The 288,358-nt window shown below is 39.7% G+C and overlaps 2 protein-coding genes across 6 annotated transcripts in view; both read left to right on the top strand.

Annotated features, from left to right (window-relative positions):
- The first annotated feature begins 31,981 nt into the window (after window positions 1-31,981).
- Window positions 31,982-151,316, top strand: LOC121330165 (signal-induced proliferation-associated 1-like protein 1). 3 transcript variants are annotated; one of them, XM_041276476.1, is made up of 22 exons: window positions 31,982-32,270; window positions 73,525-73,580; window positions 109,971-111,744; window positions 114,617-114,747; window positions 116,150-116,338; window positions 116,862-117,036; window positions 122,130-122,233; window positions 123,740-123,897; window positions 128,635-129,217; window positions 129,863-130,137; window positions 132,189-132,470; window positions 132,821-132,955; window positions 134,710-134,849; window positions 137,867-137,988; window positions 139,142-139,539; window positions 141,581-141,802; window positions 143,152-143,314; window positions 143,604-143,817; window positions 145,392-145,532; window positions 145,990-146,104; window positions 149,451-149,529; window positions 150,159-151,316. In XM_041276476.1, the coding sequence occupies exons 3-22, from the start codon at window positions 110,250-110,252 to the stop codon at window positions 150,300-150,302; spliced, it is 5,265 nt and encodes a 1,754-aa protein (XP_041132410.1). In that variant the 5' UTR covers window positions 31,982-32,270; window positions 73,525-73,580; window positions 109,971-110,249; the 3' UTR covers window positions 150,303-151,316. The 3 variants fall into 3 exon arrangements, with proteins under 3 accessions (XP_041132410.1, XP_041132412.1, XP_041132411.1); XM_041276478.1 differs by lacking the exon at window positions 150,159-151,316 and adding an exon at window positions 149,107-149,136 and having other exon boundaries at window positions 149,451-149,533; XM_041276477.1 differs by lacking the exon at window positions 132,821-132,955.
- A 34,987-nt stretch (window positions 151,317-186,303) lies between these two features.
- LOC121330112 (regulator of G-protein signaling 6-like) overlaps window positions 186,304-288,358 on the top strand; it is a 163,256-nt gene continuing 61,201 nt past the window's right edge. For all 3 annotated transcript variants that reach the window (XM_041276386.1, XM_041276383.1, XM_041276384.1), the window contains exons 1-2: window positions 186,304-186,673; window positions 190,756-190,856. In XM_041276386.1, coding sequence (XP_041132320.1) covers window positions 190,773-190,856 — 84 coding nt within the window. In that variant the 5' untranslated portion in view covers window positions 186,304-186,673; window positions 190,756-190,772. The remainder of the gene's footprint in view (window positions 186,674-190,755; window positions 190,857-288,358) is intronic.

The raw sequence follows: 288,358 nt of genomic DNA on the forward strand, positions 1-288,358 counted from the left end.
ACTGGGAGCTTCCACAGCACAGGGGTTGAATACTTATGCAAGCAAGATATTTCAGTTTTTTATTTTTCTTAAAAATATTTCCCAACATAAAACCAATGTCACCTTACAATAATTGATTCTGAGTTTCAGTGTTTAAAAATAAACTATCAAACAGAACGAAATTTCAATGTACCATTTGTAATTCAGTAATATGAGAGAATTGGTCAGGGGTCTGAATACTTTTGCAAGCCACTGTCTATATAGTGGTGTAAAAAAAGGAAGAGTTTTTTTTTTATATATTTATTACTGTGAACATGGGTTATTTACATTTAGTTACATATCTATTGATTTGCATTGAGGGGGTGGACGGACGACAAAGGTATATTATTATTATTATTATTATTATTATTATTATTATTATTATTATTATTATATACAGGACTATAAGGTTACTTCGTGAACTGAAATGCTGTTTCCAACAGAGCTTATTTAACTTAATTTTATATATTAAAAAGAAAGAAAATAAATAAAGTGAAACATTTTGATTTTCTGTCCATCCTTTGGTGTTATGCTAGGAACTGTGCATGATTATAGTTGATCTAGATGAATCCATTATTCCTATAGGTTAGCCAATTTTAGTTTGAGGCGTTTCTGACAAGCTGAGCTGACAACACGGTGTGATTGAGCAGGGCAGAGATACTGATATCCCAGCTTAATAGGAAAGCATCAGGTTTGATTAGATATTTCCATCCCAGCTGCAATCAGAAGCAAAGAATGCATTGAACATTATCATTAAATAGCTAAGCCCTGCAACCCGTTGCACAATTAACAGGTGCCATGATGTTTTAATAAGGAACAGAGTCATTACTTTTAAAAGGTGAGTGATTTATTACAGTTTGTTGTCTGCCTATCAGGTCCCAATCTGAGCAGTCATTACCCTTCTGTGCATTAGAAGACTGCTAAGCCCAGATTTTTATAGTAGTTACCGGTATCGGTACATTACTGAAAATACTGATCAAACAAAAACAACATTTAAAATAAAAATTCTATTGATTTCACCATAATAGATCCGCCTTTGACAAATGTCTTGCTGAAATTATCAGAACTAAAAACAAATAAAAACCAACATGTACTCAGACCTGTCCACCCTCCAAAAACAGACACAAGATTGAGAGAGACCTTAGAAGAGGAATGAAATATGAACAAGACAATAAATACTATCATCAGTCAAAATCCAATACATTTGCCCGCCCTGCTTAAAGTGACCACCGTTAAAACAGAACTGGGGGGTGCATTCACTGCAGGCAATCACCTCACACACACACCTCCCCCCATAATTTTAAGAAAAACCTCTGGATGTATCAGTCTTGTGAGTGGTTTGACCCAGGTATACAACCCCTTTCCAGATATATTTGAAGTCTGACACATTCAAATGGCACGACCCAGATGGTAACGAGACTGCAAATTATTTGACATTCTGTCAATGCTGTAATCCCATAAATACAAAATAATACGCAATTTTAAAATTGAAGTCAGACAGTTCTTTGAACGTTCACGGCGAGACAGTAGTGTTAGTGCTACGAATCCTTTGTGCTCTGTCTAAATGTGCATTCTGCCATACAAAAACATTTCCTCCCATCCAGCATCTTGGCATGATGTCTGAAGCTTAGGGTAGCACACAATAAGAGCCACAAGGTCCCCTCCTGTTTTCTTCCCAACATGCAAGCACTGCATGGAATACAATAACAGAAATATATAGGTCGCAAGAGGATGCATGTCCTCAATCGGAAATACATTATCATATTATTGGGCAACCGTGACAAAATCTGTGAAACTGGTCTTTGTAAAATGTACTGAAGGCACAGACAGCAGGTGGGTGAACAACATTTATACAGTTAATGATTCAAAAATGTGAATGCGTATGTTTTTAGAAAATTTATAAGGTAAAAAAAAAAAACTACACAAAGTAAACTAACCTTTTGGCTAGTGCCTCTGTCATTAATGAAAAATATTGACGTGTGTCTCAAAGATTTTGATCCTTTGGCTTGAGTGGTAGAGGGAGAAGTGATTACAAGTGGAGCCTTATGGGTTATGGGAGGAAGTGATGTGACACGGGAAGCACGTAGTTGTGGTTGGATTTTTATTGATAATTCCCACAAGAGAAACTGCCTCTGTTACCAGCTATGGTAAGCAGAGACTTAAAATGAAAAACAAAATAGTCCAACAGAACATAAACACTGCCACAGGGTTTTCAGTAATCCACACCCCCACAGTAGGTGGCTCGGGCTCCCTCTTAAAAACCCAGGACAAGTAATTCCTGTAGCTCCCAAGGATTTCAGGGGAAAGTCTGGACTCGCAGGCAGCCAGTCTGGGAATCCTCAGTCTGAGTGAACAAAAGAACAAAACTCACAGAGCTCACGCAGCACAACTGTCTCAGTCCAGGATAGCGAGACCAAATGGCAGAACCCCACAGCCTAAATAGGGCCGAGCCCTGCCCCTACAATCAGTGCACTGCCCCACCTCAGCCAATCGTGGCTTCTGCCCCAACCATGACTCAGCCATTCTCATGTGTCTCATTCCTTCCTGCACAGCGCTGCCAGTAGTCAGGAGGGCAAATTACAAGAGGGACTCCTTTCACTCCTGTCACAAGCCTCCTATACATATATGTGGTAGCTAAATTCTTGTCTTTTTGTATCCAATGATGCTCTGGTGCTTCACCCCAAACTTTCTCATTACTAATGTAAGTTCACAGATTTTTCTGTAGAGTGTGGCTTACTTATCAGAAACAAATGTAATTGAAAGTCCACAAGATGGCAATGTCTCTCCGTGGGTGAGGGAGGAGGCTTTGCAGGCAAACTGATTGTGCTTTTTATAGCATCTGCTCATCAGCAAGGAGCGTTAACAACACATCAGAAATAAATCAGAAATAACTTCTATATCATGTTTATGGCAATTGGGGATTTAAACTAAGGCACTGTCTAATTTCAGAAACAGGAATGGCTGTGAAATTCCTTTATGATTGTTCTTTGAAAATAGCCATACTAAAATGGATACACAGTAAAGACATTGATTTTACATGTTAATATTAATATGCAAAATAAAGTAGATGTAGTAGTTCTAGTTTTACAATCAATTGTCTAACATCTGTAAGATGCTGCAGTTTATCTAGTGTTGATTTTGAAAAAAATGTAAAGAAAAAAAGCTGTTGGGAATAAAAAAAGGATAGGGGTGGGTGCACTGATCATGTTAATACAGGAGTACGAAAATGGATTATAAAGGCTTGGTTGGCACTCCTTTAAGATTAATTCTTTAGGGATTCCCAAAGGCCATTAGAAGTTCAGTAAAGCAGCATATAATTCTTCCTTTCATTTCTCGTGAGAACATTTGAGTCTTCTCAGCACTTCAGAATAAGCTGCTTGAGCAGTAGGGAAACCTGCAAAGAAACTCAGATTACATGATAATAAAACACTGGTGTGGAGTTACAAAGCCTCACACACACACACACAACTGGGCATGGAGACTGACCAGCTCAAATATGCCATGCCAGACTGAATCATCTGCCTGGAGGTCCATAAAACATATCAATACCCACTTGTGGGATCAAGGAACACTTTGTACCCCTGCAATGTACAGAATACCTTGTTTGTTTTTTTTTAAATCTGTTTATTACCCCATGAACTGTGTTTTTAATTCTCATTTAATAGTGTTTTTTGCATTCATTGAATTTTTGGTTTGTTTAATAAAGTAACTTGCATATTTTACCAGTCTTCTAGCAAGTGTGAGCAGTTTCCGTAATGAGGCCAGTTTAGAAATCATCTCTAGGGGTCTGCACCAGTAATTAAAGTTAGTCTTAGCACGCAGAGCTAAATTGTCTATGCACATTAGTAATGGTGTTACATTAATGTCAGTTTAAACCTTGTAATTACATATTGACGATGTTAGTTTTAGCTGTGTTTTAATCACCTTATTAAATGCGTTTAATTTTATTACTAATCCCGTTTTGCATATGAAAATCTTTTGCTTCATTTCTTTTAAAGTGATCGTAGTTAACAAAATAATTCCTTAAATCTGTTGTGCACTTCCATTCGTTATATAGGTCTCCGATATGCGCTTTTAAATCATGATATTTGGTACGACACTGTTAAACCACCTTCTGTCCTAGACCAGTTTTTTCAGATCGTGCTTGGTCATTTCACCTGGTGAAATTGCCCCCACCCATTTAGTGGCTTCTTTCCTATCAATAACCAATCAGATGCTTCCCCTGAACTGCACTAGTAACATGACCCAGAAAGTGCTAATATAATACTGTATATTTCCTGTGAAATAGGCAGAGAAAATGGAAACTTCTTGTTACCCAAAGTAGGAACAGATATCATGTTTTAAATTAAAATGCATTTTTGGGATAACGTGTTTCTTACATAACTGTACACTTGAGACATATGTAGCTAATGGAAGAGATTAACAGGCAAGATGATTGATGTATTATTTTGTAGATAAACATCTGGTATCTTTCAAGTCCTGCTAGTCCTGTGGTGATCCATTTCAATGTATTATGAATCTGTAGGCATTTCATTGCAAAATAACAACAGAACATTTGAGATGTAAATGATGCAACCATATGTGCAGTCATTAATTTAGAACTTAACCAAATACCAGGAAACAGCAGCAGCTTTTCAACTATATCACAATGCTTGTGTTATCTACAGTCGTGTGCAAATGTATTAGAAAACTACAAGAGCTTTCATGTTATCCTTTATATACTTAACTGCATGACAGTTGTTAGACCACTTCATGCTTTAATCTTAAACAACATCTAAAAAGCATCATGCCTTTAATCATTTGTGGCTATGTGTTCCTTTTCTCTTACTATTTTAAATTAATTGACGTGTGACCTATTAAAGTCATCAATAAATTAGACAATTGCTAATTTGTAGATTTTATGCTACAGTGATTTGATTTCATGTGTACAAATCAAAACAACAGAAGCAATGGGGGGTTCTAATACATGTGCACTCTACTGTATATATCCAAAGTTAAAGTATAAGAAACTTTTAAATTATTTTAAAGCACAAGGAAAGGGGTGCAGCGATGTGTTATTAGTGCTAAAGAGAAGTCATTTTTAAAGCATTGCTAAGCACGCCTTTAAATGTATTGCTTTTTACTTTTGAGCTAGACTAAAGCCCTTTTCACAGTGGCAGTCCTGCCCGGGTCCCGACCTGGGTTCTAGCTACCTGGGTCACAATCCTGTGTAGTGTGAAACCACGTGCCATGGTCGTACCCGGGTTGAGCCGGGTCCCAATGACCCACTTCAAGATGTGGGTTGACCCGGGTTGAGCGACAAAATGCATGACAGCCGTTCGTAAGCCAATGAAATAACAAACAGCCACACCTGTGTGAAGCTTTCATTTCAAGGAAAATTTCTGTGTTTAGCCATGTTTCTGTTGCTTGAGACACACCATGAGCCAGATTGCAGCAGATGTTGGAAATATAATTGTGATATTTTTTTTTTATTTTTTTTAACCCCGTCCAGATATCTTACAATCAAGTGTTTTGCGTTTATTATTTCTATTTTAACATAAAACCTGAATAGGATTGTGGGGTACTGCAACTGACAAAAATACAGCAAATCTAAAAATACAGCAAATCCATTATCCATCATGAATTCACCTTGACCTTCATCTACCGTATGCATAGTACATGCAATTGTGACAAATGCATCAGACCGACAGCTCCATCTGCCTAGATTGCCTTATAGTTTGCCTAAACTAAAAGAAGAGTAATGTACAGGCTGCTCCACTACAAACCTGTCCTGGGGACATGCATCCCTTCTCCATAGCACCATGTACCATACATAAGATTATTCCCTTTCAGACTCAGGAATGTCAAGATTCCGACTTTATCCAGAGAAGTTGACAGGACCTACTGAGCCAGCTGGATCTGTTGTTATATTCACAGAGCAGACAAATTGAACTATTAACTCAGGAATTGTTTTTACAGTGCTAAAAACCACCAGGAGTAAACTTTCACTTTCTCATGCCCTGAGCTGGGGTACAATCACATCTTAGGTTAGGAACGTTGTCAGCAGGGGGAGGGGTTTCCTTGCTGTTAAACTGTTGCTGTTAGACCTGGACTTAAATGATTTTAAGATGCCAACACTGTTTGGCAGTCTTTTGTATTCGTATTTCAGGATGAGAAGAGGCATTGCGACTTCTCAGTGTAAGCTGGGGACTGGGAGGAAGTGTTGTCTACTAATTAAAACTCTGGGACTGGGAGGTGGTGTGGCCTAGTGGTTAGAGCTGAGGGACTGGGAGCGAGGCAATGTGGTCTAGCCATTAGAGCTGAGGGAATGGCAAGGAGTAGATAAGTGGTTAGAGCTGAGGGACTGGGAGGGAAGCAGTATGGCTTAGTGCTGAGGGACTGAGAGGGGAGCAGTATGGTTTATTGATTAGAGCGGAGGGACTGGGAGGGGAGCAGTATGGTTTAGTGGTTAGAGCTGAGACACTGGGAGATGGGCAGTATGGGTAACCTGTTTCTGGAATAGTATGATTTTGATATAAAGTTCTGCTTTTGTTGGGATGTTATCCCATTAGTTTTTTTGTTTGTTTGTTTGTTTTTGTTTTTTGGGGGGGGGTCGGGGTATTAATACAATTGTTTAATAATTGCCCTTTGTCTGGAGGTCTGGTTTGCCTTTAATTATTCTAGGACATGTAGCTCCAAGATACTGCTGTACCCGTACATAACTCCAAACCCATGAACAGTGAGTCCTGCTTCCAGTCACTGGGATAGCTTTCAAGAACCAAACCTTTTGGATTTGACCTCAGGGATCCAGCTTGTGGTCTGACACTATAAAGACCCAGGTGAGGGTGTATCTTCAGGTTTGTTCCTGCTCTTATTAATAATAAGATATTGTTATTTCAGTGCTGGGCAGAGGAGAGGACTTTATGTCTGTGTCCAGGTCTATTTACAAAGGTGTAAGGATCTTCGTCAAAGATGCCATATGTTGGAAAACATGGAACGAGAATTGATTAACAGTTAGCTATGCATGCGGACTGGCCATATTAAGGGATTTCGTTTTTCATATCCCTTTTTTTTGCAATCATTCTAAGTGATTCTGGATTATATTGCTCTGCTGTTTACTCAACTCTGAGATTGCTTGTGACCTAGCTCGTGTCACTCTGCTAGTCCCATGCACAATGCTCTACTTGTTGTAATTTCATGTCCACTCTGACGGCCCCTTCTGCTCTACAATAAAGTGTAATAAATGTTCATGCATGTTTGTTTATTTGTCTGGTGGTCTGGTTTGCCTTTAATTATTCCAGGACATGTATCTCATTATCCAAGATATTGCTGTACCCCATGCATAACTCAGAGTTCAGGACTTCAACAGCTCTGGCTGACTTCAGAACACTTTACTGAGGGCACAGGTCCCTTCTTGGTTGTGGTTTCAGTAGTTTGTTCAATTTGTATCTGGGAAATTTCCAACCCCAGCTGAATTTCAAAAGGTTGTTTTCTGACTGTGTGTTGTTTGCCAACTATTTTTTCACTATAGAAGGGTAGACCATCACATTATATGTTAAAACAACGAGTGTGATGAAGTTATTGAAGAGCAAAAACAGCTTCTTATTTCATTTTCCTATTTATTTTACTGCCCCCTTAACTTGTATGACATTTGCAATAATTTTAAATGGGTTTCATTACAATTTAACATGATTATTTGTTGTCAGTTTTTAAGGTGCTTTTATCTGAGTTAAAGCGCTACTCTTGGGATCTAGTTGCTGTAGATACATGTAACTTCTAGACCAGCCAAAGCGTCTTTAAGAACCAGCTCCATCTCGGGATTTTACATTTGGGCTCAAGTTTCCATTTGTTCAATATACTGTCATGCACTGAATGGTACTGGCGCTTACTAATATGAAGACATTTTGGCTAATTTAGCCTTTGTTATGTCTATGGTCGGCAACCAGAACTGAAAACCAGCTCCTGAACTCACAATATCTTAGCACTGATATAAAAAGCGCAATATTTGAAAAAAAAATAGCTGCTCAAAATCTGGGTTTATACAGAGTTGAGTAAAACAACAAACAGCTTATTTTATTAACCAGAGCAAGTGAATCATTTCCTTTGGCCCTTATAGTGAGAGAAGCTCCCACGCGGCCTGTAATTACAAGGGAATTGAGAAAATCACTTGCAAACGAGGTGTTGTGAAGAGCCATGTGGAAGCAAGCCTTCTCTAATCACTCGTAACACGTTGCACAGGAACACGTTGAACTGCTTTCTCTCGCCCCCACGCTCACACTCCCATCCACAGTGTCTCGTGATTCAACAGCACAGAATTACTTAGTGGAGGGCTGTGAACGGGCTGTTCCTTTTACTGGCATCTCTGCCATGTATGCAGAACTAGAAAAGTCAATTTAAAGGGGCTGTGGATTGTTCACACTCCACTAAGCACAGTGCTGCTGATGGAGGGACTGACCTCTGTGCAGCTCCGGGGCAGACAGACCTTTGCCATGGCTCCCAGCCAAGAGAAGAAACGAGAAAACTTCCTGCTACAGTCTGACTAAATCATTTCTCCCTCCCATACTGGTACTAACCTTTTAATGCAGTGACACCAACATATATTCTGACAGTTACCTGAAGATTCAGTGTTGTTTTACAACTGTATTAACACCTTAACAGTTAATTAAAAAAAAGTTAAAGTCAATTAAAAAAAAAAAAAAGTAAAATTTCACCTCCATTTGCCACTTAAGTGCTTCTTGGGGTGCTGCAAAAAGCAACTTAACATAATTACATCCATTCCCTAGATAAGGGATATCCTTAAAGTAACTGTAGCTTCCATTAGCTACATAGGTCTTAAATGTACAGTTTTGAAAGCAACATGTATTAGAGCAAATGTGTATGTGGGTGACCAGATGCAGACAGAGTACACAGTCCAAAAAGTCTTTTTAAGCCAGTGAGGTCACTTATTTAATTATAGACACAGTGCAGTACGTACAAAGAGGTAAGTAAGTGAAGGCTGGTGCAAGTGCTCTAAAAACAAACTACACTTTAAAACAATAGCCTGGCATTCTCCCCTTCTCTGCTCCTCTACTCGTAGCATATCCAAGAGGTTCCTCTAGTCTGTAACAAAACACAGGTTACACACACCAGGGTATTTGCAGGTCTTCACAGCGGACCTATCTCTGGCTCCTCTCTCCACCTGAGAGCTGTGAGACAGCACGCTGCCTTTAGTCCCCAGAGCTCCGCTCTTGTATTCACTAGAACACGAATCCCCCTGGAGGACAGGTGTTTTTGCGTGTCTTCACTCACCAAGATGGCAGCCTGTAAGTGTGTAGCCATCACAGTCCTGCAGAAGGGAATACTCTCCACTGGTTTAGCACACCTTTGTGTCTGGAGGCAAACCGAACCCGGCTCAGCACGATGTACAGGGTGATTAGAAAGCAAGTTTAACAAGGCAAGACTTAAAGATAATATCCTTAAGGAATAGAAAGAAGACAAGCGTGAATTGACAACGGAACTGGTAGAAGGCATAGGCGTCATTGTCCATCAAATCAACAGTATGAAGGTCACTCTGGAAATCAGGACTTTAAGGATGTGTTGCAGTAAGAATACCTCTTTTAATAAAGGGGAACAAGACTAAAAGGCTAAATATGCACAAAACACAAATTGGACTATGGATATTATCTTCTTGTTGCTCATCCTTGTTAGCTTCAGATACCACACCTTGAAAATCAAGTGATGCAAGCTATTTCACTCAGTGTTTTTCCTTCTTTATGCAAGTCAAGGTTGTTATAATAGTAGAAAACACTAGTGGAGGCTTTGAGTAAATTATTAATACTCATAGTGCATCAAAGAAGAAAAAATGTCTAAAACTTTTTCACAGCAGTGTGTGTGTGTGTGTGTGTGTATATATATATATATATATATATATATATATATATATATATATATATATATATATATATATATATATAGTGATGGAGTGTACATTCCAGAGCAATCTTGGTCAGCTGTGAGGCCGTGGCTGTAAGGAACTGTGACGGAAATATGAGTTCTGGTGATGAATCTTCCTCCCAACCTGTGAGGGCGCTAAAGAACGAGAGGAGAAGTATCTGGAAGGGCTGGCCTGACAGTTCGTTTCCGGGTCAGGAAAGTGGGTCAGCCTGGAAAGAAGCGAGACTCTGTTGTAAGACCGTATTGATTTGAAAGGTAAATGAGAGGCAGCTGCAAGTAATAAGACAGCTGCAACCATTTACCCAGATATCATGCAGGTTTACATATAGGGGCCAGGGTAACGCTGATCTTTTCCTTCATTTGGGTAGAACGTTTGGAGGAAGAAGGAGCGAGAGTGGAACTCGCAGTGTTTTTGTGATATACGTGTTGTGTTTGTTTATTAACTGTCTGTGTTTGTTTCACTGTAGACAGTTAGAGCACTACTCTGGAGCTGTCGCAAAGGGTCAGCACTGTCTGGAGCACCCCTGCACTCCACCGTATCTGTGTATTCACCACGCACCCTCATGTCTGCACTCACCCAGGACTGGTGACCGTGGGTTCATTTTTGTTCTGGACTGTGCCCTGTTTTGTTATCTCCGCGCTTTACACATTGTTGTGTATCGCCGGGGATTTATTATTTTATGGTCACCAGACCTGGATTATAAATAAAAGCACTCCTGCATCGCATCACCGCTACACCTGTTCCCCTCAACTAGCCACTTTGCCACACGTGGTGTCAGAACACAAGACTATGGACCTCAACGCGCTGGTGGAGCTGCTGCAGGCGCTGGAGAGCAGACGCGACGCAGAGGAGAGAAGGAGGGAGGAGCGCCACAACCGTTGCTGCAGCGACGACACCAACCACAACACCGGTGATGTCGCCCCCGAAGGCACGGGCGATGAAGATGTCGGTGGAGGATGACCCAGAGGCGTATTTGGTGGCGTTCAAGTGGCTGGCTACATCGGCGGCTTGGCCGCGGGAGTTCTGGGCCAGACAGCTGGGACTCTGCCTGATCGGGGAGGCTCAGGCAGCCTACCAAGCCCTGAGTGACCATCACGCCACCGATTACGACCTGGTCAAGCAGGCTATCCTCTGCCGCCTAAACTTCACTACCGAGACCCACTGGGCACAGTTTAGGGAGTACTGGAGAGCCCCGGAGACACGCCCCAGGGTGGTTGCAGAGCGGTTGTGCGACCACATGGTGCATTGGCTGACCCCCGGGAAGAAGACCGCCCAGCAGATGGGGGAAGCCATTGTGATAGAGTAGTTCTGCCATGTGGTTGGCGCCGAAACCCAGGCGTGGATACAACGCAACAACCCCGACACCCTGGAGGAGGCTGTCAAACTGGTGGAAGACTTCGAGGACTCCCTGACTTCTGCCCGGGTCGGAATCCTGTCCGCCCCTGCACTTCGGAGCAGCCGACCTCTCCCTCCCTCTCCTCCAACACCACCACCCCCCTCGTTCCCGGGAGGGGCCTTGTCTGATTGACGTTGTTTTGGGAAACGTGAAAACCCATGCATTAGTGGACACAGGGTGTGAGCAAACCTTGATTAGGACAACTCTCCTGGGGGGTGTGTCGTGGCGGCCACAAGGTCAGGTGCCCATCTCTTGTATCCATGGAGACACGACGGCATACCCCACACTAAAAGTATATTTATCGGTAGGACCGATAAAATGTCACCTTGTAGTTGGGGTGGCGGAAAGGTTGCCACACCCAGTTATTCTGGGCAGAGACTGGCCAAAATTAAAAGAATTAGTGCAAATAATGTCAGTCTCAGCCACACACGTAAACGTGGCAGAAACAAAAAAAAGGAACGGATTGGCAATGTGTTCCCTTTTCACCCTGAAATGTTTTCCCGTATTTTCCGTCCTAGATAAAGAGAGACGGACCGCGAAATGGGAGGGAGCGTCTTTCAGGCAAGGCTGGGGTCTGGTGGGAGAGTGCTGTAATGGTGACAAGCGCCAGTCGAAGGGAGTGGGAACGCAGTGCGACCAAGAGGGCGAGGTTACTGGACCGACTAGGGCAGAGGTTATTCCAGCCCCTCTCAATGTACCGGACCTGTGGTACTCAAGCGCGGACCTAGTGTGGGGCCAACAGAACGACCCGTCACTGGTGCAAGCTTGGGGGCAGGTCCGATCCATTGAAGGTAAGGATGTTGATGGAGCTGGGGCACTAGTATATCCACATTTCAGTATAAAGGGGCAATTACTGTATAGAGTAAACCTAGCCACGGGCACAGGACAGCCTGTAACACAATCGTTGGTTCCCCCTTCTTGTCGGACCGAGGTCATAAGGCTGGCGCATGATATCCCTTTTGCGGGGCACCTCAGAGCCGAGAAGACGAGGGAGTGAATATTGGCTCAATTCAGGGCTTGGTGATGTGTCGAAATATGTAGCCACATGCCCAGACTGCCAGCGAGTAGCTCCGGGTCAAGTGCGCCCTGCCCCTTTGGGCCCACTGCCCATTATTTCCATTCCTTTCGAGCGCATTGCAATGGACATAATGGGCCCTTTGCTACCTTCTGACTCTGGGTATACGCATATATTAGTAGTGGTGGATTATGCAACGCGATACCCGGAGGCAGTTCCATTGAGGTCCACTAGTGCAGCTGCAATAGCCACCAAGTTAGCGCAGACTATGGCTAGAGTAGGGATCCCCAAGGAGATTTTGACTGATCATGGGGCCAATTTTTTGTCCAATACGTTACAGCAGGTGTACAAAATATTAAAAATACGTCACATCAGGACGTCCATTTATAATCCACAATCGGACAGTTTGGTTGAACGCTTTAATCAGACCTTAAAGTCGATGCTGAGGTGATTCGTAACACAGGAGCAGAAACATTGGGCATCACTTCTTCCCTACCTCCTTTTTGCGGTGAGAGAAGTGCCGCAGAGTTCAATGGGGTTCTCCCCCTTTTGAGCTGGAGCGAGTGGTGCAGTCCGATCGTCATAGTGGCTAAGAAAGACGGCACCAACCACTTCTGTGTGGATTTCAGAAAGGTGAATGCTATTGCTAAGTTCGATGCATATCCCATGCCTCGGGTCGACGAACTTTTAGACAGACTGGGAAAAGCGAGGTTTATTTCCACTCTGGACCTGACGAAGGGATACTGGCAAATCCCTTTAACTCGCAGCTCCAGAGAGAAAACCTCATTTTCAACAACAGAAGGACTGTTCCACTTTAAAACCATGCCGTTTGGGCTACATGGTGCGCCCGCTGCCTTTCAGAGACTGATGGACCAGGTTTTACGCCCACATCATGAATATGCAGCAGCGTATATTGATGACGTGGTGATTTACAGCTCCACCTGGCGAGAGCATTTGGCTAGGGTTACAGCCATCCTTCAGTCTCTAAGGTCAGCCCAGCTGACAGCTAACTTGAGGAAATGTGCGTTTGCCAAAACAGAGACTCAATATTTGGGATTTTTAATGGGGAATGGAAGGGTGAGACCTGTAGTCACCAAAATCCAGGCTTTGGTTGATGCAGCGATCCCCAAAACCAAGACTCAGGTGAGGTCACTACTGGGCTTAGCCGGTTATTACCACCGCTTCATCCCTGAGTACGCCACAGTGGTTAACCCGTTAGCCGACCTCACCAAAAAGAGTGCTCCAAATTTAATTAAATGGTCAACTGAGTGTCAGGGGGCGTTTGATACTATTAAGCGTACACTTTGCCAGGCCCCCACACTTATTACACCGGATTTCACTAAGAGATTCATCCTCCACACCGATGCATCGGATGTAGGTTTGGGTGTAGTCTTGTCCCAAAAAGTAGCTGGATTAGAGCACCCGATATTGTACCTGAGTAAAAAAATGTTACCTCGAGAACACAACTACTCCGTAGTCGAAAAGGAGTGTTTAGCCATTAAATGGGCTACTCACTCTTTACTATACTACCTGCTGGGACACTCATTCGATCTGGTCACAGACCACGCCCCACTCAAGTGGTTAAGCACATTGAAGGACAGCAATGCCCGGATAACTCGGTGGTATCTGGCATTGCAGCCCTTCATGTACCACATGGTACACCGTGCGGGGAAAGACCACCAAAATGCGGATTCTTTTTCCTGGGAGGGGGGAGTAATGGGGAAGGTAGATTTAGCCGAGTGTTCCTTCGGCTCCACTCTGAGTGGTGGGATATGTGACGGAAAGATGAGTTCTGGTGATGAATCTTCCTCCTGACCTGTGAGGGCACTAAAGAACGAGAGGAGACGTATCTGGAAGTGCTGGTTGACAGTTCGTTTCCGGGTCAGGGAAGTGGGTCAGCCTGGAAAGAAGCGAAACTCTGTTGTAAGACCGTATTGATTTGAAAGGTAAACGAGAGGCAGCTGCAAGTAATAAGGCAGCTGCAACCGTTTACTTAGATATCATGCAGGATTACATATAGGAGCCAGGGTAACGCTGATCTTTTCCTTCGTTTGGGTAGAACGTTTGGAGGAAGAAGGAGCGAGAGTGGAACTTGCAGTGTTTTTGTGATATATGTGTTGTGTTTGTTTATTAACTGTCTGTGTTTGTTTCACCAGAACTGGATTATAAATAAAAGCACCTTTTCACTGGAAACTGTTGTCTGCCTGTCACTCCTGCATCGCATCACCGCTACACCTGTTCCCCTCCACTAGTCACTTTGCCACAGGAATGCACACACCATCTGCGTAAAGGTTGTACTGGTGGTTTCAAAGGAAACTAAAATAATAAAATGTGAAGACAACATAAACCAACTGGCTTGTAAACAAACTGGGAAATAAAGTAATGGGTTTAAAAGCAAAATTATAGTTAAATAAATTAATGCAAATTGATTCCCACAGTGTGATATTTTAGGTTAAACTACAGACTTGGGTTTATGTTATGTTTTGTTAAAAGAAAAAAAAGGTATTATGTTAGAAACGTTATAAGAAGGTTTTAAGACCCTGGGGAACATACTGAGGTCAGCAGTGATTAGCAATTGACCTTAATTGTGTAATTGCTTGATTGCCCTGCACTTAAAACGGGTTAAGCTGAGCTGGTCAGGGAGAGAGAGCGGAGAGACGAAACGGTGAGAGAACGGGGAACTGTAAAAGTGAAAAGGAGACTTTGTTTTGAGGGTAAGCAGAATTAGCCTGCCCCTGTTTAGTTTAAAGGGAAAAATAATAAGTGTTTAGTTTAGGACCCGAGAACGAGGTAGGTTTTGTTTGTTTTCTGTTTGTTTTGTTTTCAAATAAAACCACGCTCCGGAGTGTTCCATTTCAAGTACGGCTTTTGTTTGGATTTGTTCAACTATTTTACACAACACAACGTCTTTAACCTGGTGAACGACAGCGAATTCTTCACTATATATATATACACACACACACACACACACACACATACAGGTAGTGGACAAAAAATGGAAACACCTGAGTAAATGAGGGACACAAAGTATATTGAAAGCAAGGGCTTCCACACAGGTGTGGCTCATGTGTTAATTAAGCAAATAACATCCCACCATGCTTAGGGTCATGTATAAAAATGCTGGGCAGGCCTGGTTGCCTATAATTATGGCTAACATGGCTGAAAGAGGAGACCTCAGTGACTTTGAAAGAGGGGTGATTTTTGGGCGCGTTTGGCAGAAGCTTCAGTGACCAGGACAGCTCAACTTGCTGATGTTTCATGAGCAATAGTATCTAAGGTGATGTCAGCATGAAACTCAGAGGGAAAGACATCATCATCAAAGGGCAACAGTGGGCGGAAGCACATACTCCAGGATTGTGACATCCGTGCATTATTTCAAAGTGAAAGGCAAAACAGACGAGCAACTGCAGATCAACAGACTACAAATTTCAACATGGGCGTGAGCAGCCAGTTTCACTAAAAACAGTCCACCGAGAACTCCACAGAGTGGGATACCATAGTCGGGTTGCAGTGCACAAACCACTCATCACACCTGGCAATGCACGTTTACGAGTCCAGTGGTGCAAAGAGCACAGGCAATGGACTACCGAGCAGTGGAGAAATGTGATATGGTCAGATGAATCATCCTTCACCATGTTCTCGACAAACGGACGAGTGCACGTGTGGCGCCAACCTAAAGAACGCTACAGCCCTGAGTGCTTGATTTCAACAGTGAAGGGTTCTGGTGGTTCCGTAATGTTGTGGGGCGCATTTTCTTGACATGGTTAAGGGTGCACTCACTCCCTTAGAAGACAAGGTTAATGCTACCTAATGGTACTGAGTGATCATCTTCACCCCATGTGCAGCATTTCTTTCCTGCCTGGGGGGGGGGGAGTGTCTTCCAGGATGACAATGCCCCCATCCACAGAGCACGTGTGGTCGCCCAATGGTTTGATGAGCACGAGACTGATGTTATCCATATGTCATGGCTTTCTCAGTCACCAGATCTGAACCCAATGGAGTGACGCCTTTGACAGCGTTTTCCACCTCCATCAACCAGACGTGAGTTGATTGACTTTCCTGTGGAAGAATGGTGCTGCACCCTTCTTGCAGAATTCCAGATGCTGGTAGACTATGTCACGGCACATACAGGCTGTACTGGCTGCACATGGTGCCCCAACGCCCTATTAAGTGACTTTACATTGGTGTTTCCATTTTTTGTCCACTATATATATCATCATCATCATCATCATCATCATCAGCTTCGTCTTTTTCAATCCACTTCTGTCTGAAGGCCTCCCCAAGGTTCTTCCACAAAAGCTTGTCTGCTGCGTCCCTCATCCACATTGCTCCAGCGTTTTTCATAATTTTATCTTACCATCTTCCTGGAGGTCTTCTTCTTTGTCTCTTTATATCTCTTGGGATCTAGTCTAGTATCTCCTTGGTCCAGTGATGATGTTCTTGCTACATGAAGGCCTACTGCCATTTCAGTTTTTTCACTCTTATAATAACATTTCATACTTTCCTTTGGAGCTCTTATCCATTCCTTCCTTTTCCAATCTCTTCTTGTTATTCCCAGCATGAATCTTTCCATATTCCTTTGAGTCGTCTGTAATTTTTGAGTAATTTTTGCATTGAGGGTCCAGGTTTCGCATCTGTAAGTTAGCACTGGCAGCACGCATTGGTCGAAGACTTTCCTCGTAAGGGTAGTTTCCCTTTCAGAACCATGTTTAATCTTCCAAAGGCAATCCAGCCCGTTTTTGCTCTTCTGTTGATTTTGCACATTTGGTTCTCCGTTGCTGAGTCCTAATTACACTTAATTATTGACTTCTTCAAGCTTGATCCCATTGACTTAAATTGCCTTTGGAGCATCACTAATGCGTTCCAGTCTTTTGGCACTTTCTTTTGCTTAATACAATCTGTTCCGCGGTATTTCAGTATATTGAAATATCATGATACAAAAATTATACGATATCTAATATCCGGGTACATCCCTTCTTCTTGTTTTTGGTGATATATCGTGTTTTTCCATCCTGTCTTTTTTTTTTGAGACTTCAAAACAACACATTAATTGTGCGCTTTAAAAACAATATGAACTTTTTTTTGTTTATACAGAAAGAAACGTTATTGCCATAACCCTGGTTCCCTGAAAAGAATGACAACCATTACCGAAGAGCCCTCTCTGACCGTAAATCACTGAGCCTATATAAAAAAGCTGCCCTATCAGGGATCTACTGTGAGGAGGAAGTCCCTCCCACCTCCAGTTGAAGGGGGTCATCCTCACAGTAGCATATCACCATTTTCTTTTGAAATTGGAGGTCAGATGGGGACACGACCTCAAAGGGTAATGGTTGTCATTCTTTTATGGAAACCAGGGTTATGGTAATAACCTAACGTTACCTTTCAAGAAGAATGACGACCATTACCGAATGCAAAGATGTACCAAAGCTCTCATGGATCCAGATTACTGACAGCACAACGGCAATAGTTTCAGAGCCCTCATGACGCCTAAGGGCATGCCGCCTGCAACACCATAGAGCCCAGAGAGGGTCTCGCTCGGTTTGCAACATCAAGGCGGTAAAAACGCACAAATGTCTGACTACCTGTCCATGTAGCAGCATTGCATAACTCATCTAAGGAGGTGCCATGAAAGAGAGCCCAAAAGTTGCTTGGCCCCTGGTAGAATGGGCGGTAATGTCTCCCGTCGAGGGGGAGTCCGTCTGTTCATACTCCAAGTGTATTGCATCTGCCACCCAATGCGCTAGATGTTGCTTCAATAGGGCCTCACCTCTAGCGCTGGACTCATAGCAGACAAACAGCTGGTTGGACTGTCTCCAGGACACTGTCCTATCCAGGTAACAGTGCAGAGCCGAGTCCGGGCAAAGCGTGTGCTGTCTATGCTCCTCCTCTGACTTGTGCGGGGGAGGTCTGAAAGTTTCCAAAACCACTGGTTGGTTAATATGGAATGATCAGACCACTTTTGGCAAAAAGGCTGGATTTGTTCTTAATGATACCCGTGAGTCATTCCCAGTGAAAGCCATACATGTGTCATTTATGGGTAGCGCATGAAGCTCACTTACTGGTCTGGCAGACGAAATGGCTATTAAAAACACCACTTTCAAGGAAACAGAGCGTGTGCTCAAATGGGGGACCCTTAAGGACCCGCAGTACCAGGAGATCCGAGGTGCAGATTGCCGGGAGGGAGCCACCACTCCAGTGTCTTCCAGCATTGTCTGGACACTCGCACCAGCCAGTGTCGACTGCAAATCGGGTGCACCTTGAGCGCATTTACCCAGGCTTGAATCGGGCACATTCTCATCAGCCCTAAGGGAAGGATTTTCAAGGTGGCTGCCATCAGGCCCAACAACCTTTTGCAATATTCTGACCTGTAGAAGAGCACCCTCTCTGAATTGGGAGAGTGTGACTTCCAACGACCGAATCCTGTCTTCCGACAGTGAGGCCAGCATGCTCACAGAGTTCAGTTTGATCCCCAGGAACACTGTGGACTGAGAGGTATGAAGTTGCTTTTCTGTTGATGTATGGAGAGCCTTAACTTCGTCACATGATTTATGACCTGCCTGGTGTGCGCCTTGGCTCATGTTTTGGAACATGCACAAACTAGCCAATCGTCCAGATAGTTCAGGATCCAAATACCCCGCAGCCTGAGAGGAGCCAGTGCTGCACCCACACACTTTGAAAATGTGCGGGGCGCCAGTGAGAGGCCAAATGTCAGCATGCATAATTCATACGTGTTGCCTTGAAAGGTGAAGCTCAGATATTTTCTGTGCACGGGACGGATCAGGCATGGAAGTAGGTGTCTTGCAGGTAATTCGATGTGAACCAGTCACCAGGCTGGACGGACTGGAGGATACGCTGTGCAGTCAAGATGTAGAACTTCCTTTGTTTGAGGAACATGTTGAAGACCCTGAGGTCCAGAATAGGTCTGAAACCAGTGGACTGAGAGAAAAAATGGCAATATGCTACTGTGAGGACAACCCTCTTCAACAGGAGGGACTTCCTCCTCACAGCAGGGCCCTGACAGGGCAGCTTTTTTATATAGGCTCAGTGATTGACGGTCAGAGAGGGCTCTTCCACATTCAGTAATGATTGTCATTCTACTGGAAAGGGAACTAACATTCCTGTACCGCGAGTTCTTGAAAAATTTAATTAGAGTACTGCCGAAGTAACACCATGGTGGACGTGGGAGAACAGCTGGTTTCTAAAGTCAATTCCACAAGTGTAGTGTGGAATTGTTTTGGCTATCCATTAAATGAAAGCGGCAATCCGGTTGAAAGTGGACATCCAAAATGTTTGAAAGAAGTCAAAATCAAGGAAGGAAACACCACCAATTTATTTAAGCATTTGTCATATGTTGCAAGTAACGTTGAATCAGCTAGGCTGGTCAGTAAAACATTGAATCCCTTTGTATGGAGAATCTCAGTAGCTAAGGCTCATGGTTCATCAACTGATTCAGTTTCAGTTGTATTGTGTCTGCCAACACAATGATGATGTGAGGCAGAACAGTAATTGGATACCAGAAAATATGAATAACAGTGAGTTTTGGCCTTCTTCAGTATTCTGGATGGAAGGCATACCTCACAAAGTGACCCTGTGTGAGCAGAAAGAAATGTATAGTAACAATGTGTACAGATCCAGAAATATTGTACATGGTGCAGAAGTAACCCTGACACATAACTTAAAACATAATCTTCTTGTTAATTGTGCATGTAATATGTGCCAAAGCAAGTCATCAGTGACTGGGCCCAGACTTTGTCCGGCATGCAGTCATTTGGCTAAACACTGTAGAATCTTGTTTGAATGCAATGATTCTGTAGGAGTTTCTTTCTCTCATGTAAATGTAAACCCAAAAAGATATTAAGAGGATTGAATGCATGAGTTGTGAAAAGGTCACTTAGTAAAATGGGCAAAATTAGAATGTGACGAAGGTGGCCCTGCTAAGCGTGTACAAGTGTCTTGTAGTGTTATTTTTACTAAAAACAATTTGTGTGTGTAAGACCATATGCTTAACACTGCCTGTTATAATAATATACATGAAATTGTTTCTCATCGAGATAAGTTTACATTTAAAATAGTTAGTAATCGTGTTCTATAGGGAGTAAACTGTTTGGTTTGACTCTGAGTTAAAAGATGATGCAGCAGAAAGAGATGCTGTTTGAAATATAAAATAAGAAGCTTAAACAAATAATAAAAAGTAATTTTAAAAGTAGAGGATAGGTTTTGAGAAGGTAAACTTTATGTGACCTTTCTTCCCGAACTTTCTGTGAGTCTGTTTTTTAAGAAAAAACCATGCCTGGTAAAGGGGGGCATAGTTGGCACGCAGAGCGAGAATTATTTTATCAAAAAGATTATAGAGTCAAGGTTAAAATTTAACGAGGGAAATTATCTTCTCACCCTAGAAGAGGGGGGAACATTACTCATCCCTGGAAATTAGGAAGATTGGTATACCACTAGCGAACCGGTTTTAGCTGGCTTGTGTGCTACTCAATAAATAGGAGGTCGGCCGTAGTTCAGTTGAGTTCATGCTGTTAAGAAACTCATAGGACAGAGGCATTACAATCTTACACTTAAATAAAAACCAAATAGATTATCCATGAAGAGAAACTCTATATTAGAAAAACATAAGATGGACGTTCCCTATAATATCTGTTAAGCACACGCCTGTAAGGAGAGAAGGAAAATTTATTTGAAAAATAAAATGGTGTAAGGGAATATGTATTTAGGCACCAAATACACATAATCAAATATAATCATAACTGATAGTGCTGTATATATTTTAAACAACACTCATATATTCAAAATAACATTATTCTCTTTGTATACACATATAAAACAGAGGGATAGCAAGAATCTTGTGAACTACGTTTCACCTAACTTTTTAGATAAAGGAGGGGTCGAGCAATGAGTGAGTGAGATCATGGTCAAGTGTTTGGAACAGGTGTCATATCTTGGAAAGTTATTGGCATATGGCCCTAAATTTTAGGTTGTTGCATGCCAAAGAAAGATAAGAAGTGGATTTGATAAAGTCTCTCCATGTATTTCAATGGAGACAAAAACCTATAAAACCTCATGTCTTTTACAATGAGGTACCACAATCAAGACTCAGCTTGGCAGAGTGAAGTGGTCCATCATTTGCAGATCTTCACAAGACAATTCTGATTCCTTTGTTCACGTACTTTTCCTTATAATAGGAGGTAAGCATATTATCGACATTATTATATCTCACATGTATTGGTTGCATTGCTATAAGGTATTGAAACTATGTTTTAGTTTTTGAGAGAGTGTTATATTGAATGAACTGAAATATAGAAGTGGGTGCTTTTTTAGACCGCGTGTATAGCTGGCCCGGGGGCTGCACAAATACATATAAGTGTATTAGGTCATTGGCGTGTGTATAGCTGGCCCGGTGGCTGCTCTGATACACGAAGATGTATCATGCCAATTGAAGTGTTAATGCTGAACTTGCAACTAACTTAGAAACGTTAATTGTTACTGCATGTTTATGGATTTTGGTGGTATTCGCGAACTACCTTTCCAATATTAAAACCATTTTAATAAAGCAAAGGAGCATTGCTCTGATTCGAAAAACTTCAGATGAATGAGTCTTGAGTGTTTTTTCTTGATTAAATAGGGGTTATATGGACATACATACAAGCTCGCCCAGTGCTCGAACATAAACCACTAGGAGTTTATAACATCTCTGTCCTCCTAATGTCTCCCCTAAGTTAAGAGTGTGTGCAGAGTAAATAAAAAAGAGTACGTGAAAATCTGTGAACGCAGCAGAAGTGACATATATCACCACCCCAATCTCTTTGCTGAAGTGAAGCGACAGCATGTAAGTTACAGTGAAAATAGTTATAATTTTACTGTAGCTGGTCTTTCGTTTTACATATTATTGAGATTCAGTTAATTCCATCTCTCCATCAAAATGTAAATCATGCACCCAATTTGTATATATATTTATAGTGGTGGCGGAACTGGAGAGCCAATCCTGTCTGGGGACGGCAGCAGCACTCTCCCAAATAGGGGGTCACACAGTAAAAGAGCATTGGGGGGGTGCTAGAAAAGAGGAGGAGTCAGCTTTTATTAATGAAAAACGGGAGGTATCCTCTCTCTTTTGCTTGCAACCTCGACTAGAGACAAACAGAACGGTGTTGAGAAATAGGAGTGAACTGGATTAGAGAGCCTGACTGCAGCTGACAGCAACCGAAGAGTCATATAACAGTTGCCTGTTGATCAGTTTTGTGTTGGCAAATAAAAATTGAGTTAGTTCTGAATCCCTGTCTCGCTTTGCTCATTTCGTAGATTGCTACATTGGTGGGAGATGGAATGTGAGATCTTGGATATGGAGGTGAAAATAAGAGAGCTAGAGGAGGACCTCGCGCAGCGACGGAGTTGGATAGTGGAAGCAAGCGCAGGTAGGAGAGGTCCAGAGGAGCCTGTACACAGCAGCAGTCTGGTGCAGGGTGAACTAGGAGAGGCCTCAGGTGGAGAAGATGAACATGACCTGTGGGAGGAGGCAGAAACGGCATGGGCAGTTGATGGAAAGGAGCACATGGCGCGACGCCATTTTGACTCCGGCGCCGCACCATAACAAACAAGATGGTGGTGCACATGATGGATATGATGGAGGGCCCACAACCCGCTACTATACTACCTCTACACCATTTACATGGAATTGGTGCATAAACAGAACAATACAGTCATAATAAGATTAAAAAGACTAATCTGGAGGAAGTAATCCTTTAAGCCAGCACAATTATGATTCAGAGGCGATAATGATTTTTTCAAGCAGGTCACATCCATTTGCAGACCCTTATGTTCTCTTATGAAGGGTAATTTTAATGCGTATGCAGCAGTTGTTTGTATTTTATTGCTTGGTTTTATCTTTTGACTGCTTTATTAGAACAAAGAGAACACCCTAAAATGAACCTGTTGCATGCAATGAGAATTATAGATGCCACAGAATTAAGGCCAACAGTTAAGGCTAATCCCCTATTAAAGTCACATTGTGTTAATCCCTTAACTGAGCAGATTAGAGAGGTTAGTCTGTATTTGAGTATCTGCAATAAGAACCATTCAAAATGATTGCAAACATACAATGTCAGGAGACAATCAGAAATAATCAGAATGAAATTAGAACAATTTCTGCGTTAGGAAGGCAGTGACCAAGCCTACATCGCTCCCTACAGTATTCCATGTGACATCTCTTCCAAGCCGGGGAGTGTACTGTGCCTCTGGTATAGAAGATGTGTCTGTCTGTTCAGCTTTCTGAACACATCGGACCGGACAGCTGTAGAAGTAATTTGCACTAATACACTGTACTACAAGCAGTGCACAGCAAATGTTCCCAAAAGATATGTCTGTGCAAGTTTTCATGTGTGCAATAAACAGAAGGGAAACTCAAAAACAAAAATGTTAGAACTTGAAGCTACTGCACTAACAAGTAATTACAATGTGATAGGTGTTACAGAAACTTGGTTATCCGAGAGGGAGGGAGATGAATATAATATTAGTGGGTATACACTGTATAGGAAAGGCAGGCAGGACAGAAGAGGAGGAGGTGTAGCACTATACATCAAAAATAGTCTTGAAGCCTAGGTCTTAAATCTGGAAGAAAAAAACAACGCAGAATCAATATGGATCAGAATAATGGATAAAAATAATAGAGGCATACTATAGACCACCAAACTCAGACACCGAGCAAAATAATCTGTTATACAAAGGAGAGCCATACTAATGGGGGATTTCAACTTCTCCCATATAAAATGTGAAAACCTGGAGGGGAGCACGACATGACTACTTCCTAATGCAATTTGTCAAGGCACCGACTAGAGGAGAGGCATGCCTTGACTTAGTCTTTTCAAATAGCGAAGACAGAATAACTAAAACAGGGGTCAGAGAACCATTGACAAACTCAGACCACAACATGGTCTCATTTGAAGTGCTTTTTAAGACCCAAAAAGTAATGACTAAAGCTAAGGTTTATAAATTTAGAAAGGCAAACTATGAAGGAATGAAACAGACTAACAGAAGTAGATTGGAGTAAAATAGCGACAACATCCATCGAAAAAGGATTGCATTAAAAAATGTAGTACTAGAGGCAAAAAACAATTACATCCCAAAAGTAGACAAACCAAAATGTAGAGCGTTTAAAAGGGAGAACAATGTCTAAGCGCTACAAATGGCAAGATGATAGACGAAGAGAAATAAATAGGAAATATATTAAATGATTACTTTTCTCAAGTTTTTACAAATGAGGATACAGACAACGTGCCCCACATGTCAACCTATTCATATCCAATTTTAAATAACTTTAGCATAACGGAGGCAGAAGTGTTAAAGGGACTAGGAGCTCTTAAAATGAACAAATCTCCTGGGCCTGATGAGATCCTCCCAATAGTACTCAAAGAAATGAAAAGTTATGTACAAAGCAGTAACCAAGATCATGCAACAGTCTCTTGACACAGGGTTTGTACTGACACACTGGAGAATTGCAAACGTAATACTGATCCACAAAAATGGAGAAAAAACCGAGCCAGGTAACGACAGACCAATAAGCCTGAATTCTATTACATGTATGTGTGGTATGGTAACAGTATCCTGGGAGACAGTCAGCATGGTTTTAGAAAAGGGAGATTGTGTCTAACTAACCTGCTTGATTTTTTTTGAGGATGCAACATCGACAATGGTTAATTGCAAAGCATATGACATGGTTTATTTAGATGTCCAGAAAGCTTTTGGAAAAGTCCTACATAAGATTAAATCTCAAACTGAATGCAGTTGGGATTCAAGGAAATGCATGCACATGGATTAGGGAGTGGTTAACATGTAGAAAACAGAAAGTACTGTGTGACGGGGAACTCCCGGTCTATATGAACAAGTTTGGAACTGGCAGGGAGGGGGTTAAATTTCTCCCTGCCAGGAAAACATGTGAGAATGTGGCTGGAGCCGTAATTGAATAATTATTGATTAATTGGGCTCCAGCCACAGGGGATAAAAGCCAGGGGAGAGGCCCTGGCTGGTAGTGAGTAGTAAGTAAGTAAGTAAGTAAGTAAGTAAGTAAGTAAGTAAGTAAGTAAGTAAGTAAGTAAGTAAGTAAGTAAGTAGTGGTGTGTTTTCTGTTTGGGGTGTGGTTTTTTTTAAAGAAAGGAATATTTTGTCTAAACCTTGAAACCTGACTGTTTTTGTGAGTTCATTTTTTGATTATTTATTTTTGAACTTCTTTTCTGTTGGCCCTTGTGCCTGTTTATTTGAATATTCTTGTTTAATAAAATAACTTTAATTTTGACTTTAATCTGTCTCTGAGCCTCAGCACTCTGTCATCCTGCCACATACTGATTAGAGGAGAAACCTCAAAATGGTTCAAGGTAACCAGTGGCATACCACAGGGATCAGTATTAGGTCCTCTGCTATTCCTAATCTACAATAATGACTTAGATTCTGGTATAGTAAGAAACTTGTTAAATTTGCAGAAGACACAAAAGTAGGAGGAGTGGCAAACACCGTGGCACAGCAAAGTTCATTCAAAATGATCTAGACAGAATTCAGAACTGGGAAGACACGTGACAAATGACATTTAATAGAGAAAAGTGTAAGGTACTGCACACAGGAAATAAAAATGTGCATAATAAATATCATATGGGAGATACTGAAATTGGAGAAGGAATCTATGAAAAAGACCTAGGAGGTTTTGTTGACTCAAAAATGTCTTAATCTAGACAATGTGGGGAAGCTATAAAAAAAAGCCAACAATATGCTTGGATATATAGTGAAAAGTGTTGAATTTAAATCAAGGGAAGTAATGTTAAAACTGCACAATGCATTAGTAAGACCCATCTAGATTATTGTTTTCAGTTCCGGTCACCATGCTACAAAAATGATATTGCTGCTCTAGAAAGAGTGCAAAGAAGAGCGGCCAGAATTATTCTGGGTTTAGAAAGCATGTCATATGCAGACAGGCTAAAAGAATTGAATCTATTCAGACTTGAACAAAGAAGACTACGCTGCGATTTGATTCAAGCATTCAAAATTCTAAAAGCTATTTACAAGTTTGAAAATTGACCACTCGGGTCATGTGTGTGGCTATGTTGTTGATCTCTAATTAATTTAGGTGCAGGTTTTGGATTGGGATTTGTTTCAGAACAGAAAAAATAAGCTTTAGAGAAAAGGACATTTTTAAGCTTTAGAGAAAAGTATTACTTCTTTAAATCAGAGCTTATAAAGCAGAGAGGTAGAAGAAAGTGATCGGTTTGGATGGGAATTGGAACTATTTAAGCAACTTGATGTATTGTGTGTTTTCTTTACAAGCTGCATCTCTCTGTTTTAAATTCAGTTTCAATCACAGTGGGACAGTAAAGCAGCAGCTGTGCCAGACTGATTAGCTAATAGTATGCACTGGGCTACACCATATTGACAGTGCTATGGCAGGCCTTCACTGTATGGAACAATCTGCAACCAATTTTCTTGGCAAATATCGGACAGACAGTAAGTGAAAGTAACAGTAAGTTATTTAAGAGCAAGAAGTTAAAAAATGTGTGCACTCTACAATTATCAATTCTTCAAAAACATGCATATTATTATACATATGTAGTAATATGCATTGAAAAAAAAATTAAAATAAAGACATCTGATTTTCTTGTTTTTAGATTCTGACATTCTGACAGATAGAAAAAGATGCATAGATGAGTTGACAGACATTTAAATGCTCTCTCTCTCTCATATATATAGATGTTTGTGTGTGTGTGCAGAGAAAGAGTAGCTGAAATTAGAAGAAAGATTTTACTGGAATGAGGAAATCTGTTAAATACTTGGCAGTTAAGATTCATCAAGCAATGTAAAAGCCAGGTAAAGGCAGATATAGAAACATTGGAGCATCACACTACTCAGAATGATGGCAAGTTTACAAAAAAAAAAATATTTAAATGGTATTTGAAGATATTTCTCCTTTCATAGTGAGGGATCGGTGGAGATGAAAAAAGAGAATCGTTGAGCATCTGTTGAATGCTGCTAGGATACCCAGTTGGAATTAAGTAAGAAAACATGAACAAGCTTCATCACTAATCTTCTGCTTTCGATGGAATCTCTACAATCACATTAAAACTGCAGGGAGAAAGTGGCGGATTAATCTCCTTGCTTTTGTGAGGAATGCTATCGCTGACTCCCAGGGGCTGGAGCCAGTCCCAGGGTGCTTTGCGGGGAGTTGGACGGGCTGAGCTTAAGTAGCCTGGGGGCCGTTGTGTGCCTTTTTCAAGACACTCAGTACTGGGGATGCTTTGTCTGCAGGTGGAAATCCTGTCATAACCCAGCCAAAGCCTGCACTCTGATTGGTTTACCAATTAAATCAAATTTCAGAATTTCCCTGGGATACGAGAAATATTTTTTTCTTCTTAGTGTGTGCGCATTTTGTGTGGGAGGATGTTTCGCAGAGGGGTTCTAGCTTCCTAAACCCTAACGCAAGACAGTGACATAATTTGCTCTCCCACACACTGAACCAAAATAAAGGCTGGACTAAATTAGAATCAGTAGTGGGAACACATCTGACGATAATTCATTGGCATGCTCCCAGTATAGAATGACTGGGTGTGAGCCATATGCTGCCTATTTTACCCCAGTCAGAATCTCTGAATAGCTTGCTTTCCCTGGGCCTGAATAGACATCTGATATGCACAGTACACTGGGAGTGCTAATCAAGCTTTTAAAATCAATTTTCTTACCTTTCATTTGCACTGACAACATTATCACTTGTGCGAAAGATCATTTAGTGCTTTTTAAATTGAATGTGGGACATTTTAAATACATCTCTTTAGGATGAAACATGTCTGTTGTTTCCTGGTTCCTAATCACTTTCTGTACAGTCAGACAATTTCTGAGCAAACTGACCTACAGAACAGGAAGCGATTAAGTTCCAGGAAACAACAGTAATGTTTTTTCTTTTCTTTTTTTTTTTTGATTTCATCAACAAATATGCCCAAGAACCTTGTGTAAAACAGAGAAAGCTATAAATAAGTTTATAAGCTGATCTTAAGTTTGGTTTCTACAGCTAGTATCAGCATGCATTTGACAGTATGATTAACAGAATCAGTGGTAATAGTGAAAAGAAAACTGTACATTCGGAATGAACCCTTTTACACACCTGTCTGTTTAGATATTCATCTTTTTCTATTTTCTTCCTTCACACACACCCACTATGCACACACACTTATGTTTACCCATCATCTACCAGCATGTCACAGATGAACAGACAGCTAGGTACCCTGTCGATGGATAAACAGCTAAATAGAGACAGAAACAGACAAGAGGGCTGGACTGAAAATTAGAAACACCTTCTATATATACAGTAGGATACTGCAATAAACTGTCACTTGCATGCCTGGTTGCTTTGTTATGCAAATAGCATCCAGGAATAGTTATTTTGCTACAGATTTTAACTCCTAATAAAACATACCAGGTTTTGAATCCCTCCAGAACAATTTACATGTATTTTTTTCTCAATTGCTGAAGCGCAATTATCAACACATTTAACACAAATGCCAAAGTAGTTTAAGCAAAACTACCCACGCGTTTCTTATGTGATTGACTCCTCTTCAAAATGTACAGATAGTTTGCATTTGCCAACAATCAACACTGGTTTATTCAACAAACATTCCTCACTTGGAAATGTGCATATTATTTGACAAACATGTTGTGTCTCATGCATAAGAGGTTTGTACCTGGCTGTGGGAAGTCACTGGTCTTCACTATGGATTCTGGAGGGAGCAACGCATTGGCCTTAGAGTTAGGGAGGCACATCCAGCAGGGATTGTTTTTACTCACCACATAACAGCGGACTCTACTGGCCAGTAGTCTGGTTAACTCAAGTGGACACCTTCATGGCTGACCTTTGTCCTCTAGAGGCTGGTAGCTCACTGACATCTGCTCTTGAGTTCCTGGGTGTTGAAGAGGAAGCTGGCTTAGTCGTGGGATCTGAGGATGTCCACTGAACCTTCAATTCTCCTGAGCTGTGTGGGGAATTGCTTATTGAAGCCTATATCTAACCTAGTCCTGTAAACCAACACACTTTCACCTGAACAGTTTAAACATAGTTTGTTGAGGAGTGATGCAGAGCGCAATGAACGTAAAGAGATTTGTAATCCAGTTGGAAAAAAGGATTTATTTATTATAATCCTGGTCTGGTGACCAAATAATAATTCCAGGCAATAGACAATAATGTGTAATGCACAGGAAACGGGCTGCAGTCCCAAATAATAAACACACGTAGCTTTCCCACAATGTACAAACACAGCCATCAGTCCTGGGTGCGTGCTGCAGTGTTCGTGGTGGGTTATACAAGTTTATTTGTGACAAAAGTGAAGTGCTTCTGGGTTTGGTGCTTGCCCTTGGCGACAGCTCCAGAATGTGTTAGCCGTCTAATAATTACAAAAACAATTATACACAAACAAAACAAAACACTCACGGTACTTTTATCACTGGGTCTCTCACATGTCATTACAGGTTTAAAAGCTCAAACTAAAATGAAGGAACAGATTACGATTCTCCGTCCCCTTTTATGCTGTCACACATGACCCCTTGGTAAACGAGGGCAACCGCCTCTCCAATCTGTGGATGCCACGTCGTTTCCCTTCCTGGTCAATACATTCTTGCAACGGAGTCTCATCTTCTTCCAGATTGGCCAACTTCCCAACCTTGGATAAAGAACTGTTCTCGCTGCTTAGAACCCTCACAGGTCTTAACCACTTGAGTGGGGCGTGATCTGTGACAAGATAAAATGATTGTTCCAGCAGGTGATATCGTAAAGAGTGAGTAGACGGTTTAATGGTCAAACACTCCTTTTAGACTATGGAGTAGTTGCGTCTCCCGCAGTAGCATCTTTTTGCTGATGTACAGTATCAGGTGTTCTACTCCATCTACCTTTTGGGACAAGACAGCACAAACCTACATCCGATGTGTTGGTATGGAGGATGAATCTCTTGGTGAAATCTGGTGTGATGGGGGCCTGGCAAAGTCTACGCTTAATAGTATCAAATGCCCTCTGACCTTCAGCTGACCGATTAATTAAATTTGGAGCACTCTTTTTGGTGAGGTCAACTAAAAGATTAACCATTGTAGCATACTCCGGGATAATACAGTGGTAATAACCGACTAATCCCAGTAGTGACCTCACCTGAGTCTTGGTTTTGGGGATCGCTGCATCAACCAAAGCCTGGTCCACAATAACTGGGTGTGACAATCTTTCTGCGACCCTTACTACCAAGTGACATTTTATAGGTTCTGCCGAGAAGTATACTTTTAGTGTGGGGGATGCCGTTGTATCTCCATGGATACAGGAGATGGCTACCTGGCCTCGTGCCCACCATGACACACCGCCCAAGAGAGCTGATCTAATTAAGGTTTGCTCACATCCTGTGTCCACTAATGCGTGGGTTTTCACATTCCCTAAAACAATATTAATCAGACAAGGCCCCTCCCAACCATTTTCCCCGTGCTTACCTATCTCAGGTGCCCAATTTGATAGGGGGCTGTTAGACAGCAGAAATGAAGGCTGTGGGTATCAAATGTGATGTGACTCTATGGGCCATTTAGAGAACAGACTTGTCTGCAGATTTACATACACAATGTCCCTAAAGGAATTCGAGCGGATGACTAAGGAATCGTCAGGGATTCCTCCAGAAGTCCTTGCAGATTGGCCAGAGGTTTGAAATGTCCTCAGACGATATTCCTCCCAAACACACAAAAAAGAGCCAAGTAGAGGCAGCACTGCACAGCTCCCTGGGCCCCAGACAGTATATGCAAGATGGATGCAAACTAGCTTACATAACCAACCCTGCACTCCTGAACTGCATTGCTTTTACTAGGTGAGCCTCAGAGCTTCCAAAAGAGGGTGACTGTAGGTTATTATTTGCATGTACACATTAATTGACTTTAAAACAGTAGTTGTACAACCCGCAAAATAAAACTTATATGTATGATCACTGTTTCGCTGATGTAAAAAAAAAAGCTGAAGTTTAATAACATAAGATTGTATGAACAATGACAGGTTCTTAATTCAACTGGAATGCTGGTCCCCAGCTCCGATAGTCTGGACCAGCATTCCAGCTGATGATACTTGGGACCAGGGGGTCTGGGGCGTGTTAATTGACGGTTTGCTTAGTTGAATGCAATGCACAATGGATGCACTGTCATTTCCTTTCTTTTAGGAGTGGTGAGGCTGCTTAAATTGGGGCCAAAAAGTTCTAAAATGAATGACTGAGACTTAGCATTTCAACTATTTCTTCCAGCAGTTGGTTGTCAACTAAGAGAAACAAATAATGAATTACGTAAATAAATACCAGTGAAAGTGAGAGTGCGTGTTGCTGACAGATGTTATTTTCTTCCAGACATTAGCATGCCACCCTCCCCGTTTTCATTTTTAAGAGCAGCAAACACGCAGCACAAAACAAAATGCGGTGACTAGTGACTGACTGCATCTTTGCGGTTTTGTTGTTGCCAGAGCAACGTTACCCTTGAGCTGATGCACTGCTTTGTTTTCTTTCGTTCTTTCTTTCTCTCGACTCTCACTCGTACCACCCAGCCGTTCTCGCGAGAGTCCGGCGGGGGAGTTGTAGTGCAATGACCTCATCCCTCCAGCAGCTGCAGCGAGAGGCGGAGCTGCAACTTAGTTTGTAACTAACTCCTTTCAACTTCCAACTGCAACAAGAGACACTCGCTCTTGCTTGAATATTAAAAGGGACTTTTAGTTTTACGGGGAAGAAGCAGGAGAAGACGAAGACACCGGGATTCACACGGTGGTGGTGATAAACAAAATAAAAAAGAAAGAAAGACAGATCCTCGTTCTGTTACACTGAGAGGGGTGCGAAGTGCAAACAAGGAACGTTGTTACTAGGTTTGGAATTTTTAAATACGAAACGACTTGGGATAGGGGAGCCAACAAGGTGAGTTAAGAATATTGTTATTCTGCTGGTTAATGCCTTCCGGCGGTGACTGGAGCTCTATCTAATGTGTGATGGTGTGGTGTTTTGTGTTCGACTCACTGCACAGAGGGGGCGAAATTGAGATTGAGATTAAACGGGAGCGAACTCGTGGGAAAATATCCGTCAGGAATTCAGGACAGGTCCCTGTTTTGATTATTCATGCACACTGAATTACTGTTTTACACCCGAGGCAGCGGAATTTATACGGGAGCTGTGAAACAAAGTTAGATTTGCTATGTGTGCTGTGCTAATATGCCTGGCTATGGCTAGCTCGATTTAAGAATTCTAGAATTTGAGGTGTGTTTGAACAGATTGGTTGGTGGTTAAGCTGCTGTTGTTGTTTTATTATTAGAATTCTAAACTATTGGCACTATTTTATTATTGTTTATTTTTAATCGCCGCAATGTATTTTTCTCATTTTATTGTACTCACAATTTCATTTAAAACACACATTTAGCGTAAATTCATTCACTATGTGTTGGAAAACAGTAATGATAACAACATTCAATATCTTTTTGTCTCTGATTTTAATTTAAAATAAACTTTTTTTTTTTTTTTTAATAAATTGCAGCTTTAGCCAATCCAATTTGGGCATTAGTACATTTTTCTGTCGATATTATTAATAAGGTATTAATAATATCAAACCTGGCTGTTAAAATGTACAGCAGTCTATGTGTATGGATTTGTTTTCGCATAACATGAGGACTTGAGCAGTTGCAGTAAAGTCAAACATGGAATCATGGGAATGCATTAATTCAAAATAAGTCAAACAAATTTGCCTTTTTGTTATTTTTGTCATATTTTAAATTTAAATTCTCGAGTCATTGTTTATTCACCCATTTACATCTGCATCGAACTAACACCTCTAATGTCATGAACACCCTCTCTTCTGAGCCGTGGTAACATTTCCAAGATGAAAGTTTTGTAAAGACAAAGTCAAAAGAAGGTATTGGTACGCTACTTTCAGGCTACACCTTCGCAACTCCCGAATCGGTCATATTGGGGATAAATTCGTCAAAAGATGTCATGTGACACACTGAGGTCCTTTTTACGTAATTGTGATCTAGGTAAAGCCATGTGAGCAGTCAGACCGGACAGGATGGGCAGTATTGGGCAATACCAGAACAACCAAGGTCGTAATGAGGGGCCAAATATAAATTAGCAATGGCAGTTGACAGTAAAGACCAGTAATATTGTTTAGTGCTATATTTCTTAAATGTAAGATCTATCTATCTATTATATAAATAAAAAAAAATTAAATGTGTTTTCACAAGTGGACTAAGACATGAGAATTCAAATTAATAACACTATGTAACACAATTTTTGTTCCTGGGTAGTAAGTGTTATTTCCTAATTGCTTATAAATCTCGAAAAACTACTCACTTCTAAATCTTTTGTAGTCATCTTTGTATTACTTTAGAATAAATACATGTTAATTTGGATTCATATGTTGTTTTTTTCTGACTTTATGTGAATGAAAAGACACACATTTGCCCATTTTCCCATTGGAAATAGTGATATTTTGAAATATCACTGTCCTGGTCACAAAAGCAAAGTTTGTGGGGAATAATAGCCATGTTCTATACTTTTGAGGCATAAGCAATTAGGAAATAACACTTACTACCCAGGAACAAAACAAAAAAAATGTTTTGTTACACAGTGTAATTTATACTAATAGGTAATAAAGATGCAATTCCATCGATCAGACCTGTGACTTGTAAAGATCAGAATTTCAGTGCTCGAAGAAACTGGTTGAAAAGTGTTAATTCAGTTTTTGCCTTTTCAAGTTTTTGTGGATGTAGGTGGTTTGAATTTGAAGCACTAGTATTAGTCATACAATGTAGGTTCAGAACAGTCAGTAACTGTGATGGAAGTTTATATAGCTTGTGTATACCAGGTCCCAGAGCCCTGAAACTGTACTTGGAATTGAAAAGCCAGAAGCACAACCCTTTTATCTGGATGTTCTTTCTGTGGGCTGGGCTGCAGACTCTGCTATATGTGAGGCACTGTAGTAGGGCTATTATATTAGCCTAAGAACCTGGTCTTTACAGTCCCCTTTACAATTCTTCGTGACGCCAGGAAACTGAGGATGACAAGATGTAGCAAATGACCTTGTCTTGTTCCTTACCCCATTTTAACCAAGCTTTTCTCACAGTGGAACAATGTGCCATTTCATGTGCAGTGCAGGGCTCCCTGTGTAAGCACTGGCCATTTCAAAGAAGTCATTGGGGGTCAGTGTACAGCAATTCCCTTGGAAAATGTTTTAAGGATGATTAATTCACACCACTAATAAAGCTGTGTCGTCACAATCGTGTTCAATTTCACGCTGTAATATCATTCCTTTGGTGACCGTTTTGAGAACTACATCTTTTTATTTTCTTTTGCAGTATACAGCAAGTGGATGAGACAGCAGATCTTATTGACATGCCACTTTTTTTATATTCTGTGTGATCTATCTGTACACAAACTTCCTTCGCTGTGATGTTGGTTGCTGTGTAAAAAAAAAAAAAAAAAAAAAAAAAAAAAAAAAAAAAAAGGATTGCGCCTCCTATTATCAGAAATATGAAAGAGGTAGTAAAGAGAAAAAAAAACAAAAAAACCTTTCAAATATTGATGGTATTTTTCTTTTTAAAGCCCTCTCCACAGATAAGTACTTGGCCTGGCTCCCCAACAGGTTCTAAATTTAAATCCACTTCTCTCAATGTAGTTACAAAAATGAAATGTCTGCACCAGTTTGGTGCCTTTGATTAATAACCCTGGAATTGTAATAACGTGATTGTTGTAAATATGCGTAGGTGCTGTATACTGAAGCCAGGATAGTTACAGTACCAGCTGTTTTTCAGTGCAACAGTGGGTTGCATAACCGCCACAGTACGTTCTTTTGCTTAGAGTTGCCAAATATGAATGCACTGTAATTTATTTTCCTGCTATTGGAATTTTTGTGGTGGAAAGTGTTTCTAACAGTATTTCAGGGTGGATTAAATACAAAATAAAGTATATTACAAAATGAGATGTGATAAATATTAAGATATTGTACTGTTAAAACAATTATAAAAAATTAACTTAATGAGCCTTAATATATAAGGTTTGTCGGTTAAGCCTCTAAATATTAATAGATTAATTGGGCTCACAAAATGTAATCATTAAAAAAAAAATCGATAATTGTACTACGTGCCGCCCATAGATATTGTCTTCAATTTACATGTTGTTTACCAGGAATACAAGCCTGTGTCGACCTCTGCATCCAAGGCGGTGCGCTTTTTGTTTAAATCGAATACACAGAGGCGCGCACTTACAAAGCATTTTTAAAATTGATTTGCTGGTAGGATGGAACCAGCAAATCAGATGATAGTTAACGCTTAGAGCAGGAAAAACAATTATGCGTGTTATAAAAATTGTTTTATTTAATTGATTTATGCAGTATTTGCCTAGATATATATAATGAGGAATGGAATCAAGTTCTGCAACAGTATTCCCTGTGGTAGTTTCATTAAAGGTGAAACAACTTCCATACCAAATATTTCATTTTTGGCTGTCGCTTGTAGGCAAAATTCCCATCTTACAGACACATGTCCTTTGTTTCTAGAGTATATGAACTTAATCAATAAGAACTTCAGTGCAGGTGAAATGCAGTTTTTTGAGTCAACAACTTTCAAGGCTTCTGATACTGAGGCAAGCTAGATAAGATAAACTCTTGCCCTGTGCTTGCAAAAGCCAAACCTGATTTGAGTACATTTTGTTTATATATAAACAGGCTTTCAGTGCACTGAGGCTTCAAAACCGACTATACTTAAAACAACTGTACATGCTATTCAGTCAATGGTGCTGCACATTTACAGAGTTTTGTCAGTAAAGATGTAATATTAAATTAGACCAATCAGTATCATGGCCATCCTAACCTACAGCCCACTATGCTGTGCACAGAATAGCATGTCCTAAGAAATGACTGTGCAAGGTTTCAGGACATTTGGGGAAGTGGTTCCCAAGATATAACCTCAATAGGTGAGCCAGCGAGATTCAGGACAGTACCATAACATATTCGGGCACCAGGACATCTATTTATTTGGATTTATTCTGTAACAATAACAAATGTATGGCTGATTTCACAGATCCAGATTAATTGATGTGAGACAGACCAAGGTTAACTCTGATTGGAATCTGTTGTTTGTTTCAGGCAAGCGGTTTGAATATAGACCTAATTGTTGTCAGGCTATAGATAAAACTTGTACTGGACGCAATCTTAGGTCCGAATGAGCTGCGTACCTGCCCTTCTTTACACATTAAAAAATCTGAAATCAGCAGTAAATTATTTTTACGCAATAAATTTTATGCATAGCAATTTTGCTACACAGCTTGTCTGCCTCTCCTCCCGCCTGCCCTAAAACTTCCACTGACAACTACTTCTACCAGAATACAATGTTTTCAGTTACTAGGAAACTATACTCAACAAAAACCAATCCAACAAACATTATCTAATCTCTGGTTAGCCCTGCTGTCTTTGTAGCCAGTCAGTCAGTCAGTGTAAACACCCCAGTCCAGATACAAATCCAACTGGAACCATCATCAGAGGCAACCGCTAAAAAAAGGTGCCTATAATATGAAATGAACTGTTTTATAACTTATTAATTTCATTATTTTATTTATCTGCATGGCTTTTATATTGAAGTTTTAGCATGTTCACAGAGTTTAAGAGTTTAATGTTAACATATAAGTAACTTCATTTGCAGTCAGTGTGATACCTCAAAGAAAATGTGCTGAGCTGATAAAGAACCTTGTAGAACACAAAGTAACACTGCAGTTAAAAGCTCTTTTAATGTCTACCCCATTACCATTAAAGATTGTACTGTATTTGTTGAGATCATTCATTACTTTAGGGTAATGTTGCATTTAACCCATGAGAACACATTTTACTCTTAAAATTAGAGGGTAAGTTACTTCCAGAACTTTATCTGGAGAGCTGGACGCTCTGACAGTTGCCTCCATACTGTATGTTTTGCAGCACAATGTGTATAAGAATGCTAACAAGATTTGTCACAACTGGATAAGGAGAACCTTGCAACGTACAGGCAGTACTGTATTAATAGATATGCATCCTGTGCAGGGAATGGAAACAGTGCCAGCGTGAAAGCTGCTGCTGGATTATCCCAATTTAGTCTAAATTATTGGGGGTGCTGGCACTTTGCCTAAATACTGCTGGTTTGAACACATTACAGATTTCCTTTCATCTCCCACCACTGCAGTCCACTCATAGGAAGCAATGGCAACAGCAAACATGGGATGTGTTTCAGGAATGCAGAAGACAGTTTGTGCAAAAAACATAAATCTTCTCAAAACACTGCAGCAGTTACCCAAAGCAATCTGTCTGTGAGTGTCATGTTGCTTTTGGCCTGTTATCTCAGTTACAGTGAAATCAAATGAACTGAGATGACACATTTGCATATTGAACAAATATGTATCTAAGTGTTGAAGATTTAAGCGCTTGCCCAATATTTAAGGCTTGCTAAAATGAGGGGCAGGCTGTGCTTTAATATGCACAATCGCTTAGAGACTTTTCTAGCCATCTTCTAGGGGTTGCTAGGGCACAGCAATTCGGTGTGTTGCAGGTTTTTGCTAAATATGTCTCTTGAAGTAATCACTTTTTTGCACACTGTGACTGACTTGAAAGGGGACAGGAGGAAGAACATCAGTATGATTATGGTAAGGGGAGATCAGACCAAGACACACACCTTCACAATGGCTTTTCTTTGAGACCCATTACAATATAGAACTATGTATTAACCAGACAATCCATGGGTATTCTCTGGGAATATACAGTAAAAGCAACATTGTTGATCAGATGTCAGGCCGAAGCAACTCAAATCTGGTATCAACTCATCCCGTTCATTTCAGTGGAACTCAGATTTTCTGCCTGGGTCAACATAAATGCTGCTTGTGTGATCTAGAGGCACAGCTTTGACTCCAGCCAAGTGAGGAGCAAACACGGGCTTGGTGGGTCTTCGAAACTTGCATGCAGTCATGTTTTACGGGTCAATTGCATCTGAATGTTATTTTGCAACTTGGCCTAATTTGATAGTAGTTTGTTTTCATATGTTTTCTTTTGGGGGTGATCTGTGTTGATTTGCTCTACAAGTCTGGAAACAGGAGGATACTATTACGTGAAGTCACTAAGTGTAAAAGATGTAGAGTTACTATAACTTTGGGACTAAAGCTGTCCTTTTCTGGACCGGACTCAAGCTCAGCTTGCAGGATGTGAGGCCTCGTCCTAAACTAGTAAGCCACCTGGTCCCCTCAGGGATGGGATTTGGAAGTGAGGAAAGTAATTGAAGTGAAATGTTAGAAATCAGCTGAAAGCCTGCTTGTGTGTGGGTTTAATGCTCCCTAGAGTGCATTTAAATAGAACATTTCTTCAGGTGGAATAATGTTCAGCTAAAATGTTGCCAATACTTGCTGGAGTTGTTAATATACTGTATGTTTAATTTTAGTTTGCGGATATCTACAACATAGTTGTTGACCAAAAGCAGTTTTAATACCATGTCTAATAAAAGGGGATTTTGTTCCATTGTACCACATCTGCTACCGTAGCGTGCTGGATAACTGACTGCCCTTCTCCAAATATGTGCCTTGGTTTATTGTGCATCATGATTGCTTGAATAGGCTTTGGAATTGATAACTGTCTCTCTACTGTGTGTGTCCGTGTGAAACATCAGTGGTTTGGTCACTGTGCTGAGCAGCAGCATGGAAGATAGAGTAGCTCAGTGGTTAGAGAAAGAGCTGGGCTGCAGTATGCAAAGCGGTGGGTTTCTGTAACTCAGTGGTTCAAGAAAGAGCTGGGCTGCAGTGTGGAAGGTAGTTAGGTTGTGTAATTGGGTGGTTTAGAGAAAGTGCTGGGCAGCAGTCAGATTCTTGCCCACATACTTCCAGTAGATGAAGACAGTAAACAAGTATTTGATGTTTAATTGGAAAAGGCTGAGACAGTTGTGTGTGAAATTATCCGTCATCCCGTTGAACATAACAGGGCTTTCTTGAGAAAGAACTTTAAACACTGGCTGCTGTTTTTACAGACCCTTCGGTTACATGGAAAGAAGCAATTACTGTGATTCTTGCTGTTGCTTCATGGCAAATATACTGTTACCTTTTTTCTGTGTTTCACAAAAGACTAGTACAGTACATGTCAAAGTTAACCGCGCCATTCTGTGCACAATAAAAAGCGAAATATCCAAGCCACAGCTATTGTTGGGGAAGTTTAACTATTTGCTAACAAATTGAGCAGTTTAGTTAGAATTAAAGGGGTGATTCCAAACTACAGATCAAGGTAAGGTAGCCCAACATCAGTTCTCACCAGGTGCATAATGTCTTTGTTATATAGGTTGACAGACATGTAATCTAAACATCAATCAGGGATTATACTCAGCCCTTCAATTATAGCAGACGGGATGGCTCCTCTTTACTGGGGAAGTTATAGAAATCATTTGGTCCATCAATGCATGTCTGATTCCCAGAAGCTCAATGATCTCAAAATATGTACTGGTAACAAAGGCTTGGACAGGCTGGACTTTAAACCACCCGTTATTTCTTAAACCTGTTTTTTTTTTCTCTTTGCAAACCCCCCATACCCTCCCTTTCTTCACTTCATAGTAGACTTGACAAAGTGGGAGTATCTATCTGATACAGTAAAGTGAACAATTTAACTGGGCAGCAAAAGCTTTAAAAGTTTGTCTCATTTGAAAAGTCACAAGCTTAGTATCCCTATTGCAAAAATCTAAAGCCACACATTTGATGAAACCAAAAGGGAATAAATTGGATAGTGAATTGAAAGCAACACAGACAGGTGCCAATACATGCATCACAAAATGTACTGTGTTGTGTACTTCATTTAGAAATGCTGGAACACAGATATGCACTATTTAGAGGCAAAAATGACAAGGTTTGTCTGACAAGTGAATAAAATATTATTTAGGTGTCGGCACACAAAAAATATAGGTCCTGTTAATTCTATAAACTTTCAGCCCTTCAATATACTTATTAACTTGGTTTAATTTACAATTAAGACACTGATCTGCTACAGTGCATATAACATATTTTTTCCACCTAATTAAAAATTGCTCTTGAAAGATCAGAGAAAGTACAGTTGGTTAAGTGCCAGGAGAACTTTGAGCGCACCTCAATCCTGACCTGTGTTTTAGCTGTGGGTTGTTCTCCAGCACAGACTGCCAGTGGAGCTGAATCGTGTTTGTTTTGTGGTGTGGATTATGTTAATGTCTGTTGGAGCTGGGTTGACCTTCAGAATCATTTCATTTGCAACCTGAACAGCCAGATTTAAACCAGGCCTCCAGAGGTACACATTCTGAGAGGCTAATGAATTAGCCAGCTGCACAAAGTCCCCTAATGATACATGTGAATTTTGAAATTGTTCTGTGAACACGTGTACATTTTGCTTTGGCATTTCTGCTTTACCCACAATTTAGATTTGTCTGATTTCCTTTTGTAAGTATTGTCGAGGACACAGTTGGAAATTGAGTGAAGACAGACTTACGAGTTGGAATACAAGTTCACAGTACACGAGAGGAAGAAACTTCGGTATGCTCAACTAGCTGCTGAAGCAGGACAGCGAGGATGGAGAGTCCGAGTTTACCCAGTTGAGGTGGGTTGTCGAGGTTTTGTGGCACACTCTACAACCCGGTTTCTCAGAGACTTTGGGTTCAGTGGCCAAGAGTTGCGTCGCACAGTGAAGAACTTATCTGAAGCAGCAACTGGCTATGGTTGAGAGTCCAGAAATATTCTGGATGGGGATCTCAAGCACAATAGAAAGAAAGCAATGCTGATGTACAGGTAAGTAAGCTGGGCTGAGCTGAGTGGGGGATGGAGGGGGGTGATGCTGGGACGCCAGAATCAATGTTGAGCCCTCTTGAGGTGTCGTGGGCTAGTCAACGAAACACCAAGGACAGAAGGTGCCCACTTGATGACCCTAGGGATGTACCCTACTGTGGCAAAGTGGCTAGTGGAGGGGAACAGGTGTAGCGGTGATGCGATGCAGGAGTGACAGGCAGACAACAGTTTCCAGTGAAAAGGTGCTTTTATTTATAATCCAGGTCTGGTGACCGTAAAATAATAAATCCTCGGCGATACACAACAATGTGTAAAGCGCGGAGATAACAAAACAGGGCACAGTCCAGAACAAAAATGAACCCACGGTCACCAGTCCTGGGTGAGTGCAGACGTGAGGGTGCGTGGTGAATACACAGATACGGTGGTGTGCAGGGGTGCTCCGGACAGTGCTGACCCTTTGCGACAGCTCCGGAGTAGTGCTCTAACTGTCTACAGTGAAGCAAACACAGACAGTTAATAAACAAACACAACACGTATATCACAAAAACACTGCGAGTTCCACTCTCGCTCCTTCTTCCTCCAAACGTTCTACCCAAACGAAGGAAAAGATCAGCGTTACCCTGGCCCCTATATGTAATCCCGCATGATATCTAGGTAAACTGTTGCAGCTGCCTTATTACTTGCAGCTGCCTCTCGTTTACCTTTCAAATCAATACGGTCTTACAACAGAGTTTCGCTTCTTTCCAGGCTGACCCACTTCCCTGACCCGGAAACGAACTGTCAGCCCAGCCCTTCCAGATACTTCTCCTCTCGTTCTTTAGTGCCCTCACAGGTCGGGAGGAAGATTCATCACCAGAACTCATATTTCCGTCACACCTACTTGGCTCAATCCAGACGGTCGTCATGATGATGTGCTGGGGAGACTGTACTGGGTTGATCCCCTATGCCAGCATTGCAGCCGTTGTGTGTGCTGATGCTCTGGGGAGGCAAAATGAGCTGATCCCTGGAGCCAGCATTACACTTCAGCCGTCAACACCAGAGAGAAGGATATCTACATCATCAGATGGAAAACAATGCAAATGGATGGAGATGCAGATGGATCACATTAGTTTAATGAAAAACTACGTCTTAGTTGGTGCTTATCTTGGCGAGAGCCGAGTTCAAATCAGCATGAAGTTCAACATCTACTCTCGTAATGGAAATCCTACATTTTTGCTGCTGAATCATTAGTCTCTTTTGAGAACCCACAAAGATTTGGGATCTCAAAGGAGACTAATGATTAGACGATAGAACAGATGAGCATTGATGGTCTGAATGGCCTCTTCTTGTCGTAACATTTCCTGTGGTGCTTGACTCGGGATGTCTTTATTCGAATAGTGTTGCTAATATCATAGAGCCACTGGTCGGAGTAACTTTATTGCATCACCAGAGCATTTTCTCATCTACGCTACTGCTGGAATGCCTCTGTCTGGTAACGGGTGGGATGCCCGGTAGCACAGGACTCTGAGTAACAAATGCCTTTCTGTACACACTACTGCTAGAATGAGGTCATTTATTTCAACAGTGGAGTGGACCGTTAATCTGTGCAAATACAAAGTACAATGCAACCCTTTCTCCCAAAGATGTGTACCTTTTAACTTGCTCATTCACTTTACGCAAACATTTGCTGACGAGTCTGTTTACATTAATCGGTTCTTTTTTGTTTGCTAAAGCTGGTAGAGTTTGTGTATGTGATCCCAGTGGGTGGGGATGGGAGTGAGGGGGCAAAGGTTACCTTTTTAAGGATTTAGTCAGTCTTTAGGGGGCAGGGTTGCTTAATAATGCACCAGAATACCTCTGAGTCAGTGTTCTAATGCAATACAAAAACAAACCACGGAGACGTTTACATTTTAAAAGTTTGGAGCCCTGATTCATAATTAAGTCCTTTTAACTAAAGGACTCAATCCCCCTTAATTTAGATGGGACTGACGGTATTCAAACCAGTGATCTACATGAATGGGAAATGGGAAAGTCTTTCTGATGGGACCTCGGTTATCCTGAGCCATGGTAACTTTTATTGAAAGTATCTTCGTGGTTAGTGTGTGGTTTCATAGTGGAAAGGACTGAGTGTAGCACAGTAGCTCCGTGGTTAGAACAGCTGTGTAGAAATAATGTATATTGGGTACAAGCAGTAATTCAGAGGGATTGGCTTCAGTGCAGGTGGTATTTAAAAGCTTAAAGCTAAAAAACAGACTTATCCCCATGTTAAGTTTCCTATCTATGCTATATTTCTAATTGGGGCTTCTGTTCGGTTTTTATTAATTTAATTTTGGTGTTTATTTTGAACTGTTTGAGTTTTATGTAATCAGTTTTTTTTTGGGGGGGGGGGCTTAGCTTTTTATGTACTTTGTGAAATTATTGTTTTCAGGGTTACTTTACAAAATCCTTGGGCGGTATTTTCTCTCTATGTAACTCGACAGTCCTTGCACCCTTAAGTTGTACCTTCTTAGTTGTCTTCAGGCATTTTTTTAATATTTTGCCACAATTTGCATTTCTGTTTTAAGTCCTCTGTGTCTTAACTGTAGTACATATTTAAATCCTTTGAACAAGCCATTCCTTTTTAAATCTTGTTTTAAATCTCGCTAGTGTAGTCTCCAATAGAGAAATATAGGAATTTGCTGCCATTCAGTAGTTTGGATGGGATTAAGGTATTCAGAAAGTCAGGAAGGAGGGACATTGCCCAGCTGCACTGGGAAAGGTATTCCTTTTCTGTAGTAAGTCAGTGTGAGTTGAGTAACTATTTCCAGTGTTTTTTTTTCCTGTGTTCCAGTGTTTATTGGCTATACAGCAATTTGTATTTTTTTATTGGGAGGTGCTTTATCAGTTTAATGCTTTTTAGAAAAAAAATTAAACGAAAATCAGAAGCCCCATTTATAATGTATACCTTAGCATGGTAACTTCTTGTACCAGATAGAGTTAATAATAATTTGTTTTTAAAATTTCAAAAAATTAATAAAACAATGATGGCCCCTAAACTGGGGCCATTCCCTATGTTTCTAGTAGGAGAGACAGCAATTGAGACTCCAAGCAACCTGGATTCAAAGCTACAAGCTAAAACAAATACAAATTTCCCATTGAGTGTTAATTCTGACCAGAGTGAGAAGCAGAGGACAGGGCCCTGCATTTCAAGTTAATATTTACAAAACTGATTCATTAACTTTTAAGTCCTTTACTTTTAAACAGTTCAGTGGTACTGTAAGAGAGCTTCGCTGATTAACAGATTGTTCATAACAGCAGGATTTAAAAGTTGCTGTTGAGTTCTAATGTGGGATAGTGTACCAGGTACGTGTGGGTGGGGAGCTTCAGCAGGAAGGATGAAGTGAACACCGTTGCTGTGCTGCTCAGAGACCGACCTGGAACTTGCAAAAAACTCCAAAACAGAGTGAGAAAAACAGAAGGGATGAGATTTATAAATACACACAGTCATTCTAAGCCTGTTATTATGTGGAGACGTCATGATGACACTGGAGCAGAAAGAAGCAGCTTAGTCACTCTGACTACAAAGCAGTAGTTTAGAAGCCCAAAAATGTGCTGCTGCGCCATAGTGGTGCAGTCGGCACCCTGATTTCATATTCGATTATCACATAGACATTTATCAATGATAATCAATGCATTGACACTTTATTTTTCAAAATAAAGAACAAGCATTGTTTTGTTTTGTTTTTTAACCGAAGATCCAATAACTAAAAACACTCTTGTGCACAATAGTTGAACTAAAAGGCACAATTTACATTCAAATTAGAACAATTTATAGTGAAAGAAATATACAGGACGTGAGTGAGTGTTTCGCAACTCAAAAAAAAAAAAAAGCATCCGTCCACATCAGATGTCCCTTTTAACATTGTAATAATAATAAAAAATACTATATTTTAACAGAAGTAATTTCTGTCTGAACTGTGGTTGTTAATTGCTGTTAACATTTTATGTCCAAAAGCAAAACATTTGAATTCATCTCACAAATCCTAAATAAATGTAAATTGCCTTATAATATTGCCATAAACAAAGAAACATGCTTTGAAACAAACGGTAAATTGGTAGATTTAATATTTAAAACAAATTAAACCAGTTTTTTTAAATAAATGTAGGCCTGCTTAGGCCTGCTTGTTTAGCTTGTCCACCGTGAATGTAGAGGCTTAAAGTGTGTATCCTAGCGAAGCTCTAAAACTACTGTACTAGCACTAAAAGAAGCACACTCTAGCACACTCAGGGTTTTAATGCAAACCGTCAACAGGAGACTTCAAACTGGGTTCTAATTTGATGCATCGATTCACCAATATGTAATCGAAGCTCTGGGAAATCTAAAGACAGATGATCAACAATCGATGCATTGATTAATTTCTGCACCCTTACTGCACAACTTAATTTATCCTCTAGCCCTGAAGGAACAATGCTGATGTGAGCTACACTGATGGATCCACTGAGTTGTTTCATGAATAACTAAAATAATGTAACTTTATATTCCTGTGGAAGTTTTGCATCGTTTCTACAGACTTCATTAAAGTGTGTTATGTGAGAAATAAAATCTTGGGTATGATTACTGATTTTAATCTAACCTGTTTGCGATGTCTTTGCTGTGAAGAGTAAAAACTTCTCTGCCAATCAATCTCTGCTATGACTTTGATTGACATGTAACAATGTGTCTTAGGTGGTTATATATAAACTGACGTTTTCAGTTTGAGAGAATTGTTTAATATCTGCAGGGATATAAACTCTACATTCTTCAACTTTACAGCTACTGTTTTACTGTAGTTCTCCTTACATTATCTCCCCCTGGGCATGTTTTTTTCTTTCCACAAAAATGCCCCCAGTGGCAGGGGTTTATGTTACTAACTTACTACTTCAGAATTTTCTGCTTATGTGATTAGCCTGCTTTTAAATCAAAATAACTACCTCTGATCAAAATTCGACTTTAAATTAAATAATCACTGATAGTAGGTACTTTTTCCAAGGATACATATTTTCTCAATATTTTGGCTTAACTGCTTATAATTTGCAGATGTCTCCTTGATCTCTTAATCGGCACTGACGACGTGGCAGACCTGTCTGTGAAAAAAATAGAAAGTCTTTAGCATGTTGTCTCTGAACTGATAGTATATTGATATAACAAAAGCTCCTGTTAAAATTGGCCTAATCCTTCTTGTTTGTTTCTCAAAAATCCAATGCACTAATCCAGGGGTTTACAAGTAGAACTAGAATTAAAAGAAAATAATGATCTTGATTTTTTTTAAAAAACTGTATTTTATATTATCTCTAAACCGTTGTGCATAAATATTTCATTTGTTTAGCAGCTCCGTATCCTTATTTCTTTTTTTAATTAATTAATTTTTTTCTTGTAAGAAACTTAATTTTTCTTCTGTTTACTTCTTTCACTCAATTTCTAATCCAAGCTTTCTAGATTGGATTATTGTAACCGTTGTTGCTCCCTACTTCGGCTATTTGCCGCCTTCAACTTTTAAAATTCTGCTGCTCGTCTGGTATTCTCCCAGCCCTGCTACTCTCATGCTACCCCTCTGCTTCACACTCTCCACTGGCTATCTATCTCTGCTCGCATCCATTTACGACCCTTGCTCTTGCCTATTGCTCTGTTCATCTTACTGCCCCTTCCTATCTCCTATCCCTCGTGTCTCCTTATATTCCCTCTCGCCCTCTCCGCTCATCCTCTACTGGGCAACTCATTATGCCTTTTCCATCTCTTTCTTCCCTTGCTCGCTCTCTCTTCCCTTGTCTCCCTGTGTTGGAACCAGCTACTGTTTATTCTCAGGACTTTGCAGTCTTTTATTGCTTTCTGCTGTCTTCTCAAAACCCACTTACTCAATCTTTTATTTGTAAATTCCTATTTATTATTCCTGTCATCTTTGTATTTTCTTTTATTTATATTTTGTATATATGTGTGTGGGGAGTGTCCCGCCCCTTTTATGTTTATCAGAGTTTTATGTTGTATGTGGTGTGTTATTGTTGGTGTTTATACACATGATATAAATATGGGTTACGAGCACAAGTGTTTAAAATGTATATGTAGCTACATCGTGCTGGAAGTGCCAGCACGGTATTTGTTTGTTGGGTTCGTCAACGTCCTTTTTTGTTTGGCCAACGTGCCCTTTGTTTTGTGTGTCTTTTTGTTTATTTATTTTTTAATAAATATACTGACCGCGTCACCCCTGCAAAGCCATCCTGTTCACAATGTGTGTGTTCATTTTTATTTCCTGTAACTTCTATACTTTTATATTTTAATTTCTGTAAATCGCTTTGGATGACAGCATCTGCTTTATAATAATGTCAAGTCTGCACTTTCCACCTGTAAGCATGCGTGATTTGGATTGACTGGATTTCCACTGATTATATTACGGTGGATGAAGCAGGCGGCTGGTGATTCTGCCTGTGGAGAGTTCTTTGTGCTGCTCATAGACTTTGCTGTTTTCAACTTGTCATATCGGTGTCACATCACATTTAGTAGTATAAATAAATAATAATCAATATTCTACTGCTGGGACAAATATCGAATTTGAGCGAATGTTAACATATTTGGATACAAAAATCAGATGCTTGTATTCGCTAGAAATTACAAAAATACTTTGCACTTATTTATTGCCTCACCACAAGTTACATGGCAGTTTAAAAAATGGTAAATGAAAAAGAGCTCTGTGTGATATGTGAGATTATTATATATATATATATATATATATATATATATATATATATATATATATATATATATATATATATATACACACACACACACACACACACACACACACACACACACACAGTGCCTTGCAAAAGTATTCAGACCCCTGACCAATTCTCTCATATTACCGAATTACAAATGGTACATTGAAATTTTGTTCTGTTTGATATTTTATTTTTAAACACTGAAACTCAGAATCAATTATTGTAAGGTGACACTGGTTTTATGTTGGGAAATGTTTTTAAGAAAAAAAAAAAAAACTGAAATATCTTGCTTGCATAAGTATTCAACCCCTGTGCTGTGGAAGCTCCCAGTTTGCACCGATGAAAGAAATTGCCCAAACAAGGACACAATTACCTTACCATTGGCCTCCACCTGTGAACCAGTAAAGTTGCTGTCACATTTTCTGGATAAAAACCCCACTGTTGAAGGATCATTGGTAAGGCTGTGAATCTGAAGGAAAATGAAGACCAAAGAGCATTCTACAGAAGTTAGAGATAATAATACAAATGCATATATTAGGGAAAGGGTACAAAATAATATCCAAGTGTTTGGATATCCCAGTGAGCACAGTTGGATCAATAATCAGGAAGTGGAAGCTGCATCACACCACCCAGGCACTGCCAAGAAAAGGCCGTCCCTCAAAACTCAGCGCTCAAACAAGGAGACTTGTGAGAGAAGCCACAGAGAGGCCAACAATCACTTTGAAGGAGCTACAGAATTCAGTGGCTGGGAGTGGAGTAATGGTGCACCAGTCAACCATATCAAGAGCTCTGCATAGCACTGGCCTGTATGCGAGGGTGGCAAGAAAGAAGCCGTTACTCAAAAAGTACCATCTGAAAGCATGTCTGGAGTTTGCCAGAAAGCATGAGAGTGACCCAGCTGCGATGTGGGAAAAGGTTTTGTGGTCAGATGAGACAAAAATAGAGCTTTTTGGCCAAAACTCAAAGCGCTATGTGTGGCTCAAACCTAACACTGCCCATGCCTCAAGACATACCATCGCTACAGTGAAGTATGGTGGTGGCAGCATCATGCTGTGGGGATGCTTCTCATCAGCAGCAGGGACTGGGCATCTTGTTACAATTGAAGGAAGAATGGATGGAGCAAAATACAAGAAAATACTGCAAGATAATCTGCTTCAGTCTGCTAAAAAACTGAAGCTTAGGAGGAAATTCACCTTTCAGCAGGACAATGATCCCAAGCACAAGGCCAAAGCAACATTGGAATGTCTCAAGAACAAAACGGTGAATGTCCTACAGTGGCCCAGTCAAAGTCCTGATCTCAATCCCATTGAGAATCTGTGGCACTATTTGAAAATTGCGGTCCACAAGTGTCGTCCAACCAACCTGAACAACCTGGAGCAAATCTGCCAAGAAGAATGAGCCAAAATCACTCCGACACTGTGTGCAAAACTAGTACCTACTTACCCCAAAAGACTTGAAGCTGTTATTGCAGCGAAAGGTGGCTCTACCAAATATTAATGTGTGGGGGTTGAATACTTATGCAAGCAAGATATTAGTTTTTTTCAGTGTTTTAAAATAAAATATTGAACAGAACAAAATTTCAGTGTACCATTTGTAATTCAGTAATATGAGAGAATTGGTTAGGGGTCTGAATACTTTTGTGAGCCACTGTGTGTGTGTGTATATGTATATGTATATGTGTGTGTGTGTGTATGTGTGTATATATATATATATATATATATATATATAGATATATATATATATATATATATATATATATATATATATATTTGCTATATATATACACACACAGTACTGTGCAAAAGTTTTAGGCAGGTGTGAAAAAATGCTGTAAAGTAAGAATGCTTTCAAAAATAGACATGTTAATAGTTTATACTTATCAATTAACAAAATGCAAAGTGAGTGAACAGAAGAAAAATCTACATCAAATCAATATTTGGTGTGACCACCCTTTGCCTTCAAAACAGCATCAATTCTTCTAGGTACACTTGCTCACAGGTAAGTTGGCCCAAACATCTTGGAGAACTAACCACAGTTCTTCTGTGGATTTAGGCAGCATCAGTGGCTTCTCTCTCTTCATGTAATCCCAGACAGACTCGATGATGTTGAGATCAGGGCTCTGTGGGGGCCAAACCATCACTTCCAGGACTCCTTGTTCTTCTTTACGCTGAAGATAGTTCTTAATGACTTTTGCTGTATGTTTGGGGTCGTTGTCATGCTGCAGAATAAATGGTATTGCATGATGGGTAAGTATCTGCCTGTACTTCTCAGCATTGAGGAGACCATTAATTCTGACCAAATGCCCAACTCCATTTGTAGAATTGCAGCCCCAAACTTGCAAGGAACCTCCACCATGCTTCACTGTTGCCTGCAGACACTCATTCATGTACCGCTCTTCCGCTCTTTGGCGAACAAACTGCCTTCTGCTACAGCCAAATATTTCAAATTTTGACTCATCAGTCCAGAGCACCTGCTGCCATTTTTCTGCACCACAGTTCCTGTATTTTCATGCATAGTTGAGTCGCTTGGCCTTGTTTCCACATCGGAGGTATGGCTTTTTGGCCACAAGTCTTCTGTGAAGGCCACTTCTGAGCAGACTTCTCCGGACAGTAGATGGGTATGCCAGGGTCCCACTGTTTTCTGCCAATTCTGAGCTGATGGCATTGCTGGAGATCTTCTGATTGCGAAGGGAAGTAAGCATGATGTGTCTTTCATCTACTGCAGTAAGTTTCCTTGGCCGACCACTGCGTCTATGGTCCTCAACGTTGGCTGTTTCTTTGTGCTTCTTCAAAAGAGCTTGAACAGCACATCTGGAAACCCCTGTCTGCCTTGAAATTTCTGCCTGGGAGAGACCTTGCTGATGCAGTATAACTACCTTGTGTCAGCTTTGCCATGGTGTATGACTTTTGACAGTAAGCTGTCTTTAGCATCCTCACCTTGTTAGCTGAGTTTGGCTGTTCCTCACCCAGTTTTATTCCTCCTACACAGCTGAGTGTTTCAGTTAATGATTGTGTTTCAACCTACTTATTGAATTGATGATCGTTAGCACCGGTTTGGTATAATTGTTTAATCATACACCTGACTATATGCCTACAAAATCCCTGACTTTGTGCAAGTGTACCTGGAAGAACTGATGCTGTTTTGAAGGCAAAGGGTGGTCACACCAAATATGGATTTGATTTAGATTTTTCTTCTGTTCACTCACTTTACATTTAGTTAATTGATAAATATAATCTATTAACATGTCTATTTTTGAAAGCATTCTTGCTTTACAGCATTTTTTCACACCTGCCTAAAACTTTTGCACAGTACTGTGTGTGTGTACCACACGTGTTTTGAACCACCACACACAAAGAAGTAAGTTGGGTTCTTTCTCACTTGAACATATATATATATATATACAATTAAAAAACACAGGATCAACAAAGCAGCTCTTGAGCCTCTATTTAAAAGTTTTAGAGAGCAACAAGTAAACAAACCAGATTATGTGCGTGCACGGATAGTGATCTCTATGGAAAACCATCTGGTCAAAAAAGCATTGTGCTGCTTTAGAGCGATTCAGAATCTTGTGGGACAGAAAAAAGGCAAGCACATCATTCTGAAATGCCTCTCTTAAACACTAACCAACTTGCTGGAAATGTGTAGTGATTTTTATATAGACTATATAATATTTTTTGTTTCAACTTTTCTGTTATGTGGAATGTAATAAATGAGAACCAAAACTGTGTTTCCCTTCATTTTATAATGGCACTTCCATGTTTTTCTTTTATTATGGTTAAATTTCAGTTAATATGCTTGTGTAAAGTCACAAGTAAACCTCATGTTATTAATTTATGAAAATATGTCTATGGCCACTGCTTACTGTGAAGGAACAGCAATGGCAAGGAATGGGAAAAAAAGTGAAAAATAAATAAAATATGGTGTTATCTTTATGTTCTTTTTATTTCTGGAATTAACCAAACAATGTTTAACTTGAACTGCTATTTGGCATTCTTTGTTTTGTAGTTCATTCACTGGGGTAAAGTAAGTCCTACACAAAGCATTCTTTACTCCTGGAGTAGTTTTTTACTTTAACGTGTTACATATTGTAACATCTTGCTGTAAAATAAAGGCACACACACATAGTTGCCATGCCCCCCTGCCTCTGCTGCTGTGCTGTCTTGCCTGCGTTCTGAGCAATATAATGGCTTTTATTACTTTTTGAATTATTGCTTCATACCTCTGCTGATGTTTTTAATGGCACAGCTCTGCAGAAAGAGAGCTCTCCTTGTGGAGGGCAGTCATTAGTGCTTTTTAATTAAACGTAGGTTTAAAAAAGAAACAAATCTGGAGCCCTACATTTGCTTATTGAATAAGAGCACCAGAAGGTACGGTCAGAATGATTTCTTGTGATTTGTTTTCTTTTCTCCTTCCATTCCTCAAGGCTGTTTAGTTATTAGGTTATTTTAAAATTAGATATTGTTTGAGGCAGGCACACATATGACCGTTACAGAATAGAACAAAAAATCCATATGTAATATTGGTCCATTTTAAAGTGGATTCACAGAGGATACACCATGCAAATTGATAGACTATGTGCTAGAATGAGGATAGCGAAAGTCTCTTTAACAACTTTGCAATATTGTGGAACTGTTCGATTTGCCAGGTCATTCTGTCCTTTGAATTTAAATTAATGCAGGATAGATTCCACAGTGAGATCTGGTAAGAAAAATGTTGACTCAGGAACATTGACTCTGATCCTAGATATTTCAAGTCTTATGGTATAAGTTCTACTTTTTCGGTATAAGAAACCATTACGATTTGCTTACATTGTAAGGTAGAAAACATATCTAGTGGTGTTTTTATTTTAATGCATTGCAAATCTATAGAGGCACACTTTGCATAGATTAATTTTAATATTATATTCCTGTATTTAGTCTTAAGGTGCTTATGGATGTACTCTTAAATGTATACTGGGCATAAACAACATACACATTTAACTTTTCAGAACTTTTTTTTTCAGTCCATTACTTTTTTTCATGTGTTGCAGGTTCTGGGATTCGCAGAGTACCTGCCAGTTCATTCCATGTTCTTGTCAGGGAGTTTGCTGTGAGAAGCAGGGTGGGCAGATGTGTTGACGTTGTTCAGAGAGATTGACAATGTGTAATGTGGGTGACTGCGTTTTCTAGTGTGGTGGTGGTGGTGCTGGTGCTGCTGCTGCTGCTGCTCCTCTCACACCACACTGTCACTGCTGCTTCGTGGCCATATGCACCGACCACAGCGCTCTGTAATTACTCCTTACTGCAAGCCTGCAGTAACAAATGGGATCTGGTAAAGCGAGTTCACGAAAGCTATTTTAAAGGAAAAATTGTGATGGTTGGACACTGCAGCTTTAAGCTTGTGAGCTGGTAACCTTGAATCAGGGAAGCTGATTCATCTCCGACTCTGAGGGACAAGCACGCTGGAACATACCCGTGTATTCAATTCTAAGTACCCAGCAGACAGGCTGTAATTTGTTTCTTTTTTAGCAGGTGACCCTGCTGTGAATATGTGTTAGTAGTGAGACACAAAGACAGTGAGGTAGAGAGAGTGATCTAGAAAAGCAGTGTGTTTCTGTAGTGTTGGGAACCTTTAAGGATAAGGTATTGCTTCATCGCCACAATAGGAACAGTAAGATGAGAAGTACTGCCTGGACATATTAACTGTTTTGTCATGTAGCTGTGAGGGAAACAGGAGATTCCAGTCCCTCTGCTCCTGGTGGGGGCGGGGGAGGAGACAAACCGAAAGCAGCAAAGAGCAATAAGTTGTTGTTGTGCAGTTCTGATGACCCTCAAAATAATTGGGATTCTTTTTCGGGTTAACCCCTTTAACCCTGGAATTCTGTGTACCTAATATCATAAGCAGTGTGTCCCCCTGAATCGGGATAGCTGAGGATTGGAAGCTCACACTAGTCCTTCACACAGTCCTGGATTTCAGAACTACTCATTTTTTAAGTATATGATTGATACCAGGTGCAAGCAGTTGGGTCCCCTGCTAAATCTACTGTGAACTGATCACACTTATCACCACACGAATAAGTCTCACCTGCAGTTGGAAAGTTTGCCATTCGGAGTTGTTCATGCAGCAAATGGGGGAGGATAATTGTGAGTTTCTAACCCTGCTGATATGGCATATTGGTCCCTCTGAAAGTACTGTAATTCAGCTGGTCAAGTGCAGTTTGGAGAGCTCACCCTAGCCACCAATATGCATTCCACATCACAAAACCAGAACAGATTTCATCAGTGCTTTCTTCTTGATAAAGGTCATGGACTGAATGGCACCCCTTATCTGTTGGAGATTGAGCTGTGCTTTATGCTTGCAGAGCTGTGAGGCTCATGGTTCTCCTTGCATATACTAAATGAAAAATAAATAAACCAAAGTTTGTATATCGCTATTATATTGCAAAGAAACAATAAAAATATTGGAGACTTAAAGTAATGGTATTTTTTGTCTTTATTGTAACAGTTTGTGGATGGCTAAGAGAGTAACGTGATTGCTCTTTAGTTTGTTAGGTTGCACGCTCGGTTATTTAAGTGCCTACCAATTCAATGCGATTTTTCCAGTTGTTTGGTACTTTCTCGGCCTGTCTGCCTTTCCAGTTTAAATGTTGATTGCTGCACTGCAATGCAATTTGTTTTTCCAGGCTTGCTCTTCCTTGGTCTGCTTGAACTGCAGGAGACCCAGGTGACCTTATATTATGATCTCCCCAACAGTGATTCACTATAAAACTGGATAGCGCTGTTCCTGAGATTTATATCAAATTTTCTATAGATCCAGAACTGTCAGCATCCCCCCCCCCCCCCCCCCCCCCCCCTCCTTTTTTTTTTTTTTTTTTTTTTTTTTTTTAAAAACTTAAACTCAATCAGGCTCTACTAAAAAGGGAATATTTTTCAAAGAGATGAATCTCTTAACCTAAAGACAGACCTTGCTCCTTGTGCAGCAGAGATTTTTCTCAGATCAGGTCACATCAAATTAGAAAGGATGTGTTGATCCAGTATCAGTATTGCCTAAGGCACTTCCTCCTTTTACCTTTTCATTAATACTCATAAATATTCTCTTGATGATAAGATCAATTCTGTAGATTTTTTTTTTTATGCTGTCAACACCCTGACATTTCAGCTAAGTTGCAGATCTACTTTTTAGAATAATTATTCCGAAATTTGGAACGTTGGATTCTGTTTAATTTCCTAAATGTTTAAATGTTAGGATTTAAACACGTTTTAAATATTTAAGCTTTAACATATTGGGAATTTTTCTAAGCCATCTATTAGAGTGCTGTTCATTTTTATGATGTACTACAATATTAATGTGGATGAGACCATGTATAACATTTGAGTGTCCCCATTTTCACACAGAAATGCAGCTACTGTGCTGTCTCTGAAACATTTTAACGAGTGTGTAAAATACCCTTTCACACAACATGAAATTGCAGAATATGTGCTGGTGTAATACTGTCGTAACCCTTTTAGACGGCCAGAGATCGCGCTAGTACAACTTTCAAACCTGTCAATCAACGGATTGTTTTCATGGTAGCAACACTGTTCTCGTGCAATCTGAAACACTGACAAGACTTAACACAAGCACACAGTGCTTAATTTGTAAAGAAAGAGGTGCCGGGGCGCAAGCAATGACAATAATACCGACCTTAAGAAGCACATATTTAAAATCATAACGCGTTTATTTGAAAGAATATTGTACGTACTTGTGTTAGAGGTTTACAATCACGTATTCTACATTATGTACAAAGTAGTAGTACGTGCAGAGAAATTAATTAAATGCAACCGCGTGACAAATAATTAAAATAAAAAAGCCTGTATACATGTATTGTTGTGGTTTTGCATTTAAATGGTTTAAAAAACAAATAAATTAAAAAGGATTCAGAGGACTGCAGACATTGATTGGGGGTGGGGGGGTGGGGGGGATGCATCCCAACACAAACGTTGGTTTGACCCACGGTTTGCACTATTATTAGCGATGTGTATGCAACAGAAGCCGCTGGTAGATTACAAAAACAATTAATTAAACTTAGGCTAGGTAATTAACCTAGTATGTTTTTATTCACTTAATTAAATTATATTCATTGAAGAAGGCAAGAGGATCAGATCGTTATTGTTTTGGTTTAATATAATACAGCAGGCTAATGTTCCTATTGAAGTAGGCTACAATATATCTTTTTTTCATAAAAAAGCTGCCATTCTTTGTTGAAATTCATGTTCAGCTTTCATATGTTGTTGCGTACTACTCATTTAATCAAACCAAGTAGTGTAAGAAGTTGCTTGTATTGTTAATGATGTTTTTCAAATCAAGTAAGCTTATTTGTATATAAAAAAACAATAGAGTTGCGACCAGTGTCATCTTACTTAAAGGCCCTCAAGCTGAAATCGTAAAGTAATTTAAAGTAGGCTACAAACGTGGCAGTGGACTGTCTCTCTTTAGCGCATGCAACAACCTTCAGACTTAATACAGCTGTGTTGATTTTACAAATAAAGCATTTTCTGAGGTTTTTAACTAGAGGTACCGGTGATATGACTGCAAGCCCAGTGGTTCCGGAGCTGTGCCCAGGCAAGCCCTGGCACAAATAAAGCACCGCATGCACGCCCCTTACCTGCCTACCTATGCTATAGTGACATGGCATGTTGACTTTGAAATCACACCCATTATAGCCTTTCACACAGACGGTTATGACGGTTCAGTACCGTCTTTGAACAACCTCGCAAAGTGGTTCAGAGACTGCATAAAATATGACGGTTCTGTGGCGGTATAGGCAATTCACACAGACCTATAAGCCGATTCAGTGGCGGTTCTGATCCGTCATAACTCCTTTGTGTGAAAGCACCTTGTGTCAAAGACTTTGAATCAATATTGAATGAATAACCTTACATTACACTCTGCCAACTGTATAAATAAATACTAGCGGTGACCAGGGTTAAATGTTTGGGAAGGGTTCTCCGCATGTATACTGTTATCATTCCCAGTTGAATTGACCTATATTTGAAAGTTGCTTTTCATTGTGATTAATCCCTTGTGATTAAAGACCAAACACGATGCAATATATATTTTTTTTATATGAGCTCAATTTAACTCCAAAACAAATATAAAACTATAAAATTGCTATTGACAAGACTATGATCAAGACCTGTACTTGTTCGTCAACATGATTTGGAAATTGATTCTTTTTTATATTGCGATAAATCCTACATACCAGCATATCCAGTTCCTACGAAATTGACCACCATATATTATATGTCATCTCTGTATCTTTATAATTGTGGTGGCCTTTGTCATAAAGCTCTGGGTAGTATTTTTTCCTCCATTTTGGATGCTGCTTCACCCTGGTGAACCACGTGCATTGAAGCTGTTCTCTGATTGCTCAATGCACTAGTTGTCACGTGAAGAGATTGCACTAAATGCACAGATGCTGATGAGGTGAAATACTGCACTACTGTTCCACCAGTCAGTTCCAATAGGAAATGCCTATCTATAGAACAGAATATCTGACAATCAGCAGATTAAACTCTAATCTGTTACCCTCTATTTCTGAATCGACAAGGACATGCTATGGTGAAAAGAAATAAAACTCACAATGCACAGCATTAGCAGCCCTTTCCTGGTGTTTAGTTGTCTGGGAGCACCCGGTCGTGTTTGCTCCCTGCTTGTGAGGTTTTGCAACTTTCTGAGCTGTTTGAGATGTTGAGACAAAAGGGAACAATCCTCAGCTCAGGCTTTTCTGTCAAGGAACACTCCTCTCAGCATCATCTCACATCAGTTAGAGTGGCAGGCTGCTTCTTGCTGATTTCTCTCACTTGAAGGCACATGAAGACTGCAAGACCTTTTACTTTACTGAATGGGCTGATTTACAGGGTATGTCCTCTGGTTTGATCCCCTTCCTGCCTTCTGAGCTCACACAAAATTCTAACATGGGCCGGGATATCATTAATTATCTGCAAAGGCATTTGCTTATCTTTTATCACAGTGTTTGGTTTCTTTTGTTAATTTTATCTCTCTGGCTTTTACGCTACTATACACAGGTCTTAGAAAGAACAATAAACCAAACTACATCTATGGCAATTTGTATTTGTGTTTCAGCATACTTTAAGACTGTAGAGGTGTGAAGTTCGAATACAATCTCAAACACTACAGATTGAGTACTCTGATGTTTTTCCAGTGACAGGCTGAGTAAAGCTTGTGGGCTCTCACAGCTGCAGCCAGTGGGGTAGTGAGGTGGAGTGACTGACATTGTGAACTCTCACAACACATGCTTTTTGTGGAAACACTTCCAAAGAAACACATGCACCGTAAGTGTTTCCCGTTTTGTAGACTGTATATTCTGACAATTGATTTACAAATTAAACTCGGAGGACAACGCGGCTTACAGGCAAGCCCGCAGGTGCCTGGCCAATCTACAGCGGTCGCTGGTGCGTGGTGAGCCCTGTCCCCCAGATATTTCAAATACAGCACTATGATGGTCTGCCTCATCATGTTCCTTGATGATGGTCACATTAGGCTGATCGCAGCTAATGTAGGCTGTTGGGGTAAATTTAATGTATAATACATGAAGTGAATTGGTACCTGGAACCAGCAAGAACTTTTCACCTATATTCCAAATTCCAAAAATGCAAGAACAGCGATAATACAGCTAGTACTAAAATAAAATAAATAAATAAATAACATTTTAAAACTTTGGTTTCCACTCTTTTCAATCTGCCTGCAGCCCTTTTACTGTGCCATGATGGGTGGCTTTCTGTTTTTTGACCGGGTCTTGGAGTGTGATTGCATTTATACTATCTCCCCATTGGCAATTTGCGTACCTTTGGCAGATCCACTTGTATGTTTAAAAACTGCTTCAGACGAAATGTGTTTAACTCGCTGCTGTGTGTGTGCTTGCTTATTTAAGTGACTGAGCCAGCGTCAAGTTTTCCTGTTCAAGTTTTTAGTTCCAAGATTCCACATCCCTACCGGAACCAAACTTCAGCATTTCCACATGAGATATTTCCCATTGTTTTAAGTCAGGAATGGAATTTGTTCTGTGGTTGGGTTTGGATGGTTGGTCATTTTGCCAGTGGTCTAGTGTTTAGGGCTGAGGACAGGAAGGCTGTGTTAACTAGTGGTTAAAGCTGTACTGCTGGGATGCAGTGTGGTGCTAGTGGTCAGAGCCGAGAGACTGGGAGAGAGGCATTTTGTCCCAGTGGTCTGATTACTGGGGTGCTGGGATACAGTGTTGCCTGTAAAATATATACCTGAGCCAGAAGGCTTTTCCTTGAGAAACGCATTTTTTTGAGAATTTGGGGGCATTGTACCTTTTTTTTTGCTTTTATATAGAGCCAGAGCCATGAAGCGAGTTTACAATCAATCCTTTTTTTTTTTTTGTTTGCTTTTTCTTGCTGAATCAGCTGCTTGCTCTGCAGCTCAGGTTATTAACTTGAGCAAGCTCTTTGAGCCACAAGGGCCTACCTTATTTGGTAATTTATTGAGGGGTTTGAGCGCCCAAAATCCCACCATGCATTAAACATTTAAAGCCATCTCTACTGTTCATTAATGGAGAATTACACCAGTAACATAGGAGGTCAACAGAGAGCTAGAGGCTGGAGTGATCATCCTGTAATAACAGACAGAGAGATGCAGGAGCTATTCAAGTGCATTAAAGTACTCGGACCTGGGCTGTGCAGTGTAAATATCATTATCTTCACTTACCTACAGTATTCTGTCTTAGGAACATGAAGTTAAATAGCCAGGGCGTACTATAAAATCTGCTCTACTGGAACAAACACTAAGAGTGTTCTTTTTTTAATTCTTCAGATGGATACAAGTTGCATTTTTTTTTTTTTTTTTTTTTTTTTTTTTTTTGAGTGATTCAAATGGGATTTAAGTATTGACATTGTGACAAGGAATAATTTCGGAGATGGTGCAGAATCCGTATCCAGAATCCGTATTTTAAATACAATCCTTAAATAAAATCCTTAAACTTTAAATACAAATCAAACGTGAACCATAAAGGAAGGTAGTTTAGGCCATTACTGTAATGCCTTCATTTTTCTTGGTTTTACAGTGATAGTTTTTAAAGTTTTTTTTTTTTTTATTTTTTTTTTAATGGGTTTTACAGTTAATGTGTCCGATTTTAATCCATATTAAAGTCCAAACTGGTGACTCCTTCAGAGCGCAGTATCCAATTCAGACAGTACCTGTTTTGGGGATTAATTGGCACAGATACAGGCAATGCCAGTTGACTTAACACATCTGAAAGCAGTCCTTGAAGCTATAACATTATAGGTTGTTTTGTTGCTACTATCCCAACTGCATCCCTTGGTCTGAAAACACATTACAGAAGTGATTTGAAGTTGTTTTCTCCTCGACTGGTTTTCCTGTGCGTAGAATGATTTATTCCTGACGGCTGTCTCTATAGGGCAGGTCTTATCGCAGGATCCTGCACCAGTTTCACGCCGGCTGCTCGGGTGGTTTGTTGCCGGCCATGCAAATGAATGTCAATTTGTTTGAAGCGATAAGACTCCTGTACCCCCTCCCACCCTTCCCTTTCCACCACCTGCGACAGCTCGGCACACACAATGCTTATTAATGAGCTGTCAGACCTTCTCGATCTTGCAGGACATATCTTATTTGTCAAGGGTTGTGCTTGAATTAACCTGGGGCACAGGAACTTGTACCCACAAATGCAGCCCAAAATACAACAGGGATCGACTTTATCTCTTTCAGTCAAATAATTGTCATTTTAAAATATTTGTATTTTAAATATTAATAAAACTATTCAGCACATGTAATACTTAATTTACATTCATTATACTGTACTGTAATTTTATCATCCAGTTTTGTAACACAGTTGTGATTTGGTTTGTTATGGTGCTGTTCCACACTTTCTGGATGACTGGTGACCTTCTCATGTTACTGACTGATTGCATCTTTGGATATGAATGTTGCATCCTTTTTGAATCGCTGTTAACCCTTTGCGGTCCTATGTCAGACCAGGTACGACATTACGATTTTCCCTTTCCAGTCCGCTGTTGGACCTTGTCTGACATCATCAAAAAGACATAAAGCACAGGTCTCTAGTTGTTTTTTCTCTGGAAAAAGTTAAGAAAACCTTTCAGTTGCCGAGTGAGATGGATAGGAGCTGAATGAAGCCAAAAAAAGGGTGTATCTGATAGCTCCATGCACCACAGAGATAACACGGACATAAACAAAGGAGATAGCTGCTTCTGCATCCAGCGCTCAAAGAATATCACAGACATTTGGAGAGCTTTTTGAGATGTTATAGTAATAATATAATGATTTGGATCACATTATTGAGGAGTTTGAAAACAAGTGACCAGGAGAGGATTTCAGTATTCACGTTTGTAAAGAGGTATGTGAAAAATACAGTTTACTTTGAAAAAAAAATATTTTAAATGGTGCTTGTAAAATACACAGTGCATGTGAAAATAAATTGGACCTGACGTGCCCGACAGGAGCTGAATAAATGGACCGCTAAGGGTTAAACGCAGTAGCCTGAGAGTTGATGGAAAGATCTTGTGTTGTGTTCTTTTTCTGCATCACAGTAGCATTTTGCACACTAAAGAGGAGTTACCCTGGTTTTGTTAGCACCCAGAGAGCGTGTATATCCTTTGTTTCTTAACCCCAGCCTATCAAAACCACTCCATTGTATGTCAATGAGAATTTAAATAGCACTCTATCAAGGTCATTGGTTAAAGCTGTTCCATTGCAATCTTAAAGAGCATTGTGAAAACCTGCATAAGTTATGTCCAATTGACTGCTGTTCAGGGACCTGCATCATTGGACTGATTTTAGATTGATTGAGTGTAAAATGCTATCTGTTGGAGAAGTGCATTTAGGACTGCGCTGCTTGTTGGCATTCAGAGTTCCGCTTCTTTGACAATGAGTTCTGCCAGATGTCAGGAGTTCACCAGCTTGGATTGCAATTATCCTCTGGGACCGGAGTTTTCATTGATCTCAAGCAGGGGTAAACAACTCCATTCTGGTTTAATGGGTATACTTCAGTGATCAAGTGCTTTAGGTAAGTGGTTTAATTGGACCAATTTATAGTAAGACATATCTGGAACGAATCGAGCCAATTAAAGAGGTTAATTATTTCATGTTTAACCTTTAATGAAATTGTCACCCGGACTGTTAGTGGGCAAACCCCTCCCTCAGAAGAATCCCATCTTTTGTGCGGTGGCATGAAGACTAGGCTTCACCTAAATGAAAGCAAGAGATTAATATTGTGTGAACGGGATGCGAAAGCCTTGGTTGTCACCACCCAGTGTAGAAGGTTTCTATTTTATATTGTGGTCAGTCCAGTACCATGAGCAGAATGTGTAACTACCAGCGTTCCCCTCCTAAGGCTAAAATGTGCCCATTCTTCGCAGTAACTGGCAACAACCTTCGCCCTCAATTTACTAACTTTTGCAAGTTATTATGATAAATATCAACCTCAATCGAGACTCCAGCCTCTCGAGGTAAACCTATTATTTTGAGACCATTTGTGCAAAGCATTAAGCATATTTGTGTCTGTCTTTCCCTCTGTAAAAGTGCACGTCTCATTAGTGCAGAGCTTGCTCAAGCACCAGCTAATCTTCTGTACAGGGTGGGCGAAGCAGGTATCTGGGGATTCTGTCTAGAGAGTGCTGCTCGGTGCTGCTCATGAACTTTACAGTGTTTAACCTGTCGTATGATTGAATACTAAAATCAGTGAAGCACAATCTTTCTGCATTATTTGGAAGTATAAATACCCCGGTAAACATAAATATAAATCACAGTACTCGCACCTTGACAGTTTGTTTTATTTTCCTAAAAAACGACCATTTCAGAAATCATCTCAAGCGTTTTGAAACTGGTGAAAATGTAATAGCATTAGTCGAAAATACACATTTAAGTGTAGCATAATTGAAGACATACCATGTCCATTTTTTTATGCAAGTTTATTCATCATGTGACTTCACTCCATATCTCTGCTGAAATTCAACATGGCGGCAGCACCAACAAAGAGAAAAAAGCAATGTTTTAGTAAGACATAACTAAAAGAAATCTGCTTCTGTATGAGGATGGTGCGATTAGTATTCTTAGTTTTGCTGTAATTCGCATTATCATGTACAAGTCCATACCGTTAAATATCTTAATGCCAGTCCCGTAAACACCATAGATAGTAAAAGCAAATAAGACGTCAACAGTAGCAAAGCACTGCATTCTTCTATGCTGAAAACCTAAGACCTGAAGTACTACGCTCAAGGCAGAGCTTTCCCGCAGTAAGTAAGCTAAATTAATTGCAAATTTAATTATTGTTTACTTTATTTCTTTCCACGCTACCTGCCTTTTAATGAAGCTATAACACTGTAACAAAAATACAGTATAATTGTAAATCTCGATAAACTACTCACTTTTAAATCTTTTGTAGTCATCTTTGTATTACTTTAGTGTAAATACATGTTAATTTGGATTCGTATGTTGTTTTTTTCTGACTGTGAACGAAAAGACACACATTTGCCCATTTTCCCATTGGAAATAGTGATATTTTGAAATATCAATGTCATGGTCACAAAAGCAAAGTCTGTGGGGAATAATAGCCATTTTCTATACTTTTGAGGCATAAGCAATTAGGAAATAACACTTACTACCCAGGAACAAAAATTGTGTTACATAGTGTAATAAGCAATTTTAAACCATGGACGTTTCTTAATTCAATTATATTTTCTGTCGATGAAGAAATGAGCTCAAAACAGTTTTTCTAGCTATACAGTTCTTACAGGAAATCAATCACTTTACTGTGTAAAGGATGTAGTCACTACACTACACACCGTTGGTTTCATAAAGACGTTCTGTCTCGAGACACGCTTCTCTTTAAATCTTTGCAAATAACACTGCAGAATTAGGAAAGAAACAGTTGAGAGGATTAATTATGCGTTTACATTAAAAGGGGCACTATTTAAATTACAATTGGTTAATACCTAGCAGTGAACCTGTTTTAGAGCAACGAGTCAGTCAACACGCCTTTATCAGGGTTTCACATTTTAACCTGGTTCTTATTATAATTTAATGGAGTTAAATTTGTGGAGTACTGTCAGGCGTGGACTGGCCATCGGGAAGTGCGGGAGACTCCCTGGTAGGCCGGTTGTTTGGACTTGCATGGGCCGCTGGTCTAGGTTTTGATTTACAATTTTTTTTTTCCCCCCATTACATGCTGAGAATTACAATGTTATTAACTTGGCAGTCTTACACACCTGCGCACACACATCACCACACCAGTATCGCAATATCTAAGGGGAGGCGAGGAGTGGCCACTCCCTGATTGGACTTGCCCGGATTTTCTTAGAACGGGATTGGTTGGCCGGATTTCGTTTTTTGTTTGAACCTCTTGTATTGATAGTGGATTAGTGTCAGTTTAAAAAATTAAGAGAAAGAAAAGGTGGGGCAGATAAGGTTAGAGACAAACGGCAATGGTCTCTTGAGGCAGGTGCCACAAAGTGCACAAAAATAACGGACATATTCCGTAGGACGGCTGGTAGTCGGGAGAGCGAGGGATGTCAGGATGACGGTATTAATCAGCCGACTCAGCCTAGGGAGCCCACTGAAGAAGATGAGGCTGTGGCAGGGTCGAGCACAGCAGGTACAAGCAGTACAGTTTATGGTTGCATTAAAATAGATTAAAGACTCTGCTGTGCCTCGTACCTAAACGTCTTAGCTGTAACTATATACATATCACCTCTCGTGCCTTTTGCTTTTATAAAACGGCTACACCAAATTTGTAATGTTAGTCACTTTTTGAGATCTAGTCAGCTACGTATAGCTATGCTAAGCTCCACTAGCAAATCGACTAGCTGTCCTATGCTAGCTAGCTAGATGGGTTACTAATCTCATGATATAAACTAAAACAAAATCATGGCAAGCCGAGCTGATGCTGGTATTAGCCAATTTTTATTTGTAAAACCATAGCATGACATGTCATTTGGCTGTAGTATTGCCCCCTACTGGTCTCTCACAGCATAGATTTTTATTGCATGTATTGTATGACACTAACAAAATCCCAAATTTTAAAGCAATAGTTTATCATGAATTTGATTGGGTTTGATATTTAGGTCGATGTTGATTAGGTTGTTGCACAAAGATATAATTTATGGAAAGGCGAGAAGGCCTAACAGTGGCCATGTGAACTATCTGTTTTATAAATTAAACAAGCTATGTTCTTGTGAGTATTCTTTCAAATGATAATAGTTTGCCAAATGTATTAATTAAATTGATTGCTGCTGTTCTTGTATGCATATTAAAGCAGATGCAGCTGAGCTTGAGGAGTGAGAGAGGGAAAGAGGAGAGAGAGAGACAAGATGCAGACATATCAAGTGAATGCAGAGGGACGAGGGGGGGGGCAGAATGGATGCTGTTGCAGCGTCCAGTGCAGAGAGAACAACAGCTGAGGAAAGAGGAGAGAGAGACAAGATGCAGACATGTGAAGTGAATGCAAGGGGGGGTCAGCTGGTAGCTTTGATTACTTCACATGCCCTCAGTCCAAGGAGCTGGACACTTTTTTTGTTATCACCCTAAACAACTCCAAGAAATGCCATTGCCAGTGTTCTGAAAGTCTTCCACTGCAAGGATGGAACCAACTGCAAGTGGCTGACCTATTGTGAACAATCCCACTCACTGTATTGCACTGTTTAGCGTTCTCAAGGCCCTCATATGACAGTCCATTTGTTAAAGGTGGCATGAAAACCTGGTCACATGTGCATCAAAGAATAGAGGAGCATGAACAAAGTATTGTTCATAGAGACAATGCAGACACATACTTCCTGAGAGCCTACTAAGCAGCAACCAAATGTCTGCACATCGAGAACAGGTACGAAAGAGATGTCAGGTGCTGGAGCGTGTAATAGATGTAGTCAAAGTGATAAGCAAACGTGGCCTTAGTTACAGGGGATCCAAATCTGAGGGTACATATACCTTAGAGAACATGGCTGTTGACCATGGTTGCTTTTTGGAGTTCATTCTTCTGCTCAGCAAATATGATGTGTGCCTGCAAGAACATGTGAATGACTGCATAACATAAAGCAAGACGCTGCATGAATCAGGGGGGAGTGGAGGAAGTGGATCTCTTGTTACTTTGCTCTCAAAACAGATTGTCAATGCAGTTATTGATACTATCCACCTAAAAATCCAGGAAACCATTGCAAGTCAAGTCAGGGAAGCAGGGGTGTTTTCTGTCCAGATAGACATAACTTCCAAGGACCAGTGCTCAGTCATCCTCAGATACTTTACAGTGTTGTCCGTGAGAGGCTGATAGCTGTGGTTGAGTGAGTTATGAACTGGAGAATAATTTGTAAAGATACTGAAACAGGTACTGGAAAAAGTTAACATTGATATAAGTAAATGTGTCAATGCAAGTGATGGAGCAATACCAGGGGTTTTCTGCATTACTTTCAGCACAGTCTCGCAACCAAGTGCATGTCTGCTGTTATGCACACATGCTAAATCTGGTGTTGGCAGACACTACAGGAGTTGTGATACCAAGTGCAACAGTTTTTTCACTATTAACCCTTTGCGGTCCATTTATTCAGCGCCTGTCAGGCACGTCAGTTCCAATTTATTTTCACATGCACTGTTTAAACCCCCCTCCCACTCCAAGTAAAACTGGTTTAATGGGCATTGAAATGCTAAGCGACATCAGTACTACATCTCCAGCCAAGCCCCATCCGTGTTTGTTGTATTTTTCACATACCTCTTTATAGATGTGCATACTGATAAATCCTCTCGTTTTATCACCAAAGTCCTCAATAATGCGATCCAAGTCATTATTGTATTACTATAACATCTCAAAAAGCTTTTCAAATGTCTGTGAAATTCTCTGAGCACTGGATGCGGAAGCAGCTACCTCCTTTGTTTGTGTCTGCTTATTTCTATGGTGCAGCTGCTAGGGCTATTGCTCACATGCCCCTTTTTTCAGTTTCATTCGGCCATTGAATGGTTTTCTCTGCTTTTTCCGGAGAAAAAACGACTAGAGACCCATGCTTTACGTCTTTTCGATGACATTGGACCGCAAAGGGATAAATGATGTTGCAGTATTCATTTGTGAATCATACAAATGCATGAATACCAGGGAGTGAAGACAAATATTCTTGCTTATATTTGAGCAGACGTCACCCTTCTCCAGGTACAAACAAGTGGTATGGACATTCTAACTGCTCAACGGTTTGTTGTGGGGACCCAAGAAAGCCTGAGAAAGTGTGTAAGGGACTTTGACGGTGTTAAGAGAGCAGCAGGTTTATGGAGTGGGCCAATGAAAAGCTTCAGGAGCAGGATGACTGTGAGACTGAGGTCCAGGCCGCCCTCCCTGAAAAACGGGTCAGGAAGAAGAAAGCCATGCTAGGTGAGTTGGCAGAGGATGAGCCCTTACCAGATCCAGACTCAGGGTACAAGATAAAGGCACACAATGTGATTCGGGACCCTGTCACAGAAAGCATTCATCATAGTTTTTAAGCAAATGGAGCACTGTGTTCAGATTTTGCATGTCTCAATCCAAGAAACTTCCCTCATAAGTGATAAAGGGCTTCAAATAGCAGCATTGGAAGAGCTTAGCAAATGCTTGCATAAATTTTGACTAGCCTTGTAACACTGTGGGACAGACCTGAAGATGTCAGCTTTGGATAGATACAGGGTCAGAACAAGAAGTGAGATGCCTGAGGAGGATGGAAACAGTGAAGAAGAGCTGGAGCTAGAGAACAAAACTTGCACTTCATGCAAAAACTCTGCAATGTGTTGCTATTTGATTCTGTCCCGATACAATTTATTGACTGATGCCTATCATGTAATTGGTTTGGGCTACAAATTCCTCCTGACTTTGTCAGTAAGGTGTTTCTCCACTCTGAAGTTTGTCAAAACTAGACTGAGAAGCAGTATGTCCCAAGACCACTTGGAAGGGTTCATGCTAATGTCTACAGAGAAAGAGATACTGATGGCCCTAGACAGTGATGGAGTTATTGATAGGATTGCGGAGAAGAGTGCACTGCTGCGACGTCTGCTGGCGATGTAATGTAGGACAGTCTCGTGTACTTTGGATTTGGATGAAGCAGTTGACTGTATTTTGAGATGTAATTAGCGGTTCTGAAACCCTATTGTAATTTTGGGTTGGTATTGGCACTGGGTGCTCCTAATGGTTTCTAGAATTGATGAATATGAGCCAATGTTTTTAGAATTTATAGTTTTTTTAATTTTTTTATTAGGCCTTTTGAGAACGCAGTCTGTGTGAGGTCGGTGATGGTTTCTAGAATTGATAAATAAGATACGTGTTCATACTTTACAGTTTATTATTAGGCCTACTGAGGTTGGTATTGGTGTGCGGAGAATGGTTTCTTTCTACTTGCTTACAGTAAATACCAATACTAAATAATAGCCTACCAACTGTCGGCAATCTTGTTTAAAATAATCTGATATGCAATTAGATCTTAGACCACCGATTACTGTAAACACAAAATTGTAATTGCATAGAGCAGAGCCATCGATGAAATAATCTGTGGTGCGTAAACTGGACAAATTGGCAAAAGAATTTAGCTCTGATACAATGTTGCATTCACTGACCGCAAAGACAGAGAGGCGTGCGGAGACAAAGACTAATGAATCGAAAAATATTTCGTAGATGGAAAAATCTGTATTTTCAGTAGGATAGCCTATTTGTGACTTCTAGATCGTGAAGCCACGGTATGGCATCTGCCACAGTCTATACTTTCCCATACCTAAATCGCCCCTAATGTGTTTGAAAACCTGGTAGTAGCTATAGCCTGCAATTTAGAAAAGTTTCACCCTAATAATTTAAGCATGCCCTGACTTCATTATTTTTTCATTATGTTGATTTTGACATTAAATGTGGGCTGGTGGACTCGAACTTCCCTGGCCGATTTTTGGTCCCAGTCCCCCCTCCCCACATGGGATTACTCTCACATGACATTGCTGGACTGTTACTAAACTCTTTCATATTTTATTGTTATTGTAAATGCTAGCAATAAGCTAAACAGGTCTTAAAAAAAAAAAAAAAAAAAAAAAAAAAAAACTTACTATTTGTAGACTGAACTACTGTGTTAGTGGAAGACTGTAAAAATGATTCTCAACTGTACTGGACATTTTGTTTTCTGAACTGTTGTAATATAACTCTTAGGTTTTCCTGCTTATTTTAATGCCAATGAGCCAAGTGATGACTATAAACATTGACAGGTTATATGTGTCTTCAGGTGCTTTACTTACTATTACAGCAAGAAGAGTCTGATTTGGGGGAAAAAAAAGTGGTAATATTTATTAAATGTACTTATTTTAACTAGCAACATTATTTATGTTCAAATGTGATATTTAATTATTAATATGTTGGTAAAAAGTGGGAACAAATGGAATTGGCCTTTTTTGAAAAACTGAATTTTAAATCTATGATAACTGACAGGGCTGCACAGGATCAGAGGATGTTTCAAAATCAGAGGCAGAGCCACAATAAATGTCTTGTTTAAATTTTAAAGTAAATTTGTAAAATTGTTGAGATACTTGTGTTGGAATATTGTTTTAAAATTGTATAATGCAACAAAAGTGTATTAAAAGGGTTAATGCGCGGCCAAAGGTTTCTCACTGATAATTTACCCTCTCAGTCAAACGGCAAGTTTCTCAGTATTGAAAAAGCTTAGAGGGAACGCTGGTAACTACTTTACAGAAAAGAAAGGGAAAAAACTTTTTTTGCAGCTTTGCATGCAGGGCTCCAGTAAAAATACAAGAAAAGTAATTTTGGCTGTCCTCTAGGCCAGGCAGCCCAACAGCTCTCGAGCGCCACAGTACTCTAGCTTTCCCAAGGCCAGGCAACCTGTAGATGGGATTTCTCCCCTGCCTCCTATCTGAATGCATCAGGCCCTCCTACAGCATTAACCTTTATTCAGCTGTATTCTCCTTTCCTTTTTCTCCTTTCCCTTCCAGCTACAGTGGCTTGCGAAAGTATTGACCCCCCTCGGCATTTTTCCTATTTTGTTGCCTTACAACCTGGAATTAAAATGGATTTTTGGGGGGTTTGTATCATTTGATTTACACAACATGCCTACCACTTTGAAGATGCAAAATATTTTTTATTGTGAAACAAACAAGAAATAAGACAAAAAAAACAGAAAACTTGAGAGTGCATAAGTATTGACCCCCCCAAAGTCAATACTTTGTAGAGCCACCTTTTGCAGCAATTACAGCTGCAAGTCTCTTGGGGTATGTATCTATAAGCTTGGCACATCTAGCCACTGGGATTTTTGCCCATTCTTCAAGGCAAAACTGCTCCAGCTCCTTCAAGTTGTATGGGTTCTGCTGGTGTACAGCAATCTTTAAGTCATACCACAGATTCTCAATTGGATTAATGTCTGGGCTTTGACTAGGCCATTCCAAGACATTTAAATGTTTCCCCTTAAACCACTCAAGTGTTGCTTTAGCAGTATGCTTAGGGTCATTGTCCTGCTGGAAGGTGAACCTCCGTCCCAGTCTCAAATCTCTGGAAGACTGAAACAGGTTTCCCTCAAAAATGTCCCTGTATTTAGCTCCATCCATCATTCCTTCAATTCTGACCAGTTTCCCAGTCCCTTCCGATGAAAAACATCCCCACAGTATGATGCTGCCACCACCATGCTTCACTGTGGGGACAGTGTTCTCAGGGTGATGAGAGGTGTTGGGTTTATGCCAGACATAACGTTTTCCTTGATGGCCAAAAAGCTCAATTTTAGTCTCATCTGACCTCATCTCATCTGATCAGTACCTTCTTCCATATGTTTGGGGAGTCTCCCACATGCCTTTTGGCAAACACCAAACGTGTTTGCTTATTTTTTTCTTTAAACAATGGCTTTTTTCTGGCCACTCTTCTGTAAAGCCCAGCTCTGTGGGGTGTACGGCTTAAAGTGATCCTATGGACAGATACTCCAATCTCCGCTGTGGAGCTTTGCAGTTTCTTCAGGGTTATCTTTGGTCTCGTTGTTGCCCCTCTGATTAATGCCCTCCTTGCCTGGTCCGTGAGTTTTGGTGGGCGGCCCTCTCTTGCCAGGTTTGTTGTGGTGCCATATTCTTTCCATTTTTTAATAATGGCTTTAATGGTGCTCCATGGGATGTTCAAAGTTTCTGATATTTTTTTATAACCCAACCCTGATCTGTACTTCTCCACAACTTTGTCCCTGACCTGTTTGGAGAGCTGCTTGGTCTTTATGGTGCCGCTTGCTTGGTGGTGCTCCTTGCTTAGTGGTGTTGCAGACTCTGGGGCCTTTCAGAACAGGTGTATATGTACTGAGATCATGTGACAGATCACATGATGTTTAGATTGCACACAGGTGGACTTTATTTAACTGACTATGTGACTTCTGAAGGTAATTGGTTGCACCAGATCTTATTTAGAGGCTTAATAGCAAAGGGGGTGAATACATATGCACGCATCACTTTTCCGTTATTTATTTTTTTGAATTTTTTGAAACAAGTTATTTTTTTCATTTCACTTCACCAATTTGGACTATTTTGTGTATGTCCATTACATGAAATCCAAATAAAAATAAATTTTAATTCCAGGTTGTAAGGCAACAAAATAGGAAAAATGCCAAGGGGGGTCAATGCGTTCGCAAGTCACTGTACACTTGCAGAGCTCTCACTAGCTCCAGTCTCCTAGCTCCAGAACTTCCCTTGTTTAGGTATATTATTGAAATGACCAGCTGCCAGGAGTTTTAACAGTGACGCCCCTGGAAAATGTGCCCCGAGAGAACTGTTCCCACTTCTCGTCATGGCATGAATAAGTCAGTCTGTAGGTTTGCTAATACGAACACTTAACTATAACAGGAACGTTTATATTTATCTCCTGTCTCCTGAACATTGTAAGTAATAGACTTAATTGAGAGTAGCTTTGTTCTGAAACCCAGGATTGGGTGGAGGGCTAGTGTTGGTTTCAAGCCATTAGCTGTGGTGTCTGTACCATGCAGTCCCTCTTACCTTGCTGATGTTGAAACGGTAGTGGTTTATTCCCGTCAACATCTTTCCTCTGTTTATGCGGTGATCGTATTCAGTTACTAAACTAGCTTTTTTTGGTTTACCTGTTAAGTCTGTGGCATTTTTTGGAACGTTTACATCCCTGGAAATATGATCTGCCAGAAGCATTTAAAAGCCTGTCTGCACCCTGCTACCTGCAAATGTATACAAGTAAAGCATGGAATAAAAACACCTGAATTGGCACGATCTACGGCTAAAGAAACCTGTTGTCTACTGTAATGATTGCATCAATGAGAAGGGCAAGCTACCAAAAAAATTTAAAATTAACAGATCAGGGCTGGGACAGGTCAGAGTATTGTGTGTCGGGTGTGCTTCTGATTTCAGCAGTTGCACCACATCCCCATGTAGCCTGCTGTACATTTATATTTCACCTGTTAAATTCAACTGTGGTCAGCAAGCTGTTTTTTTTTTCTGGTATGTTATTGGAAGGGAAATAATAAAAGTAGTAGTGCTGGGAGTCAAATATTGGATCAAACGCAGCTTAAAATATATTTGCGGCAAAAATTAGCATGTTTATTCTTTCATAACAGAATTTATAAATGATAGTTTCAAAAATGTCACACAAAAAAACCCAAATGCATGAATGACACACACATTCTGCTGTACAGAAGAGCATTTGTCATCTTTCTTTGGTAGATAATTTTGGCTATATATCTTTTTTGAATAAAAAAAAAAAGTTCCCAGCACTAATAAATAATAATTAAACTTTTTTATAAGGGCTTATTTGTATCCTTGCTGTATAACTAAGCTGCAGTTACAGTGAGGGTTTCAAGATGTTACCAGTATAACTACTGTTTTGAAGTCTGTTTTTAGTTTTGCTTTACTTTTGGTGATGTGTTTCATGTAATTGGTGTGAGCTTTTTAAAATTGTGCTCATTGAATTAAATTGTTGAGATGGTTGTGGTAATTGCACTGACTTGTCCTTTGGTTACCTATGGAAAGTATATAATAAAAAATAAATCCCCCAAATTAGATTAACAAACAAACCTTACAACACCCTATTTAAGATTGGTTGTATCAGTTTTCATTTATTTTATGAGAATAGTCTAATAATATCTGAAGTGCAAACAGTACTTTGTATACTTAGTAGGATACTATGTTTGTGGACCCTGTCTGTCATTTTGCAGATGGGGTCAAATAAGTTGAAAGATTGCAAAAGTTGCTGCTCCATGCAAACTCTAACAAGGGAGCCCATGTATAGAGAAAAGCAAACCAATGTTGGAGCCACAGAACTGGAAATGTATTCTGCCAAGCATTTGAGTGTGTGTCATACAAAAGTTTTTAATTTTGTTTTTCTTCATATAATTAGGCTTACATAATCAATATAGTTTATTTCCTAGTATACATGCCAGCTTACCAGAAAGGGTCAGGTTGCAGAGGGCCCCTTTTAATCTTCACCCTATTGCATGAGGAAGTTGGACAGGTAACACATTTTTCACTGTGACCTACTGGTGAGATCTCCTCCTGTATACTGAGAAATCGGCTTTGTGTCACTAATTAGATAAAAATGAATGGCAGAATTGATTTCAGGTAATAATTTCCTAATTCTAATTGCTTGTTTTACCAGAAGTACATCCTTTAACATGGCATTTTGACCTGTAATGCAGTCTGAGCACCATGCTGACTAACTCCTTTTGTCTCCGTACAGATCTGCTTGAGAAGACAGGACAACTGGACATAACCTGGGAGAGAAGACCTGTACAAGTAAGCTCTCGGTTTGCTTTTTATTGACAGTGGTCTACAATACTACTGGAGCTAGACTGAGAAAGACAAACATCAATCACTGAAGCATCTGTCAGAATTCCAACACTTATCATGTGTACAGGTGTCATCTTGTGTATGGAACTTGCCACAGTTTTGATTTAATCCTTGCACCCGCTCCTTCTCTCGTAGTGGCTGGAAAAAGTAGTCTATGGCTTAATTTCTCAGTTAATGAATCAATTAGCTAATTACATTTATTCATTCTAATTCCCCTATTTGGTGGCCAGGTACTATCCCCTCCCCCAAGAGGTTTCAAATCAAGTTTTCCTGTATGTGTATTTCCAGTTATCTTGCTGAGTACAGTGCATATTGCACTTTCCAGTTACTGTATGTCAGTTTTATTAAATCTGTGAAAATGGCCAGCAAAACAGCAGATATATGCAAATCAACTTTAATCAAAGGTTCCCTTTTTAAAAAAATAAAAAAGAATTTAAAAAAAAATGGAAATAAATACTTACAAAAAAAAAAAAAAGTAGCCCTAAACAAATGCATGAACTGTTTCACAGTTCACACTTTTGAGTTGGCCTCAAAAGCTTGCATTGTACCATCTCTCCTCTCATCATTTTAATTAACACTCGTACTGTCAAATGAAAGTGAATAGTTTAGTGCAAGGGGAGGGGGGTTCTAACTACTCTCTGCAAACCTTTTTATTCTGAAAACAAAAGAGCTATTGTACTGTGAAGTATTGAACAATAGGGGATTGTTGGAAAGAGTTATTTCTTCAACATCACGCGGCATTTCTGTAATATTAATAATGGCTATATCTGGAGGGGTACCATTTTTTAATTGTGAAAGTTTAATAGTAATACAGATGGATAAAGAGCAAGGGTTTTGGCCCAAGAGTTTTGTATCTTGACTAACATTCTTCTGCTGCTGTTTTTCTTGGAGCAGTCTCAAAGTGCAGAACGAGAGAAGTGGTGTCTTTTTATTTATAATTAAAATGAGGGTTTTTTCCCCTCCTCTTTTTTCTTGCAGAGCTCAGTCAAGCAGCGTGTTATTTTTGTAATGAAGTATAAAATCCTCATTTCAGCAGCCCAGCTCCGCTGTGCAGAACCCTGGGGTTTCATTAGGAAAAGCACCGACTGCCTCGGACTGTGAATTCAACTGAAGAACTGACTGCAGGGATCATTACATTCGTTTGGGGAGGGGGGTGGTTTTAAAGTGATTGCTAGTACCAAACCATGCTTTCTGTGGGGATTACTCTGTGTTTGGAACCAGTATTCTGGTCCCGTATTAAAAACTGAGATGACTTTTATGATTTTATTTTTTCTTTCTCTTAGTGTACCAGAACTTAGGAAAAGCTCACATACCTAATTTGCCATTGACTTACCTGGATGTGCTGATAGCTGACTAGTACATTAAGTTATCCTTAGTATTAGTCATATGTATGGCCACTTGTATTTTGAAATTTTCTGAAATTCTGCTAGAAAGTCAGATGGAACCAAGGTCCACAACCCCATTGAAAATCAGTTGGATCGAAAGTTTCAAAGTTTGTCAAATGTTGAAAATCAGTTGGAGTGCCTGCACCAACTAAACCTAGTTATTGTTATCCATGCTGGAGATGTCATGTTTGATTTAAAGAGGATGAGAATAGTAATAATAATAATAATAATAATAATAATCATAATAATAATAATAATAATAATAATAGTTATTTTGTCTTTCAACAATGCTCATTACCTACCATGGTCTTGGAAAGAGAACTCGACAGTCTTGGTCATACTTACTATTTTAATAACTCTCTGTATAAGAACATAAAGTTTACAAACGAGAGGAGGCCATTTGGCCCATCTTGCTCATTTTGGTTGTTAGTAGCTTCTAAGCACTTGTCATGTATATTAACATACCATATCAGTGACAATCTTTGTGGTATTGCTTTCAGTTCTCCAGATAAGTTTGCTAAAAACAGAACTATCTTGTATTCGCATTGTCTCTTAGATCTTCAGCTGTCTAAAATATACTGTTTGGATTAGCGTAAAAATAATATCTCAACAGATGTTTTTTTGAGCCTTCTGTTTGTTATCCTGTCAGCCTTTATTTCCACAGGCTTTTTCAAAATAAAATAAATAACTAAATCTATTCTCTTTTTTGGAATGGTTACAAATGCAGTTGAAACTACTGGAGTCTGAAGTGTATCCTTGCATTGCTATTGCAAGGCAGTGTTATCTTACCACATCCAGACTTGTCATGTTGCATCTGTCCTGTCCTAGCAGCCCATGTGGGCCCTACACCCTATTGGCAGGACTGCCAACGCCAGGCTGAACTGTCATTTCCTGTACCCCACTGGTCCTGGGATCAAAACGGGTTATTGTAAATGGTTATAATCCTGGGGGATTTTCGGAAGATTGACTTTTTTCCAGCATAGTTTGTGTGAGGCTGCCTACTGTGAGCCGCAAGCAAGGGGCAGTGGGCACAGATCACAGCAGGCCACAGTTGAGAAGAAGGAATGTTATGCAAAAGTGACATTTTTAGTAATTTTGGTAATGAAGGGAAAGTTATTGTGAAAGTAATATATACATGTTTTTGTGTTCATTGATTTGAAGAGCTGATACTGTTTTATTACAGCAACATGCAAACCCAAATTATTACGTTTTATTGAAGTGTTTCAATAACTTTGCAGTGCATATTTACAGTAACTAATACATCATGACAGCCATGTGTAATGATAATTTCACATACCTGTCTCAGTTACTAGACTATACCAGATTACTGATTCTTTTTTCAAGATGAATAATGAATATTATGTCCAGTCTCTGGCTTTCTGAGCTGAAGCCGAGTGACCCACACAAGTCCTGTCTGGAATTTGTGTCAATGACATTGTACTGTCTGGGATCTGTGTCATATTTCTTTTGAACTGGTATATAAACCAATGCTAATTGCATCTACTATACTGTTACTCTTGCAGCCCAGCTTCAGCCAGTGCATTGCAGTCTCCCTCACTATACCGCCAGCAACCAGAAAGTAACTGCTTAATCTTTGACATGTTGTCCTTGCGCTGCGTACTCCTTCTTCTTTTTTTTTTGTACTTTGTTGGATTTTTGTTTGTCCGACACTTACTGTTGCACCAGTTTGCCATCTGTTATGTACATGGGAGTATAGCGATGGAGTTGTGTATTTTGTTCAATGGTAAATCCTTCTTTTTCCTCCTTTCTCTCCTTTCTTTGTTTCTTAAAATATGTAGTTTCTGGCCTGGGCAGGGTGGTGTTCTATGCAAGTGACTGAATTATGTTCTCCTGCCCACTCACAGGTATTAACAGTAATCTAATTGGCACTCATCATTTTTCACCGACAGCCCTTAAAAATGACATGTTCTGACACCTACAGTCCAAATGAACAAAATAAGCACTTTTTTGAGTTTTTTGTTCCCATGACAACTACAGCTCTGGGGGGAAAAAGGTAGATTATCATATAAATCCAGTGGAGGAAAAAACAATTTTTTTGTTTGAGCAGATCCTTTAAAAATTGATATGGTTTTTGTTTTTATATTATTTTTTTTTTTTTTTTTATGTTTTTCTTTTGTTTTTTTTGTTCCCATGACAACTACAGCTCTGGGGGGAAAAAGGTAGATTATCATATAAATCCAGTGGAGGAAAAAACAATTTTTTTGTTTGAGCAGATCCTTTAAAAATACATTTACTTTGGGAAAGCTTATACATTTATAAATATATATATATATATATATATATAATATATATATATATATAATATATATATATATATATATTATATATTATCTATATTATATGTATAAAAAAACACTTTTTTTTTGGGGGCGGCAGGACAAGCTGTCAGATTCCTGTCAGATTCATTTTGAATTACAAAATTTTCCAAATGTCCCCCAAGATGATAATCGTTCTGCAAAGACTGGGATGACTCACCCAGGGATTTTATTTTGGTTGGACAAAAATAAAAAACAACCTATGATAACTGTGCGTACAATGACAATTGATTTATGTTTTTTTTTTTTTTTTTTTTTTTAACTTAAAAAAAAAAAAAAGGCTTTCTAAGGAATGCGGCTCCATAATTGTAATTGAATGAGGGCTTAAAAAAAAAAAATCCCTCTAGTCTCTTGAACTAAGTGTGTTGTGCTGTTATAAAAACTCATCTTTCAGAATCATTCCCATAAGTTTTCCCGCATGGTCCTTAAAGAGTAAGTGGCGCAGTTCTGAAAAAATATAGAGTTATAAGTCCCCACATGTCACATGTTAACATCCTGACAACTTTTTTCCTCGAACGCTAAAGTCTGTTTCAAAACTGCTGTGGTACCTGCTTGACAGTGTGGGCAATAATCCTGACACTATTGGTGTACTAGAGCGGACATTTTGAAAAAAGCTTTGAAACCTACTTTAGTTATAAGTGTAAAAAGTTGTCAGGATGTTGACACTTTTTAGATGGTAAAACCCATGCAGGACAAACAGACAAATTATGTTTTACGATAGGATGGAGGGTGAGCTGTTCCTGCCTAACATTCGGTGTTGCTGCCAGCAGTCGGCGGGGGGGCAGCACAGGCTCTGAAATAGCCAGAGACAGTGCCAGAGTGTGAGTAGACTGAAATTGTCCAGCAGCGCTCCAGCACAGAGGAGGACGCTGCTATTGAACAGGGGAAACACAGCTGCTCTGTCTGGCTGGAGCTCAATGTTTAAACTGCTGTTTGTCCAAATCTGCAACCTACAACTCCATGAATTTGAAGAAGAAATAAGTATAGCGGTGGGGATGACCAAGTGCTTTGTGTTGATTCCACACAGGTTGCTTCAACCTAAAGCTGGCATACATTCATATTTATTTCTGTACTTCGTACATCTTCCAGTACTATCATCTCGGTGGTCCTCTGACCTTGCTTGCTTCCTTTCTGCTGTTCTGTAAACTACTGTAAATAGGTGTGGATTTTGTACTACCTGCAGCAGTGGGGGGTTATAAATGTACTCTGCATGCTCTCGGGGAATTCAATTACATATGTCCTTTTAATCAAATGATAGAGTATTTTTTTAGTTTGCTTTTCAGTTTAAGGTACTGCATTTCTTAAATGTAAATAAAAAAAATACATTAAATGATTAGTTGTTTTAATATCTGACGTACGTAGGGCCGCTTTACTGTCAAAGTCAACATGACCAAACCGTTCATTAAACACATTTGTAAATGATTGGTGAAATTGCTGTCAAAGTAAATGCTGTTTTTTCAAGTTGGACATGGTCCCTTTTAAATCTTACTGCATTGCTTTTAACTGGGTTTAATGTGTGTCTTCAGAGGGAACTGTAGTGAAGTAAGAGTTTTACAGTGTGTAACTGGAGAACCTTGTGCTGTGAGCTGGGTTACGAGACACCACACACACTGGTTTTATCCTTTTGAAATAATTTACTCTTGCAGTTTGTTTTCTGGCCTGGTTTGTATCTCTATTGGGGTGGGGGGGGGGAGTGCATGCTTATGAACCCACATTGTCTTTCTGCATTGGCAGTTAGCTCATCATATTTGTGGTAGCACTACACTTGTTGGTGGCTTGTTCAATAAAATCTTACTCATGAATTTGATAGAAGACTATGCAATCTAATATGGGATAAAAAAAAAAAAAGGTTTAATAAAGTGGGTTACAAATACCACATGCTCAGTTAATAATCTCACCACAAAAATCTTTAGATTGAGAGAGAAATGAGGAATCTGTTTGAATTAATAGTAATGTCTGTTTTTAAAAATGTTATTTAGTGGGAACCGCAAAAGCAGAAGACAGACTGCAGAGAAACTGAGCAAAAAGTAATACTTGCTATTTTCCATGTGTACTTAAGTGGATAAACAGTCCCTTTTTCATGATTAATTGAATGTTGTGGTTGTAGAACTTGCTGTAACTGAGTTCTGAAAGGTCTTTGTTACTGGGCTTTAATTACTAAGGCTTTAAACCCTGTTTCTTACATCTCTTGAAACAACAGTCTCAGAACTCATTCAGAATTGTTTTGCAAAGCCAATTCACCCTGCAGCCACACTAACTTTACATTCTTCTTGTGCAGCAGCTACAGTACAGTCAGTCTAGGACGTAATGTAAAGACATGGTGCCCTTATGCCTGTTGCACAAGAAGGACTTTAGAATGAGGTTGCAGGAAAAAGTCTGACAGCAATGTTAAATTCCAAGGTAATCCTGTGATTTAATGTCCACCTAGACTTTAAAAATATTTAAGGACAGTTCAGAAAACCACAATAATTACCAGATTCTGTCGAATCAATGTCCAGGGGGCGTAAAGTTGCCATTAAGGTAAAAGTGTGGTGGGGTCGAAATTACAGGCACGATTGCAGAAGAAGTATTTTTAACATTAGGTAGATTACGTTTACAATTAGGCAAAGGTAGAGCAGAGCACACAGCCACGCCAGTGAATCAAGAAGTGCAGCTAACACATTTATTGACTGCTGAAATGCATTTCAAAGTTGATTCAGTATGTCCACTGTTTTGCCATTTCAGATATTTTCACAAAACAAACACTAAACTTTAAAACTACACTGTGCAGGTCTAAAGCACATTGTGAAAAACCATATGTATGTTTGTGAAAAACGGTAGAATAAAAGTAGCTACATATATAATATATATATATATATATATATATATATATATATTATATATATAGATATATTATAATTTCAGGTGATTTTATGATATACTAATAATACATAATCACTTTAAGAAGGTCTCAATTTCAGTCCACTAAAATAAAGGGCTTTATGTAATCTCTGCAAGTAAGAATTTACCATGTCCATTGTGAAACTTAGCAGGATCTGGTATTTATTTGAGAAGTTAAATCTTGCATGTCTCCTTAAATATTTCCTTTTAAATAGTGTGACAATGAGACAACTTTCATTTTACAGTTCCTGTGAACCAGTATGTACTTAGAGTCTTATACGTGTGTGTGTGTGTGTGTGTGTGTGTGTGTGTGTGTGTGTGTGTGTGTATATATATATATATATATGTGTGTGTGTGTGTGTGTTTTTGCAGAACATTGGAGGAGGAAGTTGCTCGCTCGAACTTAATTTGCCGTACAGTTTATTCTCCAGGGAACCGCAGAATTAGAGACCCACAGCTGATTAACAGTTTAATGTGCCAAAAAGCAGCTGTTTATTGCAGAGGGTAATTTTCTTGTCATTATTAAGAACGGAGATTACAGTGCTGTATTGTGTGGGGGTGGGTAGATTTGCTGCTGTTTGAAAAATTAATCCAAGATCATCCCTGTGCTCATTAATCTGATGTGCTTTTGAAAAAAAAAAAAAAAAAAAAAAAAAAATACAATTTATGTAAAGTTATGTATAATGAAAAAAATAATGTACCATATCAGTATACCAGAAAACTGTTCTATTAATGTGTTTTCATTTTATTTAATTCAGTGTTTTACCTTAGATTCTAATAGATTTTTTACTTACGCTTGCCGCCACCTGGTGGGCGTTATCCATGTGTGGAACGTTCGGAAGTCTGGCTTCATTATTTAAAATAACTTTCACAGCTGTTTGTTATTTGGTACTTTTTTAAAAGCTTTATTAATAGAGTAATTTACAGGGTAAGTTGTTTCTTGCTGTATTATACAATTTTGCCTTTGTACTTGCTTCAGCTGAGGGCCCAGACAGGGTCAGTTGTTGCCCACTTCTCTGCAGCTCCCAGGCACATGCCATCCAGGCTGGAGATCCTGGGAAGGAAATAGCGCGTGCATGGGGCCTGTACCATTGTTCAGCTGTGACTCACAGGCTGGTAATGACTTGCTCAGAGATTCCTGAGGAAACTCTGAAGTGTGACTCCCAGGGACCAGCTCCTCCAAGCCACTGCAGAACACACAGGAACCAGGAGAACAAAAGGGGAGAGAGTGGGAATTGTACACTGGGGCTTGGCACACCAGCTGCTGATGCTTTGCTTCCAAGGGCAGAGACAGGAGGAATTTACCCAGTTTTGTGTTGCTTTAGAACTTTGGGTTAGGGAGAGTTATTTTGTTTCTGTTTTTCTGTCTGTCCCCACCCCTCCATCACATTCCCTAATCCATGTGCATGCATTTCCTTGGATCCCTACTGCGTTCAGTTTGAGCATTAATCTAAATAAACCATGTCATATGCTTTACATTTATCTATTGTCAGTTTCGCATCCTCAAAAAAATCAAGCAGGTTAGACACAAAACCATGTTGACTGCCTAAAAACATTCCTGAAAGCATGTTGACTGCCTCCCAGGATACTGTTACCATATAGGTAATTTTCCATTTTGGATCTTATTATAGCTTCCATAAGTTTACATATAGTAGAAGTCAGGCTTATTGGTCTGTCGTTACCTGGTTCAGTTTTGTTTCCCTTTTTGTGGATCGGTATTACGTTTGCAATTTTCCAGTCTGTCGGTACCACCCCTGTGTCTGTTGCATGATCTTGGTTAGAGGTTTGTAAATAACTTCTTTCATTTCTTTGAGTATTATTGGGAGGATGCGGCCCAGGAGATTTGTTCATTTTAAGAGCTCCTAGTACCTTTAACACTTCTGCCTGTGTTATGCTGTTTAAAACTGGATAGGAACAGGTCGACATGTGGGGCATGTTGTCTGTATCCTCCTTTGTAAAAACTTGTGAAAAGCAATAATTTAATGTGTTTGCTATTTTTTTTCTCTTCATCTATGATTTTGCCATTTGTATCTCTTGGACATTTTACTTCCTCCTTTTGCTGTTTATATTACTGGACTTGAGTTTAACAACTCAAAAGAATATGCGTATGTCCACATCAGATGTCCCTTTTAACATTATAGTATTTTTTATTATTTTTACGTTTCAACAGAAGTAACTTCATTCGGAACTGGTTGTTCATTACTCTTAACATTTTGTGTCCAAAAGCAAAACATTTGAATATATCTCGCAAATCCTGACTAATTAAACTATCGTACTAAATTAAGCCTCTTTTTATATAATCTTGCCATATAATCCAAACACAACGTACTTTAAAACAAAAGATGGAAATCGGTAGATTTAATAGATTTAAAACAAACAACAAAACTTATTGTACTCATTTTTAATTCAAGAAAACGTGAATAGGCTTACTTCTGATTTGGCTTGTCTAACACAAAATGTAGAGGCCTGACGTGTGTATCCTAGCAACGCACTAAAAGATGCACACTCTCACACATTCAAGGTTTTAATGGAAACCGGCAACAGGAGACTTCAAACTGGGTTCTAATTTTGCTCGGGGAAATTTAAGGACAGACAATCAATAATCGATGCATCACTTAATTGTTGCATCCCTAGTTTTAGAGGAGGATAGTTCATTATCTCTTCAAAGAACTGTTTGAACTAAGAGTGTGTAAGACTATAAACACTTTCAGTTTTTATTGGATGGTTAAGTTACACCTTGGGATGCTGTCCAGAGGCACTCTATTGTCTTTGTTGTGGAATTAGGTTGATGCATTGTCTTTACTTTGTGGATTTTCAGAGACCCCATGAGATTTGCGTGCAGTCCTTGAACTTCAATAACAAGGCCAGCTTTTGAAGAGTTGTATTGGTGAAATAATGCAGTATTTTAAGAGCCTGAGTGAACTTTGTTTTTCCACAGTTTGAATCTAAACTGTTTCAAGCTACCACATAAATAAATAAATAAACAAACAAACACATAAACATCCCTGCCTCTGATGTCCTTCACTACAATATGTAGGTCTCGTATGTCATTTTGAAGAAATTATATGTAGTACCATGGGTAAAAAAACTAATGGTTTGCATGCCTTTCAGGTAGTCTCACCTTGCCTTCTAGGAGATGTGCTTTACTTTCTGCAGTAGGTCATTTAATCTCAGCAGTGCCTTCAGGAGTGGTACTGGCTGCAACTCATGTCAGTCGTTTGGGGAAGCAGCAGGGTATTTACTCACAGGGAAGAGGAGGGGCCTGAAGATAATTCCATCAGTTCTTACAGTACATTAACCTCAGGGCTGGAAGTGGATGCAACCTGTCGTGTGAATTTGGTTCTTCAAAGCCTTGAGTCGTATGTAGTGCAGGTTGACTGAAACACAAGCATCTGATTTAGCTGCTCTCAGAACAGTTTTATTTCTGCCAGATTGCTAGCAGCTGTCTCTTAGGGTGCTTATGAATCCTGGATCAGGCTGACTAATGTGACCAAATATTCTTCCCCAGTAAAATAATGTAATGTTAATAAAACCTTTTGTTCTCTTAAAGTAACTGTACTGTAGCTCACAAAGTAACTTTCCACACCATGCACATCCATTCACTATAATGTATTTTAAGAAAACAGTAGCACGTAACAGTCTGTTCAGATGTTGCCCAGTATCTGCACCCCACAGGTCAGCAGAGCAAGAAACCCTTTAAAAGGGTCATATCTTTTGTCGTGTGTGTGCCTTTTAAAGGGGTTGCACTGTAGCTAACATAAATCGTATGACTCCCATGCAGTGCTGAAAGACTGTACTGTATTTTCATCTTAAAAAAATAATGTCTGGTACTACATTAGATACAAGAAAGTGCTCAGTTTGCTTGCCTTGCCCTCCAGGAAATCTGTTACTGCTTCACTTCCTAGGTCACTTAATCTAGTTAAGTCTTCCCTTGCTCATTTTTGCTTTGCCCTCTTAAAACCATTTCTGTTCACTCTGTTTGAAAATCATTACCTATACAAAAAGGAGCCTTTGCTGCTCAAACTACAGCTGTTATGTAAAGACAGTAGGTGGTGACAGGTTTGGATTTGATTTGCTTGAAACAGCTGAAAATCTACTGTGGATAGACATAATAAAATTTGCTTTGTAACACCCACCCATGTAAGATTTAAATGTATGTGTTCCGTGTGTTTTAAACATTTGTGTGTGTATACGTTTTTTTTCATAACTCGAGGTGAGGCAGTGATTAGAAAGACTGGTAATTTAAGTTCTCAGTGAGCTACAAATATCCACTAGTGATTCACTGAAACGCAGAGGTGTTCTAATACTGTAATTATAAATAATGCAAGAGCCCTTGATGGGAGAGGAATTAGGATTCTATTTGAATGATGCAGACACGGCCTATTTAAGGCTGTAACATCGATGAAAAATCCCAGTGTTGCCAGAGAAGGTGCTCAGAGTAGGAGCAGTAATCCATTATCATGATGTTATTGCTAATGTGTTTTAGTATTGATTAATTGTAGTAAATAAAAAAAAATCTACGATCGTATTTGAGTCAGGAAAAAGATCAGCGAGGGTCCCTTTTTTAAAATGATTTTAAAGACCGCTTGGATCCACTGCCATTGAGATGAGTTGAATAAACCTCGGAAGTGTTGTGCATTTCTGATTTGCTTGGCAAAGCCAGTGGGATTTTCACACTCGCAGTGGGAATGACATTTCATTCCATAGCTGTGAACATTACAGGATGCAGGCTGATCTGAACTTGTCAGCAGTCTGAAGTTTTGTTCTGTCTTTCCTCTCATTCCCCACATGTCTTATCATTCACTGGGGTCTGTTTACTTGATCTACACACTGCAATAGGACTCTGCTGTTTTCTGCTGTAATGAAAACCATTGTCTACAAACTGCATGGCGCTACGGTCCTAAGGGATGTTCTACACCAGGCTCAAGTAGTTAACTGCATTGGGAACTTGATAGCAGTTTAACTGGATCAGTTATATACTTAATAAACATGGTCAGGTTACCCATCCCTGTTTTTAGATCAGTTCCAGTTTAGGTCAAATTTATTTAGTCCTACTGTATATCTCGGTGAACATAAAATAGCGAAAGTGCCCTGCTGGATCAATGCTGACCATGGCAAAGAAAATAAATTAAATGTAGCAGAACTTCATTATTGATTATGGTCAATGTTTCTTCATTCTTGTTTGGCATTTGCTGTCATATAACTTCAGCTGATGATGGTTAATACATGCTTTGTTCAGGTTTTGAAAATATTTTTTTATATGGAGAGTGTGGGTTGATTTACACATACGCACATGCACAGTTCAACTGCACCTGAAGCACTTTAACTACAGATCTCTGCCAGTTCCTTAACCTCCAAGGTAGCTGCTGTCCACATTGGTGTAAAATCTGTAATGGTTTTAGTAAAAATGTGCCCCTGATTTTAATTATTCACTCTGTGCTGAAAAAGCTAGGCTAAGTATGCAGTGCTCTCTGAAAGTAGGCTACAACCAGTACAGCACAATCAAGCTGTCTAATGATATGGTCTAAAACCTTGGAACTCAGACAAACCATCCGAGTTACATTTTCTCCCTTCTGCATATTCCTGTTCCCAAATGATGAATGCCATTGTCAGCCTCTGGTAATGTTTTATAGTGAAGATGCAGAATGGGGTATCAAGCTTCCAATGCTCACTGTCGATCAATTGGAGTGCAAGTAGCTGAGATGCATGTTTACTATTTAAACTGCACGGTTGTCGAGCCCTGCTTTGTCATGTGTGAGCCTTGAGTGCCCGAGACCGCAGAAACCACAGGCAGCCCAGGCTTTCCTCTTTAGTGGCGTAAACACAGCGTCCCACATAAACACAATCCCATTTGTACAGAAACCACCAGCCGGCTGGGTGACAGCGGGCTTCTCTCACTCTTAGACTTGCTTATATTGCTGTTTCTCTTCTGTACTCTGGTAGGTTGTCTCCTACTTTCTTTTATTTAATTTTATTTATTGTTATTAATTGTAGATAATGGTCCGTTAAGGGGATCTTGGCCAGACTAAACAAGAATTTCACCAATTGGTGACAAAACAGTAGTTGGAGACGTAGGTCTTTAGAAAGCAGCTATTTTTATTGTGTTTTTGTTCTTGTTCAGCTTCTGTTGATGAAGGCTTGGTCTAGTTTCTACAAAGTTTTCTGGCCACTATCATGGAATTAGTGATCTTGCCTGAAAGAAATCTGTCCGTATAACTAGGGGCCTACTTAAATTGCGGTAAAGTTACATATTTTTCACAGGTAAGTTGCAGAATAAAATTAAGATTTCGCGGCCCTGTTTAAACATTAAATAAACCTAAGTAGACAGCATTTCAGAACAACTATAACGCCTAAAAACAGTGGTGCTTGCTTCCTTACTAAAACAGAGTGCTGTCATCTGTTAAAGGCAAGCAAGCAGCATCCCCCTGCTGTTGACTTGGCCATACGCAGCACGTTCTGCATCTACTGAATTGGTATGAAGTGTAAGGCAAAGTTTTGCCAAGTTATACAGATGTGGAAATCGATTAGAAACAGCTCCAAAACTTGGTTACCCAAGGGCATCTGGCATACCTTAATAAAGGCAATATATGCAGCACGTTCGTTGTCATGTTATTTGTTCCATCCAATAATTAATTTTATTTCTACCGAGTCAAAACAAAGAAAACGTGGCTATTCGGCTGTAATATTCCAACTGCAAGAAAGTAGGCAGGAATAGTTTTTTTTCTGGGCTGACTTTCCAGTTTGGTTTCTGAAAGCTGTTTATTTTACGTTCTGTTCAGCAGCCTCCGTAGTAGCCTTTTGTTTAATATGTGATTCTGAAACTAAATAGTGATCGTATTTTCACTAGATACATTAAGATATGCAAAACAATTACCTCAATCTGCATGTACAGTTTCTTTGGAAAATATCTTGAAACTATCATCAGCTGAAATATACATTGCTTTTTTTTGATGTCCATTTCTAATATGTCACCGCTTAACTGCTTTGCAGATTTTTTTTTTGTAAATGTTAAATGTTTTTGTGGACGTTTTTTGTTTGTTTTTTGCTTAAGTGCAATGCACAAAGGACAGCGAAGGAATTATAAAAAAAAGGCTATCTACAGAAGGAAGATACGCAGTTGTGCAGTAGTTTATTTAAACACGTTTTTTTTGCGGTGACCCCACAATTTCACGATTTCCACGAAAACGCGATTTCGGTAGACCCCTACATATAACATGCACAATTCTCATTCTAGTGATCACTTGGCAACGGGAAGTCGAATTAATGGAATACATTTAATGTAACCATTCATTCAAGATACACTAATTGTCATGCATCTCCCCTGATATGCATTTTGAATATCAGAAATCCCATTTTAAGCAATTGACAGCAGCACTTTGTTGTCAAGCCATCCAACCTCCACCTTCATGAATAGGTTGTAATGGTTCTTATGAAGGAGCCTGTCTAGAAGACCCAACCCATGCAGTCAGTTTCCAGGGCAGTTCTGGGGCATGTTTGCTTGTTCTAACCTGCAGCCATCCCCCTCCCCTCCTATTCTCTCCAATTGCCAATGATGGAATTTCTTTTGAGGTTGGATCCAGGTATGACTGCCAAGAGTTTTATGTGGCTGTTAGAACCTAAGTTTGTCTGAGATGACAGGTTTATGTAGCTGTGGAGAGGCGGGCGCTGCTTATGGTTTCCACTGCAGGCATTGCCTTAAAAGAACGGGCCTCCTTTGCTGTGAATGTCTAATAAATACTTCAGTGCTGGCAGTGTGAGTGAACTGGGTGTGCTACTATACTGACCTCTGAAAAGTGGGAGTGAATCTCTGATTGCTTCTTTTCCAATTCAGTCAAGCAGCAGGATGTGTTTTTTTCTTTTTCAGCCCTTCCCTTGTTTCTATTATTGAAACGACCAGGTGGAAGAACAATCAGACCCCTTTTTGTTTACTGCACCGAAGTAGGTCTGTCTAACTGCATCAGTAACATTGCAAAGCACTCGCTTTCACGGCTCCTACTGACATGGTCCAATACTAGAAATACATGATTAGGACCTTGTTTTTAAAGCTCTGGTTCTCCTCTTTCTAGTGGTGTATCACAAGCAGTGCTGTCTCTCACAGTGCCTGAGTAAAATGATTTAAAGGGCCAGGTTGCCGGCAGGATATTTAACATTAGGTGGACCCTACAGAGTTAAAATAAACAGTGTCAGAGTCCAGTAAAATCTTATTAAAAAAAAAAAAAGACTTAAAATAGAACTACAGTCCTCCATGATCCAGTAATTTTTTGAGGAATTTCTGTAAAGAATCCAACACTAACAATACCCTGACATCAGTTTCCCTCCTGCATGTCATTCATCAAAACAATGTGTCACGTTTACTCTCTTTCTCGGAAGTTCGGTTGATGGAACTGATTTTATTGATGTTAATTCTAGACAATTTGCATGTGTGTCTACCCTTTTTAGAATGTCTATAATCCATTTGACATCTATTTTGAATCCAGTGTGCATGCAAAGTAAAAATAACAAATCTCTACAGAGTAGGGTGCACCGAATCCATGTTTTTGTGATTTGGCCGAATACTGAATCCATCTCAAGAGATTCGGCCGAAATACCAAATCTACAAAAACTGTCAAGAAAAACTGAAGAAAACTGTTGAACGCAATGTGCCAATACAAGTTTAACCATTTGGAAACTGCTGTGTATTATTAAAATTATTTCGTAGCAGGGCTTGAATTTAAGTGTGGGATTGCGGGGAAATCCTGCAGAGATAATATATTAAGACACCAAGCTACTGTATTTTTTTTTACGCAATTTAGAATGCCTAAGATGTGCGCAATCTATAGTTTATGAACATTTTACTTAAAAGTATTTTTTACTGATGAATGGAAATATATAGCTGAATAAGATTTCAGTATGAAACTTACATAATTTACCCCTAATCCCCTCCTCCCTCAATAGAAACAGAACTGTTTACTTCTCCTTCACAAGAAAGGAGAGCTGCATCTTTGCCATAACCCACTATTTTCTTTAATGATGTTCCAACCTGAGTCACCTGATCTGACGGTAGGTGTGCCAACTGGCTGTAGTATCTCGGGACACTTTAACGTAAGTCAAGTTTTGTAACTCACCTCTCTAAACTGCAATGCAATGCAGTGTGAATCGTGCAAACTGTCACTAAATTAATTGAATTGTTACCTGTGCACCAATTTTTTAGTTTTTTCTTCTCTCTGTATGATCCCTAGAACACGTCTCCAGACAAAGCACAAAAGTCTACAACAGTTTGCCGTTACTATATATTACAGGTTTACTGCATAACTTCACCCCATGAAACATGTTATGTGACTGTGTGCTGTTGCTTACAGGGTTATGTTTGCATTCAGCAGCTGTTTAGTGCATGCTCCACCAGTAATAGGGAGTTGAGAGCTGCAACAGAGTTCACTGAACATGTTATTAAATAAAACAGTTATGTTCAATACCGGATTTGTGTCTTTTATTTAAATAAGAACTGCACACGTTGGAGGGATGTATTGAAATGGATGCGCGTCTGGGCAGATATAGGATTCGGATTCCGTTCACTGAATCCTAAGTATTTGGCCGAACCCGAACCCTGCTCAAAAAGTAGGTATTCGGGCCGAAACCGAATCCTTGATTCGGTGCATCCCTAATATAGAGTGATTTCCTTGGCCTTGCACATGGCTAGCTCGGACATGGTCTCTGTGTGATGTGTGCCCATTCTGTCCTGTCTGGATACTTTTCGTGGAAAGCCTGCTTGACCTTGACTTCTGCACATACATAAACCAACAGGACACAGGGATTTAAATTAAATTGTATCTGCCTGTGACATCCATTTAATGAATCAGTTTTGAACGCAAAAAATTAGCTGTATACAGCTATGCCAAATGTTTAACATCACCTACAATTGTATGATAATTTGTTATATATATATATATATATATCAATATATAAATATATATTATATATATATATATATATCTATGTGTGTTGTGGTGTTATATGTATATATACACACATATACATATATATGTTATCAAATTATCCTACAATTGTAGGTGATGTTAAACATTTGGCCATAGCTGCTATAATTTATTTATATATATATATATATATATATATATATATATATATATATATATATATATATATATATATATATATATATATATATATATATATATATATATATATATATATATATATATATATATATATATATATATATAATCTATATAATATATAATATGTAATATATGTGTGTGTGTGTGTGAACATAGTTTTGATCTTTTATTTAATATCATGTATCAAAGAAACTACAAAATGATATCGCAAAAGTCTACCGGAAGCCATAATAGCAGTACAGTATTTCATGTTAGATTTCGAAATGTCACATTTTTCAATTTTTTTCAGTTTTTTCGTTAAGTATATGGAAAACTTCAAAGCGGTATGTAATTCAATATGTTAACGTAACATTATTCAGCAGGTTTCATTTGACTTTATGAAGCAAAATTAGTTAATTCTATAAGGTGATGCAAAACTTTTGGCCACAGCTGTAATATTATAGTATACCCATGACTTGCTGTTTTAAACTCTCACATTCACCCAACTAAAATGACATGTTCTGTACGGTAACATCTCTTTTCCCGTAGGGAATCATCCCTTATAGAAGCTGCTTCAGATCACTATTTTAATAAAGATTTCTGAGGCTACTCCATGTCTATCCATCTCTAGTACCCCTTTCACACAGACGAGTTATGAAGGCTCAGAACCGGAACTGATGCTGCATTTTGGTCTGTGTGAATTGCCTGTACCGTCACGGTTCAGAGACAACACTGAACCATCTTAATTACTTTGTGAAATGCTATGCCGGCACTGATGCGCCATAGTGGACGTGGATTGAAAGTCAACGTCCCACATGACTGCATGTATACCTGACGTGTGAATGACAGCAAGTCTGTTCTTACATATAGTACTTCTACACTCCGATAATGGAATTATATTCAATAAAACAATAATCTATCGAAGGCTGTTTGCTGCAACGCTTCAGCTTTTCTGTTCTCTAATCTCTCTGCATTGCTTCTTGTTGGAGTTTCCTTTATTCCTTTTAAACCCTCGCTCTGCTATTCCCAACTTCCATTACGGGGCACTCCTTTCTGGCTCCACTGTCTCACTACAGGCTCCACTGCAGTAATCTTTATACATGTGCTGTAATGATATTGCTATAAACCTCTTCACAGCTAAGCTGTAATTCATTTAAGCTATCGATTTGTAAAGACTGCTGGGTCTGCAGCAGCCGCTTGATCCTGTCAAATTCTCTCTATTGTGCTCTTTAAACTCTTATTCTCTTGATCTCGTTTTTTGTATGAACAGATTACTTTTGACTATCTAATCTGTGAAGTTATTGCTGGTGTTCACCACGTAAGGATTTAGTGGCAGGACTATTGGATTTGTGTATCAGGTGCACCACACCTGTACAGCTGTAGTGAATGTGCTGGCTGTCAGACCCCTAATACTGTGTTCTCTATGCTATATTGAATGTGCTGGCTCTCAGATCACCAGTACTGTTCTCTTATCATATCATTTTGTTCATGAAAGTAATAGAATTGGAATATACGGAGGGGATCTTAAACCATTCTGTGTGTCTTCTTGGTCTGATTACAAACTCCCCCACTGACAATGTTTTTAGAAAGAGTCGTAAACTAACAGCTGGACAAGTGTTTTCTCTCTACCTATCACTGAATGAGTCATTTCAGTGCCAGTAGTATTTTGCTGAAGGCATCTTCCAGACAATTCTGGGTGCCTTGTCAGAAGAACCAGTCCCGACGGGGCGAAATAGCGGACCAATGTAGAACAAGGGGCCGTGTCGGTATGAGACCAACCAATGAAAGACACTTCACGTGGACTTGGAGGCACTGCCCAAAATAACCAGACTAACCAATCACAGGATTAAAGAGAGAATCAAAACCCGCTGACTTTCTAAGAACACTTACAAACTGTATAACTTTTCAATTGCAACGCATTAACTGAACTGAGTTACGTCTGATCAACAGGATTATTCCCAGTGGGAAAACTGCCAACAACAAAGATAATGTTGCAAGCCTTAGAGGTCAACAAGCTGATCTCCATTTGAAAAGGAACTATTTGTTTATTGCGAGCCTAGCAATACAATGCGTGTGGCAAAGACATATTCAGTATTAGTATATTAACCATGTATGCTAATGATGTTATGGTCGTTGTAATCGTCTGACTATGGAATCAATGAACTGTATATTACTATTTACTATTGTTTTATATTTCTGACACGTTGTGTGGATGTCAATTGTTGTCAAGGGAATTCGAGTTCTACATGATATCGCCGAACTATTATAGTATGTCTCAGTTATTAACATTTGGACATTCTTAAACAGTGTGTTAAAGACTAATTTTATATATAAATACATTGTGTACCAAAGTGACTATATCTCTATGCCAGTGGTTTTCAACCTGTGGTACGCGTACTTTACTGGTACGCGACCGGCTTGCCACTGGTACATACCGACAGTTTTTTAACAATGCTCCCTAATCGCACCATCGTGATGTATCAATCGGTTTGCACTGCTGAATCACAGAAAAATTATAAATTGATGCAGGGCTCCAAACTGCGACTAAAATGGTTACCAAAAAAAAAAAAAAAAAAAAAAAAAAAAAAACATTTTTACGAAAATGCTGCCTCTCCCTTTTAAAAGAAAGTGTCAGTATTTTATGTGATGACATCGGTCTGTAAATGAACAAAAAAATAAAATGCGTATCAAATGTTTTAATAAACCTGAAGTGCAATAAGTACGGTAACAATTGATCGAATAAAAATGCTTGTAAGTGCAGAGAGGTATATTAACATCAGCAGAATACGGAACCCTGGTTTCTTGTTACGGTTGTGATGGCAACCAAACATGTGAGTACTGCTGTGTAAAAATAAAAATAAATAAATAAATAAATTTGCTTAAAATGAACAGTTGCATTTAAGAAACGTACAAGAAGTCCAGCAACAAATACACCAAGGTTTGTGTATTGCACGTGCCATTAACAAAATGCCCTGGAAACTTAAAATGAAGAAAATAATTAATGAAGGGCTGTAGAGCAGCAAAAAGCACAAGAATTAAACAAACAAGAAAGTGAAAAGGTTACCGTACTAAGCTGAAAAAAGTTATCTTTGCGAACTCCAATAAACCATATCTTTTGCCAGTCAAATCGTAGAGTGCCTAAATAGTTTTGAGTCAAAATGTCTGTTGCGTCTTGCATCCTAGATATAATGCTTGGTTACGTTTGTTTACCGTCAGCAGTTTAAGTATGATTTAATTGCACAAGATTCCTTATCTCTTCAGCCAAAGAAGCAGGTGCAGTAATTTTATGAGCACCATTACCATTATTTAAAACCGTGTGTAGCGTGAGTTTTGTACTAAAGCAGGGTCAGCTGTTGCAGTTTCTTAAACTGACCATTCACAAAATGTGACAGGAAAACACACAGAGATACTTGGGACTATAATTAAGACATATACTATGTACTGCAGCTTACTTGATTTTGCAGAAAACGAAACAAACAAAAAAAAAAAAAAAAGAAAAAGCAATTTACTACATTTTAGCTGTCAGATTCTGGTAATAAAATTATGACAATGTGCTTGCTGTGGTGTATTTAATATTGTAAATATACCAGAAGAAACTCACTGCAATTTAAACTTTTTACTGAAGAATAAACAGCATGTAAATCATAAGAGTTGTCTGTGTTACATTCTGTCAGATCAGGATGTCACTAACACTGAGCATGGCAGCTGCAGCATGTGGTCTCCTTATTACTGTACAACTCTACACAATTAAAGGTGCAGACACCAATTCCATATAACACTTGCAAAATATAAAAAATATATAAACATGCAGATTTCATGAAATAGATTAGATTCAACAGAATGAGACAACAAACAAGCAAGTACAGACACAAACCTGGTTGTAATAGGGTAGATGTCGGTTTTACAACAGCAGTTTGCGGGGGACCAGGTCCGTCATTACAATTTTCCATTCTGATGTCAGACCCAGTCCGACATCATCAAAAAGACATCACGGTCTCTAGCTGTTTTTCCTATGGAAAAAGCAGAGAAAACCTTTAAATGACCGAGTGAGACCGATAGGGGCCGAGAGAAGTCGAAAAAAGAAAGGGATGGATCTGAGCAATACACATAGTCCTTGCACCACAGACATAACACGGGCATAAACAAACAAGATAGCTGCTTCCGCATCCAGTGCTCAAAGAATATCACAGACATTTGCTAAGATTTGAGATGTTATAGTAATACATTGGATCGCATTATTGAGGAGTTTGGTGATAAATAGTCAGGAGAGTATTTATCAGTATGCACAACTATGAAGAGGTATGTGACAAATACAGCGAATGCGGGGCGGGGCTAGAGATTGATTTCCATTACATGAGTAGATATTTAACTTCATGCTGATTTGAACGCGGCTTTTGCCAAGATAAGCACCAACTAAGACGTATCTTTACAGTAAACTAATGTGATCCATCTGCATCTCCATCCATTTGCGTTGCTTTCCATCTCATGATGGAGAAATCCTTCTGTCTGGTGTTGATTGCTGAAGTATAATGCTGGCTCCAGGGATCAGCTTATCTTGCCTCCCCAGCGCATCAACATGACAACCGTCTGGATTGAGCGAAGTAAGGTATATCTTTGGGGTTTTCAAGTGGGCACCTTCCGTCCTTGGTGTTTCGTCGACTATTCCACGATACCTCATGAGGGCTTTGCAGTGATTCTGACTGTCTCAATGACAGCCAGTCATCATCTCCTTTCTGCTGCTGCTTCAGATAACTTCTTCACTGTGCGACACAACTCTTGGTCACTGAACCAGACATCTCTGAGAAACCGGGTTGTTGTGCCACAAATCTTCGACAACCCTCCTCCACTGGGTAAACTCGTACTCTCCATCCTCGCTGTTCCGCTTCAGCAACTAGTTGAGCACACCGAAGTTTCTTCTTCTCATACGCCTCATCCACAGCATCCTCCCATGGCACTGTTTACTCTACCAGATGAACATGGCGTGCTGATCCAGACCATAGACAATGTCTGGTCGGAGGTTAGTGGTGGCAATCTTGGGTGGAAAAATAAGCCATTGACCATCATCTGTCAGCATCTTCCAGTCTTTAGCAACTTCCAGTTGTCCTGGGCGAGGCTTGTTTTTAACACCTTTTCTTGGTGGTTGCTCTCCTGGACGGAGGAATATTGTCTTTTGCGTGTCATTCTTTGATGGAACTGGTGGCAACGTATTGGTCAGGTTATGCCTGTCTTCCAATGCTAAGGCCAAACATTGCAGCACCTGGCAATGGCGCCAAGTAAACTGTCCTTGGCTAAGATGCACCTGACATCCTGTCAAAATGCCTTAATGTTGCCGGTGATGAACACAAAGGACATGAGGGATCCTCACCCACCCAGAGGTTTAGATTCTGTGGTGATGGGAGAACATCATATGTTGATCTGATTAGGAAACTGATCCTGCTCTGTTCCATGGTCCATAGGTCTTGCCAGCTGATCTTGTGTTGTTCCACACTCTCCCATCTAATCCATTCTCCCTGCTTGGCCTGGAAAACAGCTTTTACACACCTGATCCTCTCCTCCTGCTTTTGCACCTCGTTGATTACCAGCTTCCTCTGTTGAGCCGGGGTTGCCTTGTGCCATGTAGGAGGAGCTGAACTGAGACCAAGATCTCCTTTTCCATGCTGAACTTGCCCCATAATATCTCCGATTCGAAGGGCAGCCTTAGCATCTTCTACAGCTTTCTTTGCCGCCCATTTTCTTCCAGTTTTCAACACAGGTGCTGCCTCTCTTATGCATTTCTCACGTGAATCTACTAATGTCATTTCCTGTCTGACTTTGACGCACTTAAACTCCTCGGTTAGAGCAGAGATTAGTAGTTGCAGTATTCCTGCAACCATGGTAAAAGCCAGTGGAGAAATGGTACATCCAGCCATTATTCCAACTTCTAGGCATTGCCATGTAGTGCTGAATATTGAAGTTGAAAAACTAAATTGCAAATATCCAAAGTAGGCTTTCACTAAATTTGTTATTGTTATCGGTACGCTGAAAAAATCAAATGCTGCCCAAAGAAGTTCATGTGGCACTGAACCATATGCATTAGCCAAATCCAGGAATGTCACATGGAGCTCCTTCCTCTCCTTTTTTGCTGATTGAATTTGTTGCCAGATTACGTTGATGTGTTCTAAGCATCCTGGGAAATCTGGAATGCCTGTGTTTTTTTTGTTTTTTTTTTGCAGTTCTTTAATAGGTAGGTTGACAATCTCTGAGCAATAATGCTGAAGAAAGTCTTGCCTTCAATGTTTAATAGGGAAATAGGACGAAACTGACAGATGCTTGTAGAATCTTTTTCTTTAGGTATAAAGACTCCACCTGCTCGGCGCCATGCTCTTGGTACAACCTGTTTTTCCCATGCCACTTTCATCAATTTCCACAGAATTCGTAGAACTCCAGAAGCACTCTTGTACACTCTGTATGGAACTCCATTAGGCCCTGGAGGTGATGCCTTTGCTTTTTTCACAGCTTGCTCTACTTCTTTCCACTTAGGTGCACAGTCCTCCATTTGGTATTCGGCTGGATTGGTAGGTGGGACATCTGAAGGAATTGACATATGCTCCTGCCTTTTTGAATCTGTATGTGTTTCCTCCAAATATCTCTCCAGCTCAACCTTAGATGCTTTTAGTGTGCCATTCTTCTCACTGGTGAATAACTTCTTTACAAATTTGAATGGATCTTTATAAAAGTTCGTTCTCGCACGCTCTATCTTTTGTAGCATTTCCATAGGCGCTCAGCTCTGTGCAATTTTGCAAGCTTATCTTTTATGACCCTTTGTAAGAGATTGAGTCCCTCCTTCTGACTTTGTTCTGCTTTTCTCTATTGCTTCCTCAACTGCCTCCTTTCTCTAACTAAGCATTCAATCTCCTGCTGCCATCTAGACTTTCCAGGAATAGTAAGAGATGCAGTACTGAGTGTCCTGTTGGTATACAGTGCCTTTTTAAACACGTTTTACTGAATGCAATTACTTTTAAACAGCACCTGTAAAATAAACAGCTCGTGTGAAAAAATAAATGGACTGCGAAAGGTTAAGGTTACACATAGTTACTGGTACACTTAGCGGTCCCTGCTGTAAACACTGGCACTTGAAATTAAAAGGTTGAAAACCACTGCTCTGCTATATTGAATGTGCTCGCCTGTCAGATCCCCCTGTTCTGAATTCAGTTACCAGTAGCTGTCATTAAGATCCCTGGTACTGATATTACAGTACATTCAGAAAGCAACTGATAGAAATGCTTGGACTCGGCAGCTCTTGAGACCGATTCGCGCAAGCGAGCGAGCTCCCCCTGCTGTGTACACATCAGACTAAAGGGGGGGGGGAGGAGGGGACGACACAGTCTGATGTTCCCCGTCCCCCTGCTGGGGACTGACACATCAGACTACAAGGGGCTGTGGTCTGATGTCACATCCCCCTACAGCAGTAGGGGGTTTGGGGTCTGACGACCCATCACACCCCACACCCCCCTGTGGGTGTAGGGGACGACCCATCCCCCCCAGGGGGGTGGGGGGTACGATATCATCCCCCACCCCCCGGGGGTGGGGGGGTGGGGTGGGTCACATCATTGCACGTCTGTGAGTCGACCTGGCCAGCAGCTCAGTAATGGCAGGTGTCTCTGCGCTTAATTTCTCACTCTTGCTTTTATTTGTAACCTTTTTTTTTCTCTGCCCCTTTACTTTTTGGATTCTTTAACATTCTTTCTCTTGCATTCTACAGCTTTTCACTCTCCTATGCACTTTATTTAGCTACACTGCATTGCTGTGGTAAAACTTCATGATCTTGTTTCCAACAAATTCTTTAATCCTTTCCTGTGCCCCCCTTCTCACATTCCTTGATCCTCCTGTCATCATAGTACACCTTTTTATTTATTTATTTCTGCCATATTCAAATTTAAAGGGCCTTTTATTAGCATGACAAGTTATGCAGACATTGCCAAAGTTTGTACATACAGTGCGTAACAAATATAATCATACAGGGCATTACAACAGTTGCCACGGCACAAGATCATTTTCTCACTCCAAATATTAATAAATGTGGCAGCTACTACTGTATTATTCTTGCTTTATTTTCCCTCCCTCTCCCTTCCTCACTTCCCCAGAGGCGCTTGATTAAGTCTTTTCAGCAGCCTCTGTATTCTCAGCCCCCCAGACCCTGCCTCTTATCAATGGCTCCTCTGTGCTGGAGGGCTGCTCTGGCTGGGCAGGGATTTGAAGAATGCTTGGTGTCCAGCGGGGCAGGATAGAGGGGACTTTGTGTGCTGGCTGACCCGAGACGGAGAGCAGAGTGAGGGCAACAGAGATAGAGGCTCGTTGACTGGAGAGGTGGCCCTGTGCGCTGTATTTGTAAGGATCCAGCCAGCCCTGGCAGTAGAGGACAAGCAATTACAGCTTGTAGAGAGCATTGTTCGGTCTTGGGAGCATTGTGCAGTGCAGCGGGATAGCAAATGGGCTGAATTGAAGTGACAGTCATGTGATTTCTTTCTTTTTGGCACTGCGCAACCGCCGCCCCCACCCCACGCCACCCCCCCACCCCTTCAGGACACCTGCCACAAGGCTGCTTCGGGAAAGAAGTACCTGTCGTTTTTTCTGTTTTCCAACACAAATGAGGCTCTCAGCAATGTGACCTTTCATATGTTTCCGGTCTTTGGGTGAGCAAACCAAGTTTGAACATAGCATATTTCTAGAGATAAAGGGATACATGAATCTAGTCCATCATTTTCTTTCATTTCTTACTTGCTTAATACCTTGTTACAGTATGTGATTTTTTTTTTCATAGATAGGTTACTATTCGAGAAAAAAATGCTTCTGAAGATAGGTGGGGAAGCATATCAGTGTTGCACAGTCTTCGATGCATGAAGCTACACCTGTGGGATTCAGTACACAGTGCAACACTAATATGCTTCCCACCTCACTTCTCCACAATGAGCCTTGAGGAGTCTTTTCAGAAGCATTTTTTGCTGGAATAGTTAGTAAGAATGGCAGATGATGGTCTAAGAAAAACTGTCGGGAATCATACAGAACACATATGCTACTGTATAATCTTAAACAGGAAAGAAATTCAATACTAGAGAAATGTAGATATAAATACTCCTTTAAGAGCCTGCAGGGGTAAGGGAGTACATGTCAACATTTTGGGAAATCAGGCAGCTGCGTATGGGAATAGCAAAGATATTTCCTGAGGAAGAAGCTTTTTGGACCAGATTTTTTTGCATTTTATTTTCCATTTTCATTGAAATAGTTGGGACAAATTTAGAGTTTGTGATTGCATTCCATAGTAGTACTTTTGTTTTGGGTACAATTATTAATTGTCAATCCCTGCTGGGGTGCATATCCCAGGCAGCAAGATTAGTGGAGGACAGACATTCATTAATTATGGCCATAAATGTTGCCGTACATTTTCCCCATAAAGTTTTTATTCTGTTTTAAAATAAGTCAATCCCAGAAGTAAAAGAATGTGCAGCACATTTGAGTATAACCAGACAGATTTTCAGTAGTCCATTTACAGGAATTAAAAAAAAATGTACAGATTGAGAGGTGTCCTAAAAACTTGATAAACCCCAAAATACATTTTCTTTAGATAACCTATCCTTGTTTCCTATTACCAACCATTTATCCAGAAAATATTTTTTCATGGTAAGGAAACGCAGTTGAAGGAGAAACTGACATTGTGAGATACCAAGTTTTTCCAGGACACCCCTCTTAATTTTATTCAAGACTTTTGTAAGTAATGCTTCACATGGGAAATGCTTTGTCTCGTATTGAAATGCTGGTATCATTGATCTTTTTTTTTTTTTTAATATAACCTGTTCCCAAGCTCATGGTTGACCTACTTTATTAATTATCCTGGAAATCTGGTTTACAGTATGCTTACCTTAGTAAAGTAGTATCTTGGGGACTGTTCCCCTGAGTTTGAAGAAACTTTCCATAAACACTCATGGAAACTCATGGGGGGGGGGGGGGGGGGAATCAGCAAGGGAAGAGTACCCAGGGACCACATGTGGCCCCACAACTATCTTCTTGAGAGACATTCAGTGTGTGTGTGTAGGGAGGGAGGGAGAATGAGAAGCGAATGGGAACTACACAAAACTCTCACCACTGAGCTGAAAGCATAACGTGACTTACAATTACGGATTTGATTTTGTAACCGTAAAAATCATGGCACAGTCAATTTCATGGAATGGTCAAAGCTACAAAGATTTGAACTTAAAATATATATTTATTCATGTACTATTTTTGTATTTGTGCAAAGTAAACAGGTATTTAACATGCATTTAATGTGTTTTCTTTTAACACACGCTTTTAGTAAAAAGTAAACAAGATTTTTATTTTTTTTGGTTTAACAGTACCTTTTAAAAAAAAAAATAAAAAAAAAAAACTGAAATTTTAGTTTAAGAAATTTTATGGTTGTAAATTTAGAATTTTACAATTTACTTTTTGTTAATGTCTATGTGAGGCGAGAGTGTATTAAATGGAATGTCCAGACAGTAATTTATGTGTACAGAAATAAAATAATTTATTTTTATTATCTATACACAACAAAATAATTAAATAACAAAAGAAAACAAAATGGTGTGAGGGAAGGAGTGCAGGGGTGAAATCCAAAACAGACCGTGATAACTCGTCTTTAATTGTCTTCGTGGCGAACCATACATAAACAAAAAAAGACAAAAGAAATGTTAGTGGTTTTTTTTTTTTTTTTTTAAATCCCGCTGCACCAACCTAGTCTCTCCCTCCACCCGTTACTCCTCCTATTTTACTTTCGGACCAACCCCGAACACAGTAGTACGTTCCCTTTAGTATGTAATGTCCCGCCTCTGTAGTCAGTGGAACACCAATCCCCAACTGACAAGTGTCCTTATCCTTCACTTGACTCCAGTGGCTGGAATTTACATACTTGTACTTCCGGCCCTCACCAAGGTGCCGCCCCTCAAAAGATGACTTTTGCCATGGTCACGAGATCTTGGTAAGGGAAGTCCCGAGTTGGTTTGATGCCATCTACTGTCGGGAGGCTGAATCACAGACCGAAATCCCTTTGACTCATCACAGTCTATTTAAACACAGCTGTGGTGATGGTGTTATTACAAGATGTACATTAAAAGAGTAGAAGGATTATTCTGTACACTGTTGATAAGCACCGCAGAGGTACGCCTGCTAGAGCTGCAAATCGGGGTTCATGCTTATCCAAAACTAAACTGTCCTCACTTTAGCCGATTTTGCATTATCAAGTGTGTGCCGAGGTATATTTTCTGCAAAAAAGCCTTCTTTTAATTTGAAGTTTGTTTCCCCTAAAGCTGCTCCCTACACTTTCATGAAATTGTTTGGGATATTGCTCTGCTAGTTGCTTAGAACTTAATTTTGTCACGTTATTTTAAATTTCTTTGTAAGTATTCACCTTTTAGTTGGCATTTGCTACAGCTTTAACTTTGAACTGAAACCAATTCAAAAGATGTGAACGGCTTCTTTCCTATTTTCATGCTGAGTGAAAACAAATGTCAAAATTCACAGGTTTCTTGACCACCGTGACAAAATCACATCCCTACTTATACTCACCAGCAGATAACTAAACCCTTATGATTACAGCAGGATAAAAGGGCATCATCAGGTTAATGCACGCATATCACAGCAGGTCCAATGTACAGTGTGATTGAAACATACCAGACAGGAGTGTCTGGCCAACTGGTTTAAACCAAGCGTACCTTCTAAGAGCCTCCATCTTCAGTTTTGATTTAAGATTTAAATTAAGATAGGCATAACCTAGGCCAAGAGGCTAAAAAAAAAAAAAAAGTTTGGTTTATGTTATTGATGGATAAAGACAACCACAGTTGATTACAGACTTTGTGTTTTTTAAACCAGATTTTCATATTCAGCATGGAGGGAGTGGCAGAAAAAGTGTGTATCACTCCTGCATTTGCGATCACTTTTACTACAGCTTATCCACTTTTTTGGATAAGTTGTAGTAAAAGAATTCTAGCTAGGAGTTATTGCGTGGTGTACAGTTTCCAGACCACATTTGACTAGTCGAAGTGAGAAGGGCATTCACACCAAACCCTACTAAAAGATGAGTCTTTGTTGTACAATCTGGCCACTTCAGTGATAAGGCAAGTCATTTTCCACTGGGAGAAAGTGGAACTTGGAAGAGTTTATCACAGAAAGTGAAACCTTTCTTATGCTGAGTCTGTGTAGGATATCCCAATGCTACCGTAACAGAGTGCACACTGGTACCTATACAGTAGTTCTGGAGCAGCTTTGAACAGCAAAGAGCTGCACGAAAAGTAGCATTTTTCAGGGCTAGCAGGTGAAAAATATTTTAAAACATGTATTTGGGTTTATACAGGAGAAGACTGTATCCCCCTTAACTACACCTGCTTATCTATACTAGATGGACTGTCAGCAAAGCCAGCCTTCACTCTGATAAAGTATTGTGCTTATTTATTTTGTTTTTATTTATTTATTTATTTATATTGTTATCAGGGCTGATGCTCGATTTTAAAAAATGTAATAGGTTAATTTATGGGCTTTAGTTCATTTAATCGGTAGTTTCATCCCTGCACATTTTTAGGGGCTGGTTTGCATAGCAATACATAAAAAAATCAATAGCATCTAAAATAAGCCCAATGGGAATTTTGGCCTTTTTGGGTCCTTTTTTTTTTTTTTTTTTTTTTTTTTTGCAATAAATGTAACACATTTTCACAGCACAATGTCAACCTATGAAATAGTTTAATAGCAAAATATAATTCACAAGAACTGAGAATGCATGAAAGGCAAAAAATAAATCCAAACATATATAACACTTATGGCTCCTTTTTTAAAACATTATATTTAGGGCTTCCTTGTTTTCTGCATTTAAAAAAAACAAAACAAAAACACACTTTTCAGGACCATGAAACAGGTAAACATCGGTTAAAACAACAATCCTACCCATTTTCCACAATATAAACTAGTAAAAATCAGTATACATAGACAACTTTAACAGTAATGTAATATTAACAGTGCTAACATCAGTAAAACAAAACGTTCTAGTCTCAGCTTGTGACACTAAAATGCATTTACTCGCCTGAAGCCTTGCCAGGCCAGATGAAGGAATCGTGAAAAATAAATGCTGCACTGCAGTCAACTCCATTGAAATTAAATTTGTACATCCAACTTAAACATAAAACTCCCTTTTCATCAACAGTTTTAAAATGAACAAAGTCTGCTTTGATTGTAATAAATGCAGATGTATTTCTCCAAGCTGGCAGCAGACATTGAGGATTGTTCTGCACGTTGCAGAAAATATAAGGTGTGTGTGTGTGTGGCAACAACAAACCAGATATGAACTCAATCGGGAATCCTGCTTATGTGCATTCTTTCTCAGCAGGGGATGTTGGGAAATGGAGTTCAAAGCCCAGCCAAAAAATAGGCAAATTTTTTCATCTGCGATCAACACTAACAGATTAAATAGGACCGATTTAATCAGCTAATTGGAGCAACCTTAATTTATTATTTTGTTAAATGAAAATTTAATGTTGGTTTTTATGAAACGGAAAATGACCAATGTTGAAACACTGACCTTTTTGTCACTCTGTCAAGTGACTTGTACCTGAAGCAGTGTGGTAAAAGAAGGGAAGTATAGACTTTGTAGGGTCGTCGGTGCCAAAATGTTCCGATAAGTAACAGTTATGTACAGTAAAAACCTGTACCGTGTTTCTCGTTTTGTTTTTTCTTTGTCTGTGCAGCAGCACAGAAGGACAGTGAGATCAGTTTTCTGTTAAAATATTTCATTGAATAGAAAAATATATACACAAATAAAAGGGGATAATGTAAACCCGCCACTGTCCTGTGAACTTGAGAATGTGATAGCAACACTTTCTATAGCTCTCAGCCCACAGGATACTGTAGCACAGGAATTACTTGAATGCATGTGAAAGATGGACAGACTAAACCCATCTTGGTCTTAATTTTTATTAGTCCTAAAAACTACACTCTAATCAAGATGGGAGAATATTTTTGCAAATAGTACATAACAATCAATTTTCCCTTGTGAAGTTAGACTGTACAGTATGTCCTTGCTTGTATTTTGTAAACCTAATTTTCTCTATATTAAAATGTATAATTGTTATACACTACCAGTCAGAAGTTTTAGAACACCCCCATTTTTACAGTTTTTATTGAAATTTAAGCAGTTCAAGTCCAGTGAATAACCTGAAATGGTACAAAGGTAAGCGGTAAACTGCCAGAGGTTAAAAAAAAGTTTAGGTTACCAAAAACTGAAAAATAATGTACATTTCAGAGTTATACAAAAAGGCCTTTTTCAGGGAACAAGTAATGGGTAACAACTTACAGCTGTTCTGAGGCAATGGAAGTAAATTAAGCCTTGAAAGTTGATGCTAACAATTCCTACAGGTGTCCCAACTTTTGTTGATTACTTACAAACCCTCTGTCTGTATAAAAGCAGTGTTGGAACAGACTGTGTTACTACACCCTCTTAAGCATTATCTGGACAGTATTGTACTGCAGGAAGTAGTATATTGCTATCATAATGGTGACAAAAATGCAATTAACAAAGGAAGACAGACAGACGATTATAACCCTTAAAAGTGTAGGTCTTTCCTTTAGAGAAATTGCAAAGAAAGCCAAGGTGTCAGTGAGTACAGTTTCCTACACCATCAAAAGGTACTTGGAATCTGGAGGAAACTCTGACAGGAAGAGGTCTGGCAGACCCAAAGCCACAACAGAATCAAAAGACAAGTTTCTGAGAGTCAACAACTTGCGTGATAGGTGGCTCACAGGACAGCAGCTTCAAGCACAGCTTAACACTGGTCGAAGTAAGCTTCAACTGTGAAGAGAAGACTTCAAGCTGCAGGTTTGACAGGTCAAGTGGCAGTAAGAAAGCCATTGCTAAGATGGCAAAATAAGAAAAAGAGGCTTGCCTGGGCCATGAAGCACCGCCAGTGGACTACTGAAGACTGGAAGAAGGTTTTATGGACCGATGAATCAAAATTTGAAATCTTTGGTTCATCACGCAGGGTTTTTGTACGCCGTCGAGTAGGCGAAAGGATGGTTCCTCTGTGTGTGACACCAACTGTCAAACATGGAGGAGGAAGCTTGATGGTCTGGGGCTCTTTTGCTGGATCCAGAGTCGGCGACTTGCACAGAGTGAGTGGCACCCTGAACCAAAACGGCTACCATAGCATTTTGCAGCGCTATGCAATACCCTCTGGTATCTGTCTAGTTGGTCAGGGGTTCATCCTACAGCATGATAATGACCCAAAACATACCTCCAGGCTATGTCAGAACTACCTTAGAAGAAAAGAACAAGACGGTCGGCTTCAAATCATGGAATGGCCAGCACTCCAGACTTACACCCCATCGAGCTGGTTTGGGATGAACTGGACAGAAGGGTGAAAGCAAAGCAACCTACAAGTGCAACACATTTGTGAGAACTTCTGCAACAGTGTTGGGAAGAACTTTCCGAACAATATTTGATTTCCATTGTAGAAAGAATGCCACGAGTGTGTTCGGCTGTTATGTCTGCAAAAGGTGGCTACTTTGAGTCAAAAATTTAGATTACATTTTGTTAAACAAAACTATTTCATGATTTCTTTTTTATCTCCATTATTGTTTAGTTGTTCTGTGCTTTAATTTCAGAGTACATTGAGACATTAAACTGCGTAAATTTCAATAAAAACTGCTAAAATGGAGGTGTTCTAAAACTTTTGACCGGTAGTGTATGTGTAATTAGTTTAGTGTTACTCTTACTCTTGTTTGTTCAATGTCACTTTTTAACCTTGGATCTGAAACCGGTTGCTAGGATACACAGGGGGTGTTTTCAATTCATAACAGTCCAAACTGTCTGACAGCCTTGTCAGGGTAAGGATGAAGAACTTGTCTGAAATTCTAGGTGCGCTATAATACATTTTCTCCTCTGTGTTTTGTTCAGTGTATTTTTTATATAGTTTTTATGCATTTTCAGGCCTACAGTTCTTAAAAAAGAAAACATTAGAATAGGTCTCATTGAAATCACCCAGTAGAGCCCTGTGTGCTGCAACTGGCTGTATTCGCAGGAAGTGCAACTTGAAATCTGGTTCCAGGAGACCAGAAGACATAGTTTGAGGCAATATGTCAATTCTCCCCTGGTGTGCCATGCAGTGGCCTGAAACTTAGTATCCTGAAGTTTCAAGCCACAAAGTGGCTTTGTGTTCCCTCAGCTTGACTCCTCCATGCCAGTGTCAGATACCAAAGGCGGCGAGTAATGCATTTCATGCTATAGCATGGTTTTTAAAGAGTGGGAGTCCCTGACCATCGCAGTGTCAGTGTTGTGTAAACAAGGTTTTAATTCTTGCTGCCCATAGTGGCCACATATCTGTAGACAGGCATATGGCAGCGGTTACCTTGTCACTGCCTAGTTGGAATGGGCTATCTCAATCCAGTTTCATATCGCTTCAGCCAACACAACCAGTTTTATGTGCAACCAGTATGCTCAGTGACAGACAGACAGACAGACACTGTTAGAGATACTGGTTTTCATTAGCGTTGTGCATTTTGATCTTTTCACAGTTTAGTTCAGTTGAATATGTCACAATATTGTTTGCAAGCATGCATCTTTGGCTTGACATTCAGCCTGTACATGTGTTAAGCACTTGTAATTTACAGATTTTAATGATGACTCATCAAATTAGTAAACTGGTTGATTTCCAGTGTGCTACATTCCATTATAATAGAAACTAGCTGCTCTATCCTAAGAGAAGGTTCAGACGCGGATTGCTTTTGCACTTTTTCCACTATCACTCTGTTTGTTTTGTTTTATATTTTCTTTGCTGCATTGTGTTTTGGTTTGTTCTGCGATATTGCTTTATTGCCATTTCAAATTGAAGTAAAACTTCATAACAAAATTGATAGAAGAAAAAACAAAAGATTCCCTTTGTTGAATTTTCTCCATTTACATGGCTCCCGAATAAAGAACCTGTTACCCCTCCTTGTTTCCATTGCTGAGACTGCCTATCTCACCAGGGTGCTGCCACAGAAACTGCTGTGCCGAGAATGGAGCCAGATGTTCCCTCACAAGCCTTCCCCAGGAGGGTTCAGTTCTTGTCTGGATTTTCAGACAGATGGTGTTTTAAATCCCATATAAAAGATGGATTTATCACTGGCACAGAATCCGCTCTACAAAATGTCAATCTGTAGAATTACGCAACCCTTCTGCCCTATAACACATAGCTAGCTAGTGCTGGTTAACTAATTAGTGTTTGGACTGTCTGCTTTCATAAGGCTCACTTGGCTTGTAAAGTGGGCTTATTGCATATCTGTATTGCGGGGTATGTGTGATGGTAGGTTTTCTGTAGGCAGTTTAATTTAGATGTGCATTATATGACTCTGTGGAAGGGTGGTGGGTAATTCACTGACACAGGAGACAGACAGGTTGATTTGGCAACACCGCACAGGTGCCTTTTTTTTTCGGGGTGCTATTTTTCTTTTAGCCCGCAGATGGCGCTGTGGGTCCGTGGTCTGATTTACCAACGATGGTAAACAGAACCACGGGCATACCAAGCAGTGGTACACAATACCAGCGCCCTTGCAGGTGCTTCGAAACAATAATTCAAAACAGAAGGCACAAAGAGACAGATCACCGTCCTACACTGCCGGCTAACTAGCCTGCTCCGTTACAATACTCCGGGGTCTGCCCAAGGGTTCCCCGCTCTCACTGTCTCGCTTTGACACACTCAGTTTCGGTTTCTCCCGACTGGTTCTCAGTCCTCGACCAGCGCTTCCGCACTCTCGGCGCGTTTAAAGGGCAGACCTGAGGAAACAGCAGAGCATTTTTTTATAGGGCTAGCAATCCCTCCCAAGACTCGCCTCTCAGCCATTCAGAGAGGGGGAAAGTCCACACACCCACTTTCCCACCTCCCCGTGTCACTGCCATGACTCACAGGCGGTTGTTGGGCGACAGCTGCCCTCTTCCTGCAGTACTGTGAACACGCCAGCAGAGTCAGCACAGATCTCCCCCCTGCTACAGACTCATAAGGTGCGTTTCTATAGACTACTTGATTTAAGACGCAGATTCTTCTTGTGCACAGCAAGGAACCATGAAAACTTCTTTAAAATCTTAGTGTTGACACAGTTAACCCTAACCAATATTTAAGTGCAGGTCAAGAAATAATTTAAATGTATAATTCCCTACTGCATAAGTGTCCTATCATACCATTTTTTTCATTATTTGTTTTATATAAAAAGTATTTTCTTCCCTAACCAGGCTTGTACAGGCCTGTCAGCAAGAGCCTGTGACACCTCCTGACTTTCTGATGCTTAAAAGCACCCCCACAAAATAGTTCAGCTCATTGCAGTCATGAAGGCATGAAGGTGTTAGCCATCGAGACATCTTTTGGTTTTTTTTCAGCACCACTAACTTCATACTTAATGATTTCAAGATTGCAGATGACTGGTCCCTAAAGGGTTACTCCAGCGACCATCCGGTTCTCTTACTGGCTTTTACTTTACAGAGGATCGAGAAGGAAATTGTACGTCAAAGAGCATTACACTATTCCCTAGGCAAGTCCTGGGGCTCATTGCTGTGTAGCACAGAACAGCACAGTGCAGTTTCTAGTCACGTTTACATACTTTCCAGTGCTACTGACTCGTGCTTTTAAAATGCATACTCTGTACACCACCACGCCCTGGGACCAATAGCCAGCAGGCTTCAGAGGTGATAAACTGTCACAGCACTTGCAGTCTGCTACAGGAGACAGTGCTGTTATACAGGCAGTGACTGCATCTTATGGTGATAGCAGTCAACTATACTCTGAAGGGTTTAAATGCTGCTGCTGTTAGGATGCAGGCTCCAGGCACAATCAGAACCCCAGGGAATCTGTTTGCTGCTGTTACATGAAAAGATCTAGTCACTATTTTGTTTATTACAGGCTTAGATTTGTTTCCTCATGTGATATTTGCCCTCAGAGCTGATGAGAGCTGCCTCTTTTTAAGGTAGTAAGTGTCCAGGAGCAATAAAGCAGTATGCGGGATGTGAGTCGTACGGGGGGTGGGGCGGGTGTAACAAAGTTAATTGGGCAGTGAGAACGCTCCCTGGATTTTAAATTTGATTGGTACAGTTCTATTCCCCCAACAATACAAGAATAATTGAGATGTTATAAACCAGTAGAGGTGTCCCACGTCGTGGGAGTCTGGCTCTGGCGGTTCAACATATCTTTTTACAAAATGTTGGTCAAAAGCAGCTGTGTAAATACCAAAGATTACCCATTAGATTAGATGAATTATTAGCCATTAAATATATTTTGAACAAGGGTTGATAAATATTGTTTTAACTTAAACAGGAATAAGGGAGTGGCCAAAGTATTTAATCAATGAGATATGGCCTTACATTAAAGGAACTATAACACATACGCACACACATATATATGTATATATAAATATATAATGTGTGTGTTATATTTCCGTTTCGTTATCGCATGGACCCATTTCCCTTATAAAGGTTTGCCATAGTAAAAACCTAGTGCGAACGTGGTAATGCGTAGGTAAGCATTGTAAAGCCCAGACAGGTAAACTATGGTAAGTGCATAATATAAAGCATGGGAAAACTGCAAAATTATTCTGAAAATTGACCATATAAAATAATTTCTCTCATTTTAGGTGTGAATTTGTAACCCCAGTCATCATGGGAGCACAGGACCGGCACATTGCAAGACCCAGATTGTGAGACCTTTCAAAAGCCGATAGTCTGGAACTGAACCCTGTCATTGGAGCCACTTGTGTGCATTAGCCTGCGTTCGTGTTCCCATTCACCCCTGAAGGAAGCCTGGCCGCTCATGCTACCGATAGGCTGTGTGGACTGGGGTCTCAAGAGGGGGTGGCTGAGCCCCTGTGGCAGACATGGTCTTCAGCTGCTGAGACCTGCAACAACTTGGGAACATGACCAGCTTGAAACGCTCGCAGACTGAGCGTACCGTGGGGGGCGCGGTCCCGGCTGGGGATGATTTCTACACCCGCCGTCTGCGTCTACCCAATGGAGGGGCCCCTCTTCCCCGCAGCGAGAGCGCCCACCTCTCGGGCGGCACCCCGGGAGTGCCTAAAATGGGGGTGCGAGCTCGGGTGGCTGACTGGCCTCCTCGGAAAGACGGTGGAGGGAGTATCTGGCACATTAGTCTGGACCCTGAATTAACAACGAGCACCAGCTGCAGCAGTAGCAGCAACAACAGCAGCAACTTGAAAATGGGCCACTTGAGCCCCCAGGACTCATCCATGCTGAGAAGCATCCATAACACCCTGAAGAGCAAAACCGGGGGTGGCGGCAACACTGGCAGCACAGACGGGCGCTTCCTCTCCCCCGACTGCTATCCTGGCTCCCCTCGCAGAGCCATGAGGCGCATCCGGCAGCGCAGCAACTCCGACATCACCATCAGCGAGCTGGACAGTGGTGGCAGCGGAGATGGGGATGAGGAGTGGGGGACTCCCAGTTATAAATGGTCCCCGCTGCACCGGGAGTACGGCAGCACGTCCTCCATAGACAAGCACGGTGGTTCTGGGGAAAGCTTCTTCGACATGCTGAAGGGCTACCAAGGGGACAAGCCGGACCAGCGTAGCCAGCCGCCAGAGAAACTTGGGGAGCTGCTAGCCGCCGGGCAAAAGGTAATGAGTGGATTCGACACCCCAGATGGGCCCTTGAGCTCTGGGGCTCAGCGTGGGAGTCCCTCAGGCCGGCTGAAGGAGCGGGAGAAGCACCTGAAGAGACGCTCCAAATCGGAGACCGGGGGCGACTCCATCTTCCGTAAGCTGCGCAGCGTTCGGGGCGAAGGGGACCAGCCGGGCTCCCGAGCAGGTTCGGACCTGGAGGATGGCGGGCGCTCGGAGGACACCCAACACAAGCCCTGGAGCTGCCAGAAAGGGTTTGCCCACTTTGACATCCAGAGCATCCTGTTTGACCTGAATGAGGCAACACTCAGCCGGCAGAACGTCATCAGGAGACGGAACACCACCACGGGAGCCTCTGCCGCGGCCGCGGCCTCCTCCTCCTCCTTTTCCCTCTCCTCCCCCCAGACCGGAGCCTATGGCTCTCCCTCAGGCAGCCAGGATGACCTAACCTCCAAGGAGAACCTGGGCCTGGACCCCGGCGACGACAAGAGTAACGAGCTGGTGCTGAGTTGCCCCTGCTTCCGCAACGAGATCGGGGGCGAGGGGGAGAGGAAGATCAGCATGTCTAAGCAGGGCACCATTGGAGGTGGGGGAGGAAGCGGGGAGGGCGGCCCCTTTGAGTCCTCGCTCAGCTCTCACTGCGCCAACGCCGGTGTGGCCGTGCTGGAGGTGCCCAAGGAGAGCCAGGCCCAGCACAACGAGCGGGTCAAGAGATGCATCCTAGAGCATGTGGACATGGGCTGCTACTACTATCGGAAATACTTCTACCTGAGAGGTGAGTACATGTGCTCTAGAGGCTGCATTCAATTCAAACATGGTAGAGACTGCAGTAAATCAGAATTATTCAGTTGATGTGAACGGCGAGGATCTTATGTTAGTCTACACTAAAGAGCAGCGCATGCATTGTTTAGAGGTGATGGCTGTTATAACAGTGGTACACTAAAATGGAGCAGTGTTTAAAATCCAGTGCTGTTTAGATCAATTGAATTAGAGCTTCAATTAACAATTGCTATTTTATAGTGGCAGTGGAGCGTTTTAAGATTTAAAAATTACATTTTAATTTTTACTTTGATTTTGGGCAGTCCTTGGTGTTTTTATTTTTTTTATTTTTACATACATTTTTGCATTATTTAATTAATCAATAGCAGGGTTAGTTGGTTCACATTGGCATGTTAGTAAAATACTAAACGACTTGTAGTGAACGGATGCAGATTTGAACTGCAATACCAGAGAGGACAGCGAGTTAACCCACTGGAACCCTACAGACGTTTTACAGTAGAATCTCATGTCAACCGCTTGACTTTCTTATCAGCCTCAACGGGTAAAGCAAGACTGACCATGCACTGCTGTAAATGGGTCTCTCTTTCTTATGCTGTAAACGCTATTTGTTTATTTGGTTTAAGTGAAGCCTTATTTAGTGCTTTCAGTTGTTTATCAGTAGCTGCTTTCCAAAGTGTTCTTCAGGGAAAAGCACAAAACAAACAAAAGAGGCCATGCAGAAAGACAATACTTTCATTTCCTGATTTAAGGTCTTTTTACTGCTGCTACTAGTGCTCTTCAGGGAAATGGAGCTTGTAAAGTACTGTGGAGCATCTCCCCCTATGATGTAGTACTGTATAGAACTGGAAGATCCAGTTTGATCCATTACTGGTTTTACTATGAGTTTAATAACACCTGAGCTTGTTACCAGTACACTGTGGCTAATCAAACTCGTAGTAGAACCTGGAATGGGTGAAACTGCTATGGAATAGGAGTCTTATTCCATTCCTTGTGTAAAACACTTGATCTTGACGATAGTGGTCCAAGAAAATTGGGAAGGGATGCTCAGGAAATTGTTTTGGCATTAATTCAACAAGAAATTGAGGTTGCATTTTCAGACACGGTTAAGGTTTTAAAATCGGCACACGTGACCGAATAAGTGAGAGGATTGATCGCTGCCCCAGTTAAGCTGAACTGAAAGAAAAGAAAAAAACTATCTTTTTAAAGGACTGAGCATCGATCTTCAATTGGTTTTGATTTTCAGCCTCTTAAACAGAGCAATTTCTGTAATTTTTTCAGAGCTACTTCAAACTGGAATGCTGTCGGGCAACTCAAGAAACCTCTGTGCTGCTAATTCCAGGGTGTAGGGCTGCTACAATACATGCACCCAGGATGGCACTGAATAAATCTGTTGAGCCTGCAAGATTTTCCTTAAAATATTGCAATGAATGGAAATTAAATTCTGTGTTGAATTTGCTGGCTTGAAGTTATTCTGATGGAATTTTTTGGCTAGCAAGGCTCATGACTTTTGCTGTCAGTGATTTCTAAAAGTAGGCAGTTTTTTGCATTGCAGTTTAATCCTTGGCATATATTTGTGTATTGCAGAGAATGTGCAGTTGAGCAGCTCTGTCAGATGTAGCCGACACTAGTAATAATGGGTTGTCTGCTTGTGTGAGGATACAGAACTGCCTGATTTCATTGTTGTTGGAATAACTACAGCCTGGTTTTAATTTTTAGCTCCATTCAGTGTTAAGTACTGTAAAAGCTTTCTCTTTACCCCTACGTGTAGTTACTGCCTACTGGCGCATTCACCATTAAATAAAAAGGACTGGCATACCTTTGCTTATAGCACAACATTTACTTTAATGATGCTCAAAGCACTGCTCTCATGTGGCAATTGATCTCACTTGAATTGTAGCCTATCAAAGTAACTTTTGTCAGCATTATACCTAAAGACTGAGGACTTGGAGGGAGGCTGTAAAGCCTACTACACCTGTTGGACTGGGTGCACGGTAGCAAGGTGGCCCATTGGTTAGAGCTGTTGGACTGGGAAGAAGGAAGTGGGACTTGCTGGTTAAAGCTGAGGGATTGGGAAGGTACTGTGTGGGTTATGGTTGAGGAATTTGGAGAGTAGCAGTGTAGCCTCTTTGTTATTGCTGAGAGACTAGGAGGGAGGTAGTATTTTGTTGTGGTGACTGAGACTACTGTCAGGTGGTCTTTCGTACATCCCCTCCCTCTGTGACATGCAGCCTGGTGCCAGGACCCGCCCTCTCAGGGATGCCAGTAGTTAATGAGAGTTGAATCGTCTGGGATCCCTCTGGGCCTGTTTCCTTTCACTTAGCGCATAATGAATAGATGGCACTTATAACCGAATAATGTATGAATTAGTTAGCAGTTTAGATCCTAGCCAAGCATGCTTTATGCCATGTCAACAAAATTTAGCAGGTAATACGCTGTGAAGCTGAGGTGAAACAGTTATAGTACATACAGATTTACACTGATCAATGTACTAGCCAAAAAGTTTGTCTGTCTGTCTACTAGGTTTTGCCAAACCGCATCCTTATTGTAAAGCTCTCTGCTTTCTCAGATGTACAGAATGGCTTTTGTGTAATTAGTTTGTGGTCCACTTCACAGAAACACTGCTCATGCAAATTAGTTCAGTACCTTTATTGTAACCACTAGACCACACTGCCCCCCAGTCTCTCAGTTCTCACCATGGAACACACTGCCTCTCCCAGTCCCTCTGTATCCACTAGACAACAACGCCCCCTTTCCAGTCCCTCACTCTACCCACTAGGCCACACTGCAGGCCAGCTTGAAATGTTAAGACAACATGCCCTTGGTAAGGTTTTCCTCAGTAAGGCTCACCCTTCATTGTCTGTCTCTAGAGCACTGGAACTATTTTGGGGTGGATGAGAATCTGGGCCCGGTGGCTGTGAGTCTCCGCAGAGAGAAGCTGGAGGACAGCAAGGAACACGGGCAGCAGTACAACTACCGGGTCACCTTCCGTACCAGCGAGGTTAGGAGCTGCTCGTCTAACTGCTTGGGAGTTGAGTTGCTTGTCTGTTAACCTACACAGCAAGGCTCCTGAGATGCACAGACATCTCTATTACACATTGAGGGACTTTGGTATCACAAACAATACACACATTTATATCATTGAAATTTTACATACAGTGCAACACCATTGTAAGCAGTTCGTTCAGTCATGTGACTTGCAGGTCTCCCGATGATAGTCCAAACAGTTCTAGATATTAGCTTCACATTTGGTTTGCAGCTGTGTTCTATGATTCTGTAGTTCAAGCTGTATTATAGATATTGTCCAATAAAAAGAAACCCCTTTTTGGCAGGAAGTTTACAAAACTGCTGCCTTGTACTGTATGTGTATCAACATTTCAACCCCTGATTTCATAAGTTATTACACTACAGTCTAAATGTCGATGATCTTGACATTGACCTCTGACCAAATATGGCTGCCATATTTACATTATCTTTACACATACAAGATAAGGTGGCAGTTTCTGTTTTTGAAAATCATATATAAGATTATTCATCTCGGTGCCTGGAACAATCTACCTGAAACATGCTCCCTTTGATTATGCCCCCGGGTATGTTTTTTTTTTTTTTTTTTTTTTTCCTTCCCCTAGAGATATTCAGTGTGCCCTGGGTACCTAAAAGACCAGTCAATTTGTGGTTGAACCCAGAGTGAGACAGCCACAGCAGCATGTAGTCTCCCTGTGTAGACACTTACCTGCCAGTGCTCCGGATGTGACAGTTTAGTCCTGGTAGTCAGAGCCCTTTCACAGCTGGGATTTGATTTGTGTCTGGGTTCAGACGCAATTCACTATACACAGTGAGCTCTCTGTCACATTACATTTTAATGATCCCCCTTCATGAAAAAATACTTTAAAAAGTGTCCCAGCTAAGCTTTCTTTTATATAAAAAAAGGAAAAGATGGGCTTGAGAACTACTGCAGCCAAGTAATGAAATCTAGGGACAGTTTCACACACATGTTGATTATGCAAAAACAACAAAAAATATGAATGTTATGCACTCAGTGTATAGCATGCACCTCCTGTTAACTCTTACTTTGCAGACCAGGGAGGGATGGATATATATATATATATATATATATATATATATATATATATATATATATATATATATATATATATATATATATATATATATATATCTATATATATAAGAGATATATATACTCTCAGAACACATATCAGAGAGATGTGTATAGATATAAGAAACACAATTAATTGGTGCCGTTATCTGTCCTTGATGTGTATACAGCTGAGCAGCAATGTCTACATGTTCTCTCAACCCTCTCTCAAGACCAGATGTTGGTAGCCCTCTAGCCTCATTGTCAACCTGTGCCTTCTCTCTCTCTCTCTCTCTCTCTCTCTCAGCTAACAACGCTGCGGGGCTCCATCCTAGAGGACGCGGTACCCTCCACCTCGAAGCATGGCGCTGCCCGCGGGCTGCCCCTGAAGGAGGTGCTGGAGTATCTCATCCCTGAACTCAACACACACTGCCTGCGCCTGGCTCTCAACACACCAAAGGTCACGGAGCAGCTCATGAAGCTTGACGAGCAGGGGGTGAGAGGCCAGGGCTCTGTCTGTCTACTGTTGATTATCTGCAGTGCAGGCTGGAAAAGACATACATTGATCATTGCAATAGCTGATTTATACATTTAGTAAAATAATAACAAGTTAAATGGTGTAGTAATGTAATAGTTTAGCGTAGGTGAATTGAGGAGATGTGTGACACTGCAGTAATGTTCTAATATATAGAATAATACTCAGGCCTTTTTGTATTTTTATATTGTGTGGATTTTACACTATTGCACTATATCTAGAGAAAGCCCTTTTCCATGTTTTTGACATCCAAACTTTTTTTGTATGGGCCAAGATCAGTTAAAGGTAGTATCCAAGTAATATTGTTTATGATTTTAGCATTGTATTCTGATTTTTCCCCAGGATACTGACGTGTCTGTGATGCGTGTGTTTGCTGGTTTTGTAAGAGCTGTTGCAATTTTGAGAGCCTTCTGACCAGGTCATTCTCAATCGTCTGCATTGATTGCATCACTGTGTTTTTTTTTGTTTTTTTTTGTTTCCACAGCTCAGCTTCCAGTTGAAGGTAGGTGTTATGTACTGTAAAGCAGGGCAGAGTAGCGAGGAGGAGATGTACAACAATGAGTCAGCCGGACCTGCCTTTGAAGAGTTCCTGATGCTGCTTGGGGATCGCATTCGACTGAAGGGCTTCAGCAAGTACCGGGCACAGCTCGACACCAAGAGTACGTACCGTCCACAGGGGGAATAGGACACTACAGGGAGACAGTGCTAGAGAGCTGTGCAAGGGAGGCTTTAGACCAGTGCTCATTACTATGTTGCAGGGTAATGATGATGTTGGAGAGCTGTGAATGGAGTGTTTAGACTAGTGCTCATTATTAAGGTGCAGGGTTATGACAGTGCTGGATAACCTGCGTCTATAACTTCTGCTGCAGTTCGAAACCGAAAAAGCAATAGATTTTGGACTGAGACGGAAGTGCTTACCAAGGTTTTACAATCTATTTTCTTCTTACTAACACATCCAATTATCATCGGCCCCATCTGTTTTCTGTCTATTGGCCCTTTGCTTGCTGTTTTTAATTCTTCAAACTGAAATAAGCAGTTATTTAAAGACAACGCTAAAGAAAAAGTTGCTGCTTCTTGGTACAGAGTCGCTCTTTGTAGTTTAAACACATTTCAATGATCTGCAATTAAACCATGATGTGAGCTACAGCCAAAACCCTTGATTGTCAGTTTTTTATGATCACACTGACAGTGGAGTGTTATGAACATCTGTAGCATTGCAACAGTGTCTACTTGGATCCATTCTTCTTACTTTGCCCCTCACGATGGGCCCAGGGTATATGAAGAAACTGTTGCAAGGAATTCTACCGGGGAAACTATTAGCCCCGGGAAAAAAATAAAATATATATATATATATATATATATATATATATATTGCTATATCGAAGCTTCTATACCCTTACAAATAGATACCCCTATATATATATATAATTATTGGGAAAATGGGAATCTGTTAATCAACACTTTTTTTTTTTTTTAGTTATTACAGAGATTTGGTTGTCTTTTGTCTTTTTCCACACAACAGCTTTTCTGAGCACCTGCACCCTGACCACCTGTAAGGAAGATTAATTCTCCCTGATTATGCTCAGTGTATCCAGATCTCTACAGCTGCCTTACGATTGCACAGCAGCAATTCCTGCTGGGTAGGGACGGCGCCAGTGTATTACAGCTGAATAGCTATCCCAACTGGTCCTTATGTTACCACTGCTGAATGCTCAATATTTATGTGCTAGCTTACAATTATAATTGGAACACCTTTTAAATTATTTTTGGAATGTTTGGATTTGGCATTGGCATTGGGCATGTTCTCCTGGTGTGCTCTAGGTTCCTTGACTACTCTGGAAGGCTGAACGAATGCTGCAGTTAACTTAAGCAATGCTGCACTTGCACCCTTATGGTGCTGGCTACTTTTAAAGATGATAATGCTCCCATCCACATAGTGGTTCTTGTTATATTTTTCTGCACCAGCCAAAGGTTTGCTTTGTGAAAAGCCTACTTTGTAAAAATACCATATTTACTGTACTTGGTAAACTGGTCTCCTCTGCAGCAATATCTAGCCAAGTCGCTGACAGTTGTGGTCATTTTATTTATTTTTAAATTAATGAATTATTATATTTTTAAATTATTTTCCTAGACTTTTTTAGCATGTGTTAAAAGAGTGCATACACTTTGTAGGACTCACATTTTCCTGTATGCTAGGGTGTCATTTCTTTGCTTTGTTCTCTTTTTGAAAGCTGTTTTTTATCCACGAGTTGTGCTCTGCACCACTGATATAATGCATAACCTCTTAAATCAGTTTGGCAACATCTTGCAAGATAATACTGAGCAGTATTAATCCAGTAAGCCCTGGGGGAAGTAAAGTCATGACATGTTTTTTTACTGGGGTATTTAAAGTAAGCAAAGCCATTCCAGGGGCCACATTTTGGAGATTCAGGAGTTGGATGTGGCCCACAAGACACCAGTTGCCCACTTCAGATCAAAACTGATCTTTTAATTATTAGCTCATCCAGTTCAAAATGCTCAATCAGAATGCTGGTATAAAAAGCAAAGTGAATAGACAAATGTTTTAGCTAGTGCCTTTTTCAGTGTATTTTAGTACTCTAGTCTGCTTGACTTTTTTAGCTTTACCTGTCTTATTAGCTCCAGTTCTGACTGGTTGGATTGTAACTTGTTCTACACTGAACAAAAATATAAATGCAACATGCAACAATTTCAAAGATTTTACTGAGTTACAATTCATATAAGGAAATCAGTCAATTGAAATAAATTCATTAGGACCTAATCTATTGATTTCACATGACTGGGAATACAGATATGCATCTGTTGGTCACAGATACCTTAAAAAAAAAAGTCGGTGTCTGGTGTGACCACCATTTGCCTCATGCAGCGTGACACATCTCCTTCGCATAGAGTTGATCAGGCTGTTGATTGTGGCCTGTGGAATGTTGTCCCATTCCTCTTCAATGGCTGTGTGAAGTTGCTGGATACACGTCGGTCCAGAGCATCCCAAACATGCTCAATGGGTGACCTGTCTGGTGAGTATGCAGGCCATGGAAGAACCGGGACATTTCTACAGATCCTTGTGAGATGGGGCAGTGCATTATCATGCTGAAACATGAGGTGATGGAGTTGGATGAATGGCATGACAATGGGCCTCAGGATCTCGTCACGGTATCTCTGTGCATTCAAATTGCCGTGATAAAATGCATTTGTGTTCGTTGTCCGTAGCTTATGCCTGTACATACCATAACCCCACCGCCACCATGGGGCACTCTGTTCACAACGTTGACATCAGCAAACCACTTGCCCACACGACGCCATACACACTGTCTGCCATCTGCCTGTACAGTTGAAACCAGGATTCATCCGTGAAGAGCACACTTCTCCAACGTGCCAATGGTCATCTAAGGTGAGCATTTGTCCACTGAAGTCGGTTACAATGCCAAACTGCAGTCAGATCAAGACCCTGATGAGGACGACGAGCATGCAGATGAGCTTCCCTGAGACGGTTTCTAACAGTTTATGCAGAAATTCTTCGGTTGTGCAAACCCACAGTTTCATCAGCTGTTCGAGTGGCTGGTCTCAGATGATCCCGCAGGTGAAGAAGCGGGATGTGGAGGTCCTGGGCTGGCATGGTTACATGTGGTCTCCGGTTGTGAGGCCGGTTGGACTTACTGCCAAATTCTCTAAAACGACGTTGGAGGTGGCTTATGGTAGAGAAATGAACATTCAGTTCTCTGGCAACAGGTCTGGTGGACATTCCTGCAGTCAGTCTTTTATTTCAGCTCACAAAACATGGGACCAACACTTTACATGTTGCGTTTATATTTTTGTTCAGTGTAATTTTATCAAAGGTGTGCTCACCAAGGTTTTAGCATCCATTTATTTTTTTAGCACTAGCAGAATTATCCCTGGTCCCCTTTATTTTTGAAGATTTTTGTGGTTTGTTTGCTTTCTTAAATATGTGGATATATTTCTAAATATGTTGTAGTTCAAAGTCACTCCAGTGGTTTTGCTGCAATCTGACTGTAACCCTCAGCAAAAGTACCAGGTTGCAGCAGTTTGTCTGTATATCACTAATTAAAGTAAAAACAAACAAAAAAAAAGTGACGACCCTAAAGGATTTTCTCCACAATAAAAGGAAGGGTGGGAGGGGGGTGATGAACTTAATTTTAGAGCATGTGTTTGGCAATCTGCAGTAGATAGAAAGTCTCATACTCCTGTCTGCGAAGGCGGAAACCCCAGCAGCTGTTGCTTTGAGTCTCTTTAATCTCCCTGCCTTTCGCACTGCAGCCCAGGAACTGGAGCTCCTCATAGGGACAAGAATAACGCTAGAGGATTAAGTGGATGCCCATCTTCACAGTGAACCCGAATAGAACTGGGGACGGTTCAATAATCCGATCTTTATCACAAACAAGCTTTCACTTATGTAAAAGTCACTGTGTAATTGGTCTCTCTCCCAGCCTGTCAAAGGGTCTTTGTGTTCCAGCAGACTGCTGGTCATTATGTATGATTACATAATTCATATCAACAGCCAAAGGGGAGAGGACAGGACTGACTTCTAGGGGCTTTCAAACAATTTTCTTCATTGTATTAGTACTGGGACAAAATGACCATGCTCGGAGTTGTTTTATGTAACAGAATTTATAAATGACTATCAGTGACTGTACTATTGTACACAAAAGAAACCAATGATGAATGACATCTAATAAATAACACACATTCAACTGTACAATGGAGTGTTTCTTTCCTTTCTCTAATAATCATTTGTTGGGGTACCAGGTTCATGTCAGGACTACATCTTATTAGCAGAAGCGTAAGCAGGATATGTAGATACACAAACAAGAGAATTAAAAGCAGCTGCTAATTCCTGGTTCCTGTGCTGTAGGTTAGTTGAAGTCACTTACTCAGTTACAGCATAGGCAGCTTTGTATTTGCTTATTGTATAGCATTACACTTGAAGAATTTGTATATTCAAATTTAGTTATAAAAATTCAAAAGCCTTGGTAGCATTGCTGTAAAGCACTAAAGCATCAGATTCTCACATTGCTGCAGAACACATTGCTGCTGCTGTGTGGTGAACCAACAACCCAACTGTGAAAAAAAAAATTGAAGCTAAATGAAATCCAGTTATCTAGAAGAATTAAGACTTGAGGGAATCTGTATTGCTACAGCAGGCTGGATGAGGTATTGAATGTTGGAGATTGGAGGAGGGGGCTGTGTGATGCTATTCTCTCTTGTGTCTCACCTCTGACAATGAGTTTGGTGGTCTCAACCTGCATCCCAGTGGACATCACAAAATAACCACACAATTGTCAATCTGCTTGAGAAGGGCCCAGGACTGAATGGCTTCAGAGCTGTGGGGGAAAGATCTCTTGGCACCTGCCAGTCTAGGAAAGATAATTCCACTCAACACTGCAGAGTGCTCTAGTAGTATAAAGATAACTCCACACAACACTGCAGAGCGCTCTAGTAGTATAGGAAAGATAACTGTACTCAACACTGCAGGCCAGTTGGATAGGGGGTAGAAATTACAGTTGCACAATGGTAATGGTCATTTCTAAAACCACCTCATTTCAGAAATTCAGCTTAATAGCCTAGCAGATAAGCAGAAAGAAGAAATGGTACAAACCACAAAACTAGGATATTAAGCAGATAAACAAAATGCTGGTGCTCTGTCTTTTTTGCAGATTCTGTCTGTCTGACCCGGCAGGCTGCAATTCCCTCTTGTAACATGCCTCTCTGTGTTTTACAGCGGACTCTACTGGAACTCACTCTTTATACACCGTGTACAAGGACTACGAGATCATGTTCCACGTGTCGACCATGCTGCCCTACACTCCAAACAACAAGCAGCAGGTAACTGCACATTCAAACACTGCGTGATAAAGACAGTGACTGCACTGGCTGTGATGATGGGTACATGAAGGCAGACGCATTTAGCCAGGTAAAGGGTGATGACTGAGAAGGAATTGGAGATTTAGGTGGAGATTATACCATAGTTAAATAATGAGACACAGGCAGCAATATAATGAGGAAGTGTTGTTACACATTTAATGAGATTAAGACATGGCTTTAAAATATAAATATTATGTGATTCATAGATGTGTTCATGGCTTTAGTAATCCACCTGTGTGCCTTGCATTATTAATGGAATAACTCAATTCGTAAATCTTTCTTATGGCGAACCTCTTTAGACTATAGACAGACTTCGTTCAAAGGGTACTGTTACCAACTTGGAGCTGAAATACATCACTGTCAGCTTTTAATAACAACAGACTGTAGCCGGTCATAACTACACTTCAGCATATGAAGCACCTTTGCTGATACGACTGCAGCTGTGGAGAGAGTTTTAATTAGATACAGGGAAATGTGTGATACATTTTTAAAGGACTAACTCAGATCACCTTTTGGTTGATTTGCAAAGGAAACGTTAATGAGGGTGGGGAGCAGTCTCCTCTCTGAAGGGTTCAACAACACCTGTCGCAGAGGGAGACCCCCCGCTTGTTTCAGACTCCTCTTGCCTTCCTTTCCAAAGTGATGTAGTCAGTAATCATTTAAACACTGTAAAACATCCTCTGTGGGGAGTTAGACAATGCTTGCAGACTACTGAAGCCGTAGGGGAACAGGAGAGCATGTAGGTGAGGTTGTGGTTCTGAACCTGTTCAGTGCTGCAAGGAGAATGCTCGAGTACAGGCATGTCAAAGTTTAACTTTGTCCTTTTTAACTTTGTAGTTTTTTTTTTATGATTGCAATTGTACCAAGTTCATTGCTCCGTTTTAGTCTGTAACTTAATTTTGGTGAATTCATAGCTGAATATGGTATGATTTGATTTCCTCATTCTAGAATTTTTTTTAACTTTGAACTTTATTGGCTACACATGCTCTATGCAATTCACTATATAAAACATTTATTTTGGAATGAGGAAATTAAGTGGGTAGGCATTTAGCAGTCGATTTGGCTGAAAAGCTTGTGTGGAGACAACTATATGGTTGGGGGAGGGTGAAATAAATCTATTAAAACAACTAAAACAGCTGCAAAAACATCATACAAAAGTAAGGGACCATTAAATAGCATTTGAATATGTTTACTTTTTAATGACATTCAGTTATATATATGTACAGGGGATACAATCAGAAAAGTATGTACTGTTATCTATGAGCCATAAAGGCAAAGACCAGAAAAATCTTAGTACGATCTTTCACCTGCAGCTAAGCAGTTTCATGTTAGATCTATGCTGTTACAAGACTGTGATTCTTTTTAGACACTTTGCGTTTGCTTGCGAGTGTGGCCCCATTAATCTCAGCCAGAGCTCTGTGCAGACCCATGGACTGAGTTCTTAACAAGCGTGTTGATGTCTTGCAGTTGCTGAGGAAACGGCACATCGGGAACGACATTGTGACCATCGTGTTCCAGGAGCCCGGGGCCCTACCCTTCAGCCCCAAGAATATCCGCTCGCACTTCCAGCACGTCTTTGTGGTGGTGCGGGCGCACGAGCCCTGCTCTGACAACACCTGCTACAGGTGAGGCATGTCCTGTGGGAGGCTGGCTTCCGTTTCTTTACAATGCAATGTGAATGCCATCTTTAAACAATACCGTCTTTTAATATGCATCACACAACACAACATACTGAAGTTGTTTAAAGGTAGCATGTTCAAGAGGAACCCAAACTCATTGTTATATTAAAAAATACAAACATTAAATGTTCTTGCTATTCTGTTTTGCTGTAAAAATATAATTTTATTGGATTTTGTATGACTCCTTTCCGGGTTACAAACAGCATTACAGTAGGTGTCTTTCCAACAAGGAAACAGATGGTGAAATCTAACTTGTGATGTCATGGAGTGAACTTGGTGGCGGAAAACATGACGAATATTATTGAAAACACATTGGAGAGAAGCTGTGATTTCACTGACTGTACTTCAGAAGTTAATGAAAGTGATGAGTGTAATGGGGAGGACAGTTTTCTTGATGACAGTGGGCTCGTTGTTGGTGTGTGTGGCATACAGCCATATCAATTTAAGCCATACGAAACAGACATACGAGTTGGACATCAATGAAGGTGATCGCATGCATAACACAGACTGGCAAGTTTTTGTTTTATTTATGTTCATACTACAACATGTATAAACTGCATACCAACTAATCTGAAGGTATCGTTTTTTTATTAAATGTGATTAAATGTTGTTAAAAAACAACAACAAAAAAAAAAAAACACTACTTTACATTCAATCCCGGGTGCACTGCTGTTGCACTGACTTGAGCAAGGCAGCCTACATCATGGAGTCAGGTTGCTCAATATGTAAAAAATGCCTAGCTGTATAAATTGGTACAAATCACTTTGGATAAAACCCTTCCTATTACAATGGATTACAAAATAATATTATTATTATTATTATTATTATTATTATTATTATTATTATTATTAGTTTCATAGTTATTTATGTTCGTTAAATGTCTTTCTTTTAAATACTCTTGTTATAGGCTTGGTACTTTTCAACATTTATTTCTGTTCCCTCTACCTCTCTTTTAAAACTGTCACTAGCATTGTTAATCCATGTCTGTTTCTTAATTAAATCAAGGATATCTAGTGATGTTGAAACAAATTCAGTTTTTTTTTTCTAGCTATATAAAGATAGTTGATCGCTTTACTGCCATGGTGAAAAGGACGCAGGCACTGCACTCTGCACTGAATAATCACATATTTTAAGAGAAAAACAAAACGCTTATTTCATAAAACACATTCTGTCTGGAGACCAATCTCTTTTTACACTTAGCAAATAACACAAATGCAGAAATATAAGAAAAAATGATGTAATTAATATAATAGAAACGGTAACCGTTTCTTTTATTTGGGGGTCGAAGTGAATACTTTGGTTTACTGTCTTCCTCTTCGTGGGTCAAAGAAACGGCAGCTGACGCCAGTAAATCTAACAGTGATATATAAGCAGGCATACCCACAGACAGGTCCTCACTGGTATTGAAATCAGACCCACTCAGCCCGTCATGTTTTGTTGAGAGGCACACACATTTATGATGAGAAGGTATTGATTTTGCTACCATTTGATGCCTCCTTTGGTCCAATTGTGGGATAAGCATCGACTCTCAGTCAAGGCTGGATACCACAGGACCAAGCAATCACTGTTTCGTAGTACTCCTACTCAAAATTGGCAGAGTACAAGTGCGACCATTTTGTCGGCTTCCTCCAGAAGGCGCTCGTTTTCTGGACAAATGCTGTCCAAACCCTGGCAACCTTTGCCCACTTGTGCAGTTTAAATCTGCCTTCGTTTGTGTTGCTACAGCCATCTGCAACACATCGACAGGGCATAATAATCAATTTAATTAGCTGTCTCTCACACGCTCTACACTGCGAAACCAATGGTAATAGTCAGAAGTACAAAAATCAGTTCACTCTATGACATCATCGAGCCGATTGGTCACGGAAATACCAGAGTGTGAAAAATGTACTTTTAACCTCGAAATGAGCAATTTCCTAATCCTAAATTTGAAAACTACTTATCAATTCTGTTTTTAGATGTATAGAAGGGTAGTTTGGCATAAAGTTAGGTAGAGGTGTTTGGGTTCACCTTTTGAAAGCTAAAAAAAAAAAAAAAATCAGAAATGCACAGAAAGATGTGATGCTTGCAGAAAAAAATAAGAATGTGGCAATAGACAAGTTGACCCTATGGTAGTTCCATTAAAGGGAAACTTCCATTGTAAATTTTTTTTCTGTCATTTGTAGAACAAATTCCCAAACACCCTTGTAGTGTCAATTTGAAGAGATGTATTATTGCATATAAGGGATTTGAATGTATTGGGCTCTTGAGTCCTCAGGTTGTAAACAGCTTATTGCTGTATTGGAAGAACCATGAACATGGGAACCTGTCACATTGACTAGCTTTGCTCTTTTCATTTGCCATCAACAGCAAGCTAATGGATATTCTAATTCCAAATCCGTTTTATTACACACTCGTTCAATAGTTCCTCCAGGGAGCTTCATTATCTGAGTTAGTGTACCATGTGGCATTTTAAAATGAACAAAAGCAGACGACATAGTAGCTCCAGGCATTGGGTCCCGGGTGCAGATTGTTTTTTAGATCTTTAATTCAGGCTATGAATAATTCATATATATATTTATATATATATATATATATATATATATATATATATATATTATATATATATATATATATATATATATATATATATATATATATTAATATAAAATCTAGAGTTCCGGTTATCTGTGTGGTCACATAACCTGATTGCAGCTCGACCATTGGAGTGAAACTCAGATACAAAATCACTTCCTGTGCAATACCAGAAAACGGCAGCAACTTTTATGCTTGTAGGATTGTCTTTGAAATAACTACCTTTTCCAGTTTGGCTGTGTAAACTACAAGCAAAGAACCAAAACATCTGGAATACTAAAGCAGAGTCAAACACCTAGCTTTCTGCATATTGTACATAAATTATCTACTGAGTGATTTTGTTTATCGGAATAATCAAATCAGTAAATGTTTTACAATCATTACATGCGGCTCAAATGGTTTAATACCATGCAGTGTATTTTAATATCCCGTGCTGCTTTCAGAGGGACGACATGTAACTGGTTGGTTAGTTCACCTTTCTGTAGATCTAATACTGAATTTGTATAAGTTCTGGGGCTTTAGCACAAAGTGCCTGTCTGTCTTCCTTCTCTCCTGAAGCTAACAAGATTTCCAGCCATATTGGTGCACATTTAAGTGTGCAGAGGCAAGAGAATTTCCGCACTGAGAAACGCCATTAAGTGGCACTCTGTTTGTTAAAGGGGTATATAACCAAAGCTTTTAAATGTTCTTATGTTCTTGAATCTCAATGCTATAAACACTCCACATGAGTGTTTTATACAAGCGTCTCCCCTAGAAAAAGTACTGCTCTGTGGATTGAGTCTTGCTTACAGCAATTGTTTAACTTTTGTTTTTCAAGGAACTTGAAGTTAGTAGCAATGAACTGCAGTCTGTGAATCTGTTCTATTGTGCAGTACTGTGTACGGTATAGAGAAATTGGCAGCTATTTCAAGTTTAGATTAAGTGTCATTGTGAAAATTGCTACAATTATTGGCATGCAGATAAGACGGTTTGTATTTTAATATTCAAGCACTTGTGTAAGTTATTTAGTGATTGTCATGGCTTTATTTTTTAATTAACTATCGATCAGTTAATCACCACCATGCCCACTTTTAGAGCCTCATGTAAATATATTATTGGCACATGCATGTTTGCAGCTGTATTTGAAGAGTCTGCACTTGACATTTTTGCTTCTTGCTTTTAAATGACTATTCTTAGTGAATCAATTATTGATGATAACTATCTATCCAGTGTTTGATTAGGGAACTGGCTACTGATTGACCTCCAAAGTTATTATTGAAGTGAGAATTTGTTTATGAAAAATTATCAGCGCACATGAAATGTAAATGTTCCAGCACAGCAGGAAGGGTGTTTTGATCTGGTTTGTCTGGGAGTGGACATGGCTTTCTGGATGGCTTCAGTCTGACTCTGACTGCTCAAGAGTTAAACCCCTTGTCCCAGTCGCGCTCCAACACAAACATGAGCCTCTGGCAGAGACAGTAATGTGCCCCAGAGCTGCTGTGGGAACCCTTTCAAAACAAACCGGACTCATTCCTTCACACAGCAGCCACCGAGTTCCACAGATTCCAGACGATACAGGAAGTTTTCCATGTTTGTTCCAGATGATTTAATGAAAATAAAAATTAGAACCGTGTGTGTTTTTTTTTGTTTTTTTTTATATATTCAGACTGTTTTTAAAAAAAATGTAAATTCAGTGTAATTGAGTGTTATATACAATTATTTGTGTTTATAAATTCAGTTGGTCACTTTGCAGTGCTGCTAAGAAAAGAAAAAAGGTTGTCAAGTATCTTCAATGTGTGGCTACATTGGGACACTGGGCTGGTCTGAAGCAAGCACAATAGGAAGGGGCTATATGATGGGAATGTTGCCTGTAAATGTGCACACTTAAGTACAAATTCACAAAAGAAAATGGGATATGCAGGTAAGGTACTATAATATGATCAAACAGTTATTTGTATATTTAGTATTGTAATCAAGTGTCTTGGTATTTTATACAGGGGTCCCAGAGTGTGGTTTAAATCCCACTCACACCAAGCTGATCTAGTAGTAACAAAAAAAAACAAAAACAAAAGCCACAAAGCAAGAACCTAAATTGCCTGTATTCCTAACCTGCGCCCCTGTGTGTTTCAGCATCGCTGTAGCCCGTTCCAAAGATGTCCCCTCCTTCGGTCCCCCAATCCCCAAGGGGGTGACGTTCCCCAAGTCCACAGTGTTCCGGGACTTCCTGCTGGCCAAGGTCATCAACGCGGAGAACGCGGCGCACAAGTCGGACAAGTTCCGCGCCATGGCCACACGTACGAGACAGGAGTACCTGCGGGACCTGGCTGAGCGCCACGTCACTAACACCCCAATCGACCCTTCTGGCAAGTTCCCCTTCATCTCCCTGGCCTCCAAGCGCAAAGAGAAGAGCCGGCCCTACAGCGGCGCAGAGCTGCGCAGCCTGGGCGGCATCACCTGGCACGTGCTGGCCGAGGACTACAGCAGCGGAGGGGCAGAGGTGGAGGGGCTGCTCGTCATCTCCAACGAGTACCTGGTGATCATCGACCGTGAGGCCAAGAGCACCGTGTTCAACTGCTTGGTGCGCGACGTCATCGGCTGGACCCACAGCAGCCCCACCACGCTCAAGTTGTTTTATGAGCGCGGGGAGTGCCTGTCCTTTCACACCGTCGCAAACAACTACGAAGACTTCCGTGAGGTCGTCAAGCGCCTGGAAGTGAGTGGGACGCAGGGGGCTGGTCTGGCGCACACGTGGTAGAAAGGAGGGAATTTTGCCTAAAAGTGACTGCTAAACATTAAATATTTAGCATGAACGTAGTTGTTGTTGTTGTTATTATTATATAATTCTATGAAGGTCCACTTGTGCTGTAAATATTTAAGCAAAAATTCTATTACTGTCCTTTATGGAAACAAAAAAATGTTTTAATAGTATAAAACTTTCAAGAAACTACTCCAAACCATTAGCTTTCTTACAAGCATTGTACTTGTATCGGCACTAGATTTGTACTTTCATAGAAAGATTGCACAGTTTTAGCTACTTATATTGACAGCAAATCATATACTGGTTCATTTTGCATTGCTGTTGTGGGGGATATATGGAGTGAAATGCAATACGATTTGTGGACTATCACTGCGGGTCACAGAAAGGGATGTAGCTAAAATAAGTACATTTATTTAAGTTAGGTAATTTCAGGAATTTGTACCCACGTTTAACTGTGTGACAATGACCAGGAAAGTGTAATTTCAATATTTTTCAGCAGACTTCACCAGTCTACACATTTAGCAAGAACCCTTAGTCCTGGCAGCTCTTGTGGGCTGTGTCTCCTGCTGAGTTCCTAATCTGCCCGTGTTGTGGTTTCAGTTTCTGACGAAGGGGTGCAATACGAACGAGATGACGCTGCGGCGAAATGGCCTGGGCCAGCTGGGCTTCCACGTGAACTACGAGGGCATCGTGGCCGAGGTGGAGCCCTACGGGTACGCGTGGCAGGCGGGGCTGCGGCAGGGCAGCCGGCTAGTGGAGATCTGCAAGGTGGCCGTGGCCACGCTCTCCCACGAGCAGATGATCGACCTGCTGAGGACCTCGGTGACCGTCAAGGTGGTCATCATCCCCCCGCACGAAGACTCAACGCCACGCAGGTAGCCAGCACAGCAGGGCATCACAGGGCTGGATATGCATGCTTCCTTCAGAACTAGAGTGTTCAGGGTTTACTATTTAAATGTTATCCAAGGCAATACGTTGAACAGTTTGTTGTAGATGCTGGCTTTAGTGTTTATACAGCAGAAACTATACAGCGTCAGGTTATTTATTTCAGTATTTGTTCATAGTCTATTCCATATACTCAGTAGCAGTCTTACTCATTAATATAAGTCAGTTGTTGTAAATTCTAACAGAGTGCTTGTTGTTGTGGGTTATCTCCGTGGTTAACCAACATTCCGTATGCTAAAGTTTAAACGTTTGGGAAATAATAGTTGCAGTATTCCTATTTGGCTTCTCACAAGCAGGTTTCAAAGGGGGAGGAAGCTTTTGTGCCTATGGCTGAAACCACCTTTGTAGAATGTATGTAGACTTGCTGAACAAGGTCTGCTTTATGATAGCTTTCTTTGGTGAATGTTTGTTTCATACTTCCTTGTAGCTTCAACTGCTGTTTTAATGACATGCACATTTTACCTTAACTTTCTGTACAATTTCCACCTACACTATAGTACAGAAAAAGTGGAGCTGGTGTCTTTAAAATGGAAATCAATGACAGTTAGCATTTCACGTCACCTGGGCTCTGTTCAATTAAACTCTTGTAAAAGTGTTGATTGTGGAACAAGTTCACTTTAGTTTTTTCTCCCATAACTTGATTGAGACGGTGTTTCATTGATAATGTGTAAAAAAAAAAAAATAAAATAAATAAAAAATATATATATTTTTTTTTAATTCAAACTGAATGCAAACAGCGAGTCAGTCGTAATTTAAGAAGGTATTATTTGGAAAAAAAAAAAACAGGTTATAACATTTTTGCAACAAATCATTACGATTTTTTAATCCGGAAAAAGCAATTTAACTGAATTTGCTACAGGAGAAAAAACTATCAGTGCCTTTCTAAGAGAAACCGAAAATGAAGAGTCCTACATGTCACCAATGAATGAATTGAAAGCCAGTTACTGATTGCGATTTGGGGAATAAAGCTCAGTGTTGGAGCAGCAAGTGTGGAGATGTGAAGAAACACAATTTTAAATGACACTTGAAGCAATGTTCTCTTTTGAAGTCCTGATAGACTCAAACATTACTAAAGGCACATTCCTAAAATACAGCTCTCTGTGAATAAAGTACTGTACTGTGAATAAAGTACTGTACTGTGGCTTTTTAGCCGCATTGCAGAATTCTACCCAAGAATAGCATCCATCAGAAGATAATAAAGGGATTGTTACATTTTCTTTCTTCAGGGCTAGGCAGTGTACTGTCTCTTGAAAACATCTCACATGTCACAACACAGCAAGATAAACAGACCCGTTTACAAGCTCTGATCATTGCTTCATTACAGTGCAGGAAACTGTCGACGTTACATATTTGAAACATGGTTTGGCAAATCAAAATGACTTCTTTAAAAGTCAGCACTATCTAATAATTGATAATTCGCATTGTAAGACCACTGCTTCCCACAACAGCTGTCTTTCCTTTCCATTCTCTAATTATGTGCACAAGCTATTGCACAGGGTACATACTGTTTTCTTGTTTGTTTAGGTGTTTCTGTGAAAGCCTGTGACCCTTAACTTTCGAACGCCTTGTTGGTTTGGGGCTGCTGGGGCGTAGCAGGAACAGTTACAGATTTTTTTTTTTTTTTTTTTAAAAGAGTTCCCAAAAATCCACCTACTGACCTATTGATTTACAAGTGCACATTTTTGTGATTTTAGCTTTTCTAGTTATAATATGAAGTTGTGCTTTCTAGATTAAAACAGCTGGAAGGCATAATTTACCACTTCTAGAGTAGTGGAGCACCTTTACTGGATGCGCCACTCGGGAGCCTGGTGGAGACTGGTTTTAGTAGTAATCTGTTTTTTCTCATATTTTTCACTTTAATCATTAATACTGTTTTATTAGATTAGAGGGTATATACATACACTAAGGCAAGTCTCATGTATCAGTATAATTTTTTTAAATAAAAGCCCTCTCCCAATCTTCCTGCCTCCTCTCGATATAGGGGCTGCTCGGAGATGTATCGGATGCCCATGGCCGAGTACAAGACCAACAATGAAGGGGCGCCTTACGAGTACAAGCTTCCCTTCCGCAACCACAGCAAGTGGCAGCGCACAGCCTCCAGCCCCCAGCAGTCTCCCCCACAGGGCCACACCGGCAGCACCCCCAGCAGGGCTGTGTCTGTGGGTGGCAGCATGGGGAAAGCACAGGGCCAAGAGAGGGGGGAGCGGGGCTCCATCATCCCCCGCAGTGTGTCCAGCGACGGCCGCCCACTGGACCCCAAGAGGTATGCCCCGTTCCCAATTGCTGTCGGTAGCTCATCCATCACACTCTTATGTGTCAATACATGGTGTGTACACAGTAGGACTAAGAGCTCTAACCCACAGTGTTGAGTGGAGTACAGCGCTTTCTCACACTGAGATTTGGCTGTTTCTCGTTAAGCACAGAGCTGGTCATTGCCACTTCTTCATTGCTCCCTCTTTGCTACTACGCTTGCATGCTTTGACTGCTTTGACTCCCAGCTGTTGCTTTGTGGTTGCCTGAACGGGTCTTTGCTATCCGTTAAAAATAACCCCTGCTGTGAAATGCCTCAGATCCCATGCCCTGTTCTTCATCTCTCGTCCCCTGTCCCCTCAGGTTCTCCCCTGGCTCTAACAGTAACTACGCCCTGGTATCCCAGCATGGCAGGAACTCTCCCAGCAGCCTTTCCTTCTCCAGCGATACTGGCTCTGGGGGTGGCTCCCACTGGAGACAGAAATCCGTACCTGAGGGGTGAGCTCTACGAAAGGTTACATATACTTGGTGGTATGGGTCAGAAAGAGACAGGGAGAGTGTTGAAAGCAGGTAGAGATGCCATATGATGTTGTTCCACTCTGAGCCGTGGGGAGGCGTGATGTTTCCCATCATTCAGAGGTTTCAAGCCATACAGCAGTCAATGGATTTTGCTTTAACTACAGCGTCTATTCTTGGCAGGATGTTGAGAGCATCTCTCTTAAAACTGCAGCAGCATTACTCTTGTTGGAATAATAAAGGCGTGCAAAGCTTGTTTGCTGTCAGCGTGCAGTCTGTGCAAGACGAGCCTATAAATAATGACATAGCTTATTGCAGTTCAAGTAGTTACGTTTTATAACTGGTATGAACTCATTGACCTGTATTTTTTCTTTTTTTTTTTTTAATAATCTGGAACAAGTTTGAATGAACAGTAACATCTGTCTAATCGGGCATCTGATGCTGTACCTAATAAATCACACACTATTTGAACAAAATTTGTAAAAAATCTCTATTGCCGTACATACAATGCAGTAGATGCACTGTCCAGGTATACCCTGTAATTATGTAGACTGACCATACCCGGAGGTTATATTTCTGCAACATGCTTGATTTATAAACTAAAAAAAGAAAGATCACATGACTTGGCGGCAGATTGGAGAGTCAGATCTCCATTGATTTTAGGCAGATAAGACTTCCAATTCATGCTGGATTCCAGAATAGAAAGGTCCCAGATTGTAGATGGGCTGGATTAGGGATTTGGTCAGGACCCAAAAATTATACTGAAATATGGTTAGTAGATGGGCTCTAATTAGACAGATTTAACTTTATTTCTGCAATCCAATTGAAAAGGGGGGGGGGGGGGGGGGGGGGGAGGAGGTCTGTCATGAAGGCACTTGGGTGTAACCACGGTGATCTCTGTTCAACCACCGGTACCACGTCTTTGTTTATTTTATTTAAACTCCACAGTAGTTTTCTTGCAACTTGGGCTGAAAATGCCACACAAACTGTGAAGGCTTGCGGTACAGTTGCCTCACTGTTTCTCAGAAAATATGTCAGCAGCATACCAGCAAGGCCACCATGTTCATACAAATGTAAATACTTCAGGATCATGGGAAATAGATCCCTGTGTTACCCAGGTTCTGTAGATCAAACATACCCACAGATGGAGGTACAGATGCCTTCATACATCCCTAGTTTCTGATTCAGTAAGTTAGACTAAAGGATCTCCTTACCAACTTTTGGTTGTGCCTAATGTTGTGTATCTTGCTAAGCAGTTATAATGTGCAGTTTGAATGTGCTTTTAAATTATTGATTGTAACTGGAGTGTGCTGTACACATTAGCTATTCTTGTGTTGTTTTTAACTTTGCACAGCTCTCTGCAATGCCATGGCATGAAAGGTGATATCTAAAAATGAATTTGTATTGACACTAATGTTTGATTTTGAACTACAGATGAATCTATATAGAAAATAGCAGTGATTCTAGTTCAAAATCAAATATGCCAAAATAAGCACATTCCGATGCAGTATTTCTTACTGATGTGTCTTTCCCATTCGCTCAGTGCAGAGTATTACAAGCGGGCGAAGGTTAATCTGTATTGTGCACCCTGTCTCTGTCATGGTAGAAGAGTGTCTTCTTTGAGCATTGTCTGTACTGGTTGCTACTCTAAAGACGACCTGATTGTGAACAAGAAACAAGACCACCTGGTTTTGGGTGGCAGTGATGGAGCTCTGTCCCTTTTGCTTCCCTGGCAGGTTCGAAGTGAGGCATTCCCCCCTGTCTGTGGACCGGCAGAGCATCGGGGAGACGGGCAGCAGCGGCAAGTCCACGCCCAGCTGGCAGCACAACCAGGAGGCTGACATGGGCAGCGCAGGCTCGGAGAGGTCAGCACATGGTAAGAGCGAGGTGTCGGCCGCTGTGACTCCCAAGTATTCAAATCTAAAATTTGCAGTCCTCTGTTCACTTTTGCTTTTCAGTTGAAATTACATGGCCATTGTATTCTTCATCATTTATATTCTGCCATTCTCTCAATGCTTTTTGATTTTATTAATTTGTATCTATTATGGGCAACATGGCTGCAGAAAAAAAAGTGTTCAACCACTTGAAATGTTAGCTTTTAATTATGCTGTTATTCATTTATTCAGTTAGTATTTAGTATAAATTCCTTAAATTCAGGAATTTACATTAGGGAGTTCAAAACAGTATATGTGAAATAATTAAATGCCCAATATGAACTGAGAATAAAAACAATGTTACAAAATTAGAGACTTAAGGCTGCTGGTTGAATATATTTTTGAGTCACTAAACACAATGGATTCTGTGTGTCTGTGCGTATGTGTCAGTTTAACAGTTAACAGGATAAAAGGATGGCTCTTCCAAGCTTGTGTTTTGTTTGTGTAATACCAGAGTGAAGCTAGTTATCAAAGCCATCTGCTGCAAGCTGGAACCCTGCTATTATCCTGTTCAGATGGGGCAGGGGGGGGTCTCTTACATAAGGAAGTGTCTCAGACCCATGCTGCCTCTGTTGTTGAGGCTTTGGTCCCCGCTGGGCTTTCACTTGCAGTGTCAATGTCGTGTGCCACGACTGCATTCCAGCCACACCCCAATGTATTCAAGGGGGCTTCCCATCTCGCAACTTCCTTAGCAACCCATCATCGCCCATTCGGGGTGACCTCCCAGTAGCACCTGTTGGAGGAGTGGTGACGATGGCCCCCTCATGCGGTCGCTAGTTGCAAGTGCTTCTTTGGAGTTGCTGAAATCATTTTCACTGATGTTAAATGCTGATGGTCTAGAGTGCAGTTCACAGCCAAATCTTTCTTTCTTTTCCTGTGTTATGAAACATGTAATTTCCGTTCCCTCTCTGTCCTTCCTGTATTTCAGATTCAACGGCTTGCTAACTTTTGGAATGTATTAAATTTCTTAACTTTTTGTCTTGGTTTTCAATAGCTAAGTGATATGTTTTTATGAATTTGTTTAGTTTGTCTCCCCTGTCTCTATCTGATTTATTATAATTGCTCAGTACCCTTTGCTGTCCTGATTTCTATGGTTTCTTAGCCTTGACTTCTTTCTTTCTTTTTTCTCCTTACTGTCTCACAGTCTCCTTCATTCAGGCTATTCATCTGCTTTGGTTCAGATACTTCCCACATCTGTCCAACGTGATGCGGGTTTGATTTATGCATTGGATTCCTAAACTTGTACAGTTTGTAGTTCTAATTTTTATAAAGTACACCTCAGAGTTACTAACCCCACACTTACAAACCGACCAGTCATACACAACACTTGAAACCAGATACAAGGCTCCTGGCTGCTGTAAAAGATCTCTGCATTTTAAGCTAAACACCGCTCTCCTGACTTATCTGCTTTCACATTATTATTCCTCATGGAAAGGTGTAGACATTTTATGAAGATAGTGCATATACATTAAATCATTACAAATAATGCAAGTTTCAGTTGCAGACTTACAAACTTCATAGACAGATCAGCCAGTGTCATTTTCCTGCCAAGATTACATGTGTTTGTGGCTGGCAAATAGAACTGAGGAGCAGCTTTGAGTCCAAAGCATCTTGTGTGAAAAATTCAAATAAAAAATAAGTCATTGAATAATTCAGTAATACTCAGAATGATTGCAAGCATCATAAACATATTTACATTGAAGTGACTTGTTCTTTAAAAGGTGAAGCATGCCATACATTTTAATAAGTAGTTGTTCTTTAATAAGCGTTTTACTGTAGCTATGACAGAGCTAATAAGCCGCAACTGGTATTTTGGTTCACAAGCAGATTTCAATGTTAGGGTGTTTTGGGGCATGGAGTTGTCATTAAAGCTGAAACCACCAGAATGTAAACAAACTGGAATGTCAACAACACACATGCACTGAAAATGTGGGAAACCAGTAATGATCTTTTGGTGTAAATTTTTACCATGATGGAGGGAGACTGTAACTAGCCCTGCCCAGACCCTGCCAGAGTCAGGTCCAGCCTCCCTGAGACACCAAACCCCCAGTATGTGGGCTGCTGGAGACACACATCTGTTTGGAGAGTCAGCTGGAGCATTGTCAGCAGCAGCACAGAAGAGCCTCTTGAATTATGGGCAGGCTTGCAGCCAGCAGACCTGAGCATTTCCATTTCCCCTCTAAATCATGACCCTGTCGTGCGCTTGCCAGTAAAACTAGTAAATTCTCCAAGCTATGAGGCTTGGCACACTAAAGAGAAGGAGGCAGAGGATTAGGCGGGGAAGAGAACCAGAGCGTGCACAGAATCCTCAATCCAGCCTTAGCCTCCTAGCACAGGGTGGACTGGGGTATTCTTGAGCAGGGGCAGGATTCTTGCACAGTCTGTGCTATTTTTTTGCAGGACCTTGGTTTTGTTAACTGTAACCCATTTGCTTTTGTTATTGAAGCATCTTTGTGTCTGTGTGGGCTCGTTTTTATACTGCTTGCAGGGTCAAACAATCCCCATAAGGTAGGAAAACCTGACAAAATCTACCTTATGAGGCCAATTCCCTGTAATCTTTAAATATGTATTTTGAACATAAAAGAAAAACGTTCAGTGCAGAAGTATTTACTTTGGGTCCATCCGTATTGTGTTGATCCCCATGCTCCTCTGGTGGCCTGTGGTGGCCAGAGTAGTCCCTTCCACTCCTGGTCTTTTTTCCAACCCTGTTCTAAATTGTATAATTGAACCAATTAAACCTCCATTTACATCTTGAAGTAGTTTTATTATCTCATTTTATCTGTTAAACCTGGAGTGGAATGGCCACCTAGGACCGTGATTGGACATCCCTACTCTCTACTATAGGAGTCTATGCTTAGTCTTCGTGAACACTATAAATATGTCTGTGTTGTCTCTGTGTCTGTCCTGTGTGTGTGAAAATGCTTTTGTCCTTGTATCGCTGAGCTCCTGTTTGTTTCAGAGGCCTCCAGTCACCCCCCACCCTCCTCCAAGGTGCTGCCCCCCTACAGAGAGAGCACGAGTGGACCGCGCATCCAGAGACAGGAGCAGGTCATCCACCTCTCTCCAAACAAGCACGGACAGGTGAGCCAGCCAGCCTGACCCAGACACTGCAGCACAAAGCTCTGTTCTTTCACCTGCTTACTCGTCATGTGTATATTTCCTGAGTATTCTGACTATTCATAGGCACAGACCATAGAGAGTACAAGGATGACCATGGGTAACAATGAATAACCCTGCTTGACCATAGAGCTGATAATGTCAGTGTTACAGATCTTTACTGTGAAATGTTTCCACTATAACATGAACACCATTTTTGAGTTGGAGGGGTTCCCTGATATATTTTCTCTCATAGTTGTGGGACACTGCAGACTTATTTCGTAATTCATTAACACAAACTTTTATTGATTTTAAAAAAATACACTATCTGAATCTGAGCTTACTTATTGTGCAGTGTGCTGGACGCCATGTATCGTAGGCCAATCTAAATACAGTTCAAACCCCAGAAGGATGGTGCATTAGTTAGACCACCTGTCCTGATCATTTCAATCCCAGGTGGAGCTCACAGGGTGTCCTAACTAATGCATCTTCGAGATCAAGGGCTTTTATAAAAATATGGCCCAAAGAAGGATTTTCTTCACCTTTCTAATGTATGTTTTCTTTTTTAGCAACTACTGAGAACAAGATAATAATGTTGAATTTCACTTGATACAATATCCCAGGTTCCATTTATTGTGAGTCTGGTGTATTGCCCATTATAAATCAACAAATCACCCTTAAATTGACTGTAGTTAAAATAATTCACAGCTTCTACAGGTCTCAAATGTCCAGTTTTGAAAGAAACACATTATAGTAAACATAGTTATAGTATTTGTATTTAAAAATACGATGCATGGTACTACACTTGGTTGGGTTTCTTTCCTGTCGTTAACCAACCAGAAGAAATTGCTGAGGTGAAGTGACCCAGGAAGTCCAAGTGAAAACAGACCCAGAGAATAAGGAATAGAAACAGAGAGCTTCATTTGACCTAAAGGAATGTATTAAAAAGGAATTGCATGTGTACCATATGTTGTTTTTTGCTATTTACTGTTTAGCTAGTAAGTTAATACATCGTGTTTTGGGTGTCTCTTATTATAACAGAAACCATTTTGCACAGTTTGAGCAGACAATCTCGCCCGAGCTACACGACATCTACACACAAAGTATTATCGTGCGTCTTGTTCTCATTTCTATGCAGGCAGAGGCTCCCTACTCCAGCCACTCCAGCAGCAATACCATGTCCAGCAACGCCTCAAGCGCGCACAGCAATGACAAGTGGTATGAGATCGGGGGCGGGGCTGGGGAGAGGACAGACTCTCAGCTCAATGGCTTTGGGGGATTCCTGCAGGGGGCATCGGCAGACAGCGGCATCGACACCACCTCGTACAGTGCCGCCTCCCTCCCAGGGGGCAAAGACAAGGTCCCCTCACCATGGCAGAGCTGCGCGGAGGGGGGCAGGGATCGCCATCCCCCTACCGCAGAGTTCCCCGGTCCTCCGGGCCCTTCTGAGAGCCACGCCAAGAGCCCCAGCACCTACCCCCCCCTAGCACAGGACAGGAGCACCCACAGCCTGAGCGACACGGCCTCCCACTCCAGGTATAGGAAAGTGATTGTCTTTAAAACAGCCCCGAACATTGTCTGATTTTAGGCACTTGCTGTTCCTGCCTCTCAAACCTTTAACCTCCAGATATCCATGCTAGGTCCCGGCAGGCAAGGAGCAGAGCAGGGTGGCTCGCGGAGAGCTCATGGAAACCTTTACTGTTCTTTGCAATCAAGTTATATTCCAGAAGTTCTTGGAAATGCTGGCAAATACAAGAGTTAACTGTTGGCAGGTGTCCTAAAATAAAGCTCCATCTCTAGCCATATTGAAACATGAGCTCTCTGTACTTTTTGTGTGTGTGTGCAACCTGCTGTATATTTTGAGAATGGGCTGTATTTTCAAACAATGAATATATTCATCACTACTGGTGCTTTTTTTTTTTTTTGAATGTCAAAATAATGTCCTTTATCCAAGGATGAAGCTGCATTGTTCTATACCTCATCTTCAGCAGTGAATGCTTTTTCGCGTTGTTTTCACAGCAGAGTCGCAATAAGTCAGTGACTATATAATATGTGTAATGCATATATGCTGTTAGTTTGTAAAGACACTGGATTGCCCAGACTGCCTGTGAGCTAGGATATGACGTGGTCTGTAACCACGCCATCCATTATTAAGCATTTCATATATCAAAGGCTTATATATATGCTTCTGAAATGTAATTTTCTGTTTGTTTGGCAAGTTATATAACTGACCCAAATCGCTTTTTGAGTTTTTTTAATTTTGTTCTGTGTTCTCTGATTCCTTTACTCCCCCATATTTGTTTTCTTTTTTTCGTTTTCCCAGTAGGGAATTATAATACAGGAAACCTAGTAGGATCAACCTGAAAGAATGCTAAAGATCACTGCCTCCTAAAAGAAATGCATTAGTCTGACTCTAGATCACAATGCTCCAAGATTTGCTGATGGTTTATAAAATTTTGGTATTTAAAAAAAAAAAAAAGATGCCTGGTCTGTTACAAGAGCCTATTTTATCACCACAGTTTATTGTTGAGAAGGCACTGGAGAAACTGATTCCTACTTCAAGCAGACCCTCCTGCAGGAACGTCCTGAACCTAACCCCCCCCAATAGGCTAGGTAGATTTCCAGAGGGTGATTGAGAGTGGGCTACATTAATGCAGATCTGTCATTATGAAACTGCAAGTGAGTCACTGCTCTGAATTCATGGTGTATCCGATCTGAATGCTAATGTGCTGCTTATCAGACTGCTGAAATGGCCGTCAGAGACAGATTTCATTTTTTAACATACTTTTGATCACGTAGTCTTTTTAAGGTCAACTTCTGATGAATGAGAAAGCAACACACGTTTTATTTTAACTTATTGTAACCTGTTACCATCACATTACTAGAGCCACTTTTGTTTCCTACCTCCTCCTAAATATGTGAAATACTGTTAAATGAGTTTAGTCAGAGATCTGTATCTCTACGTCAGTCTGCATGTATAATTGTACCATGTTACGTTTCTTATCTGTGCTATACCTTATAATGCCTATTATTATTTTTGGGGTTTTTCAAAGTCTTGACATGGCAACTTCTAGTACCCGAGAATGTTCTCTAAATATTGTGATATTGCATCAAACAGGAGATACTGCATGACTCACTGTGCCCAGTTTCCCTGTATCTTGATATCAGATTATGATGAAACTTGTGTGGGTATTGCGTGGAGATTGACATGGAAGCTAATAATCAACCTGTAAATCATTCACTGTTGTCATTTTGTGGATTTGCTGCATTCAAACTATGCAAGCACTGTGGTCTCCTGTCCAGTTCCATTGCTCTCTGATTTCAAAGTTACCACCAGATTGCCGAAACTCTGTATCAACATTCCATGCAGATTTACTTTTTAAAATGATCAAATTGATTCTGAACCCTGTGGGATACAAGAAGTTGTCCTGCAAAGACTTTGGAAAAGCATACATGCATTATAAAGTATAGCATAGAGAATAAACATCCCATTGCACTGTTAATTGCTGCTGTACTTTCACCTGGTATATCGGTGAGCCCTCATGGTGTAATTGCCCCTCTCATTTCTCTGTCTCAGCACCCTCAGCTCTCTGCATTCAGGCAGCCCAGTGGTGTTTGGCTCCAGCCGGGGCTCTACACGGGAGGAGACTCACCCAGCCACCTCCCCCTCCTCCCAGACCTCCCTCTCCCCCGGCCCCAAGACCTTCTACCCACGTCAGGGTGCCACCAGCAAGTACCTGATCGGCTGGAGGAAGCCTGGGGGCACCATCAACTCTGTGGATTTTGGGGACACCAGAAAGTAAGACCATGCAGCATAGGGGGGTTAACGCAGTCAGTACAGGTGAACAAAAGGTATTAGTCAGAGTGAGTTAGAGAGCATTTTCATTTGGTTGTTAAATCAGCCACATGATATGCTGCACATACTTCCACTGGAGCAGCACTGTATTACATCATTGTAAATGGCATGAACCCTGCACATGGCTGACAGGACACTTTCAGACCTGTCTCAGTATTTACTGAGGATAGTCGATAGAACAGCTTTTCCAGTTGTGGTGGCACTTTCCTTAGCATAAGGTTTTGTGTTTATCACAGTTTGGGTTTATATAGTGGCACCTGTGAGTCAATCCTACACTTCTGCATGTTCACAGGGTGGATGTAGGCCATGCTGATCTAATTTTTCATGTTGCTGATAGCGCTTATTTTGTGTTACAGCCAGGGATGAATGCCACCGACATAATTATTACCTTTTGACATTAGGTGTAGAAGCTTGAGAGGCACAATTACATATAGGCATATATAGTAATTTAACCTAGACATCCATCTTTCTGCGACGTACTGTATTGCATTTTGATAAAATCCTTTCCTCCAAAAACGAATCCTTGTGCTTTTGGAACCAATACTAGTCCAACAGCAACCCCTAGTGGACTGCAGTTGTTTGTGCATCTTAGTTCCAAAGCAGAGTCTGTTGGTAGAAAGAGATGTTAGTGTCTGCAATCAAGAACAGATTCAATGTAAATGAATACCCAGCACCTTGAATTAGTTCTATCAACACCTCAGACCTGTATACAAGTATATGAATGATCACTCTTACTGAAAACTGCAGAACACTGTTCTAGTGTAGAGAACATGACTCAACTCTAAACAGCATAGGATTAAACCAATTTTGTGTATCTAATGTATGTGCCTTTTTCAGTTGAACTCTATTTAATTAGTACTTATAATTGTAATTTAAACTATCATAAACATTTTTAATCAGACATTTAGTACTTATAGTCATCTTAATATTTTACACTTTTTTCAAACTTTTCATAGATTTCTCATCCTTATTTAGTTACAGTGGTTCACAGTGCACCAAGATGTTTTGAAAAGCAAAAAAATAATGAATGCAAGATCCTCATAAAACAGGTCATATTCGGTCATATGTGTAGTAAAATACTATGCCATTTTACGATTTAGATTGTTCACAGTTTCAATTTTTACAGCCTTAGTTAATAATTCCACTGAAACAAAATCAAATGAAATTCTAATAAACAATATAGTATTCCCTAAATTAAATTAAACATGTTTCTGTGTCAGTTTCTGTGTGTGTGTGTGCTGTACAGAAGTGCAGTGTTTAACTGCCCCCTTACCCCTCTCTTTGCCCTGCAGGCGTCACCAGAGCGATGGTCCGGACGTGGGCCAGGCTCAGCTGCGCCCCTCTGTTCGAGACCTGCGCTCCCCCCAGCGCCTCTGCAAATCCACTGTAGAGGAGGACCTGAAGAAACTCATCAACCTCGACAGCCCTCCACCCAGCCTAAAGGACCAGCACAAGGTGGGACTCACTACCTGCATTCATTAGCATGCCACTGCTGCTAATTGTCAACATTTCCAATGGCTGCTAACTGCTGCACTGTATAGTACAGAGTCCAACAGTTGTAATATTTGTTCTTTTTGGATGTAAAAACACAGCCACAACACTCATGAAGCCAAAATGTTTGTTTACTTTTTGAAGTGCACAGCTCTGTTAATGAAAATGCAGAAATTTGCATTTTGTACTTGTTTACTTACCAAAAATCTCTCCTTCCCCTCCTTCTCTTTTTGTCTCCTGTCCCGTCCTGCAGCCCTCTTTCCCCAGCTCTGCGCCCTGCCGGCGCTCGCTCCACAGGACCCTGTCTGATGAGAGTATCTACAGCGGGCAGAGGGAGCCCACCTTCTCCTCCCTCCTGGACCAGGCCCTGCCCAGCGAGGTCCTGTTCAGCAGCGCACGTCCCCTTGCCCCCAGCACGCTGCCCTCCCGACGGCCCTCCCACATCCTGGGGGTTAAGAGCCTGCACGGTAAGGGGGAGGCCTGCAGGGGTAGCTTCATCCTGGGCCAGTCCCATTCCAGTAGGTGTTTGTTCAAGCCCTGCTCTAAATTGTTTGTTTAAACCAATTAAACCTCCATCTAGACCTTGAAGTAGTTCATTATGTCATTTTACCTGTTATACCTGGGTGGACTGGCCCTCCACAACCGTGATTGGACACCCCTGCGCTTGGGGTTTTCAATTAGTGGCTTAAAGTTAGTGGCACCATAATCTTGATTATCTTAAATCACATTTTAACTCCCATTAATTGTGAATTTCCTCCTAGTTCTGTCTTTCTGTGTTCTTCACTTGTTGGCTTTTTAAAATAAAACCTCACCACCATGTTCTGCTCTGAAAAAAGCTTTTTTCTCCACTCTTTTTTCAGCTGTATATACCGTGATCACCACAGAGAGATGCAATGCAAATTAAATACATTGGCGCTGATTAAAAAAAAAAAAATTCTTGATTTATCAGCTGAAAATCATGTTTTAGCTCATTAATTTCTCCCTGGTTAGTAGTTCTCCATCTCCCACAAGTTGGCTTTCTTTTTCCTCTCTCTGCTTCCTTCTGTATTAAGAAGTGTTGTTACCCAGCTTGTTAAGAGTGCACTCTGTTTACTCATGCCCACCTGAAATTTCTCTTCTTCAGTTGACACTAATTAGTTTAATTAGCGCAGTGTGTCGTTTAACACACTGTTTGGTTTGGCAGGTGTCTGATTTATTTCCTGCATTTTTAAGTTTACAGAAGCTTTCAGTAGCCTGAGGCGTTTGTACTTTGCACAATGATGTCATTTTTATTTGACCAAAAAAATTAAACTTTCCTAACACTATCTAACTCTTTGAACGTATTGTTAAAAGAGCAAAGAGCTCTATATTGGGTATATATCTTTTCCCCTTTTGTTATCTCGGTGTATCTAAAGGACCCTGCCTGTCCTTGATGGTTATAGTTTTGGATATGGATGATTCTAGTCTACTCTTCTCAATACCAGTGGCTCTAATTTCTGCTTTTCAGCCATGGCAGGGGTTTCATGTGAATTGAGAAACATTTTAATAAAGTAGCAGTGATCAAGTCATAAAAGTTATCTACAGCTATTGTTTGCTGCTAGTTTTATAATATTATAATACTGATAAATAATGACACACTTTTTTGTGCCATTATTTATCTGTATTCTAAAACATTTTCGTAATATATTATCAAAAAATGTTGACCTTTGCAACTGTTTGGGCCTGTGTTACAGAGCAGCAGTTTTTTGTTCAATATGTACGGCTCTTTGAGGTGTCTTGACACAAAAAACTACATCATATTATAAAACTTAGTTACACTTCCCTTTCTAGGTACTTTTTGTAGTTGCATATATAAAGTTAGACTTCTGGACAGGATTCAGTGAAATGTTATTGTCCATTTAAAATAAATCCCCTGAATTCACACTGCATTATAAAAAGTAAAAAGAAATCTATGGAAAACCCAACTCTGCCCTCTAGTGGTGCTATTGCAGCTTGTATTGTGGAGCAGCCTATCGCATGTTCTGCATGAAGTCTGATTTATTTTGTGCTTGCTTAACCCTAGGGGATCTGTCTGCCTCAGACACATCTCTATCGGAGCTCTACCGGGCCCAGCAGGACCCCGGGCTCATGCCTCTGCCCAACACAGACATGGACTCAGGCCTGGACTGGTCACACCTGGTGGACGCTGCCAAAGCTTTCGAGGGTGAGTCCCACAGCACTCCACAGAGGAGACCTGTACTTTTTATTAAACAAACATTTAGTTCTGGAAGTTTTTTATTAGTAGGGTTTTTTTTTTTTGTGTGTGTGTGTGTGTCTCCCAACTGTTGGGGAATATATTAAAAAATGTAAAAGGTTGGTTTAAATGAAAATTCTGCTTTTTGAAACCGAATTAATACACTGTATAGCGGTCTAAAATCAAATTTAAAAAAGATTCGGTATGCAAATGTATTGGAATTATGAAAGTAATGGTCTATCTGTTAGGTGTGGATGAATAGTGGCTAACCAGAAGGGCCGACCTGATCAAACCAGGCCATATCTCGCAGCACTGCCTGACATTTCATTTTCACCTCTAAGTAAAGCAGCTCTTATACCTCTATTCTGCTGTTGTGAATTTCCCTGTGTTGTATTAATGGGCCCCTCTCCCCTGCTTTCTCTCCCAGACCAGAGAGCCTCGATATTGAGAGGTAATGAAGTGAACGCAGGTCGTGAGAATGCTGCTACCAGTCCCCAGCAGCCAGATTGCCAGCCCTCCCCGCAGTTCAGACTCTGCTCCAGGTACAGCACTGCCTCATTGCCTCGGTAATAGTCTGTTACCACAGGCTCCTTATTACTGTTGCTTCCTCGTGTGGACTTTCTTATCCCCTCTTCCTGGGGTTCAAGGAGAGCGTTGAGGGTTTGGATGAGTTATCTGGCCATGTTGTCGATGCTGAATCATTTAACCCAACTTGACAAAGTTTTGAGATCAGCTACTTTGAACCGCATGAGCAGTTGCCTAAATGACCTCCTCTCGTTTGTAAATGTTCTTGTTCTTATACCCCAGGCTAGGAGATAATGGAGGCACCCATCTCTCTCTATGTGATATAGTGGAGAACCTAAAAAAAAATTACATATCATAGATCTTTTTGGTTAATAGATCAACACTACTTTGAACAATCTGTAAGAGAAACCTTCAAACAATGGCACTATGGGGGCACGGGGGCTTATACCCTGCGGGGGGCCCCGGCCCCCCCTGACGACGACACATCTTTAAATACATTTATTCTGTTCATATTGTATCCTTGCACAATAAATGCAAATCTGAAATTTGAAACGTCCGATTCAAACAGAGGACTATCATATAATACTTTTTTGTGCCCATTTTTTGCTTTAATTTTAAGTTGACACTTGCAACTGTTTGAGCTTTTATTTGATAGCAGTAGCTGTTTGTTCAGTATTGTGGGGCCAATCATGTTAGTTTGTTTAATAATTGCTTTAACAATTAATTAATTTGAATAATTAATATAGTTCAAATTAATGTGCGTTAATCAACTTGAATGAATATTATATGACCATTACCATATTAGATCACGACCACAGATAATCTATTAGTTATCTGTTAAATAATCTGAATATTCATTCACGTTAATTAAGACCTCATCATAATAATTTTATTTAATGACGTGTATAAGAAACACACAAAACACCCTCAACCACAACAAGGTAGGTTAAAATATCATAGCAGTTTATTAGATAATGATACTAATGGTACAGAAAGGAAAATCTTTGAAAATCATCACAAGATAACGATTCACACACATCAATGCAGCACCAGTAAACACTCATTCATTGGATGTAGATGTATCTATATATATATATATATATATATATATATATATATATATATATATATATATATATATACATATATATATATATATATATATATATATATATATATATATATATATATAATATATATATATATATATATTATATATTATGTTTATCAAAATAGTTGTTTCTCAATAACAGAATCCTATTGTTTTCCTAGAATTCAGTATAGGTGCAGCATTTCATTCTAACACAGTACAGTCACTCCTCTCTCACAATCTCAGTACAGGCTGCGTGGCTCTGCTAGCAAGTGATGACGTCACCCGGCTGACAGTTCCCTCAGCTCACTACACAGACAGTGGCACTGCGTGTAGAGCTGGCAGGCTAAATAACTCTAGTTAACAACAAGCATCTATTCAAATGCAAAATTCATCTAATAACATATAAGGCTAAGGCTGGATTACCATTGTTTACTAACAATTACACAAGTATTCTTTCAAATAAGCACTTCATATGACACTATGAGTTAACAGCTTAGTTACTTTTTAACAAGGTTCAAACTCTGAGGTTTTTCGTATGTGCATTAAAAGCGCAACGTAAGATAACTGTTTTATCAATTTCTATATGTTGTAATTACCATTAATTACACTAGTTCCACAAGGGAAAGGTAAGGGAATTATACTCAATGGTTCCTTGAAGAAGACCCCAGAAGTCTGCAGAGCAACTCTTCCGTTGTAGTTATGTCTTTGCTTCGTTTCTGAAAATCTTCAAACCCAAGTTGGGCTCCTTTATCTTCAAAACCCAAGTAGGTAGACACAGTCTTGTTATGCTGTGATTACAAACTAGGAACAGAAGCTTGTGTCCTAGCCAGGAATGGTTCTTTTTGACGTATAGATAAACTGACTGCAGACGTCTCTTTTTCCTATTAGCAGGAGTCCTGAACACGGAGCTTTCGTTGATGTTCGTTTATTGCAGGGTACAGAATCTTCTTGCAGTCAAGAGGTATAAAGCATAGTGCTATCTTCTTTTAGGGAGCCATGTTAGACTCAGAAACCAATTACAAACAAATTCAAAGTTCTTGCTGCAAATTGCCAGCGCTTATAGGACTTTTACACAAAGACCTATACATGGCCCCACAACTGTCTTCCATTGTTTTGGGCCTTGGGTGATCTCACCCTGCACGGGATGACCCCATGAACTTCTTTATGACTTCCCTTCTGCTGTCTCCAGCTTTCCGTTTCCTCCATAAATTTTGATCGTACATTTTGCTCCGAAGTACTCACGATCCTGTAGAGACCCCTTTATATCGGGTTCAGTTAAAGTCCACCGGCCCGCGGCTCATTCGTGATTCGTGATTCAGCAGCTGCTCCATTCAGTAGTTCACATGCTGCACTAGATACTGTGTGCTCAAAATACAATCCAACAGATTAGTTCAGATATGTCCTTATATCAAAAATAGTTATTAATTTCAGGCAACTGTGCCTACACTATGTACAGCTCTTTGAGATGTCTTGACACAAAATACACCTAAAGTCCACATTTGTTGTTGTTGTTGTTGTTATTGTTGTTGTTGTTGCATTTGTTTGTCATTTGCAAAATCATGTTCCTATGACACCTTGATTTTGTTGACATACTTATTCTTATTACTGTGTTCATCTGCATGTCCAGCTATGGCCAAAAGTTTTGCATCACCCTGTAGAATTAACACATTTTGATTGATAGTCAGCGAAACTTGCTAAATAATGGCTCATATTAAATGTGTTGTAGTTTTCCATATACTTAACGAAAAACTGACAGCAATTGAAAAATGTGACATTTTTTTAATCAAACATGAAATACTGTACTACTATGAGGGCTTCTGGTAGACTTTTGCGATATCATTCTGTAGTTTGAGTACATGATGTTAAATAAAATATCAAAATAATATATATATTTTTTTTAATGATGTCTCAATTCTTAAATTCTAGGTAATGCAAAACTTTTGGCCATAGCTGTAGGTATGTATTTTTTTTTTTTTATTTTTTTTTTTGAGAAACTTGTCCAGTCAAGATGACTGTCTGCTGACATTCTTTAACAGGACGTCTGAAAGGTGTCTGAATCGAAGTCATGAAATCTGTCTACAAGAGCAGTGCTTTTTGAGAGCTTATCATCAGCAGGCCAATGATACAATGCTGTTAGTCCCCCAGTGGTTTCTTACACATGTATTTTAGTCACCACATCGAGAGACTGAGACTGCCAGTTGCTGGTCCTGCTCTCTGAAAATGCACCTGGTTTCACTCACTTTACTCTTTGCTTGTTTGTTTTCTTGCAGTGAGGTCCCTTCCAGCCTCACTGGGAAGGTCAGTCAGCTCGAATCAATAGTGAAACTACTTCAGGAAGACTTAAAGAAGGTAAGAGCATGAAAGAGGAGTTATAGTTCTTGAGTTGATGCATGCTCCTCCGATAACAAAAGCTGGGAGAGACCGTGCAGGACTAGTCCTCATCTGAAGAAGCTGCATTTTCAAACCAGTTATCACAACAGCAAACTTGTCACTCACTCGGATAAGCAGTCGGTACAGAGGGATATTGCTGGGTGTCATTGTGACTTACCAGTGTTGTTTAAATCACTAAGTATGGATGAGTGTTAAGTGGGAATTTGTCCCCTGAAATGTATCCCCATTGGAGACATTTACATTTCAGCTGTACCACTGCAGGGCATTTCTGAAACCACCTGCTTATTAATGATCTAAGCAGAAACAGCAATAGAAAATTATGCAGAACACACAGTTGTCTGGATTCACAGACCCTGATCAGCAATAATCTTGGAATTCTTCGCCTAACACGAGGTAGATTAGTGCTAACCAGGGTCTGTGAAACCAGGCCAATAGGACATTATACAAGCGAGAAAAAAAAAAGTACTTGTTGATATAAAGTATCCCTTTAATATGGAGCTAGTGATGAGGAGGGAGTTTTTTACTGTATATGTAATCTGCGCTGCAGTGTGAACCGCCGGACTGACTGAATTTCTCTGTTGAATCAGGAAAAGGAAGACAAAGCCATGCTGCAGATGCAGGTGCAAAGCCTCCGAGAGGACAACCAGAGGCTGCAGGAGGAGTCTCAGAACGCCTCGGCCAAGCTGAACAAATTCACAGAGTGGGTGTTCAACACCATCGACATGAACTGAGCCTTGAGACTGAAAAGAGACACAGAGGGAAGGAGAGGAGGGTCCCATGGCTGCCAGGGGTGGGGGGTGCACAGGGGGTCTAGAACACTACGTACATGCCTTCTGACAATGGCTACCCGAACAAGAATCTCGCTACTTTTGACTTGTGGCTGTGGATTTGACTTGTGGATCTGTAGTCAGCTTTTCACGGCGTCTCACTAAATTGGTGAACAAAGGCCTCGTTCCTGGCTGGAAGGAAAAATGTGGTGCACCTTTTCCAAAGAGGTGGATATTGATGCTCAGTGACTTGTCTGCAATTGTTTGCTGTCTTGCTTCTCCACACATTCCCCGAGTTGATGTAAAAGAAATACATTCCAAGCCCAACCCGTTTCACATTCATTTCTTTGTAGGGTCCGTCTGTGATTTTAGGTTGTGGCTTTCATTCACTGCCATACACACTGCAGCCCTGAGCTCTCTATCCCAAACCACTGAGCTGCGCAATCCCACAACCTTCCACACTGCAGCCCCAGTGCTTTCTTTGTTTCATGATTCTCTTACTTTCCATGCTCAGCATCAGATCAGTCTTAATGATCCAAGTGCTTTTGTTCTCACTGGCAGCCATTGGGCACTCCTTGTTAAGTTTTGTTTTTACTTGAGAGAATTAGGAATAGTAGTTTTTGTATGATTTTGTTTTTAAGAAAGAAAAAAAAACACAATGACTATATATATATATTTTCCTGATGCATATCTCTTGGAACGCTGCTGTGACAATGTGACAATGTAAATCTTTCCAAGTTTAGATCCTTTGGCCTCAGTACTCAGTATGGTGATGTGGCCAGTGCTCCACTGGCTTAATTAAACAACTGGTAGTCTTTGTGATTTTACTTAACTATAAAATGCAATTTTTAACAGTCCACAAACTGCCTCCAATCAAAATTGAGCCTGTGGTGGTAATCAAATCCTACTCATGGGAAGCATGGGGTGCCGCCTCAACAGTCAAGACTTCTGGTTTTAATAAATTGTATATTGACACTACTCTGTTCTCTTGCAAAAGTGTTTGGTTCTCTTCAGTATGTAACTTTGAGATCCCAGTATGCCTGCTCCATCCTTCTGTACGATCGGACGTGCCTATGAAATCACTACAAGACATAGAAAAGCAGTGTGAGATCTAGAAGAGAGGCAGTCACAGGATTTCTAGGATCTCAAGGTTTTATTTTTGCTATCTGTACATTATCTGATGTCGCCAGTTTGGACTCTAAACTCTATATATCTATATATAGTATAATATATATCTATATATATATATATATATATAAAGTGTGTGTGTTAAACTTAATAAAATTCCACGCTGGAAAGGTAAAGTGACCTTTTTTAAAAGTAGTTTCCCAAACTACATTTCTATTTTTATTTTATTGTTTTAAACTTAAACGTATGCATACAGCATGTCCCATAAGTCAGGTATCACAGGCAATATCATATATTGTAGTGATTTAGGATGTTCTCTCTCAATCAAGCGGCCACATGTTGACTGTCTGTACCGCACATCAATCAGTTCATTCCTCTTTGCTTAAAGACATTTCAGACCTAAAAGAAGTAGACACATCCAATATTAACAATTATGTCTGTGATGCCTGGTTTATGGCACAGGTTGTATGCTAACCCACACTAAGACATCTTGTCAGTGTCTTATATTAACCCAGTTCAGTTTGTTTGGAAGAATGAAAATAACTGTCACGTTTGGATTCACATATCGGTTTACTTGGAAGTGAACTTGCTTTGTTTCCTTGTTTTTCTAAACTGGATTTGCTTTTACGTTGCTGTCATACAGAGGAATCAGATTCAGTTTGTTACCCAAACGAGTTCAGTTTGATTAAATCAAATTGTTTGAAGCTTCCATATACTGTATGCTTTAAAACAAAGCGACTCATTTTGAAATAAACTGTGCAAATGAGTGTGAATAGATTGTTATGAAGTACACTGAAGATCAACAACCAGTAAATTCCAAGTGTCTTAGTCAGGGAAACAAATATTTTGATAAGTGTGTCTTTTTCATTGTTGAAAGATGCATGTTTCTAACTGTACTAAATTCTGCTCTTTAGGGCTCTAATTTTAAAGTGCAATGTTTGGCACCTTAAAATATATATATATATAATAGGGACCCTCAGTGAAGAAATAACACAGCATTTTGATAGTTATTTCATTTATTTATTAAGAAAGTTCTGCAACACTCAATGCCCCTGTGAAAAAGTAATTTGCCCCCTTAGACTCAGTAACTGGTTACGCCAACTTTAGCTGCAATAACTGCAACCAAATGCTTCCTGTAGTTATTGATCAGTCTCTCACAGCGTCGTGGAGGAATTTTGGCCCACTCATTCATGCAGAACTGCTTCAACTCAGTGACATTTGTGGGTTTTTGAGCATAAACTGCTTATTTTAGGTCTGGACTCTGACCAGGCCTCTCCAAAACTTTAAAATTTCTTGTTCTTTAACCATTCTGATATAGACTTGCTTGTGTTTCGGATCATTGTCTTGCTGCATGACCCAGCTGCGCTTCTGCTTTGGCTCACGGACGGATGGCCTGACATTCTCCTGTAGAGTTCTGATACAGAGCAGAATTCATGGTTCCTTCAATGATGACAGGTCCTGATGCAGCAAAGCATCCCCAAATCATGACACTACCACCACCATGCTTTACTGTTGGTATGAGGTTCTTACTATGGAACGCAGTGTTTGATTTTTGCCAGACATAACAGGGCCCATGTTGGCCAAATGTTCCACTTTTGACCCATCTGTCCATAGAACATTGTTCCAGAACTCTTGAGGGTCATCCAGGTGCTTTTTGGCAAACTTGAGATGAGCGTTCATGTTCTTTTTAGTGAGCAGTGGTTTCCGCCTTGATACTCTGCCATGAATCCCATTTTTGCCCAGTGTCTTTCTGATGGTGGAGTCATGAACACTGACCTTAGCCAAGGTGAGAGAGGCCTGCAGATCCCTGGATGTTGTTCTAGGGTTCTTTGTGACTTCCTGGACAATTTTACGCCTTGCTCTTGGAGAGATTTTGTCAGAACAGCCACTCCTGGGAAGATTCACTACTGTCCCAAACTTTCTCCATTTGGACAATATGGCTCTGACTGTGTTTTGGTGTAGCCCCAGAGCCTTAGAAATGGCTTCGTAACCCTTTCCAGACTGATAGACATAAACAACTTTTTTCCAGAATTTCTTTTGATCGTGGCAGAATGTGCCTCTAGAACCTGTGTGCTGACAACTTCACTCTGATGTTGAGGGCCAAAGTTAGTCTGATTTATATTGGGCCGGGCTGGCCCAAATCAGGCTTGATTGTTAACCAAAGTATTAAAACAGCTGACCCTAATTATCTCTTTAATTGGATTGATTTAACTAGGGGGGGCAATAACTTTTTCACACCTGAAGATTGCATGTTTGATTACATTGCACACCAAACAAATGAAAGAAGCACCAAACTCTGGTGTCATTTTTTCTCTGACTCCCACTATATACAATGTGCAAAAATGCAGAAAATCAGACAGGGCAAATATTTTTTCGCAGCACTCTGTGTGTGTGTTATATATAAAACCTTTCTTTAATATTAACAATGGCAAACAACATAACTGAACATGCGCACCTTCCTGAAAATGCTGTGTTTCTTGCCACATAAATTATATTTTGTGTTTTTTTTATTTTTATTTCTCTTCCACTCACTACAAAAATCAGTTTTTTAGTAACGGATTACTTAATTAATGTCCACGATAAGGTAAAGAGACTGGGTAAGGGTTTGTGTTGCACTCTTTAGTAAACTCTGTAAATATAAGAGCATTGAGGTAGATAAATTACTTTCAACCAAAAGTGTATTGACCTGGGACCAGTATATTTCAGATAATTCATGGCCTGTAATGGTTATAGAGAGAATGATATGCAAGTCAGCCACCTGGAAGGGTAATGGTAGGTCTTTGGGTTTGGTGTGAAAGGATGTCCGCCTCTTAAGGCACTGTCTAGGCTAAAAAACTGATTAGGCACAACAATCACTAGCACACTTCATGTGATTTTCTGTTATGGAGAAACTTTGAAGTGGAATCACTCCAAATAAAAATGTTGTAGCACCAGCCATGTGTAGGACACAGTGCCTGTGTTGGTAATATATTGAGTTTTCTTCACAATTGGTTGATGGGCCAAAACAGTCTTCAGTGGTGTCCTTTGGGGTTGGGGTTAGCCCCACACAGTTCTCAGGTTTTAGGAAACCCAATTCAATCTTCCTAAAGAATTAAAAATGTGTTTTAATCTGCATTCAGGTGTAATAGTGCATACTGATGAAAGGGACACGTTCTCTGTTCGTACCACTCAAACGCACATATTAAATATTCCCACGGTGAGCTCACACATCGGGTAGAAATCCCGTTAACGTAATATTGTGTAAATCTGACAGACTTGAGTTTACCTACTTGTGTTTTTATAGATTCCGGCGCCTTGTTTTTATCAAAAGATAAATGCTATTTGATGGACAGTTTGCTCACTAAATGAGATGGCAGCGCTGTGATAAGAACAGAGGAGGAGACAAGGAGTAGGAGGGAGCTACCCCTGTTTAATATATTAGGTACATGTTTTACCTTTCTATCAGTGCAGACAGGGTTTTAACAGCAATCACCTTATAAAAAAGCAATTTGGTATTGCAAACTACCATCACCATATTGGCAAATGTGCCCTGTGTTGACCTTATGGGTGTTATCCTCATTTATTAATATGAATATGTATATGCATAACAGCCTTTAATTCCTTCCATGAAAACCCTATCTAATCTGATATCCGAATTGAATGATTGTGATAAGTTATTAGTCTCACCCATGTCTGATATAGTTTTACCCACTGAATAATCCAACTGAGTATCATTGAACCATTGCAACATATGACTACAGCACATCACAACATGGTAGGTACATTGAGGATTTTTTGTTATAGATAACTCATGAGCAGAGCTAGAAAATAACACTAAAAAGGCTATTGTATTTTGAATTGTGAGCCTGAGAAATAGATTTGCCACCAATTTATGAAGCTTTTCAAAGCGATTTCTTTGTTTTGTACATTTTTATTTGCTGTAATGTTGCATTTTCTTTGTAATTGTTATTTTTTTGTTTTATTTGAATAAAAAGCATAGCTTGCTTTTGGCTTGTGTTCCCTTAGACTTTGTCATGTGTACGTGGTTTGAAAGGGAACTTTAAAGGGATACCTCGTTTGTTTGCCTTTTTTCTTGGGTAAAGAAGAATGCTACATTGTGAGAGAGTGATGTGCTTGCAGCATCATTTTGAATTCTCTCATCTCGAATCATTGCATAGAGCTGCGAGCATCAGTAATGTACCTCTAAAGCAATACTGTATATTCAGCATCGAACCATTTAATCTGTCGGGTACTGGTTAGCCATCGGTCACTGCAATTGAGATAAAATTATCGGGGACTATTTAGTTTTTTTGTAAATGGGATGTAAATGCTGCCTTTATTTAACCCTGTATTACTGATCCCACTGGTGGTTTCCCACGGCATGAATCATTTATTGCCCCCCTTTCAAAACTGTGTTCTAGTTGGTTAACAAACTTAAGGAAGAAGGTATGTGGATCAGACAGTATTGAAATCATTATTACAGACCCCATAGTAGGTAAGATGAACGTTGACAATAGATAAAGATCCACAGAGAAAAGATGGGATTACAACAGCCAACTGCTATAAATTTGTTTAAATGCTCTGATTCATGGTTTCCAAAACCATTGTGACTCGTTGGAGACACAGCGGTTGGGTCCCAGGGTCCCAGGCTCCCAGCAACAACAAAGTACTGGGCTGCTGAGTCATATACAGAACATAGCCCATAGCACTGTATTTCAAGGTAAGATTTTCTATATGAATTATTATTTAGCTGTACGTACTCAAATGTACAGCTTCAGTGGGGTCTGCTGTAGTTGGTCACTGAAGCCTCCTATCAGATCACTCTTGCTCATACTAACTGCCAAACCACTGTTTACTATCCCAATCATAACACTTCAGATTTCACATGGGGGACTCAGCAGAAGTACCCTATCCCTACCCTACTATTTCAAGTGGTTTTGTTATAAATTCTCTTGAGTATGTACGCTTGAGCACTTTCTATGCTTTATTCCAACATAATCTAATTGATCAATTCTAATCCAACAGGAATCTGCCATGATTTTATATATATAAAAAGGTTTTGTGGAACCACTTTGGGTTTTTAGGAGTAGTCGAGTTTTTGGCCTTGCTGTGGCTCGGTGAAGTCTGCATCTTTACAGAGTCTATGACTATAAGCTTTCTTCTAATATGTGCTGCCTTGATTACACCGTGTAACAATTTTTTTTTTTTTTTTTTTTGGTTCCTGGATAGTAAGTGTTATTTCCTAATTGCTTATGCCTCAAAAGTATAGAACATGGCTATTATTCCCCACAAACTTTGCTTCTGTGACCAGGACAGTGATATTTCAAAATATCACTATTTCCAGTTAAATTTACAGTATAGTTGTAAATCTCGAAAAACTACTCACTTCTAAATCTTTTGTAGTCATTGTTGTATTACTTTAGTATAAATACATGTTAATTTGGATTCATATGTTTTTTTCTGACTTTATGTGAACGAAAAGACACAAAAGCGCCCCTTTTCTCACTGGAAATAGTGATATTTTGAAATTTACCTGTCCTGGTCACAAAAGCAAAGTTTGTGGGGAATAATAGCCATTTTCTATACTTTTGAGGCATAAGCAATTAGGAAATAACACTTACTACCCAGGAACAAAAATTGTGTTACATAGTGTTATTGGTCTGTATTTTTTGGTTTTGTTTTTCCAAGTGAAAATATCTTAATCTTGTTCGGATTATATTTACATTCAAAGAATTGAATTAACAAAAGTACTGTTTACATATTCTATGATCTTTTTTTGTAAAACGTAGAGTTTAAAAAAAAAACAAATTCAATTTGCAGTGATCACTGTATTAAAGTTTCTTTAAGAAAATGTATTTTGTTGTATTTTTTTATCCTGTCCAAGCATCATCACATCAATCTCAATCAAGATGGTATACAAACTCATTTTTATTCAGTCTTCTGTGTTTGATTACAGTCCTTGAAATAATGTATTTCCTCTGCTGGGGAGAATATAAAATCAAACACTCATTTGCTTCCAATCACCAATGACCTGAGCAGTGTTTACTAAATAGCATGCCTCTGACTCTTGCTTTTTCTACCAGTGTCCTCAGACACCTTGCAACATGAATTAAATAATCTGCAGGGAATTGGTTTGACTTTCCCTTTCTGTGTGGCTCACCTTTCACAATGTATGGAACAAATTGATCAGTTACGATTTCACCTTGCACCATTTTGTTTTGTAAAAAGAAAAAAAATCTTAATGTTACAAAATGAGCCAGTTAATGTAATGCGTCCTTTTTGTTTTTCACACTTCAACTCCATTGAAGCTCATTTAGTCCATCTCAGCACTTTAACATTTCCTGGCCACTTTATTAGGACCTGCCTTCCCCTACTGAATTTGGCATTATCCCTGGTGCGGGCATTTTCTTCTCATATATCCTGGGTCCCTTGACCACTCTGGATAGCCGGACGAATGCTATACTTAAACATTGTTGTGGATCAAGGTCACCCAACTGCTACCTGACCTTGCCGCCGATGCTGGCGCAGCACCAAATTGGCAGTGTTTTTGGCAGCTATTTCTAATTCTGTTGACCGACGGCAGAGGCTTTTTAAGAGCAGCACAGATGATCTGCTGTATTCCCAGCTACTTCAGCCAGCTTGTTCCACTGAGTGTAGTTTAAAGACTAGCGCAATTATTTCCAATTCAGTCCGGGTCACAAAATAAAAAATGTCATGATAACGAGGAGAGATGAGTGCACTGATCACAGGATATTCAAATGTGATAAATCTACACTGTGAAACGAGGAACAGCCCTTCTAATTACACTGTAGAGAAACGCACCTTTGGTCGAATGACATGCCATTATGCTCAGGAAAGCAGGGGCAGAGGTTAATTCATTCCTTGTTACTTCTCATTCTTCCATAATGAAGCTGACCATCCTGAGATGGGGCTACAATTAATACTTCTGGCTTAAATAATGACGAGACTGGCGAAAGGGGATATTACACAGTCCCTTTGTCAAGAAAGCAGCGCTGTCAGACTAACATGGCTAATGGAAGCAAGAGAAGGAGAAACACAGCCTTTGAGATGATCCAGTCTTCACCATTGCAGTAATCACAATGGTGTGTATTTTTTTATGGTATCAATAGCAGCATTTTGGAGCAAGAGCATCGGACATTTTATTTCTAAAAGAACTGTGAGTAAGGGTGTATTATGGAAAACAAGATGGCTGAAATGCAACAAGTTCTTCAGTGCTCCTATTACAGTAACACAATACTAATCTGCAGTGGTAGGGTCAAGGAAGGTTCATTCACATATACTATGGCAAGCCAAATTGTCATTTAGAGATATCTCAAAATCATTCTGATAATTTAAAATATTTTGATCATGTACAGATCTTTAAGTAAAAAATTTGAATTAAGATAGCTCAATACCTTCTGGATATCTTAAAATGTACTTTTAAATAAGATATCTGTAATGCATTACCGAAAATTTTAGAAGAAATTAAGCCGATACCAACAGTTAAAATATATATAGATATATACTTAATATTATATCATCCAATATAATATATATAATATATATATATATATATATAAAAAAAAAGAAAATGCCACTAAATGAGTCTGTTACATATCTGTTCTCATGTTCAAACTCAAAGCTGCTTCTGATGTCGTTTGAGAAACACAATCTAGACTTCTCTGGGAGATGTGCAGGTTGTTTATTTGTTAACACTTTGCAAATTTTGCAAACCGATAGTGACTTTTTAAGGTTTGAATTAGAGTTATGTGTACAGGATGTGTATGTGTTCCTGGAGGATTTGTTGGAATTTCCAATCTGCAGAACTGCTAAGGCTGCCACCTTTTAAACCTGTAAAAGCCTCAGTTTAGTTTACTAGTACTAAACCTTTAGAAACTCCATAAACTATAAACCATCAGGCTGTTTTCACTGATTACCCACTTTTAAGGTGTGAAGCGCTTCAAGGACTTATGCAGACTAGCTTGTTCATCTTTAGCTTATGCAAGAGGGTGGCGGCTGGGCACAATCTGGTGATCATGCACACTACTGGCAAGCAACTTCACTGTGCAAAAAAGCTTTCAACCCATCTCCTCACCAACAATCCTGAACGGCAGTGTGTCACACAACACTGGCCATTACACCTCAGGCTTTATAGAAGAGAAAGCTGCCTGCAGATGGAAGGAGAAGCAGGCACTCTTGAATACACACTAACTTTCTGTCTTGTTTCTTAGCAACAGACCCCCTTGTGTGAAGAAAAATCATGCGGCAGCCTCCGATTACAGGCCAGCTGGGGGAGTGTGGATCAAGACCTAGCAGTCGAGAATGACGTTGTCTTTAATTAACTCAAGCACTAGGACGTCATTCTAAAGCAGCGCAAAGGTTAGGTCAGACACTTACGTGAAGGAGTGGGTGTCTTTCCATCTATTTCTTGCACTCCAGTGATGCATCTCTTTCTAATTTTAGCAGCAGGAGGATGAGCAAGTATAAAAATAGCCAGCTGTTCATTTTAAGAACATAATAACATAAGAAAGTTTACAAACGAGAGGAGGCCATTCGGCCCATCTTGCTCGTTTGGTTGTTAGTAGCTTATTGATCCCAGAATCTCATCAAGCAGCTTCTTGAAGGATCCCAGGGTGTCAGCTTCAACAACATTACTGGGGAGTTGATCCCAGACCCTCACGATTCTCTGTGTAAAAAAGTGTCTCCTATTTTCTGTTCTGAATGCCCCTTTGTCTAAACTCCATTTGTGACCCCTGGTCCTTGTTTCTTTTTTCAGGCTGAAAAAGTCCCTTGGGTCGACACTGTCAACACCTTTTAGAATTTTGAACGCTTGAATTAGGTCGCCACTTAGTCTTCTTTGTTCAAGACTGAACAGATTCAATTCTTTTAGCCTGTCTGCATATGACATGCCTTTTAAGCCTGGAATAATTCTGGTCGCTCTTCTTTGCACTCTTTCTAGAGCAGCAATATCTTTTTTATAGCGAGGTGACCAGAACTGCACACAATATTCAAGATGAAGTCTTACTAGTGCATTGTACAATTTTAACATTACTTCCCTTGATTTAAATTCAACACTTTTCACAATGTATCCGAGCATCTTGTTAGCCTTTTTTATAGCTTCCCCACAATGTCTAGATGAAGACATTTCTGAGTCAACAAAAACTCCTAGGTCTTTTTCATAGATTCCTTCTCCAATTTCAATATCTCCCATATGATATTTATAATGTACATTTTTATTTCCTGCGTGCAGTACCTTACACTTTTCTCTATTAAATGTCATTTGCCATGTGTCTGCCCAGTTCAGAATCTTGTCTAGTTCATTTTGAATGACCTTTGCTGCTGCAACAGTGTTTGCCACTCCTCCTATTTTTGTGTCATCTGCAAATTTAACAAGTTTGCTTACTATACCAGAATTTAAATCATTAATGTAGATTAGGAATAGCAGAGGACCTAATACTGATCCCTGTGGTACATCACTGGTTACCACACTCCATTCTGAGGTTTTTCCTCTAATCAGTACTTTCTGTTTTCTACATGTTAACCACTCCCTAATCCAAGTACATGTGTTTGGTCTTCCCAGCGACAGCGAGTGGAAGCGACAGCGAGTGGGAGAAGTACAGGCGTGGAAAAGTACAGAGCAGTTTCGAAGCAGAAAGGAGAAATTGTATCTTGAATTGCTTTAATCAGAAAACAGAGGACATTGGGGAAACACAGCAGCAGCTCAAAGTCAGACAGCCGCGTGTGTTTTTCTGATAACAAACAAGCTGAAACTCGGAGCAGCTGATTCAAATTCAGCGCCGTTTTGAGACACGGGCGAGGGGAGGAGCCAACAGCACAGCAGAACAACGCAGTTAAACGAGGCAGTCTTCCCAGCGACAGCGAGTGGGAGAAGTACAGGCGTGGAAAAGTACAGAGCAGTTTCGAAGCAGTTTGAAAGCAGGTTGACGGCTGCAGAAGAAACTAAACTTCAAAAAAAAAAAAAAACCTCAACATGGTCTTCAAGCCAGTAATCTGTGACACCTGCTTGATGTGGGAAATCCGAGAAAACCCAGCGGAGCTAAACCAAGTGTGCGTAAAGTGCCGCGCGATCCAGGATTTGCATAAACTAGTAAGTATGCTAGAAATGGAGCTGGAAGAAGTGAGACAGCAACAGGATCTTGAGGAACTGGCACACCCACAATTCATGGAAGTCTGCATCACCCCTAACAGACTGAAAGCCACCAGGGAGATAGAAGGTCAGAACAGCTGGGTTCAGGTAGGCAGAAGCAGGGAAAAAAAGAAACTTCGTCAAACACAACCACCAGAAATCAAAACAACCAACAAATTTGAGTCACTTCAGAATTTTGATGAGCAGAACCAACAACAAGAGAACGAAAGGAACAACATCCAGGACCCTATTGACAGTGGTGACCAGACAGCAAAAAGAAGGGAGGTCATGATTGTTGGGGACTCCATATTGAGAAACACAGCAAGTTCAATTCGCAGTTTGGACCCCCTTACTACAACAGTGTGCTGCCTTCCGGGAGCCTCTGTCAAGCACATCACTGAGAACGTGGACAGGCTCCTAGAACGAACAGGAGACGACCCGGTAGTAGTCGTCCACATTGGAAGAGACAGACCAAAATCCCTGCAAAACAAATTCAGAGAGCTAGGAAGGAAATTAAAAGAGAAAACCAAAACTGTGGTATTTTCTGGTATACTACCCGCACCTTGCAAAGGACCATATGGACAGCTGGAAATAATTAATCAAAACGCATGGCTGAAGACGTGGTGCACACGGGAAGGCTTCACCTATCTTGATCATTGGACCACATTCTACAACGAGGACTATCTGTATAGACGGGATGGACTGCATTTAAATAACAAGGGAACCAGTCTACTCGGAGAAAAGATCCTCGAGCAGGTTCGGAAGCATTTAAACTAGAAAGGAAGGGGGGAGAAATCAACAAAAAAAACAGAAGGGAGACCGCATCAAAACAAGAACAACAACTCAGGTAAGACAACCATTAAATGTATTTATCTAAATGCTAGAAGTATCAGAAACAAAATTCTAGAACTTGAAGCTACTGCACTAACAGGTAACTATGATGTGATAGGTGTTACAGAAACGTGGTTGTCTGAGAGTGATGGGGACGAATTTAATATTTGTGGGTATACACTGTATAGGAAAGACAGGCAGGACAGAAGAGGAGGAGGGGTAGCGCTATACATAAGAAACAGTCTTGAAGCCCAGGTGTTAAACCTGGACAAAGAAAATAAAACCGAATCAATATGGGTCAGAATAACGGACAAAAATTCAAAAGGCATAATAATAGGAGCATGCTATAGACCGCCAGATTCAGACGGTGAGCACAATAATCTGTTATACAATGACATTAGAAATGTGTGTAGCAAAGGAGAAGCCATACTAATGGGGGATTTCAACTTCCCCCAAATAAAATGGGAAAACCCGGTGGGTAGCGCGAAGGATGAAATAGAAATGGTGGAAATGACAAATGACTGCTTCCTAACACAATTTGTCAAGGCACCCACTAGAGGGGAGGCATGCCTTGATTTAGTCTTTTCAAATAACGAAGATAGAATAACTAAAACAGAGGTCAGAGAACCACTGGCAAACTCAGACCACAACATGGTCTCATTTGAAGTGTTTTTTAAATCCCCAAAAGAAATGACTAAAGCTAAGGTTTACAATTTTAGAAAAGCAAACTATGAAGGTATGAAACAGAGACTAACAGAAGTAGATTGGAGTAAAATAGAGAAAACACCCACAGAAGAAGGATGGTTGTTCTTCAAAAATGTAGTACTAGAGGCGCAAAACAATTATATCCCTAAAGTAGACAAATCTAAATGTAAAACTAAATTGCCAAAATGGTTTAATAGATCAATTAAAAAAAATATTCAGCAAAAAAAGGCACTTTACAGAGCATTAAAAAAGGACCAAAAAGAAAGTACGCAGAAAGAGTACACAGAACTGCAAACGCAAGTCAAAAAGGAAGTTAGAAAGGCCAAGAGAGAAATAGAAATGAACATTGCTAAGGGAGCTAAAACCAATTCCAAAATGTTTTTCCAATATTACAACAGCAAGAGAACATTCAAAGAGGAGATTAAATGTTTAAGAGATACAAATGGCAAAATCGTAGATGAAAAAAAAAAATAGCAAATATATTAAATGATTACTTTTCACAAGTTTTTACAAAGGAAGATACTGACAACATGCCCCACATGTCATCCAGTTCCTATCCAGTTTTAAATAACTTTAGCATAACTGAGGCAGAAGTGTTAAAGGGACTAGGAGCTCTTAAAATAAACAAATCCCCTGGGCCGGATGAGATCCTCCCAATAGTACTCAAAGAAATGAAAGAAGTTATTTACAAACCGCTAACCAAGATCATGCAGCAGTCTCTTGACACAGGGGTGGTACCGACAGACTGGAAAATTGCAAACGTAATACCGATCCACAAAAAGGGAAACAAAACTGAACCAGGTAACTACAGACCAGTAAGCCTGACTTCTATTATATGCAAACTTATGGAAACTATAATAAGATCCAAAATGGAAAATTACCTATATGGTAACAGGGTACTGGGAGACAGTCAGCATGGTTTTAGGAAAGGGAGATCGTGTCTAACTAACTTGCTTGATTTTTTTGAGGATGCAACATCGATAATGGATAATTGCAAAGCATATGACATGGTTTATTTAGATTTCCAGAAAACTTTTGACAAAGTCCCGCACAAATGATTAATTCTCAAACTGAACGCGGTAGGGATTCAAGGAAACACATGTACATGGATTAGGGAGTGGTTAACATGTAGAAAACAGAAAGTACTGATTAGAGGAAAAACCTCAGAATGGAGTGTGGTAACCAGTGGTGTACCACAGGGATCAGTATTAGGTCCTCTGCTATTCCTAATCTACATTAATGATTTAGATTCTGGTATAGTAAGCAAACTTGTTAAATTTGCAGACGACACAAAAGTAGGAGGAGTGGCAAACACTGCTGCAGCAGCAAAGGTCATTCAAAATGATCTAGACAAGATTCAGAACTGGGCAGACACATGGCAAATGACATTTAATAGAGAAAAGTGTAAGGTACTGCACGCAGGAAATAAAAATGTACATTATAAATATCATATGGGAGATATTGAAATTGGAGAAGGAATCTATGAAAAAGACCTAGGAGTTTTTGTTGACTCAGAAATGTCTTCATCTAGACAATGTGGGGAAGCTATAAAAAAGGCTAACAAGATGCTCGGATACATTGTGAAAAGTGTTGAATTTAAATCAAGGGAAGTAATGTTAAAACTGTACAATGCACTAGTAAGACCTCATCTTGAATATTGTGTTCAGTTCTGGTCACCTCGCCATAAAAAAGATATTGCTGCTCTAGAAAGAGTGCAAAGAAGAGCGACCAGAATTATTCCGGGCTTAAAAGGCATGTCATATGCAGACAGGCTAAAAGAATTGAATCTGTTCAGTCTTGAACAAAGAAGACTACGTGGCGACCTAATTCAAGCATTCAAAATTCTAAAAGGTATTGACAGTGTCGACCCAAGGGACTTTTTCAGCCTGAAAAAAGAAACAAGGACCAGGGGTCACAAATGGAGTTTAGAAAAAGGGGCATTCAGAACAGAAAATAGGAGACACTTTTTTACACAGAGAATCGTGAGGGTCTGGAATCAACTCCCCAGTAATGTTGTTGAAGCTGACACCCTGGGATCCTTCAAGAAGCTGCTTGATGAGATTTTGGGATCAATAAGCTACTAACAACCAAACGAGCAAGATGGGCCGAATGGCCTCCTCTCGTTTGTAAACTTTCTTATGTTCTTATGTTCTTATGTTTCCTTGAATCCCAACTGTGTTCAGTTTGAGAATTAATCTTTTGTGCGGGTCTTTGTCAAAAGCTTTCTTTTAACAGAATGCTGCTGATTGCATTTGTCCAAATGGTGTGTTGGAATTGATTAAAGGGGAATAGGATTGGTGTCACAAGCGATGCATTTTATATGGGTTTTGTGTATTGTTGTGTTTATTTTTTTTTTATTGGAATCTGCTTATCTCAATCCCCAGCTGGTTTTATGTGTGCTGTGGCTGACTGTTGGGTAGAGCACTTTTGTCACAGCAAGTCCCGCCTGTTTAGCGCCACAGCCAATGGCGGTCCAGGCAGGACTATATAAGGGGCTGGATTTGAGAGCAGAAGGAACAACACAGAAGACAGGAAGAACCAGGAGGAGTGCGTGCAGGCAGAACGCTAAGCTTTAGGGAAATATAATATTGTGGAAGATTTACTGTTTGGATTTACTTCGGGAAAATGACCATTTGCAACAAGAACTTCGTTTTGGGGGTGGACCAGCGCTGGGACAATATTCAGGAATGGGTTTGGAGTTTTTTTCTTATTTCTTTTTGTTGTGTCGGGACAATATAGGGTGGTTGGTTGTTTTCTTTTTGAATTGTTTTTGTTGGTTTTTATATTGTGTAGCTATTGTACACTACTATTGGTGGGTGACAATAGCTTCACTGTTTAAGAACTTCACAGACATGTTTTTTTGGATGTACAACAAATAGTGATATTTTTTTTTTTGCACACTTGTTTTTTTCCCTTTTTTTTAGTTTTGCCTTGTTTTCCTTGGCAGATCAAGGGACAGGTGTAACTGTTTTGGATCCCAGTGTTTGTTCCAGGACGTTTGGGCCCCCACGGATCTTTGATAGGGGGAGGATCGTTTTTTCTTGATCTCTGGAAGAGAGATGACAATTAATTGTCAAGTTCATGCTGACTGTTTTGTCTGTATTGGCCGGCCCCCTGTATCCCCGTCAGAGTGTGCTTGAGGCCTCCAGTGGTTTGCCTACCTTGCCTCGGGTCTGGAGTCCAGCTTCCAGGTCAGGTCCAGTGGCAGCAGAGTCGGGGCGAGGTCCGGGGAGCACGGCGGGAGAAGGAGAGAGAGAGAGAGGAGAGAAACGCGGGGTGAAAGATTGACCAAAGGGAAGTGACCAGAACCTCTGGGTGGAGGGTGTAGTTTACTTACCTGTGTGTCAGTTCCTGATGGTCCTTTCTTTGCCCCGCTCTCCTGTCTCAGGTCCCTTTGGAGGCGGCAGTCGATCGGCAGTGGAGATATCCAGTAGGGGGTGGCGGTTCCCTCATCGGTGGGAGGAAACAGCGGCGGACTGAGCGAGCTGGGGGAAGCCCCTGGAGTGTGGGGTCTACCCCCCTGGACTATTTCTTTTCTCTTTTTTTTTTTTTGTTTGTTGAACAGTAATTGTCCGTGTGTATGAACTTTTTTTTTCTGAGACTGTGACTAACAGGAGGGGATTGCCTAGTGTGCGGTGTTCTTTTATTGTTCTTTTTTATTTTATTTTTTTTGGCCCTTCCTTTTTGAAAATTTAACTTAATTTTTTAGTATTATGGTGTGGTTTGGTTTTAATGATTTTTTACCCTGTTGAGAACAAATAAATTTTGTTTTACCAGATGCTGCCCCATTGTGTGTGTGGGAAACCCGAGGAACAAAGATGGATATAACCTATACTGGGGGAATGAAAAAACTATTCAGTTACTACGGAATGCTTTTGTTCCACCAAAACAACATTCGAAGTATCCATGCTTCATAGGTACACTAATGGGTTATCAGTGGTCACCCTACCCGTCACAACTAATTTTTGCCGTAAAGTCGGCAGGATCCTTGGTTTTTCCCCACACACATAATGGATGCTGAGGGGACTGGAGTAGCCCCAGTAGGTGGCACATTAGGTATGCCGAGGTTTATGGTGCTAGCAGGGATAACCAAGTTTAATGGGGAAGGGAATTGTAGAGACTGGCGGGCTCAGGTGCAGGCAATGTTGCGGTCATGTGGGTTGGGGGAGACTCAGCAGGTAGATTTCCTCAGTGGGGCACTAGAAGGTACAGTTAAACAGGAGGTGATGGTCCTAGAGGAAGAAGAACGGGCTACCTGCACATTGATATGGAAGGCGTTGGACGAATTGTATGGGGACAGGGCTTCTGCAGTGAAACTGAGGGTGGAATTCTTCGCAACACGTCAGAACAGGAGTGAACTAATGAGGGCTTCCTTCTCCGGTTGCGTAAATTGTTTTCCAGGTGGTGGCGACGGGAGCCTAGGGGCGTGGCACAGGAGAAAGAGACACTGCGGGATCAGCTGGACTTCGGACTCCTACCTGGACCCATATGCCAAGAGCTACAGCAACAGGTACTTTGGAATCCACAGCTGACTTTTATGGAGGTGATGCGGGAGGCCAAGATCCTGGAAAGACAGGGGGACAAGGTGGAGACCGAGGTAACTGATGCCTTGTGATGTTACCTGGGCCCCCGGCAGCACTGCTGCTGGATATGGAAGGCTGGAAGAACTGGCCAAAGATCTCCAAGAGCAGATGCGAGAGTTGGTTAGGTCCCTTCGAGAGGAAATAGGGAAGCAGCCCGTGCCTCTGGCCATTGATGTAACACCTGTGTCTGTTAGCTTACTCAGGGTAAAAGTCGAAGAGGGACGGTACCAGTCACTGCCCCGCCTACGTTGTGATGACCAGGGGCGCACCATCTGTACACAATGTGGTTGGAGTGGCCACATTCGTCAGGACTGCCAGCAGCAGGGCAGTAACCCCCAGTAGGAGGATTTAAACTAGGATGTCCGGCCACTGTGGGACAAGTGGAAGGTAGTTTAGATCAGGGAGGACGGTCTATTGAAGAGCCCATGTTGGTATTGGGAATTGATTAAAAAAGAATTGGAAATGGGAAAGCAGGAATTAACCCCAGCCCTGAATAAGACTTAACTGCTGACAAACCATTGATTCTCTGACTAGGCTCATTCCAGATGTAGTTTTCGGTAGCTCTCACTGTACAGTGTATATAGTGTTAGGCTTTGACAGAAAATTGACAGAACTGGGTGGTGCAAGCCATTAGGAAACACGTCAAAAACCTGACTGTACGTTTACAGCAATGCGCTCCATATAAAGCACCATTTTCTGTCAAATATTTACGGTTAAGATTGTCCACGTTAATAAGTGTTTAATTGGATGGACAGACAGTACTGTCGCATGAAGTCACCAATACATACCTTTCTGCAATAAACAGTGGCTGTCCAGCAAAGCACAACGCTCTGACAAACTCATTAACACAGTCATTCTGCGCTTTTTTTTATTAAAGCGCATGTAAAAGCTGCATAAATGGATTGCTTGTCTCTCAGTTCACTTTCTTGTTTTAGTTTAATGTATTGCTTATTTTTCAATATATTCTTTTATTGTCAGTGGGAACACGTACCTCAGTGCAGCAGTATTTGCAGCGCTATGCATCCCCTGCCTCACCTGACCCATTAATGCTATTTTTGCTTTTTGTATATTTCGAAACATTAATTTTCTTTTGAATATTCATAAATTGATTTATGTTTTCTCCCCATTCCTCATCCACTAAAAATATTATATTTTTGTGCAAGTATTTCAATTTAGTTTTTGAGCAAGCTAGTAGTTACTACGCCCAGCAGTTGACACAATAATCAGACTTTGATTTGGGCAACATAATCAGATGATAATGTGTTTGTGAAGTGACAGAGAACCACTTTTGAGCATTATTTGACCCTCTGACATCTAAACATCATAAATCTATAAATCCGTAAAAAAAACGATGTCCAGTTAAAAAAAAAAAAAAAAATCCTGTAATTTTTTATTAAAATTCGGAATAAACTGCAAAAGCGGGACACTAAGTATGACAGCTGCTGAATGATTAACATACTCTTTCCCCTGCTTGGTAAAACACTCTGAGCACCATTTAACAGGAAAAGAGGTTCTTGCACATATTTATAAGGAGAGTTAATTGGACTGGGCTGAATCCCAGCAGGATATTTAACTAATATAGCAGAGGTAGATGAATGGAAATTCAAACTATCTTTTTAAAAGCTTGCTTGGATGATGCGTGTTTGGAAGGAGTCCACCAGCAAGCTGGGAAAGCTTAGGTCTGCATAACATTACAGGATTAACAGTTTATCAATGTTTATATGTAATGGACCAAAGTATGCCTTATCTTCCCCATATACAATGTTAGTATTTATTATACTTGAATATTCAAGTAACAAACTTTTCCTCTGAGGATAATTGCATTCATTGCAAATGGTGGCATGGGATCCATTCTAGCATGATTGAATATTTCAGAATCCTTCTAACAGCAAGTACGGTTTTGTCTGGACGCACAGGACTTTAAATTTTTTTTTTTTAAGAATGAACCCTGTCTCCTCAATGTAATGCTTGATAAAGATGTCCAGATGTTAAAACACAAACTAAAATATAAGCAATAAATATGATTTATTTAGTTGGTCAGATACCCAGGGTGCCCTAAGGACCAATCAAAGACCATTAATTATGACCTAGACCACTGTACTAGAAGAGCTGCAGAGAGGGTCGTAATGGTCTGGAAAACCAAGCTAAATAAAAGACTTGCAAGAGCTTTGTTATGCTAAGCAGACTGGAGATGGAACAAAATTAATTATTCTAGAGATCCTGTTAACTGTGTTAAAGTACTGAACAATACCATATAAAACCAGGGACACTGAAATGAAGTTTCTGAATAACCTGCCCCACAGTCTGAGACCTTCCATTGCATGGATGGAGCTGCTTGTTGATCAGTTTCCATATTCGGAGTGACAACTGTTTGCAGCTTATAAAAATGGAGGCGGTGCAAGCTGTGAGTTATATCGAGCTTTGGGGGGCCATTTGTGAGTCATTGAAGAGAGAATACTATTCATAGCACCTCGGATGCAGTTCCATTTAATGAATTCCATTAACTTGTGTGTCTTGTTTTATTTTTAATCCCACAGGAGTTTCTTTCCCTGCTCAGTCTCTTAGCTTACTGTTCTTGCTTTTCCACTAAACTATAGCTGCAAACTGCTGTCATCTCAGTTAGAAACAGCATAGTCCGAGTCACAGAGTTGACGGAGCGGCTGGAGTGGCCGCCGCTCCTGATTTTATTTCCCCCTGGATTTCCTGAGCAACACATGTCTGGAGTTTCTTACACTCAAGTTCTTGCTACAATGAAAGGTTTGTGTCCTTCACACATGGAGCCTCAGTTCTGTGCTAATGTACCAGTTGGTGTCATTTGGAAAATAAGCAGTATGATGATGTGCTCAGAACTACTATTATGACCCATAGATTGGGCTGTTTCCCATAATTCAATTCATATGCTGTTATGTATGACTTCCATTTGCTTCAATTGTTCATACTTGGCAGGATGTTATCGCTGATTTGAGCATCAAACAATAATACATTTGTTAAAATACTAGGATATTATGCATAGATGAAACGTAACTTATTCCTGATTTCAATTCATGATCCATACTCGCATAAAGAAAACGATGTATGAATATAACATTAACATTAATTCTGTTTCTATGCAGGTAGCAAAAATCAAAGGAGATGACGCCTGAACCCATTAATTCCAGCGTCTTTGGCCAGCAACTTTACCGAACGAATTTCTCACTCCTCAGAGTAGGGCTACATTGACACTTCGCTCTGGGCTGGATTCCAAGCCTGATTGCTGCTGTGGCTGAACAGTGCATTAAGACATAGCCGTCAATCCCTAAAAGTGTCTCCGTTGATGTTGAATTTGCTGACTGACTTCTCTTCCGATACTGCTGAACTCACAGATATGAGAGAGGATGTATGTTTTAAACTTGCAGATACACAATGTTGGGTGGTTGTGGTTTGTACAGGATTGATCCAGTCCCACTTTACAAGGTTCAATCTATAGTCCAGTCATTTTGCATCAGCCAGCAATTGCTCTTACATATTTTTTAAGTTTGACTAATTTATGAGCGGCTACAAAAATTGCAACTAAAGCATTTTTTTTTTAATTTTTATTTTGCGTTGGTAGGGTTACAGAAAACACATGGTGACTGCTGCTTCCAAACTTCAATGCAAGCGTTTACCAAACAGCCTTCACTAGCATGTTTCATTGTATTGTGAAACTGACAAACTAAAGGACACAATCTGAAAGCACAGACGCACCCAATAAATACTCCAAACTATTGTAAATTATGTTTTTATTCCTTGTGCTTCTGACGATTTGAAGTTTGAGACCTGGTATTTACACCAAAATGTAAAGGAAAAATATGATAAAACTGAAGTAAAAACTAAAAAAATTGTTTAATGAATACAATCTTCATTTTTGTGCTTTATAAGAAGTCAGTATGTCTTGTGTATGGTGCCTATTCTTGTAACAGAATGCTTTTTTCACAGTTTGAGCGGCCAGAACCTCTCACACTGCACACAATGACAGGTCTTGTATTAATAAGAGACACCCTACACAAGCTGTATTAACATACACATTAGCATTTATTTTTTCCTTTCGTAGAAAATTATTCAGATTGCATTATGGTATGAAGACCTTGATAAACCTGGCTCTTTGTGTCTTAATCTGTTTTTCCAGGCAGAGGCATTTAAATAAATAAATGATTAAACACACAAGAGGAGAGCAGCTAATCCTGTCAAATGTGATGTCGACAGATCATTAGCGCTGTTGTCTGGTAAGAACTTCAGTTGTTTTCATGGTAGGGGCTGAGAGCAGGCTGTCTTAACACACTAACATCACAGGAACCTGATCCCAAAATGACATGGCTTATCAAACTTCAGCACTAGACCCCAACCAGAAGACTTGTACTTATTGTCCCCAATATTCCACCAGAGAAAGATTTATTTTATCTGTGTAAACAAGATACTAAGAGCTCTTCTAAAAACATGGTATCTGGCCTGATAAAGCAGCTTCTTTTTTCTGAAAAACTCCAATTCTAGAATTAGAAACTGCTTAAAACTGATTAAATGCTACTAAATTAAATCTTTCTTTTGAAAAAAAAAATCATGTGAATTCTAGGGATGTTAATCTGCTTTAAAGTGATTGCAAAATAATCCATTAAATATCATCTGTTTTCCATTAGTCTAAAATGTGCACTGTCATTTCCAAACATATCTGGTAGTACATATGCTTGAAGACATTTATCAGTTCCAATGCCATACTCTCAGGAAATTTGTTCCTTGCACTTCCTGGGTCATATCACTTCAGCTGTGTCTTCAGGGTCAAATTGTGTTACTGGCTGAAAGCATATCAGTCAATAGGGGAAGCAGCTGGTTGGTTAATGACAGTGTAGAAGCCGTTGAAAGGGTGGGGACAAACTAACCCTCCATCTGAAATGACTCAGGAAGCGCAACACTATCTGAAAGCATAGCTTGCAAGCAGATATTTATTTAACTTTGTGTGCTGTTGTACTGTAGCAAAGTCTCTCGAAGGTAACACTTTACATTGTGTCTCTAATCACTGTATTTGCATAGTAGTTACTTAGTAAATATAGGTGTACTTATACGTAAATGCAATGTTATTATGCATAGTTACAATGTTCTTAATGTGTAAATATTTTTGCCTGATATATGTAAGTACACGATTGTATCAGAAAAGGGTTTGGATGAGGGTTATATCACGCAAACAAATATACATTTTAAGTACATTAATATGTTTAAGTACTGTGAACGGGATGGCTTGCAGTGGTGACGTCAGACCAGAAACAGACTCAAAACAATGAGAAATGGCAGCACAAACTGAAGCGCAACGGCGCGCAACGTTTTATTAAATAATAATACAAACGAAAACGTTTAAACAAAAGAAAACACTCACAAAACAAAAGGCGCGTTGGCCAAACAAATAAACCAACACTAAACAAGTAATATGCTGGTTGCGAAACCGACATACGTAGCAATTGCTATATTACTTGTTCCACAGACTTACATCTCTACTCTGACACACTCGCCTCCTGACACAGACAGCTGCAGGCTTTTACACAGGTGACTATCTCCTGATTAGCATCAATGAATTAACTGAAATGGCCACCTTCTGCACCTTCTATGAATGGGGATTTTAACCCCATTCATGTGACTATTATGAGACTGGCTTTTCGACACACAAAACACAATTTACATTACTATCACTACTACTACTCCTAACAACAACCACTACTAAACAAAGGGGCGGGACACTCCGCCACAGTACACATTTATTTACTAAGTAACTACTATGGAAATACAGAATAATTAGAGACAATGTAAAGTGTTACAACAGTTTGCAGGGCTGCATCTCTAATACAGCAACTGCAGCCCTTAATTGGAATAGAGATTTGTATAGGTTGAGTTCTATTATACTTTTGTACACTCATTTGGTTTGTATGGAGTTGGGCTTTGTTCAATTGCAGTGTTTCTTTTTGCTTGTTTCTTTGTGCACACTCATATGTAGGTATTTACTGTATATAAGGATTGTGTTTACAGTGTAACACAATTTTTGTTCCTGGGTAGTAAGTGTTATTTCCTAATTGCTTATGCCTCAAAAGTATAGAAAATGGCTATTATTCCCCACAAACTTTGCTTTTGTGACCAGGACAGGTAAATTTCAAAATATCACTATTTTCCAATGAGAAAACGGGCAAATTTGTGTCTTTTCGTTCACATAAAGTCAGAAAAAAACAACATATGAATCCAAATTAACATGTATTTATACTAAAGTAATACAAAAATGACTACAAAAGATTTAGAAGTTAGTTTTTCGAGATTTACGATTATACTGTTACAGGTCTTTTCGGGAATGCAGGGCTGGGACACCTGAAGGCACTTGTGGGAATGAGGCAATTCATGAATGATGTGCAATTTATTACAACAAATCATATTCTTAGCTACAGTCACCTACCAACTACTTTTTTTTGTTACATTTGTTCCTTTTAAAGAGTTGAAGTATCACCCAGTCAGATGATTGGAATGTGAGAATGGATACTAAGTGCTGAGAATTTATTTATCAACTGAAACCAGAACCATGACAAGTGACTGCAAATACCCTAATATAGTAAAAGAAATGAGACTACTTCCTATTGAAATACTGTGTATGCATAATAACAATAACAGCAGATCATGAGATCTGATCAAAATATTTTGTAGCATAAAGTACAGCACTGCAGGAGCCTCTCAGAGATCTGTTAGTGTTGATTTGTTAGTTTCCAGCAGCCTTGTATTGACCTGGCTGGAGAGTCGTTTTCCAATACAGATTTATTGCTCTGTACTGGTAAATACATTTATTTGTACTGGTCAGTAGTAGAAACCCACTCCTATTTATCTCAGTAGAGGTGGGACTGGGTTGTCTGCTATCTGTCTTCATTGACAGATCAAGAACAGATAATCACATGCTATTTCTTTAACTGCATACAAAGGCTGGACAAAAACAGTTTGGGCTATAGGATAATCAAACATTGTGAAATGATTTGCGGTATAATACGTGTAACTACTATGTAAATACACAGTAGATGTAAACATTGTGCTTGTGAACTACTATTAAACATGCAAGCTGTTTGTTTATCATTTAAGTAACAAAACATTAACATTACAGCCTATAATCAATTAGATAGATTGATTAACGTTAGCATCTTGCACTGACTAAAACCTCACCCTTTCTAGGTCTCTCTACAGGGACTAGGAAATGTGGCATCAAATCTGAGACAAGACAGCAACTGTGACGTTCAGAGCACAAACAGACCAAGAAAACCTTGTTTGCAATGAGGCTGAATTCACAAATCATATGGACACATGAACACACTGACGCAATCCTACCAATAGACATACAGACATAAAGACTCAAACACACACTGACACATGGACTGCTGACATAGACAGACACACACACTTAAATACAGACATAGAGACGCCTGTGTCCTGTATACAAACTGTCTGCTCTCTGAATCTAGATTGGCACAGGCAGGCGATAGCTAGCTTTGTGTGTGTGTGGATGTATTTCATTTTTTTTTCTAGGAAGGGGGAAGCATTCTAATAAAAAATATTTTTACTTCACCTCTCGTCAGGGAAGAAATTACTTCATCTATTTCAGTCTGCTGTTCCTACTTCCCCTGTGCTTGGGAGGCGCCTTTCTTTTTTCCTTTCTAAAAAAAAAAAAATATATATATATATATATATATATATATATATATATATATATATATATATATATATATATATATATATATATAAATATATCACCTATTTATATAAATCCTTACGATTATAATAAAAAAAAAAAAAACACCACACTGGTGCTGTGGTTACTGCAAATGTTATAAATTACCTACCAATACAGAATGACTGTGTTGAACACTTTTTAAAATTTTTACTCCAAAACATGTTTCTGCAATGTTGACTACAAAGAATAATTCAAAATTGGCTAGGGTTATATGCATAACAGGTCTGGAATTGGGAACCTTTTCCGATGTATGAAGGAATTAAGTACTGATATAATATAATGTTTTATTCTAATAGGAACCTGATTTATCCTGTACGATCAAATAAAAGTAAGAAAGCTTCTGCAGTTGTGTTTCCGGCTCATGATCTTCATCCACTAGCTGTCCGGTCTAGCTTCCTAGCCACTCTGCTATCTTCAAGGACCCCGCTCTCAAGTGTGATATACCCTCTCCTGCTACCCAGACCAAGAGGAGATTTCATCTACCGTCTTATACAATACTGCTTGAGCTGGAAGTTGATTGGCTGATGAGACTGAATGGTTTACTAAATCTATGTAGTTGGTAGGGATGGGTCGGTATACAGGTTTTGTGGTTTACAGTGGTTTAGGTACATTATGGTATTGATACCATTCCTTTTATTCTACATTGCAATTATTGTAATTACTTTTATACAACGCTTAACACATTTTTCAACTGCAAACCTGCTTCTTCTAAATCAAGAAATGGTACTTGCAGTCTTAGCAAAGTGTCTGAAGAAGATATTTTTGTGAATTGCTGCTGTATTTTGATGATCGTTTTGAAGGAAACTGTTGACTCAGAATACACGCTTCAATAGTTGCGTTCTTTCACTTAGACCTTGCTGCACCGGCTGCTCTAGGCTGCTGTCTTTCTGACGTCACACGCAGCTTCTAGAGAAACGCCTTTCCAAGCCTTGCAGTTCAGCACACATTTTAAACGTGCTATGTTTACATTTGTCAATTTAATGTAATTGATTAACATTAACTTTTTTGTAAAATTATACATAAGTTATCACAGATTTAGTACATTTTGTTTGTTTAAATTATTTATTTATTAAATATAGCGTTGACAAGGCTGTTGTAGTGATTTTGGTATGCAATTTATTTATATATAAATTCGTCTCACGGTACACTGTTTAAGAACGTCCAAATGTTAGTAACTGAGACATGCCATAATAGTTCGGTAATATCATGTAGAACTTGAATTCTCCGACAACAATTGACATCCACACAATGTGTCAGAAATAAAAAAAAAAAAAAAATTGTTTATTTAAGGGAAAAAGGAGTGCACAACTAATCTAATATTCCAGAAGGGAAAGGCTATTGGTTAGAGATGTGCGTGAATTGTAATATGCAGTTCATTGATTCCATAGTCAAGCGATTACAACGACCATAACATCATTAGCATACATGGTTAATATACTAATACTGAATATGTATTATCACACAAAGTGTCTACTTTGCAGTAGTATTTTCAATACCCTTTTCTCTTTGTAATTGATCATGTAAATATGCACAAGCATTAATTCAACTTCCTATTCAGAATGGAATCCAACATTCCAGTACCTAATTTAGCAAATTAGTTTTATCATGTTAACTTAGTTTAGACGTGATGTACCAAACTAATAATATGTTATCAACCTCAGTTGATTATATATTCAAATTAACTCAGAAAAATGGGGCAATGATGAAATTCTCTGCATTTACGAGGCAACTCCTTTTGAGTTGCACATTTCAAACAAACAATACATTTCTTACACGCTCTAAAACAGGAAGTTATATTCTATTTCTAGAACAGTTTCCACTTGATAGCATTTGCTTCAGTTACTTCCTTGAGTCATAAAGTATTTAATATTAAACATGTTGAATACTTATCGATTTCCATATACAGAAGTCAATCTGTGTTGATGAATACTGCAGCTCTCCAGAGCCGCAGCTTCAACGTAGACTATACTTTGCCGTACGCGTTGTATTGCTAGGCTCGCAATAACCAATAGTTCAATTTCAAATGGAGATCAGCTTGTTGATTTCTCAGGCTTGCAACATTATCTTTGTTGTTGGCAATTTTCCCACTGGGCATAGTTCCGTTGATCAGAGGTAACTCAGTTCAGTTAATGCATTGCAATTGAAAAGTGATATAGCTTGTAAGTGTTCTTGTGGCGATTCTCTCGAAATCTTCCAAAAACATAACTGATGGCTTTGCTTCAGTTCGTTTCGTGCAGATACGTGGAAACAAAGACCCGCTTTCCGATTAATGCAGTATCCCGTCACTGATCCAGTCTCTCGTAAGACAGACGGCAGGGCTCCCGCAATATATTTCAATATGGTAAGCTAAAAAAGAAACTTTCTTCAGTGCTTCTGTACTTAAACCGATCACTCCTTCCTCAGGATATTTCTTCAGCAATTATTTTCTGTTTCTGCAAAATAACTGTAACAAATAGATTCCTGCCATTTAAATATTTTATTAACCATATCTTATATATAACTACCATCCCCCTTGCTCCACACTAAAGGCCAATACAATATAAATATTTCAATTTCTTCAATCCTGATGTTAATCAATGAAGAAATTCTAGCCAATTTCTTAAACATTTGGCTCAACAAAGAATTAAAACAGAAAAGTAAAATAAGTTTCTTATTGCTTTATTTAAATAGCATATTCCCAATACAGACACAAACCCCAGTGGTATCAAATGAAGAAGTTAGTTGCTTAAGTTATTTTACTCCTAATATTTGTGGCTGAATTCACTGTGGAGACAATTTGTCTTTGAAGTACTTCTTTTGAAGTAAATTCTGATTTGATACGTAAGAATGGCATCCCATGAAAAATATAAGATCAACTAACAAAGTCAAAGGCATCAATATCTTCTGTCGTTAAGAAATATTGAAATGAGAAGCCCTGACAAATCCAGAATACCTATATCTCAATCCTTGGGTGATTGTAATGTGTTCATCCGTTCTCTGAGTAATTCCATCAAGAATGGTATGTTCTTTGATTGCGGTTGGGTCTGTCTTCGTTAATGTATTGTGTTAACCTCTTATGCCCCCCTCTGTTCTGTGGGCGGAACATGGTACTGCAATTACACATTATATTTCAAAAATCATCTTTAATATTATTACAAATGCAAAACAGCAAAAAGAACTGACTCAATATCAAAAATGTTGTTTTCCTACCATCAAAAAGCATAGGAATTTTTCAAATTCACCATTTCACTGATGAAATATTCTCTTCGCAATGTGTCTAGTACCTCACAGTTCAAAAACAACTCTGATCAACTAGCTGTGCGTTTCGCTGCTCTGGCCTTAAATGTATCTGTTGATGGTGAAATCTCCCTGATCACATTGTAGGGGAGGTCACAAGCTGTTCAATCATACTTTGACTTTGTTTGTAACCTAATCCATTGAAGAGTAATCGATGTGCGTATATAAACAAAACACATATTTGCAAGCCAGAGTGTAGCATTACGCACTTAAGATCAAGGTTTCTTACTGTTCTCATGATCATTTTTCAACTTGTAAAATTTATAAAATCAAACGAAATGGCAAGCAGTGTTCCAAAGCATCCCAAAATAAGTCAATTCAGTCTTTTTGAAGTTTTGGAGGCGATGGATAATAGTGAAAGTGACGGCGAAAATGATCAACTTTCTGGGTTGGAGAGCACTGATTCAGCATCTGTGAAGCAGCATTGGAAGATGGATTGGAGCCTCTTCAGGATTTGTAAGTATAATGGATCCACACTACAATTATTATTATTATGATTATGCGTAATTTTCAATATGCATTTTTACTGTAAATGTTATTAGAAAATGCAACCATTTGACTCTTAAAGGGCACATAGAAATAACATTTTTTTTTAACAATTTTTATTGTATAGTAAAGAGCAACATCATCATCTTTGCTGTGCTGCTGTATATAGTCCCTGATTTTTATGATGCAATAGAAGTTGCAAGAAGTAATTGTTGCTTCCCAGTCGTCTTTATTATTTTCTCATTGATGTTTATTGATTTAGATTATTGCATGGGGGTGTTTAGCAAACTTTTTTTATATTTCCATTATTACAAGGAGTGATGTTACTTACTGTCACAAAGACGGCCGGAGTGGGTGATGTCAGACCAGAAACAGGAAAATAAACAGAGAGGTGGAGTTTGGTTGAGCTGAGCGAATTGCTTCGCTCAGCATTTAATGGGTGAACAGAACAGACAGAAAATAAATGGTTGTATTAAATGAAAAACACAAGGACATGGCACATTCACCAAAATAAACAGACAAACAAAACGGACTAACAAAACACGGTGAGCAGATATTTTACTTACATTATTTATGATCACAATGATTACCTACGTTTCCTATCCCGTTCTCCACTCACCGAACACACAACCCAGAGTGGATGAAAACATGCTGCTTTTATGCAGCTGTACCAAGACCCCACCCCCCCCCCCCCCCCCCCCCCCCCCCCCCCCCCCCCCCCGTGCAAAGCACACATGGCCTCAATGGCCACTTCCCCCCTTAAAAGTCCAAAAGTCCAGGACCAGAGGACTCAAGGGGCCCACAGGTCACAAGGCCGTCAGCTCCTCCAGCTGGGGTAGTCCTGGCAGCGGAAAGGCTGCTTGGGGGGTGGTGTCCTGACCTCCCCCCTTCTTCGGAGCTGGCAGCTCCCCTTGGTGGGGCTCTGACCACAGTACTTCTGGCAGCGAAGAAGCTGCAGTGGGACCAGGTCTCCTGACCTCTCCCATGATCTCCGGCAGCGAAACTGCTGCTGGGGTTGGTGGTCTCCAGACCTCCTCCCCCTTCTTCGTGGCCGGCAGCTCCCCTTGGTGGGGTTCCAGCCACAGTACTTCCTGCTGCGATGCGGAGCAACAGGCAGCCCCAGCAGGCGATGCGGAGCGGCTGGCAACCCGAGGCGAAGCAGTGGCAACCCCATGCGATATGGAGCAACAGGCCACCCCAGGCGATGCGGAGCGACAGGCAACCCCAGGCGATGCGGGGCAACAGGCATCCTTGGGCGAAGCGAGGCAGGGAGTCAGGACAAGCTGGGGTGCGGGTGTTGGCCCTCTTCTCAGCCACTGCGGCCGGGCGATTCTTCCCCATGCTTCCCTCAGCAGCCTATGCAAGGGCTGCTGAGGACCGCCAGCATCTAGTCCTGGTTGTTCTGGTGCAGGGAGAGGCAGCTCTTGCTCCTCTCCCCGTGATGATGATGGAGGCAGAGGCAGCTCCAGCTCCTCTCATCGTGATGGTGGAGGAAGTGATACCAACAGACATTCATCCTCTGGTGGTGGGGGAAGTGATACCAGCAGGCATTCATCCTCTGCTGGTGGGGGAAGTGTTACCAGCAGGCATTCATCCTCTGCTGGTGGGGGAAGTGATACCAGCAGGCATTCATCCTCTGCTGGTGGAAAGGGACCCAACAGGCATTCACTCTCTTCTGGTGGACAGGGACCCAGCAGGCATTCACTCTCTGCTGGTGGAAAGGGACCCAGCAGGCATTCACCCTCTGCTGGTGGACAGGGACCCAGCAGGCATTCACCCTCTGCTGGTGGACAGGGACCCAGCAGGCATTCACCCTCTGCTGGTGGACAGGGACCCAGCAGGCATTCACCCTCTGCTGGTGGAAAGGGACCCAGCAGGCATTCACCCTCTGCTGGTGGAGAAGGGACCCAGCAGGCATTCACCCTGCTGCTGGTGGTGGAGGCAGCGGAGGCAGAGGCAGCTCCTGCTGCTGGTGGAGGAGGCAGAGGCAGCTCCTGCTGCTCTGCTCCTGGTGGTGGAGGTGGGAGCGGCGTGTAGTCTCCTGCCGGTGAAGGTGGCAGAGGCAGAGGCAGCTTCTGCTGCTCTGCCCCTGTCGGCAGAGGTGGGAGCGGCATGTAGTCTCCTGCTGGCAGAGGTGGGAGCGGCATGTAGTCTACCCTGGAGGCAAAACCAGCAGGCATTCTTCCTGTGCTGGTGGAGACTTGGGTGGTGGACGCTCTGCCTTCCTCTTCTCCTTTCCCCTTCTCTGTCTCCCCCTCCCCTTCCTCTCCTGGGCCAGTTCCTCCTCTCTCTCTTGGTAGGGGCAGAGGAAGGGACAGTTGGCGAACAGATGGTCCTGGTCGCAGAGGAGGCACCCCGGCGATGGCTTGTTACATCGCCCTGGATGTCTGGCCCTTAGGTGGCACTCCTCCTCCCTGTCCTTCACCTCTTTATCCTCCTTCCATCCCATTTTATTTATTTATAAATTTTTTTTGTAATCCAATTTTTTTTTTTTTTTCAAAAGATGCAGTTCCTGCTCTGACACTTGGAGGCGCTGTTGTCCCGGTTCTGACACCACGCGTCACAAAGACGGCCGCAACGGGTGGCGTCAGACCAGAAACAGGAAAATAAACAGAGAGGTGGAGTTTGGATGAGCTGAGCAAATGGCTTCGCTCAGCATTTATTGGGTGAACAGAACATACAGAAAATAAACAGTTGTATTAAACGAAAAACACAAGGATACAGCACACTCGCCAAAATAAACAGACAAACAAAACGGACTAACAAAACACGGTGAGCAGATATTTTATTTCATATTATTTATGATTGCAATGATTACCTCCGTCTCCTATCCCATTCTCCACTCACCGAACACACAACCCAGAGTGGGTGAAAACATGCTGCTTTTATGCAGCTGTATCAAGAAATCAATCATTCAATTGGAGTCTCGGTACAACTGCATGTGAATTAATAAGTGCAATTCCCCATGCTCACATATTACTACATTTTACCTGCACGTGAAGTGCTGTACAATCCTCGTGCCTAAGTACAAATATACATTTTATTACCACTCATGTTACACAGAACCATTTATATTCCGTGTACCAATGACTATACACCAACATTAACATGCTACATGTAACATACAACACAAATAAATAGCCCAGGGGCGGGGCACTTTGCCACATATACCCCACCTTGTGCAAAGTACACCTGGTCTCAATGGCAACCTCCCCCCTTAAAAACCCAGCAGTCCAGGTCAAAGTCTAGTGTCATGGCTGACAGCATGGTGGTCCACTCCCGCAGCGGAAAAGCTGCTCTGTCCTGTTGCAGCTTCCAGGATGATTCATTCAGCCAGGTCAGTCCTGGCAGCGGAAAGGCTGCTGAGGAAAATTAACTCCTGACCTCTCCCCCCTTCTTCATAGCTCCCTCTGGTGGGGCTCCGGCCACACCTACCCCTGTGGCCAAGCAGAGCTGACAGCGACCCCTGGCGAAGCAGTTTCGGTGTCCCCAGGCGAAGCAGAGCTGGCAGCCCTAGACGATTCGGAGCAACAGGTAGCCCCAGGCGATGAGGAGCAGCAGGCATCCTCGGGCGATGATGTGCGGGGAGTCAGGACAAGCTGGGGTGTGGGTTTTGGCCCTCTTCTCAGCCACTGCGGCTGGGTGGCTCTTCCCCGTGCTTCCCCGTGCTTCCCCCAGCAGCCTATGCAAGGGCTCCTGAGGACCACCAGCATCTAGTCCTGTTCCTTCTGGTGAAGGGACAGGCAGCTTCTGCTCCTCTCCCCCTGTTGACGACAGAAGCAGAGGAAGCTCCAGCTCCTCTCCTCGTGATGGTGGGGAAAGTGATACCAGCATGCATTCATCCTCTGCTGGTGGAGGTGGTGGAGGCAGAGGTAGCTCCTGCTGCTCTGCTCCTGGTGGTGGAGGTGGGAGCGGCGGGTAGTCTCCTGGCGATGGAGGTGGGAGCGGCGTGTAGTCTCCTGGTGACGAAGGTGGGAGTGGCATGTAGTCTACCCTTGTTTCAGGGGACTGATGCGGCTCTCTCTCACTTGCAGGGGACTGGTGCGGCTTTCTCTCTCGGGGCGAAACCAGCAGGCATTCTTCCTCTGCTGGTGAAGAAGGGAAACAGCAGGCATTCTTCCTGTGCTGTTGTAGATGGGGACAGCAAGTAGTCTCTCTTCAGTTCAATGAAGGTGCAGGTAGGCGTGGCTCCTCCCACTTGGAATGCAACCTGCTGGGGCAGTCCTATATCAGCAGCCAAGTAGTTGATCACCACGGCTGCTGGGTTCACAAAGGGCACTGGGTAGTAGTGTTGTTCCCAGCATTCCCAATGTTCCCCATCTCTGGCCCACAGTAGGTCAACAATCTGTGGGAGGTCCTCTCCGTTCCACTTCGGGTCCGACACCCAGTCCAGCATCTCCTCAAAGGATGGGAATGGTTCTGTCTCCTCCCTCTTGGGCTGTGGATGCTCCAGGACCCCTCTCTTGGGCTGTGGATGTTCAGGCTCCTGCCCCTCAGGCTATGGAGGTGAAACCAGCACAGACTCCTCCCTCTTGGGCGGTGGACGCACAGACTCCTCCCTTTTTGGCTGTGGAGCGGGCATTCGCTTCTTCCCCTTTTTTTCTGTCGGCTTGTCTTGGGGCCTTCAGGTGAAGCCACTCCTCCGCATCCTCCACCTCTCCCCGATCGAGAGCTTTCAAAAAAAGAGGGTCTTCTTAGGGGCAAACATCCTGCAGGTGCTCAGACTCCATGCAGGAGGCACACCATGGAGCCCCTCCTTCCTTCAACTCGTCCTGGCGATTACGCCATGGCTGCCTTTCTTCCTTCTATCCCATTTTTTTTTCCCCCCACACAAAAAAAAAAGACTGTTGGGTTTTTTTTTTTCCCCAAAAAACTGCGGTTTCTGCTCTGGTCTACGTCTACGAGGCGCTGGTAATCCCACAATGACACCACATGTCACAAAGATGGCTGCAGTGGCTGTGCTTTTGCCAGGTGAGTCACGTGGGAACCCCTAGGTCACAAGTTAAATGACAAATCATGACATATGGTTAAATATCAATAATTAAACAGTATAGCTGATCTTAATGTGATATCTAATATACTGTAAATTAACCCATTGCAGTCCATTTATTCTGCGCTTGTCAGACACGTCACATCAAATTTATTTTCACACGTGCTGTTTATGTTACATGTGCTGTTTTAAAAAAACAATTTTCAGCATAAAACAGGTTTAAAAGGCATTTAATCGCAAAAGGACGCTCAGTACTTTCTGTAGCCAAGCCCCACCCCTTGTTCGCTTTATAGATGTACATACTGATAAATCCTCTCCTGATCATTCGTTTTATCACCAAACTCCTCAATAATGCGATTCAAGTCATTATTTTATTATTATAAAAGCTATGCTTTCATTCGGCTCCTATCGGTCTCACTCGGCCATTGAAAGGTTTTCTCGGCTTTTTCCGGAGAAAAAACGACTAGAGACCTGTGCTTTATGTCTTTTTGATGATATCGGACAGGGTCCAATAATGTATTGGAAAGGGAAAGGGTTTGCAAAAGGTCGGTAGTATATGATATAAGCCATCTGATATGATATAAAGAAATTGAATGGCTGTATTCACATCAATATCAGGGTCTAGTCTACAATATAATATAATATAATTTATAATCCAGGGCTGGTAATGGAACGTGAAACAAGCAATGTGATTGGCCGAGTGAGGTTCCAGCTCTCCGTATATATTAGAAGGATACGGACAGTTGGAGCCTGGTCACATATTCGAAATCACTGCGCTGCCACACAGAATTTAAAGTACTGGTAGCCATCTTGTTTACAGTTACAGATGTACAGAAACTACAATACCAGTGACCAATTACCAGCAAAAAAAAAAAAAAAAAAAAAAAAGATTTGGATGAAGAACAATTACAAGAACTGGAAGACAGAAAAACAGAAAAAAATACCAAAAAAACAAAAAATGCTGTCTTTGTACTCACTCACTTTGTCACTTCCAATTATGTCTTTTTAGCAGTTTGTAAACGCTACAGAAAACACAAAAAGACCCTTCTGCACATTATCCCACCCCTCTGCGACCTTGAAAAATTACTGAAATCCAAGATGTCATCATTATTATTTTTTTTGTATTCCTGTTCTGCTGAAACAACCGCGTCTTGCACGCACAGGAAAACAATTAATTCAGTGCCATCTCAGCCGCCTCCTGGTGGATCCATGGTTCCAAGATTCAACACATCAAAAATAAATATATTTACTTACTTTTGCATGTTTCATTAAATCAATTTACTCAGCTTAACTTAGTGTGTAGTTCAAAGTTATAAATGGGACTACTTTTGTGGTCCCTTTATTGGCGTAAGGATATTTAATAAAAAAAAAAATTACTTCTGTTTTTTTTTTTTTTTTTTTTTAAATCAACTATTTGATCTGGATTATAAATGCAATAAGGCTCTTCAGAGTGTCTGTATATTCCACGGATATGGACACCTTGTCGGGCCTTATTGCATACATATAACACTCACATAATGGGTGATTCATAAACAGTATTACAGAACATTACATTTTGCTTCAGGGTTACAAGTGTACACATGTGGACTTAGGGGGTGAATTTGATCAATCTATTATCTGCCGGGATAAACCATAACATTTTAGGGACAATGCTGGGATAACCACAGATAGCTGTTTGATGCAATCCAGGGTGATTCCACAATGCTGTAACACTCTCTCTAAAAAAATATAAAACAGCTGTTCTTAATCAAGGTAGAGATTGATTAAATAAATCTCTTAGTGTTCCTGTATACAAACCATGGAGCTCAATTTCAACACATTCCATAGTAATATTTTTACATGGTATGTGTTTATGAAAGATATAAGAGCTGTTAAAAAAAAAAAAAAGAAATCTAAGTCCTGTCAAAAATCATTCCTTGTTCTGGAATGCAGCTTCAATCCTGCTTTCTATTCAGGATGTAAAAACTCTTGTTTTCAGCATCAGTGGGCGCTGCTGTAATGCATTCAAAAACCTTGCTCTCATTTTCTTTTCGCTCAGCTTCCCTGTGCTCTCGCTCTCTCTCTCTCTCTCTCTCTCTCTCTCTCTCTCTCTCTCTCTCTATAAATTCTGTTTCCAGTGAAGACAGTGTGCCTGATCTAGAGAGACACACTGAGGGAGGTTTACTTCAGCCGGCGAGACACACTGAGGGAGGTTTACTTCTGCCGGCTTGCTCTGTTTCTCTCTTTCGGTCACACTCTATCTACCTGCTGACTACTGAAGGCACTCACAGACCAAAGACAACCTGGACGGAGTCAAGAGACTACCACAGGCTAACAGCCACTTTTTTATTAATTGTGTTAATTTAATAATTTATTTATTAAAATGTTCTGTTTACCATGAAACTACCTTCCTGCTGTTGCTAAGGAAATTAAAATAAAATTAAAGAGGAAAGGACCAGACACTCTTTGGTTGCTAAGGTAATGGATGCTTCATTTAAGATGTTAAAAAATGTGTCCCAAAATATAGAATTGCACACAATTGTGCTCTGAGGTGAGTTTTTGTTTTTAAAAGCCTGGTAACGCAATGAGAAAAGAGGCAACTCTGGAACTTTTGAATAGCGATAGTCTTCAAGTGTCAAGTTGATGTTATCAAGATTACTGGCTATTTTTGTTGTTCAATTCAGAAAGAGCTGTTTCAGTGTTTATTTTAGCTATTCCGTGTGCAAGGTGCATGTATGCATGTATGTATTGTACAGTATGTGCGTATGGTTTTGCATTTGTCATCTTTTATATATAAATTGGGACTGTGGATCTCTGAACGGAAAGACATGCTTTTCTGAATTTACTTAACCAGTGTGTGTAGAAAACAGCTTTCATCTAGCTGAGAAGGGTTAGCTTCAGAATATTCAACAGAACTAGTGTTCTGGAAGAAATGGGGAGACATTGGAATCTGCCATGACAGTATATGTGCATTATTTAATGTGCATGATATATTGTGTATGTCACTGCTTGTGGACATTCAATGAAATGACACAAGTAAACAAGTAAAAGTTGTATGCCTGTATCACGAAATTCGAAATGTCTGTCACTGAACTAAAATGCTGTACTATTGTGTGTTTAATAGTTTTGGATGATATGTGTGTACGTACATGGATAGACACACATGCCTGCATACGCAACTAAGGTTCCTCTTAATCCATTTAAGGTTGATTTAGTAATCTAGACCAAGGTTTTGAAAGGCACTTTTTTTTTTTTTTTTTTTTTAATGCTAGTCAAGACCAGGCTTAATTGAAGGCCAGGTAATAAAAGTCTTGTTTTGTTTTTCGTTTGATTGATGTCAGGAAAGTAATGAGGTTGTGGTACAGTAAAGCTAATTAAATTAAAAAAACAAAAAAAAAAAAAACAATTATGCTTAATCATGATCCTCTACTGTGTGTGTTAATGTGTTTATACTGTATATAAAAGTAATGTTTAAATATAAGAAATTGATTCGTTTTGCGCTTCTTATGCAGAACTATAATCATCACGCAGCCTTTGTGTATTTGATCTGTAGTTCATACAACTTTATTCCACAAAATCTACTTAATATTTCTAAATCCATTCAACTAAAGTAAGCAGAGACAGAGCAGCTTCGTCTGAGGATTATCTTCTTCCAATAACACTTCCACTAAAACAAATGCATACCAAGCAAAGGCAGCTCTCCATCAAAGCATGATGATGGCAAACTGGTGAATCTGAATCTCATTCCAAAAAAAAAGACAAATGGTGGACCCTCGTGCGCGCACAAAAGACACAGTTCCACCGAATCCTTACGAAACTAAACGATGGAAGGTATACACTCCCACACAATAACCTGACATTCAAAATGTTCTCCAATCACCAGCACAGTAAACAAAACAAACAAGTGCGAATGTTGTTAAAAATCTTTATTAAGACAGTCTTTTCACTAATAAAAAAAAATAATAAAACCTATGAATGTAATAAAAAACGCAAAAAAGTAATGCAAGTGCTCACATGTACAGTACAGGTAGGCTACATTACTGCAAATTGTTTCCAGCGAAGAACTCTGATGTGCATCTGGACAATCTTTTTTTTGCAAGTATGGATGCCAAAATTTTGTCATCTTTTCTAAAAAAAAATCCCAATTCGGCTCTGTATTCAGATGCTGCTCCAGAGCATGCCGCAGTGTTACAAGCGCAGCACACACGCTTATATCATTGGTGTCTGTTTTAGGCAGAGCGTCCTGGTTGCTAAAGTGACACCGTGGAGAATTCTTCCATTGACTCTGGTGTTGTCAAAGTTTTAGTTTAGGTTGTATTTTCGTCAGCACCCTCCTCCTCAACTGCTATTTTCGTGTTGCTCATTGTTTTTCTCTTTCCCGCCATGTTGCAGTCAGTGCTGTTTTTACAAACTGTAAACCGACACTGCATACAGGGTTTAAATAGCCAAGGTACAGTACAGGGGTAATCCCTCAGTAATGTGGTGCGAACAGCTGGTTGATTGATCTGTCAGCTTTTACTGCACTAAAGTGCTGGCTTTTGTATTGAAATCTATGTGAATAGCAAGGAATCACCTCCATTTAAAATCACCAGGAGTGTGTGAAATATAATAATTTCATGCTTGTATCCCCAACAAATGCATAATATTGTAGTCACATCCCTTAGAAAGTGAGAAACGATTTAAAACCTTAATCAGAAACCCACTCTGACATGTTTTTAGTCTAAAAAAAAACAATTTATTTGGTGGAACATAGCAGAGATTCAGAATAAAATAGAAAACACATAGGAAATATTATATACTTTTAACCGTTTTCCCTCCATAGCCAGCATGATCACCCTGCGTTCCAGGAGTGTATAACCTCAGGCTTGGAGACCTTGCTCGTGGTGGCCTGTGGTGGCCTACGCTACGACACACACACAGTTTTGCTGTTGTGCATTTTTATAAACACATTTAAGTAATTTTTGTTTTTTTAATTTAGTAGTCGCCAATTTTTTTTTTTTTTGTTGCTGTTTGTTTTTTTGGGGTTTTTTTTTAAATCATTTTCTCCCAATTTAGAGTAGCCAATTATTTTTAGGCTCCGCTCACTGCTACCACCACCATGCTGACTTGAAAGGGTGAAGACGAACACACACTGTCCTCCAAAGCGTGTGCCATCAGCCGACTGCTTCTTTACACACTGCAGACCCAAAATGCAGCCACCTCGGAGGTACAGCGTCAGAGGACAACACAGCTCTGTGCAGCTTAGAGGAAAGCCTGTAGGCACCTGGCGAGACTACAGAGGTCTCTGGTGCGTGGTGAGCTGAGGACACCCTGGCAGACACAAGACCCCCCCAAGCGATGCCCGGCCAATTGTGTGCCACCTCCCAGGAGCTGCCGTCCACGGTCGGCAGTGGAATAGCCTGGACCCGAACCGGCGACATCCAGGCTATAGGGGGCATTCTGCACGCCACGTGGAGTGCCTTTACCAGATGCTGTTGTGCATTTTTATAAACACATTTAGGTTAATTTTGTATTACTAAGTTACATTTTTGGTTGTACATGAATAAAAATAAGATTTGTATATGATTATTTGTCCTTACATTAAACGTTTCTCAAATTAGTCCTTTAAGGTCATTCACAACTATTTTGTTCATTAATAATGTGCATTATTCAACACATGGGACGAATTTATACTTACCACATTCATCATCCTTCTCTTCTCCAGTTGGTCTGAACAACATCACGTGCTGCTGTTGATTTTAATTCTGTCTCAAATGCCACGCCTATCGAGGGTCACAACCCCATGCGCGCATAGGCCACCACGGGCCAGGTCTCCGAGATTGCAGTTACACCCTTCTCCTGCATTCCGAAAGACTGTGCGGGGTTAACACCCCAAGTCTTAGGACAAGCCCCAAATGCAGTCTAACCAAAACGAACGCACCATGATAAACTAATTTCTTTGCTTGAAATAGTTTAAAAGCTTCGGCATCACGAGTCATATTCGCTCAGAAACTAAGATTGTTGCAGCCCTGACCATCTCCTTGGACCTTAACTATGAATAATTCTTAACTTCTATATGCATTCGGGACTAGCTAGGTTATCGTGGGTTTGGTGTAGTTTATGCATGCTTTGTTAATTGTCAGTATATACTAAGGATAATTTCACTATCATTTAATTTATAAATTGTTTCCTGATGCCTTGGATTTTATTGTAATGCTGTTTTGGTGTAATATTGACTGTGTAATTATTTTGATTGATTTTCTTAACATATTGTGTTACTGCATGTATTATGGATTTTCTGAACGTATTGTGCGATTACATGTTTAACTGTTTTGAATACATTCCTAGTAAGTATTCACTTGTGTAACAAACTTGATTTATAATAATTTATAAACCTTGAAATACTACTACTCACAGGCCTTCTCTTCTCCCTGACCCATTAAGGGGTGGTTTCACTGAGCCAGATTAGCACTAATCTTGGACAGTTTACCTAAGGTAACATTAGGCTAGTCTGTGAAACCTAGATCAGTCCCAGCAGGCACATAAGCAGCCTCTAATATAATTATCCTATTCTTTTACAGCCGTGTCAAGTACAGATATGGCCCAGGGACCAAAGGACCAAGGAGGTGTGGGGACTGCAGATCCCGATGATGACTCTCCAAACATGATTGTCTACAGAAAGGTAAGGGTGTCAGGGTTTATTTCATCATCATGCTGGTTGGTAATGGATCTTGTGGTGGTCCCAGTGCACATGTGTCCATACAATGCCTCTATGCACCAAAGAGAGCTTGGTTCGTTTGACTGCTGAGTAGTGTCTGCCTGCAAGCTGCTGGATTGCTGGTTAGCGTTTTAGTCCTGGATTAAAATCATCGGAAGGATTACACTGATGTTTAATTTTCACTGTACCTTACCTAAATGTCTTGCTTTGTTGGTTATCTTTTAATGTCCTCAACTGGTTAGTGTGTGGCAAGTTTCCACAAATAGTTTCCTCTGAAAATGCTTTGCTCAAGAATCAAGCATGGTGATCTTTGAGTGTCTTCTTGGGTAAAGTCTGTGTGGTGTACAGGATGAGTCATGCAATCAGGTGAGCACATGTTTTCATCCTGGCTGTGCAAAGTTGATGATCATGGCCCAGTGACCCCTACTGGTCGGGGGACTGGTCAAGCGTGCACCTGCAGGGCTGGCCTTTGTCCTCTTGGGGCTGGTAGAACACAAACTGACCTTTGGTTCTCTTCTGAGCTGTTGTGAGGAGTTGCTGTGGTGAGGGAACGTAATCAGACTTTCTAAATTGCAACGTAAAATGGGAGTAATTGGACACTCTAAATAATTGGACACTCTAAATGAAAAAAAAATGCAAATAAAAATGAATCAAGCAATCTGTATTATAAAGGGTTGTGTTTAAGTATTAGTTTTAACTAAAGTTTCATGGCACTGAAGTTTCTGGATCACAAGTATACTAATAATATTCCCTTCTAACATGACCAAGGCTTCTTACTGGTCAAGTAACCAATTAGATCTTTTTTAGTTTAATGCTAATGAGGGACAATTGCACTGGCACAGGCTGGCAGGCACCATAAGAGCTTCCCCTCACAGCTCTCAGAGAGAGAGAGACACTCAGTTCTGACCTAAATACCCCCTCTGCCATTCAGTAGTGGTCCTCTCTCAAGCAGACACATGGAAGATGCTGCACAAACCCTCTGGGCCTGCCAGCTGTGAAATGCATGGTAGTTATTGACCTTTTTTTGTTTTACCTCATTATCAAATACTGTATAGCAATCAAAGTAGTTTTAGCCTGCTGAAGAAGGAAATTAGTTGAAACGAGTGCTTTACCTAGTGTTACTGTTATCTTATGATTGAGGGTTGAAAGATATAGAGGTGCTACTACTGTACACCTTCTCTATTAGGATCGCCATCCTATTTAGGGGCCAGTTTCTGGATTTTCTTTTCAACAGAGCCCTTTCTTTTAGAAATGCAGTCAAGCCTGGAAAACATTCTGGGTGTTTTGTTAGTAGACACCATTTGAAGACATCTATTTAAACCCAATAAGTAAAGCGCTCTTACCGCCCTTCGAAATGAATTCAGTAGTGGCAGTGCAGAAGTGCGTGATGACAAGCTTCATTCACTCACTATCTGCCAGAAAACAGTAAATAAATGGTTAGGGGACTAAAGCTTTTGTTCTAGTTTATAGGAAAGGATTTTTTCAGTGTTTTTTTTATTTTTTTTATTTTTTCAAATGTCGTTGTGGATGGACAGGGTAAAAAGACCAAGAGATTAACCCTTTGCAGTCCATTTATTTTAAACCCGCTGTTTCAATTTTTTTTTTTTATGCATAAAACAGGTTTAAAATGCATTGAATCGCAAAAGGACACACAGTACTATATCTGCAGCCAAGCCCCACCCCTTGTTCACTGTATTTTTCTCTTTATAGACGTGCATAATGTTAAATCCTCTCCTGATCACTTGTTTTATCACCAAACTCCTCAATAATGTGGTCCAAGTCATTATTTTGTTACTATAACATCTCCAAAAAGCTCTGCAAATGTCTGTGATATTCTTTGAGCACTGGATGCAGAAGCAGCTACAGTACCTCTTTTGTTATATCCATGTTATCTCTGTAGTGGATGGGGCTATGAGATACGCCCCTTTTTTCGGTTTCAATCGGCTCCTATTGGTCTCACTCGGCCACTGAAAGGTTTTCTTGGCTTTTTCCGGAGAAAAAACGACTAGAGACCTGAGCTTTACGTCTTTTTGATGATGTCGGACATTGTCCTACATTGGACAGAAGGGAAAATTGTAATGTCGGACCTGGTCCGACATAGGACAGCAAAGGGTTAATGAAATTGTAGAAGTTTTGGTGTTAGGATTAGTGTTTTGGCAGGGCAACTTCTCGAACTGACCGAAGGGGATATGATACTACGTGGTACTGTGTGTGGATTGTAATGTATGCAACAACATGCTTTCTCCTTCTGTCACTAAAATAAAGTGATCCAGAATCGACAATGCTTCATCCCTATGAATGTTGCTGCATTTGATTCCACGCATCAAAAAAAACATTCATAAATTTTACTAATGAGGTCATGGTGCAAAGGCAACATCCATAAAGTCAATTTTCAGATAACAATCGACTTAAAAAACAAAACAAAAAAATCCACTTCAGCTGAACAATAATAATGAAGATTGACAACAAGCAGAAGCACTGAATTCATTCAATCAGTAAACCCAGAGCTAATCTGTACTATAACATTCAAAGATAATGGCTAGCCTATGGTATGTACTGGATATAGGCTATTAAAACATGTATAGTATTTCATTTCTGTTAGGAATGTCTAAATGTATTGAGCTGCAACCGCTACAGGTTGACAGTATCATATGTTTTATACTCCCAGTGCGTTCCAGTTGCAATGCAGATGGACAGTGACACTATAACAGCAATGCTACTGTTCTGTGCTGAGGGGCAATGGGTGCACTGGGGCAGCTGAGATTGTATGGACATCATAAGAGGTAAAGGAAATAATTCTGATTGGTTCTGTTGCTCCAATATTAAAGTGTCACAGAACTCCCTGTAGAGTTTACATTATAGGGATCAGAATTGTAAACTTTTAAGCATATAAACTCTAAAGAAGTGGTTAAACGTTGAATAATATGCTAGAAGTATAACTGGTCACGTGACTAATTTAGTCAAATGCATATTTTTGAATGTATTCATTTTAGTAATGTTTCATCCTATATAGGAGTCTGGTGCGTATCCAACTGCTGTCGTGCCACAGTAAGGGCGGTGTAGCAGGACAGTAGAAAAACATATAAAACGGTGCAGGGCATAGCCTTGCTGTTTTAATTTATTGTTTGTTTATTTTAGAACAGGGTACTCCCCGCCCCTGTGCATTTGTATTATTTTGCATTTGTTTATTATTTTTATAATTTCAAATGTATGGTGTATTATTTAAAATGAGTTAAAAACACACCGTTTGTTTGTTATTGTTTGGTTTGAATGTGTTCTAGCACAGGCGGTGTTAACAGCACATCTTTGCCAGATAGCTTGTGTGAATGCATGGTTGGCAGTCTGTGATTATTGACTGTCAGCCATGCAAACAAAAACCCCCATGTAGAATGTGACCATCTCAGGAATTGGCTAATCAAGTGTTAATTCGGAGATGATCACAGGTATAAAAGCCTGTAGCTTGTGTTACTCAGGGTGGGGGTTGAGGAAGTGGAGAATGAGAGCGAGAACAAGCACAAGCACAGAATCTAAAAGTAAACAGAAAGTAAGAGAACAATTGTTATGACAGCTGGAAGCTCCAGCACTAGACTTGTTTAGTTGGTGTCAGTTTTTTTTGTGCGAGATTTGTTTTTGTTAAACCTTTTTATTTTTGCTGTGTTTTTTTTTTTGTTGTTTTTATTTTTGTTTGTTGAAATAAAAATAGCGCAGCAGTGCGCTTTGCACCAGAGTTCCTAGCTGAGTTTGTGTGTTTCAGTTCTTGTTTCTGGCCTGGTGTCACCAACCTCAGCCGTCCTGTCACACTGGTGGTGTCCAGCGTTTGCACCTCCTGGACAGAGGCAAGAGCAGGTAATACAGGTGCAAATTGTTGTTGTTGTTGTTTGTTTTTTCTTTTAATACTTTTTGGAGGAAAGAAAGAGGCAGCAACAGGGGGCACCTGGGAGTAGGTGGTGGTCCCGGGTTCCACTCAATTTGGACCCCCGGACTGGGCAGCTGAATAGGAGCAGTGGTGGATTGAAGAGGCTGCTCTGTGCGGTGCACGTGGAGAGTTTGGGCACAACCAGGAGGACTGCCCCAATGGAGTCCCCTCATGAGGAGGTGTGGAATCATGGCCTGGTTGGGGATGCTGCAGAGTGGTTCTGGGCTGTAGACAAGCCCCGGCTCTCACCAACGCCCGAGTGGGAGGAGCCGAAACATCCTGCCCCGGTAGGAGGAGCTTGAACGTCCTACGCCAAAGTGGAACATCTTACGTCCAGAAGGGGGGAGCCCAAGAGTCCAGCACCCAGAAGGGGGAAGGCCGAGCGTCCACCACCCAAGAAGGGGAAGCCCACAGGTCCAGGGCCCAAGCCACCAGCAGAGGAAGAGTGCCTACTGTTTCTTTAAAAGAAAAGGACACAATATATAGTTAATGCCATTATATTTATTAAGTTTGTAGTTTACCATGGGCAAGACGACAATGACAGCTAGTTTAGTAGTACTGTATGTTTCAGAGTGTTGACTCAGAGTTGAGAGAGAGAGGGAGAGGACCCTGCTATTTCTACTCTGCAGGAACTGACATTCTTCCAAACACTGACCAAGCCTGCTGACCCCACAGCTTCTGAGATCTGACAGGCTGAAAAGCTGAGGTGCTGTAGCTTGTGTTCTGCAATGTCACATAAATAACCCTGGCACTTCACTTCCAAAATGTATCTGGGCTTTAATTGGAGCGCTGTGCGCTTATTAAAAGAGCTCTCTGCTTCCTCTGTGCAGCAGTGCCTCAGGTGATCCTACTAGAGGAAAGCAGTTCCTATAATAAAGCAATAAAATTTAATCAAAGCAGCGAGACTCTATATGGGAGAGTGGGAGAGAGGGAGTGTGTGTGTACTTGGTGGTACTGGTGAGGGTAAGCAATTGGCTTAGCTAACACTTATATGTGATGTAAGGGTTGATGGCTATAAATGGACTGCTCTACGTGGAGATGGATGGGGAGGTAATTGTTATAAATGACTCTTACATATTGATCACTGCAGACTCCACGTGGGAGCTCACGGCAGGTTGTGCTTTGCCCAGATGGTGTGCAATATGCCCCTCTTGTGCCTGAGTGGCAGGGCTGATAGGAGGAGGAAAGCACAGGGCCAACCTGCTCTTGCCAGCCGGGCAGGCACACTAGAGTGGTTCTTATGCTGAGTGGAGTCGAAATCAGTGTTGTGTACAGAGGGGCTGTGTGGGCAGATGGTTAGAGCTGAGGTGTGGGAGGTACTCAGTGTAGCACAATATAGAGACCTGACTAGTGTTGGCAGTTGATGAAGGAGGGATGTGTTGCCTTGAGGTTTGAGCTGAGTAACTGGGAAGCAATGTTGTCTAGAGGTTAGAACTGATGGACAGGGAGGGAAGCAGTGTGGTCTGGTGGTTAGAGCTGATGAACAGGGAGGGAGGCAGTGTGGTCTATAGATCAGAGCTAATGGACATGGAAGGCGGCAGTGTGATCCTGTGATTGGAGCTGATGGACAGGGAAGGAGGCAGTGTGGTCCTGTGGTTAGAGCTGCTGGGCAGGGAGTCAGTGTGGTCTAGAGATCAGAGAAGGAGGCAGAGTGGTCGAGTGGTTGGAGATGATGGACTGGGTGGGAGATTGTGTGGCTGTTAGTGTGAGCATCTCAAAAGCATTACTAAAGCAGTAATGGTGAAAACACTGAGGCAGAGTGCACCACTCAGGAAATGTAACTTGGCTTGTTAAAGAAACCCTGTCAGCAGCTCCATATTCTGGTAGATAAAAACTGCAGGGGATTGTGTTGTCTGAGCTCTTGTCTTCATTATGTGGTTTAGTTAATTTCCTCATCCCTGAACAGTTGTTTAAATGTAACATTGAAGACAAACACACACACACACACACGCACACACAGACACACACACAGTGGATCAATATAGGCCCTATACAGCTTGCTTACAACTTTGTAAATCAGTGTAATGGATACCAAATATATAAATATTCACGACAAAACACCTGGGACCATATTTTCAGCCCTGTACTGTGAAAGGTATTACACTTGTTAATGTTACAGAAATAGAACGAAGCGACTAAACTCTGTTTCATTCTTGTTCATAATTTAATTTTCTTTCATGAAAAATGTTCTAATTCACTATTCTACTCAGTTTTCAGTTTCAGTTTCAAATAGGTCATTTTTAGTTCTTTTTTTTTTTATCTGCAAATGAGTTGCTGCGCAATGCATCCAGGTTTTCAGACAATTTAGTAAAAAAGCAGTTGATAGTTTACAGCATATTGGTTTCATTAGAGAAGTAATTGATACACCTGGCACTGCAAAAGGTTTAATTCTGAATAGAAGATAGGCCTTAATACTGAGGGTGAAATCCTGCAGAAACTCAGCATAAAGATGTAAAGATTGTATACATCAGTAGATATTATCATATAAAAGGAATGTTTTTTTGGTTTAATAGTCTGATAGCCCTCCTGTTTCATTTTCAATCAGATTTCCCTACTATGTAATGACAGTTAATTTTCACAAACATGCCTGACTATTCCGTGTCAGGAAACAAGTTATCACAGGTGTAAGAGCTGCTGATAATGGATGAGCAGGAGTCATGCTTGTTCTTTTCGAGAGTTTTGCTTGACTTGATATAGGAGCTCAGCTGTGAGTGGAGTCAGCAACCCCTCTCTGCGTCAGACTCGGCCTTCAATTATTAAAGCTAATTTTAAATCCATGGTCCTGTGAAGAAATCACTGTGGTGAGTGTCATTTATCTTTGCTTTCAATTCTACTTTCATCGCAGTTCAAGCTTGATCTTTTGCATTGTGAGAGTCAGTTGTAATTCAAATAGACCTTATTGTACAATAACAGCAGAATGATCTGTGAAAGAGCAGAATTCTGAGGGTGATGTCGCACCTCACTACTTTCACTAACAGTGGTGGATCTAGCCATGTACGTTGACAGGTTCATTAAATTCTAGTTACGTAAAAGGTCCTGTCCCACAAATTATTTTCAAGCAAATTTAAGTAACATGCTAAGAGCAAATACTTAAGCAATATTTGGAGTTTTTTAAAAAGGAAAATAAATATGTATTTTACTTACATTCTTCCTGCTTATCTTTCCTTGTCCTGGAGGATGTTGATTAATTCCAGACGCCTTGGATTGTGTCTTGCAAACATATCTATTATTTGTTCTAAATTGATGTCCATGTCATAATGGACATGCATGAGGGCCAAACCTGTGAGTCTTACTCATGGTACTTCTCATGTATGTCTTAAGCCTCCTGATTGCTGACACTGATGTCTCACACTCACATGTTGTCACAGCGAAGGAACCTAACACATTAAGAGCCTTGCTGATGTTGGAGTACATCACTGTATCACAGGCCTTTAATGTGTCTGACACAGTATTTGGTCTTTTAAAGCCTTGTCTGTCAACATTAAGCCAGTGGTGCTCCCAAAGCATTAGCTCTGCCTAAAGGTTGGACAATGCTGGAAGATGGTGTTCATATTTGTATCATAATTGCTTGGCTGCTTCTTTCCATCCTTCGCACACCAGACTAGGTATTAATGAGAAACCCTTTATGGCACAGTCCTGGCCATGGAAAAATCTGCTCTCTAATTCAGAGATGAGCTGATCTAGGAAAGGAATTGTGGCGAACCTTTTAAAATTTTCTTGTGGTGTTTCTGCTTCTGTGTTACATCTGTTTGTCTGTCTCCCACAGATTCTAGTCTGGGTAACTACTGTTCCAATCTTCTCAGCAAGATTACTTGCCTTAGTAAACCAGGCTGCATGGTGAAAATCAATGTTTGCTCTTACATCTAATATGGTGGATTTAATATCCTCAATACTGGAGTAGGCAGTGGTCGTATCCAGTGAAGATCTCTGTAACTTGGTAGTGGTGCCACTAGTAAAAGCTAGACATTCTCATGCCACTGTTAGTGCCATGATGAATTCAAAATTCACAATTGAATAGTAAAATCCATTGGCTTTAGATTTGGACTCAGCATTCCACTCTTGGTCTCCACTTCCTTTGATGCAATCCATAGTATTTAGTATGGATTCATAGAGTGTGGAAAACACTTCTGTGGCATTCAGTCTTTGAACCCATCTAGTCTGGCATACATCAAGAACTTTATTTAGTTTTGAATTTGGAATTAATTCCTATATTTTTTCCTGCAATAGAAGCTGATGCTTTGGGGAGAAGGAAAAATACCTACTTATCTCACCAATTGTATTCATCATGTGTTTAATGCTTTGAACTTTGCAGGTTTTAACTACACAAAGGTTCAGCCGCTGGGATGCACAGTGAGTGTATAAAACAAGTGGATACTGATTCTCAGTGAGTGCTGAAGCACCTTTGTACTTGCCTGCCATGTTTCCAGCTCTATCATAACATTGACCTACACAACAGGTCATGTTCAAGCCAAGATTTCTAATTATTTTTTAAATCAAATTTGCAACTGCTTGTCCTGAAACACCATCTTCACACTCTCAAAATTCCCCCAACTCTTCCTTTATATCTTTATTTTGGTCAACATAGCGTAGAACAAGAGGCAGTTGCTCTCTGTACTAGAATCAGTGGCTTCATCAGTCAGGATTGAAAATGGGCCACTGCTGTATTTCATTGACAATTCTATTTTGAATCCATCATCCACAGATAGCAATTACTTCATTTTGAATGATTTTAGACTGGTAAGTGGCGTTCTTCTTAGCAGTTTTAAAGTGCTCCTGCAAGACTGTGTCACCAGCGTCAACTCTAAATTTTAGAAGGGCATGGAAATTGTAAGTATTTCTTGATGTGTTCTCTGCATCACACATTGCATCATCTCTGTGACCCCTTAAAGAATCACTGTTTTTATTATAGACTTAAGCGTCTGTCTGTTTTTTTCCACTCTTTCTCTGTATGCTGTTTAACTGCTGATCTACAGGTGTTTTAGTTTGTTGCAGAACAGATATAAAATCATTGCCAAACTTTACTGCTGCTTTGTGGAATTCTGATTTTTCTTGGTGTTCTTTGAGTTTTGTATCTGCTGATCCCCATACTTTTAAAGGACATGTGTATAACCTTTCTAGTTTCTCTGCATTCTTCCCTGTTCTTCTGCCAAAAAGCACACAGTATTTGCATTAGGCTCCGTCATCAACTGCTGAATAAAGCAACCAAGGAAACTGTATGAACCATTTCCTTCTGAATGACCTCGCTTTGTTATCTGATGTTTTCTGCTTTGGGAATTTATATTTCTCATCAGGCTGCCATGACAGCATAAAATGATAGAAAACATTTTAGTAAATTGCACAGCTACTTTTTTCCTCATGTAGACTAACTAACCTGAGCTCTTGTCCTGGTAATGGATAGTAGCTGCTGGGCACTGTTTTTTTGGGAGGGGAACATTCTTTCCCTGCACTTTCACTGACAAATACATACATACAAATAGAATGCCATTTACCGTGCACATTTTATATTGCAATTTTTTTCATTATACATTTTATATATAATTAGTGTTTTCTGGGAATATGTTTAAATGTTCACTGTAAAACTTATGTAAGGTAATTTATGGAAAAAAAAAAAAACAAACATGTTAACTAATTTCATCTTTAATATTTTCAAAAATAGCATTTAAACTTTGTCTAAATCTAAAAAAACTGTGTAAAAACAATAAAAAGCCAAATATCAATAATCTAAACAGACATTTTTGGCATAGAGTCTGTTTAGAAATGATGGGGGTTTTCAGTTTTGCATTTGCATTTATTTAATAAAATCTCGATTTACACCAATAGATGCTTGAGTACAATATAGTCACAGAAATAACACGATTTGGTTTTAGCTTAATACATTGGCAAGTAATTTTTTTTTTTTTTTTTTTTAAAGTAACGTTATGGTTTGATTTCTGATTCCTATGACCAGCTGAATTACCTTAAAGGTGTAAAGAAATGTAATATATTTTCTGTCCCTTGTCCCTTGTGCGTTCAACAGCTAGAGTGCTACAGGAACATGTTTTTATTCAACTCCCTGATAGCCGACAGTGCTTCAGTCTGAGAAGTTTCCCGCCTTGCTGGGTGTTTACAGATAAACAATTCAAGTTTCCATTGCTTGAGCTCATTTGTTTCATCAAGCTCGAGGCAGCTATTTGTAACCAATAGAGAAGATTGATATTTGAGAGGATGAAACAAAGCACTGCGCAATATTGTTTTTAGGAACGCACCACATTTTAATTTTTGTTTTATTTAAAATGAATTATTGTCAATGGAGTTATGTTATTTCTGACCGGTTCACATGAACTGGTGTGAACCCGTCTAAATCCTTGCCCCTCTAACAAAATATGCTTAAAAAATTAACCCCTTCTTCTTTTTTGGTCCCTAAAATGCTATATTACTTTCCTGGAAAGACTCCAAGTCACCTGCTTTACAACGATGGATGAATTTATTGTTAGATAATATAGACCAAGAAAAAATCTCCTATTCTTTTAAATAACAAACTTGAGAATTTTAAAAACATATGGTATAAGGTATCAACTTATTTTACTAACACTGACATTTATGAATAATCCATGTTACTATCTTCATATTTATACTATATTTATATGAACTATATTTCTATGAATTGTAATGCGGGTAACACTTTATATAAAGGCGCTTCTTATTAATGCTTTATAAATGTTTTATAAATATCTAATATATGTGTAATAACTATGTTTTAAAGTAAAATTGTATGTGGTTTATAACCATGCAATAGCCATAGACTGAATTATAGTTTTATAAAGGGACAGTGTTTAGCCACCCACTCTACTTTGGGATGTTTAAAACGTAATTCTGGCTATTGCATGATTATAAACCATCTGTAATGCTTGATTAATACTCTATAACACGGTTGTTAAGCATATATTATATATTTATAAAACATTAATAAGCAGCACTTTAATATAAAGTGTTACCATAATGGGTACAAGTAAAAGCTTGACCAATATGAATTGAATATTAAAAAACTTCCTTTTTCACATATGAACAGATATATCATGTTTATTGTATTGTCTTTGAAATTGATATACAAACATATTGTATTGTCTTTGAAATTGATATACTTATATAATATATATATGCTCTATATATATATATAATATATATATATATATATATATTATATATATATATATATATATAATATATATATATATACATGACATAAAACTATGAATTTAAATTTAATTTCTTTTCACATACTGTAAATGCCAATGCTCATAGTATTAAAACATTATCCCCATGTTTAATATGTATTTTGCTTTCTATACTCTAAACCTGTAATTTATAACTACCTACAGGACTACCTGCTGGTAGCAGGAGCATGCCAGTTCAGCTCACAGAGTGACATAGAGAAAAAATAGCAGGTTCAAGAGGCGACGAAGCATCGGACATATGGGGGGGATCAGAAACATCTGCTTTCTGACTGCACATGACTTATTATAATAATAACAGTACAGCAGACAACACAGCAGGCACTACATCAATAATTACTACTTGACCTGTAAAATAAAGTTGTGTTTGTTTATAAATATGGTTCAGTGGGAATTGTTTTGATATATATATATATAATTTTTTTTATTTTGTAAATTTAAAGTATGTGCTGGGTGGCAGGGCTTGGAGGTGAGACTTCCCTCCTTGCCTAATTGAAATGAATGTGCAGCAGGGGGCCAGGTGTGAATTGAACAATTGTCAATGAATTAAACCTGGTCACCTGCCTTTAAAAAGTGGCTGAAAAGCCAGTTTCTAGGTTCTTCTTTTGTTTGTTTGTTTGTTTGTTTGTTCGGCCTCTGTTTTGCAAGCCCTGGGGTGAAGGAGTAGAACGCTCACGGCTGAGTATGGAACCAGGGGGAGCTAAGGACCACTGCAGGTGTAACCGGGATGCTTCAGACCATAGATAGGGATTATTTTAGGGGATTTAGTAATCCTGCGGAAGTTTATTTTGTTTACGTAGGGAGAAGGTTCCTGAAGCAGGACCTTCCTTTTAGTGGGAGTAGCGCTTGGCCACTTCTTATTTTCTAGTTGTTTTTGTAGTGTTTTGTTTTGTCATTTTGTTATTCATGTACTACACTTGGATATATTGCCTCCTGCACTATGACTACCATTGCAGGTACCCTAGTCATGGACGTCAACAACTGCACCCCTTGTAAATAATAAAACCAGGACGCCTGAGCAGCGGCGTTTCAACTTCAAACTCTCTGTGTGTCTTTTGTTCTCTCAGTGGTTACCCATGTGTATCAGTACACCCATGTTACATACGCATTGAAAAAATATGATTTAGATATGATATTTAAACTGAATGAAAAAAGAATATGCATAGCAATTTTGCTGTACAGCTTCAGTTTGCATGTTATCAAGCTTATTGGACTCTTTTGGTTCCTGGCATTTCAATGGTCAATTGTGAGTATACTGCAAGCGGTAGCTAGAGAATGGATCATTGAAATGTCAGGACAGGTCATTGTAGATTGCCTGGGAATTGCCAGAAAAACGTGACCAATATGTCCCAGTTTTTAATAAAACATTTTTTAAATTTAAAAAAAAAAAATGTACACTTGAATCCACTCACCTGCAATGAATGTCTGTGACTGATCAACTGGATTCCTGCACCTTAGGATTTGTCGGTATTGTGTTTGTCAAAGTCCAAATAAACCAAAAGATACTCAGGTACTACGTTTTAGCGTTATGCTTAACTATTTATTTAGTAACACTCTGAGGTAAACATCAGTAACACATCATGTGGCAATATGTACTTATACCACTCACGTTGCTTGTTAATTTATTAGCTCAAAATCATATATAATAAAAGAGAATGAAAACCATGTCGTAAAATACTGACTAGCTCACCATGAAAATGCATTTAACTTTGTTCCATTTACACTAAAAAGAAAATAGCGCTGATGTAAACTTTGATTTGTATGAATGGTATGCTTCAGCACCTGTTCCTTCTGTGAAACTTTCTTTCTTCCCCAATCCCACCTATCAATGAGAACCCTTGACGGTTGCTAGGTTACAGGTAATCATACCGACTTTATACAAAATAAACCAAATTAAATTACATTATATACACTGAACAAAAATATAAACGCAACATGTAAAGTGTTGGTCCCATGTTTCATGAGCTGAAATGAAAGATCCTACAAATTTTCCATACGCACAAAAAGCTTTCTCTCAAATTTTGTGCACAAATTTGTTTACATCCCTGTTAGTGAGCATTTTTCCTTTGCCAAGCTAATCCATCCAACTGACAGGTGTGGCATATCAAGAAGCTGATTAAACAGCATGATCATTACGCAGGTGCACCTTGTGCTGGGGACAATAAAAGGCCACTCTAAAATGCAGTTTTGTCACACAATACAATGCCACAGATTCTCAAGTTTTGAGGGAGCGTGCAATTGGCATGCTGACTGCAGGAATGTCCACCAGAGCTGTTACCAGAGAATTGAATGTTCTTTTCTCTACCATAAGCCGCCTCCAACGTCATTTTAGAGAATTTGGCAGTACGTCCAACCGGCCTCACAACCGCAGTCCAGGACCTCCACATCCGGCTTCTTCACCTCCGGGATCGTCTGAGACCAGCCACCCAGACAGCTGATGAAACTGTGGATTTACACAACCAAAGAATTTCTGCACAAACTATCAGAAACCGTTTCAGGGAAGCTCATCTGCGTGCTCGTCGTCCTCACCAGGGTCTTAACCTGACTGCAGTTTGGCGTCTTAACCGACTTCAGTTGGCAAATGCTCACCTTCAATGGCCACTGGCACGCTGGAGAAGTGTGCTCTTCATGGATGAATCCCTGTTTCAACTGTACCACTCAGATGGCAGACAGCGTGTATGGCGTCATGTGGGTGAGCAGTTTGCTGATGTCAACGTTGTGAACAGAGTGCCCCATGGTGGCGGTGGGGTTATGGTATGGGCAGGCATAAGCTACAGACAACGAACACAATTGCATTTTATCAATGGCAGTTTGAATGCACAGAGACACCGTGATGAGATCCTGAGGCCAATTGTTGTGCCATTCATCCGCCACCATCACCTCATGTTTCAGCATGCTAATGCACGGCCCCATGTCGCAATGATCTGTACACAATTCTTGGAAGCTGAAAATGTTCCATTTCTTCTATGGCCTGCATACTCACCAGACATGTCACCCATTGAGCATGTTTGGGATGCTCTGGATCGACGTGTACGACAGCGTGTTCCAGTTCCCGCCAATATCCAGCAACTTCGCACAGCCATTGAAGAGGAGTGGGACAATATTCCACAGGCCACAATCAACAGCCTGATCAACTCTATGTGAAGGCGATGTGTCGCGCTGCATGAGGCAAATGGTGGTCACACCAGATACTCACTGGTTTTCTGATCCACGTCTCTACCTTTTTTTTTTTTTTTTTTTTTTTAAAGGTTTCTGTGAACAACAGATGCATATCTGTATTCCCAGTCATGTGAAATCCATAGATTAGGGCGTAATGAATTTATTTAAATTGACTGATTTCCTTATATGAACTGTAACTCAGTAAAATCTTTGAAATTGTTGCATGTTGCATTTATATTTTTATTCAGTGTACAAAGTACTTAGGGTATAAATAGTTGATTGCAAGCCTATAGGTGCGATGCTAATTTGTTCCATCTCGGTGCTTCACATATCATAGGCTATTTGTGTTAACATCAGTTATTAGATTAATTCTGTACGGCCTGGAATCAGGTATCCTATGCATATAACATTCTTGTAACAGTATTTTTTTTTTTAATGATTTAGTGCCATTATTTCTTATTTTAAACTGTAACTGTTTGAAACATTATAAACAACATATTTATAGATTATATTCAGTCACTTATAACAGATTCCTAAGTGCAGGTATCAGTTTTGTTGGGAAGAGGTAAGTTGTTTAAGGGATGTTGCTCGGCCATTCTCACTCATGGAAATAGCCCCTGTATTCAGTGAACATGGGTGGAGAATACTGTGCAGTATTCTGTTTTTAGTATTTTTTTGTTGGATGGATTGGGGATTGTGAGAAGATGTTTGGCCTGGCTGAGAATAGGGGTGGCCTCTCTGTCAGTGTCACTACCCAGCTTAGTAAAGCATTTCCCTGTGAAATGTGTGTGTGTGCACGGAAGTGTATGGGAGTGTGCATCAGTGTGAGGGAGTGTGCATGCGTGTGCGGAAGTGTGTGTCAGTGTGCTTGTGTATGCGGTAGGGTGCGGCTGCTCGGAGCTTCAAAGCAGAAGGTAAGCCAGCACCTGTGTAAAATATTAATGACACAAGGGAATTCCGCTCACAGCGGGGGGTGGGAATGGGGTGGGTGGGGTGGGGTGGGGTGAAGAGAGCTGTTTTACTGAATCACATTCATCTTTATATGATACAACTTAGATTTGAAGTCTGGCACAAGAAAAAGACTGTAATTTTCTGTCCTAATATTGTAAAGTCAAATTTCAGTGTTCTTAAAGACTGTCGATTAGCAGCTGACCGTGAAGTATCTGTAGGCATTCTGATGAAATTATTCCTTTAAGTCACGCAACAATGTGACCCAACTGTTTCAGCACTATCTGTTTTCCTTATATACACATAGAGTGGGTGAGGCTGACAGAATTGAAAGGTTACATGGTCCCATGATGTAAATTGAATGAGAATGATTGTTAGTCCCCAGATAAGATCAAAGTCAGATTTAGGGAAAATGGTGCAACAGAACCCAGAACAACTCATGAAATAAATACTCCTAATTTACTAAAGTACAAAAGTTTATTAAAATAATGTATTTACATTTTTCTCCCAAAATCCATTTACCATAATTATTAGAGTATAACACAGATCTTTTTACAAATTAGATTTTTAAAAAAGGGTCATTCATGGTATCTAAGATATAGTATTCCATATAGTATATACTCTGTGGTATTTTTTTTTTTTTTGCTGTTGTAATACAAGAGGTGCACATTATATAAGGGATGTAACTTGTATGGTTTGTCTTGAATGTTGTACATGGGGTGCAGGTTGTGTTCCAAAAATGACTGCATTAAGGTTTTGTTTTCTTCAATTATATAACAGTGGACTTACCTGTCTCACTTACTTCCATATGGATTCCAAGTTTGTAAATCCTACCACTAACTATAAAATCTGTATATCCTGGGATAAATCCAACATAATTAACACTTTACCTTTCAAACCTCAGCACAGCTCTGCTTGAATAAAAATGACCCAGAACGGAACTTTTAATATCTGTCATTTTGATAAAAATGAGGCTGACTTGCATTTTCAAAACAGCTTTCTATATAATTTCAAAATAATAATAATATTAATAAGACAGAGATTGTATCAGGATAATGTACTGGTACTTTGACATTCAACTAAGCTTGAGGTTGGTTTTTATTATGGTACAGTCCCCGTATCTTGCAGCAGTCCAGTTTTACAGATACATCGCCATGTCAACCCCCCCCCCCCCCCCCCCCCCGAAGAACAACAAACAGGAAAAGGAAATAACGTCTTGCATATGTAGAGCAGTGAACTAATAACAGCTCTACTGTACGTGATTCCCTTGGTGGAACCCACAATAATTCTCTTATCTATAAAATATACAAATAGCAACAAAATAAATGTGGTTCATCTATTAAACATTTACACTGTAGCTATATATTGTTCAAATATTACATGTTAAAGTTACTGCTATAAATTAGGAATGTTAGGGTTTCTTACATGGTATTTCTTAAACTGTGCAAATGTCTGTCACTCTCCTCTCTTGACCCCTCCCCCCACCTGCCTCTCTCTCTCCCCTTTTCCAAACACCAGCTGACTCTCACTCTCCTACCTCTGGATGCAGTCCAAAGTGGTGGCTATTGAATTTGAATGTTTTGTGTGTTTGTCCCTGATGATTAGCAATTAAGGTTGCACTCTAAATGCTGAACAAATTCTACTGATTAGGAAACCAAACTTAATTTCTACGAATAAAGACTGAAGTTTGTGCCGAAACAGGTTTGAGTTCCAACAAGCCACAAATGCATCAAAAAATCGAAACAGTAATATGGATGTTTGCAGTACAATTGATGAGATGCTTGGTTACTGTATGTTTTTTAGCTCTGGAGTTCCCATGTGCTGTATGTAGCTTCAGATTACATTGTAGTACATTGGTTACATTCCCCTTACTATTGTGAGGCAATCGTTCTGAGTGCTTCAGGGTTCTGTTGCTCAACTTACTTTTATAATTGTTCTCTAAATCTTCCTCTTCCTGGCTTTGAACTTGTCTGGAAAATCCTAAGAACTTAACAGCCTTGCTAATTCAATTTAAATCATGTGACAGTGTAACCATTTGACTCTGCTAGCCCCACCTCTATGGTAAGACTGTTAATACTCAGACCAGCTGAAAGCCAGGTATGTTGGAGCAGAAAGAACCACACTGCAAATACCGTAAGAGAAAAATAGAAAACTACAGTTGCCTGCTGTTACATGGTAACTACTAGTGGAATAAGGGTATATTTCCATGGAAACATCAGGTAACAAGAAGTCCATGTGACTACATTGTGTAAGAGCAGGAACCATTGGTAATTACTCAGTTATTGCAATGCAATTACGGCTGTTCATGTACAGTAATCTAAAGTCCTGCCATGAAGCAATACTTGAAGGAAGTTACAGTATTGAAAGCTCTACAGAAGTTTGTTTTTAAAAAAGCAAACTGTATGCAAACGATTAAATAATTGCATGCCAGCCCGAAGCGGGCCTGTCATTGAACACAGTCTCAGTTCTGTCTCAGTTCAAAATGTCTTTTTCAGCAAACTCTTTGAGCCCTAAACCCTTTCAATATGCGTCTGCCAGCCTCTCTATTGAGCGCTGTAAAGGCCCTCAGACACTCCTCAGCTTCACACAACTGATTGTTTGTGAGAAGCTGCCAACTGAAAACAGAATGGAAACCAATGGCAACAGCCTAGCATTCGCTCTATAGAAACAAAACTCCCATTGCAGAGCTGCTGGAGACAACCAGGGATTTACTGTGAACCTCGAAAAGCCCCATATCGTTTTCTAAAGCCAATCTTATGATTTTGAGGTTGTTATTGAGGCCTACAAAAACGTAACCAAAGGAAAAACAGGTTACATGCGGTCTACCATATGGGAGGGCTTGGGTACTGTGTGTTTGTATGTGTGTGTATGTATGTGGAGGGGAGGTGGGGGATATCAAAACAATCAATTGTGTTGAAAAATTAATTGCAGGAATGCACCACAGGCAGCATGGATAAACAAAGGGTTTTGTTGCAAACCTGACATCCTGTTCAGTACCTTTTACTGGAATATTAATAGATAAAAACTCTGCCACTCAAACAGATTCTTAAATCATTTTACTCAAAATTGGTAATCGCACACCAACTATAACTCTAAAACTGTTTAAAACAAGACTACTCACAAGCTCCAGAGTTGTTCATTTCTGCTTTGTTGAAGCGGTTGCGTCTTCCTTTTTTGAAAAATGATGCCAGTAAAAGGGCTGTTAGAATGCAGCGCATTATTTTCTAACAATTCGGTTTGCCTTGCAGTCTTATTTTTATGTATTTATTCCTAGCTGCCCTGTTGTTCATGCATTCTGAATTCCTGGAGTACTAAAAACATGAAGTCTGTGCTTTACCACAGTCCCTGCAGAGTAATGCACTGGATGCTGAACTTGCGAGATCCCTAAACAGGACTTGAAACTGCTTTTAAAGAGCGGGTTTTGAGCACTGTCTTCTCACAGGCCCTTTGAAGATGCAGTCTTATCGCATCCTTCTATTGATCTTAAACTGAAACCACCTTGAGCATTATGTGTCTTATTAATAATTTATAATTCATAATCCAACGGTCATTGGCTGTCTGTTCTATATACTCTGTGCTTTTAAATCCTTTTGATAAAGAGATCTATACTATGTGTGTTTCGCAACTAAAACAAGTACCTAACACTATCCACTTGTTTAAATGTCATTTCTAAGGCGCTCTCTTCATGCAAGTTCCAAAGTTGATTTCGATAGTGTAGCAAACTGGGGGCAGTCCCCTGTTATAAGGGAGATGTTTTTTAGGGAGTTTTGGGCTGTGCTAGTCCCCATCTCCAGGCACTAGTTCAGTGGTGTGTAAAGTGTGGGGTGTGTAGAGTGTCAAGGGGGGCGTGACTTTGACTAAAGGGGCAGTTCATTAAAACATTTTTTTTTTTTGTTTTAAGAGTTAGCAGAGTTACAGAGTAAGCATACAGTTATTATACCTTTATAGAGAGACAGGGTGGTTTCCCTTTCAACCATTAAGCTAGAGCCAACTCAGTTGTTGTAACAAAGAAAGGGGGACAGGTATTTACAAGGTAGTACAATAAAGGTTAGAAAAGTTCCACGACATTTTAGCGTAGTCGGCAGGATCCTAAACTCCGCCCAGTGGTCAACCGATAAGCTCATCATCACAGCCTTGGATGCTGTGTCCAGGTCCTTCTGTTGAGTCGGGCAGGGCCACTCTTACCCTAGAAAAGAGATTTTTAAGCACATCTTTAAGAGCGACACAGTATGCCATGAACTCATCATCACAGCCTTGGAGCGTTAACTGGTGTCTGGTGTGGGGCAACTGATTAGGCATACACATAATGCGACCAGTCAAAATCTCATGGGGACTCAAACCATGTGCAGCATGAGGGTGTCCCCTCATGTACTTCAGAGCCAAAGGTAGTACCGTTCCCCAGGCCAGCCCAGTTTCAGCACACAATTTTGTCAATTTGCTTTTCAGGGTCTCATTCGCGCGTTCCACTGCGCCTCCACTTTGTGGATTGTAAGCACAGTGTCGCTTAAGATCTGTGGAACGAGGTTCCCAAACAGTCAGTGATCTCATTTACAAAATGGGAGCCGTTGTCAAAACTTAATTTCATGGGTACTCCATACCAGGGTATGATTTCCCTTACCAACACACGGGCCATTGCTAGGGCAGATGCATGTTTGACGGGGAAAGCCTCAATCCAATGAGGGAACATGTCTATGCGTACCAAGCAATACTTTTTCCCTTGCCATGGGTTTAGTTCAATGAAATCCGTCATTATATGGTCAAATGGCTGATTAGGTTTGAGATGGGCGGACATGGGAACACCTGTACCCCTTATCATGTTGTTCTGCATACATATAACACATTTGGAGCAATATTGTTCAGCAAAAGCAGTAAAACCAAAACAAAACCAAAATTGATAGACATAATCTACTACACCTCCTTTGGACACATGGTCAAGACCGTGTGCCCACTTACACATAAAGGGATAGCAAGATCGGGATAGTATGGGCTTGCCGTTAGGGTCTAACCATAGACCAGAAGAGGATTGGCCGCCACGTTGTTTCCATTTACGTTTCTCCTTGTCATTGGTGGAGGCCTGTAAATCAAGAATATCTTGGAGAGAAAAGAGTTGGTCAGTAACAACTGTAGTAAACAATGAGGCAGGAAAGGTGGTCCCCTGTGTAGCTGCAACTTTAGCTGCTGAGTCTGCACGTGCATTACCTAGGGAAACAACATCAGTGGAGTTAGTGTGCGCTGCGCATTTAACTACTGCGATAGCTTTTGGCCATTGTATGGCATCCAGCAGGTTTTTGACTAGCTGTCGGTTGTTAATCGGCTTGCCAGAGGCAATAAGAAAGTCTCTTACCCGAATAAGTTACTTCCTGTTTGCACAGCTGTAGCTTGTGCTTACTGGCTTTATGCCCATTAAGTGCAAAAAAGCCTTAGCATCGGTTTCGCTCTCCTCAAAGGATTCAGAGCACAGTAATAAATCATCGACATACTGCACCAGCTTACTCCCGGGAGGGTATGATTCCTGCTAAATTTGCCTGCATTGTAGCACTGAATATGGCCAGACTTACAGTGTACCCTTGTGGACAGACTGTCCATGTCCATTATCCTTTCAACCAGGCTAGCTCAGGATCATGTAACAACATGACGTCCTGTGGCCCAGGCAAGTCTGAAAACTCCACAGCTACTCGATGGCATGCCCAGGCCCCAATTTGTAACATCCGGTATGCTTGACCGGATGGAGAGTACGCGGCTCTGGGCGCTGGCACCCAATCAACTAATTTAGCTAGTGCTAACACCCACGGGCCCAAATCTTTCCAGGCTCGATCTGGTCGCTTAGCAAGAGATACATGAGGACAGAGCCCTTAGTAAAAAAGAACACTTTCTGTTCTTTTGACAGACAGATAGATAGAACAGTAAAATCCTTTGACCAGTATAAATATTCAGAGGACACATATTCAACATAGACAGGGCACGGAAGAGTAAAACAATCTTTTTCAAATTCAAGGTTGCGTTGGCCATGCGAAAAAAGCGCCGTGCAGTGCATACGAGGTGCTGGCATAAAGTCTGTTTTGTGAGCCACATACTTCTCGTGCAAGCCGTTCCAATTGTGTGGTTAAGATTCCTGGCAACAGGTCCTTGCTTCTTTTCTTTCTCTTATTTTCTTTTTCTTTTTGAGTTGCCAATTGTCAATTCTGATGCACTATGTGGGCTAGCAAGTTGGTCAGTGTGCCGGTTTCCCAGCTGATGCATGACTGCACCACAGGGCCACGGAGGTCAGGTTTAATGCCATTCGTAATTACAGTCTTTAGTACCTGTGAGTACTGGTACTGTCCAGAGTCTTTACGGTGGTCCGGCAAGTCTTTTCCAATGTCATTTAGTTCCCCAACATCCCAGTCTCTTTGCACCGACACTGTTGGTGACCAATTGTTATGTCCCTCCTGGTTTGGCCCAGGTCTCGGTTGGGGATTGGGATATTGGATCAACGGGAACAAGTCTCGTACTGTACCATCTTTCTTGATACGTTCTTGCTTTCGCTTAGGGTATCCCAGAACGCGGTGTCCTGATTCCAGTAATTCAGTTGGAACCCTGTCGACGGTTGACTCTTTGTCCCAGGACTACCACTGGGCGGAGTTTAGGATCCTGCCGACTACGCTAAAATGTCGTGGAACTTTTCAGGTCCGCAACTTTAAAGAGCCAACTGCACCAGGTATTCAGAGATATAAAGCTTTATTAGTTTGCGCAAATGAGAACAGCTCAACACATCAATGTTAGGAAGCCTGAGCAGTGTTCTGTCGTACAGAGTTAGCATACAGTTATCATACCTTTACAGAGAGACAGGGTGGTTCCCCTTTCAACCAATAAGCTAGAGCCAACTCAGTTGGTGTAACAAAGAAAGGGGGGCAGGTATTTACAAGGTAGTACAATAAAGGTTAAGTGGAAAGGTGGGTTCGCCCTGATCAACCGATAAGCTGGAGCCAGCTCAGTTGGTGTAATTAAGAAAGGGGGACATGTATTTACAAGGTAGTAAAATAAAGGTTAGGTGGAAAGTTAGGTTCGCCCTGATCAACCGATAAGCTGGAGCCAGCTCAGTTGGTGTAATTAAGAAAGGGGGACATGTATTTACAAGGTAGTAAAATAAAGGTTTGGTGGAAAGTTAGGTTCGCCCTGATCAACCGATAAGCTCATCATCACAGCCTTGGATGCTGTGTCCAGGTCCTTCTGTTGAGTCGGGCAGGGCCACTCTTACCCTAGAAAAGAGATTTTTAAGCACATCTTTAAGAGCCGATAAGCTGAAGCCTGGTTTTCAGCTACACGTACCTGCAGTTTAATACATTTACTTTATTTCTATAAACTTAATACATCATAAACTGAAAATGCTTTAAATCATATAACTCAGTGAATAATTGTAGTACAGAGTAGCAACAAACAGGTACAGGAATGGTTATATCCAATTATTCTCCTACAGTGCCATTTTTTATTTTGTTCAATGTCTAATTATATATATATATATAATATACTATATATATATATATATATATATATATATATATATATATATATATATATATATATATATATATATATATAAACAAGTGACAGGGCTCATATAGTCATGGTAGGGGCCTGGCTAAATTTAATCATCTACATTTTTGTTTGTTACGGGTTGTTTGGGCTCACTAGTGAAGCACACGAGTTGACTTAGCGTTGGTCTTGCCTTGTAACTTCGATGACAGGGCCAGGAGTTAGAGAAGTATTTCTACCAGACATGGGAGTGCAGTGAGACTGACATGGACTATGAGAGGATGCAGAGTTTTTGATAAGCATTTGTAAGTTGCCTGCCCCAGGAGGCCCTCAAGAAAAGTGAAGAGTACTAGAAAGCTCCAGGCTGCATTGTGAAATACTGCAGTGGAGCTCTCACACTCACTGTTACACTGATCCGGTGTCTTCTAATCTCATTTACATTGCTTTGTTACATTTCTATTTCTGCATTAATTGTGAGTGGTTATATTTATCCAATACCAAGTTATTATAATGTGGCTCTAAATCTGCCTTTATCTGCTTTGATCTTGTCAGTCCTAAGTTCCAGGACTGAATAGCCTTATTCTAGTCAAATTGTAGCCAAGTGAAAAAAAATGAACTACCTTAAGCAAAGGTAGGGTGTATTATTACCTCCTACTGGAAGAGGGGGAACCTTCCATTGCTGAAACTAAAGAAAGGTCATATTGGGTATATATGGGCTTTTGAGACAGGTCCGTCTTGTGTTTTAACATCGGAAAACATCACAGGTAAAGCAATGCCTTTTTAACAGTTTCTGTTTTCTGTGTATATTTGTATAGAGCATCATTGAGATACTTGGCATTTGTTATAAAGGGGCTAAACTACCGTATTCCTTTGAATTTAAGATGTGCTATTTTAATCATTTTTTGCTTCTCAAAAATAGCCTGCATCTGTTGACATGCATTAAAATCACCAACAGAAGACGTGACTACCGAAGTACAGAAACAGCAACGTGACTGACTGCCGAGAAAAGACGAACAATGTCGTCTGCGCGAATACACAAGCAGCACAAATGTGACTTACTGCCGAGAAAAAACAAACCAAGCTTCCTGAGGAATTCCAAGAGAAACGTTTACAATTTCAGGATTTCTAACAAACAGTACCGGCTTGGACAGATTGGAAATGCTGATCAGACCCCTGTTGCCAGGATGTGTGATTCCGTAAGTGATTGAGTGTATTATACAGTATGCAGTACAATAAACAAGCTCTGTGGTTAATCTACAACGACACTGTTCCGTGTCAGTTTTGTATGATACAGGAGCATAGTTGAGGTTATATCTTTATAAATGCATATTTATTTGATGCCTTTTTTGCGTCTTCAATTCAAGGAAATACGGTTAAAGAAATGACTGTTCTGGTAGCATGTGCTGTATACGAAATATGTTCATTTTTGATTATATGTTTTGAATGTTATTGTTTTGGATTGTGTTTTCACTTTTTTATGTATTTGCGCTTGAGAAAGAATATGTGTTTTTTGTTTTTGCACAATGATTTATGTATGTTTATTTTCTTGTGGGAGCCTTCATTCTTTGTTTGGTACATCTTTTTGCTTTAGACTTGCGCGGTTCTTTAACCTTATTACTTATATTAGAATATCAATTGTGTTCCTGCTGCATGACTAAGAACAGCTTGAATGCTAACTTTAGTTTACTGGACAATTACATACAGTTTGATCTTCTGTGCCTTTTGACCAATTAATTAATTCTCCTTTTTTAACCTGTTTTATTGAAAATAAAAACATATTTTTCAAAATCCTTTGTTTGTGTTCCGTAGTAACTAGGGGTCAATTAGTTCCCAGGTCCGGTACCTTTTGGTTTGACAGATGAGAATAACATAGTTTACAAATGATGATCCGTATGAAAAGAAACAAAAAATAATTAGTTGAATGAAAGAGCTCTATAACCATAACATGTAGAGCTCTGCAAAAACGCATCTCGTTTGACAATGAATACAAGCACTAATATATTATAGTACTGTCGTCAAATAATGAGTTTCAAGTTTTATAGAAAAAAATGCTATCCCTTTTCCTTAATTGTAAGATCTTGTACCTTTGTGTTTACAAATTGAGCCCTGATAGTAACAAAATCATGACAAGGACACCTTTCACCTCTGCCAGCACCACCTACTCTCTGCTTATTTATATGTAGAGTCGTGGGACTGGTAACGTTGATTGCAAATAAAGTAAAGGAAATGTAAAAAGGCAATTAAAATGAAATTGTAAGCTTCACATTCCTAACCTAATTACAACAATGTAGTGATTAAATGTGTTCTCCTGCAAATTCCACATCACGGTTGTTTACCTTAAAATTGGCCTTTTTACAAACTTCTGACCCTCTCTAGCCATATGGGGTATGAGTTACACAGCTCTTATTTTAAATGCACACTGCATCTGCACCGGCACCATATTCTCCACCATTTTTTCTTTTTTTTTTATCATCAACCACAAATGGAGGAAACACCTTTCTAAAATTTGGTCCACTTGAGCTAATATGAAGATCTTGTGTTTGTTATTCTAGACATTTTTATTAGGTACAGTGTAAACTATAAGTCACTAATAAATATAAATCCTCTGTCCAGCAATGTAGACGCTTGTTGCTAGTCTTTGTATCGTTTCTCGGAAATGTTTCTTCTGTCTTTGCACTTGTTTCAGTGTTAAAACATGCAACATTGATCCCACAAAGGCCCTGTCCCCAGTCAATGTGTGCCTGGCCTTAACTTTTTACCTTGATGTGCACTCATTACAGGGCAGTGATTGAGAAGCTAAATGTTTATTTGTTGCAACAGCAACCTGCCTGAAGAGCAGTCACTATGAGGGCTCCCCTGGGCAGGCCTGAAATATTAACAGTGAACGAATCCATCAGGATGATTCCTTTGAAAGCGCAAAGCAAGCAAGGCTACTCTATATTTCATTGTGGTAATATAGTTAAAGGGAATGTTGATGGGTCTGAAATTTTATCTGCTTATCTTTGTTTTGTGCATGTTTCACCTTCATTTGTTGTCTCTTACTTGCTGTTTAAACTTTAAACTCATATAATATATTATAACACCCAGTTTTCTTTATATCTGTCCAGACCAGGGTGACATACAGAGCTCTATATATACCAATATATTACAGTAATAAAGTGAAATAAGTTTTATGTGAAATAGCACTTTGATGTAGCGTTTTTTGTACTACATTCATATATATATATTATATATGGAGATCATCAGCATGCAAGTACATTTTATAGGTTGTAGCATTTTTTTGTTCTTTGCAGAAAAGCTAAAAAAAGTGTTTCAGTTTATTTTTAAAACTACATTGTCGTCTATGGTTTTATGTAGCCTACACTTTGTTTATCCTATCTCTTCAAGAGGTTTATTGTGTGATTATTTTCTTTTAAAACGGAGTAATCGAGAGCTATAGCATTGTTTTGGTTTTGTTTTGGTCTGGCTTTCCCTCCTATAAATTAACTAGCTGCTGTCCTCAATTCATAAAATTACATGCATGCACTGGTTAAAATATTTATATAAATGTATCAGACTATAACCAAATGTATGATAAAAGTTTGGTAAAGATTGGTGCAAAATGAAGCCAGTTATCGTATTCACCATGTAGATTGTGGCACAGACGGATGGACATAATTAATCAAAACTGTGAAAGAGAAAGGCTGACGTGGCATTGCCAGTAAAGGTATGTTTCAGTCAATAAGCAACGTTACAGTTGCCACTATCAGTTCAATAAAACAGTCTAATAAAGAGACACCAAAGATATGGTATTCGTTGTTCACTGAGCAGCAGTGCAGTAGAGATTTGCTTGCTGGGGGTGATGGATTCTCTGTAGGGGTTAATCCTCCTCTCCCGCTCTCTCTGCTGAGAAGAATTCTTTTTACTTTGAAGTTATTTAACATCTTGTTATTCTCTTCCTCTCCTGAGACTGGTTTTCTGCAGCTCTACCGGCAAATGATTCAGGGCCAGATTTTCTGAACAGTTTTTTTGTTGCTGAATTAATTTGGCCGGCCGGAATATAATTCTTTGGAAATGAATTGCTTACTTGAAGTTTTTTTGTGTTGGGAATTGTGAATAACAATTTCCAGCACTACCAGGCTTGTGTTTGGATTGAATCGACTACATAAAGTTTGCAACCCTCTATCAAAACTTGTTTCTGTAATGATCAGACACATTAAAAGTATATAATATTGCTGTTGGTAGTGTGTCTATTGCAGAAATATTGCATCAACCTGCTGATATTGTGCTAAGCCCATCTTTACTCTCTGGGGTAGATCAAGTTTTCTTTTTTTCAATTCAAGTGAATGACAGAAGCCCCTTGAAAAAGTGTAACCTGCTTTAAATAGACAGTTTAGTCCCTTCGGGGTCATGCTTCGCTGTACAGGGTATCTAGCTGAATGAATTAATCAGGTTGGACTATTACTTTGACTATCCAGTATCCACGGCAACAATCAAAAGCTGGATGCTTTACAGAAACACCTCACAACATGGATACTAGCCAGGCTGGGCCTCCAGGAATCTGGTAACATGTCAAACATCCGCTGCTTAGGTTTGGCAAGTGGAATATACGATTGGCTTGACAGCTGGATTGGCGGTGGAATTCAAATTGTAGAAGAAGAACAAATTCCCCACCTAAGCAATCCAAAAAAAACCAAATGTTATCTGTTAGAAGGGGTGCCTCTAACGCATTTACTCTCTGTCACTGTAGCATTGTAGTTAGAACAGTAACATAGGTTTACTGGACTGTTAGCGGTGTGCATCTCCAGAGTGGAAACAGACAGGAAATGATATCAGAATGCTGTTATTATAGAAATTCTGCAACGTGTTCTGACATCATACCCCCGGCTTGTGTCATTCACTGACTCTCGAGCCCTGGGACTTAATAACACTGCCAAGGCAAGCAATTGAGTTGAGACAGAGAATCCTCTGGACCAAGCAAGAAATTCACTCCTCTGAAAACCAATTTTGTTCCTTTTTTAGCTTTCCCCCAAACAAACATAATTTAAACATGTTTAGTCTTATTTTGAAGTGGCAACATTTCACAGAAGAAAAAACACAGATTCAGTGGAATACAGCTGCAAAAAAACCCTACAATAATTGACCTGCTCTCCCTGCAACTAAGCTGCTGCTTTGGTACCATTACAATTGTTTTAAGCCCCTATGAAAAATTAAGCTTTGGTTTACCACTCTCTTAGGGCAACCTGGAGCAGATTCTTATGAAATATTAAAAATATGTATTTCCTTCTTGGTTAAAAAAAATTGAGTGCTGGATGAGGTAACACACAGGTATAGAGGGGCATTTGTGTCTGCTGTAACTGTTATTAACTGCTAGATAACTGAGTGCAGCGACAGTTACCGGTAGGTGCCCAAGCCAAAAACTAATGATCTATTATAGCAGTTGTAGCTAACACAATAATTTCATAAATTTGTACCTGTCGTGCTCTTTTATTACTATATATATATATATATATATATATATATATATATATATATATATATGTCCAAAATTCAGTTTTGAATCAAACGCATGTTTTAGCAAACATATATTTGAATTGTAATACATTGCATCTGGTACCACACTAAGTTAGAGAGTTCTCAGTTTGCCTGCCTTGCCTTCCAGGAAGTCTGTTACTGCTTTACTTCCTTGGGGCCGGTTTTTCAAAACATAATCTAAATAACAATGATCCAGATTTTGTAGTCTTATATTTTGTGATTGAGATTCCTTTTCTCTGGATCGTTTTTTCAGAAAATGTCACTGCTGGATTACTTTTATTCAGATTATAAATGATTACCATTGCCAAATGAGTTTTTTTTAAATCTCGATCACAAAATATAGGATTTCAAAATCCAGATCACTGTTATCTAGATTAATTGATTAAGATTGATGGTTGGTGTTAGAGGTGGAGGTGTTGTATGTTGTGTGTTCCATGCTGTCTTTTTATTTTGGCCCTTGTGCCATTGTATTTGTTAATGTGTTTTGTGTAGTGTTGATTTTCTGCTTTATAATAAGTCTGCCTTCCTGGTCTAACACCATTTCCAGTGACGCTGTCCTGTCACAATCTTATTGGCTACAAAGCATAGCAATCATCAGGGGGAAAGGAAAGAAGGCCATGAAGGGGTAGGACCAATTTGACTCTCTAGGCAAAATGACCCACAAAGTGCAAATACAGTCTGAAAGCATGTCTTACAAAGAGATTTTTATTTAACCTTGTGTGGTACCCGAAAATACATGTTTGTTTTTGGTTAAATCATATAATCATGTTTACAGTATATTTTTATACTGGTCTGTTTTGGCTGCTTGAACTTTATATAGTAAAGCCAGTTTTAAGATTCCCATTGGCGTTTAGAGACATCTAGAGTACCTGTGGGATAATGATCATGATGGGTCAATAATCAACACATTCATGGAATAAACCACACAAATTTGTATTTTTATACAGTATCTATACAGTATGTTCTATGTTAAATGTAGCAATGTTGCAAATGCCAAATACTTTCTACAGGTCAAATGTGATCTAATTTGTATTGTGATCTCAGCACTCATCGCTGGCAGTCTATACTTGCTTTTGCCTGCTTTTGTCTACAGTAGAAGCCACAGGAGAGCACAACTGATATTACTGTATTTGCAAACTCTCTTTAAAAGGCAGGCAGGCTTTCTGATGGTATTTCTAAACCACCCTGAAGACTGAGAGAGCACAGAGGCACCATTACCAAATTACTTTATTTAACTAACAGAGAACTGTGTGCTTGTAATACAAGGTGTGGTCACTGTATTAGCAATAAAAATGGTACAGTGACCATCCCCTCTCTACTGAGTGAAATCCATCCTTTGCTGGTCAATAGAGCTGGCTCATCTTTCTGCATTCAGCATTTGGGTTATTGTGTGTATTGATTGACATGCTCATGAAAACTTGCCATCAATTTGGAATGCATTAATGAGGTCAAATTTATAAGTAGATTTTTTGCTAAGATATTCATCAATGTTTGAAACACTGAGCACCAATGATGGCATTTCATTCTTTAGTTTCATTCTTTAGTTTTGAGAGCTCTGCAGCCTTTGGGCTCTGTGTAGCATTATTTTTTTCCATAGTTTTTTTTTTTTTTTTTTTTTACTTCGTTGACCTACCCCTGAAGTATTAAAGTCGTTTTCACGACCGTATCTTAGTTTCATCCCTGCTATGGTAATTTTGTTGTTTCTGTTCCTTTCAATTTAATTCTGTGTGCATGTCCTATGAATCTCGTTATAATATTGAATCGTCGTACTTAACCATGATGTATCATTTTCTTCCGATGTGCTGGTTCAATTTGCATCTGCCTGGCCCTGGTTTAGCTGCCACTATGACTGCTAAAAAAAATGGACAATACTATAAGTGCAGTTGCAGCTGTTATAAGGCTTCAACTGAATGATTAATTAGCAATTGAATCCCAGCACAGCTGTATATATAGATGCACGAATCACTCACTCGGAGGTGGTGTGTTCACACACGAGAGAGAGAGGAAAAATGAAAAACTAAGAGAAATTAAAATAACAGTTGCTACTCTTGCGGGAAGACCCGCACGATACTAGTTTGGGGTTCATCCACTGTTTTCTGTTTCTGTTTTGTCTGTCTGTTTATTCCTTCAAAACAACATCAATTCTTCTAGGTACACTTGCACACGGTTTTTGAAGGAACTCGGCAGGTAGGTTGGCCCAAACATCTTGGAGAACTAACTACAGTTCTTCTGTGGATTTAGGCAGCCTCAGTTGCTTCTTTCTCTTCATGTAATCCCAGACAGACTCGATGATATTGAGATCAGGGCTCTGTGGGGGCCATACCATCACTTCCAGGACTCCTTGTTCTTCTTTACGCTGAAGATAGTTCTTAATGACTTTCGCTGTATGTTTGGGGTTGTTGTCATGCTGCAGAATAAATTTGGAGCCAATCAGATGCCTCCCTGATGGTATTACATGATGGATAAGTATCTGCCTGTACTTCTCATCATTGAGGAGACCATTCATTCTGACCAAACCCCCAACTCAATTTGCAGAAATGCAGCCCCAAACTTGCAAGGAACCTCCACCATGCTTCACTGTTGCCTGCAGACACTCATTCATGTACCGCTCTCCAGCCCTTCGGCGAACAAACTGCCTTCTGCTACAGCCAAATATTTCAAATTTTGTCTCATCAGTCCAGAGCACCTGCTGCCATTTTTCTGCACCCCAGTTCCTGTGTTTTCGTGCATAGTTGAGTCGCTTGGCCATGTTTCCACGTCGGAGGTATGGCTTTTTGGCAGCAAGTCTTCCATGAAGGCCACTTCTGACCAGACTTCTCCGGACAGTAGATGGGTATGCCAGGGTCCCACTGTTTTCTGCCAATTCTGAGCTGATGGCACTGCTGGACATCTTCCGATTGCGAAGGGAAGTAAGCATGATGTGTCTTTCATCTGCTGCAGTAAGTTTCCTTGGCCAACCACTGCGTCTACAGTCCTCAACGTTGCCCGTTTCTTTATGGATCTTCAAAAGAGTATGGACAGCACATCTGGAAACCCCTGTCTGCCTTGAAATTTCTGTCTGGGAGAGACCATGCTGATGCAGTATAACTACCTTGTGTCTTTTTGCTGTGCTCAGTTTTGCCATGGTGTATGACTTTTGACAGTAAACTGTCTTCAGCAACCTCACCTTGTTAGCTGAGTTTGGCTGTTCCTCACCCAGTTTTATTCCTCTTACACAGCTGTTTCTGTTTCAGTTAATGATTGTGTTTCAACCTACATATTGAAATGATGATCATTAGCACCTGTTTGCTATAATTGTTTAATCATACACCTGACTATATGCCTACAAAATCCCTGACTTTGTGCAAGTGTACCTAGAAGAATTGATGCTGTTTTGAAGGCAAAGGATGGGCACACCAAATATGGATTTGATATAGATTTTTCTTCTGTTCACTCACTTTGCATTTTGTTAATTGATAAATATAGACTATTAACATGTCTTTTTGAAAGCATTCTTACTTTACAGCATTTTTTCACACCTGCCTAAAACTTTTGCACAGTACTGTACATATGGACCATTCAAATACACAGTTGGCCCCATAGCTAGGCGTTGAGTTTTCAAATGAATGAATATGGACAGTATTTTATCATGAGGAAATACTATATAGGTTTCTTTATAGGCCAGATGATTCGACATAGCTGTATGTTTTTGAAGTAAAATTTAAAAAAAAGGCTTTGGATACTGCCTTTTTTTTCTGAATGTTTTTTTTTTTTTACATATAAGTCGTGCCATGACAAAGTATACTGTGGTAGCACACTCTCTGATTTATAAATGTAACAAGTTCATTCACCTGCAAAGTAAACATCAATCAAGAATTTTTATATACACAATACACAGAAATGCATTATGTTATTCATTCTACTCACCCATTTGAACATCATGATTAAGCCCAGTTTGTAAGGTTGTGAGTGTTGCCGGAATGGATTTTTTTTGTTATGCCTTTTTTTTTGTAAGAATAGTAATTCATTCTAAATAAGCTCCTAAAATGTTAATTGTAGCCTACTATGATTTCTCAATAAATGAACAATCTCTGTACAATTAGCAACACCGACATTCAGCAGACTGGACAGCTGCATAAAAAAAAACGTCCAGAAATTACAGTTAACAGAACTGTTTGTCCTGCCTCAGCTAACTTATGATTGGACTGCTGCAGAGAAAATACAGGTCTTTGATTGGTTGATCATATCACCGGTCTGACTTTAGGAAAACCTGCCTTTCACAGTAAGAGAACACTGTCGATGTTTGGCTCTCCGAACTGCAGCTACCAACCCCTCATCCGTAATGCACAGCAACCTGTGGAATAACCAAATAAAGCAATGGGCCACAAGATGGGTGTATGATGTATTTATACAATTAATTTACAGATGTGTGGCAACACACAGCAAAGATAACAGGCAGGATCCCCCCTCCTCTTCATCTTTCTCTCAATCTTCATTTCCATACTTTGATGGTACACGTTGGATGATGATTTGCCTGTGGAGCAGTGAAGAACACATATAACTGTATATGTCAACATACTACCACTGTCCATCATATCAATACAGCGATAAAACACATAACTGATTCGCCCATCCGGTGTGTGTGGGAGGCTGGGGGGGGGTTTAGGATTCTGTACTATTGTACGTTTTTACTATTGTACCCAACTCCAGAGTGGACTGTTGCCCTGACATTATTTGAGCCAGCGGTGAGTTGAGTTACTGGAACTAGTGCGCAGAAATTGGTATATTCAGACGAATTAGGGCTTTTACCCAATTCAAATTTAATTGCGCTATGTGCATATTGAATGTTCACCTAGAATACATTTCATCACATGTTTCTAATTACCAATGCATTACCATATGCTAAAGGACCGTATTAAAGGAACAGAAGGAAGGCAGTGTGCTGGACAGAGGTGAGTGCTTGTTTCCACACTCATCTGTTGGGCATGGGAATACGTTATAAACGTCACTATGATATGAACATGTTATATATGTTATGGAAACAAAAAAAAAAAAAGAGGCTTATTGCTTGTATGTTTTTGCTGCAAATTGGCTATGGTGATGCAATATATAGGTTTGCATCACTATCAACTTTAGGTAAACTGGACTCGCTATATCATGCAGCATTGAGGTACATTACAAATACAAGATTTAATACTCATCATTGTATATTATGTGATTTGGTAGGCTGGACTTCTTTGGCTTTACGTAGGTTGAAGCACTGGTATATTCTGGTATATAAGGCTACTCAATATAAATTATATGAATATACTTATTTAAATGAATACCTGATAGCTTCCCACAGTAACCATAGCCTCAGATCTCATTCTTTTTTGCATTTTAAAATCCCAAATGTGCGTACTGAGGCTGGTAAAGGATCCTTTGCTTATTATGCTCCATGGTCCTGGAATGAGTTCCAGTCCAAACTGAAGCTGCAGACCCAGATATCTTTATTGCAATTTAAGAGTAAACTGGATGATTTCATAACTGAGAGTTGTAATTGTTTTAAATAGTTGACTACTTTTGTGTATTTTGATTATTGTTTTAAATGTGATTTGCCTGTGTCTTCATTGAATTTTAGAGATAAGGACTGGTAGGTGACGCAACACAACAATATTGATACACTCGTGGGGTCGTGGCTCTTTTGTCAAAATAACATAAACAAAAGGTTTAGATTGGCACCTGCAGTGAAAACAAAATTAAATAAAAAAACAAGGTACTAGGGTAATCAAGTACTTTCTTTTTATAAAGTGATTCGTTTATATTCAGTATGAATCTACAATTTATAATACAGTAATTTCATAGCTGTTCAGTTTCTTGCGCAATTTAGCCCAGACACTAGGTAGAGCAGCAAGAGGTTATACACAATAATAAATAAAAAAGGACATCAATTCCAAAATGCTACTACAAAAAGATTTGTAGTGAATTTTTAAAGGAAGAGAGTTAACTACAGCCAAAAAACACCTGGTCCTGGGGGAGCTTCCCACTGAAAAACACTTGGTCCTTAAAGGGTTAAAGTATTAGTTAATGTTCATTTTATCAACTCCTTTTGACATTTTTATCAGGGCCCCCATCTCTCTCTCTCTCTCTCTCTCTGACTATTCAATTCAAATTCAATTCAAATTGGCATGACAACAGAAATAATTGTGTTGCCAAAGCACATCCAAGTCACTTGATAAGCACCCTGTACACACCCCGCATCGTACTTTATGATCAGCAGCTAAGGTTAGCCAGCTTCCCTCGGGTAAAGCACTTTAGATTGGGTTCATTATGTATTCTCAGGTTCGTTCTTATTTTTATTGTTGTAATTTAGTGCAATTGTGCTGTTGCCGCTCTCCCAGGGCCCCCAGGGGAATGAGATGCAGACCCCTATGGGATCTATTCAGCTGAAATAATAAAGTTTTGAATTAAACAGAATCAAATTGCAGTTTCTTTTCTTCAGCAGGCTTTGCACGATTGCCACCTGGGTCCTTGTAAAATCGACACCTTAGCACCTTGGCTTTAGAAAGCGCAGCTGTTTCCTTTTTTTTTTATTTTCTTTCTAATTATCACTAATGAATAATTAATAGACGCTCAACCTTGCAGCTTCTCATTCTAGTTGGGGGGTCAGGATGTGTATGTCTGCCAAGCTGCCAGGGACTGAATCACACTGGGCATGGAAAAATATGTTATATAAAAATAATTGAGTTAATACATTACAATATATTGTACTGTAGAAAATGTTTATAATAATTGTAGTTACAGTAACTTATTACTTTGGAAAAATGTAACTAATTACAGTTACTTCTCAGGCACAGATTACATTTTGCAGAGATTTTTTTTCCGGTTTGGTCAGACTGCATCTTGAAGATCCAACTATAGTACTGAGCCCGCTTGTTCCCTCCTCTGATATCATTTTCTAGTGTCACATTTGCGTACTTCTTTTTATTCTCTAATAGACTCATAAACTCAGGGGAGACATCAGGAGGGACATGCAGGTGTTTTGAAGTCATATAAGTGTATAGTTTGTGTACTGGCTCATAGATATTAGCATACCCAGACAATAGTTAATCAATCAATTATTCAATGTTTAACAAACCAGAGTGTATGTGTGTATGTATGTATATGTATATATATAGCCTTTGATATATGAAATGCTTACTAATGGATGGCGTGGTTACAGACCACGTCATATCCTATCTCACAGGCAGTCTGGGCAATCCAGTGTCTTTACAAACTAACAGCATAGCAAAATGGTTACAAATAAGTACTTTAGCAGAAAGCACTGACAGCTAATCCTAAAGCAGCCGATATACCAATTCTCTATAACTAAATATAATATAAAAATATTTTCTACGATTATATATTCCAACTTTGAGAGAGACAAAAGCAAAAGTTATGCTCACCCCAAAGTCAATTTTGATTCTAAATGCAACGCCTCAGTCGGTCAGACTAACGGAAGAGCTCTCCAAGGTATGAACCAGTTTTCATCTTGTTTTACCAGGCTTTCAACTGGTAGCTAAACTGCAGTTTTGCCCTCACATTTATAATTATTTTCCCTGCTTCATGAATCATAAGGCTTAATTAAACTTAAAACACCTGGCTTTTTAGGCAGCCCTTATTGCTAAAATGAATAATATATTGTATACTGTCAAGTTACTCCTTTAAAATGAATAGTATATGCACTTTATTTTTCTCTAAGTAAGTGAGGTAATTACAAGCAGACCCTTTAACATATTTTTCAGTAACATGTAGTTCCAATAATTACTATGATGAAAGTTACAAGGTGTTTTTGATATACAACACCTGCTCTGTGAATTACTTCTTCTCTGGGTTAAAATATAGTCCCTTCTCTTAAGATAAAAACAGCCAACTTGTCTCTTAATTTAAAGTATTTATACATTTCAGTAAACTTCACCTTGCTGACTAAAATCCCTTTCCTAGTGCTAACTGACAGTGCCCTATTGATTAATGTGCATTGCATTTTAAAAAGGCACAGGCAAGTTAGCACGGTCAGATCTTTTCATATTCTGATAATATGTTTTAAACACAATACACAGTTTTCACAAGATTCAACAGTATCTTTCTCCTTCAACATTGTTACAGTTTAACAAAGTCTTTATAGTCACATTCTCCAAATATCAGCCTGCTTCCAGCACAGATGAGATCTTGATAAAACTTTTGGCATTTAATGGCATTGTTTAAAATGGTTCCCTTCCCTTATTAACACCTGAATTTAAGTTTTTTTTTTTCTGTTCGTCTCCATCACACAACAAGAGGATTGTTAAGTAGGCAGAGTGAAAACAGATAAACTTGAGTACTATATATATTTATGACGTTCAGTCAAGAAACTGCATTTGTTTAAATACAGGCAAATTAACAAAAAATAACAACTGAAAATTATGCTTTTTATGCAGTTTTCATAAAACAAATAACAAGCATTCCAGTTAATTGTAGAACTGAAGGTATATATTGAATGCTTCCTCTGTCACGGTCAATAAAATCATTATTATTTTTTAATTTCTCTCTGCCATGTTGAGCTGAGTAGCTGCAGACAATGGTTGTTATCATTATTGCACATTTCAGATCTTGTGGTTTTAATTTTAGCAGTAGGGCTTGGTTACTAAATGCAGCTGAGTAGCACACATAACGAAACAAGGCAAAATCATGAGCAAAAATAGAATCAGAGCTTCCTTAATACAACCCCGAAATCGGGGTTCGGGAGCTGAATTTACCATACAAGATTCCCGGGATTGCAACCACTAAATACACTACAAGTAACTCATCACACGATTACAGGTGTTTAGGTTGATTAGACAGTACGGTTGATCAAAGGTTGGATAATTGACTCTGTACTGTAGTTACATAGTAAATACATTTGTACTTGCACATATTTACATGTAAGTACACATGTATTTACTAAGTAATTACTATGTAAATACGCAATAATTAGAGACACTTAATGTAAAGTGTTCCAGTGTTCTGAAAACTGACTCCACTTATACTGCATTCTCCAGTGCGCTAGGAGTAACAATGTTGGAATTTGCACATGCCAACATTAAATGAATAAACAAACCAATAAATAAATAAAGAATTATTGATCCTCCTCTTTAATAGCCTTGATGCTTACTGTCAGTGTGAAGTGATGCTCATGAGTCAACAACAAACAGCATCTGCTGCAGTTCACCTCCCTCTGGCCGAATCAATGTGGAAATCAACATGCCTATCACCAGAAGTGCTCATTTCACACTTGTCCCAAATTAAATACCATTGTCCATCTGCAGCAAAGGGAGATGAAGCTAGTGCAGTGCCACACTCCCCCACATAAACACTGGCCCCCAACAAGTATTGGAACATGAAGAAATCAGAATGTGCCTGTTTTACTGTACCATGAAGAAATCAGAACATGCCTGTTTTACTGTGCCATAGCGAGCTGCCTATTAAGACCAGAACTTTCATAGTGGACCACCATCACAAAGCGCTTTACAGAGGTAGACTGTGAACTGTGCATTATATGCAGAGTCACTTACAATAGGACATTGATTTAACATCTCATCCGCAGGATGGAGCACAAAGAGGTTAAGTGACTTGCTCTGGGTCACACAGAAAGTATTTGGATTTAGGGGGTTACACTGACAGAATAAGCTAGAGATGGAGATTATTTTTCACAATGCTCCTGGATTGTATCCACCACTTATTTTGAATCCCAGGATAACCACAGATAGGGACTGGGAATCCCTGGTGCTGTTTGTTACCATTGCAGAAGACCTGCTTGGGACACTAACTCTTTGCCATTCACTTTGATTGGGATTTCAAATCCTGTTATTCTGCGATAACATGCCACTGTACAGTTTGCATAAACAAACGTCATAAAGAGTCCATTGGCAGCATAGTGACAGCAGTCTGTTGTCAAGCCGAATGAGTCCAACTCAAATACTAAACTGACCTTAAATCAAGTGAAGACCAAAACATTTGTCATATAATAGCGATAACCAGAGACTGCCTCGTGTGTAAGAAGTAATAAATCATCTTCTGAATGAATAACTTCTGAGATAAAGTTTCTGCATTTGGGACGGCTGTACAATAAGGTGCCACTCCTGGCATTGACAGAGTTGAGTGATATAAAGTCTGTCAGCTCCGCTAATGGGGACTGACAGATCAGTGGACAGACAGAAAAACGGTGCACCGGTGGAGCATGAATCCTCCCTCTATATAATATTAAGGACACTGATCCACATTGCATCACTATTGCAGAAATCCCTGTGTTTTCTTACATATACTGTACCTGCATTGTTCTATGCCTGCGTAGCCCTGATAAAATCATTTTTAACAGAACAACTGCCATTTTTTTAATGTAAGTATACACTAAAATGGTAACTGGATTGTTTGAATATTCACTAAGAGCAGGGCTGTGGTGGTAACACTGCAGCTAAGCTGGTCACAACTGTGTGTGATTTATTGCGTGCTCTAGTAAATCACTGATAAGTGACCATGTGTGTGTATACAGCTTCTAAAATGTCAGGAAAGACGTTGGGTAATTCTATACCTGAGCTATCTACTGCTAAGATCATTGGGAGTCATGGTAGTTATTCCAGCTAACTTAGAATAAAGGATGGAAATCTGGGGTATTGCCACAGCTATCCTGGTCATTTCAGAACCATAAAAAAATAACATTTAACAGGTACAAAAACGTTAAAGTTTGAACTAATAGACCTGCCATATAAAGATGTGATATCTGCAAAAGGAGCAAATGTGTGTGCACAAAAGGGGCAATCCTGTACAAAATGTATGTAAAAATGACTAAGTGTGGGAGGATAGTGGGTGGAGCTTTTGGGAAGGACCAGAAATGACAGCACACAGGAGCCGGAAATGGAGATTAGTCCTTAGAGCCCTGTACCATCAATGGTATCAGGGCAGGGTTTTGTTTTACAAAAACAATAAAAATAGAACAGTCCAGTATTGCAAAAAAAATAAACAAGAAAACCACCTGGCATACCAGCAATGGTAAACTCAGGTTTGAAATAAAAAGAGTAAACAAAAAATGTCACGGTTACAAAATAAATAACAACAAAGGAAGCACTGGGTTTCTTTGTGGTACTGCGGTGGGTTTCCTCTCACCGCTTCTTAGCTCCCTTTCACAGATTAATGACCAGTCCTCGGTTTCTCACTCCGGTAATCCAACACAGTGTCCAAGGTTTTCAAGCTTCTGTGAATAACAGCAGTGAATGAAAGCAACACAACAAGCACAGCATGTGTTTTCAGTTCAGCCCAGGGAGAGCGAATGGCAAAACCATACTGCTTAAATACTGCCAAGTCCCACCCCTGCAATCAGCACGCTGCCCCACGCCAGCCAATCAACGAGAACAGCACATCTGATTGCAATGATGGGACCTGACGGCCGCATGGTTCTACTTTGGGCCAAGATGGCTGCCTGACCTGGAACTTCCTGCATGGTCAGAGTTCAGCCTCCTGATCCAATCACGGTCAACCCTATACAGCGGTGCTGGTGGTCGGGAGGGAAAATTACGACAGGGACTCCTTTCAGTCCTGTCACACTAAGTTAAACAAGACACAACTGGGGCAAACTTGGACCCCACTTTGTTATTCATGTAGCTGTTAGTTCTGACTGCAATGATCTTTGTAGACTGACCCTTTATTGTAACTTGGCTCTTGTCGATCTTTCTAAAGCTGGTCCCTTTATTCTAACTTGCCTGTTTTGTACATGTGAAACCTTTTTGTACAGATGCAGAATACACATAGAAGTCAAGCAGACAGCCGTTTTGACCAATGACATCTTCAGTGTAAATGCCGAAACTTGAATTTGTTTCTTAACATTTTAGAATTGTGATTTAATGTTTTTTAAGTTATGGACGGGTTTCTTATTTTTATGCTGCATTCATTTGTCAAAATACATTTTTGATTCCGTTGATATATAACAAAAAAAAAAAAGAAATCCTCCAAAAAAACAGTTTCAACAGGGGGGGGGGGGACGACAAAATAATATCAGAAATTGAAAGAAAATAAAAAGGATTTTGTGGGGTCTAATTTTGCATCCCCTGCGTAATAGTGAAGCAGGCCTGAACAAACCCGTTCCCCTGTCTATTTCTGTGGCGGGTCTGTACAATTGTATTGCATTTCCTTACAGACCCTGGCAATGCAAACCTATTCCCGAGTGGCTATGGAACAACTTGCCTGTGGGAAATCACTGTTTGTTTTGAAATTGTAATAAAAAAAATTAAAAACCTCCTTCTTTAACTCTAGCTCAGCCCAGCCTTAGCTGGCAGTATTGTTGCGCAGTTGTTTCCATGTGTGCCCCTGTTAACAAGTGTTTCAGAAAACAAAGAGCACAAAACATCCTGCTGCAAATTCAAGTAGAAAGGTACAATAATATTATACTTTGTAGTCTCACATTATACTGTAAGTAGGAGGTTAAACAGAAAGTATCTTCAAATGTTGCTTTTTTATTTCCCTTACTATTTTATGGGTTTTGCTATAATTGAGAGTTATTATCATTTTTTGATAACTCTGCCTTTAACTGGCTTTGACATTGCTTTGAGCTTGTCTGGAGAAAGTACCTGCACTGAACAGATTCCTCACAAATCAAGTGACAATGTGACCAGCTCAGTTCTCCAGCCCCTCTCACCAAACTGCATGATATCTCTTACAACAAAAAGAGATCCTCCTTTGACATACGTATCTAAACAATAAGAACTTGCGTGGTTAATTTGATTAACCTGTCTATCCCACCCCAGGATAAATTAAAACAAGATTTTTTTTAGAACATTTTATGTGGGGAATTACCTTAGATTGCATCAACCAGCTCTCTGTGGTAATCCCAGAATAAACCCAAAGAATGTGTTTGATATAATCCAGGTGGATTCTAGGGTACTTTTAACTTTCAACATCAATGATTACAACGCGAACAAGTCCAATTAAAGTTTCGTTGTTATACTTCTTCATCAGGATTTACAACATATAGAAGTCAGGGATTGTATCCAGCATCGGATTCTAACAAGTGGCGCAAGGCACCTTGACTTGACTGTTAAAAACTTTTGAAGAACTTCACCTGTGGCAGTTAGTGTGTAGGTTCAAATTGAATCAACCCCTATGTCAGGTAGACACATTTTTACCACATGAAGTAAAATCCATTTCATAAAAGTATTTTATACTGAGCTGGAATGGTTTTATCAATACAATCAAACCATGTTGCTGGATCTCTAGCCTTAGTTTGCTCTTTTAATTTAAATCACACTTGAATACGATTGTAACACAGTGCGGAGGACTAACCCAAAGCAATAAATAATAGCCTTTTATGAATAATACATAAAAGAGAACTTAATTAAAAATGTGCTAGAAACACGCTACAGCCTGAAATCTCGTGTTCTATTAATTTCATGCCACTCACTCTTTTTTTATTTCACTCTGCGCTGCGTGTCTATGAAAGTTATTTGATCATTCCTAATTATTTGTGCTGTAAAAGTGATAGACGTATTTGTTCCTATTATTGCTATGACAGAGAAACAAAGATGCTGATGGTTGTATTAGCTGAGGGATGAGGGGAAGCACAAAATATTCTTCATGAAACAAACGATTTGTAGTTAAAAATGAATTCTTCATGCAATTATTACTATTGGCATGGCTTTAGCAGAGCACAGTACTAAATACTGTTTGTGAATCTCAAGGAAAACATGTAACAAATAATTTGAGTTAACCTGTTTGTGTGAGAGAAACTGAGCTATGATGATAAAAAGAACATTTCAGTTACATCTTTTATAAACCCAGGTGGCCTCAATTAGGTTGGTGAAACTGAAATGTTTGTGTAATAGTATTCTCAAATCTTACAAAGTCATTGTAAACACCCATTTAACAGTAAGTGTCATTGTCTTCATTCCCGCCATCCATGTGCTCGGACAGACTAGGTTGCCAGAAATTAAAATATATTTGCAGCCAAATACCAACCCAAAAGTAGGACAATATTATTTTGCCTAAACTAGCTATAAAATTAACCCAATAAACATGGTATTTTCTAGTTTCTTCCTACATTTTTATCTTAAAACATGTCTAACCTACCTGAATTCTGATTACAAGTCTGTATGAGGAGGAGGAAATGTCCTTTGTGTATGAACTGAAATGTGCTGTGTGTCTGTAAATTTCCATTAAACTGTGTACACGTGCAGTCACCTTGAAATTGTTTGCATAGCCGTTATACATACTGCTGTCAGACTTTGCCAGCAGCTCGGAGGAGGACTGCTGTTAATTAAGTTCGGTCGTTTCTTTGCAGTCTGAATCGAATGTGGAGTATGTTTGACAGGAGTTTTAGTCCCAGTCTATTTCAACTGTCACCTTTTTACATCTGAGAGACCTCTATCACTGTCTATTCACGATCAGACTCCCACTCTTTCCTATGTATTTTATATCGGTATATATCTTCTGATAGGCATGCGAAATATACACTACCCATAATGCAATGTACTTCAAAGCTATTTTTTTCACATACAGTAAAAAAAATACAAGGCCAGTTGGGTGTAAACCTGCCCAAGACGGCAACACTGCTGACAGAGGATTTATTGTGTATCTTCTATATTTTTCAATCTACCAAAAAAAAAATTATATGACATTTAAGTATTTCATGAAGATTTATTTTAACACTTTTTAGCTTTTGTTTTGTTACAATTGCAGTGTTTACAACATTTCAATTGTTTCCTTTCTGTACTTTTCTAGAAATTATAAGGTATTTATCATGATTTAAAAAAAAAGATACTAATTGTCACAGACAAACTAAGAGCTCTGATTGCATTTTTGCACTACGACACAGGTCTGATCTAATTATTTAGAAATACTAAAAGAAACTTAGTAAATTCAATGACAAATAATTTTGCGGAAAAGTCTTAATGTCTTCAATGGTTTTAAAAATATATATATTATTACTATTATTTTTTATTCGCATACTTATATCATCAGGTTATGTGATCTCCACCCTCAAGAGGAAAGGATCTCCATTGTAAGAAATATGCGTGTGCAGATTTAATTGGAATTAGATGTTATCATTGCATAGGTGGGAATGACGCTAGTTACAGTAAGTCACAGTACTATATAACGTGATGTATACAGAAATAACTTTTTAATACACCGTGGGCTTTTTACTCTACTTTCTTATTATCACATTTTCTGAATAACACCAATAACAAAATTAATTTAAAAAAGAACACAACTGGATCCCCAAGTGGCTCCCTTGTAAAGACACAACCATGTGGGGTGCTGGGTGAGTCACATAGCCTGGGGAGCTTGGGTTTGATTCCTGGATGGGAAAAGTTGGCAATAGTTGAATGATCTAACTGTACTAACGAGCTCCTGGGTTTAAAGAGGAGATTGGCTTGGCGGTGGGATTGATAGACACCCACCTGTATTCCTGAACAGAGTTGCTGCGGACATTTTTGAATTGGAGACAAAAATGGGCTCAGCATAATGAGGCAAAATAACAATACTATTTTGCTTTGTAGGGTGATGTAGGTCAACCCCTTATTGGATCAAATGTTTCAACAAGAATCCAGCGAATGAAAGTCTTCAAGAAATAAAAAGTATTGCGTAAGACCCTGTATTTCTCTGAAGAGGATGTCCAACTCATTAAGTGACAAGGTAATGTAGGTAGACATGGAAACACCCCTTTCTAGGAATCCATTAACAAGTGGAGTGCTTTGACATAACTACCAGTGAGAGAGGAAGTGAGGGCCTGTTTTCTTCCAGTCAGTTGGCTTTCCCTCAGGCAGACAATCTCTGTGAGCCTTTTCTATTGTCATTTAAAACTCTGTACCATTGTCTGAACAGATCTCATCACTTCATCTTGTGAGGAGGAGGGTGCTCTGGTGTAAGCTTAGCAATATCTTATAATTGGAAGGTCTTGGAAGGAGGATGGAAAAGTAAATAGCAGCTGAACATCAAAGATAATATTGAAATACCCTTGAAGAAAAGTTTCACATTGGGATCCCATTATAATCCTAGTGTACTACACTGAAGAAACCTTAGCTAGCAGACCACTACGTTACCAGCAATGAATTTGGAACAAATGTTGCATAGTTGTTTTAGATACTCTACTTGTATTAATATAGTTCTATAACACAGAGACAGGGTTCTACTTAAAATGTAAGATAGATTTGTGGGCTTTAATAATATTTGGAGTCTAATTATGCCATTTAGGAATTGTACCTAAACATTTAAGGAATATAAGCATCAAACTTATAAGCAACAAACAGAAATATATGTATACAACCATAAAATATATAAATATACAAATATAAAAATAGTGGTCCACTAGTCACACCAATGGATCCAGGTAGTACCAATAGATGACCAGTGTCCATCGTGTGTCCATATTATATAAGTTAAATGTTACTCTACTTATTGAAAATAGGCTCTGGGCAGTAGCATTTGTATTAAAACTGTATGTCTACCAGAATGTAAATGTATTTCATGCTAATCCTTGTGTGTGATTTTACCTTATCTTAGATTGTTTCTAGGAAATGTTTATTTCTGGTGTCTATTGTCAGATTCCACTTACTACTTTGTGTGTGTGTGTGTGTGTGTGTGTGTGTGTGTGTATGTATATATATATGCTCTTAAACTCAGGGGAGACATTTAAGGAAGACACAGAGATGTTTTGGACTTCTGTAATGGACTGTTTGTGCACTGGGCTTACAATATATCCAGACAAATTTTAAATAATCAACAAAATCACACAGATTCATTCAATACCATTTAGCCTGAGGAAACTCCTTGGAAGTAAACCGAGGCCTATTGTCTCCTTCGGCAACACATAACTCCCTTAATACCTCAATTGTTTTTGCTGAAGTGGCATTTGGTACAAGCACTACTTTAGGCCATCTAGAATAAGCATCGATAACCACCTGAAAGGTATGTTTGTCTTTCTCTGTATAATCAATTGACATAAGGCGTAAGACCATCCTCATCTACAGTATCTGGCCAGCCTGTGAGTGTATAGTATCTCCCTTTACTGATGATTTACATGATCTTTATCCGTCTCTGTTTAGCTGTAATTGGCAGCTCATCTGCGAACGAGACTCGATATATTGGATTTGGCTGTGGAGGGTTTTCTACATCTAACGGCAATCTGGATAATGCGTCCGCATTAACATTGCCTTCAGAACATTTGTACCTGATGTCATATTGATAAGCAGATAGCATTAATGCCCATCTTTGCATACGGGCAGCCACCAATGACGGTTTTAGGACCCAGAATCTTAACTAAGGGCTATGGTCTGTGACGAGAGTAAACTTTCTTCCCCACAAATATTCTTTGAATTCTCAATTTGTGGGTAATTTCTCTCTGCTTTAGTCAGTGTGCATGAGGAAAAAGCTATGGGATACTCTGAGCCATCCCCACACATGTGTGAAATAACTGCTCCATTTCCTACAGGAGATGCATCGCACGCCAGCACTACTGGCAGTGTTGGGTCATAATGCCCTAACACTTTAGAAGAAGTTAGTTTGGTTTTAGCTTCACAGAATGTCTGATCACAACCCTCAGACCATTTACATTTTACATTTTTTTGCAGTAGCTCAGTCACGGGGCTAATCAGTGTGGACAAATTCAGAATAAACTTCCCATAATAATTTAGAGGGTCCACGAACAATCTCAGTTCTGGCACATTCTTGGGAACAGGTGCTCCTCGCTTGTGTTTTGTCAGTGATGGGACTGATTCCCTGAAAATGTATTTCATGCCCAAGATATTTTACTGAATCCTGGAATAAACTACATTTGGTTTCTTTAAGCCATATGCCATGACATTGTAGTCTAGACAGCACCATTTCTAGGTTTACCAGGTGTTCCTTGTCATTTTTTCTCTTTATAAGTATGTCATCCAAATAACAGATGACTCCTTCCAGACACTGCAAGATCTGGTCCATAGTTCACTGAAAAACAGCAGGGGCTCTAGCTACTCCATATGGTAGTCGGTTATACTTAAACAATCCCAGTGGTGTGTTTATTAAGTATTTCTTTGAGTTTTTGTTCAGCTCCACCTGCTGGTAAGGTCTAACTTTGAGAATTTAGTTCCCCCTGCCAATTTTGCAAACAGATCTCTGGTTCTCGGAATTGGGTATTGGTCCACCTCTAACCACGGATTTATGGTAACCTTGTAATACCCACAAATGCGTACACTACCGTCCTGTTTTGGCACACATACTAAAGGAGCAGCCCATTCACTAAAGTCAACCTTTGACATTATATGCTGTTTTTCCAGCTCTTTTAACTGGGCTTGTACAGGTTGTTTCAAAGCTTAAGGTACGGTCTTGCTTTACAGGATTTTGGTGTGGCGTCTTTAGCCACACTCAGACTAGCCTTAACTCCGGTCACACAACCAATTTCGGGGCTGAGAAAAGACTGGTACTTATTACACAGAGCTCCTACTGCATCAGTAACTCGAAGTATCTTTCTCCGGTCTCATTTCAGCTTGCTGAACCAATCTCTGCCTAACAATGCAGGGTCATTTCCCTTAGTAACTACAAGAGCCAAATCAAAGATTTCTTCTCAGTACGTTACACTTACATTTAGTTTACCCAACACATCAAGCATTTCATTTGCATATGTCTTTAACACGCATTCAGTCAGCTGGAGCTTAACCTTAGGAAACTTTTGTTTGTACACTTTTTCCGAAATCAAAGTTACAGCAGCTCCTGTGTCTATTTCCATTCTCACGACTACATCATTAACATTTACGTTTACACAGTACGGTTTTTCAAAATCAGTGCTAGAATTCACAGTGTACAATTCAACATAGCAGTCAGACTCATGGTTACTGCTCTCAGAATCCACAGTTAATGCTGGAGACTCTGGGGTATCCACTGGCCGATTTGCGAGGTAGAGAGCCCTGCCAGTGGCCCGCGTCATTCTCCAGCAGTCTCTGCTTTCTTCTTCGGTGCAGTTGAAAGGCAAGCCTGCTGTGCATGTCCCATTTTTCTGCAACCCCACCACTGTAAATCCTTAAAGTACCAGGAATCTGGAGCATGGCTCGTTCTTCAACAACAAAAAAAAGGGCTCCTCTTCACCATCGGTGCCGTCTTTCCCTTGATAGCGTTTATAGACACAGTTGGCCTTTGAGAAAACTGCTTTGCGCTTTTCTTCGTGCTTGCATACACCAAGGCTATCTCCGTAGCAGCAGCCAGCGTTAGGTCCTTCGTAGAAGCAGCATTCAGCAACCTATCTTTTAGTTCGGCAATTCGGAGTCCACAAACAAGCTAGTCTCATAGAGCTTCCTCCAGAAATGTCCCAAAACGGCAACTGACTGATAGTTTCTTTAGCTGCCCCAGATACTCAGCTACAGTTTCTCCTTCCAATTGGTTCCATGTATGAAAACTGTATTGCTCAGCGATAAAGTTCTTCTTTGGCATATAAAAACCCTTCAGCACAGTGTTTAGTGGATCAAACCCCTTTTCGCTAGGTTTGTCTGGAAACATAAGGTTGGTGAGCATGCCATGTGTCTTTCAGCCCACCACTGCCCATACTGCCTTCTTATTACCCTCATCTGCGATTTCGTTAGCACAGAAGTACTGCTCAAACCTATCCAGGTACACTTCGAAACTTTCTTCATTTTAATCAAACTGGAAATCCTTGGCTCTTCCAATAGCACCCATCCTTTTGCTCTTTTCTTATTTTTAACAGTGCTGAATCTTTTTAGTAATATCCCATCCTCGTCACCAATTTGTTATATATTTTGGGTCCGGAAATAAGTGAGCCCAGACAAGGAGAACTGTACAAAATTAGACATGATTTATTCAGTCACAGTTACACACAGAACGCCAAGAACACAGAAGCGTACACACACCTTTCCTTTTATACTCTGGTTGACATCCAGCCTTACACGTGTTGAGATGCACTGTAACAATTTTGCATGTGCTCTGCACGTGAACAACGCTCTGCACCTGCAGAGTAAGATACAACAGTTCATGACAAATTTCTGAGTCTAAGTTGCAGATCCAGATATGTTCACTTAAATCCAAACTATACAGTTCTTAGTAGCCCTTAGCGGCCCATTTATTCAGCACCTGTCAGGCTTGTTAGGTCCAATTTATTTTCACACACGCTGTTTATTTTACACTGCCTGTTTAAAAGCATTTTTTTCAGAGTAATACAGGTTTAAAAGGCAATGCATATCAAAAGGACACTCAGTGCTGCATCTCCAGCCAAGCCCCACCCCTTGTTTGATGTATTTATCACATACCTCTTCATAGTTATGAATACTGATAAATCCTCTTGATCACTCATTTTATCACCAAACTCCTCAATAATGCGATCCAAGTCATTATTTTATTACTATAACGTTTCAAAAAGCTCTGCAAATGTCTGTGATATTCTTTGATCGCTGGAATCCTGTTTGCTGTGTCGTGTTATCTTTGTGGTGTGTCGTGTTATCTTTGTGGTGCAGTGCCTTTGTTTATTGCTCAGATCCGCCCCCTTTTTTTCGGCTTCTCTTGGCTCCTATCATTCTCACTTGGCTATTGAGAGGTTTACTCTGCATTTTCCAGAGAAAAAAAAAACAACTAGAGACCTGTGCTTGATGATTTTCTTTTTGATGATGTCGGATATGGTCCTATATAAGACCGCAAAGGGTTCAACTAAGTTATTGAACTCTCTCTGTTTCTAAAAATCCCCTGTGCAAGCAGGTTTCAGACACCCTGTTTACCTGCCAAGGTTAGTTTTAATTAATTTGAAATTCTACTGTAAGCATTTTCCAAAATGTATTAGCTGTATATTTAAGTCATATTCTTGCTGAGTCCAATAAGCTGCCCCATGCTATTATGCCCTGTTATTTCTACTGCCAGGTTCTCATTAATTTCTGTAATATAATGAAGTAATGGACATTACACCATCAATTTCTTTCTCTGTTACCAGAAGGTACTTTTTGCTAGTTAATATGAAAAGATCACTGAATCTCACTTTAGTTGCCAAGACTAATTTTAGTTACCAAGATCTACTTAATAGTATTTTCTGTTAGTTACACATAATATATATTTTAAAAAGGAATATAGAATCCTACAATATTACTGTAAGCTAATAAAAGATTACATCATGACATTTTCTGAGTATTGTGTTTTAACAATTTGTTTAGTATTTCTGCTGGCTTTATGTTCTTGAAAACACAGTACATTTATTACAATATAGTAACATAGTTGCAGTTTCACAAATGTTAAATTTGTATCCCAAAGATCATCCTGCTTCCAGTAACAGTGACAGTCTTGGGTCAGTTTCTGCTCTCAATGAGTTTGTCAAAGCCACTACAAGATCCTTGATCCATTTCTACACATCACATCAACTTAAACCTTCTTAGCTGGGCTCCCATTTATACATTCTCATTCCCATCGTCAGTGGGGAAAACCTCAAATAAATCAAGCTGGTTCTATCAAAGAGCCATGAATCTCTGCCACATTCACGTTTCACTCAAAAAACATGTGGCTGGAGCCTTAATTAATTCTTTAATCATGTATTCAATTCACAGCTCCAGCCACTTTCCCACATGTTTTTGCAGGGAGGATTAACTGCCTCCCTGTCCCCCACTATTACACACACACAATCACACACACACACATATCTCCGTGCTCATATACAAATACACACTTTACTCTGCACTTGAAGTGATTGTGCAATCCCTGTACCTAAATACAACTATACATTTTAAATCACTGTGCTACAGAACACACACTCTGTGCACCAATACATACATCCCACATACAACATAAAACACAAAATACGCACCAGAGCGGGGCACACGCCACACTTCCCCACTTGTAGTGTCCAAGCTATTTGTAGGTGCAGTTATTTAGGATATTTTGATCCACAAGGACTGTGAACAACAAATGAAATCTGTGGCATGTTTTCCTCCTGAGGTAGGCTAGTATGTAATGTATGCAATGTAGTATGCTGCTGCTGTCACTCTGGGAAGATGGCAGTGTAAAGGAAACCTGTGTCCTAGTTATTAAGAATGCTAGTATATGCTAGCATCATTGCAGAGGAAATGAGAGGCTTGTTACGATCCCCTTGCTTCATCCTTCAGAAGAGAGGGTTTTGGCAATTTAACTGCTAGAGTTTCTCTTTAATTGTGTGTGTTAATTGTGTGCTGCACCAAAGTTATTAACGCTCTAGCTGTGTAAAGGTGAGTATGGTTAAATTAAAGCACTGTCAACTACGAGCCACACGCTAGCTGAGTGCACTACATAGGCTTTTGATGTGGTCTCTGCATAGCACGCAACAATGCCCCCGATGGCCAAGGGCTGTTCTACAGCCTAATGTAAACACTTGTATGGGCCCAATTTTGTAAAAAGTAAAAAGTCTATATTTTTGAAAAAAAATAATATGATATGAAACTATCAATATTGCTTTAAAGTGTCAGAAAACTCAGCAGTGGTTACAAGAAACACATTACCTTGCTATTGTTGTATCACTGCAATATATGTTTAAACATAATACTTAATATATTTTTTACTCACACATAAACCCCCCTCTGTTAAACCCAGTTGGCTTCAAGTTTGTACAGTCTCAACAAGGTGAAAATGAGACTGCATATTCAGTTAGAGGAATGTGTTTTTAAAGAGACCACACTTTTGATCCATGCAGAGAAGGAAATCCCAGGCAACAGGGATACAGTGGATGTGTTTGTGCGTACGCATGTTACACTTTACATGTTTCCATATATGTCATATATAAGTCATATATGTACATGCTTACACACTGATTAAACCTTTACATTTAGCCATCTATTCATGATGAAACCTCTCGTCATTGTCACATTAGGTGAGGCAGTAAAACGGCGAGACCTCTTATCAAAGCCACTGTTAGGTTAAGATTAGCTGGTTGATTCTTGTATTACCCAATTTCAGACTTGAAAGACAATCCAGAAGTGTATACCCTGGCTCTTCACTAGCTTGTGCACCAGCATTGTGCCAGTGAGAGCTTGTTGCACACAGTTGATATCTGTGGGAATTGGTAACGCCAGCTAGCAGCTCATATTGGAGAAAGACCATGTTTCACAGACAAGCTGGTAGACATAGACAAGGCATGGCTCTGGTACATGATACCTGGTACTTTCTTGCTTGCAAACCATGCTTGTGCTGCTCTTGCTTAGTCATTTTACCTTGATTGACCCCACCCCTTAAAAGACTTCTTTCCTGTCGTTATCCAACAAGTCATTTTGCCTATTGCCTGACTTGCTTTCAGCCAGTGCTCAGCTCTGACTCAGAAGACACTGCTGAGGAAGGAAGTGCAAACATATCAGATGTCCTAATAATAAAGCATAGAAACTGAGAATTGTAATGTAGTGCCAGGTATCATGCTTTAAAATAAAAATATGTGTTTAAATATTTGTTTCTTTCAAAAATACTCATTTCAAACCAATATGGAATACATTTTTTTTTTATTTTGCTTAGGAATATTGTTGTGTTCTCATACCTAGGAAATTTGGCAGTGAAAAGACATACATAAAATATATATATATATATATATATATATATATATATATATATATATATATATATATATATATATAGTGAAAGATTCTTTGCACTTTTCACGTTCGTTGCCCCTTTAAGATGGACCCAGGACACAGAAATGGAATTGATTTAGCGCTGACGCGCACTTTTAATAAACATAAAATAAAACAGAAATAAACACCTAACTCCGTTTTGGAGCTCTGACTATACATCAACAGGAACCTAACTAACACGCAGGATGGCTAAGCCGTTTACCTGCTACACAAACACAACACACAACCAAAGGTTTTCACACAACACCTTACTCGGCATACGACTACTTGCGCACGCAAGACAATATCTTGCTTGCATAAGTATTGAACCCCTGTGCTGTTGAAGCTCCCAGTTTGCACCGATGAAAGAAATTGCCCTAACGAGGACACAGTTACCTTACAATTGGCCTCCACCTGTGAACCATTAAAGTTGCTATCACATTTTCTGGATAAAAACCCCACTGTTGAAGGATCATTGGTAAGGCTGTGAATCTGAAGGAAATGAAGACCAAAGAGCATTCTATAGAAGTTAGAGATAAAGTAATACAAATGCACAGATTAGGAAAAGGGTACAAAATAATATCCAAATGTTTGGATATCCCAGTGAGCACAGTTGGATCAATAATCAGGAAGTGGAAGCTGCATCACACCACCCAGGCACTGCCAAGAAAAGGCTGTCCCTCAAAACTCAGCACTCAAACAAGAAGGAGACTTGTGAGTGAAGCTACAGAGAGGCCAACAATCACTTTGAAGAAGCTACAGAGTTCAGTGGCTGGGAGTGGAGTAGTGGTGCACCAGTGTAAGGGAATATTTGCATAGAACTATTCCTGTACCTGTTTGTTGCTACCCTGTACTACCATTATTCACTAAGTTATATGTTTTAAAACCATTTGAGTTTATGAAATGTATTAAAACTGCAGGTACATGTCACTGAAAACCAAACTGTGGATGGTTTGACAACTGAGCTGGCTCCAGCTTATCTGTTAATTACCCCAACTGAGCTGGCTCCAGCTTATCGGTTGATCTTTATTGTGTTACCTCGTACATACCTGTCCCCCCTGTTGTTGTTCCCCCAACTGAGTTGGCTCCAGCTTATTGGTTGAAAGGGAAACTACCCTGCCTCTCTGTAAAGGTATAATTACTGTATGCTAACTCTGTATGGCAGAATAGTGCTCGGGCTTCCTAACACTGATGTGTTGAGCTGTTCTCGTTTGCGCAAACTGATAAAGCTTTATATCTCTGAACACCTGGTGCAGTTGGCTCTTTAAAGTTGCAGACCTGAAAAGTTCCACGACACCAGTCAACCATATCAAGAGCTCTGCATAACACTGGCCTGTAAGGGAGGGTGGCAAGAAAGAAGCCGTTACTCAAAAAGTACCATCTGAAAATACGTCTGGAGTTTGCCAGAAAGCATGAGAGTGACCCAGCTGCAATGTGGGAAAAGGTTTTGTGGTCAGATGAGACCAAGATAGAGCTTTTTGGCCAAAACTCAAAGCGCTATGTGTGGCACAAACCTAACACTGCCCATGCCTCAAGACACACCATCCCTACAGTGAAGTATGGTGGTGGTAGCATCATGCTGTGGGGATGCTTCTCATCAGCAGGGACTGGGCATCTTGTTACAATTGAAGGAAGAATGGATGGAGCAAAATACAGGAAAATACTGCAAGAGAATCTGCTTCAGTCTGCTATAAAACTGAAGCTTGGGAGGAAATTCACCTTTCAGCAGGACACTGATCCCAAGCACAAGGTCAAAGCAACATTGGAGTGGCTCAAGACAAAAAGATGAATGTCCTACAGTGGCCAAGTCAAAGTCCTGATCTCAATCCCATTGAGAATCTGTAGCACTATTTGAAAATTGTGGTCCACAAGCGTCGTCTAACCAACCTGAACAACCTAGAGCAAATCTGCCAAGAAGAATGGGCCAAAATCACGCCGACACTGTGTGCAAAGCTGGTACATACTTACCCCAAAAGTCTTAAAGCTGTTATTGCAGCGAAAGGTGGCTCTACCAAATATTAATGTGTGGGGGTTGAATACTTATGCAAGCAAGATATTTCAGTTTTTTATTTTTCTTAAAAATATTTCCCAACATAAAACCAATGTTACCTTACAATAATTGATTCTGAGTTTCAGTGTTTAAAAATTAAATATCAAACAAAACGAAATTTCAATGTACCATTTGTAATTCGGTAATATGAGAGAATTGGTCAGGGGTCTGAATACTTTTGCAAGGCACTATATATATCTATATCTATATATATATATATATATATATATATCTATATATATATATATATATATATATATATATATATATATATATATATATATATATATATATATATATATATATATATATATATATATATATATATATATATATATATATGTGGAGCAATTATAATTCACAAAACTGCAAGTACTGTGCTTGTTTCAGTTTTGAATAATGAAGGAATTTAACCAGAGACAAGTGATAGATAACATCTTTCCCCAGTCCTAAAAGTAAAAGAGAAAATATCTTGATGTAAATATTAATGTTCCTGTTCAGTAAGTGCCAGCTAAGGGAAATTCTGTACAATGCGTGCCAATTCCGTAGGAGGTGCAGAGAACAATGTTATTGATGCTCAGGAAATGAAGCCAGGCTTTCAAATTCCCCTGTCAATGCAAAAAAACAGCTCATATTTTGTCCCTATCCAACGTGTGACACCTCTTTATTTAAAACAATCCATTCCCTGCTTTCCAGCACTGTCATTACTCTGCACCCTAATAATGACCACAAGTCTAAATACTCCATTCTCAGCTCTCCAGCACTGCCATTAACCTGCACCTTTATAATAATGAGCACTAGTCTAGACACTCCATTCTCAGCTCTCCAGCACTGTCATTACTTTACACCTTCAAGCCAGCAGCTAAAAGTAAGACAAACAATTATAGCAATAAGATGCTAATTATCAGACAAGACAAATCACATAAAACTCCCTTTCCTCTATGTAATCCCAGTAAAGAGCTCTGGTTAAACACCTGTGCTGTAATTGACCCTAATTAAAACGCCACTATGCGGATAATGAAACAACCCAGGTGTCAGGTCTCAGACAAAATGACAAAGCAAGGCAAGACCCATGAAACATCACAGCGAAATGAATTGGGTTTCAGTGACACACATGATAAATGAATTGCCGCACCCATGGGCTGGCTGTGTGGCGTTTCTATAAAGAAAATCGATGATCTTCCAAATCTATGAGCTGTCAGGGGCTAATATAAATGCAGATTTCTTGTGTTCCTTGGCAACTTGCCACCTCTCGACTGAAAACAAAACACTCAGGGAAGCCTTCGAAACCTCATTTAACAGGAAGCTGACTCTTTCAATGCAGCAGGAAGGTGTCACTCGCTATTAGCTACAGGTCACAACCCGGAGCTGTGCAGAATTATTATAGAACGCTTCAAGGATTAAAATTTGCTGTAGAAAAGCAACATATTCTGGTGACCTGATTTATCGAGAATGACAGTGAAAGCCAGGGGTGTTGGCAAAAAATTAAAGAATGACTTCAGCAAAGCACTTATTTCAAAGTTGTTTTTTGAGGGGAGAAAATAAAGCAGTTCAGTATAAATTTAAAATGTTGAAACAAAAACTATTAACGCACACTTCATGTGAGCAAGCCATTTGGTAATAAACTGAGAAAAAGCTTCCTTTAAACAATAATTTGTAAACTAATACTAAGCACTTACCATTTATAGAAGTAAATTAGCAGTTTACCATGGCCATACTATGTATTGCTCATAGTTTACCATGGTTTGCCATGTTTTTGAATTTGCTTTACCATACCTCTTTGGCACTGTGGCCCAGAAGTGCAAAACAAAAACAAATCAAAAAACACAAATACAAATCGAAAAACAAATGCAAATTGAAAAACACAAATGCAAATAAAAATCACAAATGCAAATTGAAAAACTGAAAACACAAATACAAAAAGCCCACAAGACAGCGGAAGTCATTTCACAATGTAACTACGTCACGATGGAGGCCACTCCCCCGAGATACCAAGCACAGTCTCCACCTGTTTCTGGAGAAGTTGAAGCTGTTAGAAAACGCAACTTGAGTCTTCAGTAACTTAGGGAGGTACAATTTTGAACACATTTCATTGGGTTCACAAGTCGGCTAAAACTGGAATAAACTGCAGAATGCTCTTACAGTGTATTACAGTATTAGGACGTGAATTTGAAGCTTTAGAGTAATGTTTGTCAACCTTTTTCGTAACAATGCCTCCTAAGGATCAGCTGAGCTTAGTCATCACCCCCGTGCTACAGAAAATGACAAAAATTAAGAATTATTGCCGATTAACAATGCTGTTTAATTAACATCAATTATTAAATACATTTAATTCCACTAATTCCAAGAATTACAGAGAAATAATTCATGAAACAAAAATTAAACCCCAGTCACTGGTATAATCAACATGCAGATACATAGTACATTCAGCCTGAGATCCTAACATATACTGACCTGTTTGCACATAACATTGATTTTTTTAATTGTAAGCTTTGTGAAATTTGCAATTAACAAGGTTGATATACAAGCACACAATGGCTTTCACTGTTGTAATAAAATTGTTATTGTGCAAATTAGGGTTTATTGATTATTTTGTTAACTTTAATTATACTGGGCAATGTCATAGATTGCATAATATTGTCGGAGTATCGCAAAAGCTGCATCGTTCATATAAGAGCATCTCTTATATGAACATTCTGTCAAATATTTTTCCCTTGCAGAACATCTTTTCTGTATGTTCTTTTCACAGATATGTTTTTCTAAATAGTTTTGGTACCAGAACCAGAACCAAATTGGAAAAAAATCTCCTCAAATGCACATCAATAGATAACAATAGGAATAAACTGTGAAATTCAGACGTGTACCATAATATGGCAACAGGTATAAATGGAATGGCTGCTTCATTCTGATTGGACCATATTAAATTTGAGTGACAAAATGGATAGCACAACTGGCAGTGATATTGCTGCATAGCAACACACATTTCTTAATGTTTACACAATCTTATAGTGCACAGGCCAGTGAGCACATCACTGACACATTGTGTGTAAGTAGTTTGAAAAACTACATTTTGAAATAAAAGTTTCTTTAAAATTTTAAGTAAGGAAACACAACCCCCCCTTTTTTATAGCTAAAACGCCCCACCTTACCACCCTCTTGGATGTAAACACCCCCTTTGGCTTCAGAACGGCCCTTATCTGTTTTCATTTTGGGGGGGGGGGATGACTGTTTTAACCTATTGTTTCTGGCTCTTGTAGTCCTTAACTGAAGTAGTTTAATGAAAATATATATGTGCATTTTTTTGATATTCAAATTCGGTAACAAAGCAAGTTACTGTGTGTGTGTGTGTATACACATATTATATATATATATATATATATATATATATATAGAGAGAGAGAGAGAGAGAGAGAGAGAGAGAGAGAGAGAGAGAGTCTATATATATATATATATATATATATATATATATATATATATATATATATATATATATATATAGCTCAAAGAGCCAGCTGCCCAACGTTTCGATATGTTGTACATATCTTTCTCAAGGGAGCCTGTGTTTGAATCAAAACATTGGAGGTATTTATAGGTATTTGACAGCATGACAACTACTTGTTATTGTTGATATTCAAATCCATGATTTATTCTTACATGATGTAATGGTGTTCTATATGTAACATCACTTTTACTTATATCTTTAAATCTATATTAATTCTAATTAACATTATTTTATATAAACTTATATTTATATTATCATGCAATGCTGGCTCTGAGGATCAGCCTTGATATGGTCTCCCCAGCTCATCAGCATGCACAACTTTTGAATTAATTTTGTTTATTTAATTATTTTTAACTTTTATATATTTATTGGAATTAATTAGTTCATTCTTTTCTGTTGAGTCCCGCTGGCATAATTGTGTTCAGTCTATTTATCCATTTACTTTCTTTTATTCTTCTATATGTCGCATTATCTAATTTTACTTGTTCTAATACTACAAACTTTACATCATTTATGTCATGTCCTTGACTGGTGAAGTGCTGTACTATTGGTTCATTCATATATATATATATATATATATATATATATATATATATATATATATATATATATATCGCCTAGAAGTCTCCTCCAGTGAGAAATCCCACCAAAGGAGAAATTAAGACAGCAACTCCCATTTCAATTAAGTCCAAAGCCCTAAGGAATTCTCAATAAAAGCAATTGTCTTTATTTAAACATATTTAAAACCCCAGCAAACATAATAATGGCTTACGTGTTCAGGTGGTCATTCACTCACACATAAGTTTCAGGTGGTCATTCACTCACACATATTACAAATCAGATTGCTATCCAACACAAATGTTAGCGCTGGTTTGTAATATAAAATGAGCCCTGAAAATATCATACTCTTCCAAGCTAATTTATCCCTTATTAAAATCTATAACAGTCTGTATGTTAAGAATAAGAGGTGACAAGTTATGTATTAAAATACTGTTAACATTGTTGGTAAGGTAAGTGGTATTCTTCAGGGTAGTAGACTGGGTTTATACTGTGCTACAGGGAAGAAAAGAACAGTCTTATTATTTCTTGCTATCTCTTAATTAAAGAAAAAGCCTTTCAGATTTGTACATGCAGGTCGTTGTTTCTTGAAGTGCTAGTGGAGAGTAACTGGACTGGTGCCCAGGCATTGCAGTACCAGTGTGTCCCAGGTGCCCAGGGCTGGTGCATTGTTCACCCGCATCATCCACTTAAACAAGGCGAGCTACAGTCACCGGAACTGTATCAGCAATAACAAGCCGTCTCCCTCAAACGTAGATGTCAAATAAAGCCAGTAACAGTGAAGAACTCAGAGCTCAGCTCATTAAGCAGAACACACTCTGTTTGCTTTATAAATGTCAAGTTCTTTCAAAATCAAAAGTTAGGTACTTTATTTTTAGCTCCGTCGCTATGCCCCAAAAAATTAAAATCTCAAGCATTATAAGAGGTCTTCCTCTATACAAACATTGTAGAATCGTATACACAAAAAATGAACCCTCTGTTTTATATTGTAAAACCCAAACAACAGTTTGGTATGTTTTCAATAGCTTCTGGGTCCTATGGGTGCAATTAATAGTGGTGTAATGACAAATCAATGTGTGCCTTGTAAATCTGTTAATTTCTGCAGTATTTACATATTCAGTTTGCTTTACAGCTGTTAATATGAAAGGTTCAAGTTGTCTGAGAGAATTAGTGATCATGTTTGATAGCATTATGTAGAAGGATTCAGGACATGTTGTCATAACACTTGTAATCTAAAGCTTCAACATTATATAATTGAATAGTTCTCGATTGCTACAGTAAAAGTAATAACTGCAGTGGCTGCATCTGATATAAGTTGTTGTGTGTATGGTGTCCCTTATTGTATTAGTGATGTCATCGTGACAGTTTGGTTAGTCTTCTCAAACTGTGTAAATCATGTGACACGACGTACTGACATATTACAAATCTCAAATAAGTTTATTGTAACCAGGGACTACTGTAAAATATATAAAAGCTTTATTATTAAAAGGTGTTGTTTTCTTAACTTTTGAATTGAGCTGCAAGTTGCATGTCTAACAAAGTGGAGGCTGGTGTCCATATGGAAATCTATGTAAAGAAGAGTTTATTTCTTGCTCCTCTGTATAATTTAGCTTCTTCTGAATCAGACTGCAAACAGGTTTCATACTTGCAGGGGTACAAAGGGTTAGTTAAACATGGAAAGCTAAACCAATGTTTCACTCACCTCTGCATTAATGTTTCCTTTTCTTGTTTAAGAACATTCTATAGATCTTTGTCTGCACACAATGTGGAAATCCATCTATATTTAAGTAGAAAACTAACAGTACAGTGGCTCTCAAAAGTATTCAGCCCCGTTGGACTTTTCCCAATTTTATTGTGTTACAACATGGAATCAAAATTGATTTAATTAGGAGTTTTGTCACTGATCAATACAAAATAAGTCCATAATGTCAAAGTGAAAAATAAAATCTACAAATTATTCTAAATTAATTACAAATACAAAACAGAAAATAATTGATTGCATAAGTATTCACACCCTTGAGTCAATATTTGGTAGAGGCACCTTTGGCAACGATTACAGCCATGCGTTTATTTGGGTATGTCTCTACCAGCTTTGCACATCTGGACATTGCAATTTGTGCCCATTCGTCTTTGCAAAATTGCTCAAGCTCTGTCAAGTTGGATTGGGACCTTTGGTGAACAGCAATTTTCAATTCTTTCTACATATTCTCAATTGGATTGAGGTCTGGGCTTTGACTGGGCCACTCCAGGACACTGACCTTTTTGTTTTTAAGCCACTCCAGTGTGGCTTTGGCTGTATTTTTGGGTCATTGTTCTGCTGGAAGATGAATCTCCTCCCATATCCCAGGTCTCTTGCAGACTTCAGCAGGTTTTCCTCTAGGATTTCTCTGTACTTTGCTGCATCCATTTTGCCCTCTATCTTCACAAGCTTTCCAGGCCCTGACTCAGAGAAGCATCCCCATAGCATGACGCTGCCACCACCATGCTTAATGGTATTGGGATTAAGCGCTTAGCTTTGAGGCCAAAAAGCTCTATTTTGGTCTCATCAGACCATAAAATCTTCTTAGACGGTCTCAGAGTCTCCCACATGCCTTCTGGCAAACTAGCTGAGATTTGATGTGAGTTTTTTTCAACAATGGCTTTCTTTTGCCACTCTCCCATAAAGGCCAGTTTTGTGAAGCACCCAGGCTATTGTTGCCATATGCAGTGTCTCCCAGCTCAGCAGTTGAAGACTGTAACTTCTTTAGTGTTGCCATAGGCCTCTTGGTGGCCTCTTTGATTAGTGCCCTTTTCGCCCGGATACTCCGTTTTTGAGGACGGCCTGTTCTAGACAGATTCACATTTGTGCCATATTCTCTCCATTTCTTAATAATAGACTTTACTGTGCTCTGGGGGATATTCAATGCCTTGGAAATGTTCTTATATCCTACCCCTGATTGGTGCTTTTGAAGAACCTTATTCAGGATTTTCTATGAATGTTCCTTCATCTTCATGATGTAGTTTTTGTTAGGAAATGTACTAACCAACTGTGGGACCTCCCAGAAACAAGTGTATTTAATTTGAAATTATGTGAAACACCTTAATTGCACACAGGTTGACTCCATTCAACTAATTATGTGACTTCTAAAGACAATTGGTTGCACCAGAGCTTATTTAGGTGTGTCATAGCAAAGGGGGTGAATACTTATGCAATCAATTATTTTCTGTTTTATATTTGTAATTCATTTAGAATAATTTGTAGATTTTATTTTTCACTTTGACATAATGGACTTTTTTTGTGTTGATCGGTGGTAAAAACTCCTAATTAAATCAATTTTGATTCCATGTTATAACACAATAAATTGTGGAAAAGTCCAAGGGGGTGAGTACTTTTGAGAGCCATTGTATATCCGTGGTTCTTTGTTTCTGCGTGTGTATATCCTTGGGGGTAATGTGGAAATTATGAGATCCAAACCACACTGCCTTGACTCCACATGCATTCCAAACTGTGTTTTTTTTTTTTTTTAGGTTAGCCACTGTGAACCCATTACCCGAAACATTTGTCTTATAGTTTAAACCCAATATAAAACAGCACATTGATTTGTTCTCAATGCTATGCTCACAGTAGACCAATTTCGCAAGGCAAAATACAATTCTATTCTCATTTAAGCTTTGACAGCATGATATAACGGTACTATTTTCAGTGTGTTTACGTGCAGAACTGGCTTGTGTCATCCCTCTGGGCTGGCTTTGCTTCACTAAACCCTACAGCTGCACTTGCCAGACAGGACACTGTTATTGATGAAAACACCTCAATTCCAAGGTAATGTACCTTGGCTAGAACTCTCCCACCCCCTGCTTTGTAATGCATGCTGTAAGGGTCTCTCATGAACTAATCGTGAGGACCAAGTTGGTGGGATGCTCTGGGGGTAAGGATGAGGGAGCAAGGGGTGGGGGGTGGAGGGGTAACAAGCCTCTTGGTGGGTTTTAACTGTGGAGAGCTGCTGTATAACTGGCTTACATTGTGAAATCTTTATAAATAAACAGTGCTTTTAATTCCTTGTCTCCCAGTCTATGTAATAACATAACCTCTGGCTTGTGAGCTCAGCTGTCACTCTCCCATCAGATGCTAATGCTTTGGAAATAGCAGGAAGACGAGAATCTCCTGATGATCTGAGCAGCCTGTCACAGCCCATAACGCTCGATCCCTCACACTAATGGTCTGTCTACACTCCCACCCCCAGAGAGTTTGCTCATTTCTCAGGCTCTGCCCTCGCTGTGGTTGTTTGTTGGCATTGCTGGGATCAGCGCAGTACCTGTCTGCTTGCCATCTGTGTGAGCTGGATGTGAATCCTCACAGGGGCCCATCTGTATGTTTGTCACACATATTGTTACATAAATCTAGAGAACCGCTTCAGCAATCGTGATGGAACTGGGTAAGGGCATTCTAACAGCACCAGACCTAGCTAATGCAGCTTTAAATTACTACTTTTACAGACTTCTTTGCCTTTTTATGATTTGTGCAATCATTCTGATTTCAATTATTCAAATATTGAATGTGTTTTTCTGTGTTAGAAGTACTGTGCCCTGAGCTCAGGAGTTACTCTTCTATTCTAGTTGTCTGCCATAACCATACAGTGTGTTAGATCCAGTGCCATCTAGTGAACAGGTACTGTATTTAGGATATATACTGATGCACAAAAGTAATGCATCACTCAGTCTAATGGATTTAATCAAATATTTTAAACATAGATATCAAATAAAATCACAGAAAATGTGAACAAAAATACAGATCAAATAATCATGATACGTTTTCAGTATGAAACATGACACACTGTCAAAATGAAAACATTACAAAGTTAGTATCAGGTATGACCTCCCTGAGCATTAACACAATACTGGCAGCATTGATGCATAGACCTGATCAGCCTGCGAGATGTTCTGCCACTCTTCCTGTGCAGCTGCAGTCAACTGGTGAAGGTTGGCTGGTCGCGGTTGTCTCCTGTGGATGGCACTGGCCATTTTGTCCCACAGGTGTTCTATTGGATAGGAGAAAAAGCTGGCAACGATAAGACCTCGACATTGTTTTCTTGAAGTGGTGCAATTGTAATCCTAGCACTGTGTGATCTTGCATTATCCTGCTGGAAAATCGACACTTCCTGATTGGCTTGCAGGAACAGAAAAACTGTAGCCTCAAGGCATTCGCCAATGTATCGCTGAGCAGTAAGGTTGCCCTCAGTCTGGACCAAAGGAATTCTTGTGTCAAAGGAGATTCCTCCTCATATCATCACACTTCCACTGCCCCACTAGCTTGAACAACGCAACAGTCAGCATATTGCTCACCACGACTTTTCCACATATGTTGTCTTCCATCAGGTCTGTCAAGAGCAAAATCTGTGAATAAAACATTCCACACTCTCTCTGCTGCCACCTCAGATGTTCTCTGGCCCAAAGAAGATAGTGATTTTGTATCTCATGTTACCTCTGAGCATGCAAATCATTTACATGTAGACGACGAACTACAGTCATTCTGCTGATGCACTGGTTATTTCTTCCTAATTTCTTGTGCTGTAGCCACTGTAGTCTGAAAACGATTACGCAGATGGATCAGGTGCATGTGATGGTTCTGGGCCAGTGTGGTGACCCTCTGTCCCTTATAGAGCCAGTTTCCTGGTTTCTCTGGACTAGTGTGTTTATTGGTAAAGCAGAACATTTCATTCTCTCACAGATAGGCCATCTTTAATAATGCCAATAGCAACCAGGCGATCTTCATTACTCAAGCGGGGAATGGTCATATCATTTACTGTTCTTGCGTTAATTTAAATCATGTCTTTTTGAATGGCTATTTCTACAGATTCTTAATCAACTCATTTTGGCAGTTTTAACTCAACTCAAATGCCAAACACTGAGCACCTGCCATTTTTATTAATTCAACCTGAGCTCAGTATTTTGTTATCCCAAGGAACAGTACTACTCAAACAATCAACAAACCTGTCTGCTCACTGTTTAAAATGAAAAAAACCTTATGTATGTGAAACTTATAGCGTTGCATTTTCATTATTGTGTGTTTATTTTTGTGTGGCTACCCAGAGCTGTGCATTAAATGTCTCATACTTTAATAAAGACATGTTGACTCATCTCTTCTAAAACATGGTTTGAAAATGTCATTTGAATCTGCTTGCTCTTCATTTTTTTTAAGTAAACATCATCTAAAGAAACACTCATCCAATTGGGATAAAGCATGTGTGTCACATTTATATTACTACACGTGCAAACTGTGTCTGTATCCTGCTGATCTACTGTTTCATGATACAGATATTTATATTCAATCAATAAATACAGCACTGCTACAGTATATATCAACCGATTTTAAGTACTATGCAATCAAACTGCCAGACACAGGAAGACGCTTGAATAAAAATATTTTTTAAAACACATAAATACAGCACCTTTGGAAAGTTATATTGAATACCACTACAGAAAAAATAATAGAGGTGCTGTATTTTTTACAAAGGCAGAGGCAGGCTCCGCATGGAGTGCAGTAGGGCTTAGGTCAGCCAGGGTGTCCTCGGCTCACTGTGCACCAGTGACCGCTGTGGTCTGACCAGTAAGCTGTCCAGAGCTACGCTGTCCTCCGACGCTGTAGCTCTGAGGTGGCTGCATGGTAAGCCTGCAGTGTGTAAGAAGCGGGTGACTGATGGCACACTCTTCGGAGGACAGTGTGTGTTCATCTTAGACTCTCCAGAGTCAGCACAAGGGTGCTAGCGGTGAGCTGAGCCTAAAAATAATTGGACATTCTAAATTGGGAGAAAATAACAAAATAATTGGTGACAACTAAATTAAAAAAAAAAAAAAAAGGCAGAGGCAGGACTAGAGAATGGGTTGAGATATAAAGAAAGATCACAGCATGATACAGTGCTGTTACCTTGACAGATATAAAGAAAGATCACAGCAACAGTATGGTACAGTGCTGTTACCTTGTTAATTGCCTTCACCCGTTCCCTCGTTGCTATTTTTCATTCACGGATTGATTTTGTGAGGTGCAGTGCTCAGACTATTGCGCTGAAATTGTGGATTAAACTAGACTGGCATTGATCTGGAAGTGTGGAAGAAATTGATTTCTCATTTGAGATTCTCATGTTCTCAAAACTACTAGCACAATGCTCAAAACAGTTTGTTGACTCTGCAAAACTTCACAAATCCTGTGCAAAAATGAAACATTGCCTTCAAAACCATGTTAACAACCCTCAGAATCAAATATCTGCACCAAAATAATACACACATAACATAATATCAATAGCTCTTACTGGAGCGATGGGGGGAAAAGCATCTGGCATGGCGGATCCACCCCTGGCATTCGTCAGCCCCTATATCCCCACAGGTCTCCTCCATTGCCTGTAGAAGGGTTACTCACTGGTGGGGATTGCAGAAAAAAACTCTTCTATTGGATTGAGAAAAGGACAATATGGTGGAAGATAAATGACTAAAAAATTTGGATGATTGTGGAATCAATTGTGGATGAGTGCAGCATGGTAGAAACTCACATTGTCCCAAATCACAACATACATGGTCTGCTCTGGTGCCTCTTGCTCTCTCTTGGGGTGAGATGAGATGATTGTTTAGTGTGTCCAGAAAAACAAGTAGATGGGCTGCGTTGTATGGAGGACCCCATGATGGCAGATGGCTGCACACATTGCAACATTTCCCCCGCGCTGGCCAGGGACATCCACTGTTGCAGGGTGGCCCATGATGTTCCTTCCCCGTCGCCTCCTCTTGGTCAAATTGAACCCTGCCTCGTTGATGAAGATGTACTCCTGTGGAGTAACACTTGCATCAAGCTCAAGTATTTTCTGGAAAAGAAAACATGACCATATCAGAACAACAGCAAAGTGAATACTGTAAAGTGATTTACTGTTTCTGTACAGTGCCAAATAAAATGCTGTCAATATTCCCATTTCATCCTCATTCAGTTCCTCTACAGGATGCGATGAATAGTTAATATGGCAACACTGTGTATGTGGGGAACCTTTCATTGTCCTCTATGATTCGTGCTTGAATTTCTTGCAATCTAATGGCATTGTTAGCCAACACCATGTCCACAATTGCAGTCTCTTGTATTGTGAAAAGACGTCATCTGCCACCAGCAGAGGATCTTCTTTCGACTGTTTAAAAATACAGTATATACAGTTTTGGATGTTGACATCTAGGGCTACAATTTCCACTTTGATACATACAGGAAAAATATATCCACACTTCATTTCAGTGTTCATTTACATACTGTATTGCATACTGCATGATACGGTACTGTAAGTGTACTGTAGATAGCCCAGCAGAGTACTGAATAATGGTCACTTACCTATTCTCATTTCTAAATGTCGGAATAATTGAAGCCACATTGAAACGGCTCAAATTGGGCTGCACCCGCTGCCCCCCTCCCTCGTGCTCAACCCATGGTTGATGACAGGGTCTACCAATGTTGCACAGATTTCATCAGAAATATTTGGTCATCTTGGTCTGACTCTTGCTCTTCCCCTACGTCTTCCATCCCCTCTCTCCCCTCCATGTGGGTCAATTGTCCTCCAACAATGAAGAGTTCACCTGTGACCTCTTTTATTCATGCTAAAGCTCTGACAGATAATTGAACAATTAAGCAATTTGGGTGTGCACAGGTGAAGCATGAATGAGGTCAACTGTGAATTAGAATTTGGCATTTTCAGTTGTTTCTATTTCATATGAACACCGGAGATTTTGTTATGAAAGATGTGCTGAAAGTAGAGCTGTGTGTGAATTGTTTTGCAAAAGAGTGAACAGAAATTGCATTGTGAGTGAATACAGGTACAATGTGCAGAGGTGGTTTAGGGTTTTGATATGTGTGCTTCAACTTTTGATCTTTGTGTCTGTAGTTTCAGTCACAGTGTGTAAATAATTGAGTAAAACTGTAATAGTGCACTTTTAGTGTTTCAGTGAGCCAATACAAGTACAGTGGGAGAGTGGCATGTCATTCAGACTTTAAGCCAGTGTCTTGCTTGTCAAACTCATTATACTTTATTATAGGCTTTCCTTCCATTTCTGCTCGCAACGTGAAATGAAATCCTCTCTCTCTCTCTCTCTCTCTCTCTCTCTCTCTCTCTCTCTCTCTCTCTCTCTCTACAGTAAATTGGTTTGGCATGCTTTGTAAAAGTGTAAGTGGCACTTGTCAGTTGAAGCGGATGTCTGTCTTCAACACAAGCAAGTGACCTGAGGCTGTAAGCGTTTCTTGTTTTTTGTCCTGTATTGTCCTTTTGAGGCCTTTTCTTTTTTATTTTAAATTCAAATATATCTGTGTTTATTAAAAAAAAAATAAAAAATCTGTGCAGATGTGTCGGGCATATATAAGTTGTATATCAAGGGTTTATGTCACAACTATGTCCTCGCCAATTACCATGAAAGAAAATACCCATTATAGCTCATACTGTAATTATTGACCATAATAAACACAACGTACCTTAATAAGAACTAACGATTCTGGCTTAATTATCCCTAGATTCATGATGAAAAGAGATTAACAATTAATATTATGTATTTTTATGTACTTCAAATCAATCATAAATGTGTATTTGTTATAAAACAAAAAGAAACTTAACAATCCAAATTATTATTACATTTATTCATATTCTCAAAGGAAGACTGTGGCAGGAAATGGCGTTGCGGAGATGTCAGACCAGAAGGAGGAAGCACACACAGGTCAGGTAACTGCAGTTCAAAAAGACGCGGCGTGCGCCATTTGTATTTTAAATACAAAAATAAATAAAATGTTTAAACAAAAATAAACACTGCTCACAGAGCAAGAAAATAAAAGGTTTAAACAAAACAAATCTCGCACACAAACAATAACAAAACCCAAGGTCAGGCTGGGCAAGTGCCTTCACTGTTTGCTCCTTGGCATTTTTATAAAAATTAATCTAAAGGTTAGGCTTTATAGTTAAAATCATATGTATAAAGAAGAAACAAAATAAAACATTCAAGGAAAAGTAATGCATTGCTAAATGTTCATAATGAATCCTTGATGGGCTCTCTGGTCATAGAGTTCTGCATTAGTGAAGCAGTCTTAATAGTTCATCATGTATTGTTTAGTTGAGTCACACATTACATATACATGCGCCAGCTTCCACGTGGCTAAGTATGCATCTAGTTGAATATTATGAGTTCAGTTACTTGTAAACACACAATATAAGTTTGATACTTATTCTGTTGGTGCGATGTTTAAAACAAACTCTTCTTAACATAGCCGTCCTTTCTGTAGAAGTTAGCTGTGCAGCAGCGCAGTGCAGTATCTCTGTGAAGCCCATCTTCTCCGGGACAGCTTTGAAGATTACATCATTGCGTCTTCGTTAAAGAACTTCAGTTTGATGAGTTGGGAACAATGAGATGTTTTAAAGAAAAAGCGAATCCAGCAAGTGAATCCAAAGAGCGTGAATACAGAGTATCCAGAGAGAAGAGCAGAGAGTGTGAAAATCCTTGTTTTGAGTTTAAATAATACGATATCCCTTGTATTGTAAACAAGTCTTTGTCGGTCCTTCTATTGGTTCACAGTATTTGATAGACAGTTGCGTGTCACACAAAAAGGGTGTATTAGAAATGGAATGTATCCGACTATTTCGTTATCAAAGGATTTTATTTATCATTTATACTTCCTATTCAATATAACTTTAGTTACATTCATTGGAGAAGCATACAAATTTCAGTTTCATTCGCTATACAAAATTAAGATTACAAGCATATAAAACACATCATAATACAATCAAAAGATAATATTTAAAAATAGTTACTAGTTTATAATTTTAATTTAAAACACAATAAACCCTTCAGATTTATTTGGAAACTTACTTAAAATAACTATTAACCCTTTGCGGTCCATTTATTTAGCGCCTGTCAGGCAAGTCAGGCCCAATTTATTTTCACAAGGCGCTGTTTATTTTACACACTCTGTTTAAAATATTTTTTTCCCAAGTAAAACTGGTTTAAAGGGCATTGCAATGTTAAGCGACATCACTACTGCTTCTCCAGCCAAGCCCCACTCCGTGTGTGCTGTATTTTTCACATACCTCTTTATAGATGTGCATACTGATAAATCCTCTCCTGATCACTTGTTTTATCACCAAAGTCCTCAATAATATGTCATTATCCAAATCATTACTTATTTATTTATTACTATAACATCTCAAAAAGCTCTACAGTTGTCTGTGATATTCTTTGACCGCTGGATGCAGAAGCAGCTACCTCGTTTGTTTATGCCTGCTTATATCTGTATGGCGCAGCTGCTAGGGCTATTGCTCACACGCCCCTTTTTTCAGTTTAATTTGGTTCCTATCCATCTCACTCGGCCATTGAATGTATTTCTGTTGCTTTTTCTGGAGAAAAAACAACTAGAGATCTGTGCTTTACGTCTTTTCGATGATGTCAGACAGGGTCCAACATTGGACCGCAAAGGGTTCTTAAAGCATTTTAACTTTTAACACAATAATGGTACAACTGCACTGTAGCTTGGAAAGTTCTAAGACACCTTAGGAGACAGCATTTTGGAAGGCGAGCTTCAAAGAGTTAACAAAGTTTGTGGCCTGTGACTTATCTACAACCTTTGAAGTTCTGGAATCAGTGTTAATAACCCAATCCCCACAGCATGTCATACAGACAACAGAATTAAATATCTGAGAAATGCTTATATTAAAATGAATTTAACCCTGAATTTCCTTGACAAATAATTAAATTACCAGCTTTCTACCTAAATATTGGGAATGATGTATAAATTGATTGGATACAATTTTGTGCTTTCAACCCATTAATGGTAAAAGCATTTGTTCATTATTAGTGTCTACTGTGTCAGCAGTGTACTGATGATTTATTATGTCCCTTTAAGAGGGTGCCATTTACCTTTCATCTGTAAGCTATGTGTTACCGTATCATTAAGATACACAACAATTAATGTTGGGTGGTCATGTATAGCAATAGCCCTGACTGCTATCACTGTTGGACCTGGGTCTGTACACATCTATGTAGATAACTTTCTCAATTAAATGTTTGTTTCCAGGGGCTTATCTAGTTAAAGCACTGCCATGGGGAGCGCAGGATGAGTCACACAGCAAAGGGTGTGCAAAGGGGACCCTGAGGGGGGCATCACATTGGCTCTGATGCTCACTGGATTTTTCATTAAATAAACTGAATATTTGAACCTTGCACAAACTGTTGTGTTTGAGATGACAGTCAAACCCTCTTAATATCAGGATGTCATCAATAACCTGGCAAAATAAGAGTTCTTGTTTGGCTGTGGAACTAAACTACAGTATGAGGTACTGCATTAATTACAATAGTGTTCATGGATTCATTTCAAAAGTCTGTTAGATTGCACATGTACTACTGTTTTCAATACTGAAAACCACAACTAAACACTGCTTTCTGCTAGTCTAGCACTTTCATGGTCATTCCACCTGAAGAATAAAATTCCTGTCATTAACCAACCAGCTGCTGGGCTCTCGAGTGACTCATTCAGTAAAGGAGTTCCACGTGGAGTGCAGGATGCACCCTACCGCCTGCAGATTGGAGGTTTGAATCCAGGCTATGTCATTGCCGACCACGACTGGGAGTTCCCAAGGGGCAGCGCACAATTGGCCGAGCGCCGCCCGGGTAGTAGGGCTTAGGTCGGCAGGGCAAGCCACGGTTCACCGTGCACCAGTGACCCCTGTGGCAGATAGGGTGCCTACAGATCTGCAGTAGAGCAATTCTGTGTTGTCCTCCGGCATTATAGGTCTGTACGTCCGATGGCTTTGCTGTGGATCTGCAGTGCGAAAAAAGACGGCTTGGCAGGGACACGTTTTGGAGGACGCGTGAGTCAGACGCCATTTCTCGAGTTGCCAAGGAGTTGCAGCAGTGAACAGGGATTATTAATAACACAATTGCCAATTCTAAATTGGGGAGAAAAATGGGGTATGAATCATTGGCTAGGACTAAAAAACAAAACAAAAAAAAAAGAAGCCATTAAACTGCTTTACCCTGTAGACACTGCTGAGGTGAAGTGACCTACAGTAGGAAGTGTAACAGATTTCCTGCAAAGGGAAAGCAAACTGATAGTATCAGTGTCACAAAGACGGCCGGAGTGGGGGACATCAGAGCAGAAACAGGAACCAGGAAATAAATGACAGAGAGAGATGGAGTTGGGTGGAGCTGTGCGCTTGCTTGCGCTAAGCATTTAATGAATTAACAGAACAGAAAATAAAAAGGTTGTAACAAACAAAAACACAGGACATGGCACATTCGCCAAAACAAACAGACAAACAAAATGGACTACACAGACAAACACGGTGAGTTTCTATTTTACTTTACGTTATTATTTGTATTATTACCTCCGTCTCCAATCCCGTTCTCCACTCACCGATCACACAACCCCGAGTGGGTGAAAGCATGTAGCTTTTATGCAGCTGTACCGAAACTCGATTGCTAATCAATCAATCAATTGGAGTCGTGGTACAACTGCAAGTGAATTAATAAAGTGCAATTCCCCGTGCTCACATATTATTACGTTTTACTTGCACATGAAGTGCTGTGCAATCCTCGTGCCTAAATACAAATATACATTTTAAACACTCTTTAAACACTTGTGTTACACAGACCCATTTATATCCTGTGTACCAATGACTATACACCAACATTAACACACAACACAAAATACACACAGGGGCGGGCACTTTGCCACAATCAGATATCATGTTTTAAAATGATATGTTTGCGTTCTAATTCGAAACTGCTCAGTTAAGACCTAGTCAATGGAAGCACATTTTAGGTATGTGTGGCAGTGCGATTGCCCTGCACAGTGGTAAATTAGTGTTGGTGTGGTTTATATGTGGGAATGGGTTTATTTTGTGACGTTTTGGGACTTGCTTAGTTTGATTGTATTATTGTTTACAGACGGGCGCTCGATTGAGACTTGCTGCCTCCTATGCTTGGTTGAGGGAAGGGCAGCAAGTGATTGGCTGTGCTGGTCCTCAATCAGCACGTGGGCGGGTCTCGACCGAGTGTCCGTCAGTTTAAAAACATCCGTGGGAGATTGCTCGGGGCTGCTGCAAGGCCTGCCGTTTTCACGGCACCTTTTTGAGTTATAGTTTGGGGTATTGTGTTTTATTTTGCACTTTTTGTACAGTTTGTTGTATTAGTCCTCTGTGCGTTACCATCGCTGGTAACGTCACATGACCGCTTTTATTTTACTTTCATTTTCTGTTTGTTGTTAATAAATCCTGCGCGCCTGTGCCGGCGTTTCAACACCAACCTCTGTCTCTCTGTATGCTTGAACAGCGGCGACCCACACGCTTGACTCGAGGAAGACCCTGTCACAGTATGAAAGTGAAAATATTTTGTCAACCACAACCACTTTAACAAGAGTGATATGAAGCAGGTTCTCTATACCAGTAAAATATAAACAAAGGGCCTTGATTCCCTACAAAAACTTGCATTTCCTGGCTGCTGATCCCATTTCCCTAGCACATGCACTCTCCCTAAACTGTATGACTCATCAGGGAGGTGCTTAGGGACAGTTGCCCCTTCTCCGAGGCAGCTTGTCAGTGTGGGTTGAACTCAGGATTTCCATTCCCTTTTCTTTGTACAAACTAATGCTTATTTAACATTCACCCAGAGGCGTGGTGGCTGGCTGCTTCCCCTGACTCTGCATCCTCTCTGCTGAGGTGTCTCTCTCCCTGGGTGCTTTTGGCTGAGCTCCAGCTCTTTCTGGTATGCTTCCCAAAACATTGACAGTGCATTGGCATTTGTTTCCTACCTATTTATAATAATAAATCACATGCAGCTTCAATTGTTAAACACCCACATCTGTTATTTGTAGCACAAAATAATGGAAAATGGATTACATGGATTTATATTAACTAGGAAATAAAAAGTGATTAAAGAAAGTTCTCAGTTTGTGTGCTTTGGTTTCCAGGAAATCTGTTACATCAAGGCCAACAAGATGTTCAGATACATTGTGAAAAGTGTTGAATTTAAATCAAGGGAAGTAATGTTAAAACTGTACAATGCACTAGTAAGACCTCATCTTGAATATTGTGTTCAGTTCTGGTCACCTCGCTATAAAAAAGATATTGCTGCTCTAGAAAGAGTGCAAAGAAGAGCGACCAGAATTATTCCGGGTTTAAAAGGCATGTCATATGCAGACAGGCTAAAAGAATTGAATCTATTCAGTCTTGAACAAAGAAGACTACGCAGCGACCTAATTCAAGCATTCAAAATTCTAAAAGGTATTGACAATGTCAACCCAAGGGACTTTTTCAACCTGAATAAACAAGGACCAGGGGTCACAAATGGAGATTAGACAAAGGGGCATTCAGAACAGAAAATAGGAGGCATTTTTTTACACAGAGAATCGTGAGGGTCTGGAATCAACTCCCCAGTAATTTTGTTGAAGCTGACACTCTTCAAGAAGCTGCTTGATGAGATTCTGGGATCAATAAGCTACCAACAACCAAATGAGCAAGATGGGCCGAATGGCCTTCTTTCGTTTGTAAAATTTCTTATGTTCTTATGTTCTTAACTGTAAATCAGACTTAAAATCAATCCGCACACGCCCCAGCTTTTTCATTTTGCCTAATTGAAAGCTCAGTTCAAATCTATTGGACCACAAAAGTCACAGTTGGTCCAAACGTATTTTATTATCCACTAGGGATGTACCGAATCAGGAGAGAAACCAAATCCTACAAAAACTGTGAAGAAAACTGAAGGAAACTATTGAATGAAAAACGGCAGCTACTTACAAGGGATGAGCAAAATCTGTAGTTTTGAGCCTTTTAGTTCATAGTATTTTTATTACCAAATGGAAATATATCCCTGAATAAGATTTCTGTTTGAAATGTACCCAATTTACCGCTAGCCCCCTCCCCCCACAACAGAAATGTCAAAATACAGAACCGTTTACCTTTACAAGAAAGGAGAGCTGCATCTTTGCCATAACCCACTATTTTCTTTAATGACGTTTCAACCTGGAAAGTCAGGTTTTGTAACTGACCTCTCTAAACTGCAATATATTCAGTAAAGTGAGTGTGAGTTGTTACCAACAGCACACACATGCCTGCGAGGATCGTTTCCATCAATCAGACCTATACATCAGCTGATTGGCTTTCTGAGTCTTTGACTGGACGGGGCTGTGTGAAGCAAGAAATTTTAAACAAATAGAAATGTTTGTTACAACTGATAACGTAATAAAATACAGATAACATAATAACTCTATAATAACATAAAAATTTGCGGTTTTTAATGCAATAATACTGATAACGTAATTAAATTTCCCTACTGATAACGTAATAATGTTTTTATGTTGTTGGGATTCATTATGTTTGCCTGCATGATTTAATTTTTTTGTTAGGATAATGTAATAATTATCCTGATAATTTAGTAACACTCAAAACTGAGCACACAACTGCCAACCATTTACAGTTTTTTTGATCTAATGTGCTACATGTGAAAAGAGATGATTACGTTGGATTACAGTATGAAATAAGTCTTTGGTCTTTACTTTAAATATAATTATATGTTACCTGTTGTAATGCTTCAGCGGTTATCATTGTTTGCCCTTGATTAATTATCAATATGTGCAAATAATTTAAATCTGTCTTAATGATTATTATGATACTGGGAGGAAGGAAACTTCCATGATTGTGTTCAGCTTGTAAAATCCACCATTGTAAACACTTTTGATGTTACCACTGATTATGATAGACCAGTGACACTGTTGTCTCTTTCATAAAGGCAGGATGTTTGGTGCTGGTCAACTATTGTTTGTGCCTCCCATGATTGTGTGCTTGTCTATATCACCTTGATTTGCCTATACATTGGTATCATAAGGTGAAACAAGATGCAATAAGAAAAGGTTAAAATTTTGTGATTAATTGTTACAGATAATATGGTCGTTTTGCTCTAAGGGTTGAATGCTCAGAAAGGAGTCCCACATAACTAATTTACTTTCTTGGCAGGAAAAACAATTGTACATAATGAATGGTACATCATAACATAACATTGTTGATTGATACTAGGTGTAATATTATTTAGGCCTAAATAGCAAAGTAATTTTTCTAAATAGCAAAGTAATTTTCCATTTTTCCAATATACATTTTCAAATGAATGCACTGAATTTTTGACAGAATGACTAAAACAGTAAAGCAGTGACTACAATTGTAGTTAACACAAAACTTTTATTCTTTCAATCAAAAGAAGAAATATATTAAAAACACAACTCAAAGACAGTGGGCAAATTCTCTGTAGAGTCCAAAAGGATGCATATAGTCAATGCAAACATTGCTTGTACTTCAAGTAGTGCTCTTGGTGGGTGATAACAGGTTATTTGGTGGCAGTTCATGCAGTGCAGTTCTGGCTTATGCTGGCCCAAAAACTGCAGCTCTCAGTCCTTCCAGGTTTAAAGTGCAAACCCCAAACGAAGGAAAAGATTAGCGTTTTTCTGTCCCCTTTTTTGCTCCCCACATGATCCCTTGGTAAACGATTTCAGCTGCGTCTATAGCTTGCAGATGCTACCTCGTTTACCTTGCGGGTCAATATGTTCCTGCAACAAAGTCTCGCTTCCATCCAGGCTGACCGACTTCCCAACCTTGGAAATGAACTATCAGGTCAGCCCGTCCAGATACTTTTCCTTTCGCTATTTAGCACCCTCACAGGTCGATAGGGAGATTTATAACCAGAACTCATTGTATTTCTGTCACGCTGACATAAAAATTTCTTTAGTCTGCATTTCCATAGCGGAAAAAAAGAAAAAGACTTTGTGACTAATCTACCTCCAAAACAAGTCTTTAACCTGGTAGCGGCTACAACTTGAGTGATGCAGCACCATTCAGGCTGTCATCCATCTATTGTTGTTTGAAAAAGGTTCTCTCATCAGTTGTGCCAGTCCACTTCCTTGACCGGCTGCTTTGTAGAGTCTTATGACACTGATGATTCAGTCATTGTTGTTTATCTCCAGATTTTCAAACAATGGATGTCTAAGATAGATCCAGGGCAGGTATTGTCTAGTCAGTTCTCTGAACAAGTAAGCGACTCTATTGAACGTTCCAAGCATTGAAAAATCTAGATTAAGGGTAAAGTTGATAATCATTGAGAGCATTTCTGTGGGCAGTGACAATGATGCATCCTCTGAAGATGCTAATTCAACAGGATCCTAGAGGCCATCAAGAGAAATTTCAGTATAATGAAAATTATTCAAAGCAGCTCCAATTCTATCAACTTGGGATGTGGTCTCTGCATTAGTTGCTCGCATTGAATTGTTGTCATTATTCTGTGCACCTTCACAATCTGCACCATCTCCAACATTTGTATCTGCTGCACCGAAGTGAGCTGCTGCAAAGGAGGATATCATTTAATTTTCAACCCGCTGAATTGCCTCGATGTAATGACTGACTGGCCTGCTTAGATGTAGGTAATGCTCCCCATGCCCCTCAGCAAAGTGCCCCAGAATTAAGAGTGGCAAGTCTTTATAGTGAGATAAGTGATGTTGCATCAACACCAAGGGTAGAGATAATAAGCAGCTGCCTTCAGAACAGTTCAGAGGCTCTTTGTAGTGTTATGTTGTGACAACCGCCCCATATGTGCGGCAATAAGCGCAGCCTCTGCTGTATTCTTAAATGAATAGCAGTAAGCCTGGCCAGGTCAGCTCGATTTCTGATATTCAAATTTAAAGTTTTCGAATTTGTTCTGTGCTATTATTTATTAAGATTGCCTAGTTTTTTATTGATTTTTTTATTTTGCATTGATTTAAATGCATAAAAGAATTCAATACTTTGAAACTATGCCTTAACTGACATTTGACTTATTTTGTGACTTTTCTTGCGCTGTTTTGGATCCTTGTTTTTTTGCTGAGGAATACCATTTGTCAGGACTTATAAAACTACATAGTTTAAAGGAATTTGAAGGAAAGACCTCAACACATTGGATTGCATACAACATTTGGGTGAGATCAAACCTTTTTTGTTTCATTTTTGTATTTGCAGTTTTTTTTTTTAATGGACATTTTTGTTTTTACACTGGATTCTTGATTTTTGGGAGTATTTCATGAAACTTCTCTCTGTATTTTTTTTTTTTTTTTTTTGTGAAGGAGACTGCACTGTGGTTAGATTATAATTAACCATTCTCTGCTACCAACTGAACTATGGTTAAATTATATTTTAATTCACCTTATCTACTTACCTTTTGTTGGCAATTGCTGGTTCAACCAATTTACACTATGCATTGTGTGCTTCAGATTTGCAAGTGTTGATAGTGTTTGCTGTTATATTTAATGTGTTCTATGCTCACATGGTTCTTGTATCACTTTCATGTTCTAGACTTACTTCCAATAAACGTTTTTTGGGCTAAGCATTTTCCTCAGGTCCCCTTAAATCCCTCTTTTACGCTGTAACTTATTACTTACTGATTCCAAAAAAAAATTTAACGTTTTGCTTATGGATTCAGTATACGCATATGATCTATGTGTCTCGTAGGAATACTAAGGAAGTTTGTTACAATGTGGTCTCCATATGTTCCATGTCGTGCCATGCTCTGCAAGTATAACTTCCAATCATTAACCTCCACATAATTTACAAGTGGTGTGTCTTCATTTGTGAATGGATTTGATCTCAAATCTGCAACAATTTATTGTCTTAGTGATGCAGGAGACCAAAATATTCCAATGTGAGGCAACTGGTCTGCCGTAGCTGCAAATTGGCAATCTCCATCTGCTTGAGTATCCAGCTGTATTACTAAATCAGAAGAAGTAAATGATTCCAGTTGATCTTCATAAGTGTATGGAATCTGGTACAATTTGGCTTTTTTTGGTTTGATTTCTGTCACCTCTGCTCCATGTCTGTTCACACTAGTGACGTCATTGACCGAAAACCACTTTTGGGTCAAATCTGGGCTCCCCTGGATCTTGTATTTAGACAATTTCAAATTCCTCTGTACAATGATCCCAGGCAAAACAGCATGCCTTTTTGTAACTCGATGTTTAGTGCTCCTGAATCGCCAGAATCTCATCATTTATATTATAAATTGATGGGGGATTAGCGGTACATGCACAATGAATTATTTGCCTAATGCAATGCTCAGTTGCCTTTTTTGCCTGTCCTCTTACTCTGGATCTTTGCTCTTCAAGTTGATCTCTTTGTCTTGAAGAGAGAAAAATGACCTCATCATTAAGTACACATTGCTCAAAGAATTCTTGAGTGGCATGGCTGGTTAGGGGATGCATGATATTACTTTTACGGCAATAGTATACGTGGAAAGGTGACATCAGGGTCCTCATTTAGAATTTGGGCATAGTATGGCAAATGACTGGCCCAGTTCACCACCTGTTGATGTATATTGACTAGGTCGTACATTATTTTTTTCCTCCAGTGATCGGTGCATTCTTTCAATTTTACCCTGGCTCTGGGGGTGGTATGGTGAGCTTTGAATAACTTTCACCTTCAAGCATTCCATGTGCCTTTTCACTGCACCTTAATTCAGATCCCTGATCATGTTGTAGAACTTTAGGCCATGCTCCATGTAGATGTCTGACAGATGTTGAGCTATTTCAGAGCTACTTTTCCCCTTCAATGGCCTTAGCCACACATCTACTAAAGACATCCTGTACAGTTAGAACATATTTGTAGGTCACTCTCCTATGTGTGTCTTTCCATCTTCTCAGGTCCAGGAGATCAATTTGGTGTCTGTGCTGAACCTCTTTAGCTTTAATTGGCGTTAATGCAGGCCTGTTGGCAAATTGTTTTCAGCAACTGGTAACGTCTGGAGCGGTCAAAGGTTTTTTCCACACATTGACTCATCCCAGAGTAGATCTCCGTGAGACTGATGTTGAGTTTTCTGATGTTGGAACCTTTAATGGCATCAAAACCCCTCTTCCATTTCACATTAGTTTCTCGAAAGTAGAAGAGGTCCAGGTTTCGAGTTAAACCAATAGACCGGATCAGTCGTTAGTAGAGATCGGATTCTTAACCTTTCCATTACGTGACGTGTATGTGTCTAGTACGGCTGTTTTGGGTAAAGTTTGGGTTGAGACTCGGAACTTGCAAAGACCTAAGGGAGCGCACGTTGTTAGATCCCTCTTGACAATTTCTGGGATGGCAGAAATTTCTGACAAGAATTTTTCCATTTCACATTAGTTTCTCTATCTTCAGTCAGGGAATAGAGATCTCTTTCTCCAATACCTGACCAGTGCTAGACGCTGAATTTGTGTTTTGTGAGACTGGAACATTAAACTCTCCTTTGAAAACCTGAAGAATAACATATGTCTCATCCACCATAGAGAGGTGGCAATGTCCCATACATATAACCCAGAGGGTAATGGACAGAAATTATTCGAAGACACATCTCTCTGTATCTGTAAGACACAAAGTTATGGAATGAATATAAAAACTAAATGATGCAATGAGTGTTGTTCATCTATAAGCATTTTGAAACCTATTCATTAACTAAATCATTCACTTTTTTCAGCTCAGGGCATAAGTCGGGGCCAGATTTATAAAAGGATTGCACTTGTTTTATGACCGTAAAACAGGCGCTAAAGGCTTGGAATTTTTGGATGGGATTTATAAAACACGCATTGGCATAAACACACAATTAACATATGATTTGCGGTAAATATCTCTTTGCGCTTTAGCTATTGATGTATATGTAATTTGGGGCGTTTCTAAACGAAACTGCTAAAACTGGGAGGGGATTTTGCAAATGAGGTCTTAAATATTCAGTCTAATTTATAAAAACTGTTGGAAATCGAGGGCCTCGTATTTTGATTAGTTTGAGAACTCATAATACAATGCAGGGTCATCCTCCACTGTTATTTTAGTTGCCTAATGCCTACAGAATTTGTTATTTTGTAATATGGTATTTTGGTATTTAACAATACTGGTTCAGGCCATAGAATTTGATTTCGAAAGGCAAAGCGTGGGGTGGGGGGGGCGTGTGGTTGGGTGATGGGGGGGGGGGGGGGGGTGAGGGCGTAAGAGAGGGACCTGTAGAGCGTTAAACAGATTTGACCAAACAGGTTCAAGAGCAAAAATTCTTTGGTATTGCGGACTAGGTTCACGGATAACAGTCTTTACTGACTATTGCTAAGGGAAAAGTCATATTCAGACAACGCGCCTCCGGTTAACTGTATGGCACACCAGACTGTTTCATACAGCTTGGAATGTATTGTTGCTTGAGGTGAAGATGTTGCGAAGGAAGTTCGCAGATAGAACGATAGTCCGACTTATTTCTATTGTAATTCGGCAGATGAATAACACCTTGTAATCTGTTGTACCTATGCAAAGGTCTGGACATTACGAACTGTGGGTGTGTAGAACAATCAATACTACTTAATAATTCTTTGATAGCATATCGCAATTACTAAAGCAGAAATATTATGCACTGCGGGAATGGGTCCCTACTGAACACAACAACTATAACAATGAATTACAGAACAATTAAACAAGACACAAAATACAATGACTTCAGTCTTAATAAGAGCAACTGTAACTGGATGATTTGTCGTAATGTAGCCTATAAGTAAACTATTACAAACTCTGGTACATTTGTGTATTAAACCACTGCACATTCCATATTTCATTCCTGCTGTATTTCAAGCTTGTACACATCTTTATGTGCTACAAGTACTGCTTGTACCACAATCTCCAATTCAATATCTGTAAATTACATTTATCACTTCCGAGCATCCTCATCACCATGGCTAGTGGTGAACTACTTGAGTGCCATTCGTTTTCTTTTGGAATTGTGTACCCTACACACGTTGATCCAAACTTGCTATTTACTGTGGATGATGTAATTCTCTACTGCTAATTGTGGCTAGCGGTATTTAAATTGGTTGATTGCGGAATCGAGTGCGTTTACCTCATTAGTCTTTTTAAATAGGTCGTTATTTTGACACTGATTGCAGTCGTAATGGAGATGCAAATTTTTTTGCTTTTTGCAGTTGGTTTCCATCCTTTATAAATCTGGGCCTCAGTGTTACGAGACAAAAAGCTAGCTTGTTATTAGCATTAATCTTACTAGCCTACTGTCACAAACAGTCTTACTAGACATTTGTCTCAAAAGCTATACTTAAATGGTGTACAAGGGTTCTAATCTATATTTCACATCATATGGTTGTAGATGTTCAATGGTTTAGATGGATGATTTACTTATCTCACCTTGTCCATGCAATGCTTGTCCCACTGTAGAGGAAATTTTATTACCTATCTGAAATTTGGGGGGGGGGGGGGGGGGGGGGGGGGGGGGGGGGGGGGGGGGAACTAATGGGTGGATGTCTGGCCCATTTCCAGGGTTAAGGTGTAAAGCCCCCACCCGGTGGCCACGGTGCGCATAACTCTAATAGCTAGTGCAGTTTAAAGGTGTAAAGCCCCCCACCCTGTGGCCACGGTTTGCGCTACCAGTCTAATACAGCAGCTATTTGTTTAATTTGAGGTACTAGGTACTGTCTGAATAAAAAATAGCCTGTAATTGTATTACAGTTAATAGTCTACGCCGAACCTGGTTTTACATGGTAATGCAATATTCCCAGATTGTTGTAGTCAAACACTCATCTTACACAATGATTAGCCAATGACATGTCAGGTACTGCCCAGGCATTTTAGATACTGCCCTTCTCATTATCATGTTAAGGAGAGAAATTTGGAAATGCTGACACGTGGAAATGAAAAAAACTAATAAATCTAGAAATATATTGATTCTTAAATATATTAAATAAAAACGCAAATATAGTTTAGAACATAATAAAGTTTACAAACGAGAGGAGGCCATTTGGCCCATCTTGCTCGTTTTGATTGTTAGTAGCTTATTGATCCCAGAATCTCATCAAGCAGCTTCTTGAAGGATCCCAGGGTGTCAGCTTCAACAACATTACTGGGGAGTTGATTCCAGACCCTCACGATTCTCTGTGTAAAAAAGTGTCTCCTATTTTCTGTTCTGAATGCCCCTTTGTCTAATCTCCATTTGTGACCCCTGGTCCTTGTTTCTTTTTTTAGGCTGAAAAAGTCCCTTGGGTCGACACTGTCAATACCTTTTAGAATTTTGAATGCTTTAATTAGATCACCGCGTAGTCTTCTTTGTTCAAGACTGAACAGATTCAATTTTAGCCTGTCTGCATATGACATGCCTTTTAAACCCGGAATAATTCTGGTCGCTCTTCTTTGCACTCTTTCTAGAGCAGCAATATCTTTTTTATAGCGAGGTCACCAGAACTGCACACAATATTCAAGATGAGGTCTTACTAATGCATTGTACGGTTTTAACATTACTTCCCTTGATTTAAATTCAACACTTTTCACAATGTATCAGAGTATCTTGTTAGCCTTTTTTTATAGCTTCCCCACGTTGTCTAGATGAAGACATTTGAGTCAGCAAAAACTCCTAGGTCTTTTTCATAGATTCTATCTCCCATATGATATTTATAATGCACATTTTTATTTCCTGCGTGCAGTACCTTACACTTTTCTCTATTAAATGTCATTTGCCATGTGTCTGCCCAGTTCTGAATCTTGTCCAGATCATTTTGAATGACCTTTGCTGCTGCAACAGTGTTTACCACTCCTCCTACTTTTGTGTCATCTGCAAATTTAACAAGTTTGCTTACTATACCAGAATCTAAATCATTAATGTAGATTACGAATAGCAGAGGACCTAATACTGATCCCTGTGGTACACCGCTGGTTACCACACTCCATTCTGAGGTTTTTCCTCTAATCAGTACTTTCTGTTTTCTACATGTTAACCACTCCCTAATCCAACTACAAGTGTTTCCTTTAATCCCTTCTGCGTTCAGTTTGAGAATTAATCTTTTGTGCGGGACTTTGTCAAAAGCTTTCTGGAAATCTAAATAAACCATGTCCTATGCTTTGCAATTATCCATTATCGATGTTGCATCCTCAAAAAAAATCAAGCAAGTTAGTTAGACACGATCTCCCTTTCCTAAAACCATGTTGACTGTCTCCCAGGACCCTGTTACCATAAAGGTAATTTTCCATTTTGGATCTTATTATAGTTTCCATAAGTTTGCATATAATAGAAGTCAGGCTTACTGGTCTGTAGTTACCTGGTTCAGTTTTGTTTCCCTTTTTGTGGATCGGTATTACGTTTGCAATTTTCCAGTCTGTCGGTACCATCCCTGTGTCAAGAGACTGCTGCATGATCTTGGTTAGCGGTTTGTAAATTACTACTTTCATTTCTTTGAGTACTATTGGGAGGATCTCATCTGGCCCAGGGGATTTGTTTATAAGATTAGTTTAATAGATGCAAAGAAGAAATGAAATAGCACTTAATTATATATTTGTATCTACTGTGATGCTTTTCCTCACTCATCTATTTATTCATTGATCCTTTTCCCTTGTAACACATTAATAAAAAAAAAATGTAAATAGGTGGCGGTTGTGTGCTGAGTTGAGTGTTACTACATTCAGTATGATTATTTCATTAACATAACAAATTTCAATCATGCAGATAACGTAATAAATCCCAATAAAGTGATACTTTATTACGTTATCGGTAAAAAAGTTACTACGTTATCAGTAGGGAAATTATTATGTTATCTGGAAATTTACTAAGTTATCAGTTAACAAACGTTACCTGCTGTCACAAGGTTAAATGAAAGAGTGAATGAGTGCAAAGTTATGTGTAATAATGGTGTTGCACTATTTTGATAGATGGTGTTTACTGTAAAAAAAAAAAAAAAAAAAAAATTCAACAATACTATATACATAATTATCAACAATGCTTTACTAAATGATTTTGACGACTTCGTTACGTGTGAGTGAACTGTACAACTTATGTAACGTCAACCGCTCTCCGCTCAATTTTGGACTGACCTGTGCAATTAACCCTTTGCAGTCCATTTATTCAGCGCTCGTCAGGTGTGACAGGTCCAATTTATTTTTACACGCTGTTTTAATTTTTTTTCGGAGTAAAACTGGTTTCAAAGGCACTGCATGGCAAAATGACATCAGTACTGCATTTCCAGCAAAGCCCCACCCCTTGTTCGCTGTATTTCACATACCTCTTTATAGACGTGCATACTGAAATCCTCCTGATCACTCGTTTTATCACCAAACTCTTCAATAATGCCATCCAAGTCATTATTTTATTACTATAACATCTCAAAAAGCTCTGCAAATGTCGGTGATATTCTTTGAGTGCTGGATGCGGAAGCAGCTATCTCCTTTGTCTGTGTTATCTCTATGATTTATTGCTCAGAGGGGCTTCATTCGGCTCCTGTCGGTTTCACTCAGCCATTGAAAGGAGTCCTCGGCTTTTTCCGGAGAAAAAACGACTAGAGACCTGTGCTTTTACGTCTTTTTGATGTCGGACAGGAAAGTGTTAGTGTCCCGAGGTTCTGGTTCAGGGGTGGTACCGACAGACTGTTAATTACCCTGTCTGAGAGCTATGAGGAAAACATTAGTGATGAGTGAACTGAATCTCCCTGCAAAATAAAACCCTTGTTGATTTAAATGCATTGTGTGTGTAACACATCAAATAGTTTTTAAAAATATTTTAATAACTATTGTATTGGCACATTAAAATAACATAATTTTATTTGGTAAAGCATATTGCTCAACAACGTCTTGCACATCTGACAGTTTTAAATATATATATATTTCTGTGCACAGTTTATTATTTTTTTATCTTGGTATGATCTTTAGAACACGTTTTGACAGACAAAGCACAAAAGTACAACAGTTTGACGCCACCACTTGTTTGACGCCACCAATTTATAATTAATTTTAGGCAGTTTAAACACAATATGCTATGACAGAGTTCTTATTGTTATTACATACAACAGTTACATTCATTACCACATTTGTGTTTTTTTTTTTTTATTGAAATAAGAACTGCACACATTGGAGGGATGATTTAAAATGGATGTGCATCTGGGAGGATATAGGATTCGGATTTGGTTCACCAAATCCTGGATTCGGTTCATCCCTATTATCCACCAAAATCAGTCCTTTTATGTACAACTGAGTCAGCCAATCACAGCCTGTCAGTTTGATTGAAGCTCAGCATCTTTCAACAACAAACCAAGACACAGACAGTTTAATAATATTGTTCCACTCGGATATCCGGCACTGTCCAGATAAACTGTAAGTAACTCCGTCAAGTAAGCGTCCTCTCGATGAAGGCTTTATCGTGTGGTAGTTGCCCTGCCCTTGACTTTCATTAGCACCCTCACCTTCTGCTCAGGACTCATTACACCAGTCGGAGTCAACTACCAGACCTAAATAAGACATTGAAAGGGTGGTCATAAGATAGCTCTCCAAATCCTGTACATTGAGACCTATATAGTGAATGGATGTGCAAGATGTGGACACTTTATATAATTATTTGTTAGCTACAATCACTTTGAATTATAAATATACTGTACACTAGGTAGTTATTGTTATATAAAGAGCCTTAACAAGACCCTTAAGTTTACCATGGTCAATTTGCACAGTATCTTCAGTTTCCCCATGCTTTCCCTATGGTTATACTGTACTATGCATTTACTATACTTTTTATTATTCTTTACCATACCTCTTTGTGCTTTACAATGCTTACCTATTTTTTACCATGCTTTTACTATGGGGAAACTTTTAAGGGGTGAGCCTTCATGCATCGTCGCATATCCTCCAATTTAATCATAAAATATCTAACAAATCTAACAACTATCTGGATGGTACAGAACCACGGCATTGCCATTGCAGAGCTTACTGCAGTGCTATTGCAGACCATTTCTTAAGGGTACATAGAGGTTATGTACTGAATCTTTGTGTGAGACAGAGGGCTCATTCTCAGTACACAAATATAAAGTTGCATTTCACATTTTAAATCCATCAAATTTAACATGTAAAATGTAACTTTCTATTTTTTTTTTTTTTTTATAAGATTAACTGTCTTTCTTTGTGGAAGGGGCAGGTAATAGCAGAGCATCTAGGATTCCCTTAGCAACAGAGAAGCTACGTGGTTAATAAACTGACCGAAAGTTAATATGAAAGGACTAAATGAGAGCTGCTGGGTTCTCGGCAACCTTGATCTCTCATCCCTGTGAAGAAATCTGACAGCTGATCAATGGGAATCCCAAAGGGTGAAAGGGATTCTAGCCAAAAGTTAAGAAATTTAAATATTAACAGACTGGAGACTGACATAATTGAAGTGATTTCAATAGGGCCTCTCAAGCTGTCAAGATGGGAGAGGGCCTTTATAATGTATACATATAGGGTACACATTTATATTGCTCTCCAAGGAACAAAGGTCAACATGAATCACATGAACTATGAAATCTAAAGATCGTTCATTACATTTAATTTATCTAAAAAGAGCATGAAACTTATATATATATATATATATATATATATATATATATATATATATATATATATATATATATATATAATATATATAGGTTATTTATATATGTATTAAAGGGTCATCGGACAAAAATATTACATATTTTCCCATGTAGCCTGAAATTTATAACTATACCCCAATGGTTTAGGAAGTAATATTTATTAGGGCTACAAAAAAAAGGCGCTGATTTATTTTGTGCAAAATAAATTGAGGTAAAGCTAATAGAATTATATAATTCAATCTGTGTAATATTCATGAATGCCATCAGTCTATCACAGTTTTATGAATATCACACTACATTTTCTAGTATTGAGAAACTAGAAGATGCCACAAATATTGATAAATATATTATCCTGTATATGAAAAGCAACAAATCTTTGAAATATATACTGAAATCATGTGATTGCCATTCACTACTTTTTTTTTTAAAACACGTGAATAGGGTATATATTGTATCTGATTACAAACTTCCACCAGATTCCTCCATTCCTACAGCATGTATGCCAGGTGTCCCGTCCTACTGTCTCACCCTGTATCTGACACACCGCCTCTATCTTTCAACATGTAATATCCCTTGATATTGTTTGAGTTACATTTTGCCACACCCCCCTCTTTCCTGCAGAGCGTGATTGTGGGAAGCAAGCAGTCAATATAATTAACCAGGCGTGGGATCAGGGAGGGGGGAGGAGTTAACTTTGAGAAACCTGGATTTTTATCTCGGACTCTTGCTTTACGATACCAGGGCTCCTCTTTCTCCATCAGCTACTCATGGACCAAGTTAAAAGTGGATTAAAATCGCTCCCGTTCATTTCCATTGAATTTGTACACTTGGACAATCAAGTAGGCCAAGTGTAATAATTCCCATGGTTACCGGGTGATGTGTTGCTTCATGATTTAACGTCGTGCTGAAGGACCGATGCTGTGCACTCAGCGGTGGCTAGTCAAGGGCAGGTACAGTAGCCTACATTGAAGGAAGCAACATTGCGGCAGACAGAACTTTAGTAACAAAACCAAGATGTGCTGTGTTTGAACTGAACCATGGCACCTACATTGCGTCTAATTCAATTGTGGGGCTGTAGTATAACTGCATGGCTATAATTACGCTGTTTAAATTCCTGATAGAAAGCAGACTCTTCAATTACCCATCCCCCGAGTCTTGGCATGCAATGAGAAAAGGACATGCTGATGACATCACCGGGACAGATTCAATTGAAGTGGCTCTGGAGGCAGTCCTAGGGCATAGTTAGAGAGCAGGCCACTGAAGAACAATGAGTCAGGGGGAGTGACACCATTTCTGAAGTAACACCCACAGTAAGAAGCTGATGTGATTCGGTGTACAATAGTAGAATGAGAGTTACCCAATTTTGAACAACCAACACAGTTAAAAAGGCAACCAGAGGGCCAGCTAACATCAAAATGCAGTTTGCACCGAGGGAAGCTTAAAAACTATTAATTCTGCTTATGTCTAATTGGCTAATTTTATTTCATATTCATATATTTATAAATTCTCATACACTATTTTTAACTAGGTTTACACTAGCAACAATTTGGCAAAATCCTTTCTAGTTGACCTAGTTATATAATCTGGCAAGGTATTGTGTTTTTTTCTTTTTTGCTTGTGAAAGGTGAGCGACAAAGACTCTGGATAATCAGGCAGGCACCAATGACAGCTTCATCTCACAGCTCTGCGAGAGAGAGAGAGAGAGAGAGAGAGAGAGAGAGAGAGACCTGGGCAATTGTGCTATATTGTTCTGGATCGAATATTATGTTGGGGTCTTGGTGAGACAGCCAAACTCATTTAATATCAATCACATTTGAAATCAGACCTCCAGGAAGTAAAACACTATTAAATTAGCCTAGAGTGTATTAGTCATTTGTACCTTGTCCCCTACAGTCCAAACCACTATGAGGAATTTAAGAGCAAAGTGGTTGCAGTTTTTTTATTCTAAGCTGCTATTTTATTTATTTTTTTTGCAGTTGTTCCTGACATTTGACACTCAAGTTAAACATTTAAACTTAACTAAAGTGTTTATCTAAGGTCTTTTAAGCTTTTAAGTTAAATAAACATCCTGATTTACAAAGACATTTCGTTTTATAAAAATAAAACTTGCAGCCCAAAATTACCAAAGTTATGGGATGATATAGCCTTGTAACGACAGTACAGATAAACACCTAGGTACAGCTAAAATGCTAAACTGTAAAAAGATGCCTGAATGTCGAAAGCTTTCAAAGACAGGAGATTTAAATTTAGCTTTATAGGCATATCTGGTATACAAAGCTTTGGCAATCAACAGGTTAATCAATGTTGCCCATTTTAAAGGTCACAGTCGTCTCTGTACGTGCTGCTGAGCTTCAGAAAACCATTAAGCCACCACAGTTCTATCCTTGTTAATAGCATTGTTTGGTAATTGGAGGTGGAGAACAGAACACTCTTGGTTTTTAGGTCCTGTGACTTGAATGCATTAGCGATAAGAGGATGGTGTGCAATCTGTAAGGTTTCTGAGTGACGGATCTGAGGGGGATTGTAGCAACTGTTTACTGGGCTAAATGTGTGTTTGTTCCTCTGTGCACAGCTTGTCTGTTAAGCAAATGCTGAGCAAATAAAACAATCTTTACAACTAAGCTACACTGTACTATCGCTATGGAGATGCATGAAAAAAAATCACTTTAAACATTCTCGTGTTTCCTTCCATTAGGATTATTCTAAAGCACTTGTCGCAGGTCTCGCCACATAATCTTTTGATAGATTGTATGTGGTGTATACTGTCAAAGCATGAATTTCAACTGGTACCAACCACACTCGACATATTTTTATTTTATAGCACTCCAGTCATCTCGGCCCAATAAATGTGTAGAGATTGATTTGGAAATTTGCTATGATTCCAACACTTATCATTGCAATATGCTGCTCAGACAGTGACTGAATTGCCCTGTCATTAGGTCCAGGCACAATGTAAATTGGCTGATGGATGGTTTTTAAAAAATGTTAAAGGACCAATGGCTTCTGGGATGGTTAGTACACTAACAGGTGTTTCTTAAGACTGTGTCATTTGTAATGCAGGCTCAGATATCCTGCAGTGCTGCAGTTATTTTTAAGGTGTTTTTTTATTGGACGGTGTGGCAAAGTGCCCCGCCCCTGTATGTGTTTTGTGTTGTGTGTTAATGTTGGTGTATAGTCATTGGTACACGGGATATAAACAGGTCTAACACGAGTGTTTAAAATGTATATTTGTATTTAGGCACGAGGATTGCACAGCACTTCACGTACAAGTAAAATGTAAAACGTGAGCACGGGGAATTGCACTTTATTAATTCACGTGCAGTTGTACCACGACTCCAGTTGAATGATTGAGTAGCAGTCGAGTCTCGGTACAGCTGCATAAAAGCAGCATGTTTTCACTCGCTCTGGGTTGTGTGTTCGGTGAGTGGAGAACGGGTGTGGAGAGGGAAAAGTAATAACGTAAATTAATTTAATTCACAGTGTTTGTCTGCGTAGTCCATTTTGTTTGTCTTTTTAATTTGGCGAAAATGCAGTGTCCTGTGCTTTTGTTTGTTACAACCTTTTTATTTACTGTTCTGTTCATTCATTAAATGCTGAGCGAAACCAATCGCTCAGCTCCACCCAACTCCACCTCTCTATTTCCCGGTTCCTGTTTCTGGTCTGACGTCACCCATTGCAGCCGTCTTAGTGACAGATGGTTAAGGAATATATAACATGTCTCCCCCACTTTTTGAGCTTGCAAATGCAGTAACATAAAGCACACTAGCCATGCTTGCATTGCTGTGCATCCCCTTGGTGCACAAAAGCCACTATATATAAGTGATCTAATAATAAAAAGTGACAGGTTTAGAGCAATAGACTTTCTCAGCTGGAAAAATATCCTCTGTGCCAGTCTGCAGTCACAAGTGTGTTGGATGTGCACTAAGGGAACTGCAGGTACACCAAACGATTAGCTATTTTGAGAGTTTGGGGACATTCTGCAATTACCTAACGCACAGTCCAACACATGTATTACTTATCTAAAGAGCTCAGAGACCTAGAATGGAGGTGGGGGTTCTGGGGGGGACTCCCACTGGAATAATCAGTCCAGCTGTGAGACAGAGATTTTCAGGTCTCTTGTGTGTTTGTAATTTTGAAGCATGCAGTGGGGGCGGTTATACAGCTTTGTCACACTAATAAGGATAACGAAGGGTTTGGTATTTTTATTTAGTTTTTCTTTTGTTTATTTGAACTATTTATAATTTGATACCGTGCATATGTCTTCTAGATAGGACTGTATTTCCAAATGTTTCACAATTAAACAAAATATTTATTAAAGCAGATAAAATAGCATTGTCAAAATTGATCATTTTCTCGAGTTATTATACAACAAATGTTCCGAAATATTTAAATGCTTACCTAAAAACAGTAAATGCTTTCATTTTTTTTATTGTCCACCTTTTAAAGACATTCTAGGTTCACCACCAACTACTACTGGGCATATAATTGAAAAACTACTATTGTTCTGCTAACACCTTTAACTACTCATTTTACATGTGTAAAGCATACCAAGGATCATCATGTTAAATATTAATTAAAAAAAAAAAAAAGGTTGATAGGTGTATTTTGTCTTTCCTCCAAATTCAGTGTGTTAATTACTTTGCAAACACACAAAATAAATGCTTGTTTACTATTATACAAGTTTACCTTATTAAAAGCATAGCAAAATGTAATACAGCACAGTGAAAGCAAGGTAAAGTACAGGTAAGCATTGTAAGCCCAGAAAGTTAGCCCTCATACTAAATGGCAAACTGTTCTAAATGCACAGTAACGTGGTGAAAGCATGATAATACTGCGAAGATACCTTGCAGATTTACTGTGATAAATTATGTAAGGGTACACTCAGATGTATTATCTCAACATAATACCACTGTAATCTTTATAATAAACTTCTCCATATTCTCATATATATAAAATCTTCAACAAGGCTTGTCAGCTGCTGAATAGTAAAACTCCATGACTGATCAATGAGACGTGTATTTGTGTGAAACAGTCCTCAGTTGTCTTTCTACTTCAGATTAGAACATTAAACCAATAGGACTTTCAAATAAGTTAGAGGAAAAGTCTTTCTGAACCCTTTTATAATTTGACTTGTGTGTCTTACCATTTATCCCCTTTAGCATGGCCAAGTACCTATGAAAATAAATCGGAGAACAAGGCATATTTTTTGGCCACAGTGGAAAATCATGCCCCAAATTAGTGCCACACTAGGCTATGCACTATTTATTTATTAATTTCAGGTTTTCCAAGATTATTACTAACTGAGCTCTTTGCAGTGAGCTCTGGGGGGAAAGATACCACACAGCACAAATACAAAAATCCACAAGTTCAAACAGCATACCATTAGAAGTCAACATTTCTATTTGAATAGCCATTAGCTCAGGGATCTCATTTAAAAAAGAGCAGTATAAAGATCAAATGGCTTGACTTTATCCTGATTAGATATGTCTTGATGATCAAGAGGCAATGCGTTCTATAGTGAAGAACTTGGTGCCCGGTTCAATTCTGAAACTAAATAGACTAGTGCCTTAATCAGTTTACTTAAGTTGTCTTCATAATACAATGATGTTCAAGTAACACTAAGGGGACGTACTTTGGAATTAGGTTATGAAACAATAGCTTCCTGTAGGTCTTGGTTGTTACTCTCTCTATCTCACACCGTATTGAATGTGCTGGCTCTCAGATACCTAATACTGAGTTCCAAATGCTGTTTTGAATGTGCTGGCTCTCAGATCCCCAGTATTGAGTTGTATATACTACTGTGTAGTTGTATTGAATTAGCAGGCTCTTAGATCTCCACTGTTAAGTTTAATTTGCTATCTTGAATGGGTGGATTTCAGATTCCCAGTATTGAGTTTGTATACTACTGTAGATTGTATTGAATTAGCTGACTCAGATCCCCAGTTCAGTACAGCGATCAATACACTGTATTGATCTGTGGGCTCTCAGATCGCAGAATGTAGATCTCTATCATATTGAATGGGCTGGTTCTCAGATCCCTAGCAGTGAGTTATCTATATATTGTAGCTGGTTCTCAGCTCCCTGGTGCTGTAATTAATATACTGTATTGGATGTGCTGGAATCAAGATCTCTATGCTGTATTGAATTTACTGGATCTCAGATCTCCAGTGCTGTTCTCATCTGCACTGCATGTGCTGACTCCCAGATTATGAATTGAACAGTTTGCTTACCTAAACAAGCCTACAATCACCGGGGGGGGGGGGGGCATATAAACAGATGAATAAGTAATTTTGTCCATGACAGAAGTAATGAACATCAAACCAGAGACGACTGCAGATCTTGTAAGAGCAGAGCGAATTGGTCAAGTCACGAAAGCTCTCTTGAAGGGGAGCTGGGGAGATTAATATTTCATTCCTATTGACTGCATGTGATTGTAATACTGCAACTAAGAAAAGGTATTTGTGACAAAGCACTAGAAGAATGGCAACAGCCATAGGGACATGGTTTAGTGGGCTGCACTGTATGTTTTGAGTATTAATAAGGACTTCAGTACAGTAACAATTTATTACAAAAACAGTTTGAGGGCCCATTATTAGTGAAAAGCTTTGTAGCATGTTATGAAGTAGTCATATGGTTTCCTACTGTATAATAGTGAATTGTTTTATGACTTTCATGGAAATATGGGTTCTGGTTGGAAATCTCCCTCCCGACCTGTGAGGGCATGAAGTAGCGAAAGAGAAAGTCTTTGGACGGGCTGGCCTGACAGTTCATTTCCAGGGTCGGGAAGTCGGTCAGCCTGGAAGAAGGCGAGACTCCGTTGAAAGAACGTATTGACCTGGAAGGTAAACAAGGTAGCAACTCAAAGCAAAGGTAAACGATTGCAGCTGCCAAGGGATCATGCGTGATAGCATGAAGGGGCCGGAGAATCGTTAATCTTTTCCTTCGCTTGGATTTTGACCATATCCTGGAAGGACTGTGAGAGCCGCAGTAACTGCTGCTTAAAATAAATAAATAAATAAAGGAGAACTAAATAAAAGAATATTCACGAGTGTTTTGTTTGTTTGTTTTGTCTGTCAGTAACTGTCTCTGTTTGTAAACCACCAGACAGCCAACACATATCCAGAGCTGTTTCCTTTTGCCAGCACAAGCCAGATCAGCACTGCAATCGCCAAATAACCTGTTTATCACCCACCACGAGCACGACTATGCACCCAGGGCTGGTGACCGTGTCCGGTATTATTATAGAACTAGCAGATGATGAGTGTATTGTTTGGACTGTAACCTGCTTTGTCTCCTCCGTGCATTACACATCGCTATGTATTGACTGGTCTATTGTTTGGTCACCAGACCAGGACTACAATTTAATAAATGCACTTTCCAAACCGGATTACAACTGGATTATCAAACAAATAACAATGGCCTGCTGATTTCAAGATGTAGCCAAAGAACACAGGAAAACATTTGTGAAAGCCATTTCAATTTAGTAAGAAATGACCTCAGCCACCTGCTCTCCATGGGATGTTAGGCAGTGTAGACTGCTGGCCCTCAGAAAGCAGAGGCTCTTGAAGAGAATCATTCAACTCGCCCTCCAAATAAACAAAGCACATTTTCTACTCTGACTCTTAGTAATAATATATGTAGTTTTCCATCCCCTCTCTCATCCAAAAAACATTTAAAATTCATTGTTAAACTTGTTTTCCATTTCATTTACTTCTGTTTTCCATTATTATTCTCAACACTTCTTCAGTTGTTAAAGATACACACTGCTAGTTCTACAATTTCTGTCTTATGTCACCATGTGTTAACAAATAATACACACCAAAACTGTACAAATGTATAAGGCTATAAATCTATTGCAGGTTTCTGGTGACATTGATTTGTTATACACAATTGGGTGGATATTATTATTATTATTATTATTATTATTATTATTATTATTTAATAATAATAGAATAATAAGGAAGAAGTCAGTTTAAGGGTAAGCAACTGTTTTGATGATATACAAAGTCTTGATTAGTTCAAAGATTATTTGATTGTATCCTATTTTTTTATTAGAACTAATTTTATTTGTATGTAATGTTGAGGGAGCAGGGTTGCATAATTGCTGTATGGTGTGCTTGTTTTTATGTTCATGATTTCAGATTGTCAATGTGTTCTTAACTCCATGGGATTAAATATAGCAATAGAGCCAAGTCATTCACAGCCCACAGTGTTAGTGTCACAAAACAGCAAGTCCTACGCTGAACATCCACATGTCAGGTATCATATCTTGTGAAATGCTTTGTGGGTTTGTTGTCCCTGAAACTAGGCGGCAGTTGAAGTGCTGTCTTAATCTGTCTTAATCCAATGGCAAGAAAATTGCAAGCAAATAAATTAATCATACAGCTGTAGATTTCAAACAAAGAATGTCATTGCCTGTTAGATATCACACTTGTTCTTGTCTTGGTTCACTTTGTTTCAGTCATCGCAAGTGGGGACCCTTTTAAAAATGTTTAATTCAAAAGGGCGCTTAAACATGCTTACCAGAGTATAACCAGGGGTTAATTTGTGCCAGATCACACCGAGATCCGAGATCCGGAAACTTTGTTTCACAAAGCAGTTTTTAAATGATGAACTGCTTGAAAAAATAAATAAATAAATAAATCTCTATACATAAAATGCTTTCCAGTTCCAAGAATTGAATGACAAGTGTAACAATCTACAAAAGTGTAGTGTAACAATCTATTTAAAAATGTGAAGTCTAAAACGGCAACAGTGTCATCAATCCTATTAAATGAACTGCCACTGGTATTGTTCAAACCTGAAGATTATGTTAAAACACGGCTAGGTAAAGGTAGGCATGCAGCTACCAACACCAACAATAAGGTATGCAACCCCGATCCCCAAGCATATCAGAACCTGAATATATGGGAGCTACTGCAAATACCCCTTACAAGATCGGGTACCTTTTTGTTTAAAAATTAACTCCTGAGTATAACCATTAACCTGTCCTGGTGCAATGCTCTGCCTTGAGTGAATATACAAATGCATCAGCAATAGAAACACGTAGAACAAATATAGTATTTCTTACATCCGCTGGGGGAAAGTGGTTGGAGAGAAGAGATGTGAATTCGTGCATGAATGAACATGTCTCGCAATCCCCTGGTGGGCAAGCAAGAGAGTGAATGCATGCCTACATGTGATTGACATGACTGTGGGGAATCAAATCCACTTGCATTAACAGAGCTGAATTCAAAATGAATTACTTCAGAACTCAGAGGAAGTGCATGAGACATCAAGGTGTTATTCCTGTGGTATTCAGTCGGAATATTTTCAAGTGTTACCACAAAGTCAATCTAAACAACATGTTAAGAAAATTGATTCTACATCCCCATACCAAGCTGCTCGTTAAATTGTATTGCAGTGACAGCTTTCTCTGTGCAGTAATCCTAATGCATTCCTTGTGTGTATCAAGTGTTTCAGCACCTGGAATATTTCTTAGATTTAGTTACCAGCTGTAGTGACTTTGGTATACAATTTATTTATATATAAATTAGTCTTTAAGCGCACTGTTTCAGAACGTCCAAATGTTAATAACTGAGACATACCAAAACAGTTTGGTGATATCATGTAGAACTCGGATTCCCTTGACAACAACTGACATCGACACAACGTGTCAGAAATATAAAATAGTTTTATTTAAGGAAAAAAGGGGTGCACAACTAATCTAACATTACAGAAAGGAAAGGCTATTAGTTAGAGATGTGCGTGAATAGTAATATGCAGTTCATTGATTCCATAGTGAACAGATTATAACAACCATAACATCATTAGCATACATGGTTAATATATTAATATTGAACATGTCTTATCACACAGTGTCTACTTTGCATTAGTATTCATACCCGTTTCTCATTGTAATCGATCATGTAAATATGCACGAGAATTAATTCAACTTCCCATTCAGAACGGAATCCAACATTCCAGTACCTAATTTAGCAAATTAGTTTTACAATGTTAATTTAGTTTAGACATGATGTACCAAACTAATACTATCTTATCAACCTCAGTTGATTATATATTCAAATTAACTCAGATGGGGCAATAATGAATTTCTCTGCATTCACAAGGCAACTCCTTCTGAGCTGCACATTTCAAACATAATACGTTTCTTACACACTCTAAAACAGGAAGTTACATTCTATTTCTAGAACAGTTTTCACTTCACTTGATAGCATTTGCTTCAGTTACTTTCGAGTCAAAGTATTTAATATTAGACATGTTGAATACTTATCGATTTCCATATACAGGCTTCAATCTGTGTTGATGAATACTGCAGCTCTCCAGAGCCGCAGTTCCAATGTAAACCGTACTTTGCCGTATGCATTGTATTGCGTAGGCTTGCAATAACCAATAGTTCTTTTCAAATGGAGATCAGCTTGTTGATCTCCAAGGCTTGCAAAATTAGTTGTTGGCAGTTTTCCCACTGGGAATAGTTCCGTTGATTAGATGTAACTCAGTTCAGTTAATGCGTTGTAGTTGAAAAGTTATATAGTTTGTAAAGGTGTTCTTGTGGCAATTCTTCTGTACGGCTTTGCTTCAGTTCGTTTTGTGCAGATACATGGAAACAAAGGCCCGCTTTCTGATTAATGCAGTATCCCGCTTACTGATCCAGTCTCTCGTAGCACAGACAGCAGGGCCCTTCCTCAGAAGATGATTTTAGCCATTATTCAGAACAATGGTTGAGCATGTATGCTCCCATGACTCTGCAACTTTGTTCAGAGCAGGGTAGCATCCATTTCATCCCTCCGAACTTCAAGCCAACTCTAGCAGGTGGACACTACTTGTGCACACCTCCTTTGCGGTCAGCACGCATGTCTGGGCAGCAGCAGAAGCTCGTAACTCGGTAGAAACTCGCAGGACTTTGAAAGTCAGTGGGGTTTGTGATACTCTCTTCAACCCTGTGATTGGTTAGTCTGGTTATTTTGGGCAGTGCCTGAGTCCGAGAAGTGTGTTTCATTGGTTGTTCACGTACTGACGCGTCCCTTTGTTCTCCATTGGTCTGCTATTTCGACCTCTGTTGGCTGGATTTACGACAAGGACTGGTTTTAGTGTCAAGGCACTCAGAATTGTCTGGAAGTTGCCCTCAGCAAAATACTACTAACACCAAAATGACTCATTCGGTGATAGGTAGAGAGAGAGTCCAGAGTAGAGAGTCCAGCAGTTAGTTTTCGA

Source organism: Polyodon spathula, chromosome 17 (genome assembly GCF_017654505.1).
Source record: "Polyodon spathula isolate WHYD16114869_AA chromosome 17, ASM1765450v1, whole genome shotgun sequence".
NCBI classification, from domain to species: Eukaryota; Metazoa; Chordata; class Actinopteri; order Acipenseriformes; family Polyodontidae; genus Polyodon; species Polyodon spathula.

Excerpts from the sequence above, each read along its gene's own strand:
- LOC121330165 (XM_041276476.1), top strand. The coding sequence starts at position 110,250 with ATGACCAGCTTGAAACGCTCGCAGACTGAGCGTACCGTGGGGGGCGCG. Across the intron at positions 123,898-128,634 it reads TCTGACAACACCTGCTACAG|CATCGCTGTAGCCCGTTCCA; the intron begins GTGAGGCATGTC and ends TGTGTGTTTCAG. Across the intron at positions 129,218-129,862 it reads AGGTCGTCAAGCGCCTGGAA|TTTCTGACGAAGGGGTGCAA; the intron begins GTGAGTGGGACG and ends TTGTGGTTTCAG.